This window comes from Myotis myotis, unplaced genomic scaffold (assembly GCF_014108235.1).
Source record: "Myotis myotis isolate mMyoMyo1 unplaced genomic scaffold, mMyoMyo1.p scaffold_m19_p_8, whole genome shotgun sequence".
Classification (NCBI taxonomy): Eukaryota; Metazoa; Chordata; class Mammalia; order Chiroptera; family Vespertilionidae; genus Myotis; species Myotis myotis.
The window spans coordinates 45,550,429-45,799,922 of NW_023416390.1; the positions used below are offsets into that span (position 1 = coordinate 45,550,429).

The 249,494-nt window shown below is 43.7% G+C and overlaps 2 protein-coding genes and 2 long non-coding RNA genes across 11 annotated transcripts; 1 reads left to right on the forward strand and 3 right to left on the reverse strand.

Annotated features, from left to right (window-relative positions):
* Positions 1–3,415: 3,415 nt before the first annotated feature.
* On the reverse strand, positions 3,416–5,942 carry LOC118661165. The gene is made up of 2 exons (XR_004969174.1): positions 4,143–5,942; positions 3,416–3,786 (listed from the first exon to the last, which is right to left on the reverse strand). It is a non-coding gene; the product is annotated as an uncharacterized LOC118661165 (long non-coding RNA).
* A 3,222-nt stretch (positions 5,943–9,164) lies between these two features.
* PDK1 (pyruvate dehydrogenase kinase 1) lies at positions 9,165–38,090 on the reverse strand. Of its 5 annotated transcripts, XM_036318841.1 has the most exons (12): positions 37,834–38,085; positions 35,845–35,986; positions 33,628–33,699; positions 30,891–31,075; positions 30,495–30,590; positions 29,662–29,739; positions 27,886–27,962; positions 25,976–26,074; positions 15,010–15,120; positions 11,680–11,793; positions 9,644–9,778; positions 9,165–9,481 (listed from the first exon to the last, which is right to left on the reverse strand). In XM_036318841.1, the coding sequence occupies exons 1-12, from the start codon at positions 38,018–38,020 to the stop codon at positions 9,341–9,343; spliced, it is 1,437 nt and encodes a 478-aa protein (XP_036174734.1). In that variant the 5' UTR covers positions 38,021–38,085; the 3' UTR covers positions 9,165–9,340. The 5 variants fall into 5 exon arrangements, with proteins under 5 accessions (XP_036174734.1, XP_036174735.1, XP_036174736.1 ...); XM_036318842.1 differs by lacking the exon at positions 29,662–29,739 and having other exon boundaries at positions 37,834–38,090; XM_036318843.1 differs by lacking the exon at positions 9,644–9,778 and having other exon boundaries at positions 37,834–38,077.
* A 13,090-nt stretch (positions 38,091–51,180) lies between these two features.
* On the forward strand, positions 51,181–56,496 carry LOC118661790. The gene is made up of 2 exons (XR_004969473.1): positions 51,181–51,550; positions 52,784–56,496. It is a non-coding gene; the product is annotated as an uncharacterized LOC118661790 (long non-coding RNA).
* On the reverse strand, positions 55,142–124,326 carry ITGA6 (integrin subunit alpha 6). Of its 4 annotated transcripts, XM_036320196.1 has the most exons (27): positions 123,909–124,325; positions 91,980–92,104; positions 90,309–90,388; positions 88,917–89,172; positions 87,350–87,481; positions 85,267–85,383; positions 83,960–84,170; positions 83,089–83,282; positions 82,861–82,949; positions 82,054–82,172; positions 79,220–79,318; positions 78,915–78,976; positions 74,081–74,241; positions 73,754–73,897; positions 71,964–72,079; positions 71,658–71,847; positions 71,488–71,571; positions 71,312–71,391; positions 71,081–71,158; positions 70,891–70,993; positions 69,019–69,192; positions 67,603–67,701; positions 67,399–67,509; positions 67,204–67,302; positions 62,315–62,440; positions 59,438–59,567; positions 57,166–57,306 (listed from the first exon to the last, which is right to left on the reverse strand). In XM_036320196.1, the coding sequence occupies exons 1-26, from the start codon at positions 124,088–124,090 to the stop codon at positions 59,460–59,462; spliced, it is 3,339 nt and encodes a 1,112-aa protein (XP_036176089.1). In that variant the 5' UTR covers positions 124,091–124,325; the 3' UTR covers positions 57,166–57,306; positions 59,438–59,459. The 4 variants fall into 4 exon arrangements, with proteins under 4 accessions (XP_036176088.1, XP_036176090.1, XP_036176089.1 ...); XM_036320195.1 differs by lacking the exon at positions 59,438–59,567 and having other exon boundaries at positions 55,142–57,306; positions 123,909–124,326; XM_036320198.1 differs by lacking the exon at positions 85,267–85,383.
* Between the last annotated feature and the right edge of the window lie 125,168 nt (positions 124,327–249,494).

The window sequence follows — 249,494 nt, forward strand, 5'->3', positions numbered from 1 at the left end:
GGGGAATCACTTCGTAAAGTACATGATTGTCTAATCACTACGCTGTGCACCTGAAACACAAAAATTATCATTGAAAAAGTTAAAATTTAAAAAAATAAAAGGATTCCTGGCTAACTACCAAGCGTGAGTTAGCTGACAAGCTCCATCTGTCGGTGCCTTCAGGCTCTGCTCCAGCGTTTCAGCCAGATTCTTCCAGAGTAGCCCAGCCAGTGACTGCGCATGCGAGTGAGGGTACCGGCCATCTCTGCCCTGAATGGGATCCTCGTGGGCAATCTTTGCTGCCGGGCTCCTCATTATGTTAGCCAAGACCGTCAGACCTGCATCATGATCTGAGGCTCTCCCTGGTTCCCTCCCTGGTTCGTCTCTAAATTGTGTTCTAGTTTCCTCTCAATAAATCTTTTGCCCTACAGCACTAACTGTCACAGCATCTGCTTCCCCGGGTACCCAGCTGATAGAACTGTTCTGCAGTGAGGGCGTTAATGAAAACATTAGCTGCAGCGTTTGTTCTTACTGACATGCATATACAGCATGTAGATGGCTGAAGTCTATTACAGGGGAAAACTATTGGTAAATCTTTTATCGAATCTTGGATTGATAGAGCAGTGGTTGAGCTTATGAGAGCATAAACATGTTCCCATCATATAGGACTTTGAATTTGAAAAATTTATCAACAGCTTGAAGATGCTTTACATTTTTAAAAAATTACCCACAGCAGCAATGTTAAAAAACCTAATGACATCATTATTTTATAATACTGATACTAATGGCTATCATTTATTGAGTACTTACTACATGGCAGGAAATGTGCTAAGCATTTTGCATACGTTATTCCTTTTAGTTCTAGAGGCTGTAGTCTGAGTGATATTAAGTTTTGAATTAGTTATTTGGTCTTAAGAGTTTCAGCTTTAGCCAGGAAATACATTAGCACTGGATCTGGAAATTGATCTCCTGGCTATAAAGTTAATGTATTCATTCAGATGTTAATGTATAATGGTGGCTCTTGGAAACAGGGATGTTGTGTTATTAGCTTAGTCCCGTGAAGTGCATATATCATAGGAGTGATTATGAACTTCCAACTACATTACTTATTTAGAAAAATACAATTTTCTCTATGTGAAAAAAAATCCCACTTTTAAATGGGGGTTGGAAAATTCTGATACAATAAATCGGTCTGACATACCATTTCCAGCCATGTATTTCTTTTAAAATCTGACTCCTCCACAAACTTAGATATGAAAAGCATTATTGTTATACAGGGGGGTGTCAAGGGTGGGGAAAGTTGCCTGAGAATGGAATCAACATTATCAGATCCCAAAGCTGGGAGTGCCAGAAGCCAATTCCAGCATGTCAGCAGGGCTGAACCATCTGGAGGTGGCTGAGGGCATTTCCCCAAACCTGAAAAGGATGCATAAAATGATTGCTTGCTGCCAGACAGCTAAGGTCATCTTAATCTACATGTTATTGCCTCCTACTGGCCAAACACTTGAACAGCCATAGGCAGTTTTTCCCCCAATCTGACAATGGATTCTGTATAGCAGCCCTTCCCTTTGAATGTGTATATCCACCTTGCCTTAGGAGAATTTGTGTTAATAAATAGCAAGGAGTCCTGAGACAAGAGAACTTAGTTCCTTTAGCTAAGTCTTCTCTGACTCCCCAAGATGCCTTTCAAAATTATGTTTCGTCTCTGGACTCTTGATTAATTTACACACAGTGCTTCTCCAGATTCCTGAACCCTTCTAGATGCTGGATCAAGAACCCCAACATTATGGGAACCCTGGCCATTTTCAATGGGGTTGGATTTTGTCAAATGCTTTTCCTGTGCCACCTGATACCTGTTCATAGGATTTTTCTTCATTAGCCTGTTTATATTGTAGATTACATTTGATTGATATTTGAATGTTGAACCAGCCTTGCATATATGGAATAAATTCCACTTAGTCATGGTATATGCTTCTTTTTATACATTGTCAGGTTAAGTTTAATTTTTTTTTTTTGAGATTTTGCATCTAAATTCTTGAGAAATATTGGTCGGTAGTTTTGTTTTTGTACTGTTTTTGTCTGGTTTTGCTGTCAAAGTAATACTGGTTTTATAAAATACACTGTAAAGTGTTCCATCATCTCCTATTTTCTGAAAGAGATTATGTAAAATTGCCATTAATTTCCTTAAATGTTTGGTAGACATTTCCAATGAAATCATCTGGGCCTGGAGATTCCTTTTTTTGGTTAAAGTACAAACTGGATTTCTTTAATGGTTTCTTTAAAAGACTAACCAGATTATCTAGCTCATTCTGGTTGAGTTTGGGTGTTTTATGGTTTTCCTCTTTGAGAAATTTATAGTGTATGAAGTATTTTATACTTGGGATTTAACTATAGACTTGTTAATCATGAATCTAAACCTTTTCTGAATACAATGTTGGGGGGTTGGTTTGTTTTTCCTTCTTCCACCCTAAATCTCTGATTGTATTGGTTAAACTGGGGGCCCAGTGCACAAATTCATGTACCTTGAAAGGAACTTGGCCCATCCTCTGCACTCCCACCAGGACCCACCCACTGCGGCCCCTGGTCCCCTCTCTGCCACCCCCCCAGAGTTACAGCCCCCCAGCAGCAGCAATTGCCGAATCCTGGGGCCGAGGGAGCCAGACCCATCACCGTGCTCCCCCCTCCCATGCAGTCCCACAGTCGCTGGCCCCGCTCACACCTGCTGATGGTGGGAGTGATTGGGGCTGGTGCCAGCAGCGAGATTGGGGCCACCACCGTCAGCAGGTGTGGGAGGCAGCTGCTGGCCCCAATCACCCCTCAGGAGCAGGGGAAGGTGGAGAAGCCCTCAGGGGCAATCGGGGCCGGCAGCCACTGCTCACACCCACTGACGGCACCAAGCGATTGGGACTGGCACCAGGCACCGGCAGCAGGTGCGAGCCGCGGCTCTGGCACCAGCAGTGGGTGCGAGCGGGGCCAGCGCCGGCAGCAGGTGCGAGCACCTGACAGGGCCACAGTGCGCAGGAGCAAAAAATTTTCAGTAACCACCAGAGGCTTGCCCCAATGACAGTGACTGGCGCCCCACCTTGGTCTGGTGCCCCCACTCATCTGCTCCACCATCCTGCCGCAGCCAACACCCACCATGTTCCATGCTCTGTCACCTGCTGCCAAGGCCTGCCATGTTCCACTCGCGCCCCCTGGTGGTCAGCTCACGTCATAGCAACCAGTCATTTGGTTGGTTGTTCTGCAGTTCGGTCTATTTGCATATTTGGGATATATATATATATATATATATATATATATATATATATATATATATATTTTGCAGATTAAAGGTAAATGACTCAATTTTTATGCTACCAAAATCCCAAGATTATAACAAGTGTTTTACTTGAAATCATATACGGAGTCTAGAAAGTAAAAACCTTCTTCAATAAAGTATTTAAATAATACTTCAAATTTGTATTTTTATGTTTATAGCTGAATTGGTCAGGGATAATATGGAAGACACAAATGAAGTATTTTGAATAGGAGATTTGGAGCAGGGAATTGATTATACAAATGGTAAAAAACTAAAAGAGCAAAGAGGCAATTATAAAGTAATCCAAATATTAATAATTGCATGAACATAATTTCTCAGTTCCATCCAGGGCTGCAGAACAAAAGGGAAGACATGTTACAAAAACCTGGGTGTGACGAGAACACGTGGCTGGTGCCGGGACCTCCAAGGTGTTGTGCTCAGGGTTCTGGGGGCATTAGGCGCTGGGACGCCGAAACACTCTGGACACCAATCTGTCTGTCAAGTGGTAACTACAGAACAAGAGCGACAAGCAATCAGTGACGCAGTAACCCATTTCAGAGACGACATCAAGAGCCACTGCTGAACAGACATAAACCTGAAATAATATGTTACAGCATTCACAACAAAGATATAGATGGACAAGAGAGAATTCAGCTGGAAAGTTACAAATTGAAAGTGAATGCAGATGGTGACTCATACTCATCATCAGAAAACTACTAGTACAGATTGAGCTCAGGGCCTAGGACATGTGTGGGATGGGTAATTCAGGTTACTTTTGGAACAATGTTGCAAATAGAAACAGCAGAATAAATCATGCCTTCTGATGATGAGCATTTAAGGAAATGTATGTACCCATTTTACATACCTAGCATCCAGGAGTGTTTCCTTTCATGTCTTTGGGTTGTTTTGAAGAATGTCTTTGTTTGTGGTCTTTATTTTATAGAGTACAGTGGGTAGCTTAGTGCCTGCAGCAATAACACTGCAAACTGCAGTAAATCAAATTCACTTCATTTATAATGCTTCTGAGAAAAGGTTAGAGAAAAACATAAATCTTATTTCCTTTATAGCAAGTAAAATTTCAGATTGTGTTTAATATGACACTCAACAGGAAAAAAGGCCGGTTGTTTACACTGACCGGTAGTAAAAGCTGTCTTTTATCTTGTTAGAGGTTCTTGACTATAGTACCACAATGTTCCCCCCTTCTAAGGACAACCAGAGACTTTTCCATTCGACTGTGTTCAGTTTTTACTTGAGAGTCATTTTCTGGGTGAACCTGTCATAGCATTACACAGAGCACCCCTATAACTTTCTCTTTGAATTGAAATCAAGTGCTGCTATCTGCTGAGTGGAAATTAACAGTGCATGCAGTGTGCCATCTAAAAAACACCCATTATTAACTTTATTCCTTTAGAAAACATAGGTCTGAAGCGAAAACAAAAAAATAGTTTTGCCTATTGTAATTAAGTCACAATAATCTTCCATGATTTGGGACTGACTTGTGTTTTTCATTATAGAAATTCAAAATGATATCATTTAATGTGGCTTATGAAAATGTCAATTATCTAAGGAGCTTCCAAACTTTCTAAAAATGGGATCCAATCAACTGAGTGACTCTTAAATGATATGGGGAAAGAGAAATTTAATTCTATGATCTAGAAAAGCCATCTGAGTATGCTGTTCATATGTTGTCTTTTTAGTTCCAGTGTTTGAATACCATAATGGAAGACATCTAACTATAAGACAATGGCAAACATACTGTGGCTTTTTAATGTTTGAGTTAAATTTTAAAAAGCCCTGGCTTCATAAATGCTCCCTAGAGGAATTTTTCATCTTTTTAAAAATTTGTCAACATTTCAATTAAAAACTACCAAATTTCTGGCAATCATCTATGTGACAACTATAGAAATTATACTTCCAAACTTTCAGAAAGTAACTCCTGAATGAAGACAACACTCAAATGGAAGTTTCTCTGGTTTATCTACTAGAATAAAAATTGTATATTTTTGCTCAAAAGTCTCTAATTTGACCGAGTAAAATATAGCTGTCCTATTCCTCAACATAAACAACAGCTTTTCTAAGACAAGATAAAAAAAGCCTGAAGTTTTGTAGCAAAAACTGCCAATCTTGTCCTTTGCAGTTAAAGTGGTTAGTGTTGACTAAAGGAATGGGAAGACTCTAGTAAAAAGGGAGCAATATAATGTATAATTTTTTCCAAACATGTAAATGGAACAAAAGGTGCAATAGTTTAAAAATGCCAGAAATAAGCAAACCAGTGAGGTATTCTTTGTTGACACACCATAGCATTTTTTTCAAGCACATTTGGCTACACTGTAAGAAAGTTAATTATTGCAGCCAAAAGTTAATCAGATATGATAAAAAGTTCCTCCAGCAAAAGCCATGTTTGCAAATGAGCTATCTCAATCCTGATTATTCATCTGTTAAAATGGCACATTCATGTCACAGCAATTGAAGACATAAACTGAAATTGGGTGACTGATTTCTGACTTCCTCTTTGGTTAGCTCCTCACAGGCCTTTCCAAAATCTCTATATATAAAAGCCTAAGCGACCATTAGGACTGAACCGCCAGAATGACCGGTCAACCAGTCACTATGACATGCACTGACCACTAGGGGGCAGACACTCAATGCAGGAGCTGCCCCCTCGTGGTTAGTGCACTCCCACAGCCAACTTCCCACAGCCCCTCCCCCCGGCTGGCCGGGACCCCTGATAGGCCTCGATCCAGCCAGGCCGAGGGACCCCACCCGTACACAAATTCATGCACCAGGACTCTACTTACTTATTTAGTGAAAAGTTACTCAAAGAGCACTTAAATACAACCTTTCAAAAATCACACAACAGCCCTGACCAGTTTGGCTCAGTGGATAGAGCTTTGGCCTGCAGACTGAAGGGTCCCAGGTTTGAGTCTAGTCAAGGGCATGTACCTTGGTTGTGGGCACATCCCCAGTAGAGGGTGTGCAGGAGGCAGGTGACTGATGTTTCTCTTTCATCAATGTTTCTGACTCTCTCTCCCTCTCCCTTCCTCTCTGTAAAAAAAATCAATAAAACATTTTTTTTAAATCACACAACATATTCATTCATGCAGTAAGTCATGGGTGGATGTTTGGATAATGAAAATCTAGTATAACTCATATCTTAAAAACCCTCCTCTGTCTTTCTCCATTAGAATAATATGCATTGGAAAGCTAAGTTCTAAACACTTCCTCTAACTGAAGTTAGTGAAGTTTAGTGCAAGCCACCTAGCTACAACTTTTTGAATTTTACAGAATGTTGACCCTTGATGATGTAAAACTTTTATTTGAAAGACACGATTATATTTTCAAAACCCAAACTGTCCCAATTTAATTTTCAAAATAAGAATTGTTCCATGTTTTCCGTTTATTGCCATTCACAACACATTTTATAAAATAACCCGGTAGACTTCCACTTCAACATCTTCACAGTACAAGAAAGTGACTGCTATTAAGTATATCTAAAGACAGCCAGTATTTTGAGTATAGGGCAGAATATTTTTGCGGTTCTTCCTAAAAAATGTTGCCACATTCATTAAATGCCCATGTTATAAAAACCACTTAGTATCAATTCCTATCCTTCAGTATATTTTCATATCTACATAGCATCACATTAAATGTTAATGGGCAAAAGAGTAAAAAGATCTAAAAACATTTCAGTTTTTAATGATCTAAAACCAACTAGCAAAAATCTTCCCTCCAAATATTTTTATATGTAATTTTCCGTCCATTACCACAATAACAAAGAGCTATTATACTTTAAAAAGAAGCTAAAGAAAAAGATTTCACTTTTCCTTTCAAACACGATTTCTTAGCTATTCAATACAGAGGTAAAACTCTACATATGGGTTTAAATTGGGGTGGGTGAGAAGAAGAATCTAAGTAAAAACATCAAGCTTATGTCAGTAGTACAGATGTCTCCTTTAGGAAAGAAAGTAGAAATTTTGATTCAAAGATTCTAAAATATTTTGTCATTACAAGAAACGTGTATTTTTTCTGGGGTCCTGAGGGCGATGGTGGGTTGGTAGGTGGGGCTCCTGAACTACTTTTTCGCTCTCTGGTGGAGGCATCTGCACAGCTGGGGGGGGGGGGGGGGGCAGCAGCCAGAGAGCGGAGGGATCCCGGGCCTGAGGGGAGGAGGCCAAAAAGGTCGCCAGGCGGGTGCCTTGGTTTAGACAGGCTCCTGCTACTGTCGCCTCCCCATTGCCCTCCCCCTCTCCCCCCAGAGCCTGGGACACCACAGCCACCGCTGCCTCCCAGGCACATTGCACTAATAACATCATCTACTAGCATACCCTGTTGTTTTTCACAAAATCCATAATAAAGAACAATAGGTTAGGCAAAAGATCTTTTTTTCCAACATTTGCTCAGATTTGTGAATTAGCCCCTGCAAAAACACCTCCAAGAATCATCCTCTCTCCAATCAGGGTTCTAGACTAATTGACCTTCAGCATCCCTCCCAATTTACAAACTTATATAGAATTGTTAAACTTATAGAATGCTTTTGAGAATGAAGTGTTTCAACTCAATGTATTTTCCAGATAAAGTCCCCCCATTTAAGTAGTAAAGCTGTTCTTCAAACATTTTTAATCTTACTTTAACATTTATTTTCAATGTATTTCCTTGTCCCCTTAAAAGAAGATGAGGTATCACTAAACCGTCTCCTAACTTCCTGGTCTCCCAGACCTGGCGGCTGACTGTGGCCCGCAGCCACAGCCTGGGCCCCAGCTCCGATTCTGGGCAACTTGGGCCACACTCAGTTTCAACACAAGGGTGACACCACCTGCTCTGTGTCCCTTTGTTTTAAAGCCCAACAGAGTTACCATAATATTCCCAAGTACCTGAAGATTGTAAATTACCATGCAAATGCAAAGGATTGCTGTCATAAGCCCCAACTGGCTTTTTCCTGATAACAAAGTCTAGATATTTCTTATAAAGTATATGTTCTTTGCCAAGACGTGCGTTTATGGTTCTGATCCTTCTGTTACCTACTATTCTCCAGTTGTCATTTTGTCTCCTGTTTCAAATTATGCTTCCAAGTGCACCAGGCTTGAGATTCAGTTTGTCTCTCCTACTGTCTAGAAGTCTGACCTTTGTAGAGGTAAAAACTAAAACCTAAAGATCTCTGTTCCTTTAGTAAATGTGGTATCATCATTACTCACTTCAAAAGAACGATTCCCTAAGTAGGTGATGCATCAGACTCACTGAGGCAGCATTTTAGGAGAGTAATTCAGTATGTCTGGAGTAGGAACCAGAAAAGCTCTTTCTCAAAAGCTCCCCCAAGTAATCTCAATAATGGATGGTTCAGGTTTTGGGACTCGCTGTTTTGCCTACAATTTCTTCTCCAGAATGTTAGCTGCTAGTTAGTTTTCAGGATAAAAATTTCTCCTCATGCTAGTCACAAGCACACTCAAAGCAGACTGCCCTCAATCTAGGCTCAGATCCATAGGGAACTAGTCATTATAATCCTTTGCAATAAAATTTTAAAATAACTTCAGAGCTAAGATAATGCATTGAAGCTTTAAGGTGTGTGGATCTATACTAACAGGATAACTGTTTCTGCTTTACTTGTAGTTAGCACTGCATAGTAAACATGAAAACCATCTTACTACAGCTTCCTTTACTAAGTAAAGGAAGGCAGAACTCCTGCCAATAACAGGAAAATGGCTAACTAGCTAATCAGTATTACTAAGAAAATGTTCCAGCAGACACAAATGAAAAATGAAAGGTATTTTACAAAACCACTCAGCTTCCTGTAGAAACCCAAAGAAGTCTACCATAAAGGGGAAAGTTGACCAAAACTACGATTGTTTAAAAATATGTTCACTTAACTGTGAAAATATAAGTGTCAAATAGGTACAGTTTTATCCTTGAGGAGGTTTAATAGGCATAAACGGAATTCAGTTTTCGTTTATTCTATCCAAATAGGTGTGGAAAGGACATGAAATATTTGGTATAATATAGTTCTAAACACCATCCCCTCCAAATTTAATACAAAAGCCACATTTGGATTTCCTAGGGGTCCAAGTGTGTCTAGGCACTGCGGAACGTTGTCATGTCCTTTGGTTCTCTGCTGGGGACACACCAATCATCAGCTTCATGGATGGTTCTGTAATGCTTCCAGGCAGCTTTGTTATACACTGGGAGTTTTTCTATTGATTCTGTTGACAGAGCCTGAAAGAAAAGCAGGACCTAAGTCTGGCATGTTTTTAGAATCCAGTATTTAAGAAAACATACAGTGGCAAAAAGATGACTACATATTAAACAATACTATATTGGCTATGAATTTTATTCATCAGAACACTGTCCCCACATGTTTTTAAGTAGTATACATACTTGAAACGTATTATTGACTGAGTTTATGGCACTGCCTGGTGTGCACGTTGACTGAATTTGTTGCTTGCGGTAATTGTCCAGGCAGCCTGGATGCCACTGGGTTGAAATTTTACACAAGTCTAATAGATGCCTCTTCTAAGACATGACCCAGAACAGAAGTTGGTTCATTTAAAAGTCATGTAAGTATAAAAGCACAAAAATTGACATATGACAATGGTACAATCACTTAATGAACTCTATTTTAATTATTTATTAGAATACATTTTTTCAGTATAGTCACTGTACTTTAAAAAATTCAACATAATATTATTATCAATAAATATAAAACTATGTCTAAGGCCTCTTGGCTTTCACATGAACCATTCTTGGCCCTGGGTTTGACCCTCTGTCTTTTCCTCCTGCCACTAGCGCCACCAATTTCAGTTATAGCACATGTGTTTCTGCATCATGCATAAGTTCATGTTTCCAACATATCATTGCATTAATTCACTATTCTTTTTACCTTCATGTAAATTACTGGAACTTGAAATAAACTGTGTTCCTCATTATCTTCTTCAATAGAATTTCACACTTAATTTTACATAGGCATTCCCCAAGATGTAAAAAATATTGAACTATAAATTTCATTCTAATAATACTAAGGAAGGTATTTAACATTGATGATTTTAATGATTCTATAAGACTTCTTGTCATCTATTTTTTCCAAAATGGAACTAAAACCCTTACACCTATATATTCTCTTTGTGCCAGAAATGCTAGCACCACTTGATCTTATAGACTGGATCAAAGATGTTACATTTAATGATAAGAATATTGCCTTCATGTTGCCCTTTTTAAGTTCCTTACAATTGAGATGGTTTAAAAAAGGAAAAGAGAAAGAATTATTATCTTGAAAGAATTTAACCTTTTCAGATAAATGTATTTTTTCCAATATAGTCTTCAGCATTTCCTGTAAAACAGGTGCCATCTAGTGGCCAGAATAAGAAACTAGAGCCACTAAATAGGTACCAACATTTTTAACCAATTCAGTGGATGGATGGGGCTCAGTGTTCTCCACCCCTGTACAATATACTGATCTCTGCATAAACACGTAGACCATCCAAGGCCAAGAGGCTCAGTGCCTCTGCTCCCACCAAGTGAGCTACAGGCTTACCAAGAGTCTCCTGTGCTTGTTCCCAAATCTGTTTATGCCATGTTATTTGTCATTGTAAATACATAATCCAATCAGGTATCACTTAAAGCAGTGGTTCTCAACCTTCCTAATGCCGCGACCCTTTAATACAGTTCCTCATGTCGTGGTGACCCCCAATTTCATTGTTACAAACTGAACATAATTAAAGCATAGTGATTAATCACAAAACAGTATGTAATTATATATGTGTTTTCCGATGGTCTTAGGCGACCCCTGTGAATGGGTCGTTCGACCCCCAAAGGGGTCTCGACCCACAGGTTGAGAACCGCTGACTTAAAGTGCTGCCAAAGCGGGGAAGGGTTCTTTGAAAAGTAAGATGAATATTTTGGAAAAACTCATGAAGGAAAGTCACATAAAAATTGCTGTCAAATCAGAGTCAGAAGACATTTTTAAAGGACTGCATACAAATAAAAAAGGATTATGCACTTGGTTGTTTCTTTTTTAAAATAAACTTCAAAAAAATGCCCTGTACACCTTCCGCAAGGAAGATACTGAAACTGCAGACCCAAAGAAAGGTCTTGGGCAATAGATCAAAAGATCATTGCCCATTCATGAGTTTTATGTTAAAATTAAATTTATAAGACAAAACTTTTTATGATTCCCCACTTTAATCCAACTTTTTAAAATTAAAAACCATAGTCCTGATCATTACATATAAGCATTTCTTTTCCTAGAGTCAAGGAGATCATTTGTCAAAAAAGATAAGGTCCCATATTAATAACTATATATGTCTATTTAAATAGCATGAATTAGAGGAAATTTTCATTACGTTATTGTTAAATATTGGCATCTTTTCCTCTTATCAAAAGAAGTCTCATTCACTCAAGAAAGCTGTAGTTACTACCTTAATGAAGATCACTGCATCTGTCCCATAGCCCTCGAGGGAATACAGCTTCAGGTCTCCTTGGAAGTACTGAGCATAAAGACGGGAGATGGGCAATCCATAGCCAAAACCAGCCTGTTGTGTGAGGAAAACGAAATTCTGAAATTCTATGCTACTGAGTATCCCAGGCTGTCAGAAATGCTAATATCTAAGTATTTCGAAAGATCAGGCTGGAGCCCAGCTGAGTCCTGCATTAGGCCACTCCCCTCCCGTCACTAGAAGCTAGAAGTCTTCATTCTTCTTTCTACTATAAAATGACTTGGGGAGAGGGGATCTGAAAAAGCATGTTGCTTTTCTTCGTTGGCCTGCTCTACAGTATCCCAATACTGCTTTGGGCAGTCTCATATAAAACATGTTCTCCCTTTTAGCAAGAGTAGAAAAAGCCTTGTGCGGCCTATCAGATATATCTTGTGACTGCATACCATGAACTTCCAGCCTGTGTTCTGAATCTGGAGGGATCCATAACAGCTCTACTTTCTTAATTCTCACAGGTCACTTCCCTGCTTACAAATCTTCAAAGCACAGCCCCTCCCCCACCCGTTGACTTGAAATAAAAACCCAAGCTTCTACAAAGAGCTTTCAAGACCTGATAAGATCAGGTCTCTGCCTCCCACTTTCCAGTCCAGCTGAACTAAATCTCCTGCTCTCAAGTTCTTCAAACATATGCTCTTTTTTTATCTTCGTGTCTTTGTTCATCCTGTTCCCACTGTCGAATGGCCTTCTTTACCTGGATAAATCCCACCAATTCTTTAATACAAGCAAAACATTTAGATAAATGTAAAAACGGTTTTTTATCACCAAATGACATGTTCAATGGCATTCCATACAACACTTCAGTTGAGAGCTTATGTGGATTCAGCAATCAGGCTATTCACAAACCCAGGCGCCAGCTTCACATCTATCTTCACCACTGTTCCTTGATTTTACTAACTGGAGTGTCTATTCACCCCTCCAAATCAACTACCTGTTCTCCACACGTCTCCTTGCCCTGGGAGGCTGACCTGAATGGTGATGGCCATGGATTCCCAATCCTCTGCCTCCAGTGGGTCCAGCCAATGGGGAGCCCAGGAGGAGTGCAGAGGGAGTCAAGTCAGGGTATTCACTCCCCTGATTCCTTCTGCCCGCAGTTGCTTCCTTTGGGCAGATGGGCTCCTTGTTACTAAGCTGCTGCTCTGCAACCTTCCCCTTTTCTGGGTCTGCTGGTTTCTCCTCCGTCTCCCTTTGATTCTGGGTGGTGACAGCTCTACTGCTGCTGGCCCTGGATTCCTGTACTCTCCCTCCTCATAGCTCTGTAATCTGTTTATTTGTAAATAAGCCTTCCTCAAATTATCGTAATTTGAATGAGCTCTCTTTTCTGTTGGGACACTGACTAAATACATTAATTAGTTCCAGATATGGCCCCAAGGAACTGCACGAGCAGGTGGCTCAGGATGCCATGGCCTGACCTCTCCCTCAACCACACCTACGGACTTGTGGGGCTTCCCCTAGAGAAAATCACAGACAAGAAAGCCAGCATGGGCCTGGCCCACTGCTGTATCTGCACTGGATGCTGGCACCTGCCAGAAGTGGACTGCCCTTTCACCACAACCTCTCCCAGGGCAGGAGCAAGTCCTACCCGTGGGCAGAACTTGAGGTACAGCACCTCCATGGATTCACAGGTGGCAAATAGGCTGGACAAAATGTAACTGGATAGCTAGCTGATGACAAGGAGATCTGGAAGAGAAATGCGTGGTTCTCTCAGTGGTTTGACAGTGTGAAGATATTCCACCATGAAGGTGTCCCTACTACATTCATTATATTCACACAGATGAAACCCTCAGGAGTCAGGCAGACAAGATGGCCACTCCTGTGCCATCAGGCAGTCTTTCTCCAGCCGCCCCAGGGCTTGCTTACGGGGTCCACTTACAAAGTGGTCATGGCATCGGGAAGAAGGCTCAGAAAGAGCTTAACAACAGTCTTCCCTTAGTAATAACAAGGCTTCCTGTTGTGTAGCTCACAGGGGAGCCTGTGCCATGTCAGGCCTTCTATTTTCTTAAAAATTCACATAAATTCTGCATCCTAAACAACAAACACTTATATAGCATTGACTTTGTTCCAAGCACTATCAAAGGTATTTTTACATACATTAAATGTCAGCCCTTACAATAACTTGATTTTTAAAGTTGAAGAAACTAGGGTATTAAAAGGTCCATAATTTTCCCAAAGCTACACAGCTAAAATGTAGTGAAGTCAGGAACAGAACCAGACAGTTTGGATCTGCAATCTGGACTGATATGCTATGCTGCTCTCTAAAAACATTCACAGTATTTGTTTACTACAAAAGCAATCTATCCCTTCTCTCCCCTGACTTCTAGAGTAAAATTAGGCTCTAAGAAGCTGCTCATGTTTATTATTTGACCTCATCTGTCCCGGGGCACATGGATGCCTACCCCAGTCACCATGTTCACCATTTGAGAAGCTCATTACTATACTAATATTGTACACGCTTTGTAAGACATGAACAATTTTACAGTTGTAGCTACAGAATTTGTGCTGCCTAACAAGTAAAACTATTATAACAAAGTCCTTATAGTAACTTCCTAGAGTCTAAAACAGATCCATCATATACTGTGTTTCGTCAGGACAACTCCAGTGCCTGTGCCAGAAAAGATTCCAAGCTTAGAACAACAGTTCTTCCAGAATTACAGGTTAGAGATTTGGCAAAGCGCTCTTCTGGCAGCTGGAGAACAAGGATAGAGTCAATTCAAAAGCTAATTTAATTAAACCTGAAAATAGATACTATTAAGATGAATAAAAAATACCAGCAAAATGATTACAATTGGAGCCATTTCCAGGTCGATGATTAAATTGATCAGAACTCTAGTCTTATTTCTGAATCTAGAATATGAGATCTTTCTACCATAAGTACTTGAGGGGAAAAAATCAACACTGAAGATAAAATCAGTGTTGACCAAATACCAGTAAAAGTGCTAATTTAGTCTTCACCTTAGAAACAGGATATCAAATGCATTTGATATACGGTTTACCACAGGAAAACTACTGACATATCGCTATCAAGCTTGGCAAGGAGACCTCCAAAACAATACTCTGTGTCTTGTGCTCTTCAATCAAAAGAAAAAAATAACCAAAATTTAACGCTATTTAAATTTAGAGGAAAGTGTTTTTTTCCTAATGGCTTCCCTTCTTCCTTGGGGTGTGCCCTACACAATGGCTTAACTGATTTATTTGGCAACTAATGTGATTTTTTTGGCAATTCACAAAGACGCACTTCATTATTTCTTGATCACATACCAGGGGTGCTGCTCGGGACGTCTCGACCCGCGGCCGGGGTGCGGTTGAGTACATGTAGTTGAAGAGCCTGTCGATTTTCCTCAGCGGAACCCCACCTCCTCGGTCACTCATCTAAGAGGAGAAAGGATCGTACACTATAACTAAGCCCCTTTACAACAAGGTAAGGACACACAGTGTCACAGTTTAACTGCTCTCTGCAGAGTACAGCTTTTCAAAACGAGTATCATGCAATCCAAGTTGCAACTGTAAACAATTCCCTCAGTGCTGGACTTAACACAACTCATCTAACATGTAGAATTCTAATACAAAACAAACTCCATCATAATACAAGTTCAGTGGGGTGACTTTGTGTATTACTGAAGTCACTCTATCACTGCAGTACAGTACAGACTGCGGCATAAACTGAGCCTACCTTGGATGTAAAAATAAATGTATTATTCCTTTTTGGTGGGCAGTTTGAAAACCAGGTGAAAAATGCATAAACCCTCTCTGACCCAACAATGTTTATCCTAAAAAAAATAAGCAGAAAAGTATGCAAAGAATGTGTGAGACTGTCCATCACAGCACTATAGAGAACAGCTAAAACTGGATTACAACCTAACTAGAAGACTATTTGAGTAAACTAATGTACATTCTAAAATAGAACACTATTTAGCCATTAAATATTATATAGAACTGAATGTATTGGCTGAGAGATGCTCACAAAATCTTGTTAAATAGTACAAAGCTATAAGAAGCATTTATAATATTCTAATTTTATAAAAATTAAATTATAAAAAGTCTGTAATGATATATTTTTGTCTATGGAATTATGAGTGATTTTTTTCTTTTTGGTTTTTAGTTTCTGAATATTTTTCACAATTACTTCTATTATGGGAAACAACAGTATAATTTTCATTTTCAGAAAGGAAAAAGCAGAGCCACTTAATTTTATTGTAGAATCTCATCTACCAGGCATTTCATAGCATAGACTCCAGACAACTTTCTAGGGAGTTTATAAGGTACAGAGGTTTTTATATTGTGCTTATGTCATTTTTCAACGCAAATCATATGGTAGACTGGATTTAATAATGTATTTACAGATTGTCTTCATTTTGTTTTCCTTCACAGTTAACATGGACTTATTTTCCTAGCTGTTGTACACCTTCCATTCTAATCTACTACAGCCATTTTCCTTTGTTACAAAATCTAAGTTGACTCCACTATCAATATTAAAATAGTTGTCATAAACAAATCTGCTTTTAACATAGATATATAGATATGCGTAGACATAAAAAATAGTTCTGAGTGCCACATATTCAAAAGTCAATAAGCTAGATGGCTTCTAGTCAAGTTTTTGTATAGTTTTTTTATTTATTTATCTTTATTGTTGAAAATATTACAGATGTTCCCTTTTTCCCCCCACTGACCCCCTCCACCCTGCTTCTGCCTCCTCCCCAGGCCTTCACCAAACTATTATCTGCCCATGGGTTATGCATATATGCATTTAAGTTCTTTGGTTAATCTCTTCCCACCCACTTCCCTCTGAAATTCATCAGTGTATTACATGCTTCATTGTCTCTGATCTATTTTGTCAGTTTATTTTGTTCATTATATTCCACATATAAGTGAGATCATGTGATACTTGTCTTTCTCTGACTGGCTTATTTTGCTTAGCATAATACTCTCCAGGTTCCTCCATGCTGTCTCAAAGGGCAAAAGATCCTTCTTTTTTACAGCTGCATAGTATTCCATTGTGTAAATGTACCACATCTTTTTGCCCACTCATCTGCTAATGGACACTTGGGTTATTTCCAGATTTTAGCTATTGTAGATAGCACTGCTATGAACATAAGGGTGCATATATTCTTTCTGGTATTTTGGGATTTTTAGGATATATTCCTAGAAGATCACTGGGTCAAATGGCAGTTCCATTTTTAATTTTTTGAGGAAACTCCATACTGTTTTCCATAGTGGCTGCACCAGTCTGTATTCCCAGTTTCCGTATAGTCTTTAAAATTGTCTACAGTATGTTTATACAGTAAGTCCTCACTTAACGTCAATAGGTTCTTGAAACTGTGATGAAATGATAGGCTAGTTGATTTAAACAAGAAGTAAGTTCCTATTTTCATCAATGTTATGACTAAACAATGTTAAATAAATGATATTATTCGAGGATCTGATCTATATTTCTTTCACAATAAAAATCACATAGCTATTTCAATTTTTAAAATAAAAGTCCACTCTGAAAAACCATTTGAAGAGTTGCCTCTGATATATCTACAATTAGATCACTGCAGTATAAAAATATACAAGGACTTTATTAAGAACTTGTCTGTTGCATTATGCTTGAAATTGTTCTTGGCCATGAATTCAAACCCTGTGAAGAGATTTATTTTAGTAGGATGAATAAAGAGGTCTGAGTATTTTCTGAGGTCCACAATTTGTTAATTATTCATCCTTTAATTTAATGCGCTGCTGCACACTTGTTGGTAAGAAGTGTGAGGGTTCTATAAATATTAACTAAGTAAACAACATATTAGAATAGATATTAAGATTAAAAAGGTAGATTCAATGAACTGGTTTTTCTTAACCTTCTGGCATCCAACAAGTACAAAACAAGAAGTGACTTCCAGCCACAGGCAAGTATGAGAAAAGCAGAGCACAGAGCACAAGGACAGGTGACTCTGAGAGGCACCTTCTTACTCCAGGTGAAGGGGGTAAAGGAAGCCACAGGAATACAGTTGAAAACTGACACAGGTAAATAAAGGTGACCTCCTTTGCTCTGCAGTCAAGAAACAATAAGCTGGAACCAGTAGATTTTTAAAGCAGCCATAAGAGTTTCCAAGAGAAATTGTAAGAGATTCTAGTATACCAGACGGTCTGAGTTCTTTGGGAAAAGGGAGGGAGGAAATGATGGGAGAGAGAAAGAGACAGATGTCTGGTCTGTATACATTTAAGACAAGAAGAATGGCACTCTGATGACAAATATACTGAGAAAGAGATTTTAAAATTAAACAAAAAATCTCTGATTAAGATAATTTGATGAAAAAAATCTAGAATCATGGGAACACAAGCCTATGCCAAGAGAAAGCAAGAGACTATGAGAGAGATACACGGTGGGGAATAATGTCAACAGGAAGGCTAAGGAAGAGACGTTTGCCAATTGTTTTTAAAGTTTTCTCTTCAGTGCATGAAATCACCACTTCTCAATGTCATCGAACCAAGAGCTGCCATTCCTAACTTCCTGTTCCCCAGAACTCCGGATTAGTTCATGTGAATGTCAGGGTCAAGGGAAATGAACCACTGCTAACTTGATGACAGCTCTGAAGGCAGGAAATTTAATAACTCTAAACTCTCACCCAGAGCTCCTGAAGTCTCTTACTCAACATCTTTTTTAACGTCAAGTTTATAAAATCAGCAACAGTGAATGAACCAAGATATTTACATTTTAACTTTATATATATGTTGCTTTAACACTTACATTATTTACTGAATATAGGCCAAACACAAAATCTGAAAGAGCAGCTAGAGTTCTGAGATAGGAAAAAAAAATAATTCCTTCACATGATTTTCAGCAGAGGGATAAAAGGTGAAAAATGTCCACAATTTGAACAAACTTAAAAAAATGAGTGGGTAAAATCTCTACTGAAGAAAATTAAAGCAAGCATTTAACACATAAAGAGATAAGTCACAAGAGTAGATACAGTCATATGACTTTGGATGTACGGAGGCAGAGCCCAATATATAGGTAGAGCTTTTAGAAGTCTGTTCAAGATCTTTACCAACATTTTTTATAGCTTTTTTAAAAACTGTATTTTTATTGATTTCAGAGAGGAAGGGAGAGGGAGAGAGAGATAGAAACATCAATGATGAGAGAGAATCATTGATCAGCTGCCTCTTGCACACCCCCTACTGGGGATCGAGCCTGCAACCCTGGTATGTGCCCTTGACAGGAATCGAACCCGGGACTCTTCAGTCCACAGGCTGACATTCTATCCACTGAGCCAAACTGGCTAGGGCTACAACTTTCTTGAAATATAATTCACATACCGTTCAATTCACCTATTTAAAGTGTACAACTCAATGGTTTTTCATATATTCACAGATATGTGCAACCATCAACACAGTCAATTTTGGAATATTTTCATTACCTCAAAAAGAAACCCTGGATACTTTATTGATTACACTCCTAAGCAACCTCTAGTCTACTTCTTGCTCCATTTTATTTGCCTGTTCTGGATATTTCATATGAATAAAATCATATGACACGTGACATTTTGTGATTGGTTACTTTCACTTAGCATAATGTTTTCAATGTTGTAGCAACCATATTGTAGCATGCACCAATGCTTCATTCCTTTTATGGCCTAATAATATTCCATTATATGGATATGTATCACATTTTGTTGATCCATTTATCAGTTGATGGACATTTGAGCTCTTTCCATATTTTGGCTATTGTGAGTAATAGTGCTATGAACATCCATGTATATGTTTTTGCTTGAATATCTGTATTTAAACCTTCAGGATATATACAGACCTAGAAGTGGAAATGCTTGGTCATTATGAACCTTTCTTTACACCAAACAGATTCCCTAAGCAAAGTCTGTCCATCCACCAACACAGAATGAGTTTGTGGCTTAGTGTCTAGGAATTCAGTAAACCTCGATCCATGTGGTGATGATAACCACAATAATGGAAAGCATCTGCAGACCAGTGTGCTAAAGCAACAAGAAACAGAAGCAGAGAGAGCTACATCACGCTGTAGCATAGCTGAAGCCCAAATGGGACTTACTTTGAATTAAGTAAACCTTAATGTAGTGATGGCGAACCTTTTGAGCTCAGCGTGTCAGCATTTTGAAAAACCCTAACTTAACTCTGGTGCCGTGTCACATATAGAATTTTTTGATATTTGCAACCATAGTAAAACAAAGATGTATATTTTTGATATTGATTTTATATATTTAAATACCATTTAACAAAGAAAAATCAACCAAAAAAAATGAGTTCGCGTGTCACCTCTGACACGCGTGTCATAGGTTCGCCATCACTGCCTTAGTGGGCAAGTAGCTGACACATAACTAATCAAAAAATAGACACATTAGCATCTGGGCTGGAAAAAACATGATGCATTCACATTAATTTTTCAGCAAACAGATCGTACAGCCATATATTTATTTGTGCCTCATTCTTTAAAATGAATAGCCAAGAGAGATAAAAAAAAAAAAAGAAAGAAATTCAGAGGTAACAAACAGTGCAGACAGCAGAGACAACTTAATCTTTTTTTAAATGGCTATTATTAATAGCCTCAGTTATTAAAGAAGATAAAACTAAAATGGAATACTATAAAAAAATAATAAAAAAAGAAGTTTAGCCCAGCTGTCATGGCTCGGTAGTTGAGCGTCAACCCATGAACCAGGAGGCCATAGTTCGATTCCCGGTCATGCCCAGTTTTCGGGCTCAATCCCTGGTGGAGGGGCATGCAGGAGGCAGCTGATCAATGATTCTCATCATTGATGTTTCTACTTCTTTCTCCCTCTCCTTTCCTCTGTGAAATCAATAAAAATATATTTTAAAAAATAAGTTTATAATAAGATAGTGAAACTAAAAGGTCAACAGAAGGGCTGGGAATTTAAAGTCAAGGAAATCTCACAGAGTAGAATAAAAAGTTAAACAGATTTTTAAAAAAAACACACACAAAAAAAAACAGGAGGAAGATATGAAAAAAGAGAGGATCATATCACAAAGCCCAACATCCTCCAAATATGACCACTGGAAGAAAGTATCAAGGTCCAGCCCAACGGAAAGGCCCACACCAAGTCACATTATTATGAAATTTCCGAATAGAGCTGAAAAAATGATTTTAAAAGCTCACAAATAAGATTGGTCACATACAAAGAAATGGGAATTGGAATAAGCATGAAAGTATTCTCAATAGGAACAGCAAGAATGATGTCAGCAAAAATAGTGGAGAAAGGAGCTCCAAAAATTCTCTCCTCCATCAGAGCACCAGAAAAAAGGCAAAAAATGTCAGAATCAACTTTGTTCAGCTCTGGAAATTAACCAAAGTCTTGTAGCAATCTTGGGAGCATGCAGTCAAGAAAAACAACAGTGAGATCCGTGGTGTTTTAACTGCCTTATTCCCACCCCCCCAACAATAATACTACGCAGTCAGAATGCAATCAGCAGCCTAGCAGCCACTGCATTTTTCTGACCCGATTCTGAGCTCCCAATGCAAAAAAATACTGCATGAACCCATTTCCCACTATCAGAAACATTTGTCCAAAACAATTAGAGGTGCCCTGGCCAGGTAGCTCAGTTGATTAGAGCATCCTCCTGAGACACCAAAGATTGAAGGTCAGGGCACATACAGGAGTCAACCAACAAATGAACCAATGTTTGGAACAACAAATATCTCTCTCCCTTTCTCTCTCTCTAAAAATTACTAAATAAAAATTTTTTAAAGAGACATAGAAGCATGGAACAGACTGTAGAATCTCAGAGGGAAGGAGGAGGTGGGTAGGTAGGTGGGAAGAGATCAATCAAAGAACTTGTATGAATATATGCATAACCCATGGACACACACACGTACAACAGGGTGGTGAAGGCCTGGAGTGAGGGATGAGGGGGTGGAGGAGGATTAGCAGGGGTCAGTGGGGAACAAGAGGACATAATGTAATACTTTCAACAATAAAGATTTAATTTCAAAAACAAAGAAATTAAAAAGTGAGAAAACAGGAAAAAAATTAGAGATAATAAATTTTACGGCCAACTGAGGCAGTATACAACAGTTAAGGCAAACAATAGGCTAATCAAAAAGCTTAATAAGGGAAGCTAGGGAATGAGATATATAAAGGGGTTTAAAAAGCTCAGACATGTCCTGAGAATCCAGAAGGTCATGTTAATGCCTAGGGCTATGCTCATGCTCAGGAAAAACCTGAACAGATCCCTAAGCTTTCACCTCTGACTGACCTTGAGTTTCTGTATAAGCTGGACCTAAGGTTAAGCAGGGTTAACATATTCATAGTGCTGAAAGAAAAAGACTAACAACTAAGAAGTCTATATCCAGCCAAATTATTCTTCAAAAATGAAGAAAAAATTAGACATCTATCTATCCACACTAATAAAAGAAAAACATGCAAATTGACCATACCTTCACTACACCTTAAGCCATGCCCACCAGCCAATCAGAGCGACTATATGCAAATTAACCCAACCAAGATGGTGGCCAGCAGCCATGGAGCTGGAGCAAGCAGGAGGCTTGGTTGCTCCAGTGATGGAGGAAGCCAAGCTTCCCGCGGCCGGCTGTAGCCTCCACAAAAGGCAACAAAGTTTCAATTATAGAAGGTAAATAAATCCCAGAATAAAAAAACAAAAAACAAAAAAAGGAGAGGCTGGGAGCTTCCATTGCTGGGGGGACTTGGCCAGCCTAAAAGCAACCCTCAGCCCCTCACCCAGGCTGGCCAGGCACCCCAGTGAGGATCCCCCCACCCTAAAGGGGGTGTGGCAAGCCTGAAAACAGCCATCAGCCCCTCACCCAGGCTGGCCAGGCACCCCAGTGGGACCCCTAACCCGAAGGGGGTGTGACCAGCCTGCAAACACCCACCAGCCCCTCACCCAGGCTGGCCAGGCACCCCAGCGGGACCCCCACCCTGATCTAGGACACCTTTCAGGGCAAACCAGCCGGCCCCCTCCCGTGCACCAGGCCTCTATCCTCCTATATAATAAAAGGGTAATATGCAAATTGACCCTAACAGCAGAACCATTGGGAATGACTGGTCACTATGACACACACTGACCACCAGGGGGCAGACGCTCAATGCAGGAGATGCCCCCTGGTGGTCAGTGAGCTCCCACAGGGGGAGCTCTGCTCAGCCACAAGCCAGGCTGATGGCTGCCAGCAAAGCAGTGGTGGCGGGAGCCTCTCCCGCTTCCTCAGCAGCACTAAGGATGTCTGATTGCAGCTTAGGTCTGCTCCCTACTGGTAAGTGGACATCCCCTGAGGGCTGCCAGGCTGCCAGAGGGATGTCTGACTGCCAGCTTGGGCCCAAACCCCCCAGGGAGCGGGCCTAAGCCAGCAGTTGGACATCCTCCGATGGGTCCCAGACTGCGAGAGGGCACAGGCCATGCTGAGGGACCTCCCTGAGTGCACAAATTTTTGTGCACCGGGCCTCTAGTATATATATATAAAAGCCTAAGCGACCGGCTGACCAGCCAACCAGTTGGTAGCTATGACGTGCAATGACCACCAGGGTGCATACACTCAATATACTGGCATGGAAACATGGAACAGACTAATGAATCTCAGAGGGAAGGGGGGAGGGAGAAAGGTGGAAAGAGACTAACCAAAAATCTTATTTGCATATTAGAGGCCCGGGGTCCCTCAGCCTGGCCTGCGGGGATCAGGCCAAAACTGGTTCTCTGACATCCCCCGAGGGGTCCCAGATTGTGAGAGGGCACAGGCCAGGCCGAGGGACCCCACCAGTGCATGAATCCGTGCACCAGGCCTCTAGTCTATATATATAACAGGTTATTATGCAAAGTGTCCCCACAGGAGTTCGACCAGGAGACTGATCACTCACTATGACGTGCACTAACCACCAGGGGATGGCGCAGAGTGGAAAAAAAAACCCTGGCTCGCAGCAGGCAGCTGGGGAAGGAAGACCCTGGCTAGCAGCCAGAAGGCCCCGATCAGCCCTGATCGCTGGCCAGGCCTAGGGACCCTACTCGTGCACAAATTTCATGCACCAGGCCTCTAGTTCTCACACAAGCAAACACTGAAAGAGTTCACCATTGGTAGACCTGCCCTATCATAAAACATTAAAGGGGATGCTTCAGCCTGAAAAGAAAGAACACTAGGCAGTATATCAAATTCACATGAAGAAATAAAGACCATATATTTACCTGGAAAAGTAATTATATAAGTAAATATAAAGGATAGTATAAGTGTATTTTTTGTTTGTAAATTTTTTCTCCTATCTTATTTAAAAGATAATTGCATGCCCAGCTGGCATGGCTCAGTGGATTAAGCATCAACCCACATACCAAGAGGTTGCCAGTTCGATACCTGGTCAGGGCACATGTCTAGGTTGTGGGCTCGATCCCCAGTAGGGTGGATGCAGGAGACAGCCGATTGGATGTTTCTGTATCAATGATGTTTCTATCTCTCTCCCTCTCCCTTCCTTTCTCTCTCAAATTAATAAAAACATTTTTTAAAAAAGAAACAAGGAGAAAATTAAAATGGTTCATCAGAAAACATTTTAACAGAAAATACATCAGGAATGGAGAAATACAGAATCAAAAAAGACGTAAGATATAGAGACTACATATGACAAAATGGCAAAAAAATCCTATATTAACAGTAATTGAAATAGGCCATTCAAAATAATAGTTGGAGACTTCAATGTACTACTTTCAATAATGGCTATGACAACTAAACAGAAGAACAGGAAATAGAAGATTTAAACAAGACCATACATAATAAGACCTAACAACTATCTATGGAACATTCCATGTAACAACAGCAGAATGCACATTTTTCTCAAGTACACATGGAACACTTCCCAGGATAGAGCATTTGTTGGGCAATAAAACAAGTCTCAATAAATGTAAAAGGATTAAAATCATACAACTGTATTTCTGGCTAAAATGCAATAAAATTAGAAATCAATAACAGAACAAAATGAGGGAAATTAACAAGCATATGCAAATTAACACACACTACTAAATAACCAATGGGTCAAAGAAGAAATCACAAGGAAATTAGAAAATATTTTGAGATGAATGAAAATGAAAACACAGCATAAAAAATGTATGGGATAGCCCTGACCGGTTTGGCTCAGTGGATAGAGTGTTGGCCTGCGGACTGAAGCATCCCGGGTTCGATTCCAGTCAAGGGCATGTACCGTGGTTGCGGGCACATCCCCAGTGGGGGGTGTGCAGGAGGCAGCTGATCGATGTTTCTAACTCTCTATCCCTCTCCCTTCCTCTCTGTAAAAAAACAATAAAATATGTTAAAAAAAAAAAAATGTATGGGATACACACAAAGAGTGCCTAGAGCAGTGGTCCTCAACCTTCCTAATGCCGCGACCCTTTAATACAGTTCCTCATGTTGTGGTGACCCACAACCATAAAATTATTTTTGTTGCTACTTCATAACTGTAATTTTGCTACTGTTATGAATCATAATGTAAATATCTGATATGCAGGATGTATTTTCATTGTTACAAATTGAACATAATTAAAGCATAGTGATTAATCACAAAAACAATATGTAAGTATATATGTGTTCCCTGATGGTCTTAGGCGACCCCTGTGAAAGGTTGTTCGACCCCCAAAGGGGTCGCGACCCACAGGTTGAGAACCGCTGGCCTAGAGGGACATTTTTAGCTATAAAATGTCTCAAATCAATAATCTAAACTTTCATCCTAAGAAACTAAAAAAGGAGCAAACTAACTCCAAAGTAAGCAAAAGGAAGAAAATAATAAAGATTAGAGTTGAAATTAATGAAATATAGAGTTGAAAACAGTGAAGAAAAATCAACAAAATAAAAAATTGGTTTTTTGAAAAAGATTAACAAAATTTACAACTTTTAGCCAGACTGACCCCCAAAAAAGGGAGAAGACTTCTCTCTCCCTTTTCCTTCCTCTCTCTGAAATTAATAAAAACATAGTTTTTAAATGAAAAATTTACTATCTGCATAACACTGCAAATACCCAAATATTTTAGATTTATCAAAGTGGATATTCATGATCACTGCTAAGCTGTCTGTCTCCAGGATTTACTTTATCTTGAATCATCTGAATTAGGGACCAGAACAGAAATAGATTCAAGGGATAATTCCATAATCTCTCAGAAAAATGAAGCAATGTGCTTATTAGGTATAAGGGATAGGATTTATTTCTCCTAATAATAAATTATGCTTTCTAGAAATTATGTGCATGCCTGTATATCAACTTAAAAAAATAAAAGAAAAAGCATTTACCTTCACAGTCAAATCCTCACTACCCAGTGTGACGTGGACTTGAACAGGTGGATAAACACCTTTGTCAGCATGGTATTCCATGGTTGCTCTCATTGCATTCTGAAATACATTAGGTTTATATTTAAAATACAACTTTTAAAAAACAGAAAAAGTAATTATAATTTTCAACTAATATAAGCTACTTGAAATTTTAAAAGTTTTAATTCGATGGAAATATGCCAATGAATCATTATTCTTATAATCATATTTAAAGAATTACTTTAAAAAAATTATGAAGTCAGTTTTGGAGTTGGGAGGCATTTTGATTTAAAGATTTCAACTAAATTCTACAGATTTTTGCAAAACCAGATGTTGTAACACTTTAAACTAGTTTACATTAAAGCAGGAAAATTTACCCAAACGTTCTTACGATTTAATAGGTAACAGCCACATCTTATTTTTTGAAAACTTTCATTTCTTTTTATAAGAAACATTTTATCACAAATTGCTTTAAGAAAAAAAATTTTTCATATACTATTTACAGCAATGGTCTTATAATGATATAAACTAATCCAATTTACCATTAGTTTGAAGCTAAGGACATTCACATGTAAAACTGCTTGGAACAATTTTTAAAGGATACAGCGTACAAACTGCCAACATGTCATAAGCACTAAATGGAAACATGGCATGTAGCACTGGAGTAGAAATTGGTAAGACTCGATAAAGCAAAAAAGGCAAAAGACAGGACTGACTTTGGAAATAAGTGTGACCAGGCACACCAATCAGTATTGCATCTCCCTAAGGAGCAAATTCTATCATCTCTACTGAAGGCCATTTAAGATCAGGTTCCATATGGAAGCTATTACTACTGACATTATATAAAATCGCTTATATAATATGGTAGTACTTCTTTTATTAAGCATCATGGGAACAAGATCTTTATGTTCTGAAACTTCAAGGGAAAAATTAGTTTTAATCCTTTAAGTGCCAATCATTTATTTAATCACTTTGAAAGATTTTTGGAAGGATTAGATATTTTAGATATTTTCTTGCTGTCTTAGAACAAAAGAGCACTCTTGAACCCTTGCTGTTCTAAGACATTATTATTATTCCATCAGTTTTTCTGTTTCAGTATATTTTCCTTATCAGGCTGAAAGCCACATCTTCCCTCTTCTAATTTGCTGTTGGCTGAAGATAAGGTAACTAAAGTAAGAGAGACTACAGGCTTGACTTAGGGTGCCATTGTCAGCCTCCGGGGCCCGTACCACTTCTCATCACCCACTTTCCTGCCCACCAGCAAGTGTTAATTGGGGGAAAATGTATTCTCAACATTACTAGCATAATTTTATTAGTTTTCAAAATTTGTTGTAAAGAGCAAATATAACCGCAGAAGCCCTGTACATCAATATAAATGACTTTCTCAAAAAAAAAAAAAAAAAAAGAAAAGCATACAGCAGTAGGACTCTGGTCCTTTACGGGTGGAAAGTTAAGAATCATTCTTCTAAGTATTTGTTTTTTTAAAAATAGAACCTTTAGGAGCACCTACACTGTGCTGACATTGTATTGGATATTTAGTATGTTGTCTCCAATCTTCATATTAACCTGGATAGTAATACCCTTGTTTTCCAGAAGAGGAAACAGGGGCTCAGAAAGGTTGAGCGAGTTGGCTGAGGTCACACACATAATTAAGTGGCAGAAATGGAATTGAAACCCAGGTCTTTCTGCCTCCCCAGGTTGAGCTTAGCACCACATTGAGGTGCCCATCAATGCTGTCAAAGGCTGATCTCCAGGAATGTGACATGACACTGAACATGAAATGACATCTTTTAATTAAACTGAAGAAAACCCGGTAGGGTATTTAACTTTCAGAGCAGATTCCTAACCTCAGGAAAGGACTGATATAGGTTATGTAATACTATTTTACAAACCTTGAAAAGTTCAAACACCATGTGATAGAGATGGGATGGTACATAAACCACTTGTATTGGCTGTCCTGGTGATTTTGCTACAGAGCAGAAGAGAAAAATATAAAAGTACAGAAAGATGTGCTTAAAGCATTTTAAAGAATATATTGTGTAGTAATGAAAAGAAAACATTTACTACGGAGGATAGCATCACTTGGGGGAGAAGTGCCACACCAGTTCTTCACTGTATTACTGTTTGAACCCCATGCTCACTTAGAGTAATACCTGACAGTGACAACATGAGTCCTGCATAATAACCAACCCTTCTTCCTATTCTTCTCTATGACGGCCAATCTTTTTAAAGGACACTCAACCTTAAGGTCCAAATTTTACTCTCCAAAAAAAAGGTGTTACAGTCTATAAATTCCATGGCCCAACTTACATAAATACATTCTTTTTTTAAGCCATTTTTAAAAATGTTTCACCCAGGTGGAATGTTTCCTATTTTATTTCAGGCATTTCCATGGATATAAATCTGAAGACAAAAAATTAAGCTAGCATCAATTGATCCAGGGATGCTGATTTTCCATTCAACCATTTAATAGGTGCCCAGGTGGGCCTGGTGGGCAGATAGTGTGTAAAACAGAACCTTGGGCTGAGCAAAGGAATAAGGCTCACCACGCCCTAGGATTCTAAAGTAGCCAACACACTGGATTCCCTCTGAATAAAATACCCATTGGAAACGTGGGTGGGACACCTGGAAACTGTCCAGAGTAGTTCAGGTTCCCAAACTATCACTGTTGCATTGTGGTTCTTATTTACTGGATGTACCATTATGGACCAAAAGCATGAATATGGTTTTAGAAAAACACCAAACAATTCTATTTTCAATTGGGTAACGTCCACTGCTGTCCAGAATACAACTTAGTAAAAACTGTTTAATTTTATTCTTCTCAAAGGGTCATGTTAACTTAGGAAATGTTTTCCCCCTTTTAAACTACCCTACCTCTAGGAAAACAGTAAGACTCAGAAATCTCCTCCCAAGGCACCTACACCTTTTTTTTTTTTCCAAAAGGCACTGTCAGGGTGAAGAAAAGACCATTAGAGATAAACAGATTCTCAAATAAATGAGCATCTTTATTTCTTCTTTACACCTCTAGTCTTTCTACTTCCTCAACAGTAAATAGTGATTTACAACTCAGGAAGTAGAAATACTCTAGGGCAGTGGTTGGCAAACTCATTAGTCAACAAAGCCAAATATCAACAGTACAATGATTGAAATTTCTTTTGAGAGCCAAATTTTTTAAACTTAAACTATATAGGTAGGTACACTGTTATTAACTTAATTAGGGTACTCCTAAGGCTTAGGAAGAGCCGCACTCAAGGGGCCAAAGAGCTGCATGTGGCTCTCGAGCTGCAGTTTGCCGACCACGGCTCTAGGGTAAACCTTGCATTATTGAAGTGCATATAAAAGTCAAATGGAATTTTCTTGGCACCATTTTTTTCTCACCAGAAAACCAAAAATAAGTAAAGAATCAACATTATCAATTAAAAAAAATTTTTAATGGGGAAGACCAAAATGTCTTTCAGAAAGAACCCAACTATATTAAATACACACACACACACACACACACACACACACACATAAATATGTTTTAACATGATTGCTCTCACTCAGCTTTCATATGAAGAAGTTGATGAAAAGTCCTTTTATATTAAAACAAATCTAAATTATCCTTATCATTCCTTCTCAAGTCATCAAAACAGTGATCACTGAGGAATAGACAGCATCAGGCTTACCATTTAGTTCTTCAAGCTCTAGTTCAGGAGAGTTAATATAATACAGATCACAAAGACGCCTAGCACTTTCATAGCCATCTAGTGTGAATCAAAACAACAACAAAAAAGCATTAAATAAATTTACATCTGTTTCATGCATTAAGGTGGCAATAGGACTGACAAATGAAATTTTCAAACTTTTTATAGAAGAAAATATACTTTAAAAATCTTAGTTTTTAAATATGACATGACAAAGCCTAATAGCCATAAAGGAGAAATGACAGATACTATACCAAAAAAACAAGAAGCAAAACCCACATCTATATAAAAGCCTAAGAGACTGAACAACCGAACGATGGGTCGACCAGTCGCTATGATGCACACTGACCACCAGGGGACAGTCGCTCAACGCACAGGATCGGGCTCCCTCCTATCTGAATCGGCCAGTGGGGATCAGGCTGAAACCAGCTATCCAACATCCCCCAAGGGGTCCCGGATTGCCAGAGGGCACAGGCCAGGCCAAGTGGCCTCTAGTATGTGGTATAAACAGAAAAAAGTGTGGAAAGATGCAAACCAATTATAAATTATGGCTCCTAGATAGGGAATTAGAAAGGGGAAAGAGGCTTAACATTTTTGAAGTGAAACAGATACCCACATAGTATCACCATACTTTACCTAACAGAGCATTGGATAAGCAAATATCCTGTACATAAAGCACAATTAACATTATAAACCCATATATTCACTCCTAACATTTTTACTCAGGATATAAGTAGCTGTTTTAATAGCGAGAACTAGCACTCAACAATTTTGATTCCTACATCCTTTCTGAAAGGAGAAATGTAAGTATTTACCTTGAATAACTTCAACTACATTGCAGTTTGGGTTTATGCTTCCAATGTGTTTCCGGTGAGATGGGCTTCCCTTGTCTTTCCCACCAAACAATAAGGCTGTTAAGAAATGAAACATCAGAGACAAATAAAACAAACTAAAATATCAAAGCCCATTTCCAGATTTGAAAACTGTTTCTCTAAGTGGTACTTGAACAATAGAACAAACATTTTTCTTAAACATAAACACAGTATTTTTACATTCAATAAAAACACCTCCTTTGTATAGCAGTCTATTTACTTTTCTTAATACATAAAAAAGTAAAATTAAACATTTTCCTTAAAGGGAAGTGTTCTAAATAATTTAAAATATACCAATATACTTTATTTAGCTTCTTTTCTTGACTTCCAGACACTTACAGTGCTGATTGAGTAACATTCTAATTGAAATTCGACTCATGAAGAAGCGATCCAAAAAGTACTGAACATTCTGGCTGGTGACGGGATCCACCCCGAAGCTCTCCTTGTATTCAATCACACCCTGAGCCATGGTGGGAATCACGTCATTGTGTCGGTTCCTGATCCGTATCACGGTATCTGTAAAGCTAAACAAACCTGTCTCTCAATACAGCCAAGTATTTTGACAAGTGAATTTAATACTAAAGTCTAAGTTTAACCAACTACACTAGGCAAGCAATCCCTAATTCAGCAAAAGAAGCCTCAGTGCATGTTGTCCTACACTTCTGTAAATATATTTCAGATCATTAAATATACTGAGTCTGTGACAGTGTAAGAACCTCCAAAATAAAACGTTTGAAATTTCTTGAAAGTCTTAAAAGTAAGGCTGCAACAAAACATAATCCTAAAATACTATGGTTTTCCTTTAACCATTGTCAACTGGGGTCATCTGAGCACTCGCTATGAGGACAGTATGCAGGGACATTCAGTCTAAGAGAAGACAGAGCACTTGCTTCTAGGGAACACATGCTCTGTAAGGAATGAAGATGAATGAGCCAATAAAGCCTGTCTGCTTTGGAACTAGTCCCTGGGGCTCAAAGAGAGAAAGAACCACTTAGAACAGAAAAGTAGGAAAGAATTCTAATTTCACTCATCCTATAAGTTTAAAAATGGGAGAGGAAAAGTCAACTGTTATGTGAAAAGAAAAATTTTCAAATCATCTGGCCTTCCCATTTCTGTCGTTTAGAAGACATTCTTGCATGGATAATTTAAAGAACTAAATAAAAGAGAAAAGGAGTCTTAATTAGGAAGTAATAAAATCCATTTTGTAACATACCCATCAGAATTTACACTTTCGAATGAGTGCTTTCCCATTCAAAGTCATCATCTTGAGTACTATTAACTGATTCCAATGATGCTCTCACAACTCAAAACACTTTTGAAATTCCTAGTTTGTAATTAGCTTCAAAACCAAACTGTTAATCCAAAATACAAACAAGAAAACTCCTCAAAAAAAGCAAACATCTCATCACTTCTAGTCACCCCTTTATTAGTTTATTTCACCCTTCCCTCTTTATTTTATTTTTTTTAATCCTCACCTAAGGATACATTCTCCATTGATTTTTTTAGAGAGAGTAGAAAGGAGAGAGAGGATGGGGAGGGAGAGAGAGAGAGAAACATTGATGTGAGAGAAACACAGTGATTGGTTGCCTCCTGCTCATGCCCAGACTGGGGCTGGGGATTGAACCTTCAACGGAGGTTTGTGCCTTTGGCCAGGAATCAAACCAGAGACCCTTCAGTCCATGGGCTGATGCTCTAACCACTGAGCAACTGACTAGGGCATCACCTTTCTCTCCTTTTTAAAAATACAAAACAGTATTATTCCGCTTAACTCATCTGAATGACTGTTTCCAGAAGGTTCAATAACATAATCCATGTAACATAAAAGTAACATAATGTTTACTTTTAAGACTACCTGTGTCCAAATCTGGGCCCCACCATTTGCTAGCTATTTGACCTTTATGCTACCTTAAATTAATCTCTTTGCACAGAAAGTAGTATCTCAACTAACTTGCTTTAAAGATTAAATATCATTCATGCAAAATGTGCTCCATAAGTAGGCACAGAGTACATCCTGATGTTATTTTCAGACCAAAATCATAAAACTGAAGCTTTAAAAATGAAGTGTTGCCATCACCTTTACAGACAGTCAAAGAAATGTATTAAAGACTGAGGACAACAAAAGAGGTGGTCTCCAACTTTTGACCAACAGCCATTGGAATAAGCAGGTAACTGCCTGAGGGGACTACTTGGGTTTGCCCGTTCTGATATGTTGGTCATATTACTTACATTATCTTACAGACAACAGGTCATAAACCAGAGACCCACAGACATTTTTTGAAGGCCTTCAGTATTTTTAAAATTTTTTAACTAGTTGTCTATCATTCAAAATTGGGAGATTTTACATTAAAAATCTAGATGTGTGCCTGGTGTGGCTCTGTAGTTAGAGCACTGGCCCATGCCCCGAAGTGTTGCTGGTTCGATTACCAGGCAAAGACACATACCTGAGTTGCAGGTTTGATCCCCAGCCCAGTCCGGAGTATGCGGGAGGCCACCAAAAAAAGTGTCTCTCATCTCTCATCTCTCATCTCTCATCTGTCATCTGTCATCTGTCATCTGTCATCTCTCTCTCTCTCTCTCTCTCCCATCCCTCTCTTCCACCACTCTCTCTAAGAATCAATGGAAAAAATATCATCTGGGGAAGAGTAACAAAAAAATCTAGACTTGTGACTTTTCTTTAAACACACAAAAACCTTAAATGATCTGGGTGGCGTTTTGGTATGGCAATGATGGGCTGGAGCTGAGGGTGGCTGTCCTTTAGATGCATGCGCTCTCCAGGTGAAAAGTCCTCACCTTCCATCAGGCGGCACTGAGGCCACATCTAGATATCTGTTGACCACCACACTTGAGCTGTGTTTTTTCTTACACTAGAGATCAGAGGAGCATGAAGCATTTCTTATTCCCAGTACAATCTCCTGCTTTATGTTACCTGCCTTGCCCATATGGGCTGCTTTAGATAAATATACTGCCACATGTTCCACTACAGTGGGAAACTAAAAGTTAATCAATTTATATTTTTATATGATGTTTAAAGGGTACAAAAATTATGTTCAGAATTAGGTCAAGATAGTATACTTACTCATAAATAGCTTTAGCATCTTCAGCACTTTTGTCCTTAAAATCAAGAAGTTCCTGAAGACTCTGGATATACCTAAAATACAAATCAACAGGGTAAACTTGTTCTTTCACACTTTGAAAGTTCAATATTGTGAAAATGCTCAAAAGGGATTTTTAACATTTCTTATTTTTTAATTTAGTATAGTGCTCTAAATTATGGTTGAAGTGAGATTTTTATACATAATCACATTTGAGCAAAGTTCCTGGCACAAACTAGCAGGATGTGCACATTTTCTCCTAAAAGCATAAGTTAAATTTGACTGAAGAACTAAGATTTCCTACCTCTTCTATTTTTTTAAACTTCTATACTCTAAAATAGCTATCTTTAATAAAGAGCTTCTTTAATTTTTTTATTCATTTTTTCAGAGAGAGACGGAGAGGGATAGAGAGATAGAAACAGCAATGAGAGAGGAACATCAATCAGCTGCCTCCTACATGCCCCCTACTGGGGATCGAGCCTGCAAACCCAACATGGAATCAAACTAGGAATCGAACTAGTGATTCTTGGTTCATGGGTTGACACAACCACTGAGCCACACCAGCCGAGCTAAAATAGCTTTTAAACTTCCTAAACTTACCACTGTAAATTACAGTATAAATGATGATTGTCATGAGAACTGTGTTTATAACCAATACCTATGTGATCATGGGCAAATGCCTTGTCTTAGCCTCAGTAAAATGCAGAGCCCAGTCTATCTTGGCCTAAGAGTCTAACTTAAAGGTCTGTGTTTTAAACCTTAATTTTAGATGTTCATGTCCAATCAACAAATATTTGTTAAAAGCCTACAATTTATACCACCTAGTTCTTTTAAACAGAACTGAACAAAAACAAAAGTCATGAGAATGTAGGTTTTAATTTATCTAACATCTCAAGGTAGTAAATTACTTGTTAAGGAAGGAGCCAAATAAAGGAAGTCCAAATGACTTTCTCAAGGTCATACCACCAAGCACAAAGGCAGTGCAGGGCCAGAGCTAAAACAGCCCGCTATCGTTCAATGACCTTCATGAGTATAAGGTCTGTTTAACTGCCCTAACTCAGCAGATGTGGGGAGAGGAGTGGGGAGGAGGGAATTAAAGGGTTTATAAAATCTGCAAATCCATACGTTGGTTTGGAAAGCTGTTGTTGACAAACAACTTGCCTCTCTACATTCCAGAGTTAAGTGACTCTGATACCGGCAGGTTTCCGTTAACTATTAATTTTCTCTTCATTGTCAAGAAAAACTGTGCTCTTTTATTCACGAGAGATCTGAATACTCACAACATGTTAGGCACAGATCAGATTTTAAATTGCAACATATGCTATTTTTTAATGAAGAATTAAAAAAACACACACAGGAATAAGCTTCCAGAGAAAAGTATCTTCTCTTTCACTTATTATTTAAAATTGATGTTAGATCAGCTTCTTGCACAAACTGTACTGCCTACAAAAGGAAAGCAAGGATCTCCATGAATCATTATCGGGAAATGTCTTGCAGCTAAATTTTTTTTCCAATTAAACTGAACTCTGACAGACTCTTTTGTTTGAAACGTTTAGTGATTAAGAGAACTATTAAGTTAATAACATTAACAAGGAAGGACGTATGTAGGTGGCCACATATGGTGTACACCCTTCATAACTCTTTTGTCATTTTTTGGAAGAGAGATAACTTCTAATTGTTTTTTAAATAAAAAAGATTTTAACTTGTGTGACTTATATACTTCAATAAAATAAATTCAGTTTATAATAATATATGCACTTTTTAATACATTTCATTTTTCTGGCTGCAGCATAGTATAGTAGAAACAAAGAAATCCAGGTTTGAATCCCAGTTCCAGTACTAGGCAAAAAAAAAACTTCATCTGTTGGAACCTGTTTCGTCACCTGTAAAATGGAGATAATAATGACTACTCGGCAGGGTGTGGAAAGGATTAAAGGTGCTGTATATAAATTCCTCACTTCAACAAATGGCATATATTATTATCACATCCCTGCAGACTGAATAACATAAATCTTAAGCTTAGTGTCTGCATTTCTGTGCAGTTCTGATTGTTTTTCTCAAAACCAAGGAGTGGTAGCACCAGGACTCTACTAAAGAGCAACCTTAAGATTCTACTAAAGAGTGAAAAAAAAAAGGATTTATTTGCTTTAACTTGAGTTTAGTCCACAACCCCACTGAAATTGCAAACACGGGACTCTTACCAGCTTTGTACCAGCTGAACTGATGGCGTCCTGAGAAGATTATCTGGGAGAAGACTTATTTCTTTCATTATATTTGCCAATCTAACAGGCAACTCTTGCCGCAGGAACATAAATGAGGTCTTTTCACAAGCATTCACAGATCCTGAAACCAGACACGGTGGGAACAGCAGTAAGTGGAAGCCATAAGGCAGCAGAAGCCAAGAGGCAGGGAGAAACACAGAGGGAGTTATTCGGCCAGAAACATCGGAGGGGTAGCATCACCATAATGACAGGGTAAGGAAAGGCGGGCGAGGGATGAGATAGCCCGTCTCTAGGGCATCCGGAATAAACCTTCCAATTCCTGACATTCCAATTGCTATGTAGAGCAAGGAAGAAACTTTCCTGTCTCCATTATTTGCATCCTTACTGTAATTTCCTGTCTTAGAACGAATGCAACCTGAGCAAGTCCGAGCAAGGTGAGGAGTCTAATTAACAGGACCTGCAAAGCCTCCCCTATATAAACTGCTGCCGCCATCATTTACAGCATGCTTCCTAAGTCTTGGTTTATGAGAAGTGAATACCTGTCTAAGGAACAGAAAATCTTGTCAGACGCACAGGAACCACTATACTAATTAGAAAAATTCTGTCATGTGCATGGGAACCACTATACTAATTACTATAACCAAAGGGTAGATGTAGAGAATTGCTTTCAGGCAACAAAGAGCAAAAACATACCAATGCCTGTTCAGCAACCACCTTCCAGTGTCTCCCCCAGCAGGTCCTATTCAATTGTCTAATGCCAGGAAAGCAGCCTGCTCATTCCTCCACTCCTCTACCAGGGAACTAAGCAGGCCCACTGTAGAACGTCCCCTGGCAAGCAGTTCCATTTTAAATGAAACTGAAGAGTTAGATCACGTCAGCAATGCATTTGAAAGTCACTAATTTAATCTTGCTATCTCCGCAAGAGACGACCTTAGCAGAAATTAGATTGTCAACAGCAGGAACAATGGTATTAAAAGAAAACGTTTTCTTGTGAAAGTTGAAAGGTATACTTGTAAACAAGGCCAACTTGACCCCTTAAACACACTAGGGACATTTTAATATAAAAACAAAATCCGAGGACGTGAGCCCCCAAAAGTTGCCCCTGTAAACCACAACTTTGAGATAAAGTTGCCGGCCATGCTGGTATCTTTCAAGCCCACTAGTGATCCGTTCACGGCCTAACAGCACTCACAATGCAGGAGATAACTGTTTTACTTAAATTTTAGGACTTCATTAGCGTGTATCAGAGTTTTTTCCCTTTTCCCCTCAACATCCCCATAATGAGAAGTCAAAGAGCCTAACTTTGCAATTCTTCTGTAATCTGTTGTATCCTTTCTAGAAAACAAATAAAACAAACAAACAAAAAACCACCCAGCACCCAGCAGAGAAAGAGGAAGGCGGCAGTCGCTTCCAGGGGGTGAACTGTGCATCTTGCACTCGTGCACTTCACACGTGCTCAGGACTTACTTGCTGCTGATGACATGAACAGGCTATTGGTGGAAACACGCAAGCCAGTGACAAGGAAAACATTCCATGAGACACGGGGCCAGTTATAACCTGCTTCCCCTACCGTCAGGCCAGTTTTATGCAGTCATCATACAAAACTGGGCATGTATCCTCACTCTGCACTGTGCGCCACGACCCCCGGGGGTGTCCTCTCCCAGAAGCCCGGCTCGGGCAGGGGCCTGGCCGCCGGCGCGGACCTGCACACGTGCGCTGCCGGCCGGGCGGCCGTACGGCCGGGCCCTTCGGGTTTTCAACAATCACCATAACAAGGCACACGCCCCGGTTCTGGATCCGACCTGCGGGCCCAGCACCTGAGCGTCAGGACCCGCCCCGAGGGAGGAAGGAAGCCCCGAAGGCGCTGGGGCGGGGTCGGGGGAGGGGGGGGGAACCGGGGGTGCAGGAGCCGGGGTTTCCGAGGCGGCCGGGGCCGCGCACAAAGGCCCGAGGCCGAGCCGCACTCACCGAAGTCCAGGAACTGCTTCATGGAGAGCGGGGACGGCGAGAAGCGCGCGTAGAAGTCCACTTGGCCCGGGACGCCGCGCTCGGGCGCCGGGCCGGACGCGGAGGCCGAGTCCGAGGCGAGGCTGCGGCGGGCGCGCGGGCCCGGGCCGGCCGAGGCGGCTCCGCGCAGCAGCCGCGCCAGCCGCATGCCGAGCCCGCAGGGGAGCCGAGCCCGCGCGCCAGGCGGCCGCTCCGCTCGGGGCGGCGGGACGTGCGGGACGTGGCGAGCCGCGGGGGCGGGGCTCTGTCAGCAACTGTCACGCCGCGGCCGCCGCCCCCCGCGCCGCTGGGCCGGGTCCGGGGGAGGGAGGGAGGCGGGGAGCGCGCGGGGCGGCACCGGCGGGCGCGGGGCCGGCGGCGGGAGGCCGCTGGGCGCCTCCTCGGCTGCGGGCCGGTCCCAGCGCCTCCGGGAAAGCCGGCGAGGCGGGGGCGCTGAGTCGTCCCGGCGGCGTGGTGCGCCCCCTTCCCGCGCCCTTTGGGGACAGAGCCCACCTTCCTGCTGCCTCTGCCTCTGCCTCTGCCCGGAGGCTCGGGGACGGGCCTGCGCGGGGTCCTGCTGGGAGTGGGGTCCAGAAAGCCTCCCCTGCGATGCCAGCCCCACCTTTACCGGAGGAGAAACAGACCCAGAGAGCGTCAGGAGCCGCGCCGGCCGAGCAGGGGCACATGCAGACGAACGGTGAGCCCTGGGAGTGTGGCCCTCAACGCAGCAGTGACAGCAGCCCCGGAGAACGTCACTGGCAGGCCACCTGGAGCCTGTGCACTCCCGGCACAGTCGGCAGTGCATGCAAAGGGCCCCTGCGCTCAACTGCCCGTCTCTGTACCTGTCATCGGAGGGTCGCCACCTTTTCCAGATTTCTAAATAGTGAATTTAAGACTGGACAGCTTCTAAGGTTGGTTTAGTCTCATGGACAGAGCTGCAAAGGATACAGTGAAAAGCACTGCTGTCCCTTCTCTCCACTGCTGCTTCCCCATTTACCCACCCCCAGTGCTTTATGGTATGTCTCAGATGCAACAAAATTACTTCTCCATGGGTGTGAGATGTATCAATTTATATATACATATATATTTTTTAACTTGAAAATAAAAATTCAAATGAGAGGCAACAAGCATTTGAAATCACACACACAAAAATAAATATTCCAAAAGCACTGATTCCAGCAGACACCCGAACAGCGTTCTGATTGTGGAGTGAAGGCAGAGGGCTTATGAGAAAAAAAGGGGAAATACATGGGTAAAAGGAATTTCTACTGGTACTAATAAAACGAAGTCATTTTTCAGATATGCATGGCTCTTTACTGATTATAAAGAATGGCTTCAATTATCGGTCCTTGTCGTCGGAAGCCTGTTTTCCTGTTAGCTTTACAAACAGTTGTTTGGAGAACAGAGCTGCTCTGGCCCACTGTAAAGGTTATTTTGCCCAGTTCAAACATTCCAAAGGCTCAAGGAGTAAGACAAAGCAGTTGTTCTGGAATGGCTGCCGAGACAGATATATAGTCTATGTTTATGGTATAGAATAGCAATTCACTCCTCTATGGTGGTCAGATCTTCAGTTGTAGAAACTACGTCTAAAGAATGAGATGAAAGTCTCTTTTTAGGGTGTATTAGACCCACAAGTTTAGCTTGAAGAATATTGACCACTTGGAAACAAGGGTAGATAGTTGAGGGGATGGGGTGGAAGCAGAACTGAACATATTCTCTGAGAGTGTTGCCTCTAGCAATTTTTTCTTTTTCAGATTTCTGTTAACATGGTAGTTAAGACTTTGATAAAAATACCTTAGAGGAAGCAGTATGAACATAAGACTATGATATGTAGAGAAAGTAATGAGGTAGGAGGAATTATCTCGTTTATATGTTTGCTGCCTCACTAACCATATTCTGTACCTCCCCCCTCTGGCCGGCTTTCATCCATTCTATGAATATTTGTTGAATGCCTACTAATGTGCTAAGTAATTACTAAGTAATGTTCTATCTACATAGTTGGGAATAAAGCCGCATGCAATTCAGATAGGCTCCCTTTCAGATATTCCTGCTCTTACAAACATATACGATAGGGACCAACCTGGTACAATTTTATACCATATCTTCCAATATTAGAGAGCCTGCTCTGTGAAAGAATGATTAAATTCATTCTTAGTGGTTCAGACAGCAGATAGAGAACTTGTGGGTGGAAACTTAGAAAGAGATCTGACTCACAAGAAAAAACGTTCAATGGTCACAATCAATGGACTGTGGAATGGGCAGCTTTAGAGAAAGACGGGGTTCTTGTCAATGACCATTAGCCTCTAGACAACAGTTTTATAAGGACAGTGCAGAGAGGATTATGGGGAAGCAATATAGTACAATGAAAAGAACTTGGGTTCTGATTTTAGGTCCTGGCCCTGCCATGTAATGGCTGTGTGACCTTGAATGTGTTCCTTAGCCTCTTTGAGCCTCAGTCTCCTTACCTAAAAAGGCAGAATAGCCCTGGCCGGTGTTCCCGGTGGTTAGAGCATCAGCCTGCGCACCAAAGGGTCACAGATTCTATCCCTGGCCCCAGATGGGATGCCTGCAGAGGCCTGCAGGAGTCAACCAATCTCTCTCTCTCTCTCTCCTTCTCCCATCCTCCCTCCCCCTTCCACTCTCTCTAAAAATCAATGGGAAAAAAATATTTTTGGATGAGGGTTAACAACATAAATAAAAAATAAAGAGGGAGGATACTACCTGAGTCAGAGTGTCTGTGACCTAGATGGTGTAGCACAATGCCCAGGACATTCTAGCGCTGCTCGCTAAAGGGCATCTGTTTTTTATCATTATTGCTCTGTTTTTTTAAAAATATATTTTTATTGATTTTTAGAGAGAGGAAGGGAGATGGAGAGAGAGAAACATGGATTGGCTGCCTCCTTTATGCTTCCTACTGGGGATCGAGCCCGTAACCTGGCCATGTGCCCTGACTGGGAATCGCACTGGCCACCTCTTGGTACATGGGACGATGCTCAACCTACTGAGTCACACCAGACAGGATGCTGTGTGTTTTTAAAATTATTTCCTTGTTAGGATTTCCTTGTCAGAACCACTCACACGTTTGGCCTGAAGCCAACTTTACCAAAGGTTTGGGAGGAAACAATGTGAAATTGAATATTAGACATCCTTAAATTTGTCCCTCAGCCATTTCCGCAACTCTGTTCCAGCCTTCCTTCATGTTGCCTTCCTCTTTTCTTCTTTTCTTCCTTCCAGACCTCTCCCTGAGCTCCAAATGCTTCTCACACCATGATGCATAGTAATATTCAACTCCCTCAACCTCTGTGTACAACTCTGAGCAACCCTGTTTGCTTTCTACCTGAACATGTCCAGGTGCTCAGCTAAACATTAACTTGTGTGGAAGCACAAAAGCCCAACAGAAACCTTGAAATTTATTTTAGCAAGGTTATTCTCCTAGAAGCCAGTCCAACTGTTTTATAACATGTATTTCTTTTCATCCAGAGTATCTTCACAAATTCCCACCCAATATACAGAGAATGGGTATATGAGAACATATATAATATGGCATCAATTTTTTTCTTTTTGATCAAAGCCTTAGGGCCCGAAGCTGGAGAGAACATTGGATTTTTTTCAGATATCTGTTAACATGGCAGCCGTTAAGACTTCTGTAAAAGTATCTTACAGGGAGCACTATGGGCATAACACTGTAAGAGATGTAAAGAAAGTAATCCAAGGGTGATATCTCCTTTTTTGGGAAGATATCTCTTTTATATTATCTTTACTAAAGGGCTATATTATATCTATATTTAATTATGTAGCTATGAAGTACATGTTAAGACAATAAAAATCTTTATATGTAACACTAGAGCAGCGGTTCTCAACCTGTGGGTCGCGACCCCTGTGGGGGTCGAACGCCCCTTTCACAGGGGTAACCTAAGACCATCGGAAAACACATATATAATTACATATTGTTTTTGTGATTACTCACTATGCTTTAATTATGTTCAATTTTTAACAATGAAATCGGGGTCACCACAACATGAGGAACTGTATTAAAGGGTCGCGGCATTAGGAAGGTTGAGAACCACTGCACTAGAGGCTCAGTGCAAGAAATTCGTGCACGGGTAGGGTCTTGAGCAGCTGCTGGCTGCCGTCCGGGACCTCTGAGGCCTCCCAGGCCTCCCTTCCCTCGGTTAGCCAGCTGGCCCCACCCCCTGGTCGAACTCCCAGTAGAACTCCTAGTCCATGGGGACAATTTGCATATTAGGTTTTTATTATATAGGATACCTGGGACAGATCCTCCTATTCACTGAGAATTTATCATCTTTGTTGGGCTGATTGGACTGAAGAGTAGAAAAAACAATGGAAAACAAGCTAGCTGTGTCACCCTGACTCCACTACCTTCTGGCTGCATAGGGCACAGAGTGAAACCAAGGGTCCTTATGACTTTGATTAAATTTAGTTTTAACTCATAGCTCTAGAAATCATCTCTCTCTCTCTCTCTCTCTTTTCTCCCTCTCTCCTCCCTCCCACCCCTTCAGAGACCTAGTCTTGACGTAAGTTGTGTTTCAGTTTCTGAGCCTTAATTGGAATGACCCCCTGCCTATTTTCCCATGAAACCAGAGGGCTGCTGGCAAAGACCTCAGAGCTGTCTTCAAGACCTAAAGAAATAATTCATTACCTCACCTCTGACCAGTCAGCTCCCAGCACAACCCCGAATCCCCTGGGGTCTTGTGATTTTGCCCTATATAATCTTTAACCTGCATACCATGGGGGAATCGGGCTTTTTAGCATTAGCTTCCCGTTCTCCTGGATGGCGCCATTTACAATAAAATAGCCAATATTTCTCCACTGCAGTTCTGTGTTTAGTGTTTGACTCTACTAGTGCCAAGTGAACTAACTTTCTGTTCTATAACTAGAAGACAAGAGGAGAAGAAAGTCATGATTTCTATTCCACTGCTCCCTTCTTGCCAGGCCATGATTTGTGTCCCTCTTAAGTGTGGCCACAGCTGCCTCCCTCTGACCAGGGAGCATTACATGTGGTACTGCTTTACCTCTGTTGTTTATTGGGGTGAGTGCTTCACCACCCCTGCTGTTTACCTCTGTAAATAGTTTACACCTCTGTAAATAGTTCCTTTTTTACCATTGTAATTAGCTAATTATTAATAATAGGAAATGGGAGGCCAGACATCATACGCATTGCCATTTGGGCAGCTTGACCAGGAAGCTGCAATTTCTCCCCAGGGAACCACGGCTCATTTCCACAGATAACTGGGGGAAGAGACCGACCCAACAAAGAGGAGATAGATGCATGTCCAGTAAAGTCAGATGACATAGGGAAGATGCTTGTCAATCTAGCCTGAGGAACCATGGATTGCCTGGAGGGGATGAGCCACTACAAGCCTGTGAAAACGTGGGGACACATAATCCACACACAAACAAAAACAATGCCCTGTATTCCACTGAAGCAACATTTCCCCCTGCATACATTTGCCTTCTTTCTTTAAGGAGCCCTGCCATTTGAGTTATTACTAGTGCAATGATGTGGAGGCCATCCTATTCACCAGGATTTGTCTTAGGGAAAACCGTATTTATCTGGAGTAAGTACTGCACTCTGACATGCTGCTGGGGATGAGAGACCCAATCCCCTGGGAAAGCTCAAGGAACAGCTGTGCAGGAAGCCCGGGAGGAACTCACTTTTCAGAGCAAAGGGGTAGGGGAGGTGGCGGAGAATTGCCAAGGCTGTTTCACAATGAGACACTCGCTGTAACCTTCAGTAAAGTTTACCAAAAAGAAGGAAAAGACTGTTGATACTGGACCTTTTATGCCTTTGTGCAAGTTGGTGAAAAGAATGGATTTTGCATTCTTTTGGAGAAGGGTAGCCGGTGGGGACAGCAGTTGTAAGAGAAGAGCCTGGGTCAGTGCTGAAGGTGCAAACCCCTCAGTATACAGTCTGGGACAGGAGGAACTCAGACTCAGACAAACTGGAATTGGTGATCTGAGCCTAGGTCTCTGAGGATCCAGGAGTCTCCTGCTGACTCTGAATTATACATCCCATCAGCAGAGTTCAAGTCCCCTTTTTAAAAGTTTGTTGGGTGGGGAGATGCACATGTCTATTTCATCTTCAGTTTCCCTTTATTTCTTCCATGTCATTTGTTCTTGAGTTCCTAGCTGCCCCTTCTGGGGTTCATTCATTCGTTAAGTGTCTCTTTAGAAATGCTATGTGCTGGACGTAGCATGTGGAGCATGATTTCCAGGTCCCTGCTCTCCTGGTGCTTCTGAGGGGAAGCAACAAGTAATAAATAAATATGTAGATTACGTCAGAGAGTGCTAAGCTATAAAGATAATAAGACAGAGCAATAGCTCTGTGGGGGGGGGGGGGGAAGTGGGCGCGATATGGAAGCTATTTACTGAGGAGGTCAGCAAAGGCCCCTCAGATTAGCACCTTCAGAGGCCCTAAGAGAAAAGGTGTCAGTGTGACCCTTCCCACCATGATCCTCAGAAAACCAACCATCCCTCTTCTAAAGAACAAAACAAAACAAAACAAAAAAATCCCTAAACTTGTTGGCCTTCATTCACTCATAATTCAGCATGTTAAAGAACAAAATTCAAGTGAGTAAATGTGGAGATCTAATTAGCTATGTCAAGTAATTCCTGAATCAGGCAACATCCCGCCTAGCACAAGAAGCGTGCTCCAAAGGGTAATAAATGAAGGTTTTCAGAGGAAGACTAGTGTATGGCAAGGGAGTTAGCAAAAGAAAGGTTTACAGTCATGCACTGCAGAAGGATGTTTCAGTCAACGGCCAGCAATGCTCCCATAAGACTATAATGGAGCTGAAAAATTCCTATTGCCTAATACCTAGTAACGTCATAGACTAGAGCAATACACTGTTCACATACTTGTGTGATGCTGGTATAAATAAACCTGCTGCACTTCCAGTCATATAAAAGTCTATCACATACAATTATGGATAGTGCCTAATACTTGATGATAATAAGTGACTGTTACTGATTTATATATTATACTAAACTTTTTAAAAATATATATTTTTATTGATTTCAGAGAAGAAGGGAGAGGGATAGAGAGATAGAAACATCAATGATGAGGGAGAATCATTGATTGGCTGCCTCCTGCATGCCCCACACTGGGGCTTGAGCCCGCAACCTGGGCATGTGCTCTGACTGGGAATTGAACTTCGACCTCCTCGTTCATAGGTCAAGCTCAACCACTGGGCCACACCGGCCGGGCTATACTAAACTTTTTATCATTAGAGTCCACTCTTCTATTTAGGAAAAAAGTTTGCTGTAAAACAGTATGCCATGTTCTACCTGCACAACCTCATACATCTCATGTTTACTGCATCTCTTGATGACATCATTTTATCTTGGGCTTGATATAATCTCGTGTTGTTTTGTACAGTAACATGCTATACAGGTTTTGTAGCCTAAAAGCAATAGACTATACCATCTAGGTTTGTGTACGTGCATCCAATGACGTTTGCACAACGATGAAATCTCTTGATGACACATTTCTCAGAATTATCTCTAGGACTATTTTTAGACCAGGACATCTTCTGTTGGAGGAAGGGAATGGCAAAGGTTTTGTTTTGTTTTTTTTATCATGCATACTGCCTCCTCTTTCTATGGGGAATAGAGACAGCCCACATGATAGGTTATCTCCGTGGTCGGCAAACTGTGGCTCGCGAGCCACATGCGGCTCTTTGGCCCCTAGAGTGTGGCTCTTCCTAAGCCTTAGGAGTACCCTAATTAAGTTAACAACAATGTACCTACCTATATAGTTTAAAAAAATTTGGCTCTCAAAAGAAATTTCAATCATTGTACTGTTGATATTTGGCTGTTGACTAATGAGTTTGCCGACCACCGTTATCTCATTGGTGTTGACCAGAAAATTCCAGACTGGGATTTAAGATTACATTTCTGGTGAAGGTTGAAACTGCAGTTAAGTCAGGTATTAAATCTAGGTTTGGTATCACGGCTCTAGCACAAGTGATGCCACTTTGGGCTTGCGGTTTTTCCTTTAACAACAGTAATCAATATGCCAGTGTGGGATGTTTTAGAGGACCTGTCTTGGGCCCCAACAATATGCACAAGGAATCATATCATTAAAACCTGTGTAAACATATCTATGAGCTCTTAACAAAATCAAATTCTAAGGAATAAGAAAGCATTATGTCATTGGAAATTTTTATTTCTTACTAGTTCATAAAAAATGCTGCATCTTAGAACTGATACGTGTATTAGATGTGTGAGTATGGTTCACTGTTCCTATCTGGAGTATAGAGGCTCCATGGCTTTTTGTTGTTGTTAATCCCACCCAAGGCTGTATTTTCCACTGGGTTGTGTGTGTGTGTGTGTGTGTGTGTGTGTGTGTGTGTGTGTGTGTTAAGAGAGAGTGGAGGTGGGGAGAGAGACAGATTGATGTGAGAGACACACATGGTTTGGTTGCCTCTCACACAGGCCCTGAACCTACTACACACCCTTGACTGGGAATTGAAACCAAGACCCTTTGGTGGGCAGGCAGATGCTCTAACCACTGAGAACACCAGCCAGGGCTGGGCTCCATGGCTTTGTTTAACCCTGTAAGACCCACATTAGGTTGTTGGGTTAAGATTTTAGGCAGCAAGTGGAAAACATCCCCCTTTCAGAGCTCTGTTCCCTTCCGTCTTTGCCTCCAAATGGGTACCTCTTGTTTGAGCTCATCGCCTTCACAGGACTGTGCTAAAAGCAGCAAGACGGCAGTCAACAGACACCAGCACCTGAGTCTTTTTCTACCCTTTCTCCTGGGCTGGATCACAGTCACCTTCCAAGGTATCACAGAGGATGGTGTTATTAGATGTTTTGCATAGCATAACAAGGAACACAGCACGGCAGCCTATAACATCTGACTTCCCTTTGCCTGTTCCAAACATTTCCATGCAACTAATGCCACATGGCTATGCCGAGGTGAAACAAAAGTAGAAAGAGGGGTTTTATACTGAGTGGTTTATTTGTCCAGCTAACATTTGTATTTTCATGGTAAAAAGAGAAAATGTTCAACAATAACAAGTTAATTTTTTAAGAGAGAGAGAGAGAGAGAGAGAGAGAGAGAGAGAGCTCACTGTCTCTAATGCAAATGGTAATTGGAGTTGAGATCACCTGTGGAGGGTAAGCAGCCAGAGACAAGCCCTCACAGCAACAATACTTAAGGAATGACCAATCATAGAAGCCAAGGAAGGAGGGCTTTCAAAAATGAGGGGGCATTTGGTACTGTTACATATGCTTTAGCAGTGACATAAAATGAATCAGGAAAAGAAAGCTTTAGACTTAACAATCGAACGGTTGTTGGCGGCTTTGGAATACGTGACATGAGCACAGTGATGAGGAAGTAAAGATGACAACTGTAAATAGTCCTTGGAAAGGGTTATGGAGCTGCATGGGTTTATTTATGGATTTGACAATGGAAAAGTCTGAGTAGTCTAAATGTGGGCAGTGAGGGATCCATGAAGCCAACTGGCTGTAATGAAGAGGGAGAGGTTAAATGCCTGAGGAAGGTCTTGAGGGACTGGAAGGGTTGCGTAGATGGGAGGAGGGACATGCATCTGACTAGGAGGCTTTATCAGCATGTTTAAGAAATGTGTGGAATTGATGTGGGCAGAGTTGAGCTGGAATCAGGGCTCCTCCACTTTCTAACTGTGTAATCTTCACTAAGTCGCTCACCCTCTCCAATGATTAGGGCTATTTCTCTTACTGAACACCTTCTGTGGGACAGGCACTAGCCAGTGAATTCGTTTTCCAGAGGAGAATGCTGAGGCTGTGTAGCCAAGTGGAGAGAACATGCGTGTTAAAGTAAATGAGACCAGGGCCCAAATCTAGGCAGGAAATTGGGAAAATCCCCACATAATTTGCAATATTTGTTTAGCAGGAGGCAGCATACAGCTGAAGCTGAGGGGAAAGGTGGGGGAAACCCATAGGAAAACCATCTAACAACAGGAAGTTCATAAAGCCAAATATGTGTCTTCTCTTGACAGTCCTTTCAGAGATGAGATGGGGTTGACAGATTTTGCTTTATATTAGGCAGGACTCTTGCAGACTCAAGTATAGAAAACCCATTTCAAACCTCCTTAAATAAAAAGAGACTATTTTGTCTCGTGTCCCAAAAAATTCCTCAGGTACAGTGTGGATACAAAGCATCAGAGTGCCTCTTGCCCTCCTCCTCCTCCTCTCTTTTCCTCCCCATATTTCAGTTCTGCTGTCCTTAGTGTTGGCTTCACAAGGCTGACTCTTTCCTCAAAATGACAGAGATAGCAGAGTAGTCCTACATGGGCAAAACCTTAGGAATGAGACCTCCCTTGTTGTTTAAGAAAAGCACCAGACTGACTCTGATTGGGCATGTTTGAGCCATGTTTACACTCCTGGAAACATGTGAGGAGACGTGGTACACACACACACACACACACACACCCCACACACACACACAGACACACACTCATGGACTGAGTTAGGAAAGGTTCCCCAAAGTATGCAGCAGATCCTTTTACCCAAAGAAGGGATGCTGGGCAGGTAAAAACACCACACACTCACTATCTATTTCCATGTCCTGCAGACTGTGAATATATTTTCTTATATTGTTGTATAGTTACAAATTTCTAAGAGATTTTTTCATTTTTGCAAATTCATTACTGGGATTTAATTAACACATTCAGTCTATGAAATATGGTATTTTCTCAAACTTGATTACTTTTCACATTTCCCTCTATTTTTATTTCCTGATTGTTTCCTTTCGTGATGTACTTACATGTTTCCACCCTCTCTTGGAGATTTAGAAAAAAAAAAAAAAAGGTTCACCTTTATGTGAATTTATTGGACATGTATCTTGAGAGTCAAGTTGACCTTAAAAGCAATAAAAGTGTTCTGGATCCAGCGTTAGCTGGAGGAAGACAGCTACCTCCTCTCTACCGGTTTTCTCTTTTAATCTCCTAGATCTTTTAGCATTTTCTTTGAGTAAGTGGCTATATTCAATGCTCAAAATAGAGACCGCTCTAGATATTATTGGCATGAAGAGATTTAATTCAGGGGATTATAAGTATTCAAAATAGACTGAAGTGTGCTCTAACTTCTAGAATAATCAGGTAAAACTGGATAGTTGATACCTGAGAAATGTCAAGATTGTAAACACTTCACTCTTAAAGTAAGCCTGAACCTTATTTCAATCTTTTTGTTTTGTTGCTGATTTAGAGAAGTGACTATGACCAAACCAACATCTGAGGCAGGGAGCTCGGAGGCAGTCACTGGAAATTGAGGTGAAGGAAAATACTTGTTAGCTGCAATCCAAAGGAATCAAGAGGCCACCACCAGTTAACTCTTCTCTGGCCATCACTACTTGCACTATACATAAAAGAAGTAAAAAATAATGACAAAAACATAAATGTGGAGGGTGTAAGTTAAAAATAACAGTGATTTTAGAATGTGTTCAAACTTAAGCAACCATCAACTTAAAATATAGACTTCAATAAACATAGCTTGGTATATATGAAGCACATGGTAACCACATACCAAAAATCTACAAGAGACATACAAGAAATAAAGAGAACAGATTACAAACATAACAGTATAGAAAATCATCAACATATAAGAGAAGAGAACAGGAGAAGAAAGGAACAGAGACGAACTACAAAAACAATAAAAATATCACATCAATGATTATTTTAAATGTAAATGGATTAAATGCTCTAATCAAAAGACGAATGGATAAAGATGTGATACATACATACAATGGAATATTGCTTGACCATAAAAAAGAAAGAAATCTTATCATTTATGACAACATGGATGAACCTAGAGAGTATTATGCCAGATAGAAAAAGACAAATACCACATGATTTCACTTATATGTGGAATGTAAAAAAACAAAATAAATGAACAAACAAAACAACAGACTCAGATACAGAGAACAAGCTGATGATTGCCAGATAGAAGGGGGGTTGGATGAAAAAGATGAAGGGATTAAGAAATATAAATTGGCAGTTACAAAATAGTCACAGACATGTACAGTTCAGAGAATATAATCAATAATATTGTAATAACTATGTATGGAGTCAGGTGGGTGCAAGACTAATTGGGCCAGGGAGGAGCCTGCAACTGATATACACATGCCCTTGACCAGGATTGAACCTTCAGTCCGCAGGCCGATGATCTCCAGGGGTGGGCAAACTTTTTGACTCGAGGGCCACAATGGGTTCTTAAACTGGACTGGAGGGCCGGAACAAAAGCATGGATGGAGTGTTTGTGTGAACTAATATAAATTCAAAGTACACATCATTACATAAAAGGGTACGGTCTTTTTTTTTTTAGTTTTATTCATTTCAAACGGGCCGTAGTTTGCCCACGGATATTATCCACTGAGCCAAACCAGGTAGGGCTGGGAGGAGTATCTGGATTGCTTGTGGTGGGAACTGGCAAAGAAAAACTGGATAGTTGATACCTGAGAAATGTCAAGATTGCAAACACTTCACTCTTAAAGTAAGCCTGAACCTTATTTCAATCTTTTTGTTTTGTTGCTGATTTAGAGAAGTGACTATGACCAAACCAACATCTGTGAGCCACTTACTAGAACTGGCATATTGTTCCCTATTCTGTTGTTCACTATAATGGGGTTTTTGTTTCCAGCAGGGCAGGTATCTTGAAAGCATGGCCCACAGCAGTAGTCTAAGACTATCCTGGCAAGACAGTGCAAGCTATATGCTCAGATATAACAAAGACTAAAATGCGCCCTGGTTGCTCTTTATTATGTTTGAGGATGTTAGGGGATTGGAAGTTCTAGAGAAAGGAGAAGATGGTATCTTTTGGCTGGAAACCTAGGTTATAATCCTAGTTGTCCCTCTACCACTTTATAGATGAGGAAGTTAAACAATGAAGGGTTAGTAAACTTGCCTAAGGTCACCCAAGTTGAAAGTGGCAGAGCAGGGACTTGAACAAAGACTGACTCCAAAGATCCTTGCTACCTAAAATGTAATCCATGGGCCAGCAACATCACAGCACCTGGAGCTTGTTGGAAATGTAGACTCTCAGGCTGTATCCCAGGCTTCCTGAATCAAAACCTGCATCTTAACGAGATCCCAGGTGATTCATAGGCATGTTAAAGTGTGAGGAGGGCTGCTCTCAACCACTCTGTTGATTCTGACTTCCTAACCAGCGGTGGCTTCTTCGGTTAGGTAAATGCCCTAGAACTGCAGCTCCAGCAGCAATTTGAGGACACCTGGAATCAGACAGCTCACCAATCTTAGGGGAAATGCTTTTTTTTTTTTTTTTTTTTGCCTTTAACAAAAAAAGGGAGTTTTGTTGGAGAGAAATGGGAGGTTTTGTACTCTGCTCTTCCAGTGACAACTTTGGTCTAACACACATGGTGTAACTCAAGCACAAGATGGCTCTGTGAGCAGCATTCCCTCTTCTGCACAGCAGCAAAGATATAAGTGACGAAACTGCAGGCTGCCCTCCCACTGAAGGAAACAGGAGACTTTATCATGTGTGTAAAGAACTGAGAAAGGGTTCAAAAAAAAGAATCTGCTTTATATACTTACATTTCTTTTCCTTTTTAATCAAGAATCAGTACATAGCAACCTCAAGATGCCTATACACTGACTTTGTGTGCTCTGACCCCAACCCAAACCTGCAGATGGTCTCTGTAGTAAGTACTGCGATGGAGTTTAAACACAGAAAAAAGGTCAGTCTTGTACAAAATGACCTATATTGATAAGAAGTTTAAATTTAAGAGTTAGGATCTCTTTTTTGTTTGTTTGTTTGTTTGTTTAGTTAGTTAAGGGCAGTTAGTCTTGCAGATTGTAGCTCTCATACCCTCTGATAAGTCATGATAGACTTTGAAGAGTGAGGAGACAGACAGAAGGTTCCAGTGACAACTTAAACTGTGTTTACCCATCTGTGAAATGAGGAAGTAAAACCAGACTATAAAAATAGCTAACATTTAGCCTGGCCGGTGTGGCTTAGTGGTTGAGCATCATCCTATGAACCAGGAGGTCATGGTTCAATTCCCGGTCATGTTTGGGTTGAGGGCATGCAGGAGGCAGCCGATCATTGATGTTTCTATCTCTCTCCCTCTCCCTTCCTCTCTAAAATCAGTAAAAATGTATTTTTAAAAAACAGCTAACATTTAATGAACACTACCAGATCTTCTCATTTACTCTTTACAAGGCCCTATGAGATGGGTACTATTATTAATCCTATGTTATAGAGGAAACGGGGGTGCGATGTGTCAGTCACTCACCAGGACTATATTCCAAGAGGGGAAGCTAATTTATATCCAGATAGCATGACTTGAGCCTTATGGCAAATATACCTCTACCGTCTCAGCTCCTTACTAGTGTAGAGGCACCGCAAGCAGAAATGGGGCACTCCCACAGTGGGCAGAGCCCTCTCGATAAATATTCAGGCCATCTGACACCACTGAAGCAGTTCTCAAACTTGGCTGTAGTTTAAGAGTCACTTGGGGAGCCTTAAACAGCACTGACACCTGGGTCCCACCCTCAGAGGTTCTGATAGTCAGTCAGACATCTAGTCTGGGCACTGGGATTTTAAAAAATGTTCTTGAGGTGTTCAAGTGTGCAGCCCAGGTTCAGAATGACTACTCCAGTTTTTCTGGGATTGGTGTTGGTTCCAAAGACAAGCTCCACGCATCCTCCGGAAATTCTGTTTCTTTGTTATGGGGTGGGGCCACAACATTAGTAACAAAGAAACAGACTTTCCGGAGGATGAGGCCCAGAAATTAGGAGTTTAAAAAGATTCCCAGGTGATTCTAATGTGCAGCCAAGGTTGAGAACCACTGCTCTAAAAGGTCAGAGCCAGTGTCTTTTTTGTATGTGTATCCCCAGAGCCGAATAACATCCTTGGACATTGGAGGGAAAATGATTGAACCATGTCTGTCTCCATCTCACAATGACAGGATCTTCACAGAAAACTCAAATCTGCTGGTTATTGAGGAATTAAATATTTATCTGCTGGTCCCTGTGGATGTTCCAGAACAGCGTGCGAGAAGTTTTATCCGACCTCCAACAGGTCTGTCTCTGCCCATTTCAGTGACCCTGGCACAGGCAGCCTGACTGAGGAATGGCTCCAGGGCAAGGGCGAAGAGAAGATTGAGGCATTTAAACTTGCTGACTGCTGCAAAAATCTTGACTCCTTCACTTCAGTGTAATCAACCATTACCTGGTTAGCTTGCCCTTGGTGGGCACCTGCCCACCCCTGCACTGTGCTATAACAGTTTTCTCACTCAGATTTGTGTTTACAATTCACTTATCCTTCATCAGAGGATATAATCTTGAATTCCCTTTATAACTTTCCACCAAGATGGGTCTGTTGGCAACACCTCTGGCTCCAGCCACTAGTACACACCACTCTCACATATCCTAACAGCTGGATAGGATGTCTTTCTGAGTTAACAAAACCTGTTTTTTGAGGAACAAGAAATACTCACTTGCCATTTAACCATCACTAACTCCCAGAACAGACGCCTACTAGCTTCTTTGCAATAGCCACTCCTTTGAAATCATTCTCAAGTTCACTTTCTTCATCTCATTGAACCTTGCCTTCCCCTCAGTTGGACCCTCTCCTTTGATTCGAGGAACTGCCTTTAATCATTTACTTTACGCTACAAGCTGATCAAATAACTTTTCCACATTCAGTTTTCTCAGCCCTGAGGACGTCCGTATGTGGAACCCAGCCACCTACAGCATTTCCTTCTTTCCCTCCTTTAAAACAAAACAACCTAACCACCCCAGTCTGTCTTCCCACGTTGTCTTTTTGTGGGCTGTGTACTAGAGATCAGTTTCTCGTTAAGATGTTTTCATTTAGGATAGAATGTTCAATCTTATGCTTACTTCCCAAGTCTGGACAATTAAAAGCATTCCCCACCTACATCTACCCTACATTCTAGAATATTCTCAACCACAAGGACACAACATAAGCCATGACTGTGCATGACTCATATGTAAGATAATAGCAAGTGCTCTGCAACCAACAAAGTGTCAATGTTTGCAACTGGACCCAAGGATAGCCCTATACTAGCAATACCATTACCACGGCTAGGCATTCCTGTATGCTCCCATCCAAGAGGGAGAGAAAGAGGTGGAGTCACAGGAGCCATATACAGCACTGCTATGACCTCCAGCCCGGGTCATTTATGCCAGAGCCCTAGCCAGACCACAGCTACGGACATCTTTAATGGTTACACATTATTACAGATATTTAATCTGGATATATCCATGGGACTGTGGCTAAAAAAAGGTTCACAGCCTCTGGCCCTTCATTAAAAAGTACGTGGTAACACCTGTTTGATCTTCAAAGAATTAAGAAGGCTAAAATTTACTGTATAATACTAAGTATAATGGAAAATACTGGACAGATAACACATTTTAGATTGGAAATTTATTCAGGATAGGTAGGGCATGCTGTATTGTCTGGGCACTATTACATGCTTTTTTAAAATGATTTTTTAATTGTGTTAATCAGCATTGTTGGAGGACTCTTTTTAAAAAAATTTTTTTAATTGATTTTTTAGAGAAAGGAAGGGAGAGGGAGAGAAACATGGATGTGAGAGCATCCATGTACACCCTCTATCAGGGACCCACCACCTGCTCATGTGCCCTGACTGGGAACCAAACCGGCAACCTTTCAGTGCACAGGATGATGCCCAACCAACTGGGCCACACCAGCCACTGGCCAGGGCTATATGCTTTATTTTCATTTATTAAATTGTGATAACCCAGCTAGAGAAGTTTCATAAAACCACTTCAATCTAAATAAAATCCTTCGGTAAATTTTTTTCCTGACCATTCAACTCTGCTAAATCAGTCCTTGGTGTTCAGTTTAATGATACATGTCACAGCTGGACTGCTCTCACATCCAAAAGGTGTTCTAAGAAAGCAGCTTAGCCATAAGAACTCTGATTTTTCATGCCATGGCATCATTGCTGAATAATACCTTTTCCTTCACAGGCATAACCTTTGAAGCAGATGAATCAATGCAAGACATTTCCATATGTGTAGATGTCTTGAATAAACCATCTTTAAGATCATTTTCTTTTGAGTATCAACTTAACAGTAAAGCCAAGCGGGGGGACAACCCTCAATCGCATTTGTGGGGGCACACTAATAGCTTCTGCTGATCTGAGATTATATGGGGCACTCAGAATAAATGAAAACATCAAAAACTTTAGTTGGGCTTAATGAAATAAAAAAAGCAATTCAGGTTACTTATAATTTTAGTTTGTTTCACATATACAATGCTGTGTTACTAAGTAATGAACACTTTCATAAAAAAATTTATTTCATACTTTTGTACAAATATCCACAGGTTTTTCTAATCATGAAATAATTTTACAATGCTAGTTAATATAAAATGTATCAAATGAGAATAGACCAGTGACTTGACTTGAGATGACATTTTTCACAACTATAAACATAAAGACCACCACATTCTTGTTTCTTTGTTGTTGAGCCACCCTTGCACCCACCTCCTCACCCCTTCCCAAGGACATTCGTCTTTATAACAAGGGCCTATACACACGTTCAAAATATCAGCTTCTTAGCAACCTATGAAGTACATTGGGTTCCAAGTTACCTAAGCAAGAAACTGAGATTTTAAACACTGTTATGACCTGTTCTCAAGAAATTTTTGTAAACAAAATATCATTTGGAAAACAGTATTTGTGAATGAAATTTCTAAAGTACAACTAGAGTAATGTTCTTAGTATCTTAAGGGTATAAGATTTCCAAAAAGGAAAGAAAATTAAAACTCCAAAGCAACAATGGTACATAGCTGTATTTTGTTAAAAGAATGAGACACAGCTTACATTACATCCAAACAAATTAGCACCTGGTTTGCTCTGGCTCCCCATATAACTTAACATCTTGAAGCACAGTCATTTTTTAAAATCTGGCTTTCATATCTATTCAATCTCTATTGAATGTATAGAAGAATAATGTCTTCCTCCCCTCCTCCACTTTTACACTTAAAAAACAAGTTAAAGTCCTTGTTAGAGTAGTCCTAAAATAATTTGGGGAATATACATAGGGGAGGAAACACAGCAAAAAAATAGAACTCTGACTCACATGACATGATTCCAATAATATTTAAAACGTAAAAGCCATGATGTTCTAATCTGACTTTTGGTATCGGGTATTCAGTAGTCTTCCACTGGATCGGATTGGATCCACCATAGGCACTCACCATTTCTTTCAAGTCCTGTATATACAGCAGTGAAAGGTCAAGAAATAAACCCCCTTTTTTTCCAAGAGTTCCTGAAAGTTATAGCATAAAATTCAGAATTGTCACACAGGGCTCCAAACTCAAAAATATCCATTGTCTGTTCAAAATTAAACTTCTAACGGTTAATCCTATTTCTTAAACAAACCTTTTGGGTTTGGAGGGAGGGGGTCAAGGTAAGGGATGTCATGAAGGAAGATGTTTCAATAACTTATCTGTAAATTATAACAACTCTCTGGTACATTTATAAAGCATTATTTTCTTTTTGCAGTAAATACTTTAGATCAAACCAATGACCTCCCATGTTCTAATTCTGATTGCTTACTCCAACCTGCAGGACAAACTGGAGAATCTTTGGCCCGTTAGTCAATAACAAAATGGTTTGTAAAAAAGAAAAAATAAATACCATATACAAATAAGGAAAACTAGCATTCAAGTCAGTTGCGCCTGTGTGTTTTAGTGAAAAGGGAGAAGGAAACCTGGATGTCTTTGGTGTGAACAGGTATTCACACATCTGGGAAATGGAAAAAGATGGCAGGATGGCAACATCACCTTCTATTGCACATTTAATTTAAGATAGCACTTTACATGGAAACACAGCTACCCCTATGGCATTGTCTTGTGATGGGGGACAGTTAACTCGCAGGTTCTCCCGTCCTATTGGGAAGAATGCTTGCAGAGGCAGCACCGACGGTGACCACGGGCGCCTTCTTCCAGTTACACTAGCGGGAGGATGTCAGATGAGCGCAACTGGGCGGGGCCTTCCCCGGCACGTGTGAGTCAGCCACACCAAAAACACAGGCAACCCGGAAAGTTAAATTAAGGCAGTTAAAGAAAAATCCATTCCAACAGTCTTACATTTGGCTGTGCAAAACAGGAGCCGTAGGCTACATAACAATGTCCACAGCAGTGAAAACTGTCGGTTCGTACTATGGTGCAGTCTGTCTGAACTCAATAGTCAGGGATCAGGCTTTTAAACCATGTGAATTTCTGAGCTGGGGAATACAAAAGCAGCTGGGGGCTGTGACGCTCCTCTGGCCCCTAGGAGTAGCTTTCATTTTCATTCCACCTTGTGATCCACTGCTTTTTCTCCAGGTGATCGTTGTATTTTTCATCTCTGATCTCTCGCTCTTCTTTCGGGATCTTTACAGCTTGGTATCGGGGAATGCTTTCATCGTACCTAGAGCGTCTGAAGAATCCACACTGGAGAAGAGGGAAAGATAAACAGAAGCACGTTTAGTAATCCCAAGGAAAGCAAGTGCACTAGCCGGGAATATCTAAGCTTTCTGTTCAGATCAGCCTACCTCTGGACTAAGGAAAAAAGACACGGTTTTCTTTTCAGACGAAACTAATCGGCTGAAGATGTTAACAGCCAGTGGGGACAAATGGAAGAGAAAAATAGTTGTAAAGCTGCTAGGAAAGTCTCTTTTTCCATACTGTTTTTACATTTGGAAACAATGTGAGCTCTCTCCTTACTGAAATTTAAGTTTATGCAACAGTGCTCCCATTTTTTTATAATCCCAATACTATCTGTGAAAGAGCTAACTTTTAGATTAGAAGAACATCATTTTGAACAATTTTTTTAGAGGCCATAAACCAAAGGTTATTTCATGCCCCTCTTCCACTAACGAAATGAAACTCAGGTCACAGATATTTCACAAGTTACAGTTTGGACATGTCAGTGTTTGAATGGGTCAGTTTAAGAGTCTTCTCTCCCCCGAGGCTGCGGGACACATCCCCAGCTGGAAGGAGAATCACGCAGCCCGGGCTTGGTGCTGTGCGTCCCAATAAGCGGTTTCATTAGTAAATCGGGGAGTAACTCTGTCCTGCAATAAAATCAATCAGGTACCAACAGAGAGCTGAAGGAAAGTATCACCAGACTGAATGTCAGACGCTGCCTAATTGTTCTTTTTTAATGAATGTATATTTTATTCATTTAAAAAATATTCAATATGATTCCAAGTAGGTTTTTCTTGAGAACATATCTAGATATTTAAAAATCAAATTGAATATTTTAAATGAATGAAATATATGTGCCTTTTTTTTTTTTTAAAAAAAAGAATATTTTCAATTTAAAAATGCAGTTAATAGGATGAGGAAGATACTTGGAATGGTTGATTAATTTGTTTATTACATGAACCCAACAGGAACAGAATGTTAATATTGAATTAATTTATGTTATCAGAATGTCATGGGGCAAAATAAAATTACATATACAGTTATCACTGCATAAACAGGAATAATGGGCCAAGAAGTTTTATTCTAAGGCCGTTTCAACATGGACTCCTTTATTCTGTGCAAAAAAAGCTAAAAGATCTACCTATTACAAAATGTGCTCTTGCCCCATTTAAACAAAGAAGGAAAGCAAGGGTGATATGCAACAATTCAAGGGAGATGCTGGGATTCACTGTGACAGTGCCATGGAAAGGGACTGTCGGAGTAATTCTATCCTCTCACGCCCACAGGAATGGAAAAAGGAATCATCACCAATTCCCGTTTCCATGGTTTTACAAATAAGAGAAACAAAACATGAACTTAAAGTCAATTGAATCCCAAGGTGGAATCGAATCTCAAGAAAATGAAACAAGGTCAAAGTCCATTGAAATAAAAACTGTCCAGAGCATTTTTATACTAAAATTTGGATATTGAAGGTAACACTTTGGTAAAGAACTGCCTTCTGAAATTGGCCGTAATGTCCATCATGCCAATAGTCACAGTTTGCTGCAATGGTCTTTGACCTGAGGGAGATATGCAGGAAAGGAAGGTGCATGCTTAGCTAGCATAGAACAATTTCTGAGCAACAATAAAAGCATTCCAAACCTCCCCCCATCTTTATAGCAAGGAGATGCAAAAGATGACAGTGAGAAAGTCCTCTCACCCAGAGAAACACCACGTTTCCAACATGCAAAAGGTTAATTAGGCACAACACAGGCGTCCATCGGTAGGAAATTCCAAAATGGACAAGAAATCGGGGATGATTTCTCATGCACCTTCGAAATTCCATGGGATGCTGCATACTAAATGCACACTATGTGGCAGACTGGGCTAGAAGCCTCCTTCTGTGTGTGTACAGATTTCAGTTTCTTCATTGCTATGGGTGATGTTTAACACAACACAAAACAACTCACCTGCAACAAAGGACTCTGTGCATTTAAAACAAAACAAAATAGCTTTCAAGTGACATAAACAAAACCATTCCAAGCAGGGCAAGCCAGTGTGGACATTTGGAAACATCTGTTAATGGGACACACATAGCAAGCTGTTGCTCTGAAAGTTAGCCACCACAACCATAGCAGGTCCCACAGCTAGCAATTAAAAAACATTGATCAATTACCAATTACAGAAGTAGATCACTACTATGCATCAGAAGTAAGCCTTTCTTTATCAGATGGCTGAGCATGGATCTCAGCCTTGTGATATGTGGCATCATAATGATCTTTCTTATTTCTCTTGAAGAAACCACACTACAAGGAAGCAAGGTATTTGGTCAGTTTTGCAGTTCTGTGAAGAACTAGACAAAAGAAAATCTCAGATTTTAACCTGTTTTCTATTCATAGTTCGTTTACAAAGAGACCACACTAATGGATCAACCAAAAGTGAACAGCCACTGCACTGTGTTACTTTTGGACAGCAATCAACCCAACTCTATTACCATGGGTCTCTGGTCAAACATGTATATGGATGACATTAGTCAGCTAGTTGATTTTTCTATTTGTAACAGAAATCACGAAGACAAAAATCATCCTAAAAAGGAAAATACATGCATATCTAATTTTAGGTTTGGGTGGTTTTTTTCTTACAGAAAAATATGGACCTTAAAATAGGTAGATAGCACAAATCCAAATAAAACAGAGAGATACTGTATTTTTCTGCTTTTCAAGTAAAAATGCCATCTATTTGAGGCCTCTGAATTTGTGGGGTGAATCAGAATATAAATTCAAATAAACCATCATGAAAGAATGATTATAGTCAGTTTCCCGAATTCTGGGCCACCATGTAAGATTAGGTACTCTAAATGACTATTAAAATATAATTCCACTTTCTACTATAATTTCCTCCATTCAACAATGAGGATTTTCTCTATTTACTTTAATCTAGTTCATAAGGCCATGGATCTGCCCTCTGAAATATAACTTGGTCGAATAAATCTCTGCCCTTCTAAAAAATTCTGTTTCTAAGTCTGGCAACTCATGAAGGTAAAACTTCAGATCTGCTTTGTACAATATGGTAGCTACCAACGGACTACCCGTTGCTATTCAGATTTAAATTAAATTAAATTTAAAAGTCAATACCTCGGTTGCACTAGCCATATTCCAAGAGCTCAACAGCCACATGTGACTAGTGGCTGCCATATTGGATAGTACAGCCTCAGAACAATTCCACTATGACTGAAAGTTTTACTGGGCAGTGTTGATTTGGACAATGTATCTTGATATTTATTTGTGACTAAATACCTCACTGAACACTCCTAATAAACGTAGGGAACCAAGAGCCCCAGTCCTGTCTCCAACTTGGCAACCTATGTAATATCCATGGGCATGAGCATCTTAATTTGCAAAATGAAGGCGACTGGAACAGCCCGGAGGACTTTCCTCTCTTACCTCCAAAAAAAATCCTATGTAGGACCCCAATATTTAAAGCAGATATAATTTAGGGGAATGTTGGTCTTAGCCTCACCTACTTAGTTGTGGCACTTCTGTGGATGTGCAAAATCCAACTTAAAGGACACTGAACTAAAGTCCTTTCTGGCCCTAAAATTCTATGACTTTAAACTTATAAAAACGAACAGTTGAGTTTCAAAAAGAAGAGTATCTGTAAAATTATAAAAATGATTTTCATGCAAGGGTTGTAGATATTTAGAGTTCACTTGTAAGTTGGAATACTTTAGAACTTACAAAAAAAAAAAAGAACCAATGAGATCATCTAATCTAATCCACTTATTAACAGCTAAGGCAACCCAGTATCCCAAGGAGGTGAAATGATTTGCCCAAGATTATAAAGCTTGGATTTCTCAACTCTCAACCCACTGCTCAATGGTTGAGTGTCAACTTATGAACCAGGAGGTTATGGTTTGATTCCCGGTCAGAGCACATGCCTAGGGATGCAGGCTCGATCCCCAGTGTGGGGCATGTAGGAGGAAGCTAATCAATGATTCTTTCTGATTGATGTTTCTATCTCTCTCTCCCTCTTCCTCTCTGAAATCAATAAAAATATATTAAAATAAATAAATAAATAAGCAATATTCTGCATACATAATGCCACTGTAACAAATACATTAATATTTCTGCAGTGAAATGAATGCATAAGGGCTAAAGATTATCAATAGCCTCTCCTCTTCACATCATGTCAAGTGTTGCTGCCAAATAAATCATTACAAACTCTCAGTTTTCAGAGGTGTGTTTTTTTTGGCAATTTGATAAGCGACTGTGGACCTCCATTACTGAGAATAAATCCAAAATCTATAGGTCATAATCTCTGGCAACAAAATTTGCATCCATCTCATACCCACTTTCTGGTAATGTAAACTACTTACTAGTAGGAAGCAGGGGAAAGATACTACATTTTACTTGCAGGACCAATTCTAATGAAGAACACCATGTTGAACCCAATCTTCCTCATGTCTGATGTAGGCTATCATGGCCCCCTTGAGATGGAGTTATTCATTAATTTCATAATCCCAACCTGGCTATAATGATAAGAAACCCCAACTGCAGCCATGAGCATTACTTTGCAGTTGAAATGAATAGGAATACAGATTCAAATTAATGTGCTACCCAAAAATTTGGCTTAGATTTAGAAAATGATCTGATCATAGATGAAGAAAATGATAAAGTAGTAATATTTTAAAGATTGTTACTTGCCAAAGATGCTGACTTATATGTGAAAAACACCAAAATTTATACCTCTAAGAAAGTTCTTATACTGTATAAATAATATATCTTTAAACATAAATAATATATCTATAAATAATATATCTTTAAACATCTATTAGATAGATGTACAGGTATTTATTGTAAAATTTCAAGTTTGCTGTTAAAGTTTCATAATAAAATGTTGGGAAGGGAAGAGGAATCAATGAAAAGAAATTATATAATAATTTATATACTCACACACACTATTAGTGTGAATTCACTTTTTTTAAAACATGAAATAAAGTTTAATCACGAAATAAAGTTATAATCATGAAATTCAAATGCCAGGTGTCACTTACCTTCCATAATAAAAGAACTAATAGAGCAAGCATCAAAATCCCAGCAAGAATGGCCACAAGGATGATCCACCAAGGAACTCCCGAGTGCTGAGCTGCCGTCTTGGAGGGAAACACAGTCACACGAACCTATGGCCACACAAGAGAACAACACGATTACAAAACAGGAAGACAGTTGACACCAGGAATTTGTCCAGACACACTTTGGACAAGGCAGCCTGTGGAAGGATGAGATGCCTTTTTGATGCAAGATCCTCTCCTTTACTAATGGACTATTGCTTCTTTCCTAGAACCTGGAAAATGCTGGCTTATGTTTTGACAACGTCTGTATTTCTTTGCCAACGAAAGTGGATAAACTGTATAATAAATCATCATTCAACATCAAGTTGCAAGTTATCAAATCACAGCCAAGTCTGTATCATCTTTACAACCTCGTAGCTTTTTGAGAACGATCACACTTTTTAAAAATTAGTTTTCAGCGATGAAAACAACAGGGCCAGTTTAGGCACAATTAGCCTACATTTGTCACTCAGATTTTAAAGTTGTTGTGAAATATAAAAACAGGGAAGGAGCTGCATGACTGACGCTGTCATTGGAGAATTGGATGGGCAAAATTTCTCTGTTGCTAGCAGAAGAGGGGATCTTATGTTATCTTGAGAAAAAGAGCTTCCTAAGACTCGCATGGGAGAATGAGAGATTTTTACTTGTGTGAAGTTATATCCCTGGGTTTCAAAAGTCCCATTTCCCTTAAACCAGTCCTGGAAAAGGTGTAGCTGGTCAGCAGAGCTGGAAGCAAAGCCATTGTCCAGTTTCCTTTCCATGTGGAGTTAAGTCTGGCATAGCATCAGGCTAATCACAGTCCATGAGTCCATTGTGTGTGGGGTGGACATGGCTGTGGGCCACGTGGGTGAGTGCAGAGCATGAGAGCACACCCCCTGCAACAAGAGTCCTCCCCAGACAGCAAGAGGGCCAGGAGCGGGAACTCCCTTTGTTCAGGAGCTTACGTTTCTCAGATGCCACACCCTTGCAGTGGCCACGCCTATTATGGCCAGTGACCTACTCCCAGACCTCCTGGCCATGGGTCTATTCTTTCTTTGCCCAGTCCCTTTCCCCAGGACCTGCAGGGAACAGACCAGGAGAGTGTAAAACTTCAGCTTTCTGGCACGAATGGCTTGCCTACATTATCTGGCCTTCCCTTTGCTCCTTTCCTGTTAATTAACTAAAAACTGGGTTAATTATAACAGTATCAGTACCATTTTAACTTTTCCTTAGGATAGCAAACTAAGGACCCCAGAGAGCGATAAAATATCCTAAAATGGCTTGATGCCATCTTCTACAACAATATGTATGGATAGTTTAGACCCTGGATTCATTGATAGTTGGCAAATACCAATTAAATAGAAATAGTGTTCATTTAGAAAGCTAAGAAGTCGCTCATGGAAATTCACAACAACTTGGTTAATGTGAGTTTACAATTCAAGTGAATTTTTGTGATGCCAGGAGAAGACCTGGTGATGGCTACACATATGATTTCGTAAACTATACTGATTGGAATTTGATCACTTTATAATTTCTGCTATTTTGGAGGTAAGAGAATAAAGAGTAAACAAAACTTAAGAGGGGCATTTAACTTCTGAGAAGTATTTTAGTCAAATATTCTACCTGCGTATTGAACACTAAGTGCTGCCTAAAAATGTGTCTACACTGTGCTTCAATATTTCTAAGTTATAATTCTTTTTTTAATCTCTTCATTGAAGTACTTCCCTTTCTACTTATACTAGAAAACACCTATCCGTCCCATTTGATTCAGAAAATACTTAAAAAGTAAGAGAACTGCTTTTCTTTAAACATTTAGTGGGAAGGACCACATTCAGAGTTCCCAGCCAGCTAGACTGCCTCTAGACTGCCTGTAGCGGCAGCGGTAAACACCTTATCGGTGCCCTGGTTTCCTGTTTTGCTCTCAGCGAGGTTTCACTCTAGCTCCCAGCCACAGAGGGGACCTCAGAGCTCACTTCCCCTCACCGCCCTTCCTCCCACTGGTGTCCCAGCTGTTAGGAAAAAACAACCCTTCCTTCAGGTTACTGGTTCTAACACAGGTGAGCCATAAAGAAGGGAAGAAAGAATGAGGAGAGACCAGTGAAGAATAATACAGTGGATGCGACCTGTAAACTGACTAGTCTAAACGAGAGAGAAAGATCATTTCAACTAGCCTGTGCTGAAGCCCACTGGCCTTTGCTTCCCTTGTATCCAGCATAGCAAAGGCGCACAGTGTGTCCTTAGGGGCCAGGTGGCAATCTGGAAGAGCCAGTCTCATTTGTAAGAGTAAGTTCTGATAAAACTGGCGGTGGAGAGTGGAGTCTGGTCTATGCCCAGGAGAATCAACCTTATTATAACCACACTGTATACCAAAGCCTTTTAAACAGCTGATCATAGGGGGAACTCTCTCCCACAAAAGGCTGCAATCCAACAGCATCCTGGCTGAACAAGGTAACTTTTGACTTTGCAGCCTAGGGGGGCAGGACGGACAGGGGGGAACTCAGATGAGAGTGCTAAGCCCCCGAGTCTGGCTAACATGGTAACCAGAACTTGGAGCCTTGGAACTGCAAAACAACTCACTGGACAAAGACTGTGTGCCAGGACCAGGACCGAAGGCAGGGGCTGGGCTCCCCATTTAAAGGGCACGTAAGCTCTACAAACCCAGTCTGTGCAAGGCCTCGCTGGGGACCAGGGAGGTGAGAGGTCAGTGAGCAAGACTTTATTGTTTGTTTACCTCCATTGTCAACGGAAAGGTTTTTGGTTTTTGTCTGAGGACAGGCTCCCTCCAGCTGGGATTAGGAAGAAGGAAGCGCTGGCCTTAACATCAGGTGAGGGGAGACCATCCCGGAGCTGCCATTCCCAGAGCTCCAGGGAGCCTTTCTCATCTGGCCACACCAACTTTCACTGATAGACAGTAACAGGTTCAGGTGAGTAGAAGCTATTCCAACTCCAAAACCAATATTTTTTTTGTTTGTTTCATTAAAATCGAGGCATTTCCCTGGGAATGACCTCATCCCTCATGTGCCTGTAAGGGGAAAGGGCTTAAGCTCTGCTGACACACTCCATTCCACCCCCAGCGAGCAGTGCTTCGACCCCGGCAGCCTGCCCACTGCGAAATGCTTCCCTACATCACTCTGCAATCGAACGCCCTCCAGTCCTGCTGAGGATCAGTGTAAATCACCTGATGAAGGAATTTTCGTATCTTTTATAAAACTCTCTATTACAGACACATTCCCTTTAGTGAATATTGCTCCTATCAGAAACCCACCTTACAAAAGGATCCACCTCAAGTTCTTCTCTGAATTCAGAGCCCCAGAAAAGGAAAAATCACATTCCCCTGAAACATGATGTGTCCACTTTTTTACCTGTATTTCCTTTTCTCGTTGGCAGTTCAGATACTCGCTTCCTACTTCCTTAGGACTGAAGTGCGGAATGTAAGTAAACCATGAACAACTCCCTCCCCTCTGTGGCTTACCTCAGCAGTGCCCGCCAGCTTCCCCTTCTCCCAGACCACAGATCCCGAGCAGCTGACCCTGTGTCCTATTCAATAACGTTGCTTCTCTAGCATTTGTGTGAGAGGCGGGGTACACAGTCCTTAATAAGTGCTTGTTCACTGGATGGATTTAATTTTTAAAAACATGTTTTTCTTGATTTTAGAGAGAGGAAGAGAGAACTGTTGATCAGCTGCCTCCTGCACGCCCCCTACTGGGGATCAAGCCTGCACTCTGGTGCCCTGACCGGAATCTCATTGGTGACCTCTCCGTGCACGGGACGACACTCAACCTACTGAGCCACACCAGCCAGGGCCAGGATGGGTTTAACTTAGTTGATGCTAAAATATAACCATCTAATCTGGTTCACTTAGGTGACCAGCTCTCTCTTTGTTATAACAACGTCTTAAAAGCTTTTATTGACAAGGGAACACAAAACTCTTACAATTGGTTTGGTTTTAAAGGAACAAAATGGATTTTTCTTTATAAAGCCAGGATTAGAGTAAATGCAATGAGAAGACGTTTCAATATTGAGACTAAAAGACAAGACTGAATAACTCAACCTCCTTTGCTTCTATCTCAAAAGATAAGTAATCTTCCGACTGGAAAAAATAGATGAAGCAAGATAAAGATGAAACTAAAACCCATGATAAGTAAAGGAATAAAAAGAAAAGGCATCCTGACACTTCAAGGAAGCTAAAACTTTTAGGACCTAAAAAACTTCTTAAAATACTAAGGAAATGTGTACGTAAATATGGTATCTGAGCTAGTGTATCTCAGAAATCACAGTAAATATCAGCGTCATAAGACTAGAGATGAGACAATGTCTCGGTTTTCAAAAGAAAGGAGTTCCAGATATGGGACCAGTAACCTGCACAAATCTACCAATTATTAAATAAAGCAGGATCCCAGCCAAGACTCCCAATCCCATTCGCCAGCACCAGCTCTCCACGCCCTCGGGGACATACAATGCCCCAAGCAACCTCCTTTTCACTTGTGACCCAGCCACTGGACCGGGCACCAGGCCCCCAATTCCATCGTCTCCCAGAAACAGGAGCCTCTACTGAGGAGCCATGAGCCCCACATCTGGTCTCATGTCCCCAGGCTGGTGGTGATGTGGGGAGGTGCACCGGGTCCATCCAGCAGCAGCTCCCAAGTCTACCATGTGCACTGCAGAACCAGAGGCCCCACTGAAGGATTCACTCCTTTCTTCGGTGATTCTATTAAAATACAGCGTGCGGTGGCAGCACCTGAAGACGTTATGGGATTTCTCCTGGACAGGGTCGCCGTGCTGTGAAATGAGCACCAAGGCAGCACGTCCTGGGCAGGGGGTTTTGCTCCGAGTGCGACTGGGGCCCGTCTCACCTGGGTGCCTGCGTGCGGCAGCTTGATGTTCTCGGTGGCAGCAGTTACATCAATGGAGGCCCGCACGAGGATGTCCAGGTAGTTCATTTTAGAGTACTCCTGTGTGGAGACAAAGTTAGCGAGTGCGTTAGGGAAGTGAGACATGTCCTAGGAGGTGGCAGATGGCGTCCGGAGACAGCCTCCCAGCGGCCACACCTCTAGAAACGTGCTGTTCCACAACCTGGAGCGCAGCAGCACCGAGGCCTTGCTGTCCAGCCCCCGCAGCGGGCACCTGATGTTCACGCAGTTCACGTTGACGCTGCAGTTCTGGGAGGAGAGGAAGGCAGGGGTTAGAACGCAAGGGCTCGGGAAGACCTTCCCCCATCCTCCGTCGGATCGCAGCTCTTGAGAAATACTTACAAGGGTCTGGTATTTCCTGTCAGCAAATAGTGAAAATTTCTTGCTACCATCAATCTGTTTTTCGGCAATTTCCCGTTTCCTTCTGGAGTTGTGGGACTCCTGAAAGGAATTATATCCCAGATCATTCTACTTAACATAATTCTGTCATGATTTGCACCCTCCTGAGTACTCCCCGCCCCCCCAAATGATGCCAAATTCACGGAGTCCACAGTATTTGCCCTTCTTCTGCCACCAAATGTGCAGAAATCATTTAAATGTAAAAATCTGCAAGTGTTATTACGTCACTTCAAGGTTACTGATTTGGGTAATTAATTCCCACTCTGACCTTAAAACCCAGGGAGAGAAAGAGGCTGTCTTTGTTCTGTCTCCCCACCGAACTGTGAGCATCCTAAGATAGGGGTCAAATCTCATTCCTGTATCCCTACCACCAGGTAGATACCTAACACAGGGTGAAAAGTTAGCCCATCTTGAATGAGAACAAACAGAGAAAGAAGCAAAAAGAACCAGCATGTGACTTAGCCAGAGTAGAGTATTGAAAACTAAGCCTTATAGGAAGTTTTAAAATTGCCCTTTCCTTATAATAAGGATAAGTTATCATGGATCAACTTATTTCTCCAAGTCGATGAATAAAGGATCATTCTAGAAGCCACCAACTACGAACACCGATCATACCCAGTCACCTTAGAATTCAAGATAGAAGAGACGGACATTCACTAACAACGTCAATCTCCATCACACTGGAGAGTAAATGATAAACCAGGTGCGTCCGTGTGGAGGAGAGGAAAGAGTTCCATGTGGCGGCTTTGAAAGCAGGCGGCACTAAATGTTGAACCTGCCTCTTAGAAGCTGAGTGACTGAGAAAGTTCTCTCTGAATTTCCATTTCCTCATCCATGAAATGGTGAGGGAAAGAAGGCTACTCTCACAGGACTAGCCGGAGAATGAAGTGAGAAAGTGCCAACAGAATGTGTAGCGCAGTGCCTGAGACTCAGTAAGCATTCCATACATATCTACTGTTTTAAGAAACAAGAAGGAAAGTCTTTGGAGGTCACTTGCTAAGGTGCCAATATCTTTTGGAATGAGTTTTCTTCTACCGGGAGTTAACACTGGCTGTACCCCCGCCTCCTCGCCTGTCCCAGTCCTCCTTATATGTCATGCTAGGTCATACAACTTCAGAAAATGCCACTTGCCTCAACAAGCAGTGAATGACCCTGACTTAGGAACCATAATGGTCTCCTATCCACAGAAATCCTCGGCCTGGCTTGGTTACAACACAACTATCAAAGAGAAACTGAGATGCCAAAGGAAGCGTTGACATGCCAGCACATGGGTTTCCTAAGGAGAGTAGTGGGTTTCCCCTCAGAAGTCAGCTTCTCCCTTCTTATCCATGGAGACGTGAGATGAACCCACCAACATACCTTTAAGTTCAGAGGGTTTATTTCACTCCGTGGCTCACAAGCTATCTTTTCCAATCCTTTGGATTCTACTTTCACCAAATAAAGCAACCATTTGCCATTGCTGATTTCTTTTGGCCACTGGATGTTCAAGGTTGCTGTGCCCAGGTTTTTAAGAGGCTTGCCCAAGTTAATAACCTGTTAGGAAACAAAACGCATTATCTCCGTGCAATTGTTGTGACGTGGAATTAAGTAGCAGCTCCTATTTCCAAGAGAAAACAAAATACTTGGCATGATCACACAATCAAAGCAAAGGCTCCGAAATTAGACTATAGGTAGGGTATTCAAAATAGAGACTTGTGCTTAAAGGATTCTAGTCAATAAAAATGGAAAGAAAAAAAGGTCAAAGAGAAATGATGGTTCATTCAACCCAGGAACAGCCGCATGTGCAACAGGTTATTGGGTACAAATACACCCCGCTCTCCACGTGTCCCGGACAGTCACGTGACTAGCTCTGTAACCACCCTGTTTGGCAGGTGACAAGGCCTGGGCTGTGCACCAACCACCTGCCTCTGGGAAACCCCACCGACTGAAAAAAATGAAGCTGCCTCTGTCCTGGACCACCCTTGGGAGGCGTGGGATAGCACCTGGGAAACTGAGTAAAACCCTGACGGCAGCCACAAATCTGAGGCCACGCTGCAGGCGGAGCAACTTCCTGCAGCAGAAGCTAGAAGAGGTACAAGCCCCGTGCCTGTGTGGGGGACTGCTCCGGAACCCAGACCTCTCTCAGTCACACCTGCAGAGGCCTCACAGCCACCACTGCCTGTCACAGCCATGTCTGTCGGGCTAGGAGCCGCACAGAGGAGAATTCAGCCTTGACCCTGCTAGAGTCAGGGGTGAGCTCATTCCTGCCATTTCAGTCATTCACCTCAACAATGGTCACGGTACTTTCAGGAACAGGATTTCGGCCACAAAGATCCGAAACCCGCCTGTCTGGGAGCCAGCTCTGTGCCACGCATTTATGTGCAGCCACCTGGGCTTCGAGCTGCTGTGCCTGCCTGCCTGCTGTGAAAGGGTGCGGAGCAATCATCGGTCTTTCGCACTGGCATACGCCAAACCCACACTCCCCAGCACAAGACTGGGCTTGGGAAAGGGGAGTGGGCATTAGCCACAGCAGTAAGAGAGGTGGCCTTAAAACGGAGGAGGAATCACAGCACAGTCTAAAGCCGTGGTTCTCAACCTTCCTGATGCCGCGACCCTTTCATACAGTTCCTCATGTGGCGGTGACCCCCAACCATAAATTATTTTCGTTGCTACTTCATAACTGTAATTTTGCTACTGTTATGAATCGTAATGTAAATATCTGATATGCAGGATGTATTTTCATTGTTACAAATTGAATATAATTAAAGCATAGTGATTAATCACAAAAACAGTATGTAATTATATATGTGTTTTCCGATGGTCTTAGGCGATCCCTGTGAAAGGGTCGTTCGACCCCCAAAGGGGTTGTGACCCACAGGTCGAGAACCGCTGTTCTAAAGCCAAATATAAATCACTTTGCGATTTTCCTGCTTTTACACAGACTAGGGGCGGGGGAGGGGGGGGAGGAAGGGGGGGTAAGGAAAGGGGAGATCAAGTGTCCCTTTGTCTCTATACCACACAGACATTCAAACTCTCTGATAAGAAAAGCAAACGGAACTGGATTCTGAACAGAGTCCTGTGTAGTTCTCTGTTCTGGAGGACAGGACTTTCCCTGTAAGTCAGTGTGTTAGTAACTGAGCATTTATCAGGCTTATTTATTAATATGACTTATTAAAATTACATATTGGAGACCCTAGTCAGCACGTGTTAGCTTCCAGTGTCTGTAATAAAAGGACCAATGCGAGGACTCACCCTGAACTCATACTCTATCAAACTTCCCACTTCATCTTCAGATTTCATAGCTTGCTCACCAAGGACGGTCCCTCCAAAATACACCTGGGAAGGTTTGGCAACTCTGTTAAATTAAAAAACACCAGTTTTAGTGAGGATTGTAAGTGGTTCTTTCAAACACTGATTTGTTATGCTAAACACAAACACTTACCCAGAGACCGATAAAAGCAGTTCAATAACCACTTTTGCAGAAGCTGTAATTGGAGCCAAATTATCTTGATTGCTTGTTCTGAAAATGAAAAGGAAACAATAGGGTTTTATTTTAACAGTCAGTTTTCTCACTACAATTACACTTCTTTTATGAGGTAGATCAGGGCCAATCCGCTGACTGGCTGTGTTTTCACAAAATAATTCTGAATGGAAAGGTTGAAGTGACTCTTACGTTTCCAACTTCAGATTAATATCCAGATCCGTGGTGTCAAAGGTGACCTCAGTTGTACTTAAAATCAAATAAAAAGTAACCTAAAAAATAAAAATAGCCATGAGCACGGGTCAAACATATCAACATTATCATGGCAGTAAAAACAGTAAAATTCAATATGGGAAGGCAGGACCTACACTGGAATTTCTTTTAAAAGGATTTCCGAGCTCACAGTCCGCTTGTGAGCCGTTCTGGTTGGCAACACAACTCAGCTGCTTCTCCTACAACAGAAAAACACACGAGATCACAACAGGCTCCCTTGCCACAGGGCGGCCCCCCCTCCCAGCTGGTGTCTAACTGCACTCACAGGGAAGGCCTTCAGCTCTCTGTATGCAGAGTAAGTCAGAGTGTCCGGGAAAGTCGCGATGAGTTTGGCTTCGTGCGCGTCGTCGCCATCTCGGGTGGGGTTCTTTGGGTCAGAAGGGCTGTTTGTCACTGTTATTTCTAAAGCAATGTCCTTCTGGTCTTTTAGGACTAGTTCTGGAACACCTTTTTGACTATTAAAGAAGAGAAAAATGACAAAGGCCTCAGTATGTTTTCAGGAAGCCCCTTTTTCACAAAAGCCCCCGCAAAGCCAGAGTCCGATCGGCTGGGGCCACAGAGCAGCTCTTACATCGGGAGATAAGAAAACTTGTCCTGATTTCCTTCCCGGGTACAAAACTTGTATTCTAGTTTAAGGTTGCTGTTGCACACGTTGTCGTCTCCACATCCCTCTTTTAAGAAGTGCACCTGGAGGAAAACAAAACCATGGTCAGAAACGTCCGCCCTTTGGGGCTCACAGAGGCGGGTGACTGGCTTTCTCCTCACGGTTCATTTCCACGTGTGACAGTTACGGGAGCAGAAGCCTAGCTTCAGACACACTTAGGCATGCAGGCCATGCCCCTTGGGTCTGTGTTTTAAGACACTTGGAGCCCAGCCAATGTGGCTCAGTGGCTGAGCACCCGCCTATGAACCAGGAGTATGTGTGCTAGGTGCAGTGCTAATAGTGCTCGATAATCACCCTGATAAATAATTAGGATACTGTCTCCTTGTCTGTTATGTTTAACATGACTACAGAGCTGGGAATATACACGAGAAATATTAATGTGATAATCAACATGAAAAATATATGAAAATATACAAAAGTATAAGGACAATAAAAACTGACAATGTGGCCCTGGCCAGTTTTTCTCAGTGGTTAGAGCAGTGATGGCAAACCTATGACACGCGTGTCAGAGGTGACATGCGAACTCATTTTTTTGGCTGATTTTTCTTTGTTAAATGGCATTTAGATATATAAAATAAATATCAAAAATATACGTCCTTGTTTTACTATGGTTGCAAATATCAAAAAATTTCTATATGTGACACGGCACCAGAGTTAGGTTAGGGTTTTTCAAAATGCTGACACACAGAGTTCAAAAGGTTCGCCATCACTGGGTTAGAGCGTCGGCCTGCAGACCAAAGGGTCTCGGGTTCGATTACCAGTCAAGGGAATGTACCTCGGTTGCAGGTTAGATCCACAGCCCTGGTTGGGTGCATGCAGGAGACAACCAATCGATGTATCTCTCTCACATCAATGTTGCTCTCTCTCTCTCTCCTCTCTCCCCCCCCCCCCCCCCCCCCCCCCCGCTCCCCTTCCACTCTCTCTAGGAATTATCCTCGGGTGAGGATGAAAAAAAAAAAAAGACTGACAATGTATAGATTTAGGCATCAGCTCCTACCCTAACACAGTGAGCACTCACTTCTAAAAAGCTTTATCAGTGGACCACCAGACCCAGGGGCCTCCGAGTGGGCACTGTGGTACTGACGGGATTCTGACAGCAAGTGCATAACGTCCAATTAGGATGTCACAGCTCCAGCCTAAGCTTGCATCTCAACCAGCTTAAAACCTAGCAAACATACCCCACCTCATAGGCACGCAGCGAGCCATATAATATAGATTTTTCTCCTAAGATTGTAGGGTACACTTAGCACTAAATGACTATTTCACAGCTGCTACTTTTTTGACTTGCGGAATTTTTATATTCCTTGATTTTAATGTTCAGACTAACAACAGTTGGTTTTCTACATCTTAATGTTCTTACTGGCAAAATGCAATGTATTTTTCTTTCTGCATACAGCTGTAGGAGAAACTTGATACGAGAATATGAAGTTCTGCCAATTATGCTCTCAGTAAGTTGCAGTGGCCAAAATTTAAAAAAAAACAAACAACTTTCTGGCTCCAAATTGTATTCCATATGCTTCTACATTCATGGCTAATCAGAGAAACAGATCTTCCAACTTTGCAGATATTTTTAAAAGCTTATTTAATACAAAGAAATGACCTTTAAAACACATCACTAGTTCTTGTGCCTTTAAAGACATTTGATTTAACATAATAATATGGCAAAACCTTTGGCAAAACAAGTCAGAAAGGCTTACATCTGTATGGACTGTCTTGGGCTCGTTGGAATTCAGAATTGGAAAAACCTCTGGAAGTGAATTCACTCGCCGCCGCGTGTTCGGGTCTTGGATCTCCACCGAAGCAGTTATGGGGATGGGACGCAGCTTATCCCTGATGTTTTCCTGAAAGGTTGCAGAGATACAGGTCAGCATGGGATAAACGCTACTGGGAAACTCCAGAACAACGCTTCATTTTGTACTGAATAACGGGTTTCTAGGATAAATTTCAAAACCTATACATGCCAGCATAATACCCAACCCTTGTCCCCGTTAAAAAAAACTGTTTTGACTGCCCGCCAGCCTCACCTGCAGCCAGAGTGTTTCCTCCATGCACGCCTTCTGCTTCTGCCTGCTCAGCGTGATCTGTTTACTATACTTGGGCTCAGCACCTTGGTTCCGAAACTGAACTCTCGATGACAGCCCGGATTTCCTTCTCTCCTTTTCAGCCTCAAGTGTGCCCACAATGGCTAGATAAAAGGGACAGAAATCATATGATCTTCAAGTGCATTCATGCACATTCAGCTGTAAGCATGCTGAGCTCCTTTTAAAAATATTTAGATTCCTTTTAGAAGGACACTTTCCCCACTGCCACTGTTCCTCTTCAGATTTCTTGATAATGGACATTTTGATTGACTTACGGTGTTCAAGTCAAGCTGTCCTTTCCTGCCCATTGCTGTTGACAGTCTTAAAGTTAATTTTTCATTGAGCCACCAGGGGGAGCTCAAGAATAAGTCAAAACCTCTGAGCAGCGTCTAAGAATCAGTTTCTGGCTGAATCTCAGCAACTCAGGGCACTCAAGATAACAGGAGAACCCAAGGCTCCCTAAGGGCCTACACTGACTCTCCCTTCAACAGGACGGTGCTTAAATGTCCTAGCACTTTGACACTCAAAAAGGGATTAAGAAGTAAAAATTGCCAGTTATAAAAACTGTCATGGGATGTAAAGTACCACACAGAAAACATCCTATATAATAAAAGCCTCATATGCTAAGTGTCTGGTCATCCGTTCAACCAATCAAAGTGTAATATGCTAATGATATGCTAAGTTCAACTGCTCACTATGAAGTGCACTTACCACCAGGGGGCAGATGCTATGACCAGCAGGTTAGTTTGCTGCTGGGTCCAGCCGATCGGGACTGAGCGAGATGGGCCGGACACACCCTGGAGCCCTCCTGCGGTCCCTCCCCAGCTGGCCAACCTCCCGCATCCCTCCCTGACCCCGATCTTGCACCAGTGGGGTCCCTTAGCCTGGCCTGCACCCTCTTGCAATCTGGGACCCCTCAGGGGATGTCAGAGAGCTGGTTTCGGCCTGATCCCACAGGCCAGGCTGAGGGACCCTACTGGTGCACGAATTCATGCACTGGGCCTCTGATAGTAAATGATACTGTAGTAACTATGTATAGTGTCAGATGGGTACGGGCTTACTAGGGTGACCACTTCATATGGTATATAAATGTCTAATAACTATGTTGTACACCTGGGATGAGTATGTCAACTGTGATTAGAAAAGAAATTAATTTTTAAAAAATTAGAAAGAAAAGAAAAACAATCCCCTTCAAAAGGGTCTCTAGACGAGCAGCGCAGCATCTCCTGAGGTCTGCTAGGGATGCAGACACAGACCCCGGCCAGACCCACTGAGCCAGCTCTGCATCGTAACAGGACCACCAGGTAGTTCTTTACATGCTAAAGTTTAATAAGCACTGATAAAGGACAGGTGTCTAAAGAGGAATAATATATATTAGAGACATAAAAAACTTTTGACAATAGGTTGAGACTTTTCAAGTTTTAAAAAAAAAATTAAAAGATAAAACATATTCCTTTTAGTGGCTAAAGGGCCTGTGTGTCAGCTAACCTAGCTTCCACAAGCCACCTTCCAAACTGCAGAGCTCTAGCAGGCACAGCTGCTCTTGACTGCCCAGACCAGCGGTCGCCAACTGGTGGTCCGTGAGGTCCGAAAGGTTGATAACCGCTGACCTAGACTAATGGAGCTGAGGCCAGCCAGGACCTGGATAATCAGTCTCCATTCTTGACTTCAGAATGCATTCTTCGCCAGTTCTCTGGATACAGCTGCTCTTTCTTTATGGGAGAACCCTGAAGTTACTTACACTCACTAACCACTAGCCATCAGAAGGAAGAAACCACAGGGTGTACAGGGCCAGAGAAATCAGCCTCAAGGGGAAAAATCTGCTCCAAGAAATGCTGACAGTTGAATCAACAACCCTTGGTCTCTCATTCAAGGCAGAGTTTGCCAGAGCCCTTTTGAGAGCATCTACGGTAATACACTCTTCCTGCCGACGGAGACATGGAGGCCCACGGAGGCCACACATACTACTGTGTGGCCCAGAGTCACACAGTGAGCAACAGAGGTAGCGTCGGCTTCGAAGTCTGTGTCACCAACACAAAAGACAATGGGTTGATTTCAGAGTTTCTTAAATATCCAGGTTCCCACTTGCCTCTAGACCTCTGCGTGACTCACTCTCTCTGCCAGCTGGACCCCCTCTTTCCTCTCCTCCCCCGCCACTGCCCACAAACCCTACTCCTTCAGATCTCAGCCTGGACATCACTTCCTCTGGGAGGCCTTCCCGCCCCCCCCCCCCACCCCGGGGGGATCTGACAGTATTCTACACTTAGCCCATTGCGCTGTAACCATCTGACCACCTTCCCCGGGCAGAGCTATGTATGGGCAGGGACCACCTCAGTCTGCTCACCCCTGTACTGCCCAGCAAAGCACAATACCTGATACAAATACCGTTTGTACAGTAGAAGAATGGAAGCGGGAGTGACTAGCCCCACATCAGCATACACACCGGTACACATCTGCCCACACAGGCACACAATGGGACGTTATCCTTATGCTGAAATGACAGCGCTTCATGTGCTGGACCAAAATTCAGCAACACTGACAGTTTCGAAAGTAATTTCTGTGTCCACGTAAAGAATTTTCAAATGTCATGGCTGCCAAATGGAATGTGTCTCCATTTTAGGCCCTCGGTAGCCTTGACATCATCCATTTATCAGTGACCTGCTAACTTCACAGAGAACCAGACGAGGGCTCCCACGCCGAGTGCCCCTGGCAGCAAGAGGAGGGGAGGGTGTGGGTGCATTAAAACCGCTTATCCACCCAAACCCCTCCAACCTCCTCTAACCCTCCAGACAGTTCACATCATCTTAAAATCCCTGCAGGCCGCCCTGGCCGACCTTTTGAGGGGCAAGCCACGGAGAACGCTCATCAAGGTTCAATTATAAATACTGTCTGTACAGAGTGCCACATCCGAGGGCTGCACCGAGTTAAAACAGCCTGGCCCAACAATACGCCCGCGTTCTCAGACCGCAGATGTGTTCCCTTACACGCTCTGTGGACGTTCTGTTTAGTTTGATTTAGAATTTCCCAATACTGTGGAAATACAGGCAATGAGAGCAGGTTTTCTCTAAATGTTCTCAGAGACAAGAGTTCTATCCATAAGAGGCCCTCAATAAGCACTTGGTTAATGGAGTCGCTGTATAAGATGAAATTAATATTGATTTGGGGGGAGACAAGGAATGCCCTGATGAGATTTCACGTCTATTGTCGAACTGAGTGTGGCTGAGAGAACAGAAATGTTCCCCGTTCCTCCCCTGGCCTACTCAGAGTCCCCATCTCTCCCCGTCTCTCCCGTCCACTTCCCAACACAGCGTAAAGGGCCTGTGATCCGAGCAGGCAGGCGTGAGGCACTGAGTTTGAGTACAAATGACACAAGTGGTCCTGGGAGGAGGGCAGACAGTGCGAAGTCATCGAAGACGTTTTCTTGTCATTCGAAGCTGCACAAAGAATCGTTTCTCTGCTCAATGACATGCCAGCGGCCTCAAAAGCAAAGCGAGAGGCCACACTCCGCCTGCACACACAGCCATAATCTGCCGGCCCTGGTCTCAGGTCCCAGGGAGATGACCCAGCGGACGCCGCCCGGCACGTCGGGGAAACGCAGAAACCACCCGAGAGCTTAGCATCTCGGAAGATGAAGGCTAAGCGGCTTATGACAGTGGCCCAGGTGGGAGCAGACTTATCTGCCAAACACTGGGAGAGGAAAAGGGACATCTTTTAAACAGAGAAGACAGAGCAGTACTTGAGATAACAAGGAGCAATCTTGTGCAAACTCATTATCTCGAGGTGGAGGAAAAACATGAAAAGAACAGGAACTACCTGTCCCTCTAGAAGCTTCCCTTGGTGGCACAGACACCACAAAGCACAGCAGCGGGGACCCAGGCCAGACCCCCGGGGAAATCACCCTCACTCTTCGTACTTCCTTTGGGGAAAGATTTTCTGTAAATCTCCACACCCCCATCGGGAGCTAGAGCAGGTGGCTTACACCGGAAGAGGCATGGCTGCTCCAAGTCACACCAGAGAAGCTGGTGATCGACCATCACTCTGGTTGTTGGATGGGGAGCCCTGTCAGGATTTGCATTACAAAGGAAGGAGCAGGAAGGTACCTTAGAAATGACAAACTGCTTTCACCACATCATCTCCTCTGATCTCCACGCAATGTTACATAGTAATTCCTACTAGAGGCATTTTCTTTTTTGAACAAATGGGAAAATAAAAACTCGATGTGAAGGGACTTGCTCTGAGCTGTAGGGTCTGTCAGCATCAGAGCTGGAACCAGGAGCAGAGCCCAAGTCTCTGAACGGCCGAGGCCAGCCTTGGGGACACAGCTGCAGTGCTCCGGCCCCGGTGGGAGGAGTCTGGGAGCAAAGAGCAGAAACTGGCAATTACTCTGCCCTACTGGGCTCCTGCAGTCACTCATCCACAACCACCACCCACCACCCACCACCCACCACCTCGCAACTGCAAAACCAACTTTCCACACTGCCATTCAAAGACAGACATGGAGGAAACAGTTGTGGTAACAAATGAATCCTTTTCCAAGACATTCTGCCCCAAACCATCTGCTCTGGAAAATTCAAATGGGGACCAAATGGCAAGTGTTTCCCTCGTGTGCGTGCGGCGCCCTCCTGATGAAAGGGAAGACAGCGGAGAGACTTGATTCCGTAAACAAGAATGCACGGGCCCATTTTGGCCATTGCCATTTTATTTTTCTGTTCTTTATGCAGAACTTTCAACCTGGCAGACAGAAAACACGTCATTTTTAAGGGTACTAGGTACTTACATATTGAAGGATTGTAACCAGCGGGTTTGGCAGTATATTCGAAGCAGGCCTTAACCTTGAGGCTGTATAAAATTGAACACATACTTCTTAAAAGATGCATTATTGCAGCAGAAAAAAACCAACATGTTCCCCAGCTCTCAAATCCCTCCACGGCTCATTGATGAGCAAATTGTTACACATTCACTGGGCAGATTCCTCTTCCCTCTGCCCATTTCTCAGTCTTCCCTGCAGCTCGTCAGGGCGATCGTGTGGTCACAAAGCAGACGTGTGAAACCAAGGGGTCTGTGGGCACCGCGGACACTCACCAGATCCCGCTGGGCGCCCCGCAGGCCGTTTTCTGGCGGAGATCGAGCCTGTTGGGTGTCACTGTGACCGTTTTCTGAATATTAATCACAGGCCGGGATCTGAAGACAAAGGAGTAGGAAACAAGGTCAGTCCTTGCCTCCTTGCATGTAAGGTGAATTCATCATCTACACTGGCACCTCAGCTGCCCCATACGCCTAAAAACCACAGGGGAAAATGTTCCCCCGTGTAATTCATTTCCGCTATGACTGAAGAAAGTAACTGTTAAATATAATTTAAAACCCAATTCTGTAAAATTTACTTAAAATTTTTAAATAACATTGAAAATTCTAAAAAGCTTTAGTTTTAATAGGTGTTTTTTTTTTTTTTTTAATTGAAAGAGTAATAGGTACAACATGTAAAAGTCCCAGGGTTTTTCAAGCAAATAGTGTCTCCGTCCCCACCCAAGCTCCCAAGTGGCCTTGTGTATTCTCCCAGACACGTCATAGTCCATGTTGGTTTAAAATTAAATATAAAAAGATACACCTAATTATTTAAATGGGAAATCCCATGCTTTCTGTTGCTTTTCCCATTTATTAATGTTTTGGGTCTTCTCATATCTGTTCACATGGTTCCCACAGCTGGCGGGGCCGCGCTGTGCTGAGGTGACAGTGTGGGTATAACCAGTCTCTCATCGGTACCCACGCATATTGTTTCTGGCTTTCAGCCCCGACAATTCCTAATGCATCAGCCCCGATACATTCCTAACAGCAGAGTGAGTCAAAGAATATGTGTATTTTAATTATGACTAATCTTGCCAAAATAGCCTTCACAAAGGTGACACCAGCATACCCCTAAGAGCTGGGATGCTCACTATTAGGGTTTCTGCATGCACATGAGTTTAGTGACACAGGCGATCCTGCACCACAGGCCTCCATCTTACAAACATTCGCCCTTTCCTGTCCACCCCGGAACCACCATCCCCAACCTTGAGTCCTTGCCCTCCTGCTGCCGGAACGGACTACAACTTTTCTGCCCCACAGTATCTCTGTAGGCAAACACCCGAGTCCCTTAACCTCTCCCCTCTGTGCTCTACCTCACCCCAACCTCACAATCACTCAAGAGGCTGGAATCCCACCCCAGGTCTTCTCACCGTATAAAAGCATCTTCTCTCCCCCTTACGTATTCACCGCTACTCCCCACAGCCACGGGGTCAGTGCTGGCCTGTGACCTGACCTCTGCACGGGCACAGTCCTGCAAGTGTGCAGTGGCTGGGGGTGCAAGTGGGATGGGGAGATACCTCTCGCCTCTGTCTCTCTCCAGCCAGAACTCAGAGCGGGTTCGTGGTTTCATTACCACACAGATTCCGTTAGGCTGACTGTAGTGGGCTTGCGGTGAACCTGGCCATCCTGGAGAAGTATTCTGGTAGGAAAATGCATTCCAATTCCAAAAAAACTAGGTTGAACCTCTGGAATCAATCTATCAGTAGGCCAGAGTGGAAGGTGGGAGCCAATAAAAAGCCAACGCTGTCCACAGTCTGTGTCTCCCGTTCATCCTATTGTTATTTTACATCTTGGCAGCTGCTAGTTCCCAAGATACTAACTAGAGACACTCCAAGTTTCAAGAGCATATTTAAAAGGCAAAAATTCACAGATCTTTTACCACCAGTTGCTATAGATGCTGAAGTGTTTTGAATATCATAGCATTAAGGCTTCAGGGTGGCATAAATTTCAAAAGAAAGTATTTTAACACATTTTGGCCAAACTCTGTTTTTACTTGTTTTTTAAACACCCAACATCCGCATGCAATTCTGAGTATACAGTATATATGAATCATGAAAATTTTGCCTTTTAATACATAAAGCAAATCTTTTTGACCCAGCTGTCTTGTATTTAACTGGCATCTATTTATTAACTATCCTGAAGTTCTAATATGATTTAATGGGGAAAATGTCCAGAGAAAGAGTTGGGAAGATCTAGGTGCCATGCCCTGTTCCCGCAGGATCCAGCCTTAAAAGCTCAGGCCAGTCCTGGGCCTCCGTTGCTTCGTGTGTAAAATAAGGGAGTTGGTTTTCCTTTCATTATCAAATGATTTTGAAATTTACTTTCCTACTATCTATGAGGAAAAAAGGAACAAATTTACAGGATTCACAACCAGTTTATGAGGACAGGAAAAGAAAGGGTGTTTAAACATCAATGACAGACAGAAGGAAGTATTTAACTAAAGACAGGTTATCTGCGGGGAAAGACTTAGTAACCAAATTTTGGTACAGAAAGTCAAGTCTTCTTGACACCTGAGGGCTAGACCTCAAATAGAACTAGAAGTTCAAATTGCTTTTTGATGGAAACTTTGCTGAAATAGTTGAATGTTATAGACTCTTCCACCTTTTAAACATGTTGACTATTGTATGGTTAGTATCCATATGAACAGAGAGAAAAGGGTCTAAAAGTAGAGCTGGAGAACCACCAGGTAAAACACGGGGTGGATGCTTTAACCTAAGAGAGGGCACGAAGTACCTCCTCACTCCCCACTGGGATAGCCGGGGAGGTCAGGTACCCAGGACGGATGTATATTACCATCAACACAAACCACTACTGAGAACTTCCCCCCGAATTCTTTCTCTTCCCAATCACATACACGTGTTCATTTAGTCACCAATTCTAACTTATCTTTTTCTCTGTTCAAAATTAGTGAGATTTTACAAAATAGGTTTTTATCACATTGTGATACTACTCACAAAAGAAAAATCTTCAAAATTCATACCAGCTTTTGCCTTTTGAAGTATAGGCATTACAAATTTCAATTCAAAAGTCAAAATCTTAGTGTAACCCAAATATTGAACATGCTTTTCACACACCTGAAAATAGTTACTGAATCTGACAGCGAGCCAACGGCAACATCAGGGTAGGAATTTCTATCAAGGTCCATATTTCCAGCAATTGAATATCCAAAAAAACGTGAATTACCCTCGAGAACCTAAAAAGAACAGGTCATCAGAATGGACACGGGGCCACCAAAATGAGCTTCTTACCACCCATACTTTGAAAAAGACACACACGTTTTTGAAATGAAGTTTAAGGGTTCACTAATAAATAAATTGTATTCAACTATAAATAAATCAGAACTAAGCATACATATGATGCATAAAAGTCACCTGACTTACCCTGTATCTCAAAGAATAAAAGAGCCAATTTTTGATGAGCTTGTTTACTATATGAAGTCCATCAGGGTATTTCAAACCAAACCTTTCTAACTGTCCCCCGAATGTCTTATTTTTCTCAAAAGCAGTTTTTAGATTGTGGAGTCTGAATAACCCATGCAATAACAATCATCTCTTCCATTTGCCCGGCTTCGTCTCTACTTAGTATGCTACTGAAGGACATGCATCACATACATGCCCACCTGCGTATGCTGTCAGTGTAGAACAGTATTTTCCTTGGATTACTTTGATTTCTCACTTATCAAAGACATTTTACAATTAAAATAAGCCAGTCATTGCAGTTATGTCTATTTCCAAGCTATCTTCGAATAATACATTTTTTAAGATATAAAATTCATACTCTTGTGGATTTGTAAGCTAAAACTTGATGAGTGGGAAATTCACTTAAACTTAAATATTCTGTCACCAGGCAAAAAGCTCAGACCCCCATCGTTATCTGGTTACCTGTGTTGGTTTGGTGTTTATTCCGCTCGCGGAGCCGTGATAGATAAAAACCTTTCCATTACCATCATAGGGAGCTCCAACTGCAATGTCTGTTGACAACATCACATTGTAACAAACATTACATTTTTAAAACATTTCAATACAATGTCTTAAGTAAGATGCCATAAACACTGGTCAATCAAATAATCTCGCTACAAATCATAATCATTTCATAATCTATTCTTTTACCTGGGTAGCCATCTTGATTAATATCGCCAATATTTTTGACGGCAATGCCAAACATAGAGTCTTTGGTTCCATTAAGACGGATTGGCTTGACATTTTTCCACCGGCCTTGCTGGTTCATGTAGACATACACTGCACCGCCAACCTCTCCATCTCTATCAAAATACTGTGGGGCTCCAATCACAATATCCTGCCACCTAAAAGCACAAGGAGGGGAGGAACGGTGAACCATCAGCTAAACAGTGAGCTTGGGGAGAGTACCACCAGCCCAGGTACAAGGACACAAAGAGATATAAGGTAGAAAAGGGCCCCAACTCTGCAATTTCTACCTCATCAATTAAAATATTTTTTAAAACCAAAGAAAAATTATGGAGGTAAAAACATGAAGCCAGTTCCCCGAGTTAGATCTAAGTGCAGAGACTCCCAGTAAAAGATTCCACTCCCCTTCTCCTTCCACTCCAGACCCAAACTGGCACCCACCAGCCAGACCTATGTACTGAGTTTGTCTCCAATCCCTACTTTCAACAGGACATTCTAGATGTTCCAACAGCCCCTTAAGAAACCAGAGAAAAGAACCATGTAGGTGTCATTTTCCGAGTTAATTTTTTGCCCCAAATTTTAATTCTCACAGACCCATTCCCGAGACATGAGTAAAAACTAAAAACTGAAAAAGATGTAATCCTATATCCGAGAAGCGTAATGACTGTCTACTGCCAAAATATAAGTGATGGAGGCATGAAAGGATGCTAAAAATTTGGCAGCATAAATATTCTTTGAATCAACTAGCCTGAAAGGATGGCTCTTCTCAAGACCTACAGGAGCCGAAGAGGCCCCGATTTCCTGACAAATGCGCAATGACCTAACATGCTCTCACCCATCTTTGTTGAGGTCCACCACTGCCACGTCGTAGCCAAAGGAAGAAGCCAGACCTTCTCCTTCAAATATGTGCTCGGGGAGAAGGTGTGCAGACTTCATGTCTCTTTTGAGCAAAACCACAGCTCCACTGTGATTGGCCCTCGGAGCACCAGATACAAAAGTGATGTCATCTTTAGAAATGATCCCTTTCCCTGAGTCCAAAGAAAAGCCTAGAAAAGCAAAATACAGCTCACATCAACTCTGCGCTTTAGAGGCATCGAACACTGGTAACTCCTTTCGCTTCCCACCCCGCTCCTCCTGACCCTCCCCACCAGCTATCACACTTATGGTATGAAAGAGCCACAGAGATATGACACAAGGTACAAAGCAGTAGGCGATTTCGCTGCTTTCTATGGAATATATTAAGACTTAAAGAAAAAAACCTATGCTATTTAGCATCTGTCCAACTTGAATCATGAAAGATTCATTACTCAGCTTGAACCTTATTTTAATATTAGAACTGTGGTAAAAGGAGATCAAATCAGATACTACATTACCATAGCAAACTGACATCAGATACACAGAGATACAACCTGATAGAATAATCGAGTGCATGTTGTGGGGTTCTGCTATAACAAATGATTCGTAATGTCCATACTCATCAATCCCCTTGGTAATCAGGCAAGCACAAATGCCAACTTCATCGATACACCACAAGCAGCATTTCATCATTTTGAACCCACTTAGTTCTCAGACACAAACATGCAAACAAAACCATGATTGATGAGCCACAGCATTTGAGAACACATGTAAACAATAGAGGTGAGCAACTTATCATCGATATCATTTTGTCAGGAGGGGGCGGAAAGCATTAGAACATCTCCTCGTAAAGCGTCAGGTAGGACGTCCGATTACAAATACAAGATTTAATTGGGAGGCAAATATAAAAGCCCCTATCAAGACCATTCAAATTAAGCCAGTATTTCTGCAGAGGCGAGGCAGCGGCAGAGTGGTGTAAGGCCACCCTTTTTTATTGGGTTTTATCTATGCAAAGTTTCACCACTACTGTTGCAGTTCTCAAACTGTGTGCAGTGAGTCGAGAAATAGGATGAGCCACCAGCTTAGAGCAGGGCGATCTAATCGAACCCAGCTCTGAAAACCATCTGGCGGCAGAGCCTCCCCCGCAGCAAGCTTCTCGTGCGGGCTTCACTTGAAATGAAATAGAAAATAAAAAGATTTAGGCTCTGTACGGATCCAAAAAAAAAAAAAAATGTTTTAAATGACCATGACCAAGACAATGGATTTGTCGTCTGGGAGATCACAAACCTAGGTAGCTATTCATCATCACGTCAGGGGACGTGTCGGGCTGCTCCTTGGGAGGCTGTGTTTTATAAACAAACTGATCGGGATCTGTGTAGGAAACGCTGGTCAAAAACAGCAGGCCTGTGCACGTGCGAGAAGGGGAAGAGACGGAAGAAAAAGCAATTACGCCGCGTAGGAGGCACCGCGGCGACCACCGTTCTTGCTGGACGATGAGGCCACCGCGGCATCTGGCAAGCCACTCTCTCTGCCAGCTTCCCAAGCCGCAAGCCGATCATTTCATTCCCAAAACCCACTGACTTTTTGAAACGACAGATGCGCAGACAGCGTGGACAACTAAAATGTAACCATAAGAACTTGGGCTTTTTTCCCAGGCAGCCACTTTTGAGGAAATCCATTCTGAAAGCAGCAAATGTGTCAGACCCAAATGTCCCAATGGCAACGAAGCTCGGAAAACCCATGGGCCTCCATCCTAAAGACCAAAGTGTTGGTTTCTTGCCTAAAGCCATTAAAGTGAAATGCTTCTCGCCATAAACTTATCCTTGAATAATGCATTTGAAGAGAGGTTGTCTGTTAAAATATAATCGAATAAAGTAATGGTTTGGTGATAATATTTACCTAGAAAAACCATATTTAGTAACTGAGGCTGAAAACTGCTTGGCCCTGTGTCCCCTTCATGTCCTGCAAAGCCACTCACACACCCAGCAAGAGGGGCAATGATACTTATTTTACAATATTGTTGAGAAGGTCAAATGAGACCTGTGAAGCATTACGTAGGCGCTTGACAAGTAGTTAAGTATAACTTTTCTCTTCCCTCTTCTGTGCCTTCACACTAAGATTTTAATTTTTAATTTGGGGGGGGGGGGGAGTGTCTGAAAATTTTTAATTAACAGTTCTGTTTATACATACCTATATAACTAGAATAACTTATTTTTTAATGTTATTTTTCAATTAAGTTGACATTTAGAACAATTTTTTAAGAATATGTTTAGCCCTGACTGGTTTGGCCCAGTGGATAGAGCACAGGCTTACGGACTCGGGGGTCCCGGGTTCGATTCCGGTCAAGGGCATGTACCTTGGTTGCGGTCACGTCCCCAGTGGGGAGTGTGCAGGAGGCAGCTGATCGATGTTTCTCTCTCATTGATGTTTCTAGCTCTCTATCCCTCTCCCTTCCTCTCTGTAAAAAAATCAATAAAAATATTAAAAAAAAAAAAGAATATGTTTAACACATTATTTAGAATTATTCTTATGTTTATTCCTATTTTTTTCTTTCCATTGTTCCAGTAATATCTTTAAGCATATGGGTTCTTTTCTTAAAAAAAAAAAATAAAAAAAAATAGGTTACTATTTGGGCTTAGGAGATTTTTTACATTTTTTCCAAGAAATGCACAATAATTATTCTTTATGTCACCTCATACTAAGAATTAAAGCTTTTAAAAGCCTTTGAGTAATTACCATAATGCACATGAATAATTTAGGACCCCATTAGTAATGCAAACACGCCTTAGGAGTTAAGGAACGGGCACTTAGCCATAATCTGGGTGTCCCCACGCTACTTCAGCAAGTCCTGCTCGGCCTCGGCTGGGAGGCCCTGTGCCAACCCGCCAGGGCCCGCTGACACGAGGCCCCAGTCCAGAAGCAGGGCCAACCCCTGGAGAAAGGCAATCACAGTGGAAGGACTTGAGGGTCTTGACCTGACACTTAAGAGTAACTTCATAAATGTGGCTCTTAGGAGTAGCTCTGGAAAGAGGCACTGAAGAGAGGGGAGGCAGCTCAGCTCATTGACATCCACGCATTTATTCTCAGCTTCCCGAACAGCCTTTTTCAGGTTGCAGAGGCCAACACTGGCTCAGGAAACAGACGATTTTAGGAGGAAGTAGGTTTAGTCCCCACTCGAGGGAGCCTAGGCCAGGAGGGAAGGATCGAAAGCCGCAGAGCCACCAAGGCCTCAATCAAATCCCAGCCAGTGCAGCCGCAGGCCCCTGGCTCCACCTGACCTGTTCTCGGCCCAGAAGGCCAAGGTCTCGGGAGGGCAGTGTCCCCCAGAGGCCTCTGCAAAGGTCGGCGTGCCATCTCCTCTGATTCCTACCTAAGTAACTGTTAGCAGGAACAGGAACTAGACTCTCGTCATGGTCAGTCTCTCCACCAACTTCATAAGGCCCATCTTCAAAGATGTTCATGTCAAAAAAAGTGTTATTCTTTTGTTCTACTCGAACAATCCCTACAGGAATGAAATGGTAAAAAAACAACAACAAAAAGTGAAGATGAAACAAAATAAAACAGGTGGATCCTAATAAAACATTCCTCGTGTTATAACACTAAGTACAGCAAGAAAAGTTAGGAGGAAGAAAAGGCAGAAAGAAAGAAATGACTTTTGAGGTTACTGAAGTTAAAAATTATGTCCATGTAAATTTTTATGTCAAAGAAAGTTGTTCTTGCAATAAAAAAAAAAATGGCCCATGCATTTTCATGAATTATCTTTAAAATGCCATGAAAGTAGGTGAAAATGGAAAGTTAACTAAATCTACAGAAAACAATATTTTAAAAATGATATGAACCTGATGATACTTTACATTTTCTATAATCCAAAATTGTTACCTTCTTTACTATAGTGTAAGATGAAATTAATATTTTGATCTGTTCTCCACTTTAACCAATATTTCATTTTTAAAATTCTTCATTAAAAAGATTTTCTATAATAAGCCCACTATGTGACTTTTTAAAAAGAGTAACCTTCTAAGTCAGGGTTAATAAAACAACAAGACATGTTTCCCGTAAATGAAAGCATAAATAATTGCTGGGTGTTTTTACTGTATCTGTTCTTCCTAAAATAAAACTACTTTTAAATTAAATGTGTTGTTTTGATTAGGTCGAAATAACCTGACAAATACCATTATGTGAAAGATTCGATTGGGGGTGGGGAGACAAAGGATACTGCTGCCCAAGGTCACTACGGATCACATACAGAGTAAGTGTTCTCAAGGATTGTATCTAACAGGAATTTCAAAACTTGGAAGTTTTTTAATGGAAAGGAAAGTTTTCCTAAGTTTTTCCTGACTAGTGAAAATGTTATAACATAAAATTTATCTTAATGACTTCCTTAAAATGTGGGCCATTCTTCCCCCTCCCCATGTCTCCTTTTACTACATCACAATGATAATTAAACAATACCATAAAACAACTTTTCTGAAATCATCATCTCAAAATTCCCTAATCTGCCATCTACCCTTCTAAGTCTATTAGCAAAAGACAGCCTTTTAATATAGCATAAAATGAACGGAATGTCTATATTAACACACTGTTATTTGCACTTGACAGACTCAATTCTTATCCGTTTTCAGATCACTACCTTAACAAATATAAAACAGCAATACTACTAATGTTAAACTACTAATGTTAATTACCATATACTCACAGAAAAAGTTAACTACTTGTATTCATGTAAATTGCTGGTGGAGAAAAAAAATCTCTTAAAACATACACTTGCACCATTATTCGTTTTTAAAAGTCATATGATTTAGAGATTTGAATATCCTCCCCTAGTTAAAAGCACATTATAACACTTTTTGTTTTAATTTAAAGTTTACCAAGCCTTGGTGCATATCACAGAAATATAGTCACTCTAATCTCTATTTCTATAAACACACACGTCATACCTTTCCAGTTGTAAGTTCCCGGGGCTCCGAATACAATGTAGTGAAAGTCTTTAGTAAAAGTAGCTGCTACGCCTTGCTGGCAAGAACCAAACTTTTCATGGCCTCTCAGTCGGCCATCACAGAAACTCCAGTCTCCTCCATCCATCTCATCTTCAATCCTGAGGTTCTGACTCAGGACATAACACCTTCCAAAGATGTCTCGGGATTCCTGCTTTGTGTTAACGTGTTGTCTTTTTTCATATCGATGAGCACATGTCTGCAAACAGATGGAATAAAGTAGCCCACGAATGTCTACAAACCTTATGGTTTTCATTACAAATGGATACAATTGTCAACAATAAAAAGGATGTTAAATGTGCCCTCATCCTGGGATTGGACCCGAAACCAGTAAGTCTTCCCCCAAAGTGTCACTAAGAAGACCTTTATCCATAGAAACCATAGGACTTCTGTCTTATTTTCACCCAAAGAATAATGTCCGGTCTGAACACTGAATGCCAATCTGTAATGTGCAGGAAATTTATTTATAAATTTAGCTCATGCCAGAGCCATGAACAATGGAAACACCTTATTTCATTTTCTTAATTTAATTGGCTTAGTGGCTGTATAAACCTTCACATCAGTATGTTTGTGAAAACAGCCCGTTGCAGAGGAGAGAAACTATGGGCACGTTTTCATAGGAATCAGGCAAACATAGCCAAACCAGACATTTTCCTGTTACCCATACTACTCCCTTATAATTCCAAATCCTAATTTATAATCTAAGCTCTGAGGTAGTTTATCCTATAAGGCAGAGAGAATTACACTGCTGGGAGAGATGAAATCATCTCTATAGTTTTACAGGGTATTCAAAGCTGCATGCACGAAATACAGGCTGAAAATACTTGACAACATCCAAGTCTATTTCCCATAATACAGCCCTTCAATATCAATATTCAATGTCCAGTAAAATTCTCATCTTTTTCTCCAAATTCTATAAACATTTGTTACAGCAATCGTATTTTGAAGGAGACACAAAAAGATCATCATACTCCAGCCTGGGGTTCACTTCCCAAGTCACCCAACATAATCCATCTATCAGACCCTCTCATTTTCCAAACCACTTCTACTTGAAGAAGCTCAGAATAAATCATGAGAGTTTAAACAATCTGACCTTACTTCCCATGACCATTTCCATATTTTTTATTCCTCATCTGTAAAAGTACATGGTTCCTGGGGCCATGTCCAGCTTTGTTTTGCTTTTTTTATTCTAAGACCATCTAGAGTTTGAGATAGTCAGTGGAGTTTTGTTAATACGTTCTTTGAATTTGAATGCTCTAAAGAAAAGCACTGCTGTGCTCACTGCGGTGAGCGGGGCACTGGGACACTGTGGAATGAACACGCTCCTCTACTCACCACCACTTTGCCGCCGGGACCCTGGCTCTGCACAGTGACCCCCATCCACTGGTCCTCCTTGCTTTCTGAGGTAGGGTCGGCTGTGGGAAGCAGCACAGGTCACACAGTTAGGACTTCAAAGTGACTGAAACAGGCAATGAACCAACAGATGAACAAAAACACAAGACACTTTTCTAAACAGCACTGACTCCGAGTGTAACTGCTTAGTAAATTCAGCTACTCAGTCCCGGAAAATTACTTCTCATCTTAAGAAAACAGATGGGTGATTGTTGGTAAGACTCTTGCATAAAATTCTTTACAAAACATACATAGGCTTACCAGGTAGCCCTTCACCCTCCGACACCCAGTGTCCCGACTACAGAGAGGTATTTGAAAAGTTAAGACTTCCAGCTTCCAAAATCCAACTACCATCCAAACTAACAGAAAGTGTCCGCTTCTCTACATCCTCCCAAATCTGCTACTTGCAGCATGAGCTGTTCTCCTCAGGTTCATTTTTCTATTGATGCCAAGAAAGAAAGGGGTGTATTTCTTTTCACTCCTTCTGCCCCCCAAAAGAAAGAAACCACAAATATCACCATGTGCTCGTTTCAATACCAATTTGAATTTACTGTATGACCTTCTATCCAAATTTTTGCCCTTCCTCAATGAGAAGCATCGCAGGCAACAATTTTCAATCTCGAATCATTACAAAAACTATGGAAACTAAACAACTTCAAGTAGACAGAAGGGAAATGCCAAATGTTAACTAAAAAGCGATTCTGTCTATATTACCAGTAGGTTTTCTTTATAGGTCACTGCCATTTACAAGTTTCCCATAATTAACATGTATTATTTTCTAATCAGAAAAAAAGTCAGTTCTAAAAGATGAAAAAGCAAGAGAAGAACATAAAAATAAAACATGAATCTACAAATCTACTCAGACCACGTATGTCAAATGAGGTTTGGTTGGAGCTTCTCAGTCGCTAATAATTGCTCTGCCCAACATACAGTCCTCACAAAACCAGCCTGTCCCTGAGACAGTAGGGCAAAAATTTACCCATGTTGGTCAGCTCATTTCAGAGAGATCTGAAATTTAAAATGGGCTTTCTCCCAAATACTTAACGGCAAGAGATAACTTTGGGCTGCTATGTACAAGACATGCACATTCAATTCTCTTCCCTGCTCTGAATTCAGCTTTTCAACAGCCTCCTGTAGAACTTCAACATGTCGCTAGGTGGCAGCATCAATACACCGTATCAGGGTTAGGAGGAGCCGCAATACTGTGCATCTCAATGGGATACAGCCGTGGGCAAACTACGGCCTGCGGGCCGGATCCAGCCCCTTTGAAATGAATAAAACTATTGAAAAAAAAGACCGTACCCTTTTATGTAATGATGTTTACTTTGAATTTATATTAGTTCACACAAACACTCCATCCATGCTTTTGTTCCGGCCCTCCGGTCCAGTTTAAGAACCCACTGTGGCCCTCCAGTCAAAAAGTTTGCCCACCCCTGGATTAGAAAGTAATAAATGTTTTCAGGGCAAACAAGAAACAGTTAAGGCTGATGCAATTAAAAGTGCCCGCCCTCTCTCCAAGAATGCATGCCGGTCCCCCTTTCCTTCCTCATGGAAAGGGCAAGCGGGGTACCGAGGAGCTGGACCAGGGAACACTTGAGTGCGCGCAGAACACACCATCGTTGTCAAATTCAATCCGTGTGCACGGGTCCCGCGAGGTGATGTCGCAGCTGTACAAGCCTCCTGTCCGGTTGGCCCTCTGCAGCGGAAGGGCCACTGCCCGAGGGGCCCCCACCAGCAACCTGTGGACAAAACAGAGAATTGGGGCTGTGAGTTTAATACATCTCAACCAGTCAGTACCGAGATACTGGGCTTATTCTTTGTCAAGGAGTCCACTAAGTCTCGGCAGTCTAGGCAGGGAGGGCGAGCAAAGGTAGAGTCCTATGGCTGCAACACACACACATGCAACTCCTGCGCAAGTCAAGCACAAGGAGACGGGCTGCTGAAACCAAACAAAAAATACGGCCGTCTCTCCCCTCGCGCCTAGTACAGCAGCTCTCTCCCGAGTACGATTCTGTTGTTTTAAAAGACAGTTTTCATAGAACATGACCCCTTCACCTAAGCCAAGGAGATCCAATGGAGCTCAACAGACAAAACCAGCAGTCAGTCTCACAATGGAAGGGGGGGAAATTGTCACATTAAACATAACAAGTGATAGAAAATGTCAATTTCTAACGTGTACTGTGTCTTCCTGAGGAATTTTTCAAAGGTAATTTTTACTAGACCCTAGATTTCAGCTTCTGTATTGTTAAGTGAGTTAAACCAGAACGCTATTAGACTGGCGTGGCTCTAATGTCATGGCGGCCTACGTGAGGGGGAAAAAAAGAAATCTCAGCTTGTAAATGTCTCAAGGTTACCAAGTCAAACCCCAAGGACAACCAATCACACACAGCCAAGGAGGCTTTAACCTATAGCTGATCAAGTCCTCTCCGTTCTTCGCTTCCTTGCCTTGTCTGTATCAATCTTTCCCCCGCTCCTATTGCTGGAGCACTCCTAGCCTCGTCCATTTTGGCGATTTGAATCCATTTTTGCTCAAATAAACTTGTAAAAATTTTAATATGCATCAGTTTACTTTTTTTTTAACGATACTGATTTAGCACCTAACCTTTGCCCAAGATAAAACTCAATGAATTTCTCTCTTTTGCAGTGTTGGCCTCTTTCCCCATCAGTTCTTACTAATCTTGGCAATCTTACCATCTCTGACAAACTCCTCCACTATCACCCGATCGGTCTTGCATAAAGGATTCAGGGAGGGTCTGGGTGGTTCCGTGTATGTACTAGACATCGTAATATTGCTTCTTTCTTCCCACCCCCCCCACCCCACCCCCAGTGTTCTTGCTATCTCCTCTAAGAGGGGCTCCTAACCCAAACACACAATCCTCAAAATCGCAGTTTCACAGCCAGGAGGGATCTTTGGAGACCCACATCCTTTCTGCTGGGTTCCTTTTGCTAACGCTCTTTACTCACCAGCAGTCTTACAATCTTTGGGATCTCGCTGACTGGTGGGGGACAAATGCTTAAAGAAAGAACACACTCCTGACTGGACTGAGAGAAATGAGGCTGGAACTGAGGAAAAGAGCCGAGAAAACGAATACGAACAAACTACCAGTTCCCCCAAACAGAAAACAAGCCACTCCTGGCCTTTAAGAAATCCACAAACCTCAGACGCAGAAGCAAAAAAATCAACCCACAAAGCAAACAGCCCCTACCCTGCCTCTGCTGTGATCCCACTGAAGGACTGAATGAATTTTTTTTAACCAACGCAATGCAGTGGGTGCCACAGGTAGAAAATGCACTCAGAAAACAGAGGGGAACCGGGCTGTGCCCAGGTAGAGCCAGTGAAGCAGGGTCTCACCGACAGAGTAAGGCGTGACTCATGTGGGAACACGCATCCCTAACACCATCGTTCCTCCCAGACCCCTGCATGGTGGCCCAGCCAGCCGCCACCTCCAGTCCTCCCTACCCTTGAAGGGATGAAACGAATTACACCAAGGTTCAGAACTGGAACTGAGTCTGAGCAGGACCGAGGCGGAGTCCTTGGTGCCTGGAACTTTTTGGCAAAGGCAAGGCCAAGGGCCACAGGGGTCTCCATGGAGCCTCCCCGCACTGATTCCATTCATGTCCATGATCCCAGGAGCTGTGACAAATAGCTGAGAGGTGAACTGGCCTGGACTGTGAGCAAGCAGGTTCAATTACCTGGCAGGTGTGGGGACGGAACCCTGTCCCAGGTCCTGGCAGGGATAAGTCAGGTGTGGGGGTCAGAATCACAGAGTCACGAGGTGTGAGCACTGGAAGCACAGAGAGCACATCCCGCCTCTAGCTAGACGGGTGGAGAAGAGAGACCTGTGGAAGGAGGGCGATTGCTCTGCCTTAAGATCTCACAACTAGTTGGTAGCCAAGACAAAAATTACTTTGTAGCAATGCTTTCTCCATCCTTTTAAACGGCTTCCTAGGAACTAGAACGCAGAACGTTAAGGCATTTACCACCCGCTGAAAGGGCAAACCCTACCCAGATGAAACACTGAAATAAGACCTGCACTGTATGCAAGACTCAATGAGGGAAGGCAGTGGGGGAAGGCAGTGCCACAGCACGAGTGGGCGGGGTGACGATTGGGGAAGAGATTTCCTGTAAAGGTAACCAACTCCGACCGGAAGGCTCGAAGGAGCAGCCCAGAGTTCCAAGATTATTACTGTATCTCCTCTGACCACCTCCTCTCCTCCTCGGCCACGCCCAAGGAGGCTGGCAACCTACCTGGGGCAGGTACGGGGCTTGTTGTTTCCTGTGTACTGTACTTGCTCATTCCTTCGCTTATTCATTCCACAGTCAAGAGCCTCCTAGGCTGAATAAGGACTCATCCCCTCCCCTTCCTGCCAAGCTGTCCCTTGTGGAGCCAGAGGCATAAGCTGGTCATTAATCCACAGGAAGGTAGAGGAAAGGCGAGGGCGGGCCAGAGTGCTGTGCGCAGCCAGAGGAGGACGCCAAAGCCTGCCTGGGAGGAAGGCATCACCCAGAGCTAACAGTGGAGCTGGAGGGGCCAGGTGAGGAGCAGAGAGCCAGAGGGAAGGCTGAGAGGGAAGGAGCCAGAGGAATAGGAGTGATGAGATGGAGCCACAGAGCCCCACACGTCCGCCGCCTGCTGTGCCCTGCGGGAGACAGGTGTTTCCTTGCATCATGTTGTGTAAAAAGCTGCAGAGATTATTCCATTTACAGAGCAGCACTTCCTCCCAGCCCCTTTTCTCTTGGCTGCATCCTAGGGTTTCTCCCTACTTGGTACACCTCCATCTTCCAGTGAGTCCCTTACCCTTGTGGCTAAGGCACCACCTGGGATGGAAGAAGGCAGGGGTGCTCTGTGGCCTTAGGCCCCGGCCCGGGCAGCCCAAGGAGGAAGAGCAGACACTCATGGGGGAAGGGGGTGTCCCTGGGACCACACATACAGGAAAATCAGGAAAACAATGATTGGGGGGAGGGGTTAAGTCAGATAAAATCAGAGTCATGGAAAAGGTAAGGTAGCACCTCAATGGGAGAACACAGTCACCCCAACCAAACTCAACAATTGGCAGGTGTCTTAATCCTCAGGGTAAGCTAAAGCTGCCCTCTCTGGTTCAGGAAATAGGCAATCTCTTCATTCTGCTCAGAACCAGCCTTCATCACAGGAGGACACAGCCATTAGCTGAGGCTGCGTCTGGCAAGAACAAATCAAAAACAGAGCTGTGTCCAGTCAGTGACACCGTCCCTGGTGCAACCCATCTACTTCCTAACCCAAGTCCTTCAGGACCCTGGTCTACGCCATTCGGAACAAAGCCAGCTCCTGAGCCAGCAGGGACGGCACAGCTCCCGGAGGGACAGTCTGCATCTAGGGGACCCTTGGGACACACCAACACCCAGTTTCTGCTCAAACCCCAGCTTCCTTCCCTTTGCCCCCAATGCCCTTTGATGCTGGATTCAGAGAGCAGCAGGCATCTCTGGGCACCACGGGAAGATACCCACAGCAGCTCCTGGCACCCGGGCAGCAGCTGCCCGGCTGTTCAGCTCATTTCCCTTAAGAAGCACAGCAATAGCAGCTGCTCTTAGTTCTGGCCCACCCAGTACGGGTGGAGGAATCCAGAACTATAGTAACAACGTTCAGAGTGACAGGGACTAAGCGATATAAATTATGGCCTCCAATGGGAAGTAGTGGAAATGAACAGAACAGTGTCTAAGAAGCCTATTTCCATATCAGGTCCAAAGGAAAACTGCATCAAGGAAGGGTAAGAATTTGGGTTTAAACTAAGATAGTTTTAGACACCAAAGGAACAGGAAAAATTATTTCTGAAATTGCTTTCCACACGGCAGTGGACAATGACCTCCACTATTTTAAAGCCACACTGACATAAAAACTGCCCGGGGATTCCAACGTATTGAAAACCCACATTTAGAAGACACAACAGCCCTAGCTGGTTTGGCTCAGTGGATAGAGCATCAGCCAGCCAACTGGTTCAATTCACATCAAGGGCACATACCTGGGTTGCAGGCTCAATCTCTGGCCCCGGTTGGGGGCGCATGCAGGAGGTAACCAATCAGTGTTTCTCACATCGGTGTTTCTCTCTCTGTCTCTCCCCCTCCCTTCCACTCTCTCTAAAAATCAATGGAAAAAAATATCCTCGGGTGAGGATGAACAAAAATAAAAAACAGAATACAGGACAAAACTGATGAGGAATACAATTTGAAATAGCAAAATGCAATGTAAAAGGCTAACTACACAAGTGAGACTGTAACTGAGAATATAATATAAATTCAAGTCGTTGAGTCTAGATCAGAATTCTCGGCCCAAAGATTCAGGACTCCCTATCATGCTATTAACCACAAGGTTATTTCAACAAACTTATTCAAATAAGCCACACTCCTCTTTCCTATAGTCAAGTTCTCACCCAATTAGCATACTTTTATATAACTACTTCAACCAAAAGTCTTAAATACTGGGGCACTTTCCAAACTCTGGGGACAATAGCAGCTTTGCTTCATTGTTTTTGGCAATAATTCATTTCCTCAAGGATTAAAGATCCTGCCTCCAGCCATGCAACTTTGTCTCAGGAAACATGAAATATTGCTTCATTAGAACAAGGACACTATTCTTGCTTAATTTAAAACACAGCCTAGCCTTCTTAGTTTGTCCAAATTAAGCCTTAAAAAATTAGGAGATGGCGTTAACCATTTCAACTGTTACCTCTTCATTTAACCCATCTTCAAAGTTAGTTTTTTTTAAATTTTTTGTTAAAGTAAAAAATACAAATAAAAAAGAAAGAACTTACAATGGAAAGCAACCGACTCCAAACTCATCCCAAGTCCCACTCTCTGGGCAAAGTTTTTGTTTAAATTTCTGAATTTACTTTTAACTCTAGATATTGTTTATACATTTATTTCTAGATATATCAGCTTTAAGCAATACTTGTTGACCCCACAATATGAAAAGAACTTAAATTACTTGCTATTTTGTCTGTTTAATAACTATATTACTTCAGTTCTTCTCCTTGCTACCCTATAAGTTTTAAATAATGCACGTTAACCTCTACTTTTCCCTTCATTGACTTCTAACACAACCTCTCCGTTCCCCAGGCGGTGACATGACGCTATCAGCAATCTAACCCTTTCTCCCAAACTTTCCTCTTGGTTTCTCCAAGACCAACCATCTGTTAGCTATACTTTTACATTATTATCAGAGCCATTACCACTTACATCTTGTCATGTAACCACAATTCGGTCATCTGTTCTTTAATGCTAACAGGTAAATATTATTCGGTGCTGAACCAAACTGCACTGAAACAATCCTCTTTCTATCTGAGACCAGTGTCAGAAGCCCTCGACCTCAAAGGAAACTGTTCCTAGCATCAAGGTCAGACTTATCTTACATTCTATCAATCGGTGTACTTCGCATCTGGACCATGACTTCTGCTTTTCTTGGCTTGCCTTTCTCATTGCCTTTCCTTCTCCTTACATCCTAGCCTCAATCTTTCCTACGCTCCCAGTCATACCTGCATGGAATCGGGACCTCCTTGGTCCCAGTTTCCTTCTCAGAGCCCTTGCACCTCCTGCTACCACCCAGACTGCTCCTCTGGGCCTGCTACCGGGTCCTCCTGGGACTTCCCTCCCTGCCCTCCTGGGTTGATCTGCTTTGAGCTGGGTTCCCACATTTTCCTCTTATTTGAATTACTTTCTTTTTAAAAAAAATATATTTTATTGATTTTTTTACAGAGAGGAAGGGAGAGGGATAGAGAGTTAGAATCGTCAATGAGAGAAACATCAATCAGCTGCCTCCTGCACGCCCCCTACTGGGGATGTGCCGGCAACTAAGGTACATGCCCTGGGACCCTTCAGTCCGCAGGCCGACGCTCTATCCACGGACGCTCTATCCACCGAGCCAAACCGGTTAGGACTGAATTACGTTCTTAAATAACACCCTAAGGAACACTATATGAAAGGTAAACTGAATCCCTGCATAGACAAAAATGTCATTATTCCACTCTCCCCAGCTGGATAGTTTGGGTGTAGGACACCAGGGAAAAACATTTTCTTTGATGTTAACACTCTAATTCTTTCTAGTATCCAGCGATGCCAATAAAAATTCTGATGCTAAGTCCAATTTTCATTTCTTTGAGGGCGACTCTGAGGCTCTCCACTTGCCCCAGGTGTTCTGAACAGCAGGGCAGTGTCTGTGTGGGAGCCTTTATTCGCTCACTGGGCACTGTGCGGCCTCTCTTATAGACTCGGCACATCACTTTCCAGGAAACACCCACCCTGCATTGATCATTTCCCTCATTCCATTATCTTTGGATGAATCTACCTTCTCTTTTCCCTCTCCTCTCTGTGGTTCTGGGATTTTTCAACTTTATTTCCCAGTCCTTCTATTTTAAATTTCAATTGAATTTAAATTCAATAAAAATTTAAATGTCAGCACTTATAATCTCCAAAAGCTTTTCATTCTGATTGCGTCTTTTACATAATGCATCCTATTCTTCTTTTGTGAATTTAGTATGTTCTCAAAATTCTAAGTATTTCAGTATTTTACCTAGAAGTCTCTCCCCTCCCCAGGTCTCTTCCTGTCCCTGGATCATCTGTTTCTTCCCGTTTTTCTGTTGGTTACTTCAGTCAGCTTTTCTGCTGCCGGCTCTAATCCTTGGCTCTCCGGTTTGGCTGTTGTGGGAAAAGGCCCCTTTCTGGCTGGGTCTCGGCAGAGCAGTTCTGAAAGGGAGCCCTGGGAGGGCCTGCCGCCCGAGGTTTTCACTTCAGGCGCCGTGGGCAGGGAGCTGTTGTCAGGCTGCAGACCGCTTCGCTAACGCTGGCGGAGGACGGCTTCATCCTTGGGGTGCCAGCATTCACACGAGGATCCCTACCCTGTTTGAAAACAATGTCACTGCCTCCCTCGCCTCTTCTACAGGAATCCATTCTTTTTTATTTTTAATTGAGTTATAACTGATTTAAGCTTTGTAAAACCTGCCCATGTCAACATTTCCATCCCTCTCCCTGCCAAGGAAGTGTTATGGGTTTTTGTTTTGTTTCTGGGTAGAATAATAAATGCCAGCAGCCTGTACTCTGCGTCCGTGGACCTCCACAGAGACCTTCCGTTCCAGAGCCACGCCTCCTTCCCAGGCCACGCCTCCTTCTCAGGTCACGCCTCCTTCCCAGTCCCCGCCTCACGATGACCCCCAGGTGGCCACCGGGGAGAACCCCCCTCCTTCCTCCGTCCCCACCTGATTGTGACTCCTTCCTGTAGCAAGGTCGCAAAGCAGAGCCCACCTGCTTTCTGCCTTCCGGTGACCTCCCAGCCACCAGGGAGCCCCGAGGAGCCTGGAGGGAAGTGCACCCAGAGTACCACCTGGAACCCCAAGTCAAAATCCAGTATCTTGAAGGAATCAGATTTTTATCGCAGCCTAGTTCCCCCGCAGTTGAAGGCAATGTCCTTCCCAGCTGTTGCCACATCTCTTTAGCGCTGCTACCACCCCTCACATGCCAGGTGCAGGCCTATACACATAAGACTCCTTCCACAGAAAAAAATCCAGAAAAGGCGTGCTGTTTTGCCACTTTGTATATTTAGGCTTTTATGATGCAGATGAAATAGTTGATTGACAACATTTGATCATTTATATAAAAGTGTAAAATAACATATTAAACATTCTCTTAAAATAGTTTTATTTGTATTTCATGAAGTGATTTTGTTCAAACTTCCTATGTTTCTTTGACATTACTTCCTAAAAGCAATGTCTGAGCCCGTTTTCCAGAGCACTTCCAGGACATGTTAAAGTTTATAGCAATATCCAAGACTTGCAATCTGGATGCCAAATCCTGAAGAATCGTTACCAAATGGAGGAAAAGAAATTTAGCTCACTTCTTTAAATCAGTTTAATTTATTTAAAATATTTTAAAACCAAATTTAACCTCTTTCCACAGCCACAATTACAACTGATTATGGTCCTTTCAGGCTAATGTGTTTATAACAGAACTTTGTGGTTCACAATAAAGTAATCAAGAGGGCAGCTGTCACAGGAGAAGGGTTTTATAAGGCTCAGATATAAGGCAGGATAGTTTGGGGGTTAAAAGAAATCTTGCCTTATATTCAAGGGTGTACAGAAAACAGCTCTTCAAGACCCCCAAATCGGAGAACATGGCGCTTTGGACAGACATCGTAAGAAAGGCCCTGGGCCACGCCTTCTCTCCTGCAAGCTCTAGCTCTTCTGCACAAAGGCCATGTTGTACTGAGCCAGTTTTGGTCATCGGACTATCCACAAAGCAGAGTGGTTAAAGCCTGCAGTCCTTAGCCAGGCTGACAATACATACAAACTCCCCCAGGACCTTTGTCCTGGGCCCCCTTTCATTCTCAAAAAATGCCCTAGTGTGGAAGACACATTACGCCGTCACCCCAGCCTCAGATATAAAGCTGGCAAAGCAACTGACTCATGCAGCCGCTTGAATGTAATGATGCCCTGCTTGGAATTCCAATGGCGTGGCCGGATCTGGCCGTGGTTCCACAGCCACTGTGAGTGCTTTGGCCCGGGAGGCCCTGTGCTCAGTCTCCACAGGAGCAGCCTGTCTGGTCACCAAGCTCCGCCGGTTTTATGAGAGCCCTTCTCCCCAACCAGGGGACTCTCCAGTTGTCCACTGACAGCAGCACTGTCCCTCCTCCAGCTTTCCCAGGGACAGTGGTCAAGAGGGAATGCCACACCCTCCCACCATCCCCTGGCCACCAGCAGCAAACCTGGTAGCCTGGCGAGATGGCGAAGGGGTTCTGCCCTTTCCTCCCCTCCCTGCTCCACCTGGTGAAGGGAAGGAGAGGAGGCATTAAAGCTTGTTAACGCTTTCACCCAAACTGTGCATCTCTGCCTGTGCCAAGTTCCTCTCAGGGGAGAGAGGGCCTGGCCTGATTCTCTCTCCTCTGCAACCAGAAAATCAGTAAATAATAATAATAAGTATATATATAGTTATTATTATTTACTGATATATATATATATATATATATGATTAAAGAAATATACCTGAGATCTCTGCATTCACCAATATTGATACTCAGCAGTCCTGAGCATTAGCAAATATTACTGCACCCTGGTATCCCTTTGGGCAGATCTGCTGCCTGCCGCCCCCCTGGTGTCAAGGAGCCCAGTTTGAACTCCTCTGAGCCCCCAGTTTTAGGGAAACAAGGGTGATGGTTCATAAAGGACCTGCCCAGGTCACAGTGAATTACACGGCCTGCATTATCGCCTTAATAATCAAAACAACTAACCACCTGCAAAGAACTAGTAGGAGGAGAAAGATGGACAAGGAAACTGACTATATTCCACCTCTTTCTGAATCAAACTAAAACGATATTCCATTGTATCGTTTGAGAGGACTCCCCAGAATGTCAAATCCCTCCAGAGTCTCAGCAGTAAGATTAGGCACCAGGACTCTTCACTGCAACCCTAGGTGGCTACTCCTTAGGCAGCCCAATGCTCTTTTTCACAAGAAGGGCAGCACCCAGAGTAGTGAGCCAACTATGACACTCTGTAATTACAAGTCCTTCACATACACTTCTATTCAGATATGTCTCAGCAACTTGGAGACGAATAAACCAAGGCTCAGACATTACCTGACATGGGTAGGACTTCAAGCCCCATACCCTTCCCACATGCCATACACTTCCCAATACAACTGGTAGCCATCCATCCGCCATCTGGCCACACCCCGGCCATCTACCATCAGTTGTCCCAACCCCCTCACTTCCGGGCACACAAAGGCCTTGCTTGGTGCCTTTGTTCACTGTGCTTCCTGCCATCCTGCCCCCACCTCACGAGAGCTCTCCTTACCAACAATTTCCAAACTCCAGCTCCACGCTTTCCATATGGATTTGCCTTCAAGATCCTCAGCTCAACTTTCACTTTTTCCAAAGTAAACTTGCCTGGACAGGCTTTCTCCCAGCTCCCCTTTTATCGGGCTATAAACTCCTTGAGGGCAGAAAAGTAGTCCTATTTTATTTTTGTAACCTCAAGGGTGTTTGGCCAAGAAAATTCAAAACCTATTTAACTATACAAACTGGCTGATCCAGTTGGGCAAGTACGAGTTACAATTCACAGTGGAACAAATCTGCTTACCTCCTAGCCTTGAGCTTTCACATACAGAAATCTGATTAGAAGGCTGAGGCTCCCTTTTCTCTATGAATTATAAATCTCACTTTCAAAAGGCTAGATTTCTCATAACCTTCCAAGAAATCGCATAATAAAAAACATATCCCCTACCTGCAAATGAAGGCAAACAACCTGTCATTGTTAGCAATACCCTGGCAGCTCTCCTCTCCCCTGCTCTTATATTAGGCACTCTGCTCGAAGTTTATCAGGAAGTAGACACTATTTCCACCACCCACTTCACAAATGTGGATGCAGGTTCAGAGAGGACAAGCCACATGCCCAAGGTCACACAGATGGTTAAGTGACGAAGTAGGAGCTGTGCCCTGCACTCTCTGATCTTACTCTAAACCACAAAACCCACACTCTCCTTTCTGCTTGTTTGGACAAAAACATCACTGAAGCACTTTGATCTACCCACCTTTTTAAAAAAGAGCATCTTCTGCGCTGGCGGGTGTGGCTCAGTTGGTTGGAGCTTCGTCCAATGCACCAAAGGGTCGCCAGTTCGATTCCCAGTCAGGGCACATGCTCAAATTATGCGTTTGATCCCAGGTCGGGAATGTATGAGAGGCAACTGATTGATGTTTCTCTCTCTCTCATGGATGCTTCTCTCCCTCTCTTCCTCTCTTTCTCTCTGAAATCAGTGAAAACATCCTCAGGGAAGGATTTATTTTTTAAAGTATATTACAAGAAGGTGGTTGGTTCTAATTAAGGTCTATGGGTTTGAGATGCATCTCACAAGGGCCCAAAAATACTTGTTGCCTTTGTCTGTATCAAAAATCAGTAAGTTTTGTCCTGACCTTTCCAGAATTTCACCAAAAAAACCTTTTTTCCTGTCTCTTTGGAGAAACATGCCAGAACTGAATCCAGTTTCCAGTGACTATGAGACTCATGTGAGGTAGGAGCCTGAGGGTTCCAGTTCTTACCTGACTTGGTACATTCTGCTACAGGTGTGTCTCTGACCAAGAACAAGGGAACTCATGCAATAAAGGAACACCCAAAGCAGATCATGTTTTATTATCCACAACAGTCAACTCCTCCTCCAGTTCAGAAATCTCTACCATCAACCAGAAAAAGAAGAAAAAAAAGATGTGAAATCATGTCATCCATCTCAACCATTTAAATGGAATACCAACACGGGTGGTCAGATCGGCAAAGTGGAGAGGGCAATGAGGAAGGAATCCTGGTTCTATTCCTGGCATCACTTTTTAGTATGACCTTGGTTCCACACTTGCTTCTATCTTCTCAAAAACAAGGACTTAAATAATCTCAAGGAATGAAAGCCATTAGTACCCAGAGCAAGGTAAAATGACAATATACCTGGCCTACATTTTAAATGGCCAAGAATTGTACTTCAATTCCACACAAATTTATAACGTATAGGTATAAATACAGAGCCAGCTCATTTTCAGAATAAAATTATTGGCTGAAAGGGCTGACCAAGCAACTCCTACCGGTAAGACATCACTCAGCTGTAATAAAAATGCTGTTATCTACTGCAGTAAGGAAAGGAAAAATAAAAGTCTCCAAGCAACCCTGTTCTTTCAGTTTCACAAAGCAGCTGCCAAGATCTTGTTAAATGTGGCCTTTAGTCAGTTCCTGTGCTTCTTTCTAAAAGATCAGGTACCTGACTTTCAAGGTGCAAATTACAAGTGTCCAGTGAACTGTCCTTTCAAGGAACAAGTCTAAGAACCTATATGAACTGGACCATGAGACCACACTCCTATCCTTGACCTTCACACGGTGCTTGACACAGAGTAGATGCTTAGTAAATTTCTGTTAAATGAACAAAGTGTATTTTATAATCTATCACCACATTCAACAATTTTAAAATTCAAGTATGTTGTTCTCAACCAGGCTTTCATATGGCAGTGTGCCAAGCATCAATGTTACCAGTGCCAACTCTTTTTTTAATTTCTTAAAAGATTAAGTAGCTCATTTATAAAAGAATCCATCATTTTTCAGTAAAATAGTTTAACAAAAACCAGGAAGAAAAATGGAATAGTTAAAAAGTCATCATGCCCTGGCCAGCATGGGTCAGTGGTTAGAACAGTGGCCTGCACACTAGCAGGTCGCCAGTTCAATTCCCAGTCAAGGGCACATGCTTGGGTTGCAGTTTGGTTCAATCCCTGGTTGGGGTGCATGCGGGAGGCAACCAATCTCTCACATCAATGTTTCTACCTCTCTCATATGGATGTTTCTCTCTCTCCCCTTCCCCCCTGCTCCTTCCACTCTCTCTAAAATCAATGGAAAAAATATCTTTACTCCTCGGGTGAGGATTAAAAAAAAATTTAAAAAGTCACCATATCCATTTTATTATTCCAACAACTTAAGAAATCCAAATTTTTCAGTATTTTCTTCAGGAAATTAATAAGATCACATCGTTTATTTTCTAAACAAGATAACTGAAACAACAGGCTTAGTAGCCGTGCCAGAGACTGCTGGCTGTTGCCCGATAGTAGCTCTCCCCTTTTGCCATAAGGAAAGAGTTTGAGTAGGCGTAAGGCCCCGTGAATAAAGATCCTAGCCTCCCCTTCCAGCTGGACCTGCCACAGAACTCGATCCTGATGCAGGGACACATGGCAAAGTGTCACTCTGCTGCAACCAGGACTCTCCTGTTGGTGATGGCACCCACAAGCCTTTGGCTCTACTCCTCTCTGTCCCTTTTGTCATCCTGCCTAGAATGTAGATGCTGCCACCGCGAACTCCCAGGCAGAGGCTGCACATGGTACAGCCACAAGGAGGACAAGTACTGGCTCCTGACAGCTCAGACCAGCCACCCAGACGCTCACACAACAGGGAGACAAAAGCGAGATCTTTCATGTTTAAAAAAAAAAAAGATGTAGAAATAGGATACTGTGAACAAAACAAAAATGCAATTTAAAAAGTGTACCTATATCAATATTTACAGAAGTTGCATTGCTAAACAATTACATTGTTTACTACTCCACTCCTACATTTAAAGATGATATTTAAAAAATTTAGCAATCAGTTCTGCCTGGGAATTAACTGACACGGATGGTGACGTGACATTGGAGCTGTGCCCCAGAGGCCGCTGTTGTATTAGGACATGTCCCCTTTAATTGCTGGATTGTGGGGGGAAATATGGGGAGACAGGAACGTCCTATGAGAACAGTGGCCAGGGCAGTGTTGAGGGACCCTCAGGGAGGTTGGGAAAAAGCAATTTACCACCCAGAAGTATTTCAACAGTTTAACAACTAGAGCCACGGCACTGGCGTACGCCTGCTGACCATCAGTCCTACGGGGGCCTGTCGTTATCGGGATAACGTGGTACGTGCTTGAGCACGTACTGTCTCCAGATACCGCACGCCTTCTTACCTGCCCTGTAACAGCCTGGCAAGCCCACACCATAATCAAACACTGAGGGAGTTACAAGAAGACTCGGTGGGTTCAAGTGCCAGCTATACGGCTTATTAGCTGGGTATTGTGTGTGGGTTATCTGTGGAACGGTTCTATCTAAAGTTTCTACTGGTGTTACAAGGATCAAATGAATCACTGTCGGATTGCCCCACCAGTGTGGCTCAGTGGTTGAGCATTGATCTATGAACCAGGAGGTCACAGTTCGATTCCTGCACATGCCCGGGTTGCAGGCTCGATCCCTGGTAAGGGGTGTGCAGGAGGCAGCCAATCAATGATTCTCTCTCATCACTAATGTTTCTATCATTCTCTCCCTCTCCCTTCCTCTCTGAAATCAATAAAAACATATTTTTTTAAAAAAGAAAAAGAAAAAGAAACACTGTCAGATAACCTTGAAACACGAACGCGGTGGTGAGCACTACCGGTGCTGTTATTAGTATTCAGTTAGCACATATTCCAACAAGCCATTCTAATTTTAACAAGTACTTTTTAACAAGTGCAGTTACGGGGGTGGGGTTGGGGGGTGGGGCTCAAATGCTGAGGCCATCAGGAATGCAACAGCTCGAGTGCAAAACTGTCAACTCCACTTGTTGAAAATATCCCAGCGACCCCACTGGTAGAGTATCCTGTGACATCCGAGGGTAGGACGGAGCTTGTGAGCAAGTCATGAAGAGCAGCCAGCCCCTCCTCCACATCAGCCGTGACCATTAAACGGCGCTGGGCAAGCCTCCACACTGGGACTCAGTCGGCCCTCTACTTAAAGGAGAGGAGGAGGTCTGTGGCACTGCTTTCTATGCAACGGATCAGAAGTTACCTGGACACCCACACTCATTAAATAAACTGTGATTCCTCCTAAAAACCGAATGCTCTGCAGACATTAAAAATGAAGGAAGCTCTTATTTACAACATCAGGCACTAAAACATGGCAAGAGAGGTGAAGACCTGGGGCGGTTGGTAGGGGCTGGGAGGAGGCCAGGGGGGCTGGGGGGAGGGGAGAGGGAATTACAGCTATCTGTAATACTATCAACAATAAAATATATGTAAAATGACATGGCAAGAGAAAACGAGCAAGGTGCAGAAGAATACATATGGCATGCTACCATCCCTGTAAAAAATGTGGGTGTATGTATTCGCTCTTAAATGTACAGGTGCCTGTGAGAAGGCACAACAGGCTGGTCAAACGGTGGTTGCCTCCAGGAAGAACAGGGTGACTGGAGACCAGGAGGTGGGAGAGGGCTTTTCGTTCCACATGTTTTTGTATTTACAGCGGTACCGTGTGACTATTACTAAATCGAAAAGGTATAATTTCTACAATGATGTCAGTCAGTGGACAATGGGTCGTTGAAAGTCTTGCGGAGAAACCGGCAGACGTCATCATGGAGGTTAAAATCAGTGCCCAGAAGTCATGAAGAAAGCAAACCTCGTAACTGCATAAGGCAAGCTCACACATGCTGTCTTGATGCAAGCAGTTGCAGGCAAGCAAACGCCAAAGACTGACTTTTACAGCCCATTCAAGAGGCATGACAACACATCAATAAAGATGTTGATAAATCTGTCCCTCTGGTGCGCCAGGCACTGGGCTGGCCATCTGGGAATTGCAATAAAGTGCAAATGGAGGGCAGAGGTTGAAAAATACTGAAGAGAGGAAATCCAAGCTGCAAAGGTAGACCAGCTTTCCACTGTGGTCCAGTGAGACACAGAATAACATGGAATGACAGAGAACTCTCCCTTTCCCTGTGGAAGTCCAAGGCATTCGGGGGCATGACTGGGCTACGGACAACCAGCGATATAAAATGCTCACCCTTCCTTTAGAGCACATTTTTGTTTTACTTTGAGGAAAGCATGCACATTAGGCTCCACGTTCAAGCTCTGGGCATAATAGCCTAACCAGTAGGGAGTGACCCTGCCCAGTTCAGAGGCAGCTCCGCGTGCAGAGCTCAAGCAGGTAAGTACTGTTTACAAATAGCTGCAGAGTCCGAACGCCTTTGCCTTGGATGCTGCGGACAATGCCACCTGCGTAGGGAGGAGCTGCCGTGAGTCAGGCCTGAGTCAGACTCCTGACCTCACCTGTCATCTAATCTAAAACATGAATGAGTGGCGTGGAGGGAACCGGGAACAGAGCGGGGTGGGGATCCAGGTGGGAACACCTGGATGTGTGGTCAAAGGCAAACCCAGGCTGTTCCTCACTGACAAGTGCTTATCTCAGGGACTCGGGATGGCCAACTCCATGATGAGAAAAGGTTCTCAGACAGTCTGGTGGGCCTTAAATGGATCCGCTTAAGTTTCTGGTGACATTTATAAAAACAGACACATTGGCTAGCTAGGCCCCTGCTTCAGGGTGGGCAGTAGAGGTGGAGGCCAGGGGCTCTGTGGGAAACCAGAAAGACCTCGGGGCACAAGGGGGGATGTAGGTGTAGCTGTTGGAAGTTGGCCACCAATTCATGACATAAAGTGAGGGAGACAGTGGTCTACCTTTCTAGATCGTTTCCTCCGTTCCTTCCTAACTTCTGAAGGTGGTTTACAAGAAATGCACAAAAGCACGGTTGGGTAATAATACTAGACTGCTCCCATTCCTGTACCGATGGAAACACCTATGGCCGAGCACGGGGCTTAGATTTCTTTTACAGCACATTTTTGTTTTACTTGGAGGACAGCATGCACGTTAAACTCCACGTTAAAGCTCTGGGCAAAATAGAAAAATCAGACCCAACTCCTGCCTGCAGAAGGCCCACAATTCAGAACTGTCAGGAAGCTTTTATTCGGACAGCTCCCAAACAGCTTATTAGAAATTCCATAATGAAAACATCAGTAAGAATAAAGAGAGTATGAAACTCAACAGGACCTGACCAACACAGTCATTAGAAAAATCAAAGAGGTAAGAAACAGAGGAAGAAAATAAAACTGCCTGTAGGCAACAGATTAACATGGCTCCAAAGGACGCTAGGGAGCAGGATAGGGGGTTGTAGTGTGAACAAGGGAAGTATTTGCAAGACGAGCTAAAGATGGCCTGACTACCAGGGACAGCTGTTAGTCTAATCTGGTGTTGCCTGAACAAACACACTTCCCTTCGAACTTCGACCTGTAAATATCCTATCAAACCTCAGCCTCAACCTGAACATATTGTGCCACTGAAATTACGGTGTCATTTTAAAGCTACTAAGAGAGTTAGGTAAGAGGAGCAGCAAGACATAAGAGGTACATGAATGTGGCCAGGCCTTTTATCTGTTGCAATTTTCTCTTTAACTCAGTTAAAAGCTTAGGACAAAATTACAGCAGGTCCTCAAATAACGTCATTTTGTTATAACGCCATGGGAACTTAACTCTTGTTGATATCAATCAACCTATGGTAAAGTTGCTTTCATTATATGTTGTTTCACCACAGTTCCAAGAACTTATCGACAACACTAAGGACATACAGGATTCTGGTTTCTCAAAAAGATGCCCAGAACCTTGAAGGTGCCCAGAGGGAGCCAGGCACACAGGAACAGTTCTTTACCAAAGTGGAAAACCCATTCTAAGCTATGACATGGAATTTTAAATTTCTACCATAAAATGTGTTAAACTATTAATTACACTGCCACTAATCTACTTTAGAGTATCATCTCAAATGGTATGATTTAGCACAATTCCATAGTCAGTTATTTTAAGTTTAGTTTATCAGTAATTTATGGCCTCATAATATGGGGCATATACAAGGTGTATCGGTTAATAATGCGGATTTTTTCAATAGATAGAGTTACACATATGTTGATAAAAATGCAATTTGATATGTATGCTATTTTGTTGTATTGACAACAAGCTTCAAAACTTCATATGTCAAATCTGCTAAAGGTGTTAACATCATAGATATTTTTACACTTAAAAATGTTGAATTTCGTGCCCAAAAAAGAGCATCTATGGGAAGTTTTAATTCATTACTTTATTTTGAAGAAAAGTGCTGCTGAATACTTCGGGAAGCTTACGGTGAACAGGCTCCATCTCAAGATACGTGTTAACGTTGGTTTAAACGCTTTAAAAGTGATGATTTCGATGTGAAAGACAAAGAATGTCCTGGTCAACCGAAAAAGTTTGAAGTCCAACTATTACAAGCATTATTGGATGAAGATGCGTGTCAAACTCAAAAACAACTTCCAGAAAGATTAAACATTGCTCAGCAAACAATTTCCGATTGTTTACAAGCAATGGGCAAGATTTTAAAGGAAGGAAAATGGGTGCCACATCAACTGAACAAAGACAAATGGAAAACCGAAAAGTCATCAGTAAAATGTTGCTTCAATGGCATGAAAGAAAGTTCTTTTTGCATCAAATTGTGATTGGCAATGAAACCTGGATTTAGTCTGAGAATCCCAAATGCACAAAATCATGGGTTGATCCAGGTCAACCATTAATATCAACTGTAATGCCAAATAGCTTCCGAAAGAAGACAATGCTCTGCGTTTGGTGGGATCAGCAAGGTGTGGTGTATTATGAGCTTCTAAAACCAGGTGAAACTGTTTATACCGACAACAAATAATCAATTTGAACCATGTTTTGATCATGAAATGACCAGAATGTTCCAGAAGACACAGCAAAGTAATTTTGCTTCATGATGACGCACCATCACACACTTCAAAACCAGTTAAAGACACGTTAAAAGATCTTGCCTGGGAAGTATTAACCCACCCGTTGTATTCACCAGACCTTGCTCCTTCAGATTCCCACTTGTTCTGATCGATGGCACACGCACTTTCTGAGCAGCACTTCAAAACGTACGAAGAAGCGGAAAATTGGGTCTCTGAATGGTTTGCCTCAAAACAAGAAAAGTTCTATTGGGACGGTATCCACAAATTACCTGAAAGATGGGGAAATGTGTAGCTAGCGATGAAGCACTTTTGATATTTCTCTTGAGATTATCGTGTTTTCTTTTATTACAAAATCTGCATTATTAACCGGTACACCTGGTACGTGCCTGATACCTACGCACTTTAGGACAAGTTGAAGAAGTGCCGGAGTATTCACAACCATGTGACTACACTTAACACTACTGAGCTGCACACTCAGAAACGGATAAGACAGTGAATGTTATGTGATGTGCGTTTTACCGCAATGGGAGGAGGAGGAGGCTGAGAACCACCACCACCGGGTATAAAGGCTCATTCTGAAGAGAGAGTCATACCACTTCCTGTTCTCCAGCAGTCTGCACTGCCTTTGGAAATCAACTCCTAGAGCTTAACAAACACGTATTAGGGACCCATTTCTGCTATTAGATTTGAACCAAAAACGGACAGGCTGTCAGTCTTGCTCTTAAGATGCCCACAAACAGCAGAGATAACATCTCTCAGGCTAACATTTCTAGAGCACCCTCTAGAAAGGTTTCGTTCCAAGAATAGGCTACCTCACCAAAAGGTAGATGTGTATGGCACAGTATTAGGTGGACTGGGCAATCAATAGCTGGGTCTCGGGGCGCACAATGTCACGGCCGAGCTGTCACTTGACTCTCCCAGGTTCAGTTAGCCCTCAGCAGAGAAAAGGTGGGCTGCTCGGTGCTTCTCAACTATTTCCACAAAAGCACAGAGAAAAGTGAATGAGAATGGGGGCACAGCCCAAACAAAGCAACCACCAAAAGCTTGAAATGTCTCTAAACCCTCTTGGGTTTTTTATTTTATTTAAGCCTCTTGTTTTATATTATAAACTTACATGTTCCATTCTGCACTATAGTGATAGAACTTTTAAAAAAAAAAAAAAAGACACCTCACCATCATGCCACCTAATTCGTGGCACACCCCAGGGAAATAGATGCTAAAGTCCTGATTATTCAAACTCTTACATAATTTCAGTGATATTCTATTTCCTTTCAGATTCTGATTTACCGCAGGCTATCTCTGCAGTCTGTACTACTTATTGTGAAAGAAGAGATTAAAAGCTGGCAGTGTTTTAGAACCCACAGTGCTCTTACCCATAGTACACTCCTGACAATTCAACGAGGCAATGAGTCATTTCTTTTCAGTTCGTGAAGGGAGACACTGGACATGTTGACCAGGATCACAAAGATGATGATGGACCAGGCCAGCAGGAGCAGGAGGCAAGGTCCTGGGGCCCCTACCCTGTTCCCAGCTCACTGTACACCACCCTGCACAGCACACGCCCACCTGTCGACGCCCTGGTGTCTACCTGGCCTAGAGGACACGCAGACACCATGCCATCCAAGATAATACCAGAACTTGCAGATACTCCCACATGGGAAATGCACATACAACACCTGAAATGAGCCTGATAAGAATTTAACAAAATAAAAAGTGGGGGGTTGGGGGGAGCAGGGGGTCTCTGTAGCAGGAATATAGCATAAGGAGCTGGAGATTCTTGGAGGGTTTTGAAGTGTTGCCATTTCCCCTTCCTCTCTTCAAGACAATGTTACAGCTCCCATCCGCCTGTGAACTGCTCTGACTCTGGCTGTAGCCCCACCCATGGGGCAACCTCACCTTTGATCTGACCCCCAAAGGGCAGCTGGTTCCCAGACTATAAAGATAAGATAGCTACAAAACTCCTCTGTGTGAGGGAATTATATTGCTATTTTACGTTAAGGCAGCCACCACGTACAGGCTGGTGTTCACTGGACATGCCGGGCACTGTGCTAAGTGCTCTATACTCCCACATTTAATCTGCACAAGCCTCTGGGGTTGGTACTGTCAGTGCCTCCACTTTACTGATAAGGCCAAGTAACTTGCCCAGGGTCAAATCCACAGAATGTGAAGAAGCTGAGATTCAATCCCCACATCCCTAATTCGAGAATGGAGTGCTTACTCCTACAGGCTACACAAGTTTTGAGTACCTTAGAACTTATGATCTGCTGTTATTCACTGAGAAATTAGAAGCAAGCAAAAAAAAAAAAAAACCTCACCATCTTCCACCTACCTGCATCGGTGCCCCTCTGTGATGTGGTAAACAGGCCCCCCCACCACTGGTGTAGTACCCTCACCTCTTCGCAGACATCACACCAGCTCCTCCCTCTCCTGCATTCACTTTTCCATTTCTACTGAGTCAGCACCAACTAACCAGCTGACTATAATTTTATCCCAACTTAAAAAAAAATGATGAGCCCTGGTCAATGTGGTTCAGTTGGTTAGAGTGTCGTCTCATGCACCAAAAAGTTGTCAGTTCCATTCCTGATCAGGCACATACCCAGGCTGTGGGTTCGATCCCTGGTTGGGTGCGAGGATGCGTTTGGGAGGCAACCAATTGATATTTCTCTCTCATATCAATGTTTCTCTCTCTCTCTCCTCTCTCTCTCTCTCTCTCTCTCTCTCTCTCTCTCTCTCTCTCTCTCTCATCCTCAGGTGAGGATTAAAAAAAATTTAAATTCCCTCTCAACCCCATTTCCCCCTTAGTGCTTGTTCTCCTCTCTTCAGCAAAACTCAAGAGTTCTAATCCTTTGTCTCCAACCTACATTGTTCAATTCTCTCTCCAACCTACTCCAACCAGGCATTGCTCCCAGTGCTCTGGTAAGGTCCCCAATGGCCCCCACATTGCTATAGCAGGGATCAGTTCTCAGGGTCATATGACAACGATGGCTCACTCCTGAAACAATTCCAGGACAGCACACCTAGTTCTCCTACCTTACAGGCCATTCCTCTCCGTCTCTGAGGCTGGTTCCCTTCATCTCCCTCACCTCCACTAGTATATCTTCAATCCAAGCCTTTCCACCTGAACTTCAGAAGCCCTAGCCGGTTTTGCTCAGTGGATAGTGCATCGGCCTGCAGACTGAAGGGTCCCAGATTCTGGTCAAGGACACATGCCCAGGTTGCGGGCTCAATCCCTAGTAGGGGGCATACAGGAGGCTGCCAACCAATGATTCTCCCTCATCACTGATGTTTCTATCTCTCTCTCCCTCTCCCTTCCTCTCTGAAATCAATAAAAATGTATTTTAAAAAAATAAAAATAAAATCAAACTCCTGACCTTCCCCCAGTATCTATGCCCCTTATGGTCTTCCCTAAACCCTTATATCACAACCTCACATCCTTCCAGCTACTCAGGTAAAAAACCTTGCAGACATTCTTTTCTACTCTCTCTCTCTCACCTAGTATCTAGTCCACAGGAAATCCTATTGGCTCTGCCTTCAAAATATGTCCAGAATCCCACCACTTCTCACTATCTTCACTGCTATCATGTTGGCTCAAACCACCATGGCCTCTCATCTATCATTACAGGAGCCTCCTAATTAATATCACTACGTCTACCCTTGCCCTCATACAGTCTATTCTCAACAATGTAGCAACTAGAAAAATGCATTTAAAAATCTAAGTCCGGCCGTAACCGGTTTGGCTCAGTGGATAGAGCGTGGGCCTGCGGACTCAAGGGTCCCAGGTTCAATTCCGGTCAAGGGCATGTACCTTGGTTGCAGGCACATCCCCAGTAGGGAGTGTGCAGGAGGCAGCTGATCGATGTTTCTCTCTCATCGATGTTTCTAACTCTCTATCCCCCTTCCTTCCTCTCTGTAAAAAATCAATAAAATATATTTTTTTAAAAATCCAAGTCGGATCATACTCTTCTCAGCACACTCCAATAGCTTCCCATGTCATTCATGAGTAAAAGTCAGTTTCTCAATCACCGTAAGGCTCTACACAATCTGCCTCCAGGAGACGATCGGCCTCCTTGCTGTCTGTTACTGAACATGCCAGACATGCTTCTGCCTCAGGGACTTGGCACTTGTTGCTTTCTTTGTGGGAATGCTCTTCCCTCCAACACTGACATGACTCCCACCTTCACCTTCTCAGTGAAGTCTTCCCTGACTGACCTACTGCCAATCACGTCCCACCCCAGTCCCACTCCCTATTCCATTTCTCCACCTTTTTTTCCTCTGTATCACCTCCTACCATCTAATATAATACCCTCCTTATTTTGTCTGTCTCCCTCACCGAACCTAAGCAGGAATCTTATCTATTTTGTTTGCTGCTATATCGCCAGCACTAGGTCAGTGCCTAATACATAGACAACGGCAAACAAATTATCTGTTGAACTAAAAACTTCTATAGGAAAACCCCCAAAAGCTGGTTATGAGTTCTCTAGCAGGCCCAGAGCACAGTCCCCTCCAAGTTTTTACTTGTTCCTCGTGTTCAAGAATGAAAACCCCTATTTCCTTTAGGTTGAAATATAACATACATTTATACAGACACACAGACACAGAAATAAATGCACTTACCAAAGACCCATTTCCTATCCTCTGACAGTGAAAAACCTCAGATGGCTTCTGGCTGGTGAGCTGGTCAGCTGGAGCATGGCTGCCTCTCAGCGCTCACTTCCTGGGATCATCCTGAGAGAGGGCCCCAGAGGTCTCCCCACACTCTCTGTTAATCTCTATAGCAGACTTGGGCACTTTCTAAATATAACACGAGGCTTAGAAAGCACTTTTCTTTCTAACTGGCTGATCGGATATGGTATCTGGAACACTGTTCCAGCCGGCCCCCAAGTCCTCCCCTGGGCTTCGGACCCTCTAGTTCAGCGGGCCTCTCCCTCAGTCTTTCCCAGGCCCTCTGTCCTTGAGCCTCTAGCAGGCCCATCAGGGTCCAGATCCACCTCCTTCTGCACGTGTGAGTTCATAGGAGACCTTTCTATCACCCAGATCTTCAAGCCAGCTCAATTTTCCCCGAGTACTGTCCTAAGTTAGCACATATGCCCAGTCTCACCAGCAGCCATGAGGCCGACATGGCGAATGCCATTGTCCCAGAATCATGTTTCTGCACATCCCCCGGGCACATCGGAGCCTCTCCAAGCTTTTCCTTGTTCGGGAACGCTTAGAATTTTTTTAAAGCATGGGTTTATTAGTGTCACAGCAAAGTTGGATTCCTTAGGCCATCATCAATACATTCAATCCCAGCTCTTTTAAATGCCTTTTTCTGTATATCTCCAACCTCTCCAGAGTCTGATAGATGTCTAAACACTTCCATTTCACAACTTCAAAACACCTTTTGTTCTTGAAGGACAAAGAGAACGACCCTGCCAGTGGAAAGGGCGGGGGGCGGGGGGTTCCAGGCCATCACCTGACCTGGGCAGGACTCCTCACTCTCCTCAGCAAGAAGAGCAAACCTTCACACTCCCCGTGCTGCCAAATGGGCCGCCCACACTAGGGACCGACCACTCCACACCACTGGCTGTGACACGCTTTGGTGAGGATCCTCTAGTTAACGTTCCGTTGCGGTGCTTTGTTGGGTCCACAGAGACTGGCCACTTGAGCAATGGCCCTATGTCCTGAAGAATAGGGTTCTGATTCTGCCAGGAGAAAAGGGTCCATGGCTCCGAAGGCTTATGCTTCAGTGACGTCCTCCCCCTCAACCCCTCCCGGGCCAGAGATGTTTATTATCGCTTGTATCACACACACAATTAAAATAACCTCAGTACAAATGAATGTCCTTGGCAAGGTGAAGAAACTGTAGTGACACTGATCCCGCCACCCAGAGCCAAGCACAACCCTGGGTAAGCAGGCAGGACCTGTGCTTCGTTTACTCTTCCTATCACTAACCACCATGCCCCTTTCAAATTATTCCAACGTTTATTTTCATTTCTACACCCCCAGGCTTAAAAGGCCTATTTCTCTAAAAGGTTTTTCTGATACTGTATCTGAAATGGTGTTCCAAAAAAAGTAATCTTTGGATTGTATGACATGCAAAATACATCTCCAGTGATGGCGAACCTTTTGAGCTCGGTGTGTCAGCATTTTGAAAAACCCTTACTTAACTCTGGTGCCGTGTCACATATAGAAATTTTTTGATATTTGCAACCAAGTAAAACAAAGATGTATATTTTTGATATTTATTTTATATATTTAAATGCCATTTAACAAAGAAAAATCAACCAAAAAAATGAGTTTGTGTGTCACCTCTGACACGCGTGTCATAGGTTCGGCATCACTGATCTAGCCAGTTGGCAAATAAACATGCGAGCAGACATCCATAGCTCCAGGTCACTTGTCTTTGCCTCCTACAGTTGCTTCAGCGGCACCTTCCCTGTTGCCCCTAATTCAGAACAGTCTTCTTTACCACATAATCGGTTTTAGAGACTTAAACGTGTTCTACAGTCTTTTTGCCAACTTGGGAATAGATGAAGTGCTAGCAGAATCCAACAGTGCAATCCAGGAGATACATATATATGTGTGTGTGTGTGTGTGTGTGTGTGTGTGTGTAAGGTCGCTGCTATAAGGTCTGTGGCCTGTGAAAAGTGTCATTCCGCAAAAATGCTAACCTTGGAATAGCTAAGCTGAGTTAGACTTGTCTTGCTTTGCTTATCTAAATAAAAAAACCAGCAGCAGGTCAGGTGACCATCATGCTAACAGGGTTCAACCATGGTGAAGAGCCAATCTGTAGGTCCCAGTTCAAGCCTAATTAACAACTAGCCTCTTGTTTTAGTTCCTAGGGATCACGGTTTGCTATTCTAAGTGCCAGTTTAACAAACCAGAATCTGCTAAAGGTCCAAAATCTGCACACTGCCCAGGCCAGGAAGCATGGACTACATGGATTTACAACCTCTTCACCTCTGACAACCTTGCCTTCCACGTTTATTTAACAAACACAAAGTGCCTCCTCTGGGCCAGGACTAGTCTAAGGTTCAATTATCCTCACTTTACAGCTGAGGAAAGGGAAGCCTAGAGAGGTTAGGTATTGACTTATAAAAATATACAGGTATTATGACTGATAATACATATATACTTGGTCTTTATCCCTGTTTCTGTCACAGGGCTCCTAAAACCCTTGGAATTTCCTAAGAGATCACAGTGACAAAAATTGTCTTTTGTTATGTCAATGAGATGTCTTTAGGAAAGTACCTAAGAATGGGGGCTGGTTGCCAGGAGAACCAAACACTTCATTAGAGGGTTGGAACTTTCAGTCCCACACCCCTGACCTCCTGGGAGGGGAGAGGGGCTAGAGGTTGAGTTCAAACACCAATAGCCAAAGATTTAATCAGTTATAATACCTATGCAAAGAAGCCTCCATTAACAATCCAAAGGATGGAATTTGGAGAACTTCCAGGTTGGTAAGCATATGGAGGTCCCAGGAGAGCAGTATGCTCAGAACCTGGAAGCTCACACACACATACACACACACCCCACAGACCCCGCCCCCCATATCCTGCCCTATGCATCTCCTCCATCTGGCCATTCATTCCTGAGTTCATACCTTTTTTATTTTTTAAATATATATTTTTATTGATTGCAGAGAGGAAGGGAAAGGGAGAGAGATAGAAACACAATGAGAGAGAATCATTGATCGGCACGACCCCCACTGGGGACCCAGCCCACAACTGGGGCATGTGCCCTTAACCGGAATCGAACCCGGGACCCTCCAGTCCACAGGCCGACGCTGTGTCTACTGAACCAAACCAGCTAGGGCTTGAGTTCATATCTTTTAATACTAAACTGGTAATCTAATAAGTAAAATGCTTTTCTGAGTTCTGTGAGCCACTCTAGCAAATTAATTGAACCCCAGGAGGGGGTCGTGGTAACCTCCAATCTGTAGCTGATCTACCAGACAACCTGGACTACAATTGGTAGCTGAAGTGGGGGAAAGGCGGTCTTGTAGGACTGAGCCTTAACCTGTGGGATCTGATGCTATCTCCAGGTAACAGTGTCAGAATTGAGTTAAATTGTAGGATACCCAGCTGGTGTCTGAGAACTGTTTGGTGGTGTGGGGGAAAACCCCCACAGTGGAACTGGGTGCAGAACTGTAGGAATCCTGCACCATGCCACAGCTGGTAAATGCAGAGCAGGCTTTGATCCCAGCTAGCTTTAGACCACAGCTGGGATCTAGGCTCTAGCTCTAGAGTCTACTCTTATTCACTACGTTATGCTGCCTTCTCTACTTTTATGTACGTTTAGCTCAAACCTGGAAAACTTTAAGAACAGATTCTTGGATTACATCTACAGAAACTGACCACATCTAGCACCATAGAGCTGGGCTGGGCCTAGAATTACATTTTTTGCAAAGAGATTTCCCAAGTTGCCCTGATGAGCCGCCAGCATGTGTGGGAGAGACAACCAATTGATGTTTCTCTCTCTGTGTCTCTCCCCTTCCCTTCCACTCTGTCTAAAAAAATCAATGGAAAAAATATCCTCGGATGAGGATTTTTTAAAAGAAGAACCCTGCCCTCACCTAACCTATAATCCAGTTGGGAGAGATTGGATCATCCTCTGAAAAGGCAGGTAACAGTTAAACAGAAAACCATCAGAACTGTCAGGCACATGATAGTAAGTGCTGCAGACATTCAAAGGAAGAAGAAATTACTACAGTGTAGGTTGGGCTAAAAAGACTTTCAATGAGAAATTTAAACTGGTTCTTGCGATATGATTATATTCTCTAAGATGGGCTGACTTGGAACCAACCAGTGTTCCAGGTAAAACTGACCCTGTCATCTACATACAATAGTATTTTCTATTATGTCTCCATTGTCCCTCTTGCAAATGACAAGTAATAGGCTGGCCAACTCTGCCCACTATAGTATGTTGAGCCAAGGTCCTAAGGGTGCCATATGCCATAATTCCAGTACTATTTCGTTACAAAAACCTGAATTAAATCAATATTATTGTTATGCTAAAATAGAGACGGATGCAGCTAAAAACAGAGTAATGGCTTCTTTACAATAGAGAATACTATATGAGCATGTAACTTGACTTTCCCAACAAATTATTCAGACCAAATGAATTCTCTGAGCTTCATCTCAACCCTGTCATTAGGTGGATAAATGTAAACTACTTGGGTAAAAGTTAAACTTGTTTATTTCTGCGTTCTTGCAGAGTCCTATGATCTCTCAGTGTCCCTGTCCATGTTGACTCTCAGGACTCAAGGTGACTGAGCACAGTCACAGTGCCTGGATGATGGCCTTGGGCCACACGGCACTCGGAATGAATTCAAGGAAGCAAGTGCTTAGGTACACATCCTGAAGACAACTCTGATCCCTGGCTAGCTTGTCGCTACTCATGGGGCTTTTCCAGAAGGAGGGGATGACAGGCAAAGAAGGAGGGACCCAGAAGCTGATCCAAGGCCAGTTGGAATAAACGCCAAGAGGAAGAAAGTCCAAGCACAGATATTTAAATAGACAGCCCTGACCCATGTGGGAAGCAGTTTAATAAATCAACCTGACATAGTGCATTTCCAAAACTCAGATGCTAGCCAATTTATTTCTGTCTGAAGGGCATTTCTGAATTTTCCTCTTAAAAGACGGCATTCGCACGAGTCAGAAATATCAAGTTCAAACCCATATCCTGTTAAGATTCTGCTTATGCTGTTGTGAGAATTTAGACATTTTTTAGCTTTCGGCTTCAGTTTCTTCATCTACAAAGAGAGCCAGTCGGACTAGATAATTCCTAGTCCAGTAAACATGATTTTTAAAGTGGGGGCATCACAACTCTGAGAAAAATCAAGAACAAGCACCATAGAATCCGAATAGAGTGACTGGGCCTGGCGAGCCTCTAACAGTGGTTCTCAACCTTCCTAATGCCACGACCCTTTAATACAGTCCCTCATGTTGTGGTGACCCCCAATTTCATTGTTACAAATTGAACATAATTAAAGCATAGTGATTAATCACAAAAACAATATGTAATTATATATGTGTTTTCCAATGGTCTTAGGCGACCCCTGTGAAAGGGTCATTCGACCCCCAAAGGGGCCGCGACCCACAGGTTGAGAACCGCTGCTCTAGAAGATAGTGATCAGAAAGTTCCCAAAAAGAAAATTGGGATAAATCCAGAATTATTCCATGGGAATATTTGTTATAGCTCTCCCTCTTCTGGGTTCTGCCCTAGAGTCATACATAGATCTGTATAATCTTCCCAGAAGAGCTAAGAGTGATGATTCATAGAATGGGCATATCCATATAGCTATCTTCCCATACTTTCTACCTGGGAGGGTGGGAGATGGGAGTGGTGGTGTGTGACTCAGCCTTAACTACCTAGAGAAATGAAAGATTCCAAGACTTTCAGACCCTGGCCTCAGTAACTCAGCCAACCCTCTAAATATTTTGAAGTCTGAAACTTCTTTAATATACAGCCTAAAAACCTGAGTGATGTTTTATAGTCTCTACTTCAGTTTTATAGTGCTAAACGTTTGAGGAATACACAATATGTTTTAAGGCTCTCAGATATAGTATTATTCTATTATAAAATCTTAACTAGAGTTTAAGTTGTTACTAAATAGTCAAATGGCATTGTAGAAAATTTAACCCAGAAAAATCTATCGTGGTTTCTAGAGCAGTGCATTCATTTGATATTCCCACACATCTTTGATATTTTACTTCTCCTAACTCAAAGTCCCTTGTTCACTAAATTTTCTTTTGTTATAAATCTAATTAAAGCCAGATTAAGGTTAAATTGCTTTGAAAATGGGTTTCATAAGTGGGACTCAGAGTTTAAAACATCAATTACTCAAACTACAATAATCTTTGGCTTTACTCTTTGGCAGTCTTAGAATCGCAGAATGTTTAACATCTGTATAGTAGCTGGCACATAGTAGGAATTCACTTACTCTTTCTAAGTTTCTCACCATTACCAGCTACCATTTAATCAGCAAGTAAACAGGTCAGTCAGGAATTAAACACTTTGCATGTTATCTCTTGATCCTCACAACAACCCTCATTAAGCAGTAATATCTCCGTTTTACAGATAAACACACTAAGATTCAAAGTAATACAACCGCTGCTAAATGGCTGAGAGCGAACTTGAGCTCGGGTCTCTCACCAGAAATACTCCCACTAAGCTTGTCCAGAGAGTGCAAAGTTTAGGAAGCTGGACAGTGGGGTCTAGACCTCACCAGCTGTTATTTAAACCCACGTCCTTTACTGACAAAGATGACAACAGATGTGGGTATGGCCTGTGTGTGCTGGTTACCCTGAGAGGGCAATGATGCTCCTGAAGCTGAAATACTTGACCAAAAGATATAGGGCAGGGAGTGGCATTTGACATACACCACAGCCCCCTAGAGCAGTGGTTCTCAACCTTCTGGCCCTTTAAATACAGTTCCTCATGTTGTGACCCAACCATAAAATTATTTTCATTGCTGCTTCATAACTATAATGTTGCTACTGTTATGAATCGTAATGCAAATACCTGATATGCAGGATGGTCTTAGGCGACCCCTGTGAAAGGGTCGTTCGACCGCCAAAGGGGTCGCGACCCACAGTTTGAGAACCGCTGCCCTAGAGTGTGGTCACTGCCATACTCCAGGCTCCAGGGCAACATCCCCTTTCAAGTGGGCCTGTCCCTATCTGAGGGTCTGATCAGTCCCTCCGTTAACCTCCAAGAAGAGCATTTCTAGAAGGCATCACACCCCCTACATAGGCTTATTCTTACCCTGGGAGGACTTGCAGCAACCCTAACCGCCAAGAAGTCCACCAGCAGTAACAAGTTGTAGCAAGCACGCTGCTAACCTTGGTGACAACAGAGATTCCTGGCTACAAACACAGTTTTGCACATCTCCCACCCCAAGGACATGTTCTTGCCCCAGTACTTCCCCTTCAGAATGTTTGCTTGCACACGTACTTCAAGGAAGCCACCAGCTCCAGGAGGCATCTGATTGCAGAGAGAAAACGCCAAGGACAGTGTCTTCCCTCTGCTGGCCCAGTCATTTCTGCACGAACAAGTTCAAATTCTCCCTATGGGTAGCTACACATCTAGGCACTCCTAAGTATTCAGACACACTAACCCTCCTCCTCCATTAACTGACTTAACAGAAACCACCTTTCACTTCAGATTTACAGCTTAACAATTCTTTCCAAAGCAGATAGAAGCAGCTGGCCAAGCCGGCAGACCACTGGCCAGCGGCCTCCCCACCCCCAACTAATTCTAATTCCTTTACTTAACTAGCAGGTGTTAAAAAAAAAAATCGAAGATTCAGGGGCCCACAATATTCACCTATTCCAACGTTCTTAATTGCTGAAATCAAAATCTAAATTCCCATTCGCCTCTCGTAAACACTAAGTCCTCTCTTGACCGAGCCTGCACTTTGCTTTCTCCGCTCTGTTGGTCCTGGAAGAGCCTCAATTCAACTAAAGTCGCGGGGGGCGGGGGCGCTTTGGTGAGTTTATTTTTCGGTAGCACAGATCAAGAATGCAGCCCCACTGCGATTAAGTCGACTAAGCTCCCAAACACCCCTCTCTCCAACCTAAACAGTTTGATCATGTGGGAACCAAACACTATCTAAGAAAGAAAGAAAAAAAAAGAAGCTGAGAGCGCCGGTCTCCGCTTTCTCCTGGGAGGCGCCCGGCTAATGCTGTGCTGGAAGGGGGCTGTCACTTCCAAACCTGGCTTGCAAAGCGCCAGCCCAGATCGGACATGTTGCTTTCACCCCTCGGCTGGGCCTGCCCACTGCAGGCGCCCAAAGGGTCTCGGGTGCCGCCGGGCGCTTTGGGGCCTGGGCTGGGGGCATGGCTGGGGGTGGCGAGCACACCATTCGGGGGGGCTTGTTTTCTCTGCAGATATGGCCCCTCGAGCAGGTGCTGGGTTAGTCCCATCATGGGGGGGGGGGATGTTAAAGTATCTCGTGCGGGAGCACCCACCCCGCGGAGAAAGCCACACGGGACGCGATGGAAAGTGACTTTCCAACTTCTGCGGGGCTCGCGAGTCTGCAGGGGGACGGGGAGCTCCGTACGTTTGGAAAAGGCCTGGATCTTCCTGGAGCAACACGCCCAGTAACCCCACTGCAGCAGTGCAGCGACCCTACAGCCCAAGTCACCCCGCCCCAACACACACGTGAAGCTCAGCGAAGCGTGCCACCTGCCGGGTTCCCAGCAAACATGCCCGGAGGGAAGGACCACCGGAAAGTACTCGTTTAAAAAAAAAAAAAAAAGAGTAACACTCTCGGGGCAGAGAACAGACCCGCCTGGCACCGGGGCCGCGGTGCGCAGGGGTCGGCCCTCGGGGTCTCCTCCTGCCCGGGCTGCCTGTGGGGAGGCTCCGCTCCAGGCGGAACCGGGGCCGAGCGCGCGGGCCGGCGGAGTCCCGGGAGGGGCAGCCGAGGGGTAGGGCGGCCGGCGGGACCCGGGGGCCGGCGCCCGGGTGGGGGTGGGAAGATCAGTGAACTCACAGCCGCTTGTCCTCGGGCTGCAGCTGCCAGTGCATGGCCAGCGAGAAGCCGAAGAGGCTCCCGGGGTCCCCAGTTTTCCGGATCACATTGTCCTCGCGGGTGTCCAAGTTGAAGGCAGCGCCGAGCCCGGGCAGCAGCCCCGCCGACAGGTAGAGCAGCCACAGCTGCCCCGCGGCCGCCATGGGAAGGTCGGCGCCCCGGGAAGGGAGCGGGAGCGGGAGCGGCGAGGAGAGCGGGAGGGGCGAGGTGCGCGGGCGCCCTGCGCTCCGGGCCGGGTTCGAGGCTGCGGCGCTGCAGCTACCCGGCGGCCTCGGTCTGTTCTCGCCGCCCGTCCGGCCCCACCCCCGGGACGAGTCGCGCTCTCGGCCAGGCCGCTCCCCCTCGCAGGCAGCTCCCACCGCTGAATGAGCCCGTTGTTCTCTGGAGACTCGCAGGCGTTTTATCAAGTGACGAGGACGCCGGCCCCGCCCCTCCCCACCCCCGGCCCCTCCTCGCGCGCCAGCCTCGGCCTGCCGCCCGCACCTTCCCCGCGGGCCGGCTGCGGTCCCCTCCCCGGCGCGCCCCTCGCCGCCCCGCCGCCCCTAACCTGGCCCGGAAGCAGCGGCGCGAGAGGCCGGCAGACGAGCTCTGGGCCGCGCAGCCCCATCCGGGGGGTCCTCTTGGAAATAAGCACGTGAATGGTGGTTGCCATTGAGCGCAGAGCCAGGAGGGCGTTCACTACCTGTTAGTAAAGGAAAGTGTTGGTGAGGCGCCGGCCCTAGTCGCCTGAAGCGGCGAGTTTTTGCAGACCGAGGCCCACGTGCAAATGCAGACTTCATTCATTCATGCCACAAGTGTTTGCTTCTGCACCAGTGCTTAGGAAGCGCATGACGCATGCCGCCAGGTTCTCGGGGAATCGGGCTGCCTAGATTGTTCTCGGCTCTCAAGAATAATAATGGCCCAAACGTTGATAATGCTGCACAACTTACAGCTCGCAGCTCTTCTCTCACTTACTGCCCCTAACACTCCTGTGAGATGGGTATTTTCTTTTTGCAGACGAGAAAACTGAAGCTCAGCCTTGGCCAGAGCTGGTGGGAGAAGCCACACTGGTGTCAGCAACTTAAAACTTGGTCTCCAGGTGTGCTGAGGCTGGGAAGCCCTGCACAGTAAAGGACGGGTTGTTTCAAGTGCACCCACGAAGCTCAGGAATGCTTCCTCCCTGCCCCCCAAGTCCCAGAACTAGTTGTAAGAACTTCCCTCCAGGAGGCGGTTCTGAGCTCTGTGTGGGTGGCCTAAGGGTTCCTGCCTCCAGGACTGGGGCAGCGGCCCCCATGGAGATGTTGACCCCTGGGGTGACTTTATCCTGTAGTGGTTCTTAACCTGAGGAGAGAAAATTCAAGTGAATTTTGATGACAAAAAACAAATTTACATTTTTTTTAACCTCTGACATTTAGCATTTCCTTTCATTATGAATGAAGGATATCCCACAGTGACCGCAGGCTAAGTATCTATGACTCCAGTAGTCTCCAGTAGTCTCCAGTAGAACCCACAGGTTCTTTACATCACATCCCAGTTGTTGCAAATAGCTTAAATTACAGTAGTTATTAAGTAGACCCTCAGCTAGATCTTACGTCAGATGTCAATTAAAAAGTATGTGTACTGCCGGGCTGGCATGGCTCCATGTGACCTATGAACCAGGAGGTCATGGTTCAATTCCCGGTCAGGGTACATGCCCAGGTTTCGGGCTCCATCCCCAGTGTGGGGCCTGCAGGAAGCAGCCGATGGATGATTCTCTTTCATCATTGATGTTTCTATCTCTCTCTCCCTCTCCCTTCCTCTCTGAAATAAATAAATAAATATATATATATATTAAAGTATGTGTATTGCTATAGTACAAATTTTTAAACATTGTGTTAAATGTATTTCAATATCATTGGTTTTCATGTCTTTTATGCATTTAAGAACCTAGTTCTGAAAAGGGGTCCGTGTCTTCAGCATCCTGTCAAAGGGGTCCCTTGGGATAAAAATGGTTAAGACTTAGTGCTAGGCCAGAGGCTCCTGGGGTCCCTGCATGGGAAACAGGAGCACAGAGCAGTCCCAGAGAAGAGCTGGAGCTCTGTGTGTGCACGTGGGGGAGGGGGGGAGGTGCCACACTGGTATTTGTACCAAGGGAGCAGCCCGTGCTAAAGAGAAAAGCCACCTGAACATCATCAATGGCTCACAGGTGGTGGCAGCAGCCAACGTGAGTCCCTCAGCATAGCTGGGGGTAACTTACCTGCCAATCAATAACTCTAGTCATATGCAACCCAAAGTGGGATGCAGCAGGTTCCAGTTTAATAGACAGTCTTGCAGGTCCATATTTATAGCAATAAAATATGGAGTGCTACTGAATTGAATGACGCTGTGTAGGAGAAGGAAGGAATAAATAAAAGCAAGGGGGAGAGACTTGTTCTGGAGTGAGCCGAGTGCCCATCACATGAAAAACAGCCACACGGCCACCTCTACCCAGCTCCTGCCTAGGGTGCCAAACATACTTGAAGTTGAGTGTAACTCAAGGACTCAACAATAATCTCATTGAAGACGGTCAGCTCTTCCTGACTGATTAACTGTAACAATAAAGTTTTTGTGAATCAGTTGTCATTTCCGTGGCACAGACATAAGTGAGAAGTCTGACTAAAGGGAGACGTTTCAGGATCTACTAGGACAATGTCAGTCTCTGGGGCCAAAGGAATGAAGGAGTCAAGAAACCTAAAAAGTATGAATTAAAAGCCTGGGAAGGGAGGTACATAGTTTAAATGAGAGAAAAAAAAATCTGGGACAAGAAGACACTTGCCTGGAACCAAAGGAAGAGAGATAGCTTGATAATAAATATGTGCTGACTATATAGGGCATGGTGTGTGTGTGTGTGTGTGTGTGTGTGTGTGTGTGTGTGTGTGTGTATGTGTGTGTTGTGCGCACGCGCACGCACACATGCACACATATGTATGAAAAAACAACCATGGCATGTTCCCAAGAAGGCGGATTATTAGAAAACAAACAAAAATGATGATCACATCATAGAAGAGACCTACAAACTGGAAATTTTAAATAAAAAGGCAGTGCAAGCTATGAATAGAGTTATTTGCTCCGATGAGAGCTTTCAAATTTTTATATTTTACCAATGCACTTTTCAAAAGAAAAATATTTCTATATCTCACCTTTGGCAGGGGAGCTTTCAAGTAATTTTAAACTATTGGTCACCGGTGCAGAAGTCTGAGGCACTCATGTCATGCCTGATACAATTTCCATTTCCTGGGACCTACTTTAATCATTTTGCCGTCAGTTTCACTGTTACGTTGACTTCATTATCACCAACAGCAGAGAATATCATATTTGCTACTTTTCGTCAACACAGAAACTATCTATTGGAACATCTCCATTCTCCTGCGGTTGTGCTTACCAACCATTTTACATGTTCCCTGGAGCCCTTCAGAGAAAGGTCACGTATCAGAATGGTGAGCACGAGGTCTGTGGAACCTTGCTCAAATCCTGCCTCTGATGATGGCATCTACCCCCACAGCACTGACTTGCCTTAGGATTAATAAAGTTAGTGTGATATGAAGCACTTTGGATGTTGTGCTAATACCAGAACTTCCACCTGTCTGCAGGCTTTCAAAATTTGACTTTTACGTGTGATGCATTGACCTCGATATATACCTCTACATATATCCTGTGAACTGGATAGCTAAACTATTTCAAATAGGGATTCTACTGTTCAATGGCAGATTTTTTTGGGGGGGGGTCTCTTTAAGTATTCAGGGGTTTCCCTTCCACATTGAACCTTTGTTTTGATGCCTTTGTTTTGACATGTTGTTTGTTCTAAGTCACAACACATCTTTGGGGGCAAATCTGCCTTTGGTTGGGATCAGGAGAACCCTAATTGCCAGCTATACCTTATTTGCACACCTAGAACTATTTTATTTATTTAATTTCCAGTTTTATTGAAATGTAATTGATATGTAGCATTGTAGAGGTTTAAGGTATACAATATAACGATTTGATACTTGTGTACATAGCAAAATAATCACCATAATAAGTTTAATTAGCATCCATCACCTCAAATAGTGTAATTTTTTTCTTGTGATGAGAACTTGTAAGATTTACTCTCCTGGCAGTTTTCAAATATACAATATAGTATTGTTAACTCTAGTCCCAGGTTGTGCATTACCTCCCCAGAACTAATTTATCTTATTAACTGGAAGTTTGAACCTTATTACCACCTTTTCCCACCCTTGCCCCCTGCCTCGGGTAACCACTAATGTGTTTTCTGTTACTATGAGCAATTTTTTCTAGATTTCACATATAAGTGAGATCATATAGTATTTGTCTTTCTCTGTGTGACTTATTTCACTTAGCTTCATACCCTCAAGGTTTATCCATGGTGTCACACATGACAGGATTTCCTTCTTTTTTATGGCTGATAATTTTCCATTGTATGTACACCATAATATCTTTTCTTTTTTAAGGGAGGAAAGAGGGAGAGAGAGAGAAACATCGATGTGAGAGAGACTGATCAACTGGTTGCCTCCTGCACTCGCCCTGACCCGGGCTAAGGATCAAACCTACAAACCTACATGCCCTTAACTGGGAATCAAACCCTTGACTCTTTGGCCCATGGACCGACACTCTAACCACTGAGCAAAACCAGCCAGGTATATGCTATGTTATCTTTATCCATTCATCCATCAAGACTCTTAGGTGGTTCACCCACATATATTTTAAGGTAAATTCACTTGAATGTTTCTAATTCACTTACAGTGAGCTCATTAAAATGTTGTAGAGTATTTCACATTGCTATCTTAGGTGGGATTCTTTTTTTCAAGTTTGTTTTGAGGAAATTTTTCTATGCCAGGAAGTCGCATTTTGCCAGCAAGCCAGAAATAAAGTCAAACTGTAAGTGAATCAAGTTAAATTTAAAATTGAGCTCCCAAGGCTGAGGTGAAACCCTCACTTGGGAAATTTGGCTTTCCGTCCCCAGCATCGTCAGAAACAAACATGAAGCTATGTATATCTCATGCCACACACCATGCAGTCTTGGAAGGCCAAACTTGGAGATGTTTTAAAAATTGATTTTATTAATTTAAAGGAAATTTTTATTTGCTTTCTATAAAAATGTCTTCAGTAGGGAACACATGCAAGCTGATTCTCATTTAGAAGTTAAACTCGTGGTCTCTGGAGTCTATCAATTCAAGGCAAACACTCGAGGAAGGCAGCTTAGCCTCACCCACTTCCCATCTGAGTGACTGAAGCAAGTTCCTCTACGTCTCTAGGACTCCATTTTCTAATCTGTAAAATGGCCAGAATTCTTAACCCACACGGTTGTTACAAGGATTAAATGAGATTATGTATCACATGTGATATATGTAGCGAAAGGTCTACTATTAAATATGTGCTGAATAGAATGATAGCTGAGAAAACGAAATAGAAGAAAATATACTAGAAAACGAAATAAGAGAGGACTTCCGGTAACGGGCATTAAACACAGTGAGACAGAATATGCAGATGGAGTCATCTGCACTCCACATTCGATCCATGTAAAGAGGCAGGGCAAACCATTCCTTCCCATGATAGCTTGGCAGAAAATCCCTGTTAGATTGCAGCTTCTCGGTGCCTGGGGTTTGGGTGGAAGCAAGTTTGTGCTTCACACTGGCTCTGGACCACTTCCATCTCTTACCAGTGTTCGGAGAAGCAACAATGGGTCCCAAACTCAGCATCACAAGTTCAGAAGAGAGAACCGGTTCCGAGGAGTAGGCAGCGAGGAGGCCGGTAGAAGAAAGAGATGAAAGGGGAAGGGCATTCCCAAGCACACTGTTTTCTCCCTCATTTCACAATCTGTTCGGCCACCGGGGGAGTTAGTGCCAAGGATTATCCAAAATCACAGCCAACTCAAACATCACTGTTATTTTGTTTGAAGCTTTATCTTATTAAATATATCTTACAGCTTATTTTTTATTTTTTTAAATATTTCTTATTAATTTCAGAGAGGAAAGAAGAGGGAGAGATAGAAACATCAATGGCAAGAGAGAATTATTGATTGGCTGCCTCCTGCACACCCCCCACTGGGGATCAAGCCCACAACCCAGGCATGTGCCCTTGACTGAAATTGAACCTGGGCCCCTTTTAGTCGGCGGGTCAACGTTCTATCCACTGAGCCAGATGGGCTAGGGCATTTTACAGCTAATTTTAAATAGCTTATACTACTTTAAATGAATTGGCATAGTAGTGAGGAGGACATAGGGTAATCAGACCTTCAACCTCAAAATCTCTTCAAAGTTTTTTGAATCTGGAAAGCAAGGCATTGGCACATGAATAAATACTGACTTTGACAAGTCGCTTCTACTGGCACATTAACAAGACATTTGAAGGCAATATAATAAATTCTGCCCTGTGCAGATACCATTATATAGAACAAACGACAAAGAAAGGGGGGAAACAATGCAGAAATCTGGACCACCTAAGAGCTGAGAATGTTCCTGTAACCGTGGCTTTGTGGTCCCAGATCACATGATCAAAAAAGTGAGGGGCCAAATGGCTCTGCATTGTGGTATGTATTTCAGGACGTTCCCTGGTGGAAAAGGAGAAAAATGGGCTCTCTGATAATTAGACCACATTTCCTTTCCAAAAACCTTTAGAAAGTCGGTGCAGCTCCACAAGACAAAAGCCATTGTCCTAATTTTGTATCTGGAGACATCGAAGCAGGAACTCTTCGTAAGGGAGGAAGTCAGTGTATCTGTGACCAAATTAAGACTCAGGATTTCCCCGCTTCTGATTTCATCCACGAGGCCACACCTTCGTACCTTTCTTCAGCCTTGGCCCACAGAGTCCACTGAGACCAAATTTCCTGCCTCCCAAACAAGGAAATGTAGCAGCTCACAAAGTGTGATCCCGATGGAGAAGTGTTCTCCGGCAGGAAAGAACACAGTCACCTTCTGTCGCTTAGGTCACAGCGATGGCGAACCTTTTGAGCTCGGCGTGTCAGCATTTTGAAAAACCCTAACTTAACTCTGGTGCCATGTCACATATAGAAATTTTTTGATATTTGCAACCATAGTAAAACAAAGACTTATATTTTTGATATTTATTTTATATATTTAAATGCCATTTAACAAAGAAAAATCAACCAAAGAAATGAGTTCGCGTGTCACCTCTGACACGCATGTCATAGGTTCGCCATCACTGGCTTAGGTTGAGCTGTTCATCCATCAGCACACGCTGCTGGTCCCTCCGCTGATGGAGGATGGAAAGCACAGAAAGGCCACCCCGGGGATCCGAGCCCTACCCAGCCCATTAAGCCAGGATGAATTTTTCAGCCTTGGCCCCCCTGGGAAAGTCTCCACCCGCTGCTCCAGAAGTTTACTTTCCCCAAGCAGCCAACCCTCCCTGGTTGCTGTTGGTTACAAGAAACCGTTGGGTAAACGCCACATTGGTTGAAAGGGAGGTAAGAGAGAAGGAGAGACAGTCAGCTCTTTGATTGAAGGGCTATTAGAATTTCCTACTTTACACTCTGTAAATAACCAAAATACATCTATTTCTCTGAGACTTTCTTTATGTGCTGACTAGTCAGCAGGCGATGTCTTTAGTGGTTATACACAGTTTCAATTTGTATTTTTAAAAATAATTCAAATTCAGGAAAAATAACTGTGTATTTTTAAACGATATTCCAAAGTTTACATATTTTCAAATGTTCATTAAAAGGATGTGTGCATGTGTGTGTGTAGTATATATTTAACAGACATATTACAGCCATCAGCCACCTGGATAAATATGCAGAGGAGAGGAGCGCTAAGTAGACATTCTATCCTCTGCCCAGCACTCCCCTCCCAGACTCTAACACTCTGCGTACACCTCTCTCCACTTCATATTGAGCGATACTGTGCTTTACCTGCTTACATGCCTGTCTGCTGCTACACTGTTAGTTCCTTCAAAGTAGGGGCCATGCTTAATTCATCTCTGTGCCCCTCAGACCAATAACTAGACTGGGAACATGGAAGCGACTAAAACATGACTGGCTACGGCACCTAACGGTTTTCACTAATCATCACTTTTAAGCCGGTAGACTTCTTTGAAACAAACATGAAGCTATGTGTCTATTAGAAAATTAGTTAAAAAACAGGGTTGTGTTTTTTTTTAAAGAAAATGTGTCACCCTTGTATTACATGCTTAAAATGGAGCGTACCCAAAACCCCTGCATCAAGTCAGCCAATTAAAAGGAGCCATTTTGAACTCAAGGTCTTTGATGCTATAATCCTGCCAACAATTCAAAGACAGCTAGGGAAAAGTGAAAGCAAACTGTATAATTTGGAGCGGAAATTCTTAGCGCAGGATTCTGGGGAGGCTGGATGGAGAGTGGAGAGGAGGAGGATGGATTGGAGAGGAGGGGCATGATGGCTGCAAACCCAGAAGTCCTTTGAGCAAAGAAAGCAGTGGCCTCCTAGGAGGGCTAAGTTCCCTATATGGGAAAATATATTTGATTCACTCGGGTCTAATGTTCCAACATGCTCACGGTGCTACCACCTTCAGTGTGTCTCACCCTTCAGTCGCCAAGGAGAAGACACGGCGAAATGGAGTAGGAAGATTCCGGTGATAGATTTCCCCTGTATTCCACCCCCTCCTCTAACCAACCCTCCCAAGAGTATATAACTGAGTCAGTCTGCCCTCTCCCCATTTCAACTGCACAGGCTTACATGGGAGGGAGCTCAGTGCCAGCTAGGCCTTCTCAGGAAAAGATTGCTGGGACCAAGTACGCCTGAGTACCACCAAAGACGTGGCTGAGGCTTCTGAGCTTAAAGCAATACTACAGATGTGACTTTTTATTGCAATACAAATTAAAAGCCTGAGGAAATAGGTTTCTGTTTGCATTTGCAGGTGGTTCAAAGCCACAACTATAGTTTACAGAAAATTCCGGAGACATGGGTAATAGGTGAAGGAGTATGGTTACAGCAATGAGATGATAGACCATGAGGTAAATGATGGGAAAAGGCATCCAATATGTGAGTCTCGGACTTTAATGCTTATAGACAATATTGTTTCATATACACATCAATTTCCTCTGTGATTTATTCAAGGTTGATAGTAAAATTGTCACCTAAGAGTTACACATTTGAAAGCTTTGCAATTGCTCTCAATCATGATTCCATTTAATGGATCTCCCAATTGTTACTATTTTTAAGCACTCAGTGCACACATAAAGGTGTCTTGGGAGTTTTCTTCTCCCATTTTCCCCCCATTGTTGGGTAAGGGATTTGAGAAATACCTTGACATAATACTGGTCTTTCTCCAAGGTCATTAAAAAGGGTTTGAGGTGAACTCAAGATGGCCCCAGAGTTTTTTGACATTCCACTCATTGAAAGGTGGGGTCTTTCCCTTCCCCTTGAATCTGAACTGGACTTAGTTGCTTTGTTGGTCAATAAAAATGAGCAGATGTGACATTCTGGGGCTTTCCCGGCTAAAGCATAAGGAGCCTTACAGCTTTTGCCTGGGCCTCTCAGAACACTCATTCCTGGACCCTGTGCCTCCAGGTAAGAAGTCCACCTCCCCTGGAGGAGCAACCATGAGGCCACATGGAGAGGGAGAGGTCTGCTGATCCCAACCTTCCCAGCCAAAGTGTTAGGGATGGGACTGAAGCCATCTCAGACCCTACAAACCTACCCAGCCACCAGCTGGATGCCACCAAGTAATCCCTGCGGACACTACGAGGAACGAAAGAATCAGCCAGCCAAGCCCTGCCTCAATTTCAGACCCATGGAATTGTGAGATATTAATAAAGCGGTTGTTGTTTCAGCTGCTAAGGGGTAGTAATGAAGCAATAGGTAACCAAAACAGTTGTAATACAAAGTTCCCACGTGGGACGACTCTGATGGTGGCATCAGCTTCTACTCAGCTGGCCCACCCTCTGCATCTTTCTCAGTGGGAGCAAGTCCATAGTGCCAGGCCGTGGTTGGCAAAGCTACTGAGTCATGCTCTTGCAGAAGTGTGAGCAGGTACAGTTGCTTAAAGGCGACTAGAGTTTGGTGGATGCTGATTTCGTGGTTCCATGACCAATTACCAATCACTCAATAATAGGTCTAAAACACGTGCGAATAGGGTAGGTTTCATACAGTTCTTCCTAGCGTCTAGCATGGCAGGTAGGGAAGAGCAAAAAGCAGCCTGTCTGGCATTATGTGGGTGGTGATAGTGTCCACTGATCCACAGGGCGCTCGCTCCCTGACCCCGCTTCGTCGTTAGTCTTTTATGGTCCCTAGTTACCATTAGCGTCACACGTACCCATCATCACAACAAATTGTTTAAAGGCACCGCAGAGTGTCTGGTAAGCAGGAGGGCAAGTCGCAGAGTGTCACTCCAACACCGAGCACCAGGATCCCAGCCCGAGGGAAGCTTTCTAAACATTTAACGACTCCCGCACCCAACGACTCAGCCGCCCTCTTCATTAAAGGCTTTTTTTTTTTTTTTTTTTTTTTTTTTGTCCCTCTCCAGCTCTAGTTTCATTCTGTGAAAAGGTTCACCACCTTATGTGCCATGAGCAGACAAGCTTATCGAATGAACTGTAAATCTCATCAGTTTGGCACCGGGCTTTCATGGGAGCCACGTAAACAATAGCTGGAGTTGTGTTAAGCTTCAGTGACTCCAACTGATTCTCAGTTTGGCTCATTTGTGCAGAACAGTTGGAGGTACAAAGCCAAGCCCACTAGTTGCCAGAGAGCGGTTCTGAGGGAGGAGGGAGCTGTCGATCCCCAGGAGGTTTTCCATCCACGCTCTCATGACAGAATGTTATTTATGACATAAGGTGTGTTATGTAACTCTCAAAGGAGTTACTCCATCTCCTTCCATTTCCTCAATATTCTGGATTTCTAAGGAGATCCTGGCAGTGCTTGCTGACATTGGAATCCGCTGGGGAAATGAGCAGAGAACGTCTCCAAGTTCCTCTGGCTCGTAATGGTGATCGAAGTGTGGTGCCGAACCCCACCCGGGAGGTGTTAGGGGTGTTTTTTGTTTTTTTAATGTAGCTGTGCCCCAGATTACCTCTGGGGAAGAAAAGGGACTTCATTAGTTTCAGCAACTAATTCAGTTCTATTTCTCATTTATACACTTTTACAGCAACACATCCATTTTCAGTGTGAATTACACTTGAAAGACTGTGAAGTTCATGCAGTGACAGTGCTCAAGTCACATATGTTCAGTCTCTTAAGCCGCACACGCCTAGTTTCCAGATGGAAAAATGAATATTCGCCACAGCTCCATCAGGAACGCCAGTTTCCCCTCACTCCCTAGCACTGGCCAGTGCAGTTAGAATACTGTGCTCATTTAAGGCATTTTCTGGGCCTCCCAGCCTTGTACTTACATACCAGCTGAAACTGCCAGTGGAAATGAATGGGGATGATGATATTTGCCTTATTCCAGTTTTTTCCGTAAGAAGGAGAAAGGTTGGAAATAAGCAGATGTGAAAACACTTGTCACGAATCAAAATGTTTACCGCTATGTTCGGAAAGGCTGCCGGTGTAGAGGCAGTGAATCTGATATGTGTACTTAGCAAGATAACTGTGTTTAGTGTGACAGAACCTTGGACAGAACTTTTGCAGGTAACCACTAGCAACTCCATATTTCTTTGTCTATTAGGCTTTTTGCAGTTCATAAACTTGGCTTCCAGAGCGCCTCTTGTGTCTACTTTAGTATAGACTCTCACAACAATACACTCCCAGCTTCAAGTCACTACACCCACCGGTAATACTAGTACAGGGCAAAAGGCCAAGCACAATGTCACTATAGGATTGAAAGATTTAGCTTTGTCAAATAGTTCATGTTATATTAAGGAAACTTTCATTGAAATAAATTAAATGTCTAATGTTCTGGAAGACAAAAGAAATCATGCAATTGCTCTCAAATTGATCCCAAGCATTTAAAAATATTTATAACAGGAAATTCATGAAATAATATACACGAAGATGACAGAAAATTACCGACGTGATTTTGTAAATGGAATGCCCATCCATGAGTGCCATGAAGGCCACGAGTCAGAGGAGAAGGAAGAAATAGAAAGAGTATAGATCAAAATGAGAAGAAACAAGAAAACATGGAAGTATGTTAGAGGAAGTGGTCAAGTTAGCATTCAACTTTCAGATGATGTCCAAATGTTGCTCTCGCTTAAGCTCTCTTGTTTTGTGCTATATAGCATGTACCAGGATGGTCACCATCAAATCACATCCAGCTTTAGGAGCGATCCAAATTGAGCATGACAAATAGCGGCCAGGAGTTTAGGCACTCCATGCAGTCTCCCTTCCCCACTCTCCACAAGGCCTCCTTGGGGACAGCTTAAACACTCCATGAGGTCAGGCCAAACGAATGCATCTTCTTGTCAGGAACTCACCCAAAAGTGGCCCCCACCGTAGTGGGAATACCTTGGCCAGAAGAACCAGTGACAGTGCCATTGTGCACTGCCCATGCTATGCACAGCTCTCCCCTGGACTGATGTATAATTTGAAGGAAAATGGGTGAAAGGGCCCTTATTTCTAAGGTATTGTGCTGATGAAGAGAGACTTGTCTCCATGTTTGAGGATGGAGGCTAAATCCTAATCCCAAATCCAAATTTATTTCACGAGAAAACTTGAGCATACCACTTCCTCAGTTCTCCTACTTCAATCCCTACAAAGCAAGTTAGGCTGACTTTGCTCTGACTGATATATCTAATTACATATGACATACAACAGACATATCTGACCGAGTTGCTATGTTTAATTAAAGTTGGGCTTTTAAAAAAGGAATGAGAGAGGAACTGTATGGTACTCACTCTGCAGAATTCTTAGTTCATTGACCACTTTAGAGATCAGAACATTTTTGTCCTAAAAGAGACCTTAGAGAGCACATAGAACTCAATCTTTTCATGTGTGTAGAGGTGAGGAAACTGAGGCCCATAAAGGAATTAGGACAGAATGAGGATCAGATTTTGAGTCTCCTTAATCTCACCAAGTATGTCCCCAGCAGACCAGTTCAGCACAGAAGTGGCACCAACACACTAGAATTCACAGGGCTCTGTAATAGAACGCAACCACGGAAGTTATATTGGCCCAAAAGTTCTAAGATTGTAGAGCAAACACTGGACAGAGGCTGAGAACATGACTGTGTCCTGGCATCACACTCCACCAAGGCGAGATCCCGTCTGCTTTAACAGGACACGATGCTCACCAGTCACTGCCACCCAGGCTCTACCTGAGGGCTCCCAGCCTTCCTGGTTTCATACTGCTTCTAATCTAAGGGTTAGGATGAGAAGAACCTGAGAGAAAGTAACCTCCTGCTTGTAGGGAGAAGCTCTACCCTAGATTTTGCCCATCTATCTCCATGAGCTCCCCCCTCAATCAATTCAAATCAACTTATTCTAATGACTTGCATCACACCTGCTCCTGGCATGAGTGTGAATCCAGTTTCATTTCTCATAAGTAAATGATTCTAAATAAAAAGCAATGTTTTTAAATAGTTAAAATATGAGTCACATGATCATTATTAAACAAAGCAACTTAGACAATAGAAGTCTACAAAACAGAAAGTGACATTTTCCACCCGTCCAATACCACTCCCCTGAGATAATCATTGTTAGCAGTTTGGTTTACATCCTCCCTTTTACGCATGTAGGAACCTGTTTATAAATATTTAGCTGTTGAACCTTGACTAATGTTAAGAAGCTCCCCCTTGAAGATCATAGTTCAAATCCCTCTGAATAATCTAGTAAGCGCTACTTCGGGGATCCTGAAACCAGCCAAACAAAATAATATACGTATGGAAGAGGCCGACCTGGCTTGCTGTGACTAGTTTTTGGCAGGAGACTCCAAACATGCAAATAAGTCAGATCTGGTCACTTTAAAACAGGACTCTATCTCTTACTAGAGTTAATAACAGGAACTATGGAACTGGTATCATTTTCCAATGCTCTTCTGCTGGGTTGCAGGAAGGGTTCAAGCATAGAAAAGCTCTGTTTAACGCTAAATGGCATCTAATTAGGAATCTACTGGCACAATCTGTTTGGTGTTCTTCATTCTCTAGTGATTTTCTTCAGTTACAAGAGTAACTATGGTTAGGGTGATGTTCCCCTGATATTTGGGGAGGTGGTTACAACCTGGTCTGATCTGAAGACATTCTCTCCGGTTTCATTATGACTAAGGCAAGTGCACGCCCAAATACCTGAGGGTTGTGCCTCCACTTGCCACGGCTGAGGCAATGCAATCTCAGGTGCTTATTTGTTTGAAGGGCTCCCAAGCTGCTGAGCACCTGGCAGCTGCTCAAGAAGAAGGGACACCTGTACTTGCGGAAGAACAGCAGCTCCCATGGACCCTTCATGGGTCTATAATTAGAAGCAGATCACACCTTGCAAGCTGACTGCTGGCTCTCCTGGTCTCAGACGAGCTATTGGCTTTCATCTCTTCCCTTGTAGCTGAATAGGACCCCTGGGGGAGGTACAGGAGTGTGTATTTAGTACACGTGCTCAGTGAGGCTCTGTGCATTGTGGTCTGAGATACCAATGAGTCCTGCTTAGCCAGAAGAACAAAAAAGGTAAAGCCTAAATGATTATCAGAGCAAACCGAAGGCTGGGCAGTTTGTATGATTACCCCTCACTTTTCCTCTCAATTTGGCACAACTTGGACCTCTCACCTAAACTTCACCACAACTTTGTCCGTGCCCCGGAGTGCTGTTCGCTGCCTCATTTTCGTCACCTGCAGAATAGGGTTAGCAGCGCCTGTCCCCAAAGGAGGATAAGTTGGTTCATGCCTGAGATGGGTGTTGAAAACATGGATTAACGGCCTCCAAATATCTCACTTACAACAATCGCAAAAGATTGCCCAATTTCTTCTGTTATCCTGGAATTAAAAAAACAAAAACCCAAAACCACAGTTCCTACTTGAAATAAGCTAGAGCTATGTTTTTCAAACTGAGATTGACAAGTTCTGAAAGAATTTTAAAAATTGTGGTTTTTGCCAAAACCGGTTTGGCTCAGTGGATAGAGCGTCGGCCTGCGGACTGGGGGGTCCCAGGTTCGATTCCGGTTAAGGGCATGTACCTGGGTTGCGGGCACATCCCCAGTAGGAGATGTGCAGGAGGCAGCTGATCGATGTTTCTCTCTCATCGATGTTTCTGACTCTCTGTCTCTCTCCCTTCCTCTCTGTAAAAAATCGATAAAAAATATATTTTAAAAAAAATTGTGGTTTTTATTTGGATTCTGAGCTAAGAAAAGTAATATCAGAGTGTTCTGGGCCATTGGATGACAACCTTGCAATCAAACACTGTCTTGAGTTCAGTATCTGTCTGCATGTGTGTTTCCAAGAGACTAGTGTTAAACCTTCAGTGCTGTATCCAACACACTATACACATTGTATACAAGGCAATGTATTAACCCGATTGGACAACTAATATAATGAATCAGTGGATAGAAACCCAATGTAAAAACTAGCAATAATAGCAATGACAACAAACAATGATCCATCATATTCAAGATCAAAAGAATCAAGTCTACTAATGAAATATAAACAACTAATCACATCTCCCTAGCCCAGCCAGTGTGGCTCAGTGGTTGAGCAATGACCCGTGAACCAAGAGGTCACCAGCTCGATTCTGGTCAGGGCACATGCCTGGGTTTTAGACTCAGTCCCCAGTAAGGGAGTGTAAGAGGAAGCCAATCGATGTTTCTACCCCTCTCCCCTCCTCTCTCTCTAAAAGTCAATAAAAACACATTTTAAAAAATAAATACATCTTCCTATTATTAAACCCAACATCAGCAATTTATTTTACATAAATATCTGTTGCTCATTTGAATTTTACTGATTTTATAATTATGGATATTTAATTGGTAAATATATGTTGGTGTTATGCTTTTTAAGGGTATTAAACCTAAGAAGTATATACCTAGTTTTGTGTGTGTATATATTTAAGTAATGTTACTTTTAAAAGTAATAATTTGAATCATCACTTGGGCTAACAAGAATTTTTTTCCATAAAAAACAGTCTATAAATTAATATAATTTAAAAAACACTCAAGGATCAGCTGGGGTTTGGTTTATTAAATAGAAAATCTCATTCCAATGTTAGCTATTATAAAGGAATTTTGTCAATAACTTTCAATCAGAGATTTAAAGTTGGTGGATCTTCCTAATTTTATTCAAAGTTTTCTTTTTCAATGCACATTTGTTCATATATTCACTTATTCACTCATGAACCACTGAATACCTATTATTTCCAGGCATTGTGCAGGAATTAAAACAAAGAATATAATAGTATTTTCACCCTCAGGGTTTAAAGCATAGTTGATAAACTAAAGAAATGGCCAGTAGACATATATTTAACTGAGAGGTAAGAAGCCTCCTTGGGAAGAAAAACTCGAGCTATATGTGTTCATCTCTGAGCATATCTGCCCAATTAATATGTTATTTATTCTTTCCTATTGATCTATTCTTGTGATAGGTCTATACCAGGGGTGGGCAAACTTTTTGACTCGAGGGCCACAGTGGGTTCTTAAATTGGACCAGAGGGCCGGAACAAAAGCATGGATGGAGTGTTTGTGTGAACTAATATAAATTCAAAGTAAACATCATTACATAAAAGGGTATGGTCTTTTTTTTTTTTTTAGTTTTATTCATTTCAAATGGGCCGGATCCGGCCCGCGGGCCATAGTTTGCCCACGGCTGGTCTATACTGTATTTTTTTTAATCCTCACCAGAGGATATGTTTATTTATTTTTTAGAGAGAGAGGGAGAGGAAGAGAGAGAGAGGGAGAGAAACATCGATGTGAGAAACATTGATGGTTGCCTCCCATACTTACCCTGACAGGGAATTGAACCCCCAACCTTTTGGTGTACAGGGACAATGCTACAACCAACTGAACAACCCAGCCAGGGAAGTGCCATACTATTTTAATAAAATCTTTACAGTACATCAGTACATTTTCCAACCTGGAAAAGTCCTACATCATTATTCTACTTTTTCAGGATTTTCCTGGATACTCTTACATGGATTTTTTTTCTCCAAATGAACATTAGAACATTTCTGTCCGGTTCCCCTTAAAAATCTCATTAGCATTTTCATTATGGATGTGTCAAAAATATTAGAGCTTAATTTGAGGGGATTGGCTTACTACTAATATTGTGTCTTTATTAGTAGGCATATAGAGCATGTTCTCCATGTATTCGAAACCTCTTTTACATGTGTCAAAAAGAAAGTTGGGTTTCTTCGACATATTGGTGTAGCATGTTTCTATTCCTCTGAAGTTTATGTTTTGTGTGTGTGTATATGTCTTACTGTGGGGTGCGGCTACAGTGCTTTGGCCAGGTTCAAGCCTCAGACTAATGAAAGGACAGGGTCCTCTCATTGCCACGTGCAAGCCCCAGCTGGAGGGCAGGTCCCTCCCAGCACAATATAGCCAACAGCTATGGTTGTAAGCTTGAACCTATGGCCCGAACACGTGGCCCCACGTGCCTTGTGCTAGAGTTCGGGTGCATGTAGTTGAGTAGGGTTGAAACTCACGAGAATGCTGTAAACAACTTGATCATGACCCTACTTTGCCTCGTGGCATCTGCTATAAAATAAAGACACGGCTTGTGGGCGCTGGCGCTGTCTTCTCATCAGGGAGCAGCGTCCCACCGAGACCCAGCTTTCATTCTCTTGTCTGTCTTTTCTCAATCCTTTCACACACACACCCCCCCCCTCAGGGTCACCTTTGGCCGTAACAAGTGGCCCCGGAGCAGGCCCTTTGGCCGTAACATCTTACTGTGAATGAAATCTCTATTTTTAGTATATTTTCCACTTACTGCTTGCATACAGGCACTGTATTGATCTGCATAATTATTTTGTAAGTGAGATCCTTAAATGAGTACTTCTGAAGATTACTTCCAAGTCTTTTCACCAGAATGCCCTGAATGGCAGATGCCATTTTAACTGATGTTAACTCAGAATTTCTTTAAATCTCTTATTTTTCCAGTATTTGTATTTGATTCCTGAACATGGAATTGTTGTAATGTAAATAAGTTTGGCGATCCAGTTTGGTTAAGAAAATTGATTCTCTAGGACAGTGATGGCGAACCTATGACACGCGTGTCAGAGGTGACACGCGAACTCATTTTTGTGGTTGATTTTTCTTTGTTAAATGGCATTTAAGTATATAAAATAAATATCAAAAATATAAGTCTTTGTTTTACTATGGTTGCAAATATCAAAAAATTTCTACATGTGACCCGGCACCAGAGTTAAGTTAGGGTTTTTCAAAATGCTGACACGCCGAGCTCAAAAGGTTCGCCATCACTGGTCTAGGATGATATCTAACACATATTTCACAGTATGTTCATTCCAACTCGACAAACAGTTTTTCAGATGCCTCCCTGGGTGTAGGCTGTCTTCTAACAGTTTTGTAATTTTTAAAATGAGGATTATTTTATCTCCTTTTAAATCCGTATCTCGTACAATATCTTGTTATAAAACGGCAATGGAACAGGTTTTTAACCTTTATGTTACACTTTCTTCAGTCAGATGCCTTCCAGTAACTTTTAACTTAGTGATAACATTGAATAACAGCACACTGTTTCATATTTCCAAACAGCGACAGGTCAGAAGCAAAAATCTGGTTGCTAATCTGCTCTGCTCATGCCCTGTCAAACCCCAGCCTGTGAGCAGAAGTTTGGCATTTTTGCTCTGCCTGCTCACTGCTCTGGCCCAAGGAAATGAGTTGGATGAGTGCCCTTCTTTTTTATTCAGAGATGCCATAGATTAATTTTAAAGACTTCCTTTCATCTACATAACAGAATGGGTTCAGATAGCCTTTTAAGCTATTATCTGCAGTTTGGAACTTTGCGCTGGAAAGTCACAGCGATCACACAAAAGGGGTCTGTTAGGAACACTGAACAATGAGAGTTTGACATTTTTCTCCTCCTGCCTCCAGAAGAGAACCAAAGCAACTATTTTATTGCATTTATGCATTTCATAAAAGAATGTGGGGTTATATTTATATGCCAGCAGGCTTCATGGAAATGACAAAACTGTGCAGCTTGTTTAAGGGGACGCGCATGAGGGCCTCATTCCCACTGAGGTGGTTGGAGGAAAGTGGCAGCAAACTGGTCTGTGCTCTCCGAGGCTCTCAAACTGTGCACTTGTTTAAATGTTAAGAAAAAGAGGAAGCAACGCCTCATCTAGGAGGAGATGCAGCCTTATTTTGTAAGGGGAGGGCCATGAGGGAGGGGGAGAAGAGCAAATAGTGTGCAACATTCAGAATGTTGGCTGAAATGAGGCCATGTATACAAATACTTTTTACAGATATGCAACACAAAAATTTTCATTTTGCCCTTTCACCTAAGTGCGTCTTGGTTGCATTCGGGTTTTTTTTGTTGTTGCTGTTGCTTTTCCCGCCCCCGTTTCCTCTCTTGACCTCATTGATTCTGTGTGAGCCCCCGTGTGAGCACATTCTTTGAATATAAATTACTTTAAATTAAGAGCCACCTGAGCCCGAGAGCCCACCCGGGCTCAGGAATTAACTCAGTTCTCAGCGTAACAAGGTGAAGGTCTGGCACAAAGGGTTTCGTGTCCGGCTGCCCTTCCAAAGGAGCTCGGATTTTCCAGGACAATCTCTTCTTTGAACCCAACATGAAAACACATTAGAGCTCTTTTTGGAACAAAGAAATATACATAGGAAATAAAGACATTGTTTCATCAAGTCCTCACCATCTACTCTGACGTAAGCTGGCTAGGAAAGAAAGAGTCTCCTTCCGAGAGGAAAGTGAGTCCGGCCTGTTTTCTCCATTCTTAATCCTGCTAAACTTGGTTGGTATTATTTTTTTAAAACGTGGAAGCAAGCTTCCCCGTTTTCTCTTCCTGGGAGTTTGGTCCCAACTCCCCCGATTCATCCTGCACAGGTTGTGAGCGCCTGCCACTCAGCAGGTGGGAGCCCCTGACTGGGTAACCGGGCGGCCCCATCCCCTTACGTGGGTTGCGCTGACACTTTACACTTTAATCACATTTATTTCAGCCGATTCTGCCTTATTCTGGGATGAGGAGGAGCCTTTGCTGTCTGAACCTGGGCTGCTCAGAACACAGAGGAGGGCAACATCCGGTCTTGTGGCCTGTCCTTCGTAAGTGACTTCCACCGCCTCAGGCCCCAGAGGTGGCCTGGCTGGGACAGTTCAGACACCGTCTACACCATGGCCTCTGACACACAGGGTGCCTGTGGTGACCCTCGAGCTCGCCACTGCACACAGCCAAGAGGCCGACTTCTTCCTTCCTCTCTCCACGCTCACCCGATTCCCCCAAACCCCTCTCTGCCCAGCGACCCGCCCACAGGTCTGCAGGGACTCATCCCAGAAGTCTTTCCTACCTTCTTTCAGTTCCTCTAGCTCAGCGGTTCTCAACCTGTGGGTCGCGACCCCTTTGGGGGTTGAAGGACCCTTTCACAGGGGTTGCCTAAGACCATCGGAAAACACATATATAATTACACATTGTTTTGTGATTAATCACTATGCTTTAATTATGTTCAATTTGTAACAATGAAAATACATCCTGCATATCAGATATTTACATGACGATTCATAACAGTAGCAAAATGACAGTTATGAAGCAGCAACGAAAATAATTTTATGGTTGGGGGTCACCACAACATGAGGAACTGTATTAAAGGGTCGCGGCATTAGGAAGGTTGAGAACCACTGCTCTAGCTGCGTCTTCCTTCTGGACTCTACTTGAAATCTAGTCCTTGCTCTCCACCTACCAGAGCAGACTGGATGCCAGCCCTCCACCTACCCTGATTTTTGGACAAAAACGCCAGCCCCCTTCCCTTCTGTGACCAGTCTGAGGTGCTAGAATCCTAGCCCAGTCAAAGGCTTGGGCGGTCTCTGCAAGGTGCCGGATAAAGACACACCCCAGGACATACGAAGACCTTGGGGTACCCAGAATGCCTAGAGTGTGCTCACTGACTCAATCACAGACTTCCATTACTTCCTAATCTCAAAAGTAACAAAAGTCTGGTCATGCTACAGTCTTGTACCTGAGGACACTTAAGAACACCCAAACCCAGTGTTGACAAAAGTCGCATGGTATAGTTCATATTCAACTTGCCGACCACTTCAGCAGATACAAACAAAAGGGGATATAATAATCTGCCTTTCTGAAACTGTTTCATTAAAGAGATATAGAGAGATTAAAACATTTCTTCTACACTTATTTAGCACCTACCATAAATGGCAGGCAGGGGACCAGGCACCAGATAAGAGAAATGAATTAAGACATAGTTGGTTACCACAGGGACTTTGCAATGTAATAGGGGGAAGTGAGAAACAGCAAGGAGGCTGGAAGAGATATGCGCACTGGGAACAAGGGGGACCTGCCGCAGTTTAAGAGACTCTGAGTGGAGGGGACGGGTCATTCTCCAAACAGTGGCCCAAGGCCTACTGTGTTCCTGACACTGGGAACAGTTAAAAGACAGTCCCAGTTTTCAAGGAGCTCACCATCTACGAGGAGGTGACTCTGAAACAATGTGACACAGGGCACACCAGGGACATGTATGGGATGCAGTGGAACTCAGGGAAGAGGCTCTAACCATAGGTTCTCAAGATGTGTGACTGACCAATCAGAAGTGACTCCCGCCCTAAACAACTGGCTCCACAAGTGGCTACACCAGCTGACTGTGAAAGAACCCCGTGCCCAGCCCAGTCTGGATGGCCAGGGAGCTTCCTGGAGGAAGTGATGCCTGATTAGACACTTGGAGGACAAGTCAAAATTGGCCAGGCAAGGGCATTTCAGACAGAGATAACAGCGCACGCACACGCTTGGCGGAGTGAGCGCACAGTGCCTGTCCGGAAGAATTGGCGTGCCTTCCCCTCACACGCCCAGGGAGCACGCAGGGCACATGCTGCCATGGGCTTATCGGCAGCAGGCCCTTGAAATGAGGCAGCCTGCTTGTCGAAACCACCTAGACACCATCAGAAGTGACACTTGAAGATAGTCGGGACTGGAAACACACACACATGCACACGCCACTGCTGTTAGTAACCAGGAGCCCAGATACACCCTGGATGATGAAGACCAACGCCTGAGCCCCGGACCCAAAGAGAGACGGTAAATAAAAGGGAGCTGACCAACAAGGGAAAGCGGGAAATGGACAGGCTGCCTCAGGAAAGCCTGAGAAAGAAAAAAAGGTGAAGATGAAACCATAAACTGCTCCAATAAGAACCTAACTTGTGACTTACGGTAAGACTGAATGCAAAAATGAAAACTGAATGGAAAAGGAGTAAATCTACTGCAACAAGTATAGTGGGCACCTATTGTTTCTGCCTGCTCAGACTCGCCCCATTCCTCTGTACTGAAGCCCCTCTTTCCTGTGAGGGCCCCAGGCCCTGCGGTTCAGGTGGACCTGACCCTCCTGGCCCCTCCCTGGGGCTGGGAAGCAGTTGCATGTGAGCCTTAGATCCTGGAGACCTTCCGCACCAGAGGTGAGAGATGAGGCCTTGATTACATCCTTTCAGTCCCCGGAGCGACACCCATCCCTGGACTTCTCTGTTGTTTGAACTAAGTCCCATTTTTGCCTGAGCTCATTTAAGTTAGAGTCTGTTGCTTACAACCCAAAAGGTCCCGGAAGAAAGGAACCTATACGTGTTGAGTCCCCACTCTGTGCGGGCACAGTGGTTACCTTATCTGTGTTAACTCGGAAGAGATGCTGCACTGTGACATTATGGACCTGCCAGGGCCTTGTGTGTTCTGAGATCACCAAGAAAAAAAATTCAGTACTGGCGATTAAAAAAACTCTTGACTTAGTTAAAATGTAAGGGTGCTAAAGTCAGTAATTAAGATTATTAATATTATGGATTTTAGTGCAAAAAATCCAGAATAAACAAAACACCAAATTTAAAATAAAGGCAGAATCAGACCCTGTACTTGTGTGACTCATCTTCACTTGCCCACCCTAATTCCGGCCTTGCTCCTCAGGGGCTCTGTGCACCTTGTAAGATTTGTCACTTCCTGTCTGGGTTCCTGTCCTAAAGAGCAAAACAATTAAAATGGGTGTGACTCCCGTGTTCATCTTTGGGGACACCATGATAAAGTAAAGCCAGAAACTACCTAAAAACAGTGCCTCCTCCCTGAAGAGGGGGGAGGAAGGGAGATGCACCCTGTACCCAATCTAGGATGGGAGGGAGGAGGACAGCTAGCGTGGATGATGGAATTCTCTTCCCTGCTGAGACAGCCAGAGGGCCTGGGTAGGAGGCCTCACTCACCAGTGTTGTTAAACATCGCACCTCTCTAACAACCCTCTCTAGTTCCCTGATGGAATTAACCAAGCCCCCTGAGCTTTGAAGAAACCAGTGAGTAATGAAATGCACACCATGGTCCCTATTTCTTCTCTCTTCTCGGCCCTTCCATTCAGCCCTTTTCTAGGAGCCTGTGGGGCTCTTATCCCAGTTACAGACGTGTCCACATCGAGCTCCATGCAAAGCACAGGGAACGGGGCAGAAATAAAACGAACAAATGGGCTACCAACTAAGAATGACACCACCAAGGAGCGAGCTGGGGCCTGAGATCGACTCAGATTCTGCTACTAAACCTTCAGTTTTTTCATCTGCAAATTGAAGATAATATTTCTGGCCTTGGTATATTAAGGTGCTCCTAAAAAATAAAGACAAAGCAAAATGGGGTTCAGATACAAGAAATTAATCTGTATATTTAGCTAGAGAATTTTTCAAACTTATTTTTATTGGCTTTTAATTTAACAAAAGGGTGGGGGAGTTCTTGGCACTATCTGTGATTTATACTGAATGAGAAAGCATGCCAACTTTACTATCTCCATAAAAATAATAAAAATAACTAACACTTTATGTGCCACATACCATATTAGGTTTGTTTAAAAATATTATCTCATTTAAAGGTAGAGTTTGCTTTTTTTAAAATAATGGAATTCAAATAAAGTTAAAGGAAATTAATATACCTTCTGTTTATTAAGAGATTCATTTTTTTCAGTCATTTATTCATTTGACAAATACTTCATGTATGAATAAATACATACTTTTTACTTCTACATGTTTAAGGCCTTATAGGGTTACTTCATGTTATCTTAGAAGACTTTGGAATTTATTTATAAAAAAGAAAAATGATTTAACCAATAACGTGATTATACTTACACCAAAAGTTAAAGCAGGCTCTGAACTCAGCGTCAAATGTATTCCCCCAATGATACCTTAAAACCATGCAATTCTCTATATTTTGACTTATGGTGGCCTCATTTTTCCTGGAAAACCCCACCAAAATGCCCTGATGTAGTTTATGCAAAGCAGTCATTCAAATAACATTTAGTTAACACCTATTGTGTGCTAAGAACTATGCTGCCAGTTGCTGGTGCTACAGAAATAAATAAGTAAAGGACAGCTCTCTCCCTTCAGATCATTGTTAAGTGACAAAGGAGTGCACACGTAATGACAATACAACATGATAAGTGGCAACAGAAATGCAGAAAGTGCTGTGGGTGCATGAAGGATAAAAAACATGGGTTCTGGATCCTTCATGTTTTCTAAAAACGAAAGAGTACAGGACCCACTTCTTAAAACTGAGGGGTATTATCAAGAGAAAGATCTGCAACCAAGTGAGAAAAACAAACAACCAAAAAAGGACAACTGGGAAGAGAGGTGCTTGGAGGCCTTATCCGGAGTGTGGATTATCACACTCTTGAAAGATGTCCCTTTAACCCCAGCACGCAAGTCTTTTGGAGTCAGACACTGGAATCAATCATTGAGACATCAGATTTCAGTTTTCCAAGCCAGCTGGGAAGAATAGATGGATTCCGTCTCTTGGGAACGGCCTGGGAGGGGCAATTCTCTGGATAGGAACCTTCTAGCATGTGCTGTAAACTGACTGGCTTAGGACACCCTCCACTCCCATGCCTTCCCCAGATGTTTTGGTGAAAACTGCCCCTTGCAAGTCACTGAGTCTAGGGCAGCCGTGGGCAAACTACGGCTGCCGGGCCGGATCCGGCCTGTTTGAAATGAATAAAACTAAAAAAAAAAAAAAAGACCGTACCCTTTTATGTCATGATGTTTACTTTGAATTTATATTAGTTCACACAAACACTCCATCCATGCTTTTGTTCCGGCCCTCCGGTCCAGTTTAAGAACCCATTGTGGCCCTCGAGTCAAAAGTTTGCCCACCCCTGGGCTAGGGGAAGAAGGGAGAGAATAACAGAGAACAACAGAAATTATCAAATGAGTGAGAAAAATGAATTCTCTTTCCCATAAGCCAAAGAGGATCCATTCACTGTACCAAGAGACCTATAATTGCTCCACATTTAGTCTTTTATTTTGGGCCACCTCTCCACAAAATAAAAGAATTGACACCGCGTGGATTCAAGTTCCTTGGAAACAGCCCCCTACCATCCTTGCCAACAATTGTAATTATTTTCGCACATGTTATTTGAAGGCTATTGATGGTTGACACCTTTTCTAATGAATAATTTGCCCAACTGTAAAAATGTTTTTGCCAGAACAGGTAGCTGTCCAGCCGTGGGAAATCTGGGGCCCAGACAGATGAACTGAAGCCAGTGGTACGATCAGATCCGGAAGACCACAGCTGAGCTCTTGACTGCCGAGGGCTTTGGTCAGAAGCTGTCTTGCGTACATTGTGGCTCTCACCCACACAGCGATGCCAAAGAAGAGAGAATGGTGGTGTTCACATCTGTGAGAGACTTTTTACGTATGAACGAGCTCTCAGGCACATTTTCTTTTTCTTGGCAAGGCTGGTATCTCTTCCTAGCTATCAGCCCAGTTCCTTATCGTGCTTCAGATTCTTTGATTCGGGGAGAACAGCCCTAAGGCTCAGCTGAGAGCTGTGCACACCCTCCCTGGCCTCCTCGCATTCACTGTGGAAGGTCCACCTGGAAGCCTCCCAGGGCAAGTCCTCCCGAGGGGAGGGGGAGATACCACCCAGAGAGCTCTGTGAGCCCGCCTCCTCCGGTGCACATGTGCTCCTGGCCCTGGCAGAGGCTGTCCCTGGAATTTAGCAAGACGCCTGCAGAATAATTACTATTGCTGTGGGGCTGACAGCTGTTCAGGACTCATTAGGGAGTGTCAGTTTTCCACAGGCAACTGCATTTCTGAGAAAAGGCACTGACCTTGGAGGAACCCCCCACCCACCCCAAACTAGCAGCTATTTCTAGTTCAAGAGAGCGAGTTTTTGAACCTGAAGTGGCGAGAGAGTTCACAAACTCCTTGATCTCCCACTTCTGGCCCGTTCCATCCACTCTGGACTACAATGTGGGTCTGGACTATAAAATAAGCACTTGATGAGTCTTCCCCTCCCCTCCTCCCAAACACATGTTGAGAATATAGTGAAGAGCCTCAGGGTCTGAAAGATGAGGCCAACCAGTTATAGCACATACTGGGATAGTCATTAATCACCTTGGATTTGGAAATGCCAGTAAGTTCATGTTCAGTGGCTTGGGCTTTAGAAGAAATGAACGAGATATAGATACTCCTTACCCTGAAGGAGCATATGACCTGAAATGAGAGCTAACCCCGTGGAACAATTAAAGACCAAAACAAGACGGAGCAAAATTCAGACACGGTGTGTTGTGGCACACAGGAGTGTAGGGAGCAGAGAGGTCACTGAAGGCTGGAATGGGGTAGATGCTGTCCTCTCAGGAGTCTGTCCCAGCCTTCCTGTTCAGTCTGATGCTTCCAGCTCGGTGGTTCCCAGGAACCCACATTGAGAATCTCAGTTGCCGCTGATGTGTACCCAACTTGAATGAGTGTACCTCAGGGGGTCTCCGTTCTGCAGCACATTAGAATCACCTGGGGAGCTTTAAAAACCACCTCTGCCCAAGTCCTGTCTCAGACTGTTTGCATCCGAGTCTCCAGATGAGGGGCCCCAGCATCCGATTGTAATGGGCAGCCAGGTTGACAACCACTGGTCTGAGCAATAGAGAGTAGTTTGCAGACTCAGAGGAAAACCACAGGGAGGGAGGTGGAGCTGCCCTTAGGGACAACCAGAACCAGGACACACGATCCTCTTGGCCCCCTGATCACTTCTCCCGTGTGTCTGCTGCGTCTTCTCAGACCCATTCCTTGTGCCATGGGAACCATTGCTAGTAGCAGCTCTGGTGCACTCGTAGCAACTAGAGAAGAGAGGGTTCCACATTGAATCCCTCAAATCCCCACTTTTAAAAAGAGCAGAAACTCTGATTAGCCAGACGGGGGTCCTGTGCCACCCCTTGCACTGTATTCGGATATATTGTTGGTCCAGCTTGATTTGTGTTCATGTTCCTAGCCCTGAGGAGGATGCTGGGGAGACTGAAAGGAAGCCCAGCAGGGTAGGCATCATTTAGGGGCTTGTAAGAAATGGAAATTCTCAGGACCCCATCTCGGGCCCCATTCAGAGCCTGAGTGCTAACAAGGTCCCCAGGTGATTCGTATGCACCTGAAAGCTGGAGAAGAACTATTCTGCTCTAGTATCATTTTCTCAGGTTGGCAAGAGTATAGGTATTCCTTGCTCTTGGTTTCATGTCAAAGCCTCAGAAAAATGATGCCACCAGCACCTACCCTCCCCCACCCCCACGCCCACCCCCTGCCGCTTCTGACAGCAGCAGTAGCAACACCAGGTCTTGCCTGGTTGGCAAGAAACCCAGTCAAGCTCCCTATGCTATTTCTTTTTCTCCTTCTTCAGAGCTGACTCTGCCCAGGCTCGTGGGACAGGGTCTGTGGTTTTGCTGCAGGAGCTGATACGGAAGAGGATGTGGTGCTCTGGGCCAAGTCGGGTCCAGCAGCTGGTGCTTATCGGCTGCACCCAGGGATCCACACAGATGTGTTCACGCTGACCTTCCTGGCTGAGGACATGTGGGAACTCGAAGCTTCCCATGGGAATGGATGACAGGGCAGGGGATGGAGGAGGCTGATGGAGGTGTGATGGCATCCAGCCAACTGCCCAAGCACAGCCCCCGTATCTCTGTTAGTTGGCGAGGAGGATTTGCCTCTGAAACCTGGAAGCCTAAACATAGAGTCTAGGTGTCTGTCGCTCTGTTTGCTTAGTGACTGACGCTCCAGGTCCTCCCTGGAGGATCCTGTTTGAATGTTCAGTGAACTCCCTAGGCTCCAAGCCCACCTTCTGTGTCCAGACCAGCCAACCAGTTTTTTCCTTTACCTTTTCCTTCCTGTGTCCATTTCCTTTCCCACTCCAAGAGGAAAGGGTGAAAATTAGTGGGCACTCAAAAAATATTAGCTGAAGAAATAAATAGATGTATAAACAAACACATGAAATTTCTCATATTTTTGGAAGGAAGAGAGTGGAGCTTGGCTTTCATCTGCTCTGATGGGTAAATACCTTCACTTATGGGAAATTAAGTTGAATGACCACATAAAAGTCATCACTTCATTTTTGTGTGTATCTTTCCGGCCTCCCGCCCTCCACAAACAAGAAGTCCTCTATATATTTGTATTCCAGCGCCTCGATTGTTTATTCTCCCTAATATGAGCTACAGGAAAAGCCTGCCTTTGGTCTCAATGATTTCTTACTGGCAGTGCCCCTAAAACATGGAAATAATCCCCCTCGCCCCAATTATTGGAGTACTTTCATCCCCCAAAGAGATGTAATTCTATCTCCTTATTCCAGAGCATAATTAGAACGGAGAGCTGGCCTAGCTGCTTCATTTTGGAGAGGAGGGAACGGAACTCCAGGGAGGGGACTAGATCTGTCAACTTACAACTAGAAAGAGGCAGGTGATGAGTTTTCTGAGTTCTGATCCAGTCCTTTCTCCTTTCGTACCACAGTGTAGCCCATTGACTGCCCTGCTATTAGCCCTCCGGCACTACCACCTTCCGATGACTGGAAGGCAACCTATGAAAGGCCCCTATGTGTTCAGGCCAGAGGCCCCACCTCTAATGGAGGGCTGTGGAGAATGGACCACGTAGGATTCCAGTGGCTAGTTCCACATCAGCCCCAAAGTTACAGACCTGATTTTCCAAAAGCCCATTTTCTTCTGTCTCCCTTACTCAGCCCAAGCAGCAATGGAGAGGATTTTGCTCAAACTTTCCAAAATAACTTCCCTTTGGGCTGAAATCAAGCATGCGTAGCTTCAGGCCAAAGGAATATTAAGAAGTTTATGAGTCACTAAAAATAGACAATTACAAGAGAAACTCCCTCCTATTTCTACCATCCCACCCAACCACCCCCACCCCACCCCCGGTTCGCTACACAAATACGAAGGAGACTCCAACCAAGAAGAGTGGAAAAAAAAGCAGCACATGCTCCAAGCTACGGTGTAATTATATGGGAAATAAGTTTAAGAAAGAACAGTCTTGTTTCAGGAATAGGTCTGACCCAAATATCATACCTGGAAAATAGAGGATCCATTGGCACATCCTCCGACCTTGAATTCTTCCTCCCAGAGCCAAAGAAGGGCAGAGGCAGGAGTGCTGGTTGGACTCACCCACAGCCAGAGTGGCCAACCCACCCCAGGCCTCTGCTCATTTGCAAGTTCCCATCTCTTTTTGGAAATGGAAGCCAGATTTAATCATGGTGTAGGTTCAAGAACATTCCAGAATAATTCCAACAGCGCAAAGGGCCTCTCTGAAGTATGTTTGGACTGGTTATGCACACTGTCCCTTGCCTTCTGCCTAGACAAGGTCTGTATCTGGCTTCTGTTTCACTTTATTCACTTTATAGAGCCTGGAAGATAAGCAAGTTAAGTATGGTCTTTAGGTCCCAATGTACCTGGTTTCTTGCCAGCCACATACCAGGAATCCCTGAAATACATTTCACCGGGGTAAGAGCTACTAGTTTAACTTCCAGCCTTGAGTGAGTCCAGCATCCACTGGGCCTGTATGACACTCTACATGGCACTGGGATGAAATGACAGAATCCCACCAAGAATGAGGATCAACCCAAGTGCTTAAGAGAAAGCAGTTGTATGTTTGGTTAGTCCTGAAGCAAATGACTGTTATGGCCCTCAGGCTATTGTGGGTATGTCATGAAATTATGAAGTTACACAAAGTAAGAAAAAGAACAATAGATCTACAGAAAAGAAGACATATCTTTCCTATCCACTTTGCCCAGAAGGTGGGTGGGGCCCTGAGGTAATACTCCAGATTCCGGTTCTCCCCGACATCCCCGAGGAATAATTTAAAGTTGTGTGAGACACAAGCATCACTTGGGCATTTCTTGTACTTGAACTGTTTATATACCCTGCACTGAACAGTGACCCATGGTTGTTAAGATGGTTCTATTCTATTTTTAAATAATCCCCAAAGAGGAGAACCAGCACCTTCCTTAACTGGCCATTTTAGTGCTTTAACAGCTCTTTGGAGAAAGTAAAATCACCCTTATTCCTAATCCAAACGTCTCATGCTGGGATTTAAATCCACTTCTGTTTGGCTCTTGTAAAGAAAGGACACACCTGGAGCCCTACCTGTGCTTACTGCATATGTTATCTCAGGTTTCCCATTGTATCCTTCTTTACCTTCTTATCCATCACTGAGGCCTCTTCAGTTCTTCATCTCCCTTTCTCATTATGAAGTCCAGAAGTAGCAACAATACCTGAAATTGGACACCTCATTTTGTTACCCCATTCTCCCACTTCCCGCACTCCCCATTTCTGGCAGCCACCAACCTGTTTTCTGTATTTATAAGCTAGGTTTTATTTTGTTTTAGATTCCACACATAAGAGAGATTGTACAGTATTTGTTTTTCTCTAACTTCACTTAGCATAATGCTCTCCATGTTGTCTCAAATGGAAGGATTTCATTCCTTCTTATAGCTGAATAACATCCGTGTGTGTGTGTGTGTGTGTGTGTGTGTGTGTGTGTGTGATAATTTCTTTATCCATTCATTTATCAATGGACATGTAGTTTGTTTCCATATCTTGGGTACTGTAAATTAATGCTGCAATGAACACAGACGTGCATATTCCTTTTCAATTACAGAAGTGGAATTGCTCGATTTTATGGTAGTTATATTTTTACTTAAGTTTTTGGAAGAACTTCCATACTGTTATCCATAGTAGCTGCACCAATTTACATCCCCACCAACAGTACACAAGGGTTCCCTTTTCTCCACATCCTCACCAACAATTTCTATTTCTTGTTTTGTTAATAATAGACATTCTAATGGGCATGAGGTGATACTCATTGTGGTTTTATTTACTTTCCCCTGATAATTAATAATGGTTAAATTTTCATGTACCTGTTGCCCATATGTCAGTCTTCTTTGGAAAGATATCTATTCACATTTTCTGCCCATTTTTTTTAATAGGATTGTTTGATCTTTTGCTGTTGATTTGTATGAGTTCTATATATATTTTAGATATTAGCCCTTTGTCAGACATATGACTTGCAAATATTTTCTTCCATTCAGTAGATTAACTTTTCATTTTTTCAATGATTTCCTTTGTTTGCTATGAAAAAAAAATTAGTTTGTTATAGTCCCACTTATTTATTGTTGTTGCCTTTGCTTTTTGTATCAGATTCAAAAAATAATCACCACAACTTATGTCAAGGCACTTACTGCCTATGTTTTGTTCTAGGAGTTCTATGGTTTCAAGTATTACATTCAAGTCTTTAATCTTTTGAGATAAATATTGTATATGGCATAAGATAGTGGATGAGTTTCATTCTTTTGCATGTGGTTGTCCAGTTTTCCCAACACCATTTATTGAAAAGACTGTCCTATTCCCAGTGTATATTCCTGACTCCTTTTTTATGTATTAATTGACCATATATGTGTGGGTTTATTTGTGGGCTCTCTATTTTGTCCCATTGATCTATATTTGTTTTACTGGCAATGCCATACTGTTTTAATTATTATAGTTTTGTAATAAAATTTTAAATCAGGGAGTATGATATCTCCAGCTTTGTGTTTCCTTCTCAAGATTGCTTTGGCTATTTGGGATCTTCTGTGGTTCCATACAAATTTTCGAATTATTTGTTTTATTTCTGTGAAAAAAAAATGCCTTTGGAATTTTTATAGGTTTAGGGATTGCATTGAATTTGTAAATTGCTTTAAGGAGTAAGGACATTTTAACAATATTGATTTTTACAGTCCATGAGCACAGAATACCTTTCTATTTACTTGTGTCTTCTTTAATTTCTTTTATTAATGTTTATAGTTTTCAATATACAATTCTTTCACCTCTTTGGTTAAATTTATTCCTAGGTATTTTATTATTTTAATGCAATTGTAAATGGGATTGTTTTCTTAATTTCTCTGATAGTTTGTTACTAGTAGATAGAAATGCAAGAGATTTTTGTGTATTGGTTTTGTATTCTGCAACTTTACTAAATGTGTTTATTAGTTCTAAGAGTTTACATAATCTTTTAAAAAAATTTCATTTGCTCTAGCTCATTTGAACCTTAAAATCACCATTCTGTGAGAAGAGTGAGCAGCTGGCATTATTTCTATTTTGAGGATGAGGAAACTCAGGGGGTTGAAGCTAACTGCCCACTGTCACAAACCTAGTAAGTAGTTGGATATGGAGCCAAACCCTCACCTTCTAATTCCCAACTCAGGGCCCTTTCATGACACCTTCTTTTGTGGATAAACCTGTATAGAAAGACTGTGTAGACCAGGCTCCTGTCTATCTAAACCTGGCTCCTCCCTCCACTCTTCCTCTGAACTCTTTTTTTTTCAAATATATTTTATTGATTTTTTACAGAGAGGAAGGGAGAGAGATAGAGAGTTAGAAACATCGATGGGAGAGAACCATCGATCAGCCGCCTCCTGCACATCTCCCACTGGGGATGTGCCCGCAACCCAGGTACATGCCCTTGACCGGAATCGAACCTGGGACCCCTCAGTCTGCAGGCCGACGCTCTATCCACTGAGCCAAACCAGTTTCGGCGCTCTGAACTCTTTTCACACTTTTTTAAAAATATATATTTTTTATTTATTTCAGAGAGGAAGGGAGATGAAGAGAGAGATAGAAACATCAGTGATGAGAGAGAATCATTAATCAGCGACCTCCTGCCTGTTCCCTACTGGGGATCGAGACTGCAATCCAGGTGTGTGACCTGACAGGTTATCAAACTATGACTTCCTGGTTCATAGGTCAATGCTCAACCACTGAGCCACACCAGCCGGGCTCTTTTCACACTGTTGTGAGAGCATGTCAAACACTCCCTTCGCTTGTTTTCTTACTCCTGGAGGGTAAAGACTTGATCTTCAAATCCCACCTTGCAAAGTGGGCTGGCCCCTGTAAGTAGAGTGAATGAATAATGGATGATTTAAGTTCAATGAATGAGTGAGTGGTAAAAGCACATAGGGAGATAGGAGAAGGGTGTTTATGCAATCATTTCTACTACTATGAAGCAAATAGAATTAATAGAATAAAAGGTACAATTACACAACTAGAGCATTAAACGAAGCTTTCACCCTGGTAATTTTCATGAAGCTTTACTAATCACAGTGTATTACCCAGCATTATAACATTCAAATTATAAACAGGGCCTGGCCAGAGTAGCTCAGTGGTTGGGCATCGACCTATGAACCAGGAGGACATGGTTCAATTCCTGGACAGGGTACATGCCCAGATTTCGGGCTCAATCCCCAGTAAGGGGTGTGCAGGAGGCAGCTGATCCATGATTCTCTCTCTCATCATTGATGTTACTCTCTCTCCCTCTCCCTTCCTCCCTGAAATCAATAAAAATATATTTAAAAAGATAAAAAACAAATTATAAGCAGGTATTCCTGTGGTTATATTAAAAATGTATATAATGTTAAATATCAAATCAACTATTTCAAGTCACTTCAAATCTAGGAATTTATTTTCCCATGTTAATATTCTCCATGCTATCAACCCAAGCCATTATGCTCAATTAATATTTGACAAAGGAGGCAAGAGCATATAGTGGAGTCAAGACAGTCTCTTCAATAAATGGTGTTGTGAAATTTGGTCAGATATATGCAAAAAAAAAAACAAAAAAGAAACTAGATCACCAACTTACACCATACACAAAAACAAACTCAAAATGGCTAAAGGACTTAAATGTAAGATAGGAAATCATAAAAATCCTGCAAGACTCCATAGGCAGTAAAATAGCAGACATATGTCATAGCAATATCTTTACCGACACAGCTCCTAGGGCAATGGAGACTAAGGAGAAAATAAACAAACGGGACTACATCAAAATAAAAAGCTTCTGCACAACAAAAGAAACCATCAACAAAACAAGAAAGCCCACTGCATGGTAGGACATATTTGCCAATGCTATTTCAGATAAAGGTTTAATCTCCAAAATTTACAGGGAACTCATACAACTTAACAAAAGGAAGATAAACAACCCAATCAAAAAATAGGCAAAGGACCTAAGTAGACACTTTTCGAAAGAGGACATACAGAAGGCCGAGAGACATATGAAAACATTCTCAAAGTCACTAATCATCCGAGAGATGCAAATCAAAACGACAATGAGGTACCATCTCACACCTGTCAGAATGGCTATCATCAACAAATCAACAAAAGACAAGTGCTAGCAAGGATGCGGAGAAAAAGGAACACTCATGCACTGCTGGTGGGAATGCAGACTGGTGCAGCCACTGTGGAAGACAGTGTGGAGTTTCCTCAAAAAGTTAAAAATGGAACTTCCATTTGACCCTGTGATCCCACTTCTAGGAATATATCCCAAGAAACCAGAAACACCAATTAGAAAGAATATATGCACCCCTATGTTCATAGCAGCACAATTTACAATAGCTAAGATTTGGAAACAACCTAAGTGCTCATCAGCAGATGAGTGGATTAGAAAACTGTGGTACATCTACACAATGGAATACTACGCCGCTATAAAAAAGAAGGAATTTTACCATTTGCAACAGCATGGATGGAACTGGAGAGCATTATGCTAAGCGAAATAGGCCAGTCAGAGAAAGATAAATATCATATGATCTCACTCATATGTGGGATATAATGATCAACGTAATTTGATGAACAAAAATAGATCCAGAGACAAATGGCAGGGAAGGTGGGAGGGGGCATTAGAGAGCAACCAAAGGACTTGTATGCATGCATATTAGCATAACCAACAGACAAGACACTGGGGCAGTGGGGGCTTGCCCGGGGTGGGAATGGCTGGGCAGGGGGTGGAGATGGGGTCAATCGGGGGAAAAGGAGACATATGTAAAACTTTAGACAATAACAAATAATTAATAATTTTAAAAATATTCATCGTGTTAAAATGGTTCCTGATATTTTTTCCAGAATATTTTCAAACAATAAATGCCTAATCTATCACTAAGTACATGGCAAACATTTATTGCTCACATTGATGGGTCACATTTTTATTTCCAACTTCCCATAGAAAGCCAAGTAGGATAAGCCAGCTTAACATTTATGGAGCATTGCCATTGCTTTTTGTCCCTTAAAGGTAACAATATGTTAGAAAGCCCAACCTCTGTTTAAAGAGGGACCTAGTTTTTAACTTCTTTATGGCTTGGGAGAAGCTATAGTATAGATAGCTAAATATTGGACCTACGGTTCACATCGAAAAGCACAGTTTAATGTGTGTCCTCAATGACATACTGTTGAAATGGTCTTATTCTCTGCCTGGGGAAAAGAAAAACTTGCATTTGGTTGCCTAGTCATGTGCGGTTAGCAAATTAGGAGCCAGCAATGCATCTTCTCACAACTAATGCAAGTCTTAAAAACAAGTACTTTTATAATGTTAAAATTTTCTTCCTATTTTTATTCACTGTGAAAACCGGGGGTGGGTGTGGGGGGTGGGAGTAGTCGTGTTTGATGTTATTGCTAGAGTACCATTATAGGATTAAAAGAAAAAAGGAAAGGCTGAGTAATTGTTTATGTAATTATTTATGGCTTCTTATCTAAGATCATTTTTTTAAGGTCCTCCAAAGGGAGAAGGGAAGTGGTTATTTCCTATACACAAACTTGTTCTGTCACAATCAACAATTTGGAGACCATAATAAGCGGTGTAGAACTTGACGGTTTCTCCACCAGAGAGGATGGCTCCCTAAGGACTTTGAACGGAGCTCTTTGATTTTGAGGAGCCCGAAGTCTGGCAGACATCACATGGCGCTCAGCAGTGCACAAGGGGAGGACATTTATGGCATTTTCAATTCTCACAACTTGGAGATCCCCTTTGACAGAGAGAAGTCCAAAGCAAAGAAGAGAGCATGGAACATTTCCCACAAATGAAAAACTAAATTGTAAGCTAAAATGTCATAGCCAGACTGCAATGTAGTACACAAGCTACCTTAGCAAGCTAGAGGGAGAGCACAGTAACTGTTGAGGGGTAGCCACATGGAAATTGTAAGTAACCAAAGGCTGGCTTCCTACAAGGGCTACACTTGCTTGCTGTAGGGTGTTGGGCATTTGGGGAGTCACTTTATCATTCCATTGCAAGATTCTTATGCTAAGAAACCAAATGAGCCCTGGTCGGTGTGGCTCAGTGGTTGGGTACTGTCTCATGCTCTCAGGGGTTGTTGGTTCAATTCCTGGTCAGGGAACAGCCCAGGTTGCAGGCTCAATTCCCCGGAGGGGGGCGGGGGGCTGGGCGTGCAGGACGCAGCTGATGGATGTTCCATGTTTACATCAATGTTCCCATTCTCTCTCTCTCTCTTCCTCTTCCTTACTCTCTCTAAAAATCAATTTAAAAATCCTAAAGAAAAAAAAGGGTGGGGGGAGGCAAATGAGAACCAGAAGGCTAAGTCATGGCCAGTGGAAGTTCAGCACTTGGTTTACGCAAATCAGGCCTCAGGCTTGATAGGGCTCAGGAAGCTGGAAAGTCGATAGGTATATGTAGGTGGCGAAAAAGCAAATGTACGGGTGAGATGATTGGATTCAATGTCTAGTGTCTCAAGCTGGGTCATGTGGGAAGCATGTTCTGAGAATGTGGCTGGGGTCAAAGTTCAGCAGTACCAAAAGGACAAGGAGGAATAGACAGTATCCTCCGTCGGTTTGAAGTTCAAAAGTTTGGGAGGCACCACCCAGACACAGTGCATTAGGATGTGAAACTGACAAAGTGGAAGAGCCAGGCTGGAAGGTTTGACCTTAGCTCACATCTTCAGCCTCATCTGAAACCAAACACCCAAGTCGTACTGAATACTTTGAAACTTTCCGAAGAAGCTCAACTTTCTTTTCCTTGCTCCTGGGACTTTTCACAGGCTGCTACCTCTACATGGAAGGTACAGAACTGTGCCACCCACCTACACACCCAGGAATCACTTTCTGTGGAAAACCTTCCCTGATCCATGCCTCTCACCCGATACTGGATCAGGGGGTTCTTTTCCATGTGCCCCCACAGCCCCCACAGAAATACCACCAGTACTGGAATTGTATATCTTATAGGATTTCAACCTTATTTCTAATTAACAGAGAGCACTTTCATCAAAAGAAATCTTACTCAGAGCCCGACGCAGAAGAGCAGGTGCTCTGAGGAAGTAGAGGCAGGAGAAGGAGGGAGGCCCAAGGCCTTGCCTGCTTGGCCTCATTGCTTACCCAGGGAGAACCCCCTGAGAAATTTCCAAAGAAAGGTTAAAGGGGGTCAGAAAATGCTTTTAAAATCCCAGGTCTAATACACATGACTAGAGACCCAGTGCATGGAATTTGTGCATGGGTAGGGTCCCTCGTGGCTACGAGCCACCAGCCGGGGCTTCCCTTCCTGCAGTTGGCTGGCCGGCCCCGGCCCCTAGTCGAACTCCTGGTCAAACTCCCGGTCAAGGGGACAATTTGCATATTAGACTTTTATTATATAGGATTGATTATACATAAAATATAGGCATTCTTCATTTAAAACTGTCCCCATGAAGTACTTGTTTATATTAAATACTATTAATCACCGAAATAGTTCCAATCTACATGGCACGACATCAAATAATCAGCTACTGATAACCAGTGTAGCTGCCCTGGTGCATACAAAGTGAAGGAAGCACTGAGCATACAGTCAGTTACCCACTAGAAATCCTCCATTGGTGTGTGCTCTCCATGCATGAGCCACCATCCCTCAGCTCACCCTCCCCTCAGTTAAGCAACCACATTTTTAACCTGACGTGCACTTCCTTTCTGCCCAGCACTTTACATTATGCTGAACACTCATCATGGCCGATAAAGTGTGGAATGTTGGAGCTGAGCCTCCCAAGAAGCAATGGAGGTGACTCATGTAGGTTGGGAATGCAAGTTTAGGGCACCTCGTATCACCTCCAAAGAAGTGGCTGAGGAAATAGTTAAACATCAAGATCCAGAGGCAATTCGGGATCAGTATCCATCGTAGATATGACAGTGCCCTGGGAGGATTAACCTACCGGTGTACCAATGAGAGTTAAAAAGAAATGAAAGTGTGCTTGCCAGTGCACCAGGGCTGGGACACAGCTCAACGGTGACCCTGCTACAGTGACTCTGTACACCAAGGGCCTAGGAAGGAAGATCTCCACAGAACCAAACAAGTGGGGCCTGGACTCTAGCTGCAGAGCGACTGGGCAGCAGGTACAGAGGGTTGGTGGCAAGCCTGACCCCTGCTAAAGAAGGTCTCCCTGCCCAGAGCTAGAGCCGGGCACAGCCCATGACCCAGGCTCCTCCCGGGCGCTTGGAGTAAATGCAGTTCTGCCTTGCACAGTGAGAGTGCCAGGAAAGTCAATAGAGGGACATTTGAAGCCTGATGCTCAGAGCTTGTAAGATACTATCTGTCTCTGACTTGAGTGGCTTTCTCGGTCCCAGAAAGAAAATGCGCATTGTGAAAGGGCCCTAATAGGCCTGGACAGTGCCAATAGTAGCATAAGTTACCATGGTAGCTAATGCACACGCTTCCTTCTCAATAAGTAATACCCCCTTATCTGCTTTCTAAACAGAATGCATGAAAGAAGAAGAAAAGAAAGCAAAGCTACACCTCCTGCGAAAGATGCCATTTCCTTCTGCTTTTACTTTTCTGGGTTCTAGCTGTTGCCAGAGGAGCTGCCCTGTGATTATCTGGATCTCAAAGAGCAAACAACCCTTACTTCATCACAGATGCGTAAAGCAGGCAAGGGAACATCAGACTATTTGACTGCCGTAAGGAAAAGGGCACTTTGAGGCACCAGAGGGAATTGGGAGAATTCTTCAGAGTCCACTCATGATGACATTTGCAGTAATTATGGAAGAAGAAATGGAAACACGAAAGGCTTTTTGAAATGACGATCTTACCACATTTTAGGATGACATTATGTGTGGGTGCTTTTCAAATTTCTTCAGTGCAGACAATATGGAATCAGAACCCAATTAAAGATGAAAGGGCTTGGGGGTAGAAGGGGGTATGAACTTACTTCTTTGTTTCATTGCTTCAGCTCCAGTCTTTCTCTTTCATAGAAACCAGACACAGGAAAAAAAAACACACCAACTCTGAGGTCATCTTATTGATGCCCTGCAGGGTCAGCGCCAGTCTATTCTCCTCAGTCTGAGTGAAGTGCTTTATTCAGGAAATTTTGAAAGGATTTAAGTAATGCAGTTCCCACCATTTCCTTTGGCAAACTTTAGTGTCCACAGCCTTGAGCAAAGGTTTGGTAGTTTTCTGGTTTTTTACAAAATGGCAGGCAGATAATGGCTGGCTTTCAGGACAACGACCTGCAGGCTCTGCTGTTGGTAGAAATGTCACGTACGTAGCAGGGGCCACACTAAGAGCAGGCTCCCAAGATGCCTCGGCACGGAGGGTGCTTTCACGCTGTTGTGGAGCTGTAGAAAATTCTGTTTTCTTCCTTTTCACATTTTGTCTTAGATTCTGGAGGGAGGGAGCCATCAAGTGCTGCAAGGCCACAGTCATCAGCCAGGGAAAACAGCCCCCCTCCCGACCCCCTGCTAGGGGAAGACCAGGCAGGCCATCCACAGGCTGGTGCATGGCTCAGCAGGAAAGACTCTGCCCAGAGGACTGTCGGTGACTATCCTCAGCCAGTCAGATCCAGTCTCTTGTAGAATCTTGAATGTAAGAAACAAGAACACTGGTTGGCAGTGAGCAGTGGGAGCTCACAAGCAAACCAAAGTTAGGAGGAAACAGAGGTCATGAGTATCCCGGAGCTGTGGGCTAGCAGAAATCCCTCAGTAGAAAAAAAGATACAGGATGAAACGTGACTCAGGCGGCAGGTAGATGCTGGGGAAGTCCAAGGACAGACAAGAAGAGCTCTGCCATGTCATGGTGGAGATTCAAATGTCGCCCTGAGGGAGCAACGATTTAGACCCTGGAGAAATCTTAGTTCTTTCAGTTCTTTCCAACTCTTGAACTCGATTTCCTCTTCCATGAGGACCCTCTGGCCTCTGGTCTGGGCTCTTGTGGGATCCCCACCTCTTGCATTGCTACCTGTTCTTAAAATGTCCCCTATTACCTGAGAGAATCTCCAGTCCCTCAGAGCCTGACGAACGAACCCTTACTCCAGCCCTAACCACACCTTGGATATGGGCTTGGGCCAAATGGGGAAGCAACAAGAGTAGAAAAAATAGTCCTGGTGGAAAATCTTTAAGACATGAAGTATAATTTGGAAAGCCAAGTTTTGGTCATTGGCCTCTACCGGGGGAATAGGATAATAGAGGTTTCACATGTGGCAAAACCAGGAAGAGATTCTTTCTCACGTGGGGCCCTCGAGGTGGCCTCTGGCACACGGTCTGCTGCATGACTCTGAGTAGCAGCTTGCTGGGACAGGCAGATGGAGTAGGGACAGCGTCATAGGTTTGCCCTGTCCTTGTCACCTCTTCCTCTCAGGCAGCAAGGCTGGGAAGCCACAGACGCAGGAGCCAGCATCACACAACTCCAGGGCAAAGGAGGCCCTGGAAATGCACCCTCAGCCCTTCCTGGTAGCCCTTGTGGAGGTCCAGTGGCAGGAAAGCATGTTCCCTCAGCAGCTGCGGACCCTGAGCCTGCCTCCTCCCCACCCTCCTATCTCCAACCTGTGCCATCTCACTGTGCTTCCAAGAGATAACCCAACCTGATCACTTTTCAAAGCCAAAGTCATCCTGCTCAGCCCCCTTCCCCCACACCCACTACAGCCCCTTTTGCTGTGACACAAAAGCAACCCAGATCAACAGCTTGAGCCGACCACAACTTTTAGCCACTAACAAGTGGCAACTCTTCCTCCTCTGAGTAAGAGGCATGTGATGCAGGATGTCCTAGGGAGAGACCAGGGGCAACTGGACATTTTTTAAAAATTTGATTTGAGAGAGAGAGAGATTAACATCACTTTGTTCCACTTAGTTTTTCATTGGTTGCTTCTTGTATGTGCCCTGACCTGGGATCAAACCCACAACCTTAGCATATTAGGGTGCTGCTCTAACCAACTGGGCTTCCCAGCCAGGGCCTACTTTGCTTTTTTATCAAAGGAAGCAGGGAGCACTAAGTAGAGAAGATCAGTAAAGAGCAAGCACATCCATCATTACATTTCTACACAGCAATTCATTACCAAAATAAGTTGTAAAGAGAAACAAAAGCAAAAATGCAACTTACTAGTATGCTGGATTATATGTAGTCACAAAGTGAGGGAAAGGTGATTTGTTTGTTAGTTTGTGTGTGTTTTTTTAAGTTTCAAATCTAGTGCTTATAAAATGCACTCTTATGAGAAAGGTGCCTACTACCAGGGAAATGTTTTAGACTTTTTTTTCCCAAGTGAGACTTTTAGAATAAGCAATTCCAGAAGTTTTCTGGAATTTGTGGCCAAAAAAGTAGATGGGGCCAAAAGCAGCCCCTCTTCCATAGCTTTGTTTTTCTTTCATCCAAATGCTGAATTCCTTAAATCTCTATGCACAGTTTTTATTCCCAAAATATAGTTATGAGTTCAAGATGGCCCATTGTTCAGACTCTATATCCTGGTACTGTCTCTTGGCTGTGGGTTACACCAGAGTCCCAGAAAACCTCACAGGCCACCGTGGAAGCCAGCTAGGGGCGCCTCTCTGGAAAGCCACTCACAGGCAGGGCACTTCCAAGGAAAGAACTGGGGTGGATGTGGGCACACTCAGGCCTGCTTACTCAGAAATGCATCCCCCCGGGAGTCTGTGTTTAACTGACACGCCCTGCTTCTCCCCTCAAAGCCAGGGTGGGTCCATCAAACACTATGGAATGTCTACAAATTGCAGAAAGGCCTCTGCTCTGAGAGCAGCACTGGAGAATATGTTAGCGCAGGTAGCTGGGTAATAAAGGAAGGGAGCAAAGGGAATCGGACATTAGTAAGCACAATAAACTAGGCAGCTGAACTGGACAGGAGGCCTGATTAAGTCTGTAAGTTTCAGCTTCAGACATCTCAGGGGAACCTAGTATTGCCCCACCAAGGGGACTGACACCATCAGTCCCCCATGCACGTAGGAAGGACCAGCTTTCCGATCTCTGAGGTACAGCTGGTCCACTCACCCGGACTATGGGGGGCAGAGGGAGGAATAAACAATAAAGGAGAAATTCCTCTGCTGGGTGTGCCCAGTAGGAGCCAAGATGGTGACCACAAGGGGAGGAGCCTAGCCTGGGAAAAGATCGGATTGGGTAAGGGACACAGACCCCCCAGAAGATCTAGGAAATGGATTGGTTTGGGGAAAAACCCAACACAAGCCCCTAAAAGATTGGGAAATTGATTGGTTAGTTTGAAAAAGTGCCCAGTCCTTCCCAAGCCCCAGAAAATATAATCCATTTAATCTCTCTCTCTCTCTCTCTCTCTCTCTCTCTCTCTCTCTCTCTCTCTCTCTCTCTCTTTCTCTCTCTCTCTCTCTCACCACTTGCCCAGTTCATTTGGGTGTATTCTCTCCATAGCTGCCATGCGACCCTAGCAGCTGTGTGGCCAGGTCAGCCTCATGGACTCAAAGCCCAGGCCCCAAGCACAAGCCTGGGTACAGCAATCCAGTGCCTGCCAGAGCAGAGTATAACCAGGAACAGACTACACTAGCTGATGGGGACAGATATGGACTAAACCAATGGCAGATAATTTCTGGACACTGCTCTTTGTTCTAGGCCTGCTGAAGACAAAGCTGGACTTTTTTTTCACAGCAGGAAGGACAGAGATGAGACATTGGGAACCTGGGGGCAGCCATTCATTTCAATCCCAATCAATCTTACTACCAAACCTCACCTTCCCACTCGTGGGTCCCTGGAAATGCTTTTCACACAACTCCGTAAAAGGCCCCTATTTCCCCAGCAACAAAAGGCCATTGTGTTCTAAGAGAATAAGTAACAGGAACCCACTGATGGGAAGAAAAGAAATTTTTGCTTTCATTCAAAATTTAAAAATACTTTCACCTGCTCGGAAGAAGCTGGCAGTTGGGCAGCTTGCTGACCACGCATGCCGTAATTTTAGTGAAGACCTCCCCGCAGGGCTGAGCTTGCTTGCAGGAGCGCTTTGCAATGCATGGCTCTCCGTCCTGATGGCTCCATTCCCTAGCTTTTGAGTCTCTGAAATTCTTTTGCAAAACAGAGCCTCAAATCCCTCACTTGTGGGTCTATCAAGATTCTATATGAGGATTTGGAACAAGGCTCAGCATTCACCAGAATCACCCGGCCTTCTTTTCTCCCCTTCGATTGCTATGTTAAGGAATCTATTGGACGTCACTGTGACCTACAAGCTCCAATGCAGTGGGACAGCCCTGTCTCTGAACTCGATCTGTCCCACTTAGAAAGGAAGAGAGGCCCTGACCAGGCCGAGGGGGTCAGGGAGTTTAGGAAGCCTTCCAAGACTCAGATCATTGTGTGGGGATGTAAGAGATCACAGCTCTCCTGGTTGTTACCAGTGATGAATGGCTGGGCGGGCGGTTCTGCTCCACAAGAATTGCTGAAATCGAGGAAGCCTCCTGGAATGAACAGCAATTGAGGAGGAAGCCAGAGGCCTGTGTCAGAGTGACCCCAGTGGCAGCAAAGCCATGTGTCACATTGCTGTAATAATTTACAGCAAATATTTCTCTGTCTGTGATCTGCCTTTAAATAGAAATCGCAGACGATGCAAGCTCAGTTGTATCACGTCCAAGCACAAAGTCCTGCCAGTGGGGAAACTGCAGGAAAGGGTTTCACGGGTTTGGGAGACTGTGCTGGGAAGAGCCCAGCTGTTGGAGTTTCATCTATTTTTTTAAATAACAGTGGCTTTCTGAAAGCTACAGCTGGGGATGAGCAGCCTGTATCTCAGAGGTTTGTAGCCAACTCAAAAGCCTCAGCTCGGCACTGTGCCTAGGTTCTCCTAAGTGGCTCAGACCCTGAGCCCACTTCTGAGGGGTCCCACCCATATCCCAGGCCTCCGGGAGGAGCAGCGGTATCCACTAGTCTGGACAAAGGCGCTCAGAGCCATGGGGAGCCTCTGGCACCAGGCCAGCCACACACATCTCTAAGTTTTGTCTCCATTACTTCAGAAACAACACTGAAATTTATGAGAGATGGACCGGGTTGGGTTACCTCTTCCACACTTATAAGGAGATGCACAAGACATTCCAGAAGGAGGATTTCCAGGGATTCAAAGACGGTGCCATCAGGCAGCTGGCCGTATGGCATACTTGATGAAGGAGTGGGCAGAATGTATAGTCGTTAGGTTCCCCAGCTGGTGAAAAGCACAGTTGCATCCTTTGGCTCTCACTCAGGAAGTCCTTCCAACTGTAGTTCTGTCTGTCCCTTCCCAGCATTTGTCAGTCATGAACTTGCCTCCTCTTCCTTTGGATCAGATGGGAAATTTCTAGCCGTGCATTTCCTCAGGGAGAATTTTCTCTGGCATAGTTTGAGTTGAGGGAAGGGCTTGGCCATCAAAACTTAAATACCATAGTTTTTTGCAACCACTCCCCATCCCCCTAGACCAGCGGTTCTCAACCCATGGGTCGCGACCCCTTTAGGGGTTGAACGACCCTTTCACAGGGGTAGCCTAAGACCATCGGAAAACATATATAATTACATATTGTTTTTGTGATTAATCACTATGCTTTAATTATGTTCAATTTGTAACAATGAAAATACATCCTGCATATCAGATATTTACATTACGATTCATAACAGTAGCAAAATTACAGTTATGAGGTAGCAACGAAAATAATTTTATGGTTGGGGGTCACCACAACATGAGGAACTGTATTAAAGGTTGAGAAGGTTGGTTTGGAAGGTTGAGAACCACTGTCCTAGACAAATGTGGTGACCCTGATGGTTATCAGGTAGCTCGTGAGGGCAAGGCATTCTACTCTCTTGGTCTTAAAGTGAGTCAACAAGGAAACAAAATTTACTCAATGGTTAAGCAAACACTCTCTTTATGGGTATTTGGCCTGAACAAGTTCTTTTACATGGAGCACCTGATAGAATTTAAAATGTGGAATATTAAAAACTTAATGCCAAGGATCAGTGGCTCAAAATAAACATAGTGGTGAAAGATTACAGCACGTAGGTCATAATTAGTAAGTATAATAAATACAGTGTTCTTACAGCAGACATCCAGAAAAATATCTGCTAAAATGCAAAATGTCAAAAACAAACTCTGATGCCAGGGCTTCCACATACACACACACATACACACACATACACACACACACACACACACACGTGCACACATTTGTATGCATGTGTATGTATAAAAAGAGAAGGGTGGGGGGAGGCGGGGAAAGATCTCTTGGCCACCGTTCTTTCTTCCACACCCTGATTCTAAGAAACAAATAAATGGCCCTCAAGATTAAACTGTTGGGTTAGAGGGGGCCTCTGGAACATTAGAGACAGGGGCCTCCATGCAGCTAATGAGAATTCTCTTTACTTTCACATGACTCCGTGTGATTTGTCATTACATGGAACCTTGGCTATGCAACCCCATTCCTCTCTTTCTCCTTCACTCACTCCCTTTCTCTGGCCTCCATGTCACTGCCCAGAGCAGTGTGGATCTCTCTGGAGACTTAGTATGGACTGTCTTAGGAATCACCTCCAAGGAATCCTGTTTATCTGGTTTGTTTGATCTGACAGCAGTTAGAGGAATTATTTTCTGGTCAGCAGGCAGGAGAGAACAGCGTTGAGCCTGGATGCAAAGGTATGTTGGCACAGAGCTGTTCCATCTTTCAGAGACGATAGCAAAGAGGAGTGATTGATGCCAGCTGTCACCAACACTGGCTGTTGAAATGGAACCAGGATTTGGGAGCAGTGGTTCTGGATAGCATCTGAGGCAGCAGGAGGTCACGCTTGTGAGCACCTCCCTGGATGGAATTCGGCTTCATTGACCATGGGGATCCCTCGTCATTTCAGAGGCCGAGCACTTTCCTCTTCCAGGAACAGATCATCTTCTCAAAGCAGAGTCTTTCCCTGTCTTCAGTGCTGCTTTCCAGCTGTCAGATGGAGGGAAATCTTCCGCGTGTCAGAGTTAGAGTATTTCATTTTTGTTATTTCGGGATATTTGCTGCTTCAGAGCCTCCAACATTCTTCCAGAAAGTTCATAGGACAATACAGAAACCCAAATAATAAAAGGACAGCCCTGGGGTTTAGGGAAGATGGAGATGAGGGAATTCATCTTTCTACCCACTATCTTTGTGAGTGCCATGACTAAGAATATGCTAAACTTGATACATACTTTGCAGGCATTAGGCCGAAGAGCCAAGCCTTTTTAAGTTTGACTAGTAGGAGAATAATTCCTTCAAAATTGCTACCTTGATAAATGTTTTTATTCTAGCCCCTGGATGGATTTAATTCAAAGTCATTTGCTTATTACCCTGAGAGAGTCAAGCTCGAAGATATTTAATTATGCCTAACCTTTATCCCATTAAGTATATTAAAAGTCTAAAGCATTGGCTGGCCTCCTGTATGGCTGGTCTATTAGATATGTATGTCCAATGGCAGCTTGCAAAAATGCAAGAATTACATCAGCCTTAAAACAGTATTTATTCAGGAATTGATTCTATTTTGAGATTACACTTGGCTTAATTGTGCAAAGCAAGGAAATAATATGACAGTGAAGCCACTGAATTCACAAATACATTTCTGTTATCGAGAAAGGCCAAAAGAGTCATCCAATGTAAATTTATCCTTGGCTATTGAGTAATCACTCTTTCAAGGACTTGGGAAATTGGCAAGACTTCTGATTCTGTGCCAGCAGTGTTCTTAAATGCAATCTTATAGTAGGAGAAGAAATACACACCTAAGAAAGTACATCTGGGTACCTTCTTTGGGTGAGGACCCTCACAGTGTGAAATCCCTTGGAAGGATTCAGGGAGAAAGATACGCACGGCAATGTCTAGTAATGTCTATCTACCTGCCCCAATAAGCAGGCAGATAAATATCTTGGGAAGAAATTCTAATTGTGAATGATGCATATACCACGATATTTTTATGCATAACAAGGTTTCCCTTGACATGTTCTGTTGAGACATACAGTAAAGGTGATGATACCTGTGTTAGAAACAATATGGAAGAAGTCTACATTGGGGGAGGGTGTGTGTGTGTGTGTGTGTGTGTGTGTGCGTGTGTGTGCGCGCGCGCAGTAATGTGCTGGTAGATGTTTGATAGACAACCCTCTGAAATAAAAAGCCCTGTTTTGTAGTGCTTGCAAATTTCCATGATGTAAATATTGCTACCATGGCTGATTTCGAGTTACCAACATGACTCACTGAATATAACTGGGGAGAGATGTACAATAGCACGTTATTATATTCCAAACATCCATTCTAATAAAAGAGAAATATGGTAATTAGTGTACGACTGCTACCCTTCCCATTGGCTAATCAGGGCAATATGCAAATTAACTGCCAGCCAAGATGGTGGCCGGCAGCCAGGCAGCTGGAAGCTAACATGAGGCTTGCTTGCTTCAGTGACGGAGGACTCCAACGTTCCCCGCCTGCCGCTGCCGGCCTCTGCGCTGCAACTCTAAGCAACTATGTTACAAATATAGAAGCTAAATAAAACCCCAGAAACCTGCTTTAGTCCGCCAGGCTTCAGCCAGCAGGATCGCAACATTGTTTCAAATACAGAAGGTAAACAAAGGCCAGAAACCTGCTTTCAGCAGCAGAGGCCTAAGAGCTGGAGCCAAGCTTCAGAGCTAAAGCCGGCCCAGAATAAAAAGAAAAAAAAAAAGAAAAAAAGGAGCGGTTGGGAGCTTCAGTCACATGCCAGCCTGAAAACAGCCCTCAGCCCCTCACCCAGACTGGCCAGGCACCCCAGTGGGGACCCCCACCCTGAAGGGTGTGTGACCAGCTGCAAACAGCCATCATCCCCTCACCCAGGCTGGCCAGGCACCCCAGTGGGGACCCCCACCCTGATCCGGGACACCCTTCAGGGCAAACCAGCCGGCCCCCACCCGTGCACCAGGCTTCTATCCTATATAGTAAAAGGGTAATATGCCTCCCAGCACCGGGATCAGCGTGACAGGGGGCAGCACCCAAACCCCCTGATCGCCCTGTGGCTCTGTGTGTGACAGGGGGCGGGGCCACAACCTCCCTATCCACCCTGCTCTGTTCGTGACAGGGGAAGGCGCCCCAACCCCCTGATCGGCCCTGCTCTGTGTGTGACAGGGTGCAGTGCCCCAACCCCCTGATCGGCCCTGCTCTGTGTGTGACAGGGTCCGGCACCCCAACCCCCTGATCGGCCCTGCTCTGTGTGTGACAGGGTGCAGTGCCCCAACACCCCCCTCCCCACGGGCCCTGCTCTGTGTGTGATGGGGTAGAGCCATAACCTCCCCATCGGCCCTGCCCTGAGTGTGACAGTGGCGGCACCCCAACCCCCTGATCGGTCCTGCTCTGTGTGTGACAGGGTGCAGTGCCCCAACACCCCCCTCCCCACGGGCCCTGCTCTATGTGTGACGGGGTAGAGCCATAACCTCCCCATCGGCCTTGCCCTGAGTGTGACAGGGTGCAGCGCCCCAACCCCCTGATCCGCCCTGCTCTGTGTGTGACAGGGGGCGGTGCCCCAACTCCCCTATCGGCCCTACTCTGTGAGTGACAGGGGGGAGCTCCCCAACCCCCTGGTCGGCCCTGTTCTGTGCGTGACAGGGGGGAGCTCCCCAACCCCCTGATCGACCCTGCTCTGTGCGTGACAGGGTACAAAGCCCCAACCCCCCTGATGGGCCCTGCTCTGTGAGTGACGGGGGGGAGCTCCCCAATGCCCTGACTGGCCCTGCTCTGTGCATGACAGGGGGTGGCGCCGCAACCTGCCCATCGACCCTGCCTTGAGTGTGACAGGGGCCGGTGACCCAACCCCCCAATCGGCCCTACCCTGAGCGTGACTGAGGGTGGCATCGCAACTTCCCGATCCGCCCTGCTCTGTGCATGACAGGGGCGGTGCCCCAACTCCCCAATCAGTCCTGTTCTGAGCCCAACCAGGGGCTGCACCTAGGGATTGGGCCTGCCCTCTGCCACCCAGGAGCGGGCCTAAGCCAGCAGGTCGTTATCTCCCGAGGGGTCCCAGACTGCGAGAGGGCACAGCACAGGCCGGGCTGAGGGACCCCTCCTCCCCCCCGAGTGCACAAATTTTTGTGCACCGGGCCTCTAGTACAAATATAATAGGCATAAGTAATTAGGAAGTGACAAATTTTCAGTAACAATTTATTTAATTATTCAGTTTATGTAGACTTTATTAATGGCTGTGTTTAGACATGGGCTTGCAAAGTTCCTGGAAATTTAACGATTAGTTATCAGAGGCCGGCGGAGCACACTGTGTGTGTGTGTGTGTGTCTGTGTGTGTGTGTGTGTGTGTGTGTGTGTGTGTGTGTGCCTGCATGTGCTCACATGGAATATAACTGAGGTCAGGACAAAGTATAAACCTATCTGTGAGCCAGGGAGTTTGCCAATCCTAGAGCACTTCTTTTTGAGTTTGAATAGAATTCCAGAGTAAAGCAAAATGCATAGTGGATAGAACAAAAATTGGCCACAATCAGGAATCCAGAGTGATCCCAAAAGCTGGTGTATGACTTTGACTTCCCAAGAGTTTGGGTGACATTAAAGTCAGGCTGCAAATGAAAAGATGCTTGCACCTTGGCTGACCCTACCCCACAGTACAAGATTTTAATATAACGCTTTTAGCTAATTACTCAGAGAATACTGTTTTTCTTTGCAGTATCTGAATTTTTAGCAAAAATATACATTTATATTATTTCTGTAGCCTGAAAATATCCTTGATTGTGGATCAAAGAGCATAAAAGAAGGGGCTTCTATAATTATCATTGACCAGTTCTTTCACGTGTGGGTCTGTGGTCACATACTTTTCTTTGGGTCTGAAAATATCACCCACACCTTTCTTTTTATAAATAACCCAGTCCTCCTGACCACAGAAGTGGTTTATGAACCAGGTCTAACAACTTAGAGCATTCCATCCCTCTGAGAATAACTGGTTCATGGGATCTGTGTTTGACTCCTACATCTAAGACTAGATCAACCCCTAGACTTCTCAGTTCCCAGTTACATAAACTAATCAAGTTCTTACTCCACTGCTGCTACTACTTTTATTCCTCTTCCTCCTAATAATGCTAGTTGGTTTCCATCACTTGCAACCAAGAGTTCTAACTAATAAAGAGATTGGGATAGGCCAAAAAATCCTAGTTAAAACCACTGGATGCCCTAGCCAGTTTGGTTCAATGAATAGAATGTTGGCCCGCGGACTGGAGGGTCCTGGGTTCAATTCCAGTCCAGGGTGTGTACCTCAGTTGCATGCTCCTCTCCTGCCCAGGCCTTGGTCAGGGCTTGCGCAAGAGGAAACCAAATCGATGTGTTTCCCTCACATCGATATTTCTCTCTGTCTTTCCCTCTCTCTTCCACTCTCTCTAAAAATAAATGGGAAAATATCCTCGGGTGAGGATTTAAAAAAAAAATCACTGGAAAGGAAAGAAGGGAGGGAGGGAGGGGATAAAGAAAGGAAGGAAGGGAGAAAGAAAGGGAGGGAAGGAGGAAGGAAGAAAGGACATATAAGGGAAGATCAAATTTAAGTGATAATTTCATGTGTGGGAGATAGTTGGGAGAGCTGCCAGATTCTTGGTTATTTGGGATAAATATTTAAGAATCATTTCCAAGAAAAATCATTATAAACATTCTTCTGAAAAACTCAATGCTTCCCATATATTTTTTTTATAAGTTTTAGATATAAGGAACCAGGATCAGTAGGAAAAGAAGTGATTTGCTCATAGTGTTACTGAGAGGAGATAGAATAAGAGTGTTCTATCTAAATATCTCTGCCCTCCTCACCTTTCCTGTTCTTTGCCAAGGCCCTGAGTTGGGCCTTCTTTCTCTCTTGCCTGCACTGCGGCCATACTCTTCTGTCTGTGCTTCTTGGTTCTAATCTCTTCTTTATTCACCCAATTTTTATATTACTGTATGAATTATCTTCACAAATGGATATCTGATCATGCAAAATAAAGTCTAAAAACGTTGATGTGGCCCATGCCATTCTTGAGTCTGACATCATTGCCCACCATGTCCACCATGCACCTGGCATTCCAGATGAATTTTCTGTTGTTTCCCAAGCACATTGGGCTTTTCTCATTGCTGTGCTCCTGTTCATGATGTTCCTTCTTTCTGGGATAACAGTGCATCTTTTCTTTTAAAACTCCTACACTTCCTTAAATACATAGTTTAAATGTTACCATGAAGCCTTCCTGAAATTCTCATAGAAAGAGCTCCCTTTCTGCACATTAACACTTTGGTCCATACTTTTATTACTGCAATTATTACAACATAGAAGAAAAACGTATACATTTGTTTCTCCACGAGGCTATGAACTCCTTCAGGAAAGGGACAGTTTCCTGTGTTACCATTACCCAACATGTTATTCCGTACATTCTGGACGCTTGGCTTATTATTTGAATGAATAATTATATGAATAATCAAATTAATGGTAGCAGATATTCCTGAAGCACTTATTACACACTAAGCACTTTATTGGATTATTTTGCTTAATTCTCTCCAGAACCCCATGAGGTGGATACTATTACTGCCACTTCCCCAGGAGAAAACTACAGCTTACAGAGTTGAGTCACCCAAAGTTCACACAGGAAATAGTCACAGAACCAGGACTGGACCAGGACATCTGATTCCTGCTCTTACTCCTACACTAAACTGTTCCCCTAGGTTAAAGTCTCCTTTTTGCTCCAGATACCTGGCTATTCCCTTTTTGCCATCTGGGACTGGAGATCTACACAGCCAGCTCCTATGCTGGAAGCCATAAAACACCCCAGGAAAATTCAATCCACAATCCCAGTTTCAGTCTTACTTGAGCTTAGAAGGAAGAGCTGCCTAACCCCGTCTCCGAGACATCTGGGTGCAGAGCAGTGAAGAATTACTCACCTCCAAAGGGATTATTCTCCCCCCGGGTGAGCTCTTTTCGGTCCTTCCAGGGTGGGGCTTTAAGACTTAAAGAGCTAGTCTTAATTAGAGCATTTCCTGGCTGAGTAAATATTAACCTTAAATTCAGTTACGCCTTTGGTTAGCAAGTCACAGCTTGAGGCTTTGCCTTCCATGTTTTCTCCCAGGTTCTTCGTGGAGATGAGACGGCAAGGGGAGGACACAGTCTAGGGAACAGGGAGACCCCAGGAGAGCTGTTCTGTACATCTGTTACTAAACCCCAGGCACTCGTTACTCCATCCAACTGGTTAACTATTAATCTGTGGCATTGTTCCTGCCACTGGGCATTAATTAGACTTTGTTTAAATAAGTAATTCCAATAGTCACTTACCAGGCAGACTACCTTAAACCAAGTAAAGATTTCTGCACATTCTAAAAGGCCAGATACTTGGCAGTCACAAATCAAGGATTCTATAGTTTTTTGGGGCAACAGAAATGTCACTGGACTTAATCCTGGTTTTCCCATTTTAACTGGAACACTGGCTAGAGGACCAAAATGAAGAGTTGCTACACTTGGAAACCAACCTAGCCCTTCCCACTGGGCTCACTGGAACATGGCAGACATTCTAATGACCTGTACATACTGAGAACTACAAACAGAGGGCAGGACGGGCTGACCAGGCACTTTATTAGAGCGGCTATTATTGTGGGGGCTATTGTCTAAACTGATTTTGATCTTTTAGGAGACCATGGCTTCTAAAAGAAGACAGGAGAGAAGCTGCGAACAGTACAGATTAGAAGGCTGAACCCAGACACACTCGCAGGCATCGCTAGTCAAGGAACTTGGTGCCTGATTCTACCCTAGTACTATCTTCTTTCCTTGGTTGGGACCTTTAATCAAGGCACTTCCCAACCCCAAGCCTACAAGGGGCCTCTGACTCAAGAGAGACTATTCAGATGCTTTCTCTGAGGAATCTGAAGATTGAACAAAATGACAAATGACTGTTGGAATAGATTCCTCTTAGTAAGATAGCAGCCATCAACTCCGCCACTTAGAGCACACCTTCTGCTCCCACTCCCACTTCACGGTTCCTGCCCATCCCGCGTCTTCTTCAACTAGCCTCCTGATAAAGCAGCTGGGAGCACTGCTACCCATGAGAGGGGCTCCCAGATGTGAAAGACTTGAATAAGGAAAGATTTGCAGCAAATGCCTTCTCTCTCCTTCTGCCTCTTCTTTTTTTAAAAATATTTTTTATTGATGTCAGAGAGGAAGGGAGGGGGAATATATATATATATATATATATATATATATATATATAGAGAGAGAGAGAGAGAGAGAGAGAGAGAGAGAGAGAGAGAGAGAGAATCAATGATGAGAAAGAATCATTGATTGGCTGCCTCCTGCAGGCCCCACACTGAGGATTGAGCCAGCAACCCAAGCATGTACTCTGACCAGGAATCGAACCGTGACCTCCTGGTTCATAGGTTGATGCTCAACCACTGTGCCACGCCTTCCAGGCTCCTCCTTCCTCTTCTTGATCCCTGCGTCCCAGCTGCCAGAAATGAGGTTGGAGCTATCAGGATCAGAGGGCAGTTTCATCATCAGCTACACTGGTGTTTGTGGGAAGGCCTGGGACTCTAATGGTCTCTCTAATATTGTTCTTATAGCAACATGTTTTTCTAGTATCAAGGCACTGACACATTTTCTGGACCCACCACTTTCTAAATGCTCCATGCTCCTGTACCTGCTCTGCTGGTTCTGGTATCATTGGTCTACCTGAAAGGCTTGATGATATTACTGCCATTTTTCTCTTCTTAAACAGTAATATGAACCTTGTACATATCAATATCCTAGTATTCATGGATTACTCATGCCCTGGCCAACTTGATTTTAGATCAAGTTGGGTAAATCCCAAATGATTCTAGTTAATGGATATGCCAATGTACAGAAATACACTCTACAACACAATGACGCCCCGAAGATAAAAGAAGTTATAAGATCAGTTGTCATAAATGAGCAAGAATATTTTTAAAAATTTGGCCCCAAAGAGACTTCTGGGCACTTTGGCATCCAAATTAACATAGAGTCATGTTTATGTATCACTGGAGCCTGTAGCTGTGGATTTTATTTAGTCCTGGAACATTGATGACAGTCATAGGTCAATTTACTAGCTTTTCAAAGAAATTATTTCCCAAACCAGGCAATACAGAGCCCTCTGTCATAGCCCTTACTCATCAGTCATCCATATGAAGATTTTTAAAAATGGAGTCAGACCAGACCTGTCCAGTTAATTAAATTTCCTGAATTGTCTGACAGAGTAATCATCCCAGCATAGCTCTGGGCAATGTTACCTGGAGGTAAAGAGAACGGAAATTCTATTTTTCACTGAGTCACTCACTGTACGTCTTGGGTAACTTAACCACCCAGGTCTTTACTTACTTGAGGGATAGAATGAGGACAAGGAAGTAAAAATACCAACTACATACATAATACGGTGGAATGTAGGAGAGACTAGTGACAATATCTTCAAAGAATTACAAGAAGCCACAGATAACCTCTTTATTTTTTTAATTAATCCTCACCCGAGGATTAATTTTTCCTTTGATTTTTAGAGAGAGTGGAAGGGAGGGGGAGAGACAGAGAGAGAAAAACATTGATGTGAGAGAGACACATTGATTAATTGATTCCGGCACGCACCCCAACCAGGGATAGGGATCAAGCCTGCAACTGAGATACATGCCCTTGACCGGAATCGAACCCACGACCCTAAAGTCCGTGGGCCGATGCTCTAACCACTGAGAAAAACTGGCTAGGGCCAGATTACCTCCTTTTGGTAGGAATAGTCACAATCAGAAATGGAAATATACTTCACTATGCACATTCTTCCTTTCTACAAAATCTTCTCTCCACAGAGACAAGACAGAGATTTTAACAATCACTTTTCATCAGTTCAAAAACACCTATTTCTATTTCTGAAATATGGAGGTGTCTTAAGTTTCTATTTGTACATCACTGAACTGGGGGTGCACCTTACAATTGCTAACACCTTAAATTTAATGACATGTAGCATGTCTTTTTTCACTTACACAAGTAGGTCTACACAGAACTACCTCCCTTGACTGACTGGCTTGCTGAAGGGATTGTGGTGGCTCTAGTGGCTTTGGAGGCCTGAACGTTTGCAAAGGGTTGACAGAGTCAGAAGCACCCTGAACCCAGTAGGACAGATTCATTTAAAAGACAGCTGATTAGTGAATGCTCTGAGAGGACACACACAATTCTGTGAGACCAGCCAGCCAGCCAGATGTGAGTTGGAGGAGGAAGTCAGGAAAACTTTGTGAAAGAGGTGATGTTTTCGCTGAGACTGAAATAAGGAATCAGAGTTATCTAGAACACTGCTACTCAAAGTGCCCACTAAGTGTGTTTGTTAACGGCTTTCCCTGGGTAAATGGAGAGTAAGCATTTAGAAACTTTTATAACAGCCAGACAAGGTAATTTTATGTCTGTTGAATCTAATAATAAAAAATTGGGGAGCCGAAACCGGTTTGGCTCAGTGGATAGAGCGTCGGCCTGCGGACTGAAGGGTCCCAGGTTCGATTCCAGTCAAGGGCATGTACCTGGGTTGCGGGCACATCCCCAGTAGGAGATGTGCCGGAGGCAGCTGATCGATGTTTCTCTCTCATCGATGTTTCTGGCTCTCTATCTCTCTCCCTTCCTCTCTGTAAAAAAAAAATCAATAAAATATATTTTAAAAAAAATAAAATAAAATAAAAAATTGGGGAATGTACAGTATGCATCTGTTTTAATTTTAATTTAGTTAACTTTACTGTATTTTACAAAAATATTACTCGGGACAGATTTTAAATTTTTTTAAAAAGCAAAATAACAGATCTTTGGAGAAACACTGCGCTAGAGGCAGTGATGAGGAAAGAGATCAGTGGCATCAGTGAGGTCCTGACCCTACAGAGAGAGAGGAAGAGAGGTGGGCACAAGTGATGACCATTTTTAAAAAAAAAAAAAAAAAAAAAGGTTTGCACTTTCTTTTTTAAAATGTTTTTATTGATTAGAGCAGTGGTTCTCAACCTTCCTAATGCCGAGACCCTTTAATACAGTTCTTCATGTTGTGGTGACCCCCAACCATAAAATTATTTTCATTGTTACTTCATAACTGTAATTTTGCTACTGTTATGAATCGTAATGTAAATATCTGATATGCAGGATGTATTTTCATTGTTACAAATTGAACATAATTAAGGCATAGTGATTAATCACAAAACAATATGTAATTAATTATATATGTGTTTTCCAATGGTCTTAGGCGACCCCTGTGAAAGGGTCGATCGACCCTCAAAGGGGTCGCGACCCACAGGTTGAGAACCACTGGATCAGAGCGACAGAGAAAGAGAGAAATATTCACTAGAGAGAAATATCAATCAGCTGCCTCCTGCACGACCCCTACTGGGGATGGAACCCGTAACCCAGGCATTCATTTGCCCTAACTGGGAATTGAACTCACAACCTCTTGGTGCATGGGATGACGCTCCAACCAACAAAGCCACACCGGCAGGACCAAGTGATAACCATTTTTATAAAATTTCACATGGGAGTTAGCAGATTGGAAAATACTGACCAAAATGTTACAAGTTGATTATCTCTGGATGGTGGTACTCAAGGAGTTTGCATGTCCTTAATTTTAAGCTTCTACATTACAATGAGTGCTGTAACAGGCATGTTTTGCCAGTCAGCATCCATTCCCCTTCTGGGGAAAGGGTCCCCATTGCCTTCTGGGAAATCTCTGCTCTCTACATGTTGTGGTCATGGAGGGGCCATTCACTGGGTGCTCTGCTCTCCCAAGCCAACTGACAAGTGACTGTGGGACTCGGGCTAGACCAGTGGGCCTCTCACCCTGGGATTTGCGAGAACAAAAGAGTGCTGGGTTCCTTCAGCCCATGGCCGTGGCTCCTGGGTCCAGACACCAGGAGCTCTGAGCTCCTCTGACTTCCAGTGCAACCCTGTGCCTTCAGCGTTTCCTTACCTTCTCCCAACTACCTCATTCCCTTTGGTTCAAGTTAATAGAGTCAGTTTCTTTGCTTGTGAGAGAAGAATGCTGTCTGCTAAATATGTATGTATTACCTTTGTAATTTAAAAAATTTGCTTGTGAAACTAAAGCCTCCAGAGCTTGATTGATAGCATTGTGGAATGATGAAAAGCATGGGTTCCAGAGTTAGAAGCCTCAAATCTTCCACCAGTAATTTACTAACTGCGTGGTTCTAGTCAGATTTCTAATCCTACTCTGTCTCTCAGTTTCCTCCTTATAAAGGAAGAATGATAAAAGCACCTACCTCAGGATTGTGGTGAGGATGGGATGAGGTAACATATGTACAGTGCTCAGAACAGTGCTGGGCACATATGTGTACCGCACTTGCTATGGTTTTGTGGCTAGAGCCTTGGGCCAGAATACACTGCAGCTCTGGACACTGGATTATTTCTTGGGGCGGGGCTTCCTCGTCCAATCAGCTCTTACCTGCTGCAGAGCTGATCAGGGTTGGGCAGGGAACCGCCTTGGGCTGCCCCACTGCTGGGCAACTCCGACGTTTCCAGGACTCAGGTCTAGCTTGCCCATGGCAGCACCATCAGCCCCCAGGAAGCCCACCCACTTTGTTCTGGTTCCTCAGGTGCTGCCCAGAATTGTCAGAGGGAGCCGACTGGTAGTGCTGTGTGAAAGCCAGATTCCAAGAGTCTCCTAAATGCTTACAGAATGCAGGAGGGCAGGGATGTTTCTCTACTGCTTCTTTCTGATGTAGTTGCAGGCATATTATGTCACTGGGGAACTTTTCAAAAAACTCAGGGAGAATGAACGATGATGTAGAAAATAATGTGCTTATAAGGAATTTCAAATCTCCTCGTCTACATAATTTGGCTGGCTTAGAGTATGAAGATTGGGTAACTTTATACGATGGCTGAGAAGATGAGTTCAGGAATCCAAGTGAAGACTGTATCTGGACTTTGTTGTGATGCTTGCAGATGTTAAGACGTGTGACTTATCAGGCCCTAAGTGAAGCCGACACATGGCAACACCTGCCTGGTAGAATTCTTTCAGCGTTGGGGCATCTGGGGCTGGATGCTGCTGACACCACATAAATCCCACCTCTCCGGCTCCTGTTAGCCAGGCCTGGGAGAGGGGGTAAGCAGAAACAGAGTCCAAAGGAGAGGAAGCCCAGGAGGAGACAGGACTAACATCTGGATAATGGACTAAAGCACTAGTCCGTCCAGCTGTTGGGGACATGATTCCCATATAACGAATCCCATGTAATGGGCTGCATTATAACATGTTTCTACTAAACATACTATTTAGTTCATCATTCATTGTAATGTAGAAGCTTAAAATTAAGGACATGCAAATTCCTGTTCAAGAATTAAGGTGTTGAAAAATATAAGCCCTATTTTTTTGGTTTAAGGGCAACTCACAACTTTATCTAGTTTCTGCATGGAAGTCAGGAACTACAGAGGCAAGGAGGAAAATCTGTATACTTCCCAGAGACTATCTGGCGGAGGAGAGATGGGAAGTCTGACCTGGGAATCAAGCCAAGGTTTTCCATACATTTTCCTCTTCTGTCTATCCCGTTCCTTCTGCAGGGAATCCTTTACCCTGTATTTTCCATCTGGCAAACGCCCACTCATCTCCTCAAACCTCAGCTCAATAGTGTGTTTTTCTGGGGAATTTCTTCTGACTGTCTCTTTCTGTTCTCCGGAGTAAGACATTTCTTTCAGTGTCTGCATGTAGCGAACCCTGCCAGCTGTCCCTAAAATCCATTCTCCTCTCCTGTAATGCAAAGCGAGTGGTAAGCACACATGTGGCATATGGTGGTCCAGCCAGAGACTAATTTTGCAGCCCCACCCCTAGCTTGCAGCTGTGTGTGACCATGTGGAGAATGTGAACTGATGTGATTTGTGCCACTTCCAGTCCCGAATGCATTGCTCCCGTCTGCTCTCTCCCCTTCATGGGAGCTGGAACATGGATGCACCGTGACCAGTTTTGACCATTATCAGTGAGCTCTCTCTAGTGTAACAAACCACCCATCACCCAGGCTTAAGACAACCATCATTTGATCTCCCCCAGGGTTGGCTTTACTTCAAGCTGTGAGTCTGGGAGGGTCTGACTCCACGCTGGGGTTGAGCTCTGATCTGCTCCACAGTGTTCGTTCTGGAGGGGCAGCGGTTACCCAAGGGAAACTCGTCCCATCATGGCACAGGAGGAAGAGGGCCAGCCTAACCGTGCAAGCACATTTCAAGCTTCTGCTTGAGCCACACTTACTAACATTCTAACCTTGGCCAAAGCAAGTCACACGATGGAGTCCAAATTCAAGGGGAAGGGCGACTAACCTCCCATTGAGGTTTGGGGGGGCTGATAAGCTAATCTACCTCAACCATGCAGACCAGGATAGAGTTCTAAGGTAGAAGGGAAGTAATACGAAAGAAACGTGGATTCCTCAGTGACCACGCAGGGCAGAGCAGAGCATCTTGCCTACCGACTGACTACTACTGTTATGTGAGATAGTCATTTTTCCTTTAAGCCACAGAATTGTTGAGTCTGTTCTTTATAGCTGCTTAGCCTTTCATCCTAACATAGCCTACTCTCCACTATAACATTTAGATAGTATTTTATTTTTTCTTTTATTTGTTTTTATTTCACCATTAGAAGTTTCTTGAAATCAACAATTATGTCTTAAATAATTTTTGAATTTTAGCACTTAGCACAGGACCTATAGTAAAGTGAGTGTTCAATGAAGGAGTGCTAAATGATTAAATGAATTTCCTATATTTCTGTTACTTTCATTCAGAAAATAAATATGTTTAACAAGCCTTGCCTGGAGCCCTGGCTGGTTTGCTCAGTGGTTAGAGTGTCAGCTTGGGAGCCAAAGGGCAACAGGTTTGATTCCCGGTCAAGGGCATGTACCTGGGTTGCAGATTTGATCCTGGCCCTGGTAGGAGTGCTTACAGGAGGCAACCAATCAATGCTTCTCTCTCTCTTCCTCTCTCCATCCCTCCCTTCCTTCCACTCTCTAAAAATCAATGGGAAAATATCTTCAGGTGAGGATTAACAACAAACAAAAAAATTAAAAAATAAAAACAAATCAATGAAAAAAATATCCTTGAGTGAGGATTAACAACAATTAAAAAAAAGTCTTGCCTGTCGTGGTTATAAAAATAACAAGAGCACATTACAGGCCCTAGATCAGCCGTGGGCAAACTACGGCCTGCGGGCCGGATCCGGCCCGTTTGAAATGAATAAAACTAAAAAAAAAAAAGACCGTACCCTTTTATGTAATGATGTTTACTTTGAATTTATATTAGTTCACACAAACACTCCATCCATGCTTTTGTTCCGGCCCTCCGGTCCAGTTTAAGAACCCATTGTGGCCCTCGAGTCAAAAAGTTTGCCCACCCCTGCCCTAGATGATAACCTCCTTAAATGTGTTGATGATGTGAAGAAATGTCATTTCTCTCAAGGAAAGTGTCTTCAGAGGAACATTCACTTATCTAGCCATTGTACAAATCCTTATTCAGTACATACTTTGTGTCAGGCACCAATTAGGTGAAGAGGATATAACAGTGACAAAAATGACAAAACTCTGCCCTCAGGGAGCTCGCCCTCTTATGGAAGAGAGAGTAAATAAACAAATGAGTAAAAGATAAAGTGGAGCAATGGAGGTGCCAGGGGAGTTGGGGGGGATGAACTCTCTGTGAGAGTGACATTTGAACGAAGACCTTAGGGCAGCGGTTCTCAACCTGTGGGTCGCGACCCCTTTGGCGGTCGAACGACCCTTTCACAGGGGTCGCCTAAGACCATCCTGCATATCAGATATTTATATTACGATTCATAGCAGTATCAACATTACAGTTATGAAGTAGCAACGAAAATAATTTTCTGGTTGGGTCACAGCATGAGGAACTGTATTTAAAAGGCCAGAAGGTTGAGAACCACTGCCTTAGGGGTTGATGGCACAAATATATGGCCATCTGGGAGAGAGCTTCTGCACAGAGGAGAGGTCAAGTATAATGGCCCTGGGTTGGGAGCCTCCCTGGTATGTTCCAGAAACAGCAAGGTTGCCCGTGTGGCTGTGACAGGGCACATAAGGGGAGAATCCTGAGGTGTTGGGTTTACCAAAGAAGACAGCAAAAGCCCAAATAAGTTTGACCACCTGGGTGTCCTTACAGCCTATTTAGTCAATAAATGTTCAAATAACAGGTTTCCGTGGCTGCCCAAGGTTGTGAAATCCAGACGTGGTGCCCTCGCCCAGGTATCTTGATGAAGGAGGAGAGCAGTTTTCAGCAGCCAGGTACTCAAAGCTCAAACCTACTTACATGTTTGGGTTCTATGCTCCTTCCCCAGAGAGTGATTCTGGAAAATCAACACCAGTACTCAATCAACAGCAAGTCTGAGGCAGCCCACTGGGTATGTGGGTCTCGGGGGCTTCACTACAGGCCTTCGTGTCTCTTCTCCATCGCTGAGGCAGATGGGGCCGCAGGGCAGGTCCCACCCAGCCTCTCTGGAAGTCATATGGGCCACATGTGTCTTCACTTAAGTTCCAAGCCCATGTGCCCCTCTCTGCCCCACCCGTGCCCCACCTCATTCCTCTTTCTTTTTAAAGAAAAACCATGGCCATATTTTAACTGTTGCTTTTCTGGTGGGAAGGTGATAGTGTAGATCAGGAGGGGAAAAGTTTCAAACTGAATGAACAAAACTGAGAGCCTCTTCACACGCTGACTTTGAGCAACCTCTTGGGACCTATGAACTGACTAGAAAGGAAGGAGACGAGGGCGGGGACAGTGGGGTTGAAGGCAGCTTCCCCTGCCTGTTTATATTCTCGATGGAATAGTGTGGATAGTAAAAGTCAAATGCTGTAAGGTTATTGCCTTTCAAGCCAATCCTATAAAAACTGTCAGGACCGCTGTGTTTCACATGCGGCAAACACCCAGCAGAGGAGGAATTTGGGAAAGGGTGTGCTCCATGCCCTGGATTCTGGCTTCTTAGTAACATGTTGAAATGGGTTCTTCAGAATTTGATTAAGTTTCTAGATTCAATGCTTCGAATCACAGATCTCTGGGTTCCCCAAAGGAAAAAAGCCTTGTTTCTTGTGATGTAATTGCCCAGTGAATTATACTTTTATTTGTTCGATTAAGCAGCTGAAGTTCAGCACATTTTTATCCATTTTGTACAATAGGCACTAAATGATTCTGAATGCCAGGCACCTAATCAGATTAAGAAAACCTTCACGGTGGCCGAAGGTTTATGCTTTTGTGCTGCACTGAATTTCCCAATGACCTGGTCTAAATAGGAAAGGAAGGAGGCCAAACAACCTAAGGCTTCCAGAGAAGCCCCTTCCTCATAGGAGGCCCTATCGGATGGCCCCCTACCACCACCTTGGTCTGTTATATTAGGGCTGAGGGTGGGGAGGACAGGCCCACTTACACAGGATTAAAATGAAAATTCAAGTTAGAGATTAGTTAATTCATTTCATGGTTTTGTTTTGAGCAGCCAAATTGTATCCTGAGATGCCAAAAATGGGCTTAGCATTCAAGCAGGCTGGATGTCCAGTGTGGCAGAATCCTCGTTATGCCCACTACACCGAGAAGCTAAACCTTTAGTCACTCTTCAGAAGACAGTCAGTTCTAACCCAACGTTGTGGAACTTGATAACCAGATGACCCAGGAATGGCATCGGTAGCTTCAATTCTTGCCCTGGTCACACCTTAAGGTTGCATTTAGCAATTTCTCTCTGTCTTCCCCTCTCTCTTCCACTCCCTCTGAAAATCAATGGGAAAATATCCTTGGGTAAGGATTAAATTGTCCATTTAAAATGGTTAATTGTATATTATATAAATTTCATCTCAATAAAAATAAACAAATGAAAACATAGCAGTAAGTTCCCCCAACACTTTCATTAGAAAATAGTCCAACAAACAGTACTGTCAACCGATGGTCATTAGCGCCAATTCAATGTCAACAGGAATCCCTAACTTGGGGTGCAGTGAAGAAGGAAACTTTATTCCGTGCAAAACAGCTCAATTGTGATACAGCATGACTGTGAGGCACCCTGGGAACAGGCGGCCCTGGGGTCAGGCCCCTTGCTGGCAAGACAGCTCTAGATCAGTGCCAGTCTGCTCTGGCCTGCGCTGGTCTGTCTGCTCTGCTCTGGTGGAACAGCTTCGGTGTTTCAGCTCAGCCAGGGACATGCAGTGTTCAGTCTTTGGTGGCAAGGGCTCCCAGAGCCACAGGGGAGCTGGCTGACCCTTGATCCCTGATTGGTCCATCCTCATGCAAATGAATATTCAAATCCTTGCAGTTTGAAATCCTGGGATCTTGGTTCTCTATATAGTTTTGAGGAGCATATGGGAAAAGGAATCCAGGAAGCAAGTCCTAGTTGGTATTTCTAAAGGACTTTCAAGGACAGAATGAGGAGACCTATTATATGTCTGAGTACCTGCTCTGTAACCACAACAACCCTCACCACCATGCACACATACACCAACCATCTCTTCAGGTCTTGAGCAAAATCTGCCACACCCCTAAATGCCTTGTTTCTTTAAAGTAACCAGGGGAAGGGCTGGGTTGGCATGAACCTGAGAGGAGAGAGCAGCCACAGAGGTGGGATACACATGAGTCCAAGGCCAGCAGGAGGAATCTGGAAATGCAAGTGACTATGAAAGCCCTGGGACTTTGCAAAGATCTTAGGGAGGGTGTCTGACTTCCCACAGGATGTGTGACGGGGGGCTTGAGCTAATTTTATTTAGACCTCACAGGGCAGGGTGACGTCAACTTACATCTGGGTTACACTTGCTATCAGTGAGTTGAAATGAAGACCCAGAAGGCATGCTTATCAAATTTGTAGAGGACAGGAAGCTGAAAGTACCAGCACATACATAATTAGAACCCACAAAAGTCTCAACAAGCTAGAAGGCCAGCCTGAATTTAATAAGAGGAAACATAATAAGGATGAAAGGAATGTCCTGCACTTGAGATTTTTTTTAAAAATTACAATAAGACAAACTGTCTGTACAAAGCACATGGAAAAGGGTCAGGAGTTTGACTCAGATGAGGCTCCCCCAAAGCAATGGGATCTGAAGCTGTTCTAGCAGAAAAACATATGCAAAGGAGAGGGTAGGCAATAAGGTTCATTCTTCCAGTTAGACCCATGGGGCATGTTAACTTCAGGTCTGCCCACTGAACACTAAGAAGGATGCAAAAGAGTGCATGTGGAGAATGAATGACCCGTGGGATCAGGGAACCCCAAACCACATAAGGCAGGAACAGTGGTGTTTAGCTGGAGAAGAGAAGCATCAGGGGAGAAATGAAAACTTTCTACAAGAATCTAAAATTTTACCCCGTCAAAGAGGAATTGGACTTGTAATGTATGGCTCTCAAGAGTGAAATCAGTACAGTGGGTGGCTTCTTCAGGCAGAAACTGCAAGAATGCATAATGAAGAAAACATGTATCCATTAGGATTTGTGTAGCTGGAAGTAACAGAAAACCTTATTAATAATGGCTTAAAGAAAAACAATTGTTTTCCATGATTTAAAAAAAAATGCCTAGAAGGAGCCTATAGGCCTCAGGATTTCCCCAGCCTTCTTCTCCACCGTTCTCAGTGTTGGTTTCATCCTCCTATCTCTTGCCCCGTGGTCACAAATGGCTGCCGAAGCTCTGGAAACCACGAATCAGCGTTCAGAGCAAAGGGGGAAGGTGATGGTGAGGGGCTAGCCAGCGTAGCAAAGAGGGCGTTTCCGAATGGTGCTATCCTTTCACCAGAAAAATTTCTCGGATGTCCTCATATATCACATTTGTCATACCAGATAACACTGACCGATTCTACCCTCATGAGAGACTGGAAAAGGAGTACCCAGCTTTTCCAGCCTATATGGTGGGAGGAGGCCAGGAAGAAAGGAACGGCTTTTTAGTAGCCCTCAGTAGTGTCTGCCACGACAAAATCACCTGTGAATCAACTACCAACAGACTGTCTTAGTCTTTTTAATGCAAATATATATGTTTATACAAACATATGCTCACGTTTTCACATGTGTATTATAACTCTATTTCCTGTTTTTCTTGCTTAATATTTTTAGTATCTTTCATAACACTTTGAAAAATATAACTTTCAAAATATCCTGTCTGCTCCTCCACATTCAACCATTCCCTTATTCTTGGATACGTAGGTTATTTTCAGTTTAATACAATTTTCTAGCCATCATCTCCAGAGATAAATGGCGTACCTTGGAAGGTAATGAGGTGCCACCCTTAGAAGTGTCCCATCACAGAGATAAACTAGGTAAGACAGCATGGGCCGGGGGTCGTTGGACTCTTGACATATCAGGCCCTTCCCCACTTCCTCAAGATGCTGACAACGGGGTGTAAAAGAGATGTAGTCAGGGAGGACTGCTGTGTCCTCTCTGTTTCATCTTCCTGTTTTGCCACCTGAGCACACAGGAATGAGCACATTCCTATTCTGGATACCCCCAAGGTCAGCATCCCACACACTTGTCACACCATCTTTCTCACTATCTCCTGTCAAGACGAACAGCCTGAATCGCTCTTCACGTGCTTTAAAATTGCCTGAATGAAAACAGCAACAAGTCTGGCCCTTATCAAGGGGGCCCAACATGAGGATCCGTGTGAAGGGCCCAGGCCTGGGCCAGAAGGGCCAAGGATGGAGAGAGCGCAAGACACCAAGAGCTGATGACAATATCCCAGTGACACTTCTCTGCTGCCTCTCCCTGCTTTGAAGCCTATCTGTGGCTTTCCGGCCTGCCCTGGGGACAGGCGGGCAGGTATCTTCACTGTGACTGCTGGCAAACACCACTAAGGTCATACAGGTGAGCTGGGTAATGGAAGGAATGAGAAGTGTCATTTCTCAAGGTTAGTGTGCTAGGGGGCTCAGAGACACCAGAGTGGTGTTGGGGACAGGATAGACACTTGCCTTATCAGCGAAGGGTTTGATGTCAGGCTTTGCTATACACAGTTATGCTTCAAGGGATGTGACCTGACTGAAGTCTGAATGAATCTAAATTTGCTGTCCATGGAACTAAGTATTCATTCTCTTCAATAGGTTCGACATGCCAAGCCTACAATTAAAAACCTAGAATTCAAAGCCAAAGTTCTTTAAGATACAACAACTTGCAAGATGACCACTCAATGACAAAAGAATAGCCATTAGCAACTTTGCCAGTTTCTTCTCAGATATGCAGAGCTTAGCTCATTCCTCCAGTATCTTGCTCTCTTAAGTGCTTTTAGGGAACAAATATTCAAAAGTCAAAAAGTTTCTGTAAACGTTTAGTGATATAATGTTGCTAGCACCACACACTAAGAAAAGTTGCAATAATTTGGTCTCTTTTCTAAAAACAGAGCCCCAATTGCTTTTTGGTAGATAGAACTGGAAAGGTCACACAATTCCAAGGGTCAGCAGCACCAAAGGTCATTTCCTTGCCTGTGCGGGCATTGTGTCTACGAGGAACACCACGCAGTGCACTCCCATCTGCACCACCAGCTCACCGGAGGCAGATCAAAGGCTGGAACAGGGGTCTGAGTAGAAGAACTCACGGTGTCAGCTCTGCCAACAACCGCCCCCAAAGCGTGTCTCTGAATTTCTCCATGACTTAATTTCTCTAGGCATACGCTCTCATGTGGGGCCATGAATCTGGCCACCAGAAGGCATCTTGACAGGTCTTTTCTACCAATAGCTGCCCTCTTTTCCCCAGGTTAGTATCCAAGAAACCCTCTTTAATGTTATTAAATTAGTAAAACAACACTCTTCATAGTATTTCCCTTTGGATTAGGGACAATAACTCTCATTCAGTTAAGCCCAAGTCTCTCAAAATTCTACTGGATCTAAGTCTTAGAACAAAGTGTGTCTAATCTTGGTGAAGCCGTAGTTTGAGATGTTAACCATCCCACTTACATTCTCTACTGAAACCCTCATAAGATGCAGCACATTGTCAGACGCAACCTGTTGGCTCATAGATGTGGGCGGGACATGTCCCTGGTCTCTGGGAACTTTCAGCGCGGAGGAGACACCGGATAGACAAATGAACATAGAAGTGAAGAGAGAAAGGAAAAGAGATGCACAGGTCACATATAAAATATGAACAGCTGTGGTAGACACACCTGGCATATCTGTCTGCCCCACAGTGACCTCCTTCCTCTGGGTCTGCCTTCTTCCTCCGATAGTGACCCCTCACCCCCACCCCTACCTCGGCCACAACTAATTAGCTCGGGAGTGGATTCCTGCCCAAACTGAGCCCAAGTGCTCCTGGGAATTTGGAAGTGTGATTCAGACAGTGTAGGGTGGCGATACCTCTGGCGAAGGAGGAGGACAAAAGAGAACAGAGAGGAGCAGCCCCCACCCTCAGGGTCTGAGAAGATGGGTGCCTGGCCTCTGATGGCTTCATCCTTTCTGACTCTGGGCCCCATAAGGCCCCGGTGACGTTCCTATCTTCCAGAATCATCCTTGCTTCCCATGAGAAACTCCCCCTTTGTCCCTGAACTGGCTCCAGCTGCTGTTACATTCAAAACAGCCTTGATAAGGACCTGAGCACTAACATGCCCCCCATATTAAAACAAAAAAAAGTATAAATAATCCAACATTGCAAATAACCCAAAAGCCACTTTTGGCTCTGGAGGACATTGTGAAATTGATGTGTTTAAATTACTGGAGCTCATCACACCTCAGATGGAAGTACACACTCACAACCAAATAAACTTGATGGCAGCCAGCCGGGAAGCCTGTCCATTGCCTCTGTGGGGCCCTAGGCTTGCTCTTCTCGGCTCTGGGTTTGGAGGAAGCACCACTTCTCCACCCCGCCCCCAGCCCATGGTCCCAGCACGCCCACTGCTGCCTCCAGTGTGTCCAGCTTAGCGTCTCGCTGTTACTGAATTCAAAGTTCGCCACCTGTGGTGCTCTATGGAAAAACAGAAGCGGCCAGAGCAAGGCAGCTTTATTCACTAGCCAAGGGTCTGCCTCCTGGAAGGGAGGCTTAGCCATTGCTTAGATACACTGATTGGTCACTTACGTGGTGATTTCCTCTGCAGTTGGCTACCCTCATCCTGTTTACCGCGGCATCTACAGAATCCTGAGTTATATTTTAACATTTAGCAAGGAAGAACATTCAGAACTGCCCAGACCTTGAGACCCTGGTCCTGTCTAACAACTTTGGGGGGAGGTCATTTTGTCAAGGCCCTTCCTGATAGTAACAAGCGAAAGAGAGCAGCCTGAGAAAACAGCCAGCAGAGGCGGCGAGAAGACAACAGGACTCCTTTGGAAAGAGCTCTCCATTGCACCAAACCTTACATACGGCAGGTCATGCCGAAAGAGAAGTGGGGAGAGCACCTGAGTGGCCGGCTTCCTGGCCCTTGGTGGTTTCCAGTGTGGCCAGAGCTCGGGGTGGACGCGCCCTGTGGAAAGGGGCCTGCCTGAGGACCTACGGGAGTAGAAGTGTTGAGGGGACACAAGGGAAGAGGACTGCTTCGGAGCTGTCTGAATGCTGGTCTGAGTGAGGAGCGAATGCTGAGCAGGGGTGAGGTGGGAGCACTGGAGCAGGCGGCACAAAGGCCGGGTAGGGCCCCTGTGCCGGGAAACAGGATCCACCGATTGCATGAGAAGAGATTTCTTTGGATAAGCTTTCCTCGCGGCAGAATAACCTCTCCTCTTCCTCTGGGCAGCTCCCGCGTGAGTAGTACGTTGGAAACACACATGCATGCTCTCGCGTACACACTCTTTCACACTCCCACTCCCACAGACACACTGACACGCACAGAACCGCACAGTCGGCTGCGTGTTCCCCGAGTTCCCCTCGTCACCACCTGCCACCTACTTCGTAAGTATTGTTTACGCACCTGTTAAACCTCAGGGACCAAGGAGCCTGTCCGTGACCCGTGACGGCTGTGCACATGAGGAACAGCTCCCAGTTTACCAAGGACTTTGTCAGGTAGATGACTTCATTCCACCACTATACACAAAGGCTGGAGGGACCTCAGGGAACCCCTTCCCAATACAACTCCCTCAATTTCCCAATGAAAGCAAGACTTGTCACAAACAAAGAATCCTAGTCCAGAGACCCCCTGCCGTGGCCAGATTATACTTTGTATCCCAATTTAATAGGACAGGCCAGCCTGGCCTGGCTCCCAGCCCTCACATGGGAGGCTGCCAAGTGCAGGCCCCACCCTGGCTGGTTATCTGCAGGCAGGGTTCTCCCATGACTTTCTGGCTGCCCCGGCTGCCACCTCTCTTTGTGGGACAGCTGTACCAGCTTGGCGGCTGGTGTGTCCAGCCACAGGCCCTGCCTTTGTTTGGTTGATCAGCACGGTCGAGTTCCAAATCCTGCTGCTCTCACACAGGCGTCCTTCCCTGGTTCTCTGAGGAGCCTGCATGCACTACTTGTCGTCTAGGGCCCAGGGCGAGCCAGGCCTGAGGCTTGGGCGCAAGGTGGGAGAGAACGCCCGTCTCCAGGAGTCACGGCACCCGGTTCCTCTTTCCAGCATCACCCTCCCGCACTTCCCCGTCCGGGCTCTTTTCCATGACTCCTTTGTGTCTCAGTTATGACAGTTCTCCCAAGTCCTGAAAGGCTTCTTTCCTGGGAAACACTTGGATCACCCAGTAAAATCCCTGACTAGCTTCAAAGATCTAGGTCAGTGCTTCTGAAAGGGAGGTCTGCACCAAGAAACACTGGGAGCCTGTTTAAAAACAAAAGCTAGGGGTCCCATCCCAGGCTTTCGTGGGGTAGGCCTGAAATCTAATATGTAAGCCACTCCCCAGGTGAATGTGATGTGCAGTGAGGGTGTAAGACCCAGTGTGGGTCTCACTCAATTCCATCTGCAAAATATGGTGTCGTGTTGTTCCCTGGTCCTCCAGAGCTTGTCCTCTGAGAACTCTGTGAAAAAAAGTACAGAGTGCTGTGTGAACCTCATGACTAAGATTATTATTTCTTGGGGGCAGGAATCCATTTCTTTCTCCCCGACTTCACCTTATCAAGCCCCCGTAGTAGACTGGGTCTTTGCTCGAGGAGGATACCTGAAACCAGGGGCTCATGGACCACCTTCCATGCCCCCCGACGCCCCCACCACACATCCTGTGAGATCCATTTCTAAGTTTAGTGACCACTTTGAGGGCACAAATCTACAGTGTTTCTTTTTGTGTAGCAAAGGTCTCTGGAGCTGTTGACCTCCATTTTACCTGTTTAAAAAACAAAATGGTTCCAAGATTCTGAGAACTTGATTCAGCCTTATTTTTAGAAAGAAGTCCACAGGAATGCAGAAGACACCACTCCCTTTAAAAAGCAAATGCTGGCCAAGATACCGAGGTAACTAAATGAGATCTTATTCTTATGCCCAAGATGAATTTTTATCCGTTGACAGAGGGGTGACAATCGATTTTAGGTCACAGCCTTGTTCTAACCATAAGCAAAAAGCTGACAAACCCTACACGTATTTTGTGTCTGCATCTTGCCTCTAAAGAATCCAAAGCACTTCCATCTCTCTGTGCTGTCCCCTGTTGTGGAGGAAGAAGGCAGTTATCCACCCTGCTTCATGAACAACCCTTCTGTGATTTGTCTAAGGTAGAGCAGGATTCTAGAAACGATCCTGAGGTCAGAGAACCAAGCTACACTCTGCATGAAGCTGTCTTATTGGCTATTCAAGATGTTTTAACCTTGTTGTATCCAGTCTGCAAATAAAGCTGACCCACAGAAACTCCATTTCTGTATCTTTTCCCCCACCATTTACACCCTGCTTTCTGACATTAGGGATCTTACCTAATCCTGTTATTCATAAGGAAAAAATACAACAAATTAATGAATATTAGGAGGTTAAGGATTTAACATTATTTTCCCCATAGGTGTCTGAATTATGAAAGAGAAGCTTAGAAGAAGGTTGCTTTATCCAAAGAAATGGCTGGCTAATGGTGAAATTTAGGGCATCAGTGGAATAGGGAATTTTTTAAAAAGTAAATTTATTCCATTTAAAGTAATGGTTGATAGCTATGTATTATTGCTGTTCTATTATTCATATTTCATCTTTTTTTCCTTCTTCTTCTTGAAGTCCCTTTAACATTTTTTGTAATACTGGTTTGGTGGTGATGAACTCCTTTAGCTATTTCTTGTCTGGGAAGCTCTTTATCTCTCCTTTGATTCTAAATTATAGCTTTGCTGGGTAATCTTAGTTGTAGGTCTCTGTTTTTCATCACTTTGAATACTTCATACCAATGCCTCTGGCCTGCAGTTTCTGTTGAGAAATCAGTTGACAGTCTTATAGGAGCTCCCTTGTAGGTAACTGATTTTCTTTTCCTACTTTTAAGATTCCTCTTTGTCTGTAACATTTGGTGTTTTAATTATGATATGTCTTGGTGTGGGCCTCTTTGGGCTGAAAATGGGGAGGGGATTAAGAAATACATATTGGTAGTTACAAAATAGTCATAGAGATGTAAAGTATAGCACAGGGCGTATAGTCGATAATATAATAACTGTGTATGCTGTCAGATGGGGACTAGATTTATCGGGGTGATCACTTCGTAAGTTATATAAATGTCTAATCACTATATTGTACACCTGAAACTAATACAATATTGTATGTCAACTTTTACTCAAAAATAAAATATTTTTTAAAAAGTGTTTAGCAGCACTTAGCATAGGGTTAAAAAAATAAAAAGGTGTAGTTATCTGCCCAAGCAGAATGACAAAACCTGACCCTAAGACAGGGGTGGGCAAACTTTTTGACTCGAGGGCCACAATGGGTTCTTAAACTGGACCGGAGGGCCGGAACAAAAGCATGGATGGAGTGTTTGTGTGAACTAATATAAATTCAAAGTAAACATCATTACATAAAAGGGTACGGTCTTTTTTTTTTTTTTAGTTTTATTCATTTCAAACAGGCCGGATCCGGCCCACGGGCCGTAGTTTGCCCACGGCTGCCCTAAGATAACGAAATTATGTTACAAATCTTCTAAAGAAGGTGATGTCGGAGATCTGGAATCACAATGGTAAACCAATCTGAAAAAATGATCTAGCCTGAAGACTTCACTGTGGACCAAGATGGAAGAACAAAAACTAGATTCATTATCCTAAAACAACTGAAAACCGGACAAAATACATGGACACCAGGCAATGAAGTGCAGTGATCCCTGAAAGATGGGAAATAGACTTAAAATCAGAAGTCTAAGAACCAGGATGTATGGGCATCCGGTAACCTACATTGTATCAGTTCCCCAGGTTACCCTGATGCCAGTAATGTTTAAGAAACCCTGTCATATGGAGTGAATAGAAAAGAACTTCTCTTGTCCTTGGTTCCCTTGCATAAAGGAGAGAACAATGAAATTTTTGCATTTTGTCTAAGATTTATTTTAAATACCACACCATTTTACTCAAACTGCAAACTGAAAGTTCCTTTTCCTCTCGAGTAAGAAAGTGGTCTATCACTTTACCTTTTATGTTAAGGAAGCAAACTTCCTGTATGGGAGGTGCCAATAACGTACCCTCCTTGACATCATAAGCTGAGGCTGCTACCAAGAAGATCTGAAAGCCCCAGAGACAAAGGGTGGTCCATAATTTAGGGTGGATATGTTAAAACTGACTCCAAAACCCCCTCTGGCTGGGCAGCTGCTGAATGCATAGGCTTTGTGTCTGTGGTAAACACTGCAAAAAGACCAGCACCTTCTAGAATCTTCTGGACAGTCCGACAGTCCGTTGTACAAGAAATGAGGGTAATTTATGTCACTGGCAGGTGCAAAAACAGAGCCATGAGAAGAATCTTCTGAAAGACAAAATCAGGGCCTGGACAAGCCTCTTAAAATCAGACAAGCAGAAGCAGAGCAGAGGCAGGGATTTGCTTTTCAAATGTTAATGAGTGTTCTTAATCTGATACAGGACTTGTACCAGGAGCTCTGCTTCCCACACACCCTAGTTTGAGGCTGAGCTAGACTGGTGTGCAGGTGATTAAACTCAGTGAGACTCTTAACCCACTGGTATTTTTCTCTTTTAAGTCAACCAAGAGGATTGTAACTAAGACATTTAGGAAATATAAATTCCCCATCTGCCCCAGTCCCAAACAAACGCATAGGAGCACATGTTATCTATTTTGCTCAAAGGATTCAGCACTTAGCTAAAAAATTTATCAGATCCTAAAAGAAGGGAGGAAAGTGGGGAGTTGGAGGGAGACGGGGGAGGAAGAGAAAGAGGGAGAGAAAGAGAATGGAAGAAGCCCTCAGAGGAAGAGACTGGCCATTTCTGGGTGCTGCATTCACTTGTGTGGGCTCCTCAGCCTGGTGAGTGAAAAGGGACCTCAAGCCCAGAAGGGAGAAGAAGCCCCTGGGGAAGGAAGCCTGCCTCTTGGCTGAGCGCCCCTCCCACTGGCCTTGCCAGGAGGTCTGCAGACTCATTGCTGGCTCCTGAGAGCCACTGATCTTTGGCAGCAACTGTTGGCAGCATCCTCCTCTCCTCCCACAAGTGGTGAGTGGCGCAAGTTGCTGCCTTTACAACCCTCTCCACCAAATAGGAGGTCCAGGGAAGCAGCCTCTTTGCAAAGCACTCCAGGAATTTGTGATTTATAGGAGGGAGACGCCCCTAGGTGTCTGAACACAAACCCCAAAGAGATAAGGATCTGGAGCACATATTTTAATTCTTCTCCCTGAGCTGTAGCACTTCTTTAGGGTCTATTAAAATCTAAATCCTGGGTTTGCAGAGCTTAAAATAAACTTTAATAAAAGTGTGGAGAACTTAAATAGTTTGTTGACAAATGTAGCTTCCTCCTCTTACCCCGACTTTTTCAAGGGCTTACTTCCATTGCATTTCACTTCCAAGCTATGATTCTTCATGACATAATTCTCCTGCGTTGATTTTTGCAAACCCAAATTCATGTTAATACCCAGAAAGAAAATTCTTACAAGTTGTAGGACATCAAAGGCAAGGCTGGCTTTACCCCAATGGACAGTAGACCTGCTCACCAAGTTACTGCTGGGTTTCAGGCTCAGGGTGGGGTCACGGAGGAGGAGGAACAATGGGACTCAGCCATTACTCACCACCTGAGTCTATTCCGTCCTTAACCGGCCAAAAGATAAACACTAAGAGGGAAAAGAACTTTGCATAAATAGTGCCATGAAAACAAAGAACAATGTGCCTGCGTCTGTGTTATCTGTCTATGTGAGCTGAGGCACAAGCCATATTGGAGACTTCTTTTTCTCCCACATTATGTAACCACACTGTTCCATGAGACAAGCCCCCTTGAATCTCCAAGTAAAGGGGAACACACAGATCCTTACATCGAAGGGGTTATGAGATAGCCAAGGTCAGATTCCATCCTCTGAGAAGGCAAAGCAACCAGATCAGGGAATGGAGAAAATAGGATCCTTCTCAAGATCCTCCCCTGGATTCTATCATCTAGCAGGGGTGGGGAATGTCCGGCCCTCGGGTTGTATAAGGCCAATTAAATCATTTGGTCTGGCCAGGCCAAGGCATTAGGGGTGAGTTAATTAAATGTTTTACAAAATATAACAGGCTAATTTTTAAGTTGATAATTTTGTAGGGCCTGAGAATGATGTTATAAATATCCAAATGGCCCTTGGCAGAAAAAAGGTTCCCCACCCCTGCATGCAAGTATATTAGAAAGTCTAATAACATAAGTCTTACAAGTCTTATAACAAGACAGTCTCCTGCTTCGCCCCCCCAGCCCCCACCCACCCACCCCCAACTCCTTTAGATCTTTCTTATATTTTTCCTCCAGATTCCTAAATAATAAGCTTATACTATTATAGTTATATTTAATTGGGAGATCACTTATTGGTTTCCTATTCTGTTAGAAGGCTCTTACATCCTTTTCTCTATTTTGCCTCCCCCTGTTCTCCCAATATAGATAAATTATAGTTTTTGGTTAGATCAGTGGTCCATGTTTACATTATTAGATGTTGTTACCATGGAACACAGAAGTGAACTAAAATCTGATTTTCTGTGTCTTCTGGCATCGGGTATTGTTACTGAGAAGTCCTGTGCCATCCCAACCCCTGTTCCTTTGAACGGAACCTGTTTATTCCTCTAGGGCAGGGTAGGGGACAGGGCATAGAAGGCCCGAGAAATCATTTGGTATGGCCCTGCCAAGGCGTTAGGGGTGAGTTAATTAAATGTTGGACCAAATAGAGCAGGCTGATTTTTAAGTTGATAATTTTGTATGGCCCTTGAATAATGTTATAAATACTCAAATGGCTGTTGGCAGAAAAAAGGTTCCCCACTCCTGCTCTAGGGAAATGTTTGGGTCTTCTCTTATTCACAGTTTCTGACATTTCAAAGTGGTGAGGATCTTTTCAAACACATAAGGAAATTTTCTGATATTATTTCTTTGTCATTTCACTCACCTGCATTTTCTTTATTCTCTCTTCCTGGAATTCCTATTAGGTAAATGCTGGCCTTCTTGGGATAATTCTTTTTTTTTTTTTTTTTAATCATTTCTTCCCTATTGGCAATCTCAATCATTTTATTCATCTTTCTAGAAGATTTTACCACTTTATTTTTTTAGCTCTTCTACTTTGAATTTCTAAGAACTCTTACTTCTTATTCTTTGATCGTTCCTGCATTAAAACATCTGATTAATGGGTACAGCACTACCTCTTATGTCCCTAAGAATATTAAATATTAAATATGTTTTTGTGCGTGTTTGCAAAGTGTTATTCTCTTCCCCTGCATTCTCTATTTTCTCCTAAATCTTTTCCCTGCTTGAATGATTCTGGTATCTTTCATTCTGTAGGCATTCCTGCAGAATCAGGTGACTTCTGGAAGTCCTTTCATGTTGAAAACTAGGATCCAAAATTCTGATTTGCCCATTTCCTTTCAGGCATGTGGACAGAACTTGTCAGCTGGTGAATTTCACTGACAGAGACTGGGTAGTGAGCCAGCCTTTTCGGGGTGGGGCCCCAAAGGGCATTCTCTTCTGGTTTTTTCTCTGCAGTCACTCAGCCCCCCCACCCGGGCAGAACCCGGGGACTCCAGCTGGACAGGTTGGTGCCAGGCTGCCAACAGAGGCAGGGGCCGGTGGCAGGTTACCTCCGTTCAGTGACTGTCAGTGCTGACTCTCGCTTTCCCCTGGTATCAGCCCTCCGCTGTGCACAATGTGGCTGTATTCAGAGTCCTTCTGTTCAACACCTATGGAGGAAAGCTTTCACCCTATGCAAGCAGGCGGCAGAGGAAGAGGAAGAGTCTGGTTGCATGGGTAGGGGATGACGCTTGGGGAACTAAGCCCAGACTTCCAAGTAATTCCCTGTACTGTATACAGTTTCTGAACTACTCCCTGCCTCCTGCAGCACCTGGTGCCACCAAACCTCAGCCTTGCTGCTGGGGGGGGGGGGGGGAGGGAGGCGCGGGTGATGCACAGGTCACTACTCCTTAGAATTTCCCCTCCATCTGCTTTCCATCTGTCAAACCGCAGCGTAGTCATTTTTAGTCCGCAGTTCCCCTTCCAGAGCATCTGTTTCTGTATATTTATACCTTTTTTATTCTTCTATACTGGAATTTTTAGTTGAAGTTTTGGAAGAGAAAGTTTTCAGTCTGCTGTGTGTAACCAAAAGCCCTTTCCCACTCTTTAGATTTCAGATTTGCTCTGCAGAAATCTGCTTGCCTGTTATCCATGGAGCCCTTTCGGATAGAAGATTCTAACCTTGGATCTTTCAGGTATTAGATGTGTGGTCTCATTTTCTCATGTAAAAAGTGGGGATAGGGAAAGGGCTTCTGATTATTAAAAAGTGTTTTGGCAAATTGCTAAATTATGATTAACAATTAAATTAAATTAAATTGCCTACTGTGTTAAAGATAATATCCTATATAATAAAACCCTAATATGCAAATCGACTGAACAGTGGAATGACCACTAGGGGGCAGACACTCAATGCAGGAGCTGCCCCCTGGTGGTCAGTGCTCTCCCACAGGGGGAGCGCCACTTAGCCAGAAGCTGGGCTCACAGCTGGCTAGCGCAGCAGCAGTGGTGGGAGCCGCTCCCGCCTCCAAGGCAGCACTAAGGACCCCTCAGGGGATGTCCACTGAGGGGTCCTGGACTGCGAGAGGGCACAGACCAGGCTGAGGGGCCCTCTCCCGCCAGTGCCTTCAGTTCATAATAGCCAAGTAGGATAGGCACATAGTAAAGCCATTGCTCAGGTGAGTTCTGCAAAAAGGTGGTCTTGACCCTCTGGGGTTGGGGGTGGGGTCCTTGCTCGATTCCCTGTGACCTAATTCTTCTCCAATTAAGTTTCATCTCCTATGTGAAGTCCAGAATTCCCATTAAATGATTAATTCTTTAGTTTAAAAAGTTAAAAGTGGTTAAATTTAAATTTGGGGGGAAAGCAAACAAACCAAGGAGGTCTACCTGGTTATCTTGAGGAATATAGAAGGAAGGAAAACTGTAACTGTGAGGGTGTCTTAGTTCATTTAGGCCACTCAATAACCAAGTACCATAGACTGGGGGAACTATGGCACTTGGTTATTTCTCACATTTGTGGAGCCTGGAAGTCTGAGATCAGGGTGCCCGCATGGTAGGGTTCTGGTAAGGGAGGGCCCTGTTCCAGGCTTCAGGCTTCTTGTTATGTCCCCACATGGAGGAATGGAGAGTGAGGGAGCCTCTTGTATAAGGGCACTAAACCCATTCATGAGGGCTCCACCCTCATGACCTAACACCTCCCAAAGGCCTCACCTCCAAATACCATCACTTGGGGATTAGAATTTCAACATATGAATTTGGGGGGACAGAAATACTCAGTCCATCACAGGAGGGATATTTTAGTTCCCTTTGCGCCCTTAACTTTATCTTTATTTTAGATGATTTTCCTTTACTGAGATGATCAACGTCTCAATATCCAATTTAAAATAGCCTTACACTTACTGGTGCATTCTTAAGTCAATAATCAATCAAGAAAGATAAATATTTCCTGTAGTATTTTGACATTTTGTAAACTAAGTAAGATTTAATGCATATTTCACCTGTCAAACATTGACCCCTGTGAGGTCTTAGGACTATCTCCATTATCTATTGCCCACAGAATAAATACAGCACAAGGCCCAGCACATTCCACATCACAGCCCTCAGGGCCTTACAAGAGATCTTAACGTTTTTCTGGTCCAGTCCCCCTTATTTTACAGATGATCTAGACAAGCCCAAACAAAATGAAAGTATTTACCCAAGGATCCAAGGAAAAGGCCACGCCAAAACTTGGCCTGACCTCCCAGCTCAGGGTTAGCACCGTCATTCTCACACACTGCCCAGAATAGGGGTTCAGTAGGTACCTTGTGCTCATATCACAACCTAACCTTCCATGTTCTCTCCATTGTGGCCCAACTTTCTCTTTTCTTTTAAAATGCTATTCTTTTAACAGCAATGATAAGTAACATAAACCTAATAGCTAATTACATCAAGGGGAAAGAAAGCTGGGACCTTAACTATTAGGTGATTAAGTACCTATCCTAATATACTACACAGTCAAAAATATTCTGCATCAACATTCCCTCATAAAGCATGTCACAGGTATTTATATCTTCTGTCCATGCATGCTGACTGTTTTGTGCACCTGCAGAGTCTTTGTTTAACTTGGCAAAACTAGCTTCAGTTAACCACCGTGATCTCTGATCTTAGTGCTGCCTTTGTTAGGATCACCTGCAACAGTTTAGATTTGAACACTCCCTGCAGGTAGATTCTGATTGTTTGTCTTTGTGTCTCACCCCAACGAACTTGCCCACATCACCATTCACTCAGGCACCGGACACCCGGTCATTGTGGGCCTACTGTATGCCGGGTACTGTTCGAGCCCCTGGGATACAGCATGAGCAAAACAAAGACCTCTGTCCTTAGGGAGCTTACATTCTAGCAATAAGCATTTAAAAAGTAGGTAAATTATGAAGCATTTTGGAAGGTGGGAAGTGTTGCGGAGAAAAAGAAAAAAGGCCAGGTAAGAGTGCTCAGGAGTGTGAGGCCGGTGGGCAGGAGGAGGCAATGTTGGCCCAAAGACTTGAGGGTGGTGAGGGACTGAGCCATGGAGACAGCTGGGCAAGAGCTTTCCCAGCTGATGGAACAGCCGGGTCCCGAAGTGAGCACGTGTCGGGTCCGTTTGAGGCAAGAACACTTCCTGATGGGCGACCTTTGGGAAAAGAGCCCTACATAAGAGTTATCATTCCCCAATTCCAGACAGACCAGAAGTAAAGTAAAACAATACAAAGAGTGAAGGAGCGAGAAACTGGAGGTGCAGAATCTGTAACAGTGGTATGAGAGTGGCATGGGCAATTGAGGAAACCAGACACTATACCTGAGAAATGAAGCTAGCACTTCAGACGCAAGAGATCGCCACAGAAATGATAACACGGGGAATGACTATCACTCACCTTTGGATGCACAGCATCTGCCGCAGAGCAGAGCCCTTGGCAGGCTCAGGAAATGCCTTTGGGATAAAGGAAGGGCTGAATGTGTGGAACCGTTCTTAACAGGTGGCACCTTTTCTGGTGCTTTGTGGGGTGAAGGACTGGAATGCAAACCCGTCCTTGAACTTACTTTACTTATAAGAAGGGGGATTCAGTAGGGGGTGTACAGGAGGCAGCTGACCGATGGTTCTCTCATCATTGATGTTTCCTTCTCTTTCTCTCTCTCTCTCTCTCTCTCTCTCTCTCTCTCTCTCTCTCTCTCTCTCTCTCTCTCTCTCTCTCTCTCTCCCCCTTCCTCTCTGAAATCAATAAAAGTGTATTTTTAAAAATGTTTTAAAAAAAAAAAAAGATGCAGGCATTGTCTTCTGCCATCTTTGGAGAATGGATTCCTGGCCAGGACCCTCCAAAACTACCTACGATGCACTGGGGTGTGGATTCGTGATTAGGGACTGGAAATGTTAATCAACCAACCTTAAGTTTATATGAAAATACACACACACACGGTGGGTTGATTGCAAAAGGGCCCCTGCCAGATGAATTGCCTTTAAAGGGTTGTCTTAGAAGTGCCCATATCCTCAACTACTGCTTATATGTCTCTGGACATCCCTGTTAGCAAGAGTCTTTTTTAGTGGGACATATCATTATCTGAATAATACAGGGGTCTTATTACCAAGGGAAAGGAGAGAATACAAGTTGAGTGGGCAGCTAGCCGTTTCTGCTGCACCCACTCATCTAAAGCAAATCTCTTAACCCTGGTCTCAGTTTCCTTATCTATGACATGGATTATTAATGCCTACCCTGCCAGTTTCTCAGGGTTTATGTGAAAATCCAGTGAAAACATTTTGAAAACTGAGAAACCTTGTTCAAATTCTGACGGTTTACACAAGAAGCCAGAATGTTGTATAATCATCAAAAGGGTCATTCTTTCAAATCAAGATTTAAGCAAGCATTTATTCTTGATCCCCAACGCTTACCTATATTTTCCAGACTAAAATAAAAGTGTCATTTTTTATTGCCAAGGATCCTATGTGGCACTTGCTAGTTTATGGGAGGCTGAGTGGACATGCACGAAGGTGACGTAAGGTCATGTGACATTTCTTAGGGCTTGCTCTGTGCCAGGCGCTGTGTTTCACAGATTATATCCCTTAATCCTCACACAGACTCCTGGGTGGGCACTGCCCTATCCTCTCACCCTGCTGATAAGGAAAAAGATCACGTACCATCAGCACCGACCACAAGCGGAGTGGAGAGCCTGGATTTGACTCTGGGCCACGCCTGAATCCTTGAGCATCATTCTTCAATTCTAAAATGCTGTGGCTTCTAGTTACCTTGTGTACTAGGGAGAACTGTGTCCCCAGAAAGATAATTGAAGCCCTACCCCTAGCATCTGTGAGTGTGACCTTATTTGGAAATAGGGTCTTTGCAGATGGAATCGAGTTAAGATGAGGTCACACTGGATTAGGGTGGGTCCTAATCCCATGATTGCTCTCTTTATAAGGAGGGGGACTTTTGGACAGAATCAGTGAGAATGCCATGTGAAAGCAGAGACAGAGATTGGAGTGATGTATCCACAAGTCAAGAAATGCTGGGGAGTGCTGGCAAACACTAGAAGCTAGCGCAGAGGATGGGGTGGTTTCTCTTTGAGAGCTCCCACATGCAACCAACCCTGCCAACACCTACATGGTGGACTTCCGGCCTCCAAAACTGTGAAAGAATAAATATCTGTTGTTTTGAAGCCACTAAGTCTGTGGTAATTTATAACAGCATCCCTAGGGAACTTAGACACCAAATGAATGTGTAATGGTCATGGAAGAGCCTGGTGTAGCCTGCTCTCCACCCAAAGTGCACATGAAGTCCAGCTTGTTGCGGGGGCACAGCCTCAGCTTCCTGGGGAGGCGCTGTCTTCCCAGACCCAGCAAGTCCTTCCCCAGACCCTCTCCTGAGCCGTGCTGAGCAGAGGGAGGGTGGGTCTCTAAACGCACCTGCAGGATACTGAGTTCAGCCAGAGTGGCTCGGCCACAACCAAGAGGACTGGCCCACAGGTCCAGGCCACAAGATCCATGCGGGCAGGGTGAAGGGGAAGCTCATCACTTTTCCTTCTGTTCTACTTTCATTTGGGTTGCACTGAAATCTTTGTGGGTAACTGGATCTATTTGCTGAGTAAGGAATCATTTGCATTTTCAAAGACCCAGAATTCCACACTCTTTGGTCATTCCACCTTCAAGATATTCGTCAAATCTACACATCACCTGTGTTTTGATAAAAGCAGTTTTATTATAACACTCCCCAAAATGGAAAACCAGAATCGCCTGCCTTGAGTAAAAAGTAAAAATATTAAAATAAATATTCACCTGTTTACTATCTATCTCTCAGGGAACATCCTAGCCAGGAAAAGGTGTTTGGTAAGTTGGGGAAGGATCAATGCTACTCTGCTAGGCCAGATAAATGTTATGACTAGAACTACTTTGAAAACTACTGCAAAAGATGAAGTAACAATATGAGAAAATTTTATTTTTATAAACTTGATGATTGCACTGCTATCAAGATTCTCAGACCACCACAGATCCGCCTGTTTGGCAAACGTTCTGTGGACAGAAAGTTCTAGGATGGATAACTCGAATGGGCTTTTAAATACACGAGTGCCTCTCACATTTAAAAGAACAGATGCTGGTATTTTAAGTCTGAGAAAATTAACAGCACGGACATCTGCCATGGGTATGACCTTGCTTAAGTGTCACTTTGTCACCCCTGATAATAACGGGTGATGTGTCCTGTCTTGACTGGAGAACATAAATAAGACCACTGGGCTAAGAAGAGATCTTTTCATTGTGCTGGTAAGAGGAGAAATCTGGAAACCCAGCCAAAGAATACAGGCTAACCTTTGTTCCGAGATCGCATGAAGAAGAGGGGAGAGGGCTGCTGGGATAAAGAGATATTTGTGCTTCCAGCTTGCAGGGGCAGACGGGGTGCAGCACTTCACAGCACACAGCAAGCCCTTCTACTACACTGAGGCTCGACACAAACCAATGTGTCTATTTGGGTCTGATGTTGTTTTTCCTGGAGTTTAAGGTGAAGACCCCTGCACGGATGCGATCCCAATGTGGAGATGGAAACGTGAGGAATGCCAAGCAAGGCCCCAGCTTGTGGGCATGAACATTCAAGAGTTTGACCGCCATGAAAAACACCAATAAAGTTGTGCGTGTGTTTCCTGCTGCCAAGGTCCTTGGGGTGCGCTGCCGTTTACAGGAGCACAGGCTAAGCAAATGCAAACTGCTCTCCACAGCAACACTCCCAAGTTTACATCGACAGCCGTTCCAATACAGAGCAACGGGAAGAGCCACACTTCTCGTGAGGAGGCCGAATGGGACAGGGGGGTAACACCTGAGCACAAGAGTGAAGCTACCAGGATGGTTCTGGCCAGAAACAGATGACACTCCACTGGGGGGTCTGAAGAGACTGTTTAGTGAAGAGACACCATTTTTGGAACCTGGGCAGGTCGGGAAGCTCCAACGGCAGAAAGCCCTGACCATCCTGTATTTGTTGCTGAGGCTGCCTAACAAGGTGCCACACACTGGATGGCTTAAACCACGGCCCTTTGTTCTCTCAGTCCAGAATCTGAAATCAAGGTGTTAGTTGGTAGGGCCGTGCTGCCTCTGAAGGCTCCAGCAAAGGGTCTGTCTGAGCCTCTCTCCTAGATTCTGGCAGTTCCGTGGCTGGGGCAGCACAAGTCCAATCTTCTCATGGCGTTCTCCCGGGTACATGATTGTGTTCAAACTTTCCCCTTTTTATAAGGGCACCAACCATATTGGATTAGGGGCCCATCCCTACTCCAGTATGACATGATCTCAACCTAACTAAATGCATCTGGAATGACCCTGTTCCAAGTAAGGTCACATTCTGAGGTACTGGGGGTTAGGACTTCAAAGTAGGAATGGGGGGAAGTGTAGGGAGCTGATATAGGGTTAAGCCTCGAACTGACCTGTGGGCAAAGTCACAAACAAGTCCCAGCTTAGAGGGCACAGTCCTCTTAGCATAATTAGGCTTGACCTTATAACACTCTGGGAAGCTAATGGGCTGAGGAAGTGCAGGAAGTATAACCATGGTGTAAACAAGTGAAACTCACAAGAAAAGTGTAACTTTGGTAACCACTACCTTGTTTTCCTCTCACTATAAAATAAAGGCTCAGCTTGCCTTGGGATCTCTCTCTGAGGCCTCAGCCAGGCACAGGGAAGATCCACGGAGACTAAGGAAAGCTAGAGAGTTCTGAATGCTGTCTCCGTGTAAAACATTCTTTACCGACTCCGTCCACACCTTTGGGAACCCCTGGACCACTGGGGCTGGACCCCAGCAGGGAAGGGCACACAATTCAACCCAGAGCACACTCTGAGGCCTGGAGAGGCAAAGGGAGGAGAAGGTCGTAGAGAGCCTGGTTGGGAGCTGAAGCCCAGGAATGGCTGTTGTCCGGGAATTACACAGCGGTGCCCGAACTGCACCAAAGCAGGAGAAACAAGTACTCCAGCCTCTTTCTCACCCCACTTTCCAGGCATCAAACCCAACAAGAAGGTGGAGGGCAAGGGAGCCAGAGGCTTGCCGCCTGGGGTGTACTAGTCAAGAATGAGTCGTGGTTGTTGCAAAGTAGTTTTATTTACTTGCAGCAAGTAAAGGAGGCAGGGGATTCCTATCCAAAGCTCTGCCTCCCCGAAGGAAGGCTTAGCCATTGCTTATATACACTCTTCAGTCAATTCAGGTTGATTTCTTCTTTGCAGTGGGTTCCTGTCAAGCTTAACCTGCACACAGCTGGACTGCAGAATACTGTACTACATTTCAACATTTAGCAAGAATAGCAGTTAGTAAGGTCTGCCCAGACCTTGAGACCCTTGTCCCTATCAAAGAGGTCAGGCTTCCCCTGGGGCTGGGCCAGAAGGGAGGAGAATGGATGGAGTAGGGTGGTACAGGGCCCAGGCAGTCAGAGAGAAATCAGCAAAGTGAACATCCATTTCAAATAGGTTAGGAGAGAGGCTGACTTATAAGACTGTTCTAAACTATATCTTGGGAATCAGAGTATTTAAAAAATCCAGAGAGAACAATCAAAATGTGCATGCATTCTCTCCCTAGAAAGCTATCTGTAGGAAATTTTCTTCTCTTTGAGAAGTCAGGACAGAGTCAAAGGTTCACATGTCCAGCTGATGCAATGAAGGCCTCCTGAGAAAACATCACCCTTGGGCGTATATACAGAAGAGCTCTCCCATCAAAGTCTCTTCAGATTACTTAGTCCCATCCCTCTGTCCTCCTGAAACCTCAGTCATCCCCTTCATTTCATATCCATTTCAACCTCAGGCCTCCATCCCTGTTCTCACCACCATAGTTCAGAAGCTCCTCACTTCCTCCCTGGGCCAGTCTCCCAGGCTCAGTCTCCCACAGACTATGGCGGACACTGCAGCTCATGGAGTAAAATTCGGACTCCGCAGCGTGATGGTCCAGGCTCTTTGTGACTTAGTCCCTGCCTACAGTTCTGGCCTTATCGTCCTCTCATCCACTCCCCATCCTTCCTTCTGGTTGCCAGTAAAACTAGCCCACTCTGTCTGGGAAGACTGTGAAATTTTTTGAAAGGGGAAAAAAAGAAAAAAGGTGAATGGGTATTCTGTCCAATGCACCCTACTGGGTTATCTTTATCTTTCCTTGTTTTTGAGCTCTTTCACTTCTATAAGTTGTAGACTATTTTATTTTTATAAGTTGTACGTACACTAGTAAAAGTGATGCAAATGATGCTTGGCCATAGAAGTGCAAACTGTGTCCCTGGAGATGCAGGTGATTGCCCTGTGGATACCAACCAGTTGCACATCACTTTGTAAATTCTTTTCAGCATTTCTGATCACGTATATATGAGTGTTCTTTGAATTCTCCTTTGAATCATTAGTGACATCTTACTGGTTTCTTCAATAATTAATGAGTTAAATAAAGCCTTTAACAAATGCTCAATTTATAATTCTATGTGAGTCACAATTTTTCCCCTTTTAAAAATGTATTTTTTAATAACTCCAATGGTTCTTTGAATGGACCAGGATCTTTCCTGACCCCCTTTGTATAAGCCGCTGGCACTGTCCAAAATGTTCTTCCCTTTTTCTGTCTACCTGATGAACTCCTAGTCATCCTTCAATGCTCTGTTAAAGGTTCTCTCCTCTGTGAAGTTTTCCCTGATTACTCAGTGAATACTCCTAAGTATTCATGCACTTTGTGCACACCAGTATTTCCATGCTTAGCACATGCGTCAGTATCTGCTTCCCCTAGTAGACTTGGAACTCACATAGAGAAGGCGCCATTCTTCTCATCTATGCCTGGCACAGAGTGGGTACTTAATAAAATTAGTATTTATTCTGGAAGGGATATATTATCCCAAGAAGGGAAAATGATGCAGCATCCTTGGTTTACAACCTGGGCTGCACCATTCCTATAAAATCCTAACCTTTACCTAGGTTTCCTTCCAATCCTCACAATGGCCTTATAAGATAAGATTTATGTCTCCCTTTACAGATGAAGAAACTAAACTTAAAGAAGATAGAGTAATGTGCCCAGGGTCCCACAGCCTTGGGAGTGTCAGACCTGCTGGCTATGTCTTCAGATGCCTATTTTTATTTGCAATAATTATACTATTTGTTGATTCCGCAAATCCGTGGCCCTCAAACCCTCTTCAAGTTACACTTACACAGAGCAACCATGACTTAGAACACTAAGGGTAGATTTTTGGATGTTTGTTTGTTTGTTTATCAGAGGATAACATATTTTACCAGGTTGGGACAATGGAGAGCAAAATGATTTTCAATACCTTAATTTCTTCCTCCTAAGAAATTAGCCAAAATGTCTCAATCAAAGAAAACAGGCTATACAAACAAATTCCTGGTTATTACTAGACAGTGCAGCTTAAGTGAAAACCACAGTTTCTTGCTCCCACAGAAGCCCAGTGCTTGGCGTACAAGGTGCCCAGCAGTGCAGGGGCCACCTGCCAGAGGAGCCCCGCCCCCTCTCCCGGCCAGCCTGCTCCAGCCAAGGGCAGTCCTACTATCAGGGCTGCACCTGGGGCTTGGAGTTCAGGAAAGCCTTTGGAGTATTTAAAAAATGCACCCGATTGCTCAACCTAGCTAAAAGGTGAAGAGTGAAATAAATGCTGCTTCCACAGCTGGGTAAGTGCCCACCCTCCATCCTCAGGGCACCTCAGGGTGAGCTGACCACCTGCCACTCACAGCATGGAGACAAACACAGCCTATTGCCTTCATAAGGGAAGCAAGGGCCGGGGGCGGGGCTAGACTTTGACTACCTGAGCAGTGTGCACAGGGTGCCTTTGATGTTGATAAGCTCTCTGAGGGCCCTTCATCTCCGTGCCCTGTCCTTGGAGGTCTGGGCTAAGGCAGCCGGTGTAATCATTACCCAGGGCTCCCGATTGTGCCGGGGAGCAGGCTGTGCGCAGGCCTGGGAGCAGCGAGGCCAGGCAGCTGCAGATGCAGTCCCCCCCAGTGCCAGGAAAGGTTCTAATGCAAAACAAATGTATTTATCACTTCCAACCGCTCCGCTCTCAGGGCAGGGCATCCTGCCTCAGGGTGGAGTGTCAGCTTGCAGTGGGAACAGTGGCAGGCGGCCAACGGAAATTTCACATTTCACCAAGGTTCCTGCCACTCCGCAGGGTCCTGCAGGCCCAGCAGCAGGCAGTGGAAAGGCCGGCCTCCCCGCCGGCCCTAGAGACACAGGCTCCAGACCCTTCGGTCACTGGCCAGCCAACCCTGCCACAGTGAGCTGGACACTGAGACGCTCTGAGCCGTCCCCACTTGGCAACTGAAGTTCTTTCTAAAGCAGGAGTGTGGGCCAAGGGGGAAATCCATGGTGAGCAGGCAAGTGGTATCTTGTCTGAATCCCCATGACACATACCCTGGGGCTCCCTCTGGAAGGAGCCAGAGCTCCTTCTGCTCTAAGACAAAGCCTCCTTTGCCTGGTGTCCGGGGGGCTGGCGGGCATTTCCCAGAGAGAAGAGAAGGAATCACGGACAGTTGTAATTTTCCAACTCCAGGCTGCTGAGCAGGGCTTCCTCCCCCAATCCAGGCTTCACCACTGCTGGAGTTCTTCTCCAAAACTAGAGACTAGATCTGGTCTCTTTCCAACAGAAAATTTCCCTGGAAGAAGTCCAGCCCCTATGGATGCCATTCCAAGTCCCCCAGTATCTACGTGTTCTATCTCAACACTTTCTCCTTCAAGTACCTTATTCACAACTCCCCAAGCAAAGCACGTGTTTTCATACCACACAGAATATTGTCGTATCCCTCCTGCCTTCTCCTGCTCATGCTCAAGGCCCAGCCTCACTATCACCTCCTAGGGCAGCTCTCCTGCCCTTTCTATCCTCATCCAAACAGAACTTGAATTCCTTCCTCCCTTCAGAGGCCTTCATAACTTTGTGTACCTAACTTTACTGTAACATTAAACCACAATATAGCTGACTAATTTGATGATATGTCCTTCTCTCTGACCTGTTCATTAGTTCAATCCAAGCAAGGGCTCCTTTTTCATTCATCTATTCTCAGTGACTAGTATAGTCCCTGGCATATAATAGATGTTCAATAAATGGCGGGGGGAGGGGAGGATGAATGAACACGTTCAAAATCAGCCCCTTTCCTTGGAGAACTTCTCTTAGAAGGAAGTAATCTAATTCTGCGCCTTTGAAGGGTCCAAAAACATTTATCTGTGGGAAACTATTTGTTCTGGACAAATTCTGCCGTTCCTGCATCCCTGGAGAATACCCGAAGGAAAGAAGGCAATGTGCAAACTAACCACTTCCAGATAAGTATCCTCTCAGATGCTAACAATTTTACTGTGTGAGGAGAGCAAGGCCAAACCACACACAGAAGTGAGACTTCCTGAGCATCCCACACCAAGCATTGAGTCTACTGCTCTGTTAGAACTGTGATGACAACAGCCCTCTCAGAGAGATGCTCTGTGCAAGAACACAGAGACTCTGATGATTCTTTTATGGGTAAATCTTTGGCCCCTGACTTCTGGGTGCACTGAACCCCACAAGAAGGGAAAATGATGCAGCATCCTTGGTTTACAACCTGGGCTGCACCATTCCTATAAACTCATAAACCTTCAGTGTCAGAACTGTTACTTGTTTTTGGACTTCTTTGCTTTAAAAAATATCACATGATCTCACTCATTTGTGGAATTTAATGAACAACATAAAGTGATGAACAAAAATAGAGCCAGAGCCAGAGAAGCATTGAACAGACCATCAAACTTCAGAGAGAAAGTGAGGGGGGGGTGTGTGGGAGGAGGGAGACGGCAGTAAGAGATCAACCAAAGGACTTGTATGCATGCATATAAGCAAAACCAATGGACAGAGACACTAGGGGGTGAGGGCATGTGCTGGGGGTTGGGGGTGGCTGGGGAGAGGTCAATGGGAGAAAAAGGAAACATATGTAATACTTTAAACAATAAAGAATTAAAAAAAGAATTATTATTATCCTTAAGACTGCTGTTACTAAAAATCACATCCTCTAAAAATAAAATAGGCTAAAATATGAAGCAAATATTCCAGTTTTCCCAAAGATAGAATTTATCATTTCAATATATTTATAACAAGATCAATGCATTAAGATCATAAATAAATTAATCTTTATACAGGGGCATTACACTTGCAAAGCACTTTCATGTATGTAATTTCATTGAGGACACTTGCTCTATTCGTCAGCTCCACACTTGGCAAAGGGGCAAACACTTAAACACCTTTCTCCCATCCCCAATACTGCTGAGCATCTTCTCCCCACTGTTCTGCTCACCCAGGTGGAAAGAGAAGAAAATACTCATTCATCTCTAACACCTCCAATTCTATTTCCAGAAAAAGCTCACAGCTCTCCCAGAGAGAACCAGAGTCCCTCTCCCCACATCCTGACCCTTTCCTCACTCCCTCTTCCGTCTGTTTTCCCCACATTCACATACAGCCTCACTGAACTGCTTACAGCTCCCCAAATGCACCACACCTGTCACCCCTGCACCCCTCATATCTCACTCTGCACCTTCTCCTACTCAGCATCTAGTCAGCTCCCAAGGCTGAGTTAGGTTCCTTCAAACTGCTCCTCGCTCACCCTCTCCTTCCCAACAGTCATCACGTTGCCCATGAGCAACAATGACTTACCTTTCCCGCCCCCTAGGGCCGTGCTGTCCAATAATAACACAGTGTGAGCCTTACATGCAATTTTTAATTTTCTAGCAGCTTCATTAAAAAGTGAAAACAAACAATGAAATTAATTTTAACAATATATTTTATTTAACCTAATATACCTAAAATATTATGACATCAACATGTAATCAATATAAACAATGGTTAATGAGGTATTTTATCCGCTTTCCCCCTACACAGCCTTTGAATTTTGTTGTGTATTTTACACTTACCTTACGGACCTTGGGGGTCTAAATTAAACTCTCTGAAGGCAGGGCATGGGCTCAACACTAGTGCATCTTGCACTGGTGCTTGGCACGAGGGCAGCAATGTGAATGTCTTAGTCCGTTTGGGCTGCCATAACAAAAATACCAAACACTGGGTGGCTTAGACAACAAATATGTATTCCTCACAGATCTAGTTCTGGAGGCTGAAGTCCAAGACCAAGACGCCTGCAGATTTAGTGTCTGGGATTGGCCTGCTTCCCGGTTGTAAATGGCCATCTTCTCACTGTGTCCTCACCTGGGGGGAGAGGGAAGGGAGCTCTCTGAGTCTCTTTCATAAGGACACTAATTCCATTCATGAGGGCTCCACCTTCATGACCTAGCCACCTCGTAAAGGCCCCACTTCCAAATACCATCACACTGAGGGTGAGGGTTTAACCTGTCCACTATGAGGGGATGCAAACATTCTGCCTAAAGTATTAAACCAGCGGTTCTCAACCTGTGGGTCGTGACCCCTTTGGCGGTCGAACGACCCTTTCACAGGGGTCGCCTAAGACCATCCTGCATATCAGATATTTACATTACGATTCATAACAGTAGCAACATTACAGTTATGAAGTAGCAACGAAAATAATTTTATGGTTGGGTCACAACATGAGGAATTGTATTTAAAGGGCCTAAAGGTTGAGAACCACTGTTTTAAACGGTGTTTATGAATGACTTCATCCCCCAACCAAGGGAGGCTGAGTGTGTAAGCGCTGCCCTGGAGCCCAGAACAGCGGGTGTCTGTCATCTACAGTGTACGTAAGCACATGTGGCTTCAGCTGCGATTCTGTTCCAGGAAATTCTCCAGATATAAGAAGAGAGGCAGATATGGGCTGGTCACACTCATATTTCAAGCATTACTCAAAATGACAGCAATACCCGTTCAACAAAGCAAACTGACCATCCCCTGGGAATTCAGAATACAGTGCTTTAACCTTAGTGTACGAGGCAAACAGTGTCTCCAGGAGACTTCCTTGAGATGGGTCACCTGAAACCTTCTCCACCGCGGAACCAGGAGGTAGGAGAAGCCTGAGGCTGAGGAGGAAAGATGAGTGTGCAATTCTCTGAGTCTTACTCACTCTTTCTTTCAAGATTCCTCGAGTTTTTATCCTAAAAGCTGATACTTGTAAATGCGCTTTTTAGAAACAGTGAAGCAGCGGTGCCAGGAAAAACAATGACCTCAGCCCCAAACCCCAGACAAGCAGCCTTTGGGAAGACCTCAAGGACACAGGAGGAGAGGACATCGTAGAGCACAGAGACAGCGCCCTCTATTTTTGCTCTGTCCCGTCAGATATGCAGACCCCAAGGCCTACTGACAGAACAGTTGCTAAGCCAGCAGTCCGCAGGCTTTAATAGGTATTAAATTCATCTAAGGGGCTGATTAAAAATCTAGATTGCCCTCCTGCCCCCCTCCCCCACCCCCGCTTCAGAGAGTTTAATTTTGTTACTCTGAGGTGGGTCCCAGGAATACACACTCTCCTCGAGGACTCTGGGTGACTCTGATATGAAGTTGCATACTCTGAGAAAACCTACCCTACTTAAGTTACAATTCACTTTTCTCTTACCTCTCCTTTCCAAATGCCCCCCACGCTATGCCTTCTAGGCTGCAAGCATGGCTACACAATTCATGTGCTGAGGAGGCGAGGGGCGCTGATCTGGTGCCCGGCGTGGAGTTGTACCCAGACTGATGAGCACTCTTTCTTCGGACTGAGGCAGCTCCAACCTGCAAGCCCTGTGCCCTGGTGTGGGGCTGTGTCAGCCCAGAGGTGACACTTCTTTCCTGATTCATACAAAGACACTTTGTAGGCTCTCAACAGCCCTGAAACTGTTGTCTAACACCTTGACGCCAACAGCGAGCACCCTAAACCAATCACTGCTTTTGAAGGCGGAAACCAGAAATGGGCTTGATGACTCCTTTGTCTTATGCATCATTAGCCCGCTCAATAGCCACCTGGTCTCCCCTGAGCACCTGCAATGGCCCAGCAGTGGCAGGCCCGGCGGAGGTCAGCTCCTCCCGGAGCAAGCCCAGCAGGCTTCTCTGTATGGACGAGAGTGTACCTCACTGGGCCTCTTTCCTAGAAAGACTGCCTCGTTGATTTCATGTGTGGTTGGCAGGTTTCTCCTGGGCGTGGTAATTAATTAATAGGCATAGTGACTCCCCGGGAATAGCTCCTGTACAAATCTCCAGGTTCAGGGGCTTACCGAGGGAGGGCTGTTGGATGGGATGGCCACCCAAGTGACTGACTATAGTTTTACAAATTCTCTTCTCTCTCTTCCTCTCTCCCAGCCTCTTCAACTTTAGGAACTGGATGAACACTTCATGACAGACTGTGTGTGTTCGGAGCAGACAAAGAGTGGTCATCGGACCTGCTCTGACTCTCAGCGGCATCCTTGGTGAAGTGAAAGAGGACTCCCCTGAGCTGTAGGAGTGAGGACATGCAATCTGGGCTGGGCTGGAAACCCTAGCTCTGCTACAACCTGGCTAATTGCTCCTGGGCAGAGAGACAAAGAATAGATAAGAATTTAAAGCCACAGAGAACAGAAATCTCAAAGGGATTGAACAGTTTAGTAAAAGGACAGCTGGGATCTGAACCTACCTCCATTTGTTCACTCAACAGCTATGAGGTACCTCTTCCCAGCATGTCACAGCACTGTGCCCTAGGCCCAGGGGGACACAGGTCCCTCAGAGAGCTCACTCACAGGATAACCGGTGGCGTAGGTATAAACAAATAATTACAATAAAATGTGATGATAGCGAGAAAGGGAAAGGCACCAAGGACAATGGCCGCACCCAGGAAGGAAAGTTCCAGAGAATGATAGTAGTTCCCTGGGTGGGTCAAAGGGAAGAGCCTAGAGAACAGCATGTGCAAAGGCAGAGAGGCCAATGAGCATGCTCTAAGATGAAGCACCAGCAATCCTGCCTGCTGACGCCCAGGGTGGAGGAAGGGAGTGGCCAGAGGTGGAGCAAGGAGGCCAGGCTGAGGCCAGGTGTAACCTTTGCATGAAGTGCTAACTTGATCCTCATGGCTGCAGCTGTTCCATGCCTCAGATCCATTCTGACTTATTCTGATTGGACAAGATTTCATTTTACATGAAACATTCTGAGGCCAGGGAAATGTGACAGTTTGATTAGGTCCACTCCTGGAAGTGGGGGAGGGATCAACACCAACTAGCCAGGAGGAGGAGGCAAAGGGAATGAATTATCCCGTAGCATCCAGCAAACTGTCCTTACAAATTCCATCATCTAATTACCATCATTCGTTTCAAGAGCGCCTACCAATGGTCCTTTAGCTTATTGCCGATATTCTGTCATTACAGACAGTGCCATAATTGAGATCCTATTTGCATATATGCATATACAGAACATCTGTAGGATAAATTCCTAGAAGTGGAGCTTTGAGTCAAAGGATGTCTGTTCTTGTAACTCTGATAGACACGACCATATTGCTTCAAAAGAGCTGCACCATTCACACCGACTGCATCTCTGAGATTGCTCACATCCTGGCTTCTGTATTGTCAACTTTCTTAGACAAGTGCTTTCAAAGTTCAGTATGACAACATTGTGGTTAATGGATAGGAGAGGCAATAAGGGTAGAGGTAAGAAAAGTAGTTATGTAATTACATGAATCAAAGGGAGAGATGATAAGACCTGAACTATGGCAGCTACATACAATGTGTTTGAAAAACAGAGGTGGGGTCAAGACATGTGTGTACTCAGCCCAATGTGTCAATGGAAAAGTAATTATTTTGCTGAAAGTTTTACATTAAGAAGGCTTTGTTCTGACAGGAAAATAAAAGTAAAAAAGATTCTGTTATTAGGACTTTTCCCCAACCTAAATGCCCTCTGACAGATGACTGGATAAAGAAAATGTGGTACATATATTCAGTGGAATACTGCTCACCAATAAAAAATGATGAAATATTGCCATTTGCAACAACATCACTGGATCTTGAGAATATCATGCTAAGTGAATTAAGTCAGACGGAAAAGGACAAGAACCATATGGTTTCACGCATATGTGGGATATAAAACAAAAATCAAAAACAAACCAACTCATACACACAGACAACAGTTTGGTGGCTGCCAGAGGGGAAGAGGGTGAGGGGAGGCTGAAGAGGGTAACGGAGGGGGTGGCGCGGAATATGCAGTGACGGAAGGAGACTAGCCTTTGGTTAGTGAGCACACGATACGACATACAGATGCTGTGTTACAGAAGTGTACACACGAAGCGTTAGTGAGCACACGATGCCATATACAGATGCTGTGTTGCAGAAGTGTACACACGAAGCGTTAGTGAGCACACGATGCCACATACAGATGCTGTGTTACAGAAGTGTACACATGAAGCTTAGATAATGTTATTAGTCAATGTTACCCCAATAAATTTAATTTTAAAAAAAGACTTTTTAAATTGGAAATTTAAAATAAACATGCTAAGTATCAAAGGCCTTAACACAGAATTTGAGTTATACAAGCTCAGATCTCTAAAACAAACCAACTTAGAAATGGAATAACACATTAAGTGACTTTCTGAAAGTGCGTTTTGTAAATCCTACACAGTCTGGAATGTAAGAGAATATGACAATAATGGCCTTATTAAAGCAGAATACTGCACTGAATTCTAAAGACCGCTGCTCAACTCATGAAAACTCTTTCATCCTCCTATCCTTCCCCTTGGGTCCTATAGACCAGAGTATTTTCAGCTCTAACATCAAGATGCCTTGTACACCAGGCACGATAGCAAATGCTAGCTGAAGTCGTCTAAGATCAATCTCTGACAAACTTTCCCTTCTTTCAAAATGACAGTCTTAATTATGTGTAAAATCGTCTCATGACTGTAAGTTACTGAACGGGGTGCACTTGGAAATGGGGGCTAATAAATCCCTCTATATTGCTCGCATTTCTTGGAATAACTGCAACTATTTCTCTACTGGGTCCAATGACAGCAGAAAGGAAGATTTCTTCTTCCAAATCCCCTGACCTTGCAGCTACCCACCCAATCCTGCTTTTCTCATTATCCACACCAACCATTTCTAAATCCTTTTTTTCTTACAAAATTCTTGAAGGAGAAAATAAAAAGGAGGACATTTTTGAAATAGTTTCAAAGGAAACAAACATAAAAGCAAACACATTTTTAAGAGGTTTAATGTGCCCATGAGCCAGAAGGTCAGATGAACAGGTGGGGTGGGGTTGGGGATGGTTGGTCCTGCATAGAACAGTCCAGGTCATATGATGCTATATCTGGTGAAGTCCCTGGAGGAGGGACCAGGACGTTTGCAGATCTGAACATCAGAGCTGGTGAGGTTCACCAGGCGTTCTGGAGCCATCTGGGCACCCGCGGAACCTCTCAGAGCAGGGCCACGTGCTTGAGCGCAGCCCAGTGCAGCCGCCCGCTCCTTGCTCGGCTGTAACTTCCTCCCGCAAAGGGTCTGGGTAGAGGCTTTGCACTCGCAGTGGGTGCACATTTATTTCCCCAGCCAGCAAATACCTTCCTGAGCTCCCACCAGTGTCTGCTTCAGTTTCCCTTACTTCCCGTATATATGTATAAGGGGTGTTCTTTGCCAGGATGCCAAAGAGCCCAGAATCCAGAGAGTTCCCTGAGCCCTCAAACCCAGATCGCCCGCCCCCTTCAGGGTAGCCTTCAGTTCTGGGTCCAGTCTGGCGCACTGACTGGTGAGGAGCCAGTAATCCCTGGCCAGAAAGAGGGCCTCATGGCAGCACAAGTTTCCCCCAAGACCTCACTACAGACCGGGTGAAAGCCAGCTCCACAATGCTGTGTCCCTGGCCCAAGCCCGAGTCCCATCTCCTGCTTCTATCCTGCCACCCCTCAAGGCAGGGGGAGACTCATCCTCCGTGACACCTCCCTTGACTGCCCCTCCCCCCCAACCCCCGGCTCCTGCTTGTCCTCCAATCACTGCTGTCTGATCCTTGCTGCAGGAGTGGTGCCCTCAGTGAGAGCTGCAGCCCTTCAGCACCCACAGGTCCTCCTGTCTCCTCGGCAGGAGGCATGGTGCTGGCGCACAGGAGACACTTGGGCCATTGAATTAAGGTGGACCTGCTGTCCCCTCCCCTAAACCCACAGTCCAATTCTAGAAAGAATCCGATGTTTCTTGTAGCTGATCACGGGTAGCTGAGTACAGAGGATGAAAAAACCATACATTTCCTTCCACTCAAGTCACCTTGCCATCCCGTCCCTACAGAGTCAAGCTCTGCCTCCTGGGTACTTCTCCCTGCCTCCTTTCACCCTGTGCCTGCACGCGTCCACCAGCCCCTCCCCAGCATCGCGGGGCCTCAGGGGCTCAGAGCCACGAGGCCTCTGGAAGCGCACCCTTCATTCTGGAAATGCTGCATGAATCCCGTCTTCTGAGGGGAGCTCTCATTAGACAACCAGACCTCTCTCTTGCTAATATTATAACCTTTTACAGAATAACTGTGGTGTCTTATTGTGCTTAAAAAACATAACAAAATCCTCTCATCAAGGATGAGGGTGGGGTGGAGTGAAGTGAGTGAAGAGACAGCTAGTTCTGTCACAAACAAATGTCTTCCTCTCAGAAATCACTTAAGGGGCTTGGGAGGCTGGGAAGAATTCACGGCCTCCCCTAAGGGACCAGGTGCTCCCAGGAGGTGATGGCCATCGGCCGGCCCCTCTGAAGGGCCCGGAGTCACCCAGCTGGCGTGGAGCCCACGCAGGGCAGGCACCGCGCTGTGGTCTGTGACCCCCTGGCACTGAACAGGAGGCAATTTGTAGGCAGCCACTTGGGCTCCATTAGGCCCACTGAGTACCCTGCCTAACCCATATGTTTTCCCTTCCCTTGCAAAGCTGTTTCCTCCGCGGGTTCAGTGAGGAAACCCCTGAACAAACAGAGAGTGTGCTGCTGGCCCCGAGGTTTCTCTGAGGTGTGCCCCAGGGACGCAACCCCGGGCAAGGCCCACTTCCAGTCCCGCTGCCAGCCTTCCAGACGTCCCAACTGTTGTTTCCATGAAGCAGCTTCTTTCAGCTGCGTTCACGTCAGCTTCTGAAGGAAAAGCTCTGTCTCCAAACAGCAAGGCAGAGGAAGTCTCCGCGGCAGATGTCTACTGAAGGCCCCAGAGCCCCTGTTCCTCCCGGCCAGAGGGCCCATTGCCCCCCACCCCCAGCAATAGAACAATGGCTGCAATCAGGATGGGGAACTCCATGGTTGGCTGCCAGGTTGGCTCATTTTCAGCATCTGGGGCCCCATCTTCTGTGTGGAGGTGGGGGGAGGGCAGGGAGGAGAGGGTAGGTGTGTGTGCAAGAAGCAGCTGACAGGGGAGGCCATGGACGCACAGATATGGCCATTATTCCCGTTTTACAGCTGGGGACCTAGGGCTCAGAGGTCAATATCTGAGAATTGATAGGATCGGAAGTCTAGCCCAAGATTGTCTGACTGAAATCCCTTATCTTACCCATCATTCTACCTGTGGTGAGCTATTTGGGAGCACAGGGCCAGGGCCACAAGTCAGGCTTGCCGTCTGGACAAGGCCCTCGCTGGACTGCCAAGCTCAAGGTCTGGCTCAAGAACTAAGTGGGCTATCCCTCAGGAGGGGGACCAGGGAAAGTGGGTTTGGCAGTAGCAGAAGACCCGTTCTTTGCCAGTATTATTGCTGCTGTTTTTGGTCCAGAAACCCAAGAAACAGTAGATAATCTCCACCACTTACTGTTACAATCTTGGGTAATTTGCCTAATCTTCAAATGCCTCAATTTTCTCATTTATAAAACAGAAATAAGAGCCCCACCTCTTACAGTGGACGTGAGAATTAAGTGAGATAATATGTACAAAGCACCCAGAGCAGTGCCTGACCTGTAGTAAGCCACGTGTATTGCTGATACTATTATCACCAGCACCAGCACCTTGGTCTGAGCCCTCCTGCTTCCCTACAGGCAGAATCAAGCACGCCTGCCCAGTGCTCCCATGGCCTCTCATGACCCCTGTATTAGTCCTTAGACTTTGTGTCAGTGCCTCTAATCTAAGCACAATTGTGACTTTTCATCTCTGTGTCTTACAGTGTCTTACACAGTGCCTGGCACATTCTAGATATGCAGTAACTTGTGTTGAATGGAAAAAAAAATTGTGCTTAATTCTAAAAAAAAGGCACTCAGATAAATCACAAAGGGCATTTGATTTTTATAAGATTTAAAAATATGCTCCCTTACAGATAATGGCATAGAGATTAGCACATAATATCAGGCGATAAGAAAATTGGAAGGGCTTTAAATTGTGATGTGTTAGGCACATGTGAGAAACTTCCATTGTGACAACCATCACTGCATCAAATAGTAACGAACTCCGTCAGAGGCACTGTCTCCGATGCCCCAAAGACTCCTTCTTCAGTGAAGACTCAGAAAGAGGCAATTCCCAAGAAGTATTCCCATGAATCTTGCTCTAAGTGAAAAATTTTCCAAGGAATCACCATTGTTTGGAATGTTTTAAAGTGAACTTTCAAAGACAGGCCCCAAAACAGGTTCATGAACTACTGATTGAGCACCTCCCACGTACCGGACATTGCACCTCCAGACGTGCGTTAAGACACAGTGTCTGGGAGGGGAAAGCAGCACATGAATACATAACCCATCTGAAGTGAGTCATATGTAGAGGCACGCCCAGCATGTTCAGAAAGTGCAGAGGAGAAGCCCAATATGGGGGTTCTAGGATCTGTAAATGGCAGTAGAGACAGGACTGGGGCAGTGGATGCATTTTGAGGTTCTTTCCTGGGCCGCTGTAGTTCAGAAGTACCAGGGACTACTCAGCACGATGCTGCACATTCTAAGAAGATACGACTACCACCTTTTACCCAGATTGACGAGGCCAGTGAGAGGGCGTCCCCCCACCCCCAGGCCGCACTCCCCCCCAACCGCAGTAAGTCATCTCTGCTCAAACAAAACCAGCAGTGCTGTCCCTGACTGCCGCTGGCTTCCCCCCAGCCTGCGGGCCCTCCCCACTGAGTCTACAAATAATAACTGAGTATCGTCCGCCTCACCTTGAAAACACTGGCCATCCACTGGTGCCCTGAGAAGGAGCATGACCATCATGTTTGATGGCACCTTTCCTTCAGGCCCAGGCCTGTGCACCCCCTGCCATTGTGGGTGTGCGTCTGGTTGTCGAGAGATGGCTGCTTTTTGTACTTGGATAATTATTTTTAAATAAATGAGGTGCTGAGAAAACTGAAACAGTGCCTGTTCACGAGTGATAACCTTTCATTCACCTCGTGCAGCTAGATACTCGAGACTGGAAAGCGCTTGAGAGTACAAGCAAGGGAGCCTGAGATTTGGGACCAAAGACTCTTGACAGCTCAGGCCCCTTTTGGGCAAAGGGGCTGCTAGGACATGGCCTTCTCACAGGGTTAGCTGCCTGGCGCCATGCTGGTGGGACTCTGGAGGTAGGCCCTGCAATGGAGTCTCTTACAGGGATTAACACCAGTTGTGCCATGTCACCTTGCCTTCCCTCCAGTGACCTTCCCTTCCCTTTAGAGGCCCAAGGACCTGTGAAAGGCTACTCCCTCATGCCTCTAGGCACCTGGCAATGCAGGTTCCAGGAAGAAACATAAGGAAGAGGCTGGGCTAGGACAGAGAGGAGGAGGAGGAAGAGGAGGAGGAGGAGGAGGAGGAGGAGGAGGAGGAGGAGGAGGAGGAGGAGGAGGAGGAGGAGGAGGAGGAGGAGGAGGGGGGGGGGCGGGGGGGGGGCGAGGAGATCTAAGAAAAGGAAGAAGGCGTGGCAATTCCTAAGCTGGTACTGGGCCAAGGACACTGGATATGGAGAGTAAAAAGCTGCTTTTGTAAACTGAGAAGTTCCCCAAAAGAAATTTCACACCATCGAGGTGCTTGCTGAAGTGAGGAAGGCAGAGGAAGGAAACACCAGGAGGCAGTGGCTGATAAAATAGAGCCCTGTGGAAGAGTCACCAGATTTGTAAAATGGAAAAAATGAGAACTAAAAAAATAGAATTGTTTACACTTTGGAACATTTGGCCAGCTCGGGTTTTGGGTGATCTTTGCAAATCACAGAATTTTAAAATAACCACCTAAGGTTTTTGTACAAAAGTCATATAGTATCATTGATATAGTTAGATGTTTTACTCACTCATCTCACAGGTATTTACTGACGGCCTACTATGTGCTGGGGATACAGCAATGAACTAACAGATAAGTTCCCTGTCCTCATGGAGCTGGCATTCCTCCGGGGGAGACAGGCAGTAAATAAACACACATGAAAATATGTCTTGTGCCAGGAAGCAGTAAGTGCTATAGGGAAAAAAAAAAAAAAGGCAGGGGAGGGGGCAGGGAGAATGGGGTGGCAGTGAGTGTGGTAAGGAGTGGCTACTATTTTTACATTGAGTAGCCAGGGATAGTCCGACTGATAATGTCAGATCCAACCAGAAAGTGAAGAGAGGGAAAGGGCAGCCATGCAGATATCCTGGGTTAGTGTTTCAGGCAAAGGGAAGAGCAAGATCCAAGTCCTCGGGCTACAAATACTAGACATGTTGGAAAACATTCAGGACTCCAGGGTAGCTGGAGTGGAGTGAGTGAGGGGCCGAGTGGAGCACGGGGTTGGAATGGGGGTGGAGTGGGACGAATCAGATCAGGGAAGGCCTGTTGGCCACTATAGATCCTGTTTTAATTCACTTATTATAGTATGAGCATTTCCCTACTTCATTACACTTTTTTCAAAAACAGAGTTTTGTAATGACAGCATAAAATTCCACCATGTTGACCAATATAATGTATTCAAACAACATATTTTTGGTTATTTTGATTATTTTTCTGTTATTTTTATTTACTTATTTGTATTGATTTCAGAGAGGAAGGGAAAGGAAAAGAAAGAAACATCAATGATGAGAGAGAATCATTGATCTACTGCCTCCTACACAACCCCTAATGGGGACTGAGCCTGCAACCTGGGCATGTGCCCTGACTGGGCATCAAACCCAGATCCTCTTGGTTCATGGGTCAATGCTCAACCACTTAAGCCACACCGGCTAGGCAAAATTTCCTTTTTCATATCATCCTTTGCTTTCTCACTGCAAGATCACATAAACACCTACCTTTATTTTAAAAGTTTTCTTTAAAAAATTAATTCTGTTGTTTTTGGAATAAAGATATAACTGATCTTTTCTACTTAGCCAACTAATTATCATTCTATAATCATTAATTGAGCAATATAACCCTCTTCCTATTAATATAAAGCATATAACTATAATATTTTCTTGTTTATTCTTTCATTTAGTCTTCTTATAACTTTAAATCATTGTTCCCATGATCTGTAAACAACCTCATAGTAATTTTTATTGGAATGACTGCACACTTACAAGTTAATTTTCAGAGAATATAAGTCTTCATAATTGAATTTTTCATGTCATATGTCTCTACATTCAGTCAGCTGTCTTATGTACTTCAAAAATATTGCCATTTTTCACATATAGATCCTATACTTTTAAGATGCTTATCCCAAGGTATTTTACTTATTATTGCTATTGTAAATTCATTTTTTGTAGATTCTTTTTTTAAAAAGAATGCAATTGCATAAAATAGACAAAAGAAGATATAAGTTGGTGATGTGCATCATGAAGAACAACCTCATAGCTGTGCTAATGCAGTTAGAGCACTCAGCCCTGATAGACAACTTCATATCCATGGGACACATCCAGAGAGGGGGAATTATGAGCATAGTATGTATTAGTTAAACCACAAGACGAGGCTGCTAAAACAATACAGAGGAGTAGAGAACAAGGAGTTTATTTCTCTCCCATGTGACAGCCAGAGATGAGCATACCAGCCTGGTGGGCAGCCCTGGTCTATGAGGTCAATCACAGACCCACGCTGCTTCCAGGTTTGTGCTCTGCCACACACTCAGGCATTGTTTATGGGGTCAAAGCTGGACTGCCTGTACATCAATGTTGCAAACAGTACAAAGTTTGAAGGGAGTGCTGGAGGGGCACCCACAGACTTTAGGTCTAGGTCTGGGAATGACACACAATGCTCAGAGTCCACTGGAAAGAACTTGATCGCTCTGCCACACTCACCTGCAAAGAGGTGGGAAAATACAGTCTGGTCGTGTACCTGGGAAGAAGGGAAGGATAGATTTGGTGGACAACTATCTACACTCCCTTCCTTGGGAATCTCCCCAAAAGATTCAAATCTTTGGCATAAAGAGTCCAATAGCCCAGCTAAAGCGATATACCCAATCTTAGGGGTGGGAGTCAGAGAAATGTCAGATATGTCCTGTGGTTGACAGCCCCTCCAGAATGTCATGACTGGGGAAGAGTCGGTTTCCCAAAGAAAGGGATGCTGGGCAGGCAAAGTAAGAGGGGTCTGTTCACTACTAGCTTTATATGCTTATTATAAATAAGGTCATGCACCTCCAAGAGTTTCTTTTAAGTCCCTATAAATGTACCGTCTAACTCACTTTCTCTTTCATGAATTTTGAGGTAAACAAGAGCCTCTCCTCTGGCATCCTACTCCTCAGGGGCCTAGAGGGAGCTTGCAGCAACCTCGGGGCACGAGCCCCCCTTCCTGCAGGTCCCAGGCTCTGAGCACCGCAGCCACAGCTGTCTGTCATCAGGGAGGGAAACAGCCAGTGTTTCCAGAAGCGTTGTCTGTGCAATAATCTGAAGCTTGGAAGTGCCGGGGTCCAGCACCAGGGGTCCAGGGGTTCCCAAATGTGTGGAGGGAGTTGGCAAAGAATGTTTTACATGGAGACAGCATTCAGAACTCTCTAGCTCTCTTTAGTCTCCGTGGATCTTCCTGTGCCTGGCTGAGGCCACAGAGAAAGATCCTGAGGCAAGCTGAGCCTTTGTTTTATAGTCAGAGGTAAACAAGGTAGTGGTTTCCATAGTTACACTGTTCTTGTGAGTTTCACTTGTTTTTGTTCTTGCTGAACTTCCCTCAGCCCATTAGCTTCCCAGGTAAGATCTAGGGAGCTATAAGGTCAAGCCTAATTATGCTTAAGAGGACCGTGCCCTCTAAGCTGGGACTTGTTTGTGACTTTGCCAACAGGTCAGTCCGAGGTTTAACCCTATAGCGGCTCCCCACATGGAAGAAACACAATTGCCTGGGCTTCATGGGAGAAGTGTCTCTGAAGTGGCCTTTTGTATCTCCCTTAGTGTCTTCCAGACACCCATGAGGTAACACGGAAGATACAGTTCCTAGCCTCGGCTGTAGCCAGTAACAGCCACCTGTGCTTCCAACTCAAGTAAAATTAACCCACTGCCAAAGGAATTACAAAGAAATCATAGCAACCTATTATTGGGTCACGTGGTGAAGACCATTCCCTTCTTTGAGCCCACATGCTGTTTCCAGAGCTCTGGCGGGCTAACTTCTCTCTCTCCCACTTCGCCTCCCTCCTCTCTGCTTTGAGGTCCTCAGTTTGTAATGCCTTTTTCAGGTTCTCTCCTCCCCATAGCACTTTGCTATTGGCTCCATTTCATCTCAAACTAGAACCTTGGTAAATAGAGGCTACGAGTCTGCTTTCTGGAGACAAGTGGGAGAGTAGAAATGGGAGGTTCCTTAGGAAGCTAAACACAGACTTGAATAGCCCCAGGAAACCATCTCTTGTTCTTTATCTCAGACATGATCCCTGGGGAACTGGGGAAAATGTGAAGACAGGTGAGACAGGAGGTCAGAGCCCCATCAGGATGCCGGGAGCACAGGTGTACTCCAGTGCCGCTCTTGCCTAGACCTGCCTGTTTGCCGACCCCCACCTCCTCCCCTGTGTCCTGGAGGGGAGTTTTCTGTATTTCCAGTTCTTCAAATGGTAATGATTTTCCTTGTCATCTCTGAAACTTGCGAGGTTGTCATGGGAGACAAATGCATCAGTGTTCATAATCCTCAGATAAAAGGTGCTCTACACGTGTGAAAGAATTATTTTTAATTTTGTCTCTTGGGTGTATGGTGAGGATTAATTAGCTAATCTCAGCAAAGTGCTGTAATTGGCAGGAGGAATTACCAAGACCCTGGGGAAGTTATCGCTTTGAGTTCAGGCACTTAAACTTGCTCTGCGGCTAACAGCAGCTGACGTAGCAGTTTCTCAGATGTCACAGGCTTGCTCGGTTGCCAGCAGCATCCTAGACCGCACACGCCTGGCCAGGGGTGAAAAGGTGAACGTAACTTTGGGTGAGGGGAGGTCAATGTACAAAGAGAACTTAGGACCTGAGTCAATCTCAGATTCTGTTCTTGCCATTCACCCACGGGGGCATTTCTGTGAAACGGGGAGAAAAAAGAATTCCCACATAGCTGCTGGATGGGTGCAGACCCAGCTGCCCCCGGGAGAGCAGGGAGGGCAAGGAAGGCTTCTCAGCCTGGGCCATACAGCAGACAGACCCTGAACCTTCCTACGTCTCCATGTTCTCATTTGTAAGATAAAAAGGGTGAGCTAGCCCTGGCCTGTGTGGCTCAGTTGGTTGTGCGTCGTCCTGTGCACAGGTTGCCCGTTGGAGTCCTGATCAGGGCACAGGCCCAGGTTGCAGGCTCAATACCTGGTGGGGAGCATGACATTGATGTTTCCCTCTCCCTCTCCCTCTCTCTTTAAAAATCAATTTTTAAAAATCTCTGAAAAAGAAAAAAAAAAGTGATCCAGATATTTAGGTTTTGTAGGAAAACACAGTAACAGTAAATGCTTACACAGCACTACTACATGTCAGCCACTCTTCTGAGCCTGCACTTGCATTAACCGAATCATCATAGCAGCCCTGTAACAGTGTTATGTTATCTTCCCCGCCTTACAGAGCTGGTAAACGTTAGGTTTGAACTCAGGTGGTCAGGTCCTCCAGCCCACACTTGTAGTCGCTACCTCATGCTGCCCACTTAAGTAAAAATCTCTTCATGAACCCCTATTCATGAAGGACCCAGAGGAAGGGAAAGCATTTTAAAAATGCCAAATGTGAAATTTTTTGAGGCTCCCCACAATTTAAGCCTGGGCTCATTGAAATAAATAGCTTTATTCTTCTTCTAGGATATAAAAATAAAGAGACTGAGAGTACAATAGCTCTCTCCTTTGAGCTTTTAACCATTTTAAAGTAAGTCACAAGCTGGCTTTTAAACCTAGATTGTATCCTTAAACTAAAATAGTTAAGTTTAGACAATGGTGCTTTTGGCAGTCTCTTAGCAAAACTGGCCAATTGTGTGAACCCAAACTGCCAAGCTTATCTGGTTTGCAAAAGCCATTTGGAGATTTAAGTGCACTGATTTGGGTAAATTTCCAAGAGAATCTTAAGAAGAAATCTAAGCATGAGAATTCTTATCTGCTCTTGTCTGGTTCTCCCTTCTAAACCACCAACCAGTCAGTGAACTGTTGAAACTAGCATGATGCACAGAATAGATATGAGGTCCATGGCTATGCCAAAAATGGCAATTATTTATGGAAGTACTGATTTTTTATTAAGATTTTATACTGAGAAAGATCAGATAGAAAGATGAGAGAGAAAAAGAAACATCAATTGGCCACCTTCCAACCGGGGATCGAACCTGGAACCCAGATATGAGCCCTGACCAGGAATCAAACTGGCAACCTTTCGGCAAACAGGACTATGCTCAGCCAACTGAGCCACTCTGGCTAGGCCCCTGGGCCTTCTCAAATCCGATTCTGAGTCAGTAGGTCTGGGGTGGGGCCCGAGGTCCTGCATTTCTCGGGATTCTTAGGTGATTCTGGTGCTCCTGTCCCTAACACAGTGAGTCTCTAGCTTTTAGACCACACTGAATGGGCAAGAAGGGACGAGAAGGAGATGGCAGCTCCTGGAAGTGGCTTTGGTCACAAACCGACCTGACTAGGATCAACAGAGGCCATGCCTTTGCAGCATGGTTTTCAGGGCTTTGCTTGGGAAGGACCTCTCCCCTCCAAAAAGGAAAAAACAAACACACTTGATATCTGCAATTTTATAGTAAGAAGTTACTCCTGCATCTTTTTTTTTTTAATATATTTTATTGATTTTTTACAGAGAGGAAGGGAGAGAGATAGAGAGAGTTAGAAACATCGATGAGAGAGAAACATCGATCAGCTGCCTCCTGCACATCTCCTATTGGGGATGTGCCCGCAACCCAGGTACATGCCCTTGACCGGAATCGAACCTGGGACCTTTCAGTCCGCAGGCCGACGCTCTATCCACTGAGCCAAACCGGTTTCGGCACTCCTGCATCTTAAATATGAACACTCCAAGAAGAGAGATACCAATTTATCCTAGGGTTTGGTGAGGACAGGAATTGAGGGTGCTGTCATTTTGGGGACACCATGGTGGGAGCTAAGAGTTGCAAAAAATGAGGAGGGACCAAGGACGACTGGAGTGAGAGCTGGGCTGGGGACTAGAGGGAACGCCACAGGTGTACTGTGCCTTCTGCCGGTAATGGGAGGACCTGTTATTAAGTGATTGAGAGAGTCAGAGCTTAGAATGATCGCTCAGAGCTAGTTTGATAGCTATGAGAACTAAAAGGGAATTTAGTCACAATTCCAAGCCCCAAATCTTAAAGATGAGATGACTAAGGGCCAGAGAGGCAAGGGCACTTGCCTGGGGCACCCTGCAGGATAGAGGCAGCCCCGGGCTCCTCACACCCACGTGCTCCAGAGCCTTCCTCAAATTGAGGAGTGTCTGACACAAGAGAAGATAGATGACGTCTATTTTTTGCACTTGACAGCCCTTAAATAATAGGACACACAAACGTCCTGAGGGGGACAAAACGTTTAATTCTGAGGCTTTCATTCAAACAAAATTAATCTACATTTGACCATGTACTTAACTATCAGGAAACAGAGGGGACAGGAGGGAATGAATAAGGAGATCAGGTTTGGAACCACCCGTGCAGTGCTTATGTCTGGAAGTCTGCCAGGTCCATCGACCACTGCACCGCTGTGGACGGAGGCCTGAAACATCGGAGTGAAGGAAGCAGCTCCTCTGATGGCTTTTCCTCAGCCAACCCAGGAAGAAGTCCTTTCTGGGCCCTCTGAGGAGTCCCCTTAGGGCCTATCTGACTCCACGGGCCTGTGACTGCTCATTCACTCACCTTCCCAACTGTGATGTGACCCAACAGAACCACTCATTTGCATTAAACTAAATAAGAAATAGCCTTAGTTTGAGGCTTCTTAAAGGAGAGGGCTCAGACTAGTTCCTTGGAGTTTGTAACAAGATCACAGATGGCCCCCTGGCCAGTTTTCTCAGTGGATAGAGCGTTGGCCTGTGGACTGAAGGGTCCTGGGTTTGATTCTGATCAATGGCATACGCCCCAGTTGTGGGCTCTATCCCCAGTGGGAGGCATGCAGGAGGTGAGCTATTGGTGATTCTCTCTCATCACTGATGTTTCTGTCTCTCTCTCCCTCTCCCTTCCTCTCTGAAATCAATAAAATATATATATATATATTTTAAAAAGACCACAGATGGCAGAGTAACCCTGGTGACTTGAGAGCATCCTACCTCTCAACTGCTCAGAATGGCAGTCTCCATCCAGACTCTCACACACGCCAATATTGGAGTCTCACGGACTCCAATAGCTCCAGGAGGCTCCATGATAAGTCACCCAGGAAGCCAGAAGTGGTAAATCGTGTTTGTTTTTTTCATGTTCCACCTGCTTAGTTAGTGCTGGCTTCTTGGAGAACAGTGTTAAGAAGGATTCTGAAGCTTAGCAGTAAGGAACTCTGCAGGATATTAACAATGTCTGCCATGGGCCAGGAAAGAGAGAAAATCATGGGTTCACACTTTTGCCATCCTTAGCCTGGGACTCCAGATATGCAAAAGCTGTGTGAGACCAACAGCCTCAAACTAGACAACACACCTGTGTCATATGGAATTTTGGAGCACCAGCCTGTGGCTTGTATACACATTTCCACTCCTTCTCACAGATGCTGCTTACATAAAGAATAAATTTCAAATTGCATTTATTTTTGCCATTTTTGCACTTGCAAGCATTTAATTTGCAGAATTTCACTAAATGGGACATTATTGGATGTTATCTCAACACCCAGCAATTAAAGCTTAAGTAAAATATAAAATGGGTATAACATCACTTTGGTTCAAGAGCTACCTCTGCAGTGTAGTAGGTCCCTTTTCTCTGGAAGCAATTCCTCTTCTCTTACAATCCCCACTTTTGGTCTTTAGGGATGGACCCCAAGCAGAGGCTCAACCACAAGATACTGAGGTAGCTACCTGCCTCCAGCTGAGCTAATCTCATCCATTCTCCTGGGAATATCATACTTGAACTGGAAGCCACAGAAATTGGGAACTGTGAGTAGTCTTGAGATAGCACAGAACACGTATCTCAAATTCAGTACCCTACAAGGGTCAGCTGGTAAGCAGGCCAAGTATAATAAAAACAATGCCACTGTGATAATAAATGGCCACTAACACTAAGTCTATGTTTGGGTGTTAATAGGGAGTGGTGGAGACTGTGTCTAACAGGAGAGACATGCCCAGTCTAAAGGGGCAGCTACTATTCAGCTCCAGCTAATTGTGGCCATGCAGTAAAGAGAGCTACTGTTGCCACATTGTTTGATTTTATTTTTCCAAGAGAAATCTGAATTTTTATGTGAAGGTCTTCCAATTTTTTCTAAGTTGTCAACTAAATTTCACAGCCATACTCATCTACTTTCTGGCCCTCTGGCCCAGCTTGATGGGGTCAAATGAATCATCTTTGGTAAAATATTGCCTGAGAGTCAATGATTTACAATCTATGCTTTTTAGTCAGGGTGCTATCAGGACACAGATTGCTTGCTCAGAGAGGAGGGGCAAATAGGAAAGACCTGGCACAGGCCTAGAACTCCTGTCCTGAGACCTGGGAATTCTGTGGTTTCCCAGTATCTTCCCAGTACACAAAACATCCTTTTCTTTTTCTTTTGACCTACAATTCCATGGTTTTTCCCGTGGGGAAAAACCTGTCCAGCACCCTTAGAACTTTGACCAAGATATTTATGTAAGTTTTTAAAAAGAATTTATAAATAGGAGATAACATGAGAAAGGCAGAAAATTTACATTGGTTACTCAAAAGAAAAGAAAAAAACAAACAGGCAACTTTGAAGGAATAAAATTCCCCCTGAGAGTAACTTTCATTTAGAACTTTGTTTAGGTGCTGTTATGATTTGAATCATGTCCCTCAAAAATTCATATGTTGAATTCCGAACACCTAGTTCCTTCGAATGTGATCTATTTGGAGGTAGGGTTCTGAAAGAGGCAATCAAGTTATTAAAATAAAGTGATTAAAGTGAATCTAAATCCAATATGGCTGACGTCCTTGTAAGGAGAGGAAATTTGGACACAGATACACACACAGAAGAAAGACCATATGAAAACATGGAGAGAAGATGGTCATATATAAGACAAAGAGAGACGTCTGGAACAGAACCTTCCCTCATGACCCTCAAAGACCCAACCTTGATCTCAGATTTCTAGCCTCCAGAACTGTGAGAAAATAAATTTGTATTATTTAAGCCAACCCATCTGTGGTACTTTGTTATGGTAGGCCTAGCATACTAATACAGGCAATAAAGCAAGTACTTCTTGAGAGTTTGTTATGTGCCAGGCACTGCTTTGAAGGCTATATATAGTATCTCATTTAATCTTCCCAACTTCTGTGGGAGGTAAGCAACATATTTATCATCCCCATTTCATAAGTGATGAAACTGAGACCTCAAGAGGTTAGGAAATTATCCTAACATCACACAAAATGTAAATAGGACAATTTGGATGATAAACCTCAGTCTGAATCCAAAATCTGGACCCAAAATCTTTGTTTGTAACCACTATACCCTACTGCCCCTTGGCAGAACTTTTCTACAGAGGAAGATTCCTTCCCCTACTCTAACTCCTAAGCTATTACTGAACAGACAAAAGGGAAAGTCAGGTCATATGGGTGTATCCACAATCAAGTAGTCAAGCCCCCTTGATGAATCTGATAACCTCAGAGACACTGAAACCAGATTATCATGAATTAAATGTTTGTGCTGCCACCCCCAATTCATATGTTGAAATCCTAACCTCCAATGTGCTGGTATTGAGGGGCGGGGGGTTGTTAGGTAAATAGGTCATGAGAATAGAGCCCTCATGAATGGGCTTATACCATTATAAGAAGAAACGCAGAGAGATGATTTTTCTCTTGGCCATGTGAGGATGCAATGAGAAGATGGTTGTCTATAAACCAAGAAGAAGATACTGGATCTGCTAGCACCTTATTCTTGGGACTTCCCAGCCTCCATAACTGTGAGAAGTAAATGTTAAGCCACCAGTCTATGGTACTCTGTTACAACAGCTCAAACATAAATACAGGTTTTTAAAAAATCATGGAGTAATCGTAAGACATGGGTGATTGAACCAACCTTATCCTGGAACCTTAGCATGCAGTTTACTTTTTTCTTTTACTTTCTTTTATTTTTTTCCATTGCCATTTATCCTCCCTATACTTTCTTCCACCTGAAGGATGCAGTTTAATTCAACATAATTTGATGGGGGTTAACCAATCTGTTTTCCCAAGAGCTTATGGAAAATTAAGCTGGTAACCTAGGCCATCAAAATCCTGTTGGTTATACCCACTTATCCAGAGATAACTCCCAGGGCAATTACGTGGCATGCAGCTCGGGCATTGCTTTTGAAACCCCTTTATTATTGCTTGCCAACATTAGCACCCACCAGCACCACCACCCCTTGGCACAGCTCCCAAAGGGGTGGTGGTACAGCAAAAACAGTATCTGCTTTATAGGGTTGCCATGAGAATGTAATGAGCCTGGCACACAGTGGGCTCTCAGTAAATGTTAGCCCTTTTCCCCTTTGAAACCCATTGGTAAAATCTTGCTCAGTGAAGATGAAACTGTTGGTTGTAAACTTATATGTTATGTTTAGATTTTAATTTGCATTTTAAACTCCCTCTCCAGACTTTTGCCGTTAATGATAAATCAGCCTGTGTAAATGCAGATTGAAAATATACAGGCTTTGCCCAAACTGTGCAGTTGGCACTGCCGCAGAAGAGGCATTCTCCCCCACAAAGTTAGCATTCCAACACATGACCCTCTCCTAGCCCAGTCCTGTTTTGGCCAGACTCTCCTGTCCATTAAAAGTGCTCTTGTCCAGCTGCTCTGTTGTGATTTATTTACAGTGTACTGGAACAGCCCAGCCCAGAGCATGTTTCAAAATCCTGGTTTTCCTCTTTGCACAGGAGTTTGAACAAAACAAAGCTGGGATGAGCAGGGTCACGGGCTTCTGTACCCTACTGGCCAATGAATAGGAGACAAAGGCAAAATAGAGAAAGGCTGTACAAAGCTTGTGGGCTGTGGGAAGTGGTGTTGCCAAGGCAATGATTTACAGCCAGACTGAAGAAGGTGGTGTTAACAAGGACAGGAGACCAGAGCCACGTTTCCTGAAAAGCAAAGAGAGCCACTCGGAGCGAATTCACTACCGATTGGTAGGATTTCCATCTTTTGTCTAAAATATGTATTTCTAGCCTTATGTTGAAAAATAGTGTTCAGAACTCTGAACTCTGAACACAGTAGCTTTATCACATCCTGGCTGTCAGCGATCATTTAAAATCAGATAACAGGGAAGGAAGGGAAGTTGAGAGTCATCACTGTTGTCCAATCCAAGCCTGATAAAAAGCATTCACAAATGGTCTATTTATAGAGACATATGGGATGGTCATTAGGAGCAGAGTCCAGGCTGGGCCCCGGCTCTAATGACGAGTTTGTGAGAGACGCTCACCAGTCAGGGAAATCATTTATTCTCTTGGTACTTCAGATTAGATCACCAACAAGAATGAGTAAGACCTGTAGAATTTCATGGGTGAGGGGAGGGGGGGGGCAGGAAGAGGGGGCAGGAAGAGCCTGACTCCACACATTTATTTTGGAATATTAATTATTACCCTTTTATTTTAAAACTGGGCCTCACTGTCAGGGCCAACAAATCAATATATTTTATTTATGTCTAACTCATTGCCCTGCCCATGGAGGATCACTAGGTGTTCTGATTTCTGAGCCAATATTGTATTTGAATGAAAATTTGGGTTTGGGTTTTTCTAAGAAAAAGTCAACTGCAAGCAGGTCTCTATACTCAACCCAAACTCCCCTCTGCATCCCTCAAGTCATTTGTGCAGTTCCCTTCTTATGAAAACAATAGTAGTTATTTATTAGCAAGTGAAAAAAATCTCAGAATAAAATCAATGGAATGTGCCCACTAGTTAGCCAGGAGAGGGAGAGTCAGAGGCTCACAGCCAAGGAGCATGGCTATTTCTCCAATATAAAATTGGGATCTAAATAATTTCTGAGAGTTTATTAGAAACACAGGACAGAATTTCACAAGCTAAATGCACACTATGGTTTACATCACCAAGACAGCAAAATCTTCTGTATAGCACATGAATGGCTAACCAAGTGCTTTAATCTATATTACGTCACTTGATTCTCTTACCATCATGAAAAGTCAACAGATAAGGTACTATCACCTGCATTTTATGGAAGGGGAAACATGTTCAAAGAAAACAGAGCGTTCAAAGCAACTTTATACACAGAAAATAGTGGCGCCTATATGAGGTTTTCATGGCCACCAAATAGTAGAGCCAGGACCTAAATCTGGATCCTCTGATTGCTAGTCCTGTCCGATCAAATCTCAGGATAAGACCACCCCACCCCCAACTTCCAAAATAAAACTTTCTAGTCAAACGTAATAGGCCTCACTAATAGTCCTAATGTCCACTTAAAGGCAAACTCCTCTCTCTGCAGAATTTCACTCAGACACCACCCTTTAGCATTACAGAATCTAGATATGAAAATCATCTTTAGTCTCATATTCCTGTTGTATAAACAGATGAAAAAATTGAGACACAGAGAGGTTAAGTAACTTGCCCAAATTCACACAGCTAAACTTGTTTCATTGGTTAACTCATATTTTAAGATCAATTCAGTCATTCCACAGTTTACAGGAAACAATTAGAAAGTGTCCATTTACGTGATATGCACTTAATTAAACACCATATTTAAGGGAGTAATTAAGTGGCCTTAATTTGATTCTACTGGTTCCCAGGTGATTCAAAGTTAAAAAAAAAATCATAGCACATATTCCAGATGCAAGAGACAGGTAAAACAGTCTATCATTCGGGATGTAAATAATAAAGACTCTAACTAAAGGAAGTTTAAACAATAAGAAAAATGTATTAGCTCATATAACTAATACAAAAGTAGGGCAATTCCAAAGTTGGTTCGTTCAATGGCTCCCAAATGTCACCAGGAATCCAGGCTCTTCCTCTCTATCACACTCTGTGATAGCCAGGTTTGGGGCCCACATAGAGAGTCACCATATTAATCATGGTCCTGCCCCAGGTCCAGGTAGCACATGTGAACAACAGTGTCAGGGTCCGAAAGAGGACTGACCCTTCTACATGCCCCTTTTTCACAGCAGGGAAAATCATTCCAGGAGACCCACTGAAGATGTCCCTTCTTATCTCATTGGTTAGAATTGTTTCATATGTCTATGCCTAAACCAGGAATCAAAGGTGAGGGGGTGGAATTCAGGACTGACTTAGAATAGTCAAGATCCAGGCCCTCTCTGAGTGGTCACCTCCCTAACAAGGGCTCATGCCAACCCTGGTTATTGGGAAGGTCAGCGTTGGTATTTTTCAAACTGAAGGTTGTGATCTATAAGCAGATGTAAAATCAGTTTAGTACGTCACTGTCAGCTTTTTAAATGAAATAAAATAGCATAAAAAATATCAGAATGCTTTGCATGCAAAGGCAAGTACTATTTCAAGCAAGTAACACTTGTTCCAGCCCTGGAAAATATGGCTCAGTTAGTTGGAGCATTATCCCATGCACCGAAGGATCTAGGGTTCAATTCCTGGTCGGGGCACATGCCCAGGTTGTGCGTTGGATTCCTGATCCGTATGCACACAGGAGGTAACCGATTGATGTTTCTCTCTCTTCCCCTCTCCCTTCTTCTCTAAAACAACAACAACAACAAACACAGAAGAAAAACAAAACAAAAAAAACATATCCTTGCGTGAGGATTGAAAAAAAACTTTAAGAAACATTTGTTCCAATTTTATTTTAATACTGTGTGTGAGAGTGTGTACTGCATTGCATTGTGGTATTTCCTATCATGGATCATAGTCAAAAGACTTGAAACCTACTGTACCAGGAGGTGTTTTTACTAAGGGCAAAGCTCTGCCTTATTCATTTCTGGGTCCTCAGTGCCTGGCATATAAGACACTTTAAATATATTTCAGATAAACTGAGTTGATGAAAAAGTTGATATTGATACTCTTCTCCCAAGTTTCCTCTAACCAAGATTAATGTATCAGTGTGTTTTCTGGCAAACTTCCGCCATCTGAGCAGGTAATCTTCCCCCAGGGCCTAAGGAATCAAGTGCTCACTTTGGGCCAGGTGTGAGATGAACATATGGTGTACCTTACTTCATTTCATCTTCCCAGCAATTCTACAAAGTCGGTATTATTACCATTTTCCAGGAGAAAAAAAATATATAGTTTTAAACATGTTAAGTAATTTGCTGAGGTCACAGATTAAGTGGAGGGGCAGCAGGATATAGAGTAGGTTGATCTGACTCTAAACTCCTAGACCTTACCACCAACGGTGAGCTGTGTCCAAAACCCTTCGTGCCTCCCTGCAAGAGCAGCAGAGTGCAGAGAGGCATGGCCAGGTCCATTCTTTTGGGTGGAACTTCTTACTCACACATGAACACCTTGGACTTGACCACCCAGAGATCTCTTAGCCTCACCTAATCCCAAACTGCTGGACTTCAAGTCCCAAAGGATTCATTCTGCCTCTCCAGCAGCCCCAGCACAGGGAGTCACCACCAAACACTTCACATGAGCATCCACCTCACAGTAGCTGGGGATCCAGAGCACAGCAGGGAACACAAACTAAAGCTGTGACTGGCGGCAGCCCTCATTGGCCTTCTCAAAGGCCTCCGCACTCCTAGGCCTGGAAGAACCACATGACATTGGAGGGATAATTAAAGAAGCTCCCACAGCTTGTGGGTTTCCGGCCCTGTCTTCCATAGCCTTAGCAACCAAGGTGGTTCGGGCTTTCTGGCCCAGAGTCAGCGGCCATTGACATCTGGGAGTTATTTCATTAAACTGGTTTTAAGTTACATGCGGGGAAATTAAACCTGCCGGCCTATTGTCTGTGCTGTAAACAACCCCTTCTTACTTGGTTAAATTTCTGTCAGCTCTTGTGTCCTGCTGCTGAGTGGGGGTGGGGGAGTAGCTGAAGCATTGCTTTTACCGAATGAGGTTTAAAATGTCTCTGCTTTCTGAGCAGTATCTTGTTCCCGTTACTCCATTGTCTGGTAGGCCAAATCTTTTTGCGGGATCCCAACGGGGCCTTTCTTCTGTGTATTTCTTCTGTGTATCGGGAGGACAAGATACCATAGAAAAGAGTCTCCTGTCTTCAGTTTCTGTTGTTGCCCTTAGCTTTCCAATGGCCAGCTGGCAACGTGCCACTGAATTTTATTTCAGAAGGGGGAGGAGGAGGAACACCTGCACACACCAACACCTTAATTTGGTCCAAGGTAGGTTTGGCCTCCTTTTCTCTCCTTTTTTCAACTTTGACATGTGCATAATGGTTGAAATTGACCCTGGAGAATAATGTGTTTTCTCCATGATAAATATCGCCTTGAATCCCAGCTAACCCTGTATAGCTGGATGTTGCTTCCAGATCAAGACCAATGAAGATGTAAAAATCCATCTCATGCGGACTTTTGTCAGTCCTGACAGCCGATATGTGTAAGGGAGAGGACACACATCCTTAGGGACAGTCCAGGAGTGTGTTGCTCCCCTGACAGAGTGCAGGGGGTACTCAAAGGGAGCCGAAGACCCCTGTCATTTTCCCATGAACTTCTGCCACTGAGGGAGATGGAGGGAACAGAACAATCTGGAGTAAAGGAACTGGGGTTCAAGTCCTATCTCCACTGTTTACTCTGTAAGTGGCATTAAATACATGCCTGAACCTCTCTGGCCTCAGTTTACACATCTGTAAATGGGACTAATGATACTGGCTGTATAATACAGAAAGAGCTTTGTAAGTAAGGCATTCTAACTCATAATAGTAGTAACATTAAAGAGATTATAAGGGCTCTTCTGAGATTTGTCCTAGCACTGCTACATCTATATTTAATATGTCTATTTTTTTAAGATAAAACTCATCATTGTTGTCATCACTTTCTCCTTCACCAGCAAAACACCTGAAGTAGACCTGGATCCAGATGAAGTACGGTCATCAACATCATCCCTAAAAGGCCAGTTGGTCAAGACATTTCAGATATCAAAACGTGAGGTCCTCCCCAGCCCTCAGCTATAACCACATTCCTTCATTTAGACTAGCCTTTGGCACACAGCACCTTAGCATAATTTAAACGCTTTCTACCGACTGCTTTGTGCTGTCTGGGTTGCACACTTGGACAACCTGGTTCCCGTCTGGTGAACCACATTAAAACCAAAGGAACAAGAGCTAATGCAATTGGTTGAAGTCATTTCCAGAAATACACTATTGGGGACATAACAAGAAGGTATCTGGGTACTAAACATCTAAACAGGAAATCATAATTAGAACTAATGTAGCACCCAAATTACTTTAGGGAAAACAACTATTACAAAATCAGATTGCAGGCACACCAAGATCCTTGTTGTGAATTGAAAGAGGCTTGCTTTTTAAATATATCCCTTTATTTTAATAAATGTCATGCTCATTCTAGAATGAATCTTAACTATTCACAATCCCTTTAATTGCTCATAAAATAACAACCATCGTAATTATACCTATTCTGGTGTGGGACCAATGGGGTTACTGTATTTAAGAGCAGCATTAACATACAGCCTCACATAAAGCATTTAGGCAGCCTCAGAATTGTGGCAAATTTAAATTGGTGCCAAAGGAAGAAAATACATATGCCTTTTAACTGACTCAGAAACTGGCTTCCCAGACAGACGCCTTGTATTTCAGCACTCCATGCCCTTAGCCTTTAGATATAGTAGCTTTGAGGGTGGGGAGTCAGATAGCATACTCACGAGTATTAACACACAAGAGAAAGTGGACTCTTTTTTCTTTTTTCAGGAAGTGACAAGTAAGCGATTTTCAAAACGTGGGCAAAATGGAGGAAAAGAAAGAGCAAAAGAAAAGATGAAGAAGGAAGCAGAAAGGCAAATAAAACACAATGTCATCCATTGCGTCCTGACTGGGCTTGAGCTCGGGCTGCCCTGCACATGCCCTTCAGGAAGGTGAGGGTCAGTGTCGGGGCTGAGTCCAGGGAAAATTCTCCTTTATTCTGCAAAAGTCAGGTGTCTTCAGTACACTGTAGCCCATTTTCCCCCTGGTTCTTAGCGAAAGGCTTGCCTTATTAGTGATTGGCTGGAAGTGAGTGCATTATCATCGACCACAGACAAAGTAACAGGACATCTTCTGTCCCCAGGCACCCACTGGTTACCCATCAATCACCTTTTATTGACTTTGAACTAAGATCCATGAATTCGAAAACTGTAATTTAAAAATTTTATAGGCAAACTAAAGGCATATCAACTTATACAGAGCTGATTCTCCAATAATGCAGTTGAAGGACACAGCCCCCTGCCACTGCTGGAGCCTCTGCTTTTTAGGAGGGAGGAAGCACACTGACCGAGCCTGGTGTGTGCCAGGCATTGTGCAGGTGCTTCGCATGGATCAGATGGGATCTAAGTCGCCACCAACTGTAACACACCCATTACTTCATGTGCCACCAGAAAAGCAAAAACAAGACCATGAACTGAAGGATGCCATCCACGGTGCATTTACTGTGAAGAGAAGATACACTTAAAGCCTCAAGGCCCTGCACTTGCATGAACCCTTCCAAGGTTCCCAGCGGAGCCCCAGCAATGCGTTCACATGGCCATATGTTTTTGTAAAATCTGCAAAAGATATTTTAACTGTAATCAGCCCACTGTCTCTTTTCACCCTGACTTCCCCTGTCACACTTCCCCTTGTGCTGGGTGGCACTGGAGTGACCATGGACAATTTGGGGATCTTGCTAAAGGGGAAGTTAAGTTGGAGAATACATTTAGACTGGATCCAGTAGGACATATTTATGGTCACAGTCACATTCATCAGTTGAGTTATTGCTAGCCCTCCTGGTGTAGCAATGGCCTCCACCATCCTACCCTCCTCCATGCCAGCTCTCCTGGCAGTGGGACCCTCAGGTGCAGGGCTGGAGGGTGTATCCAATATAAACACGTCCTGCTAGGCCCACCAGACACATACAGCATGGGTAGTGGGGGAAAAAAGCTTGAAGTTTATGAAGCCAAAAATTAGTCTGTGGAAAATTCTTCCAAATATTAACAGCATATATATGAAAGAAACTTTAGAGAAGCACCTAAAAACTTATCTCATAAGTGGTAAAGCTGGAAAACACTTTTCTAAATTATCTATAGTAAAAAATAAATCTCCATCAACAATAGAGAACGGAGACTGAATTGTTTACCTATTATCTCTACAGAAAATGACATAACAAAATCACTGTCATACAACCAAAAAATAAAATAAAGAGGTATTACAGAAGTGTGTCAGGAAGTTAATTAATAAATATTATGTTGCCTTTATGAATTTTATAGTATTTGTGAATTAGGTCAGCTTTTTAAAATGTGTAACTTTTTGTGATTTTCTATCTAAATAAATATTCACATTCTTTCCTAATTTTTGCATTCATCGTTTTACATTTTCTTTTTAAAAAGGTTTCAAATAATATAAGGCTCAGGCCCCCTAAAACCTGGGCCTACTCCAAGATGCCATCTCAATTTCAGAGAACTTTTTAATGCTGAGGCAGGAGAGTGGAAGGTAATATGTGTCTTAGAATTGATGAAATCCATAGTATATATTATTTCATTTAAGGACACTTAACAACAATGTGAGGTGGGTATTCTCACAGTCATTTTATAGAAGAGGAAACTGGGCTCAGGAAGTTGAGAAATTTGTCCCAAATTAAGTCTGCAGGGTTAATACTGTTGTCATGGTTTCATCAGCAATGTTAAAAACTGGAAGCCACAAAATGGGGCCTGTTATGCGCCCTTGGGTGAAATCATTTTTTAAGGAGCCTCAAATCTCCCCTACCCGTCCTGCGTTGATGCAATGCAGAGGCAGAATTAGAACCAGATTTTTCACTCTAAATCCTGAAGTCTTGCCAGTCCACTGTACTACAGCCTCTTTGGGAAAGAAATGCTATTAGCTACTTCCTCCTTGTAGAAATTTATATTTCCTGTTAACTATCCAATAAGGCATTTCATTTTCATCTTATGTGTAATTTTGCAATTAAAAGACTTTGTCTTATGTTCAGGAGTTTCATGAATTCACCAAAGAGACCATCCCAAAATTCTCCTCCCAGCCCCTGCCCTCCAAACCAGACCCACCAGAAAGGACACCCTTTGAATAAAGACATTAAAGTCCCCTCTCTTACAAAATGCACACGTCTGCCTGGAAGTAAAAACTCGGTAGGAAAGCTATTATTTGTCATTAGGAAGTTAACAAGAACATATTATTCAAAAGCACTAACACCGCAGGAATCCCAGGAGGGAGGCATAGGGCTGGTCCAGGCAAGGTCTGTGTATGAGGTGGGGTCCTGAGAAGCCAGCAGGAAGCAGTGCTGGTGCCACTTTCACTTCCATTCTACCTAGCCAGTTGTACGTAGAATACATTTAACTGATTGGCTCCTGATGCAAAACTCCTCTTGGCCACTAAGCCAGTACCCGCAAACCCAGTCTTTCAGGGTACTACACACAAGGAGGCCTGGGACGCGCGCTCGCGCCATTGACACATTTGAGACTGTTCATCTTCGAAAACATCATCACCGACCACCAGCCTGAGCTTCCTGTTTTCTTCCCCATGATTTTTGGGAAGAAAGCCAGTACTTAAATCGGGAGTTCAACTTGGGGTCCTTGAACCTCCTTGAAATTACACACCAATTTGTTGCAGGAGTAAGATGAGACTGTATTTTTTTTTAAGAACATAATTCATAACTTTCATTAGATACTGAAAGGTTCTATGAGTCCCCCAAAAGATTAAGGACCATATTATCAGGAGAAATCACTGAAACAAAAGTTCGTACAAGCTTCAGGGAGATGCTGATACCAAAAATACAGTCAAAAAATTTTTTCTCGACTACAAGAACATTCCTTTTTTAAAGGAATTTAACAGGTTTATACTGTTTCAACTTATTAAATAATCAGTTAATAATTAAAATGGTTTGTATTATAATACTAAAGAGTTTCCCAACCTTCCATTTTTAAAGTACTGTACCACTTTATTTTGAATAACAGAATTGAGTGAGAATCCTATTTTTGGCCTTAAGTCAGACTACTAAGCAGAATATATTGAGCTGCATAGAAACCATCCTACCATAGTTTCATTTTGACCTTCTCTTCCACAGCTATTTTTTTATATATTTTCACTGTGTTTAGAAATGCATTATTTATTACTTGAACTAAAGCAGTAATTTGTTTCTGGTAATATATAAAAAAATGTCCTGCCATCTCAACTAGCTTCCTGAATCAACAAAAATCATGATATCATTAAGGGTTTCTTTCTTTTTTTTTTTAAGGCAGCTTTTCTAAACAAAGTGGCTTCTCTTGTTCGACCTTCATCTTACTTCCTTGATCCATCTTCCTCTGACATACACAACACTTTCATCTCATATTTTTGTTCCTTCAGGTCCTTCCAGTCCTTGACCCACCACCCCACAGAAAAAAACTGATTTTGGCATCTGAGTCGGGCCTTTCCAGACTGTAACTTTGAGAGAAAAGACCTACAATTTTCTTGAGATAAACTGTAAACTGGAATGACATACACTTCAAACTCATGCATTAACTCCCTTCAGCACTATACCTTGAAAAGGGTTTGTTAAAATTGCCAATGAATGAAATTTCCAGGAGGCATACATTTTTTTCATTTCTTAAATGGTTGGGTTTGGGGTTTGGTTGTTTGAGGCTTGTTTTATTCTCTTCCATTTCTGCAAAGAAGAATGTTGAATCTCCAGCCCTGCCCCTCTCCAACCCTACAAAGCAAACATCTGATGATGTGAGAGCAGTCAAGTCCAAAATCTTTGACATCATTTCCTACAAGTGGGGAATTTCCCATCTTAGGGGTAATCACTTCCCCACAGTAAAAGCCAAAAAACTCACTTTTCCTGCTTCCCTTGCAGCTAGGCCTCACCCACATGATCCACGCTCTACCTGAAAGATGTTCTGGCATAGGCTTTAAGGCTTCAGTTGAAATGAGCCACATGAGGAAGCCAACCATGCAGAATCCATTTTCTAGAAGGGGTGGTAATGGTGGCATCCAGCTGTCGGGGGCAGCAGCAGCATGAGCTGTGCTGTGGAGTCTAGACTGAAGGCAGTAGCAAGGGCCCTGTGCTGATTCACTCTGGTGGTGTGGTTGGTCTGAGCATTGTTCTGGCTTCCTGACCTCCAAGCCTGACTCTCTGGCCCTCCTGGAGATTTGGAGAGTGTCTTAATATCCTTTAATAATGTCCATTTCTGCTTAAACTACTGTGGGTTTTGTTTTTTGTGACTAAGTGCCTTAACAGATACAATGCTTACAGTATTCTCCCACTGCATCTGGGGGCGATCTCTCCTTCTCACAGGGCCTTTGTCCCCCTCCTCCAATGAGTTAGATTCTTCCCTGACTCAGGCCTTCACATGAGCTGCTCCCTCAGTCGCAAATGCTCTCTCCCGGCTCCAACCTTGGCTCCCTCCTAAACTGAAAACACAGCTCAAAACTGACCAGGTTAAATCTCCTCATACACATCCTCCTATACTCGCCCTTCACGGTACTTATCAAAAGTGAAATTAAGTATTTAGATGGTTAATTAATGTTTTTCTCCCCAAAGAGACTATAATAATTATAATAATAACTAACATTTATTGAGCTCTTTCCAAATGCTAGGAAGCCTTCTAAGCACTTGATATGATTAGCTCATTTAATCTTCACTGTAGCTCTAGGGAAGGTATTATTATAACACCCATTTACAAATGGAAAAACTGAGGCTTATAGATATTAAATAAAAAAATCCTAGATCACACAAAAATTATGTGCTGGGGCCAGAAAATCTGACTCCAAATTATGCTTTTATTCCCATCTGTGGTCTCCATAGCGGATGCCTGACCCCCAGAAGTTGTGTGAGATAAGCTATTGGAGGGTGAGAAGAAAATGTTAAAATTTATCTATCTCTCTATAGATATTTATATTTATTTATTTCATCCTAATCAATTTGTTTTATATGATACATATACTATAGCAATATATGACAGAATTTTAAAATAAATAAAAGCAGCATAATTAGACTCATTTTTTTTCCCTATAGAGATGTGCAATGACTAAAGTTTGGAGACCACTGCTCTCAGCTCTGTGAAAGTAGGATTCTTGTCACCAGTGTACCCCCAGCAAGTGAGCACAGGGCCTGACACAGAGCAGATGCTCAATAAATACTCAGGAGTAACCGAGAGAAAGAAAGCCCCAATATCCCCTTCATACATTCAGGTTCCTAGTCTTTTTGTAGCTGTGAAGACTTCCTTGCTTGCTCCTTCTCATGTTCTGAATGTGCGACCAGCTGCTTTCATCTGTGCTTGTAGATGTCCACTCCCGCAGAGCCATTTTCGGTTGAGCAAAGGACAACAGCAGCCCCTGGGGCAGCCTGTGGTTTCTCAGATGATTTTGCACTGACCTGCCATCATCGACAGTGAAGCGGGGTGGGGACTGGTGGTGCAGGTGCAGCTTAGGGACTTGTGGAAAGTCTGCACACCCCGGGTTCCTCTCTTTCTTCATCTGCTGACCTCCCACTCAGACTGATTTGAACTCCTCCTTTCCCGGCAGTTACAAAGGAAGAAACAGGACAACAGGGTATTTATTAAAGGAAGAAAACCCACCAACTTGAGAACAAGGTCTTCTCCTTTTCTGACAAATAGGTGGTGAAAGTGGAACATCACCGAAAAAATTCTTGCTAAATTAAAAACGAATTCAAATTACCATCTATTGTGGGTGAAAAGATGCAACTGGCCAACCACGTGGGCGTGGATTTCCCACAGGGCCCTTGAAAGCGCTGCTTTGTACAAGGCTCATCCCCCATAAAGGTTATTCTTCAGTCATTTTTAGAATTCCTCATCAGTTGAACAGTTTTTAGATGTGTTTGTGGGTTGTTTCTTCTTTAAAAAATCTAAGAAATAGTAGGCGGGGTGGGTGTAGGAGCAAGCACTAAAGTGCCTGAGGAAACATCAGACCTAACCGCCAAGGGCATCCGGGGTTGGAGGTTGACCCCTCGGGGCGGTGGGTGAGCGGGTGAAGAGGCCAACAGCTGTGTCTGCAGTCACAGGTGCTACTCTGCACAGGGTGGCCCCCAGGGGTCAGCTGACCTGTGAAAATCATTACCCCACAGACCAGGCTCCCACGGGCAGACTTGCCGTTGTTTTCCTTCTTGGATCATCACCACCTTCAACACAGCTCGGCCCGTGGCAGATGCAAACAGCAGACAGCCTCGGTCCCTTGTACTGCTTTCTTCAGACAGGAAGCAGCAAGTAACGGCCACAGAGTGGAGCTGGGTGTCAACAAAGGCCACACCTGCAGCTGCACCCCTCCTGCCTGTTCAAAAACAAACGAGCCACCCCTTCCAAGCGCTCTGTGCAGCGATAACTCTTACGTGGGCCTTCTCCATGGGGCCACCGGCCAGGCTCTTTCGAAGCCTATTTCTCATTTATTTGAAACACGGAACATTTGATAGAAATTTTCAATACATTTTCAAAGATATTTTAAAGACATCTTGAAAAACATTTCATGCAATACAATTTAAAGATATTTTCTCTGGCAGGGGTTGGGGAGGGGTGGAGGGGAGGACAGCTGGGTGAAAAAGGTAAAAGGATTAAACAAACAAAAACCTGTATAGCCCTAGCTGGTGTTGCTCAGTGGCTGGAGCACCAGCCTGCTCACCAAAGGGCTGAGGGTTCCATTTCCAGTCAGGGACACATGCCTGGGTTGTGTGTTCACTCCCCACCCCAGGTTGGGGTTCATGTGGTATGTGTATCTCTTGCATCAATGTTTACCTCTCTCTCTTTCTCTGCCCCTCCCTACCTCCCTTCCCCCCCCCTCTGAAAAGACAATGGAAAAAATATCCTCAGGTGAGGAATAAAACAAAAACAACAACAACCTTACAGATGCAGAAACAGTTTGGTGATTATCAGAGGGGAAAGGGATGGGTGCAGTCAGGAGAGGGTAACGGGGGAATAAATGATGACAAAAGGAGACTTGGCTTTGAGCACACAATACAATATACAGATGGTGTACCACAGAACTCTACACTAGAAACCTATATAACTTTATTAACCAATGTCACCCCAATAAATTCAAAAAATTTTAAAAGATATTTTCTCTACAAATATGTATTCAGTATGCATAGTCATCAGCTCAGCAGTGACTAATTAGAGCCTGCTCTGTGCCAGGCATTGTGCTGATTGCTGGGAATGCAAAAAATAAAAAGTATATAACACACACACACACACACACTTTATACATAGAAGTCTACAAGTGGATACCTTGAGAAGTCTGAACTAAAATATTAGCAATCTAATCTTGACATCAAATAAATTAATTATGTAATACACAAAGTGATTCTAGGAATATCTGTTCCTATTATTGTCTAGCTAGTGATTCTTATTCAAGTGTATTCACTTGAGTTATTTTGGGAGTTTTAAGGGTTTTTTGTCTATTTAAATTTCTTTTTGTTACTCCTCACCCGATAATATTTTTTCCATTGCTTTTTAGAGAGAGTGGAAGGCAAGGAGGGAGGAGGGGGGAGAGAAACATTGATGTGAGAGAGACACATCAATTGGTCGTCTCCCGCATGCGGCGGGGGGGTGGGGGGGGTGGGGGGGTGTTGAACCTGCAACCCAGGTATATGCCCTTGATCAGGAAACAAACCAGAGACCCTTCGGTGGGTGGACCAACGCTCTAACCACTTTGCAACACTGGCCAGGGGACTTTGGGAGCTTTTCAAAAGCACAAATGCCAGAGCCCCATCTCAAACCCAGTAAATCAGAATTGCAGAGAACGTGTCCTTTGAAAATGCTCTAGGTCTTTTGAAGCTCGTCTATTGTTCAGAGCCACTGATCTAGATGATCTTAGCAGCAACTGAACAGCTGAGATCTGCATTACCCAGTTACTAGTGGCTATCTCAAAGCCAAATTTATTTATCATTTCTAAGTAATCACCATTAAAGTTGGCCACATTTAACAAGCAGGGGCTATGTGATGGGGTGGCAGGACACTTTCAGCTAAAGGCAGGTTTAAGGTGTGACAGACACCACGGTCAAGATGTCCAGAGCAGAAAAGGAGCCCAGCTGGTGTGGCTCAGTGGTTGAGCATCAACCTATGAACCAGGTGGTTACGGTTAGATTCCCAGTCAGGGCACATGCCAGGGTTGCAGGCTTGATCCCCAGTAGGGGGTGTGCAGGAGGCAGCCAATCAATGATTCCTTCTCATCACTGATGTTTCTATCTCTCTCTCCCTCTTTCTTCCCCTCTGAAATCAATAAAATATATCTGAAGGATATACATACAATATATATAAAGGAGCCCAGGGAGAGCATGAGGGAAGTAAGGCAG

Excerpts from the sequence above, each read along its gene's own strand:
- ITGA6 (XM_036320195.1), bottom strand. The coding sequence starts at position 124,090 with ATGGCGGCCGCGGGGCAGCTGTGGCTGCTCTACCTGTCGGCGGGGCTG. Across the intron at positions 92,105-123,908 it reads CAGCCCGAGGACAAGCGGCT|GTTGCTGGTGGGGGCCCCTC; the intron begins GTGAGTTCACTG and ends TTTTGTCCACAG. Across the intron at positions 74,242-78,914 it reads TGGTTACAATCCTTCAATAT|CCATTGTGGGCACACTTGAG; the intron begins GTAAGTACCTAG and ends CCTTTTATCTAG.
- PDK1 (XM_036318841.1), bottom strand. The coding sequence starts at position 38,020 with ATGCGGCTGGCGCGGCTGCTGCGCGGAGCCGCCTCGGCCGGCCCGGGC. Across the intron at positions 27,963-29,661 it reads AGAGCTTGAAGAACTAAATG|CAAAATCACCAGGACAGCCA; the intron begins GTAAGCCTGATG and ends TCTGCTCTGTAG. Across the intron at positions 9,482-9,643 it reads CAGTCAATAATACGTTTCAA|GCTCTGTCAACAGAATCAAT; the intron begins GTATGTATACTA and ends CTTTTCTTTCAG.